At 42.4% G+C, this 271001-nt stretch overlaps 6 protein-coding genes and 2 pseudogenes across 24 annotated transcripts; 4 read left to right on the top strand and 4 right to left on the bottom strand.

Annotated features, from left to right (window-relative positions):
• The first annotated feature begins 58464 nt into the window (after positions 1 to 58464).
• Positions 58465 to 209773, top strand: TAOK1 (TAO kinase 1). 3 transcript variants are annotated; one of them, XM_032616435.1, is made up of 21 exons: positions 58465 to 59098; positions 96830 to 96942; positions 116676 to 116897; positions 143386 to 143457; positions 146519 to 146620; positions 148265 to 148310; positions 148874 to 148970; positions 150979 to 151092; positions 153751 to 153842; positions 165101 to 165194; positions 166740 to 166821; positions 169289 to 169456; positions 170043 to 170246; positions 174052 to 174186; positions 179366 to 179602; positions 182016 to 182144; positions 186134 to 186337; positions 188165 to 188404; positions 191541 to 191753; positions 192646 to 192828; positions 200424 to 209773. In XM_032616435.1, the coding sequence occupies exons 3-21, from the start codon at positions 116766 to 116768 to the stop codon at positions 200883 to 200885; spliced, it is 3006 nt and encodes a 1001-aa protein (XP_032472326.1). In that variant the 5' UTR covers positions 58465 to 59098; positions 96830 to 96942; positions 116676 to 116765; the 3' UTR covers positions 200886 to 209773. The 3 variants fall into 3 exon arrangements, 2 of the variants coding, with proteins under 2 accessions (XP_032472326.1, XP_032472325.1); XR_004347492.1 differs by lacking the exon at positions 96830 to 96942 and having other exon boundaries at positions 58861 to 59098; positions 200424 to 201002; positions 201606 to 209773; XM_032616434.1 differs by lacking the exon at positions 96830 to 96942.
• LOC116745596 lies at positions 156895 to 158212 on the top strand (annotated as a pseudogene).
• Positions 198108 to 199163, bottom strand: LOC116745597 (annotated as a pseudogene).
• A 3750-nt stretch (positions 209774 to 213523) lies between the features above and the next one.
• Positions 213524 to 219685, bottom strand: ABHD15 (abhydrolase domain containing 15). Of its 2 annotated transcripts, none has more exons than XM_032616439.1 (2): positions 218672 to 219685; positions 213524 to 216629 (listed from the first exon to the last, which is right to left on the bottom strand). In XM_032616439.1, the coding sequence occupies exons 1-2, from the start codon at positions 219550 to 219552 to the stop codon at positions 216104 to 216106; spliced, it is 1407 nt and encodes a 468-aa protein (XP_032472330.1). In that variant the 5' UTR covers positions 219553 to 219685; the 3' UTR covers positions 213524 to 216103. The 2 variants fall into 2 exon arrangements, with proteins under 2 accessions (XP_032472330.1, XP_032472331.1); XM_032616440.1 differs by having other exon boundaries at positions 216117 to 216676.
• Positions 219686 to 219865: 180 nt separating this feature from the next.
• On the top strand, positions 219866 to 225425 carry TP53I13 (tumor protein p53 inducible protein 13). Of its 4 annotated transcripts, XM_032616442.1 has the most exons (8): positions 219874 to 220605; positions 221108 to 221659; positions 221852 to 221920; positions 222154 to 222195; positions 223842 to 223970; positions 224107 to 224307; positions 224418 to 224973; positions 225055 to 225425. In XM_032616442.1, the coding sequence occupies exons 2-8, from the start codon at positions 221588 to 221590 to the stop codon at positions 225165 to 225167; spliced, it is 1182 nt and encodes a 393-aa protein (XP_032472333.1). In that variant the 5' UTR covers positions 219874 to 220605; positions 221108 to 221587; the 3' UTR covers positions 225168 to 225425. The 4 variants fall into 4 exon arrangements, with proteins under 4 accessions (XP_032472335.1, XP_032472334.1, XP_032472333.1 ...); XM_032616441.1 differs by having other exon boundaries at positions 219874 to 221659; XM_032616444.1 differs by lacking the exon at positions 224107 to 224307 and having other exon boundaries at positions 219866 to 221659.
• A 403-nt stretch (positions 225426 to 225828) lies between these two features.
• On the bottom strand, positions 225829 to 241388 carry GIT1 (GIT ArfGAP 1). 3 transcript variants are annotated; one of them, XM_032616436.1, is made up of 21 exons: positions 241054 to 241388; positions 235374 to 235507; positions 234789 to 234901; positions 234562 to 234667; positions 233838 to 234055; positions 233659 to 233753; positions 233280 to 233322; positions 231383 to 231409; positions 231144 to 231192; positions 230609 to 230681; positions 229929 to 230026; positions 229398 to 229509; positions 229138 to 229271; positions 228878 to 229030; positions 228536 to 228766; positions 228392 to 228445; positions 228116 to 228202; positions 227915 to 227988; positions 227627 to 227809; positions 227429 to 227492; positions 225829 to 227247 (listed from the first exon to the last, which is right to left on the bottom strand). In XM_032616436.1, the coding sequence occupies exons 1-21, from the start codon at positions 241103 to 241105 to the stop codon at positions 227035 to 227037; spliced, it is 2313 nt and encodes a 770-aa protein (XP_032472327.1). In that variant the 5' UTR covers positions 241106 to 241388; the 3' UTR covers positions 225829 to 227034. The 3 variants fall into 3 exon arrangements, with proteins under 3 accessions (XP_032472327.1, XP_032472329.1, XP_032472328.1); XM_032616438.1 differs by lacking the exon at positions 241054 to 241388 and adding an exon at positions 238900 to 239508; XM_032616437.1 differs by lacking the exon at positions 231383 to 231409.
• Positions 241389 to 244836: 3448 nt separating this feature from the next.
• On the top strand, positions 244837 to 262474 carry ANKRD13B (ankyrin repeat domain 13B). Of its 3 annotated transcripts, none has more exons than XM_032615205.1 (15): positions 244837 to 245422; positions 255701 to 255836; positions 255971 to 256095; positions 256183 to 256228; positions 256822 to 256965; positions 257055 to 257244; positions 257321 to 257387; positions 258458 to 258539; positions 259261 to 259325; positions 259546 to 259676; positions 259769 to 259926; positions 260051 to 260203; positions 260321 to 260484; positions 260563 to 260639; positions 261122 to 262474. In XM_032615205.1, the coding sequence occupies exons 1-15, from the start codon at positions 245309 to 245311 to the stop codon at positions 261357 to 261359; spliced, it is 1890 nt and encodes a 629-aa protein (XP_032471096.1). In that variant the 5' UTR covers positions 244837 to 245308; the 3' UTR covers positions 261360 to 262474. The 3 variants fall into 3 exon arrangements, with proteins under 3 accessions (XP_032471096.1, XP_032471095.1, XP_032471093.1); XM_032615204.1 differs by having other exon boundaries at positions 245202 to 245422; positions 257109 to 257244; positions 260563 to 260729; XM_032615202.1 differs by having other exon boundaries at positions 245202 to 245422; positions 260563 to 260729.
• Positions 262475 to 262481: 7 nt separating this feature from the next.
• On the bottom strand, positions 262482 to 270735 carry CORO6 (coronin 6). Of its 9 annotated transcripts, none has more exons than XM_032615206.1 (12): positions 270510 to 270724; positions 268872 to 269126; positions 267301 to 267423; positions 266735 to 266864; positions 266457 to 266638; positions 265697 to 265816; positions 265181 to 265322; positions 264661 to 265043; positions 264427 to 264572; positions 264026 to 264083; positions 263697 to 263927; positions 262482 to 263602 (listed from the first exon to the last, which is right to left on the bottom strand). In XM_032615206.1, the coding sequence occupies exons 2-12, from the start codon at positions 269067 to 269069 to the stop codon at positions 263480 to 263482; spliced, it is 1836 nt and encodes a 611-aa protein (XP_032471097.1). In that variant the 5' UTR covers positions 269070 to 269126; positions 270510 to 270724; the 3' UTR covers positions 262482 to 263479. The 9 variants fall into 9 exon arrangements, with proteins under 9 accessions (XP_032471097.1, XP_032471101.1, XP_032471105.1 ...); XM_032615210.1 differs by having other exon boundaries at positions 264661 to 264765; positions 265203 to 265322; XM_032615214.1 differs by lacking the exon at positions 265697 to 265816 and having other exon boundaries at positions 264661 to 264765; positions 265203 to 265322; positions 270510 to 270735.
• Positions 270736 to 271001: the final 266 nt, after the last annotated feature.

Genomic DNA, 271001 nt, shown 5'->3' with positions numbered 1-271001 from the left:
GAGCAATAGAACAAGAGGGAGCTCTCAAGATGAAGCCACAGTCTTTTTGTAACCTAATCTCAGAAGTGAAATCCCATCATTTCTGCTACATTCTATTCGTTAAAAGTGAATACACACCTACACACAAGGGGAGGGGATCACAGGAGGGTATGAATACTATACTTTCATTAAAGGGATCATTGAAGGTTATCTCAGAGCCTGCCTACTGCAGGTATAAAACCATTTATTAAACAACTTCTGCTTGCTCATATGTCATCACCTGGCTACATTCTAAATATAATCCCACATTATATATGACTTGTTTATAAGGAGAGTACACTAATCAACACACATAAGTTCCTCATCATTTATTAAATTAATAAATATTTTTAAACACTTGAATTTTGTCACTTGCCAGCCTTGTGAGTGTGGCTAGTGTGATTCAGTCTTCCTAACGCTGATAAGTATATGAACCTAAACTTGTGACCAGGCCCAGGATTGTAGTCTTGGCTTGAGAGGGCCCACCCGAACTACCACAAGGCCTCCTTATGCAATAGGAATGGCAATATAAAACACCTACATGGCTAGTCAGGTTAACTTAACTTGGGTTAAGTTACTTGGCTGTAAGCAAACTTGGATGTAAGAAACATTTCTCCCAACACAGCATCAAATTCTACGGTGACAGCTCTATTAAAACATACACCTATTTACCTCAAGAACTGGATAACTTAACATCTCAGTCTAATATCTACTTTCAACTTACAGAAAGATAATCTGATACACACTCTCAAAATCCTTAGTTACATCTTTTCACATAAGTTAATATTTACTCTTTTACTGTATAAGGTAATAGTCACAGGTTCCAGTGTTTGGGATATGGACGTATCTTTTTGAGGGCCATCATTCAGCCCACGACAGGGCCGTTGTCTGCAAAGAATTTTTAAATAATAGTAAAATTGGCTAAATGTCAGTCCACTTTTTATTATCACCCTATGTAGGCAATTTTAAACAGAGTCAATGATAAAATACTCCCCATGGGGGCAGACCACTTCCAACACCTTCCCCCGCTCTCAGTGTGCCCATACTGAATATTCCAATATGAGCTATTCAGCCTGGCTTAACTTTTCACAGTCAGATTCTGCAAAAAACAATTTGGTGTTTCATCAATAGCCAGCCACATCCCCTAATCTTGGTATGACTGACCCCTCATCCTTCAGGAATCAAGTAAATGTCACTTACCCAAGGAAAATTTCCCTAAAGACCCTTTCTAAACTCAAAGTACCATACCACCCCTCCCACTTATTTCCTGGATCTGTTTGTTTCTTTCATAGCACTTGCCACACTTTGCAGTTATTTTATTTGTAGGTTAATTTTTTCCCATCTCCTTTACTTGTTTGTAAGGTGCAAGTCTTGTCTATCTTGTTCTCTGAGTTATCCCCAGAACCTAGCACAGGGCCTGGCACATGGTAGATGTTCAAAACACGTGTATTTTCATTGCATTCTCAGCTTGTGTGCTACCAGTAAAGCACATTGGCTTAACATTGAACAAACTTGTCTTTCTTCATCTCATGTCCATTACCCAAAAAGATATAGCCACTTTTTGTTTAGGACTGGTGACATAGAGAACCATTTATCTCCATAATTCAGAAACACCTTCAATGTCATGGATCTTAGTAGAATTGTTTCTCATGATCCAAACTCCAACTCGGACATGACCATGAATGTTTTATCCTGAAAATTCACAGAGATATTGTAAGGCCTCATCACAAAATAAAATATAAGTATGGCATTAACATTGTGAAGGGGGACCTATACATTTTGCCAGGCATCACACTAGAAATGACATGAGTCTAGTCTGTACCTTAAACTTAGCACGTTCCAAAGATAAATCATCAATTTCCTCTCCTAACCATATGCTCCTCTTAATTTCCTTCAGCATTTCTTTTAGTGGCACAACTATTCACCTGGCTAGTTCTCCACGCTCACTCTTCAGCTCTCCTTTCTTCTCCCTTTACTCTGTCTTCCTAGGAGATCTCACCCATCTCCAAGTCTAAAATATTATCCCAGGACTTCCCTGGTGGCGCAGTGGTTGAGAATCCACCTGCCAATGCAGGGGACATGGGTTCAATCCCTGGTCCGGGGGGATCCCACATGCCGCAGAGCAACTAAGCCCATGTGCCACAACTGCTGAGCCTGCACGCCTAGAGCCCATGCTCCGCAACGGGAGAGGCCCCTGCTCCCTACAGCTGGAGAAGGCCGGCACACAGCAACAAAGACCCAACACAGCCCAAAATAAATAATTAGTAAATAAGTTTATAAAATAATAAATAAATAAATAAATAAAATATCATCCCTACAGTGTTATTTCTAATATATGTCCTCAGTCCTCTCCTCCGAGCTCCAGACTCTCAGTTGCCTACTTGTTCTATCTTAGATACATCACAGGCATTTCAGATTTATCATACCCAAAAGCAAAACTGGTTTTTCTTCTAACCTCTTTCTAACCTCTTTCTCTCTGATCTTCTTAGTCTGCAATGACACTACTATTCACCAGTGGCTTAATCCAGAAATCTGGGAGTCTTCTTGGACCCCCCTCTTTCTCTCATCCCCCACAATTATTTCATTCCCAAGTCCTATCAGCTATACCCACAAATATATGCAAATTGTGATGACTTCTTTACATCTCCACTACCTCCTGGTCTAAGCTATTGGTCTCTACTTCCATGGCATTCCTTGCCAAACTCATTTCATGTCACCCTCTCCTCAACCATTGTGTTACAACCATTCACTGTATCTTTCAGTTCTCTGTACAAGTCGAGCCTTAGCACATTCTGTTTCTTCTGCTGTAATGCTTCTCCCTGGCTTTTTCCAAAGCATGTTGCTTCTCATTTTAAAACTTAATGTAAGTGTCACTTCAAAGACTCTTTTCCTCCCTGCCCTATGTAGTAAGTAGATCTCTCCACTTCTACTCTTTTTTTTAAAGGTCGAAGTATAGTTAATTTACAATGTTGTGTTAGTTTCTGGTGTACAGAAAAAGTGATTCTTTTTCATATTCTTTTTCATTATGGTTTATTACAAGATATTGAATATAGTTCCCTGTGCTATACAATAGGGCCTTGTTTATTTTATATACAGTAATTTGTATTAGCTAATCCTGAAGTCCTAATTTATCCCTTCCCCCCCTTTCCTCTTTGGTAACCATAAGTTTGTTTTCTAAGTCTGTGAGTCTGTTTCTGTTTTGTAAATAAGTTCATTTGTGTCACATTTTAGATTCCACATATAAGTGATGTCATAGGATATTTGTCTTTCTCTGTCTGACTCACTTCACTTAGTATGATAATCTCTAGGTCCATCCATGTTGCTGCAAATGGCATTATTTCATTCTTTTTTATGACTAATATTCCATTGTATATATATTGCACATCTTCTTTATCCATTCATCTGTCAATGGACATTTAGGTTGCTTCTGTGTCTTGGCTATTGTAAATAGTGCTGCTATGAACACTGGGGTGCGTGTATCTTGTTGAATTAGAGTTTTCTCCAGATATATGCCCAGGAGTAGGATTGCAGCATCATATGGCAGCTCTATTTTTAGTTTTTTAAGGAAACTCCATACTGTTTTCCAAAGTGGCTGCACCAATTTACATTCCATTTAGCAGTGTAGAAGGGTTCCCTTTTCTCTACACCCTCCCCAGCATTTATTTGTAGACTTCTTAATGATGGCCATTATAACTGGTGTGAAGTGGTACCTCATTGTAGGTTTGATTTGCATTTCTCTAATAATTAGTGATGTTGAGCATCTTTCCATGTGACTATTGGCCATCTGTATGTCTTCTTTGGAGAAATGTCCATTTAAGTCTTCTGCCCATTTGTTGATTGAGTTGTTTGTTTGTTTTTGTTTTTTTATTGAGTCACATGAGCTGTTTATATATTTTGGAAGTTAAGCCCTTGTCGGTCACATCATTTGCCAATATTTTCTTCCAGTCCATAGGTTGTCTTTTCATTTTGTTTATGGTTTCCTTTGCTCTGCAAAAGCTTATAAGTTTGATTAGGTCCCATTTGTTTATTTTAACTTTTATTTCTATTGCCTTGGGAGACTGGCCTAAGAAAACGTTGGTATAGTTAATGTCAGAGAATGGTTTGCCTATGTTCTCTTCTAGGAGTTTTCTGTTTGTTTGTGTTTTTTTGAATAAATTTATTTATTTTTTATTTATTTATTTTTGGCTGCATTGGGTCTTCATTGCTGCGCTCAGGCTTTCTCTAGTTGCAGCGAGGGGCGCTACTCTTCGTTGAGGTGTGCGGGGTTCTCATTGCGGTGGCTTCTCGTTGCGGAGCTCAGGCTCTAGGCGTGCAGGCTTCAGCAGTGTAGCACGTGGACTCGGTAGTTGTGGCTCATGGGCTCTGGAGCGCAGGCTCAGTAGTCGTGGCACACGGGCTTAGTTGCTCTGAGACATGTGGGATCTTCCCAGACCAGGGATCGAACCCGTGTCCCCTGCATTGGCAGGAGGATTATTTACCACTGCGCTACCAGGGAAGCCCTCTTCTAGGAGTTTTATGGTATCCTGTCTTATATTTAAGTCTTTAAGACATTTTGAATTTATCTCTGTGTGTGGTGTGAGTCTGTGTTCTAATTTCATTGTTTTACATGCAGCTGTCCAGTTTTCCCAACACCACTTGCTGAAAAGACTGTCTTTTCTCCATTGTATATTCTTGTCTCCTTTGTCGAAGATTAATTGACTGTAGGTGTGTGGGTTTATTTCTGGGCTCTCTATGCTGTTCCATTGATCCATATGTTTGTTTTTGTGCCAATACCACACTGTTTGATTACTGTAGCTTTGTAGTATTGTCCGAAGTCTGGGAGGGTTATGCCTCCAGCTTTGTTCTTTTTCCTCAGGATTGCTTTGGCAATTGTGGGCCTTTTATGGTTCCATATAAATTTTAGGATTATTTATTCTAGTTCTGTGAAAAATGTCATGGGTAGTTTGATAGGGCTGCATTAAATCTATAGATTGCTTTGGGTAGTATGGCCATTTTAACATATTAATTCTTCCAATGCAAGAGCGTAAAATGTCTTTCCATTTCTTTGAATCATCTTCAATCTTCTTTATCAACGTTTTATAATTCTCAGCATATAAGTCTTTCACCTCTTTGGTCAGGTTTATTCCTAAGTTTTTTTGTGTGTGTTTTTTTAAATGTGATTTTAAAAGAGATTTTTTTTTTCTGATATTTCCTTCTTAGTATAAAGAAATGCAGCCAATTTGTGTATGTTAATCTTGTATTCTCCTACCTTGATGTATTTGTTTATCAGTTCTAGTAGTTTTTGTGTGGAGTCTTCAGGGTTTTCTATATATAGTATCATGTCATCTGCATATAATGACAATTTTACCTCTTCTCTTTCAACTTGGATACCTTTTATTTCTTTTTCTTGTCTGATTGCTGTGGCTCGGACTTCTAATACTATGTTGAGTAGAAAGGGTGAGAGTGGGCATCCCTGTTCCAGATGTTAGTGGGAAAGCTTCCACCTTTCTGCTGTTGTATTATGTTGGCTGCGGGTTTGTCACAACATAGCTTTTATTATGTTGAGATATGTACCCTCTATACCCACTTTGGTAAGAGTTTTTATCATGAATGGATGTTGAATTTTATCAAATGCTTTTTCTGCATCTGTTGAGATGATCATGTGGTTTTTGTCTTTTCTTTTGTTGATGTGGTGCATCACATTGATTGATTTGCATATGTTGAACCATCCTTGTGATCCTGGGATGAATCCAACTTGATCGTGGTGTATGATCATTTTTATGTGTTGTTGGATTCGATTTGCTAATATTTTTTAAACTTATTTTTTATTGAAGTATAGTTGATTTACGTTATGTTAATTTCTGCTGTACAGCAAAGTGACTCAGTTATACACATATATACATTCTTTTTTATATTCTTTTCCATTGTGATTTTCCCCAGGATATTGAATATAGTTCCCTGTGCTATACAGTAGGACCTTGTTGTTTTTCCATTCTATATGTAATAGTTTGCATTTACTAACTCCTAACTTCCAGTCCATCCCTCCCCAAAACCCCCTCTACCTTGGCGGTTTGCTAATATTTTGCTCAAAAGGGAAAAATTCTTATTCCTCCATTTCATGTCCATTACAGAAAAAAAAGTCACTTGTCTGAGACCAGTGATATAGAGAGCTATTTATCTCCACAGTGCTGAAACAGCTGCAGTGTCATGGATCTTAATATAGACAATATTTTTTCCCACGATTAGGGAAATTTAATATTGAATCTTATAGGAATTTCAAAAAGAAATTGAATCATAAAATACAGGAAAGATTAACGGTAGGAAGGGATAGAACCTGGAAAATTTGGCCCTGAGGCAGTAAAATATTTTCTTTAAGCTTCTGAAATAACAATACAGATGTTTCTTTTTGCACACTTCCAAGTCATCTCACAAAGATAGACAACATCTGCTGCCTATGCTGGCCAGAAGTACAAAAGTTGTTTATTAAGGCATGATTCACCCACCCAGAGGCCTTCATTTCCATGAAGAGGGAGAAGCAAACTAATTTCAGATAAGCCGGGGCATAGTCATTTGACCTAACAGGAAAATGGGTCCACAGTTAACACTCTCTTGCATCTTGGACAGTGTCCAAAGCAGTGTTGCTTCTTGGCTACACTTCAGAACTGCTTTGCATACCTGGGCTTCCCAACAACCAGACATCATTTGTTACGCCTCAAGCAGACAGTCTTTAGGCTAGCTTGAAAGTACTCAAAGCTATAATAGCATTCAAACAACAACAAAAAGTCCTCAGATTTCCTTAGTTTCTATCTTTGAACAGTTCAAAGAACTTCCACATTTATTTTTTTCTGGTTCTTTCCCTGTCATGGTATGACGTAAGAAGATCTGAGATTAGAGAACCTGAAGTTCAAATAGTTTGTTCAAAGCCACAGTGAAATTACATATCACAGTCAGACTCCATTCTCCCAGCTCTCTCTAGACCATGTAGTTTCCCAAGGGGTTTGAGACCCTTTATGAAAAATTCAAAACTACATATAATTATGAGTCTTGAGCATTTTTTCTAACCCTTCTTAACATAGAGAAAAAATATTTGCCGTTTTTAAATAAAAATGGCTTTGTGAGGACAGGCTTCTAAATTGCCTCATTCTAAATTCACATAGAAAAGATCAAAGGCATAAAAATAGAGGAAAAACCTTCCATATGCCAGAAACTTGGAGGGATGTCTTCTAGTTAAAATGTAAAAGGGCTCAATTAGGAGGAAGGGTCAGCTCAATATTCCACTTTTGTAAAATATATTATCACCCCAGTAGAATTCCATGAGCATCCCCTTACTCAAGGTCGAAGGCTAGATGAAGGCAGATGGGGAGCTAGTCAGGGCACACACTCAGACCCACTTCAATCTCGACAGAACCCTCTGCCATTCCTACTTAAATATTAACCAAAGCTGGACACATACAGACCTCTCTATGTTAAGATGAGCAAACGGAAAAAAACCCATAGGACTATGAAAATATGCTGAGTCTCAAAGGATGAGGTTTCCTTGAAAAATCAGAACAAAGGTGGGTGATATAGAGAGCAGAGTCAGAAGATCCAATCAACAAAAATGTAAGCATTTATGTTCCCTAATGATGTATCCCCAGTACCTAAATTAGTGCCTAGCATAGAATAGTTGTTGAATAAATTGACTGAGTACATTAGGAATCTCAGAAGGCGGAAACAGAATAGGAATAGAAGCAATAATTAAATAATTTCCTAATACTTAAGCCTGCTGGCAAAATGAATGAAAGAAATCAACACCTAGACTAGCCAGGTGACATTTTTTAATATTTCTGGGATAAAGCAAAAAGCCTTCGAGAATCCAGGCAGGGGAGTGGGAGGGAACAGATTATCTCCAAAGGAACTAAACTCAAACTGGCCTCAGAATTCAGCACTCTAAGACACAAGTCAATAAAGTATATCCTGCAGAATTCTGAGAGTAAATGTTTATAATTTAAGAATTCTACACTCAGCAAAGTTGTCATGAAGTTGTGAAGGCCTCATAAATAAATACTGAGATACAAAGGGCTCAAAAGTGACACTACGCAGGTTATCAGCCCTGAAAGAAAAAACTTCTCAAACATGTACTGCTGAATAAGAAGTCAAGAATAGGGAAGAAGGGACTTCCCTGGTGGTCCAGTGGCTGAGACTCCATGCTTCCATTAGAGGGGTGAGAGGGTTTGATTCCCTGGTCGCGGGAACTAGGATCTTATATGCCTGTGTGGCGCAGCCAAAAAAAGAGAGTGAGGAAGAAAGAAAGTCAGACCACAAAAATGTATGCATAAAAGACCTTTATTAATCGTCTAAAAATAACTCTCATAAGAGAAAATACATAATGTAGAAAAGAAATTTTTCTTTCCAGAAGGATAATCAAGGTAGAAAAGGCCAATTGCATGAACAAAAACCAAGCTGAGAGGATGTGGGGAGTGGGGGTAAAGAATGAGGAGAAATAGTGTGCTACAGCAAAGGAAACCATAAACAAGACAGAGGACAACCCTCAAAATGGGACAAAAATATTTGGTAAAATGAATCAATGAACAAAGGATTAAATCTCCAAAATATACAAACAGCTCATGCAGCTCAACGTCAAAAAACAAACAACCCAATCAAAACATGGGCGGAAGACCTAAATAGACATTTCTCCAAATAAGACATACAGATGGCCAAGAGGCACATGAAAAGATGCTCAACATCACAATTATTAGAGAAATGCAAATCAAAACTACAGTGAGGTATCACCTCACACCAGTTAGAATGGGCATCATCAAAAAAAATCTAGAAACAATAAATTGCTGGAGAGAGTGTGGAGAAAAGGGAACCCTCCTGGGCTGTTGGTGGGAATGTAAATTGATACAGCCACTATGGAGAACAGTATGGAGGGGTCCTTAAAAAACTAAAAAATAGAATTACCATATGACCCAGCAATCCCACTACTGGGCATATACCCAGAGAAAACCATAACTCAAAAAGACACATGCACCCCAATATTCATCGCAGCATTATTTAACAATAGCCAGGTCATGGGAGCAACCCAAATGCCCATCGACAGATGAATGGATAAAGAAGATGTGGTACATTTATACAATGGAATATTACTCAGCCATAAAAAGGAACGAAATTGGGTCATTTGCAGAGACGTGGATGGACCTAGAGACTGTCATACAGAATGAAGTAAGCCAGAAAGAGAGAAAAACAAATATCGTATATTAACACATATACGTGGAATCTAGAAAAATGGTACAGATGAACTGGGTTTGCAAGGCAGAAACAGAGACACAGATGTAGAGAACAAACAAATGGATACCAAGGGGGGAAGGGGAGGTGGGATGAATTGGGAGATTGGGATTGACATAATATGTATAAAGTAGATAACTAATGAGAACCTGCTGTGTAGCACAGGGAACTGCACTTCGCTGTACAGTAGAAACTAACACAACATTGTAAAACAACTATACCCCAATTAAAAAAAAAAGAAATAGTGTGCTAAACACACCATCTTGCACAAAAGAAATGAAGAGATATTATTTCATTGTGATATTGAAAATAAGGTGTTTTTCTTTAATCCAAAGGTGAGCATTTTTAGAATAAAAACAGGATGTATACCTTCCAAAGCATGACACAGGATTTGAAAAGCAAAGAATACATAGTTCATATAGTACGAGACAAGAAAAAGAGAAAATCGTTTCAGAATATGAAAAGAATTAAGAAAATAAGATGACAGAAAGAGTCTGAAACATCAGAGCATCTAAGCAATCCATTCTTTACCAAAGCAGTGTGTGAGAAACAATATTTCATTCATTCATCGATTATTTCAATAATCTTATGGAATATCATAAAGCCATTAAAATTAGGTTTGTAGAGGATAGTGAAATATTATATAGAAAATATAATAAAAAGTCAAAAAGCAGAATCAAAATTATTTCTATAGTAATTCCAATTTGATTTAAGACATGGAAATGTACTGGCAGTCATAATGGTTGAGATGATAGACTTTAGAATTGGATATAGATTTGTATCTCAAATCTACCATTTACTAACTAATGACCTCAGGCAAACAAATGAATACTCTCAGCCTCAATTTGCTCATCTGTAAAGTAAGAATGATAGTATCTTCTCATAGAACTATTGAAAGGATTATAAGAGAAAAACTGTAAGAAGGAAATCAAGATATCTGGCATACACAGTAAATGATAACTATTATATATGTGTGTATATTATTTATATATAATATATATGTATATATACACATAGAATATACATTATACATACATATTACATATACATATTATATACGCAAATATACATATGTAACATGTATATATATGCGTTGTGTGTAATATATACAATATAGATGTGTGCCCTATGCACACATACACATAGAAATAGGGCCAAGAAAATATACAGAAGTTTTTTTTGTTTTTTGTTTTTTTTGCGGTACGCAGGCCTCTACTGTGTGGCCTCTCCCTTTGCGGGAGCACAGGCTCCGGACGCGCAGGCTCAGAGGCCATGGCTCACGGGCCTAGCTGCTCCGCGGCATGTGGAGTTCCCGGACCGGGGCACGAACCCGTGTCCCCTGCATCGGCAGGCGGAATCTTCAACTACTGCACCACCAGGAAAGGCCCTATACAGAAGTTTTAACAACGGTTAACTCTAAAACTAACACAACTTTGTAAATCAACTATACTTCAGTTAAAAACAACTATGGTGGGACTTCCCCGGTGGCGCAGTGGTTAAGAATTGCCAATGCAGGGGACACGGGTTCGAGCTCCAGTCCGGGAAGATCCCACACGCCGCGGAGCAACTAAGCCCGTGTGCCACAACTACAGAGCCTGCGCTCTGGAACACGCGAGCCGCAACTACTGAGCCCACGTGCCACAACTACTGAAGTCCGCGCGCCTAGAGCCCGTGCCCTGCAACAAGAGAAGCCACCGCAATGAGAAGCCCGCGCACCACAACGAAGAGTAGCCCCCACTCGCCACAAGTAGAGAAAGCCCGCTCACAGCAATGAAGACCCAATGCAGCCAAAAATAAATTAATTAATTAATTTAAAAAAAAACAACTATGGTGGGCTTCCCTGGTGGCACAGTGGTTGAGAGTCCGCCTGCCGATGCAGGGGACACGGGTTCGCGCCCCGGTCCGGGAGGATCCCACATGCCTCTGAGCGGCTGGGCCTGTGGGCCATGGCCGCTGGGCCTGTGCGTCCGGAGCCTGTGCTCCGCAACGGGAGAGGCCACAACAGTGAGAGGCCTGCATACCGCAAAAAAAAACCCCACAAACAAACAACAAAAAAAACATGTAAGCCTATGTGTACACACACACACACACACACCTTCTGCTGCTAATGAGAATAAAGGTGATAAGAAAAAAAAAAAAAAAAAAAAAAAACAACTATGGTTATCTCTAGGTGGTGGAATTTTGAGTGATTTTTTTTTGTTTGTTTCTTTATACTTTTTGTTTCTCCCTGATGTTTTTCTGCATTTTCCAAAATTTCTACAAAGAATATGCTTGCTTTTACAATTATTAAAACGATTAATTAAAATTAAAATACATAATAAAATTTTGTAGGATAGCAATACAGATAGAAAAATATATTATAACAGTCCAAAAGCAATATCCATTCTTAGATACCTAAAAGGCACAAAATTATCTATAAATACAGCAGTGTCTTTCATATAGCTTGGGTTCAGTTTTAGCAAAACAAAACAAAAGTCTTTTCCTCTGAATGGTGAATGCCTTGGAGTTACTCCAGAATAATATTGAATTATTCACATTGAATGATGAATGCCTGGAGTTACTCCAAAATAATATGAAATCAAACCTTATTTTAGTAATAACTTTTAAGCCTAAAATCCTACAAATTGAATCAGTCCTAGTACATGTATCTGTTCCAGAAACCAGTCTCCAAATTTAGAGAGTCTAGGTCTGGCACTAGGAGATTGGATGTTTTAGACAAACGCTCCTTGATGCTGAGGGTAGAGGTTGTGGGGAGTACAGGATAATGAAACCAAGCACCAATCTTTTAAATATTGTTAGTAACATCCGTTTCCACCTCAGCTATCTTTTACTAGAGTAGTATGCGATAAACAACACTTCATTCATTCATTTATTCTTTCAGTTAATATTTATTTAGGAGCCTATTATGCATGCAGCACTGTGGTAGGCACTGGGTTTACAGTGGAGAACAAAACAGGTGAGGTTTCTGCTTGCATAGGGCTGAGAGCCTAGTGGAGAAGATAGACAAATACACTAATAGACATGCAGTTGCAAATTGTGATGAGTGCTATGGAGGAAAGTTCAGAATGTTTTGAAAGAGAATTGGGGGAAGGGATATTTTAGGGTAGGAGAAGGGAGTGGTCAGACATGACCTCTTTAAGTAAGTGACATTTCAGTCAAAAGATGAGTAAGAGTTAGGGGAAGAATGGTGAAGAGTATTCTAGGAAGGAAAAGTGGCATATGCAAATGCCATGAGGCAGAAAAAAGCTTGAAGCCTTAGGAGTAATTGCAAGACCACTGCAGTCTCCTATGGAAAAGCATGTCTAGGCTCCACTTTTCCTCATCCCAGTGAGGAGAGAGAACAATGCAATGAGACAACGCACAGGTGGCAGCAGCACAGGTCTTAATCACATCTGTCACTTAGCTGTTTAACCTGATGTCTGGGCCTTTTTTCAGCATCTTTGAAATGAGAATTACGGAGTTCCTTCTTGAACCTCTTGTGAAATTTCATTATATTTCATCTGTAAAATACTTGCCCTTTTTATGATGTTACATAATCATATGTGTAATGTAATAATTGACAAAATGTGGCACTTTTACTATTAAAATGCACATTCTGAGGAAAAAGAGTAGGAGCTACCCGCCGGTTTAGGAAAGTGAAAAGAGAGAACTATATTCACTCATTTGCAATTGTCATTTAATTCCAGAAGGCTAATTATGATCATGAGCTAGGTCATCTATTTTTGTGAAAGTAAACTGTTATTTGCAAGAAGATGGTCTATTTGAAGCTTTCTCAAGGGGAATCCAGTGACTTAGCCTCAGAGCTTCATTGTGAAGTCTCTAAATCAACATGTGTTTCACTCAAATATACTCCTGCTTTGAACCATGTGGTACTTAGATAAGTGTCAGGGTCAAACTGACAATAATATATCCAGAGTCTCACCCCCACCCCAACGCTGCACTGGTCCTAAGTCCCTTGCTGGGCACAATGCTGAACACTTGCATGCAATAGTTTTCAGTTAAGCCCTGCTATAACAACCCTATGAGACACAGTCAATTCTCATTATTTTTGGTAGTTATATTCTATAAAGTGGCCACAAGCACTGAATTAATGACTATCAAACCATTGCTCCTAAGGGAAACACAAGGTTAAGTTCCTACAAACCTCTGGTTATAATATTTTTATCAACTGATCAATACATAACCTTGTTTTATGTGTGTTTCTGTTTAAAGACACCATATTTATTATATATTGTCGATTCCTTAACGTTGAACTCATGGCCAACAGCCTTATAACTCATGCTCGAATGAAGCTTATCTAATGTTTATTTTCTCCATCTCTTCTTCATGGCAGCCTTCTTGCACCTAGGAACAATAGACAACACTTTAGCAATAAGCTTGGGGGCCATATTAAGTAGTAAAATCACCAACAGAAAGTGCAAAAATGCAAAAAACGTGGCATTAAATAGATCACTTTATATGGTTATGTCTACATGTGGTCCCCTGGAACTGCGGCGGCCATCCTGCAGCCATGAGGAGATAAGCCCGAGGACAAAAGCCAACACGCTGAAAAGCAGAAAGTTAGGGAAAAAAAAACCAAAACCCTACATCCTTGATAACGTTATTTGCTGCTAAATTAACCATCCTAGTAACGATTCTATCTCTTTCCTATTAGGTGAGATAATACATTTTCCTTATTTAAATAATTTGAGCTGGAGTTTTCTGTTACCTGTAATCAAAAGCAGCCTAATTGAGAAAGTCTGCCAAGAGAAATTTTTAGCTCACTGATTTTCAAAGACAGATATAGTTCTCCTAAGAGAAATTGCCCTCTGCCTAGACAAACTAACATGTACCCTATTTCCACAAATTTGGATGGAATTTGAGCTCATGGAAGAAGATAGTGAACTGATCACTTATTTAGCTCACACATGAAGCTTAACATGATGTTTCTAGAAATTTAATGGTTTTTCTTTTTAATAATAAGACACTCACGTGAAAAATATTCCTCCAAATATTCCCCCCTCACCCAGAAGACCTCCTTTCATATATCATTAATTAGAATTACATTACATGCTCATGCCTAAGCCATAATTGGCTTAGATCAATAAAAATTCACATCCTGGAGACAGGAAGGACCCAGATATCCATATCTTAATAAAACTGGGGTTCTGTTAGAAAACAAGAATGGGAAAAGGGACAACAGTTGGGTAGGCAACGAACAGGGGCTACCACACTGCACTAATACTAATATCCTATACCCATGAGAGATGTCGTTGATAATGGGGCTCTGTAATGAGTCACTTCTTCAACATTATAGGTTTACTTTGTGGGGGCGGGGGTGGCAAGAATAATACAAATAACTCCTCCCCACCCCCAATCCATTTGGGTAAAAATTGCCAACATGATGAGCCATTATCCAGAAATACTTCAGAGTGTAGTTCCTACAGACATGGATATTTTCCTATGTGACCCCAATACAACCATCAAAACTGATATGTGACCGCCACCTAATACTCAGAATCTATTCCATTTTCAGCCATTGTCCCAATAATGTCCTTTGTAGATATACAATTCAATCCAAGATCTTATGTTGTGTAGTTGTGACCTTCAATCTGGAATAGTAGTTCCTCAATCTTCCTTGACTTTCAATACCTTACACTTCTGAAGACTACAGACCAATTATTTTGTAGAATATCCCTCAATTTGGGTTACTCTCATGTTTCCTAATGATTAGATTCAGGTAATGCATTATTGGCAGAATTATCACAAAAGTGATACTGTGTTTTTCTCATTGCATCCTATCAGGTGGTACACAATTTCAGTTTGTCCCATTGCTGCTGATGATAACTTTGATCACTTGGTTAATGTGATATTTGCCAGGTTTCTCCATTCCAAAGTTACTCTTTTTCACTGTGTAACTAAGTATTTTGTAAGGAGGTATTTTGAGACTATGTAAATATCCTGTTCCTCATCAAATTTTCACCCAGTAACTTTAGTACCCACGATGTTTCTTGGTTTAATTAACTATTACTACAGGTTGCCAAATGGTGATTTTCTAATTCCAGTATTCTTTCTACATGTATTAGTGTTCGAGTGTAAAGAAAATCTTTCTAGTCTTCCCATTGGTTTTCATGTATTTATTTATATCAGTGTAGACTTATGCATTGCTGTTTATATAATCCATTACTATCATCATTTATTCTGATACCCAAATTGTCCCAGATTTAGCCCCCTTGAGGTGGCTTCTGTATCCTTTTGATGTACCCTCATCATTCTTTGAATACTACCTTATTTTGTGTGTACAAAAAGATGTTCCAAGCTTATCTTGTGCTTTCCATATTCCAAATAGTTTGGAATAAGCTATTTCTCCCAGCGTCCCTGATATCGTTTAACAGAGAGTACTATTTAGCAACCAAGATATGGCACTTGTGTACTCATTGCTATTGGATTGTTGCTGCTCTAAGGCCCTCTAAGCTAATGGATATCTATATCTATATCTATATGTAAATATAAATTATGTACACATATATGTCATATACAATGTATAATATTGTGTACCTATATATGTATTATATGTATAATGCATGTGTACATTTATTTATTTATTTTTGGCTGTGTTGGGTCTTTGTTTCTGTGCGAGGGCTTTCTCTAGTTGTGGCAAGCAGGGGCCACTCTTCATCACGGTGCACAGGCCTCTCACTATCGCGGCTTCTCTTGTTGCGGAGCACAGGCTCCAGACGCGCAGGCTCAGTAGTTGTGGCTCACGGACCCAGCTGCTCCGCGGCATGTGGGATCTTCCCATACCAGGGCTCGAACCCGTGTCCCCTGCATTAGCAGGCAGATTCTCAACCACTGCGCCATCAGGGAAGCCCTGCATGTGTACGTTTATATCTATATTTGTTTTTATGTGTCTCTCTGTATTTTAAACCATGAGTTCACACCGATAAGTTCAATTCTAATATAACATTAGAAGGCCTTTCTAGTTTTCTCCCCTTCCATATTTGCAATTCCCATAGTAAAATATCCTCAATATTTACTCATTGAGTCAATTCCCCCCATATTCTCCAAAGTGACTAATTGCCCAAATTCATGATGCTCCCTCCTCAAGCAAACATTCTCTTCTTCCCACTCATACATCGACAACCTGCACCCAGTTGCCACTGCTCTTCATCCCCCTTCCTTGTGGACACGTATCTTGCTTGCACCCCCCATAATGGCTTTTGGATTGAATATTCAGAAGGAGAGGAAGTCAGAAGGGCAGGAAGGCAGGCAAGAAGGCAGTTGGGAAAGCAGGCAAGCCATATATTTACCTTTTAAGAGACAGTACTCTAACCCAAAGGAGAACTATAAGAGTGAGAAATGTTGGATGTTGGGTCAGGCCAGTGGAGATTATATTTTGGAGGAAGGAGACCTTCACTACGATCTTTAAATAATAGGGTAAATATCAATACTTAAAGGTTAATGTGAATTAGGATTTTTCCTTCTAAATATTTATGTTCATAATTTTAAGTTAAAATAAATCACATCTCTTAAGTTAGAGCCTTGATACTCAAAGTATGATCCACAACCAGCTGCATCAGCATCTTCTGGGATCCTGTCAGAAATACAGAATCTCAGTCCCCACCCTAGATGTTCTGAATCAGAATCTGCGTTTAACAAGGTCCCCCAGGTGATTCATCTGTTCGCTAAAGTTTAAAAAGCACCGAGTTTGAACATTCACCATTTGTTGGCAAAATCCATCCTGGTCTCACCTACAAAATGTAAGTAGTAAAAATCCTTCTTCACTAACTCCAGAAGTTAAAGATAAAAGTAAATACTTCATCTATCTCACCTCACATGCTATTATTTATTATTTTTATTCCCTCACTTCCTTCTTCCCTTTCTATATGCCTGTCTGCCTCCCTCCTCTTCTCCCTTCCTTCTCTTCTTTTTAAATGTCTAGTTCCCTTAAATAGGGTGTAAACACCTTTAGAATAGAAAACATTTGCCCTATAAGTCTACAGTTTAGTCAAATAATGAAAAGTCTGGCTATCGATTTACAAACTAACTTCTAAGGGAAGTATATTCAAAGAGTACAATGAAATAAAACCCAGTTAGATTGCTCTGCTTTCAGAACTAGCTTCAGATCAGAGAACTAAATTATTTTTCTTACTGCAAAATGTCAACATTTTTATTCTGGAATCAGGCAAACCTGGATTCAGATATCAGTCTGTGATTTGCTGGCTGTGTAACATTGAGCAAGTCTCTTAAACTCTCTGAACTTTTATTTCTATTTTTGGAGTGCTCAAACTCGTGAGCTTTGGAATAAGAAAACCAAGCTTTGAATCTTGCTTCTTTCTCTTCTTTGATATTTAGACTTAGGCAAGGTATTTAACCTTCGTTATCCTCAGTAGAATAGAGACCCACCTCAGAGGTTTGTCCTGGGAAAATGCATTTCAAGGGCTTAGCACAGTGCCTTGACACATAGTAAGATGACCATGAACAACGTGGGGATTAAGGGGACTGACCCTTCATGTAGTGGAAAATCCATGTATAATCTACAGCTGGTGCTCCCTATCCACAGTTCTGCGTCCAGGGATTCAGTCAACTGCAGATCATATCGTGTAGTAAAGTATTATCTACTATTGAAAAAAATCCATGTATATATGGACCTACACAGCTCAAACATGTGTTGTTCAAGGGTCCACTGTATGTTCAGTAATTGTTAAATCTATGTTCTTTTCTCAATTTTGAAATAAGGATAATTATCTGCAACAAAGGTTGTAGCGAGAGCTTAGATGTGAAGAGTTTGTGGTACAAAGTAAGCACTCAGTAAATATTAGCTATGATTGGCTCATAGTGTTGCTGTGAGGATCCAGTGGGATAAGATAGTGTGATACTCATAATAATTATTGTTCCCTTCCAATAGGGAGTAATTCTGACTTTGAGTTTTAGAGAATTTTGACTATGTTGTCTGTAACCTGCAAGCTGTTTTAGGGTTGGTTTTTTTTTTTTAAGCCATTCTACATTTTACTTAATCCCTATACTTATCACTTATGTATATGCTGAAATGCTACAGAAAGAAACAGCTGGGCATTTCCACTTGGATCTGGCTTGATTATGCTCCTCTGATCCTAAGATCCTGCTCCTGAAATGGCCAGCACCATCCGGTTCTTCCCAGGTGAGTGGCTGGATTTTGACTGCAAAAAAAGGAAAAGGAAAAGCAGGTGGAAAGAAATGTTCCAAAATCTTCTTTAAGCTAAACGGCAAGGACTACATCTGCCTAGGAAATGACTTTTTTAAAGGCCATGCAAAGGATAAAAGGAGGAACAGAGGAAAGAGCAGCATCCAATTGCTATGGCAACTGGAATTTTGCAAATAAATACTTCAGCATAGCTTGTTTCTCAAACAAACTGACCTATTCTTTCCGTTATTTGGTTCCCCTCCTGTTTCCTTATTCTCCCTTCATTAGTGTACACTCATTCCTATCATACCTTGGAAAGAAAAGGATAAGTATTCCTTTTTGAGACTTTTTACTCCCCCCCCACCAAGTAAAATCTGGTAACACCTTGTTTGTTCATACACTGAGATGGGAAGTGTCCGTATTATACAGAAACTCTGTCCCTCCATGAGTGTCATCATGGAGGTATGGTAAGCCAGAAACTTCCCCCAAATCCTGACAGTCGAAACAATGAAGGTCTACTAATGACTTGTGAGTCACCAGATTTCTCTAAGCTTCCCTTTCCCAGTGTGCGTGGGGTAAATGCTGCCCCAAATTTTAGGAAATGTGGGCAAGATTTGGGTCATTTGTATTCGTATTCAACTGACCCAGTTTGGACCCAGTCTCCCTTTACAGCTTAAGCTGTCACTGATCTCCGGTGCTTTAGCCAAACACGTCTACGTGTTCCTGGCACATACACTTCTGTGCCTTGGCTCTTCCCATCTCTCTGCCTGGAATGCCCTTTCCCCTTCTCTCGATTTCCTCCTTCTATTTTATCAGACTCACGTCTGTCTTCCTATATGTCTCAAATCAAATAACACCTCTTCCACAAAGCCTTCTCTGATTTCCATAGCTAGTACATTTCTTGCTTTTCTTATTTGTGTTCGTCTCTGGTATTTGCAGTTGTTTGTGTACATCTTTCATCCACTTCACCTTCCCCCCCAGAAGAGATTAAGCCCCTTGAGAGCAGAGAACATATATTCTCCTTGATTCCCTATAGCATCCCAAACTATAAATGGCCTTTTTACTTACATGTATCCCTCCCCAACAAACCCTTGACTTATAAGCTTTTTAAGACCAAGGGCCGTGTCTCGTTCCCTATTACTTACCCAGTACCTAGCTCATTGCTTGGCACATAGCTGGTGCTCAAAAAAATAATGGTTGAAGTAATGAATAAAAGTAGATGCTTTTGGAAATGAATTAGATTAATTTGTAAAATAAAACGTTAAATAGTGGGGAAAGTATATTGAGTAGGTACATGTGCATGAAATTCATTCATTCATTCAATCAGCAGTGAACAAGGCAAATGAGGATCTTGACTTAATGAAGCTTATGTTTTAATGGAACATGCAGAGAATTAACACACAAGCAAACAAAAAGATAAATTCAGGGACTTCCCTGGCGGTCCAGTGGTTAGACTCTGCACTTCCACTGCAGGGGGCACAGGTTTGATCCCTGGATGAGGAACTAAGATCCTGCATGCCACATGGCACAGCCAAAAAAAGGTAAATTCAGACTGTGATAAGTGCTGTGAAGGAAATAAACAGGGCAATGAAATAGAGTCACTTTAAATAGGGTGTTTTAAAGTGTTGTTTGTAGGGTTTCTCAACCTCTGCACTATTGTCATTTTGGAATGGATAATTCTTTCTTGCAGGGGGCTGTCCTGTGTATACTAGGTTGTTTAGTAGCATTTCTGGCCTCTATCCACTAGATGCCAGTAACAAACCCCTCCAGTTGTGTTAATCAAAAATGGCTCTTAAAAAAAAAAAAAAAAAAATGGCTCTAAACGTTGCCAAATCTCTGGGGGTCAAAATCACCCCCAGTTGACAACCACTGTGTTAAAGTACTACCTCTTTGAACTTGTGACATGAGCTGAAACCGGAAGACAAGACATAAATAAACCTTCAGAACTAGTGAAGTGTATTCCAGGTAGGAAAGTAGATTACAGAACACACACACACACACACACACACACACACACACACAAATAGACTATAGATATGAAGATTATTCATGTGGAGGGGAGTGATATATGATGTGATTGGAGAGGGAGGCAAGGGCCCAATCATATAGTGGCTTGAAGTCATATAAGGAAGCTCAGTTTTCATTTTAAAGCAATAGAGGCCATAAGGATTTTAAGCTGAGATGTAGCATGATCTAATTTGTTTCTAAAGCTTGCTGTAAGGTGGCAAATGGATTGGGCAAGAGTTGAAGCAAGGAGACTAATGAGCAGACTATTGGAACAATCCAGGTGAAAGATGATGAGGCTTTAGTCTGGGGTAATAACAATGGTAATGAAGACACTTGAACAGATTTATGATATCAAAGAAGTATAAGACAAATGCTATCACTTAAAATTAAATACTACCAGCTAGAACAAGACAACCTATGGAGTGGTAATCTGGGCTCCTTGCTCCGCCTCTCATAGTAATGGTTGGTCTATTGTCTCCATTTTCTTTGCAGATGAGTTTCTGTGCATCCACCAAACTAGCCCTCACATGGTTTTGATCTACTGTGGCCTAGCCTCTATAGTACCTTTTCACTCAAGCACCCATCACCTGCTAATTGCCTTGGTCTCTCAGCTTCTCAATTCCATATTCCTGAGAGAGGGAATCTGATTGGTCTAGTTTGCTTCAGGTTACCCTCTCTTCTAGGGAATATGGGAAGAACAAATTCACTAAAGATGGGATTCAAGTGAGGAGACAATGATTGGCACATCGACTGAAGATGGCAGGTTTTTGTTTTTTTTTTAACTCTGCTAATTTGAAAAAATTTTGTGTGGGGCTTCCCTGGTGGTGCAGTGGTTGAGAGTCCGCCTGCCGATGCAGGGGACATGGGTTCGTGCCCCGGTCCGGGAAGATCCCACATGCCGCGGAGCGGCTGGGCCCTTGAGCCATGACTGCTGAGCCTGCGCGTCCGGAGCTTGTGCTCTGCAACGGGAGAGGCCACAGCAGTGAGAGGCCCGCGTACCGCAAAAAAAAAAAAAAAAAAAAAAAAATTTGTGTGTGTGCAGGTAAAATATACACAACACAAAATCTGCCATTTTAAGCATTTTATGTACAGAATTCAGTGGAATTAAGCACACTCACAATGTTGTAGAACCATCACCAATATCCATTTCCAGAACTTTTTCATCATCCCAAACTGAAACTCTGTACACCTTAAACAATAACTCCTTTCTCTGCTCCCCCTAGCATCTAGGAACCTCTGTTATACTTTCTGTCTCTGTGAATTTGCCCACCTTCGTTACCTCATGTAAGTGGAATCATACAGATTTGTCCTTTTGTGACTGGCTTATTTCATGTAGCATAAGGTCTTCAAGTTCATCTATGTTGCAGCATGTATCAGAATTTCATCCTTTTTTAAGGCTGAATAATATTCCACAGTATGTATATACCACATTTTGTTTATCCATTCATCTGTTAATGGAAATTTGGGTTGTTTCCACTTTTTGGCTATTGTGAATAATGCTGCTATGAACATGGGTGTACAAATATCTGTTAGAGTCTTTGCTTTCAATACTTTTGGGTATACACCTAAAAAAGGAATTTTTTTCTTTTTGCTGGATCGTATGATAATTAACCTGAACTTTTTGAGGAACTGCCAAACTGTTTTCCACAGTGGCTACACCATTTTTAATTCTCACCATCATTCAGCACTTCAGACCACTGCAAATTCCAGGAGTCAACTCAGTCTATCAGATCACCAATGCAACAACCCAAAATAAATAAATATTTTTAAAAGTAAATAAATAAGTAAAATTAAAAGTGAGATACAGATAAGTCTTAAATAAGCAGCATTCAGCTGGGTAGTACAACATAGTATGTCATTAAAGAGGTATATGCAGGGACTTCCCTGGTGGTTAAGACTTTGCCTTCCAATGCAGGGGGTGCAGGTTTGACCCCTGGTCAGGGAGCTAAGATCCCACATGCCTTGTGACCAAAAAGCCAAAACATGAAACAGAAACAATATTGTAACAAATTCAATAAAGACTTTAAAAATGGTCCACACCAAAAAAAAAAAAAATCCTAAAAAAAAAAAGGACATATGCAAAGTGCTTTTGGAAGCACAGAGGATAGAGTAATGCTGGCAGAGCCAGAGAGGAAGTGACATTTGAGCTGTGTTAAAAGATGAAATGGAATTTTCCCGGCAAAGAAGAAAAAAAACAGTTATACCATGCATAAGTAAAGACATGGCATTTTCAGAATCTGTTATCTAGTTAAACTTTCTCCTGTAGGTCTTAGAAGCAAACAGCAGAAAATTACCTTTTATTATTCGGGTCCATGGTTGATACCTGTGATGGTAACGTGGAAGATAGTTTGGAAGACAGAGATTCTTAAATTCTGGAGATCTGCAATGATATTGTGGTTGCCTAGGCAAGAGGCACAAAGAATCTGTTGAGGTATGGAAGAAAACAAAGAGCTATGAAAGAAGTTGCCTATCGACTGAAGCAGTGAAAGAGGGGGAGTACTTGGAGATAACTTTCAAGTTTCTGGCTTCGGCAACTGGGTAGATGGTACTGCCATTCTCCAAGCTAAAGAACGTAAGAGAAGCAAGTCTGTGAGCATGAAGAGTATACACCCATTTCTTTTTTTTTAATACCCACTTATTTTATTTTTCTGCCTACGTCTCTGGAAAAGAGGATTTCCCTGCAAGTATTACAGATAGTTTAAAAAACTGACTTTTATCTGTAACATAAAATTTTAATTTTGCTCCTCTTTAAAAAATTTTAAACTGTTGCATGATATTCCACTGTATGGATGTAATAATTTCATGACTTATTTCAAAAGTTTGTTATTTATTGTTATCATACCATTGTTTATAGATAATTTTGAATTTAAAAAATTTATTGCTTTCCACATTTTCAGGAATAGGCAGGTACCATTAATACAGTTTTTTAAAAGTTAGAGAAAAAGCAATGATATTGGAGTTTTGAGTAAGGGTACTAGAATGTTGTCATTGAACAGAAAAAGGGAACTCAGAAGAATGAACTTTTTCTTGGGACAGACTTGGGGGTGCTGAGTGAGGAGCCAGTGTTTCTGGAACAGGTTAAGACATAAGACTAGAATTCAGGGGAGAAATGAAATACGAAGATTTGGGGTCATTCACAGAGGGAGAGTTGAAATTACACAAAGAAGAGAGGGTAGAGGGAAAGAAGAGAGGGTGAAGGAAAAGGAAACTGAGAACACACACACACATCCTACACACACACACACACACACACACAAACACACCACACAGAAAACATGAGGGTTTGTTGCTAGATTGAGTTCATATTCTAGTTCCACAAATTACTATCTGTTCCAAAAATTACTAGCTAAGAGTCTTCTGGACAAACCACTTAATGTTTTTGAACCTCAATTCTCTCTTTAGTAAAATGGGTGTAAACTAATACCATTTACTAGAGTGCTGTAAAAATAGAGAAAAAATGTAGGAAAAGTATTTTATTGATTATTTTGTTGTACAACAAATATCCCAAAATTTAACTGTTGCAAACAACAGTAATTTATTATTTCACAGTTTCTAGGGGTCAGAAATATGGAAGTGAGTTGCTTAGCTGGCTCAGGGTCTCTTATGAAGTTGAGATCATGATGTCAGTGAGGGCTTGTGGTCCTCTGAAGGCTGTAGGATCTGCTTCCAAGAGGGCTTATTCATATGGCTGATAGCAGAGGGCCCTCAGTTCCCAGACACATGAACTTCTCATGGGGCTGTTGTGTGTGCCACTTCACAACGTGGCAGCTGCTTCTCCAGAGTGACTGATCAGAGAAAGCTGTGATGCCTTTTAGGACCTATCTCCAAGTCAAACACCATCACTTCTGTTGTAGTCCATTCATTAGAAGCGAGTCACTAAGTCCAGTCCCACACTCAAGGAGAATGGGATTAAGCTCAATCTCTTGAAGAGAGGAGTTGTCAAAGATTTTGTGGATATATTTTAAAACCACAACAAATTACCTGGCACACTGTTACTTCTTCTTTTTTAAAAATAAATTTTATTTATTTATTTTTGGCTGTTATTGGGTCTTCATTGCTTGAGAGGTCTTTCTCTAGTTGCGGCTACTCTTCCTTATGGTGCGCGAGTTTCTCATCATCCTGGCTTCTCTTGTTGCAGAGCACAGGCTCTAGGCACGCGGAATTCAGTAGCTGTGGTGCGTGGGCTTCAGTACTTGTGGCTCACAGGCTCTAGAGCGCAGGCTCAGTAGTTATGGTGCACAGGCTTAGTTGGCTCCGCTGCATGTGGGATCTTCCTGGGCCAGGGATCAAACCCATGTCCCCTGCATTAGCAGGCAGATTCTTAACCACTGCACCACCAGGGAAGCCCACTGTTACTTCTTGAGATTTGATCCGGATCCTCTTTTCCTCTCTATCAGTCTTGATTTTCTTACAAAACCCATCTTCCCTTAGCTTTCCCTTTCTTCGTAAGTGACACTACCTTTCACTCAGTTACGAAAAGCCTGAGTCATTCTTTTTGTTTCTTTATTACTATTATTATTTTTTGGCTGTGTCGGGTCTTAGTTGCAGCACTCGGGGTCTTCGTTGTGGCGGACACGGGCTTCTCTCTAGTTGTAGCGTGCAGGTTTTCTCTCTCTAGTTGTGGCACGTGGGCTCCAGGGGTTCAAGCCCAGTAGGTGGGGGCATGCAGGCTTAGTTACCCCACTGCATGTGGGATCTTAGTTGCCCTGACCAGGGCTCGAACCCACGTCCCCTGCCTTGGAAGGCAGATTGTTTACCACTGCACCACCAGGGAAGTCCCCTGAGTCATTCTTGATTTCTTTTCTTTCGCTGACCTTGTATATCCCAAGAAATCTATCTGCAGGTATTGTTTGGTTCTACTTCTAAGGTAATGAATATATGAAAGTTGGGGAATTGAGGTGGTAGGGACCCACTGGATAGATGGGGAAGCAGAGGTTTCGTATGGTTCTCCTGTCCTTCCTAAGGCAGCTTTTCAAGTGTACAGGTCTCTGTTAAGTGTTAAGTATGGAGGGTTGGTGAGATTGCTTCCTAGCATTCATAGCAGCCACCCCTTTTTCCAGGTTTATTCGAGATGTACCTGACATATAACGTTGTGTAAGTGATACATTGTGATGATTTGATACACGTATGTTATTGCAAGATGTTTACCACAATAGGTTAGTTAACACATCCTTTCACTTCACATAATTATCATTTTGTTGTTGTTTAAAGTGAGAACATGTAAGATAACTCTCTCAGCCACATTCAAGTATACAATACAGTACTTGTTAGACAGTACAAGCTATACATTAGATCCCCAGAAATTATTCCTCTTATAACTGGAAGTTTGTACCCTTTGACCACCTTCACTCATTTCCTCCGCCACCCAGCCCCTGGCAGCCACCAATCTACTCTCTATTTCTACGAGCTCAACTTTTTTAGATTTCACATGTAAGTGAGCTCATACAGTATTTGTCTCTCTGTCTGAACTTTTCACTTAGCATAATGCCCTCAAGGTCCATCCATGTTGTTGCAAATTGCAGCATTTTCTTCTCTTTCTATAGCTGAATAATATTCCATTTTGTGTGTATATATATAAATATAATATATTTATATATATATATAATACATATCACATTTTCTTTATCCATTCTTCCATCAGTGGATATTTAGGTTGTTTCCATGTCTTGGCTGTTGTGAATAATGCTGCAATGAACATGCAAGTGCAGATACAAGATAGTGATTTCATTTCCTTTGGATGAATACCCAGAAGTGGGATTGCTGGATCATATGGTAGTTCTATTTTTAATTTTTTGAAGAACCTCCATACCACTTTCTATAGTGGCTGTACCAATTTACATTTCCACCAATACTGCACTTGGTTCCCTTTTCACCATATCCTTTGCCAATACTTGTTATTTCTTTTCTTTTTGATAATAGTCATTGTAAGAGGTGTGAGGTGACATCTCATTGTGGTTTTGATTTGCATTTTTCTGATATTAGTGATGGTGAGCATTTTTTTCCTGTATTTGTTAGCATTGGTATGTTCTTCTTTGGTAAATATCTATTCATGTTCTCTGCCCATTTTTAAATTGGATCTTTTGGGTCTTTGCTACTGAGTTTTACATGTTCCCTACGTATTTTAAGTATTCAGTATTAACCCCTTATTTAATGTGTGGTTTGCAAATATTTTCTCCTGTTCTGTAAGTTGCCTCTTCATTTTGTTGATTGTTTCTTTTGCTGTGCAGAAGCTTTTTGTTTGATGTAGTCCCTCTACAAATATAGTGTCATTTGTTTATTTTTGCTTTTGTTGCTTGTGCTTTTGATGTCATATCCAAAACATTATTGCCAAGACCACCGTCAAGGAGATTTTTCCCTATGTTTTCTTCTAGGAGTTTTAAGGTTTCAGGTCTTACATTTTAGTCTTTATTCCACGTTGAGTTAATTTTTGTGACTGGTGTGAGATAGGAGTCCAAATTCATTCTTTTGCATGTGAATATCCAGTTTTCTCAACACTGTTTACTGAAGTGACTATCCTTTCCTCATTGAGTGTTTTTGGATCCTTGTCAAATATTAGTTGACTGTACATGACAGCCACCTTTTATTAAGCATTTACTTTGTACCTTGCACTACACTAAGTAATTTTCATGCATTATCTCATTTAATCATCACACCTCTCTAAGGAGTAGCTGTTACTATCGCTCACCTAACATGTTTGCTTAAAAACTTACTTTTACTATTATCAAGATAATGCATGTTCACACATATATTTTTTTATTCTTCTGTTAAATTATTTTCTTAGGATAATTTTCCAAGTGGAATTACTGGGTCAAAGAATATAAAACTTTTAAAGCCATCAATAACTTTTTTCTAGGCTCACTTGGAGGACTTGTTTGCTCTCTTTCTTTCATAGTCAACTTTTCTATTAAAAAAGAAAAGTGGGCTCCTTCCCTTCCTGATGACCTGCCCAACCCAGAGCCTGACAGACAGTAGATCCTTAATAAATATTTACTTTATGAGTACCAAATATATTTAGAGTATCTTATCTAAAAGCCCATCTAAGAAAAATGAGTAGGGACTTCCCTGATGGTCCAGTGGCTAAGACTCTGCACTCCCAATGCAGGGGGCCCGAGGTTGATCCCTGGTCAAGGAACTAGATGCCACAAGCTGCAACTAAAGATCCCACATGCCACAACTAAGACCCGACACAGCCAAACAAATAAATATTTTTTAAAAAAAGAAAGAAAGAAAAATGGCTAGGTCTGTCTTTAATGGAGATTCAAGGATGGGGCTTCAAGGAATTGCCTGATTTTAATTGAACTCATTCATTCATTCATTCATTCATCTATAGTTTCTCTTCTTGCAAACAAGACCTTGGACTTCCCTAGTGGTCCAGTGTTTAGGACTTGGTACTTTCACTGCCATGACCCTGGGTTCAATCCCTGGTCGGGGAACTAAGATCCCACAAGTTGCACAATATGGCAAACGACAACAACAACAAAACCTTAAGGTGTGCTTAGTAAGTTGCAAAAACATATAGCAAGAGAAAATATATTCCATATAAGAAACGTAAAGCAAACGGACTATAAGGGTAGGAAAATGGAGCCAAGAGTGAGGAAATCTCAAAAGTGCCATACCATGAAGTTTTATATACACTTGCTAATAAGGGCAAAAAACAATTTTGATTTTAAGCTCCCTGGCAACCTGAAAAAAGATGAGAATGTGACCAGCTGCAACAATATTTGCAGTGTTCATAGGCAAAACAGTCTGGTTACTTAAGGAAATCACCACCTTTCCTGGAGATAAAACTTGACATAGCCCATCAACAGACGAATGGATAAAGAAGTTGTGGTACATATATACAATGGAATATTACTCAGCCACAAAAGGAATGAAATTGGGTCATTTGTTGAGACGTGGATGGATCTAGAAACTGTCATACAGAGTGAAGTAAGTCAGAAAGAGAAAGAAAATATCGTATATTAGTGCATGTATGTGGAACCTAGAAAAATGCTACAGATGAACTGGTTTGCAAGGCAGAAGTTGAGACACAGATGTAGAGAACAAACATATGGACACCAAGGGGGGAAAGCCACGTGTGAGTGGGGATGGTGGTGTGATGAATTGGGCGATTGGGATTGACATGTATACACTGATGTGTATAAAATTGATGACTAATAAGAACCTGCTGTATAAAAAATAAATAAAATTTTTAAAAAACCCCAAAACTTGACATAAATTTCTGCTGTGCTTTCTCTGACTGCAAATCTTGTGAACAATGTCACCTCCAACAGCATCCTCCTTATAGTAAGCATGGAGATATATTTTGAAGGGCTGTTTCTTATAGTGCCTATAATAAAGGCTGAGAACATGACAGCTATGTATAGTTCAGTAAAGGCAAAGGATGATGATGATGATCATGATGATGCCCAGAAGATAAGCAACTCTCCTGTTTTTATTCAATCTATGCTTCTTTTATTTAAGGGATCTCTTATGAAAGTTCTTGATCTAAGGTTCATGGACAACATTTGGAGTATTTAAATTCTCTGAAATTGTATGCAAAAATATTGTGTCACTTTGAGGGATTATGACATGTCAAGGTAGATTCGGCAGTTGCAACAAATGTACTGCTATGATGGGGAATGTTGACAATGGGAGAGGCTATGCACATGTGGGGCAGGGAGTATATGGGAAATCTCTGTATCTTACTCTCAATTTTGCTGTGAACCTAAAACTGCTCTTAAAAGGTAAAGTCTCGGGCTTCCCTGGTGGCGCAGTGGTTGAGAGTCCGCCTGCTGACTCAGGGGACACGGGTTCGTGCCCCGGTCCTGGAAGATCCCACATGTCGTGGAGCGGCTGGGCCCGTGAGCCATGGCCGCTGAGCCTGCGCGTCCGGAACCTGTGCTCCGCAACGGGAGAGGCCACAACAGCGAGAGGCCCGCGTACCGCAAAAAAAAAAAAAAGAGGTAAAGTCTTAAGAAAAAAAATTATGTCCAGGAGTGAATGCATTTTCCTAGGAAAAAGTTTAGAGCAGTAGTTCTTAAGCTTAACTGCACATTAGAGTCACCTAGGGAGCTTTAAAACTATAATGGTGGGAACTTTGGGTATCCTGATTTGATTGATCTTGAGGAGCCGGCACATGGCCGTGTTTTAAAAGCTCACCAGGTGATTCTAATGTGCAAGGTTGCTGTGAATACAAAACACCTAATGATTTTGTGAAAATGCAGATACTGATTCAGTATATCTGGGGTTAGGTCTGAAATTCTGCATTTCTTTTTTTTTTTTAACTGATTTTATTGAAGTATAGTTGATTTACAATGATTCTGCATTTCTAAAAAGCTTCTACTGCTGCTGACCTTCAGAACATACTTTCGGTAGTAAGGCTCTAGAGCAGTAATATTCCAAGTGTGATCTGGGGATGCTTAAGGTGGAGGGAATGGCTTATTTGCGTAACAAAACCAAGATATTATTTGCCTTTCTCACTATGTTGGCATTTGCACTAACGGTGCCAAAACAGTGGTGAGTAAAGCTGCTGGTGCCTTAGCACAAATCGAGGTGGGTAGCACCAACCGTATTAGTACTCATTGTATTCTTTACTGCCATCTGCTTGCAATTTTTTTAAAAAGTGCAGTTTTACTTAAGAATAAATGACGATGCAGTAAAAATTATGAATTTTATTAAATCTTGACCCCTCGGTACACGTGTCTTTATTTTGTATGACAAAATGGGAAGTGTGCATGAAGCACTTTTGTGCTGCATGTGTAAGAAGGATCGATGGCTGTCTTGAGGAAAAACATTTATGTGATTCATTGAGTTGTGATCTGAGCTGGCTGCTTTTCTCATTGACTATCAGTTTTACTTGGGAGAATGACTAACAGACAAACTCTGGCTATTCAGACTTGTGAATTTGGCTGAAATTTTCTGAAAAATGAACAAAGTGAGCCTGCGTGTCAAGGGAAATAACTGACGGGTTTCCTTGCCATTGATAAAATTTGAGTTTTCAAACAAAAATTAGGAATTTGGGAAACTTGTTTTTACCACCATGAGCTCAACAGCTTCCCAATACTTTAAAGACTTTTCTGATGATGATAAATGTATTTTTTAAAATATTGTACAATAAAATGTGTCAACAGTTGGAAGATCTGCATAGCTCAGTGAACCAATATTTTCAAATGACCAGTGCATATTAAATCATGCATGGTTAAAAGATCCATTCAATGAGCAAGAAAGACCAATGGATTTTAATGAAACAGAGAACAAAAAGTTCATTGATATGGTTTCAGATTCTACACTGCAAGTAACCTTTAAGAAATGACTACTTGTTGAATTTCCATACAATATCAAAAAATAACCACAATTATCTGAAAAGGCTATTAAAGTACGTCTCCTTTTTCCAGCCAAATAGCTGTGTGAGGTCCAATATTCTTTATATACTTCACCTAAAACAATATATTGTAACAGACAATGTGCATGTATATATGGGAATCTAGCTAGAGAAGACATGAATGAAATTTGTAAAAATGTAAAACATTGACAGTCTTCTTATTACATTTTTTGGAAAATATAGCTACTTGTCATAAAAATATATTATTTATGTTAACATGTACTAATAAGTTTACATCTATTTTAAAATGAAATCATTATTTCTTTAATTTCTAATACAGTAATTACTGATAGATATAACCAACATAAACAAAAGCTCATTAATTTTTAAGACTTTTTGGTCTGAGAACTGCTGCTCTGGAACTTTCATTAAACTACAAAGAAGTCCAAGACTTCAAAATGGTTAAGAACTTCAGACTTTTAGAAAGGAATGGATGAACCGATTGCATATTCTCCACAAAGCTTATTTCTCAGGTAAGATTTTTTTTAATAAATTTATTTATTATTTTATATTTATTTTTGGTTGCATTGGATCTTCATTGCTGCGCACGGACTTTCTCTAGTTGCAGTGAGTGGGGGCTACTCTTTGTTGCGGTGCGTGGGCTTCTCATTGCGGTGCCTTCTCTTGTCGCGGAGCACGGGCTCTAGGCACGCAGTCTTCAGTAGTTGTGACACAACAGGCTCAGTAGTTGTGGCGCACTGGCTTAGTTGCTCTGCGACATGTGGGATCTTCCTGGACCAGGGCTCGAACCTGTGTTTCCTGCATTGGTAGGCGAATTCTTAACCACTGCACCACCAGGGAAGTCCCTCAGTTAAGCTATTGAAAAGTATGGAATGGCAGTGTGTTCTAGAATATATTTCTGATAAGAAATTGGAGTACAACAGTTCTGAGCTGCCAGTTATCTATAGTCTTAATATTAACAGTTTGAAAACAACTCTTGAAGCTCAAATCCAATTCCATTTCCTAATATGATATACAAAAATCTTTATGAACTATGCTTTACAAGAATTAACCAGTTTAATTCATGACAACCCTGGTAGGTACTCTTCTTTTTTTCCAATAAATTTATTTATTTATTTCTGGCTGCATTGGGTCTTCATTGCTGGGCACAGGTTTCTCATTGTGGTGGCTTCTCTTGTTGCAGAGCATGGGCTCTAGGGATGCGGGCTTCAGTAATTGTGACTCGCTGGCTTCAGTAGTTGTGCCTCACGGGCTCTAGAGCACAGGCTCAGTAGTTGTGGTGCATGGGCTTAGTTGCTCTGCGGCATGTGGAATCTTCCCGGACCAGGGATTGAACCCGTGTCCCCTGCATTGGCAGGCAGATTCTTAACCACTGCACCACCAGGGAAGCCTTATTATGTCTGATTTGTACATTTTGTTGAATGAATGAATGAGTGACTACATGAGTAAAGAAACTTAAATTTTTTACCTGTACGCAAGTCTAATTTATTATAGTAAAGGGTTCTCAGTAACGCTCTACTCATCCAATTAGCGATCACTTCTTATCTTTTTTCCCCTCTTTACTTGCCTATCTTCAGTTTTCATCTGTGTTTTTTGTTTTTTTCTTTTAATAAATTTATTTATTTATTTATTTTTGGCTGTGTTGGGTCTTCGTTTTTGTGCGAGGGCTTTCTCTTGTTGTGGCAAGCGGGGGCCACTCTTCATCGCGATGCACAGGCCTCTCACCGCCGCGGCCTCTCCTGTTGCGGAGCACAGGCTCCAGACGCGCAGGCTCAGCAGTTGTGGCTCACGGGCCCAGTTGCTCCGCGGCATGTGGGATCTTCCACAGACCAGGGCTCGAACCCGTATCCCCTGCATTGGCAGGCAGATTCTCAACCACTGCGCCATCAGGGAAGCCCTCATCTGTGTTTTTATTACCATCTGCTTCTTTATTTTATCTCCTGAAAAGCCCCAGAGTTAATTCTTTTCCTTCTTGGGACTTGAGATCTCTTCCCTCTAAATCTCCATGCACATTTTGAAAATAAATACACATAACTCAGTCTCCATCATCTAGTCCCACCTGGCTTGCTGCACCCCAGTGCTCATGCTCCCTATATGGGCCATGTGCTCATCCTATCAGGCAGATCTCCTCACCACCTTCTGATAACACTAATAATGACAAGAACTAACATTCACTGGGTAATTACTATGTGCTATGTGCTTTACTGAATGACCTTACCTAGTCTTCACTGCGTAGCTACAGTACTATTTTTATCATCCCTATTTTACAGATGAAAAAGATAGAAGTTTGTGGAGCTAAAATAACTTGTCCAAGTCTCATAGCTAGATAGTAATAGAGCCAGGATTTGATTTAAACCTTCCACCACCTCCCCACAGGTCTACTGAGGTATAATTTACATATCATAAAATTCACCTATTGTAAATATACAATTCTATGATTTTTAGTAAATTTATGGAGTTGTATGACCATTGCCACAATCTGCTTTTGAAATATCTCCCTAAGCCCAAAAAGCTCCCTTGCGGTCATTTGCAGTCAATCCTGCTCCTACTCCTAGCTCCAGACAGCTACTCATCAGCTGTCTCTATAGAGTTGCCCTTTGTGGAACACATGTAACTGGAATCCTACATTGCATTTAAGTGGAACTTTCTGTGTCTGGCTTTTTTCACTCAGCGTGATGTTTTTGAAGTTCATCCATGTTGCATAGTGTGTCAGTAGTTCATTCCTTCTTATTGCTGAACAATATCTGTTGGATGGGTGGTTTATGATGGTTATCATAAACCATCACCAGCTGACGTACATTTAGGTGATTTCCACCTTGGGGCTATTATGAATAATGCCGTTATGACATTTATGTACAAATTTCTGAGTGGACACGTATATGGTCATTTCTTTTGGGTAGTTCTTCAGAGTGAAATTTCTGACTCAGAGTTAAGTTTATGTTGAACATTTTAAGAAACTCTCAAACTGTCTTCCAAAGTGGCTGTGTCATTTTATATTCCCACCAATGATGTATGAAGTTTCCAATTTCTCCATATCCTCATCAACACTTGGCATTGTCAGTCTTTTGGATTATAACTGTCCTATTGGATGCGAAGTGGCATCTCATTGTGGTTTTAATCGGCATTTCCTTAATGACTAATAATGTTGAGTATCTTTTCCTGCACTTGTTAGCCATTCATATATCTTCTTTGGTGAGAACCCATGACTACAAAGTTAATGCCTCCCAAATATGCCATACTCATTCTTGCCTTTCTGCTTTTGATAGTCTTCCTATAACCTAAAATGCCCTGTTATTTTATGATCCCAAATTTACAATTTTAAAAAATCTATTTCTAGATTTGCATCCCCTATAGGACTAATCCTGGCCCAACCTTTTATACATCCTATCTTCCATCCTTTTTTTTTTTTTTTTTAAATTTAGGCTGTGCTGGGTCTTAGTTGCAGCACTCAAGATCTTCGTTGCAGCACGCGAGATCTTTAGCTGCAGCATGCGAACTCTTAGTTGTGGCAGGAGAACTCAGTTGTGGCATGTATGTGGGATCTAGTTCCCTGACTGGGGATCAAACCCAGGCTCCCTTCTTTGGGACCGTGGAGTCTTATCCACTGGACACCAGGGAAGTCCCTCCCATTATATTTTTCATACAGCAAAAATCCAAAAAATGTTTATTAAGTTTATGCATGGACTTTGCCCCAGTTAAAACATGTGAATTCTACTCAATTTCTGAGCAGAACAGATCCTCAACATATATTTCCTGAAGACTGATACGGAAGATACCAAGTCGAATAGAGCAAAATAAAGTTCATCATCTATTTAATCATCTGGTACAAGGCACAGATACAGGCCCAAATAATGCAAAAGTACATCTTCTGCAGTTGTGTCATCACTTCAGGCTTACATGACACCCAAAAGCCTACTATCTATTTATGCATTGGTTTGTTTAACTATCATTTATTGAGCACGTCCAATGTATCAGCAACTGTGTAATTGCTATTGTTAGATACTAGAGGTAAATGAGATCCTTCTATTTGTTCATAGCAAGAGGAAGGGAAGTGATAGGTAATCAAATAATTCTAATACAATGTTAAGTGTTGTAATAAAGGTAGTTCCAACGTGGCACCACTGAGGAAAATGCAATCATGCTGTCACAAAAGAGATGACTGATTTTGTTCTTTAAGAAAGAATATTAGCCAAGTGAAATGTTGGGCTTCCTGGTAGGAATCTGGCCCATCTCTGGGTTTTTCTCTCACCTCAAGGAAGTCAGACTGTCAAAAAACCATATCCAGGGGCTTCCCTGGTGGCGCAGTGGTTGAGAGTCCGCCTGCCAATGCAGGGGACACAGGTTCGTGCCCCGGTCTGGGAAGATCCCACATGCCGCAGAGCGGCTGGGCCCGTGAGCCATGGCCGCTGAGCCTGCGTGTTCGGAAAAATTAAAAAAAAAAAAAAAAAAAAATCCAATTTTGGACTCAGTTAAATAATCAGGGCACAAAGTTGTCCTGGATTGACCTGAGTTCCTAGGGATGTTGGAATAATGTTAACAACAGCACTTCTCTTCACCTTTTCCCTCTCTGGACTCATTTCCGGGCATTATCCTCTGAGTTTTTAGGAAATGAACAGTCGTAGAGATTAACAAGGGCACAAGGGCATGAATACTAGATAACAAATGAACCTCTAGAAAAAGGCCATCTTCAGCAATCTGATCTCTTCAGTCCCGGAGGATAGCCTAAGAGCTGGAGGCTCTGAATTGTAAATAAAGTAAATTGTTCCAAAGTGAAACCATTAGGTTTTTAGGTCCAAAAATTCTGCCCACTTGTGTTTGGTTTTAGCCCATACTGACTGCTATTTAAGCCTTTCTTGGAGGACTTAATCTGGAAAACAGAAGTGGATGATGGGACTTCCCTGGTGGCGCAGTGGTTAAGAATCTGCCTGCCAATGCAGGGGACGCGGCTTCTAGCTCTGGTCTGGGAAGATCCCACATGCCGCGGAGCAACTAAGCCCATGTGCCACAACTATTAAGCCTGCACTCTAGAGCCCGCGAGCCACAACTACTGAAGCCCGCATGCCTAGCCTGTGCTCCACAACAAGAGAAACCAGTGTTATGAGAAGCCCGCGCACCGCAATGAAGAGTATCCCCTGCTCTCCGCAACTAGGGAAAGCCCGCGCGCAACGAAGACCCAACACAGCCAAAAATTAATAATAAATTTATTTTTTTTAAGTGGATGATGTCCAAGGAAACAAAGTAAGCATAAATATCGAATAGTAATATTTGTCTTGGGAATTGTTATTCTGAGTAACTCTAAACAGGAATCTGTTTCTCCAGCCATTAACCTGGTGTAAAGACATAATTTCAGTCCTGACTCTGACACCTTGGTCAAACCACTTAAATCTCCTAAATCTTAATCTCTTTATCAGAAAAATAATCTGCCTTTCATTCTTTATTGAAAGTTAAAGGAAGTAAAGTATGTAACAACCCCTGGTTATCTGCTTGATGATGGTGATGATGATGCTAATACTAATAGCAAACATTTATTGAGCATTTTCTATGTGCCAGGCAGTGTTCCAAAGTGCTTTTTATGATAAAGATTGTGATTATTTTTTTAAAAAATTATTTATTTTTGGCTGTGTTGGGTGTTGGTTGCTGCATGTGGGCTTTCTCTAGTTGCAGCGAGCGGGGGCTATTCTTTGTTGTGGTGCATGGGTTTCTCACTGTGGTGGCTTCTCTTGTTGCAGAGCACGAGCTCTAGGTGCCCAGGCTTCAGTAGTTGTGGCACGTGGGCCCTAGAGTGCGCCAGCTTCAGTAGTTGAGGCGTATGGCCTCAGCAGTTGCTGTGCGTAGGCTCAGTAGATGTGGCACAGGGGCTTAGTTGCTCCACGGCATGTGGGGTCTTCCCAGACCAGGGATCTAACCCGTGTCCCCTGCATTGGCAGGAGGATTCTTAACCACTGCACCACCAGGGAAGTCCTGTGATTATTTGTTGAATCACTGCTCAGCAGTACATCTATATGAAAGACCAATGGATTATCAATTTTCTTAGCCAGCTTGGACTGTTATAACAAAGTATGTATACTGGGTGGCTTAAACAACAGACGTGGATTTCTCATAGTTCTGGAGGCTGGGAAGTCCAAGATCAGGCTGTCAGCGTGGTCACATTTGCAGTGAGGACTCTCTTCCTGGCTTGCAGATTACCACCTTCTTACTGTATTCTTACATGGAGGTTAAGGGAAAAACTCTGGTCTCTTCTTCTTCTTATAAAGACATTAATCCCACCATGGGGGCCCCACCCTCTTGACTTTATCTAAACCTAATTACCTCCTGAAGGTCCCACTTCCAAATATCATCACATTGGAAGTTAGGGCTTCAACATATGAATTTTGAGGGGGATACAAACATTCAGTCCATAACCTCATTCTAGGAATTTGTTCTCCATCCTGACTGCACATTAATCATCTAGGGAGCTTTTAAAAAATATCATTGTCTATATGCGAGACCAATTAAGCCAGAGTATCTGGAGGTAGGCCCAGTTCTTCATTATAGAATAAAGGAGAGTTAGAAGGAGGTAGCATTCACATTTTCCTAAGTAATGAGTACCCAAATTCATAAAGCCCAAGGAGCCCTGATTCACCCAATTTTCACTTCATTCCTGGATTTCTTTGTTTTTCCATATAGGAAGAAAATCCAAAGAGATACTTCTTTGATTATTTCTGTGACTTCTGAAGAAAACATGTATCTGAAGCATGGTTAACACAGCGCTTACTTTCTCTCAGAGTCCTATCAGGTCTCTTATTACTAGTTTCTGGGGCAAGCTTTGAATTTCTTGTAGAGATGTTCTGTTCCAGGTTGACTGATTGATTGATTGATTGATTTACCGTGCGGCATGCAGGCTTAGTTCCCCGACCAGAGATCAAACCGACAGCCCCTGCAGTGGAAGCAGGGAATCTTAACCACTGGACAGCCAGGGAAGTCCCTGGATTTATTAACTTGATTACGATATATTGACTGCATATCCAGAGCTGTGCCGGGTGGTGGGGATTTAAAGAAGAAAACAAATACTTTGTTCCTAAAGAATTCACCCTCCAGGGTAAGAGACCCACACAAATAACACAGATAAAAAGTGGAAACTTTTATGTAAAAATATTGTGAAAGGTTTGAGAATGCTCATAAGGGAGCAGTTAATTATAGGCTATTAGGGAAAACTGGAGAGGGAGTATGCCATTAGCACTGGGCTTTAAGGACAAATGATAACAAGGGATGGGAGTGGGTAGAGAGGGTATTTCTGGCAGATAAATAATGTGAACAATGGGTTGAAATGTGATGGAATGTTGAGTGGTCCAGTGTCACTCAAATGTAGGGCATTTAAGGAAACTGTAGAAAATGGGAATAGGATGGTAATTTCTGGTTAGATTTTAGAGAAGATAGAGATTAGAAGATGTAGTTTAAAGAGAGTAGTAAAGCTTTGAAACAGCCGTTTTACAGAATGAGAAAGGGAGTTCACTAGGAATGAAGGTAGCAGTTACCATTTCTGAGCACTTACTATGTGCCAGGCAATGTGCTAAATGCAGGATATGCATTGATGAACTAGGTGGACATGGTCCCTGCCCTCATGGAGCCTCCAATCTAGGAGGGGAGGCAGAGAACCAATAGGTGTATTCTAAAAATATATAACATTATTGTTGAGATAAAGGTATGAAGAAACAAATGGTATCATGTAAAGGAATGGTTAGGGATGAAGGCCAGGCTGGAGAAGGGGAATAGCCTCGGACCAAGACTCAAAGGATAAGGAATAGAACATGACAAGAGCAGAGGGAAGAGAGCTTTTGCCAAAGCTTGTGTCAAGAGAGAGTTTTGCCTGTTCTAGGAATTGAAAGAAGGCCAGTGTGGCTGGAGCACAGCAGGAGAGAGTGGCATGAAGTTAGAATAGATAGCTGGGTAGAGGCCAAATCATTCAGGGTTTCTTTTAGGCCCTGGTAAGGAATTTGAATTATATTCTTAGAGCAATAGGAATTTGCAGACTAGTTTTAAGCAGGGCAATAACATGACTGGATTTGTGTTTCAACAGTAGTTACTGAAAGTGGAATGGATTGTGTCAGAGCAATCAGGAGGCCTCGAGAAAGTTTTGGAGGACTAATGCTTCTGTCAAATGAAATCCTGAAGGAAATTAAGAGCACAGAGTGGTTTGGTGAAGGAGTTGATGGTGTAGGTTTAGCTTTTGTTGACTTTGGGGCATTATATATTAGTTATTTCTAGCATAGCTCCAAGTGGAACTGAGATAAGGAGATTTGTAGAGTCAGTATAGAGAATTGCACAGACTGTGGACAGCTAAAGTAAGGATAAGAAGGGTCAGAGAGGTAATGCCTTGACTGGAGTACAGAGAAGCCAAGGTATTTTTTTGCCCAGAGCTACTTTTACAGGGCTGTCAAATACCTCACATTATCCTGTTGAAGATGTTCCACAAACTGGACTAGACCAGTAAGATCCAGGTTGTAGCACATCATGTAACCGAGAAGGACCCTACGGGGCCTTCCCAGGACAGGCCTCTCCCCCATATCCTCTGCTTTAGCTCCTCTCTGAAGTACCTAGATAATAGTATCTGAGGTACATTTCCTGAGTTGTTTTACAGGTATGAAAAACCCCCACCAAATGGAAGATGTTAACTATCTGATGACCGTGAGCACATAGGCCCAGGTCTCCTGGAGCCTAAGGACTGATAATGTTAACACCTGTGCCACCGCCCTGTTACTTCACCATCAGCCAATCAGAGAATTGTGCATGAGCTGATCACATACCCTGTGACCTCCCTCCCTCACCTGTTTTTTAAAATTGCTTTGCTGAGGGACTTGCTTGGTGGTCCAGTGGCTGGGGCTCCATACTCCCAGTGCAGGGGGCCTGGGTTCTAATCCCTGGTCAGGGAACTAGATCCCACATGCTGCAGCTTAAAGCCCCCCACGCTGCAATGAAGACATGGCACTGCTAAATAAATAAATTAATATATTTTTAAAAAATGCTTTGCCGAAACCCTTCTGGGAGCTCAGGGCTTTTTAGGGCATGAGCCGCCCATCTCCTTGCATAGCCCTGCAATAAACCTTTCTCTGCTTCAAATTCCGACATTTCAGTTTGTTTGGCCTCACTGTGTGTCAGGCTCACAAACTGACACTAACAATAGCAAGTAGTTAATTAAATTTATTGAATGAATAGGATTGATGTGGTAATTCTCTATCTAGCAAGGGTAGCTGAAGGTATAGGAGTGGATGAAACCACTGAGGGAGAAAAGAGAGAGAAGGAAAAGGGAACAGCCAAGAACAACTAAGATCTGATTGGAATTGATCTGACATAAACTGAATGGTGTGACCACAAGAGAAATTTGAGTTAGACTCTGGAAGATCTTAAAGTTGATATTTTTAGTAAGAATGGGAGAATATCTGTTAAAGAAAGATGTTTAATTTTCTATCTCTTACGCCCAAAGAGATTTTTAAGAATAGACAGCCTACTAGATAAGCAGGATCTCAAGCATTTGGGGACACGATTTCAATTTGATTGGTGTTTTTTACATAGGTCTTGCCAGGACCAACTAGGTGTTTTTAAAACAATAGAATATTGAATAAAATGGCATTCAGTCATTGTCTCTTGTACAAAATGGCTAAGTAGGGTCTCTATAAAGAACTGTAATTAAAGGGGAGTGAAAACAAATTCTTTGCTTACAGTTTCAGTGGGTTTAATTAAAATATATTTATGTGGGGCTTCCCTGGCGGCGCAGTGGTTGAGGGTCTGCCTGCCGATGCAGGGGACACGGGTTCGTGCCCTGGTCCTGGAAGATCCCACATGCCGTGGAGCGGCTGGGCCCATGAGCCATGGCCACTGAGCCTGCGCGTCTGGAGCCTGTGCTCCGCAGAGGGAGAGGCCGCAACAGTGAGAGGCCCGCATACTGAAAAAAAAAAAAGTATGTATATATATGTGGATGAGCCAGCCCATTACACATGTAATATGTGTCTAAAGTATCTGGATTTAGAGTTCTAGGAAACAAACTCAAAGACACTAGAATAGACCAGTTGATTTTCTACTTTTCTATAGGAGAGTTACTATAACCTAATTATTAAGATTGAGGGCATTGTTAGACAGACCTGGTTTTGATTCTTACTCGGCCACTTCCTAGCCCTGTGACTTTATGCAAGTTACTCAACCTCTCTAGGCCTAGTTTTCTCATCAGTGCTATATAGAAAATGAAAGAACCTACTTCAAAGGGTTATTGTGAAAATTAAATGAAAAAATTAAAGCGTTTAACCCAGTGCCTTAAAGGCAAACCCTGACACGTTCCATTACAGAAAAACATAATAGAAACAATATAATATCCAACACTTAATATATGCCAGCTACTGTGCTTAGGTACTTTAAATACATTATCTCATTTAATCCTTTGAGATAGGTACTATTTGTTACCTGAATTTCACTCATGAAGAAACTGAGGTTTGAGGAATTCCAGGAATCAGAGAGCTATACGGATACCTAGTTAGCTCAGTCACCCACAGGTGTGCACATGTAATTTAATGCAAACATATGCAAGGATATTTACGTGCTCATTGTTGCCAGTCCCACATTTCCTGGCACTTCTATCTGAAACTGGTGGTGCTGGAATAGCACGGTGGCATTAGTGGAAATGAGTGGAGGAGCACCTACTCAAGCAGCATGAGTGTTTTCAGGAAAAAGGTGATGTAATATCGCAAAGAGCACAACTCTGTCTCTAACTTGCCTTAGGACCCTAAATAAGTCATTGAATTGACGCTATGGGCCTCAATTTCCTCATCTGTAAAATGAGGGAGCTGGCTCAGTTCTAGAATCCTCCGAAGCTAAGCAGCTCTCAAGCCTACCACCTTGTATAGGCAGTTCTATACAAAACACTCTCGCCCCCATGGCAACGGCCACTCAGCTCTCAGCGGCACTGGTATGCGGCTCTACTCTAGCCAGCAGTACTATTTCCATCTCAAATTCCTGGGTGAATAGAGGGCCTGAATGGGGGAGGGATCTGTTGGTCAGAAATCTTAAAGCCTCTGGCTTTAAAAGAAATTCTGGAATAAATTGCCTGTGGGTGGTGTGTATGTGCTAAATCAGAAAAACAGGATCAGTTTTTAATTCACAAAATCATCCTTTTAGCAGGTAGAGGAGCTGTCTTAGCTGAGATGAGACTTAAAGGGTCACTTTGCCACTAAGTGCTGAGTCAATGAGTGGAGGAGACTGTGGCCCAAGTTCATTAGCGTTGGTGAGGATGCCAAAGGAACGTTGCCAGAGGGCATTTAAATCAATCCGGATTTTTGAGAAGCGATTCCAGTATTTATTTCCAAGATCCATACACTTGGATGTGACTCTTTCATTATGATGGGCATTATCAGAACTCCATTTTAGAAGCGTGGGGACTCTGGGACAAAAGGACAAGAATTAAGGTTTGAGAGAAAGGTAACAACTCTTTTCAAGGAAAGCAGGAGATGTCTTTGACGAGGCTACCCTATATCTGCCCTACTCTGTTTTCAAGCCTTTGATAAGTTGTTTTCCAAGTCTGTTACTGGTAATGGTGATGATGATGATGCTGAATTCATGGAAGGGAGGAGCTCCTGCTTTTTCCTCCTCCACATTGCTTCCTTAAGTTTGAGTCCTAGAGTAGAAGGGGGCACTGTCTTTTTATAACTCGGATGCAAATGAAACGGAGGCTCCATAAGATACCAAGTTTAAAGAATTGACTTTCTGAGAGGGAGTGGTTCCGGGAAAAATGCAATGCACACTTCCCTAGGTCTCCACTGGAGGGCAGCAGTGCTAGCTTTTGCAGCCTCTTTAGGGCTGCCCACTGCCAGATCTGCATTTCAAGGGCACTGAAGAGAGGAAGAGTGTGGAGGTGGGGATGGGAGGTTGGGAACAAGGCTGGTAAGAGTTCTCAGAAGAGGGCTTTCTAAAATGGGAGACAGAGCTGTGTCCATGGAACTGGGGGAATCCTGGAAGAAATGGATGATCTTTGCTGAAGACGGAGCAACAGAACTTGCTCAGAGATACAAGAGCTGTGACATTCAGGGCAAATCAAAGCTGGCTGCTCCTTATAAACCTGTGGAGCTAGAACTTGCTAATTTTCCTCTTGCCACTAGAGGACAGAATATGAAAAGAAGATTTGAGCTTCATCACCCTTTCAAACTGGCTATACAGCCCTGGAGGAATTCTAAGTTTCAGAAAGGATGAATCTTGGTCTTGCTAACATGTATATCTGGTCAACCCATTTCCCTGATGACACGTTTTCAATGGCTCCCTAAAGTCTCCAGAGTAAAGTCTGAGCTGATGAGAATGGCATACAAAACTCTTTCCTAATTATCCTTGGTCTTCCTTCCTAACTTTATTGGTTAACTCCCTGTTCCCCACCTGAACATACACAACCTTAGAGGGAGTAGTGAGGTGGGAAGGGTGAGGGTGCTGGAGCCAATCACAAGCCAGTAAATCATCCCAGACCCTCTCTTTTCCATCACTCCCACATCCAACTCCACTAATTCCTGTCTATTCTATCACAGATAAACTCTGTGAGGCAGGACCCCATCTGCCTTGTTCATCTTTATATCCTTGGTGCCTAGCACTCATAGTAGGAGCTTATTAAATATGTATTGATCAGAGTAATAAATGAATGAATACATCCATGTCACTGTTACCGTCCTGTCCAACTTACTATTATCTCTCACCTGGTCTGCAATAAGACCTCAAAGAGTCTCCCTGTGTCCCCCCTTTATTCCCTGTAACCTGTTTTATACTCTGCAACCAGAGCAATCTTTCTGAAATGCAAATTCGCTTAAAATCCCTCCATGGCTTCCCCACTGCTCTTAAAATAAAGACAGTAACCCTTAATATGGCCCATACAGTAAGTATAATTTAGCAGTTTGGGCACTTGCTAGTTAAGTGATCATGAGAATATTATTAAATCCCACTGAATCCTGGTTTCCTCATCTAAAAAATGTGAACAATAATTATTCTTACCTCATAGGGTTATTGGGAGGGTTAAATAAGCCAATTCATATATATAAAATGCTTAGCATAGTGTTCAGTTCTGTGTTCAATAAATGGTAATTACAATTATTAGGTCCTGAATGATGTAGTTCCTGCCTGTCTCTTATTCCCTCTCATTTCTGGCAGATTCATTAAGCTACTTTCAGATCCTGGAATGTGCTATGCTCCTTTTTATTCCTATTCCTCTTACTTCTTTTTTATTTTAAAAATATTTATTTATTTTGGCTGCGCTGGGTCTTAGTTGCCGCATGCATGTGGGATCTAGTTCCCCGACCAGGGCCCCCTGCATTGGGAGCTCGGAGTCTTAACCCCTGGACCACCAGGGAAGTGCCCCTATTCCTCTTTCTGGTCCCAGTGTAGAGTTTACTTCCTCTAAGAAGGCTTTCTTGACACTCCCTGTCTGCTTCAGGTGACCCTGCAATGGGTTCCCATAGCGCCCTATATACCATTTATCACGGCATTTGTTATCCGCTCCTGGCACAGTGACTGACATTTAGCAACGCCTCAGTAAATAAATGTCTTGAACCAACTCTACACCCACTGCACTTCTCTTTCCCATGCTCTTTGTTATGTTATTTCTTCTTTCTGTTCTAAACAGAACTTCATGACTGCTACATCCATATTTCCTTTCCAAGGGAAAATTCCTCACCTACAGCCACTGTTGAAGAGGCAGCCCTAGGTAGCCATAGTTCATGTACAGTGCATGGAGGTACTTTTGCCTTAGCTGACTAGACCAGAATTGGCATCTGATGCAATGGTGGACAATCCAGAACCTGGCCAGCAACTTACAACATACCTGGCACCAAAAAAGGACTAGGTCAATCAGATTCTCTCTTACTCTCTAAACATGAGTTAGAGAAAGGAGAGAATGTGGTTGTTTTTTTAAATAAATTTATTTATTTATTTTTGGCTGCGTACGGGCTTTCTCTAGCTGCAGTGAGCAGGGGCTACTCTTTGTTTCAGTGTGCGGGCTTCTCATTACGGTGGCTTCTCTTGTTGAGGAGCATGGGCTTTAGGCGCGTGGGCTTCAATAGTTGTGGCACACGGGCTTCAGGAGTTGTAGCACTCGGGCTTCAGGAGTTGTGGCTCGCGGGCTCTGGAGCGCAGGCTCAGTAGTTGCGGCGCACGGGCTTAGTTGCTCCGCGGCATGTGGGGTCCTCCCGGACCAGGGCTCGAACCCACGTCCCCTGCGTTGGCAGGCAGATTCTTAACCACTGTGGCACCAGGGAAGCCCAAGAATGTGGCTGTTAATGACAGGAACAAGAACTAAAATGACATGTAAAGAAAAGTCATGAGGGCTTCCCGTGGTGCAGTGGTTAAGAATCTGCCTGCCAACGCAGGGGACGTGGGTTCGAGCCCTGGTCCGGGAGGACCCCACATGCCGCGGAGCAACTAAGCCCGTGCGCCGCAACTACTGAGCCTGCGCTCCAGAGCCCGCGAGCCACAACTCCTGAAGCCCAACGCCTAGATCCCGTGCTCTGCAACAAGAGAAGCCACGGCAATGAGAAGCCCACGCACCACAACAAAGAGTAGTCCCCGCTCACTGCAACTAGAGAAAGCCTGCGCACAGCAACAAATACCCAACACAGCCAAAAATAAATAAAATAAATAATAATAAAAATTTTTTTTAAATTGTATAAAAAAAAGAAGTCATGAGATAAACTCAGAGTCATGAGGGGTCAAGGCAAGCTAGAGCTGTGAGGATATAGAAACTATAAATTAGAGAACATAAATACAAAGCGAAGAATAAGGAACCAGTTGGAAAAGAGGTCCTGCCTGGAGGATAGCTAAGTCGTGCTAATAGTCACTAGCATCCAGAGCATCAGGATGAAAATTCCTAAGATGCTGTCTCTTGCTCTTCTGGGCTGTTAGTTTTCCTGGGTTTCTTGTGACATATATCTTTAAAACAAAATTGTTGAGCTAAATGGGGTGAGTCATCCTTTGCAACCCAAAGTGCCTAACTAATAAGCCATTTGTTTTAGGAAAACCCAGACATCCTTCAAGGTTGAATTTCTGGCCCTCTTGTCTCTTCTGTCTCTCCACTCAGAGAAGTACTTGTCACATTACCTGTAATTATTGGTTTTTCTATCTGTGTCATATGGGTATCAGCCTTTGAACTCTTTGAGGTCAGGTAATTTGTCTGTGTTTCTCAGCAACATACTCTGTCCAGAGGCATACTTGATATATAAAACCAGGTACTGATCAAAGTACTTTACATATTTTAATTTATTTAATCCTCATGGAAGCCCTCTGAACAGAGTACTATTTTTTCTATAGATAGTATTGAGGATTTATTTATTTATTTATTTATGGCTATTAGCTCCTGACCAGGGATTAAACCCGTGCCCCCTGCAGTGGAAGCGTGAAGTTCTAACAACCGGACCACCAGGGAATTCCCAAGGATTTATTTTTTAAAACCACACTCTCAATGCTTTGCTTTAGCAAACTGTAGCCAGAACTTTTAGCATATATTGGTAATTTTAGTTTCTCCTACTTTTTCTGACTGTCATTTGATAGTTCTTTTTTAAAAAAATTTTTATTGGAGTATAGTTGATTTACAATGTTGTGTTAGTTTCAGGTGTACAGCAAAGTGAATCAGTTATACATATGCATATATCCACTCTTTTTTAGATTCTTTTCCCATATAGGCCATTACAGAGTGTTGAGTAGAGTTCCCCGTGCTATACAGTAGGTCCTTATCGTTATCTATTTTATATATAGTAGTGTGTATATTGAACAGGGTACTATTATCTTCCCCATTTCACAGATGGGGAAAGTGAAGCACAGAGAAAGCCTTGCCAAAAGTGCAAAGTAAATGGTAGAGAAGGAATTCATACTAGGAAGTTTGGCACCAGAGTCCTAGGCAATATAGCTTTGAACTAAAGGGGAATGTGGGCATGGAAGAGTAGTTAAAAATGAATATTTGAACACTCTTCTACAGGGTACAAAGAGCTTCCACATGTATTATATGAGGACATCAGAAGTCCCCTCACCCTTTGTGGGAAACTAGCCAGCAGTCCTAGCCCTGAAATACTAAATGCCCAGATTCTCCCTACAGGCACAGAAAAAAATGAAGTATAAGTAAAGGGTACATATGGATGTATTTTGTAAACTCCATGGACCTTTAGAGATGTTAATACTTGGTAGGTTGGTCAGATTTCTAGGCTAGTGTCCAAAGAAAAGAATTGTATTAGAATATGGAAACCTTTCATTTGGGGCAAAACAGCCATTTTCTCAGCTATTCCAAGAATTGAGTCTGTCTATAAAACCTTCAATTGAGGGCTTCCCTGGTGGCGCAGTGGTTGAGAGTCCGCCTGCCGATGCAGCGGACACGGGTTCGTGCCCCGGTCCGGGAGGATCCCACATGCCGCGGAGCGGCTGGGCCCGTGAGCCATGGCCGCTGAGCCTGCGCGTCCGGGGCCTGTGCTCCCCAACGGGAGAGACCACAACAGTGAGAGGCCTGCGTACCGCAAAAAAAACAAAAAACCTACAATTGAGAGTGTGTATTTGGTGGTGTGAGGAGGGTGGATAGAGTGGTGATTCCACATTATGCTATTGTGTTTTGAAAGGAGGCTGAGTTTAGGGACTCTTGCAGATGCCTATATTGGCAGCTGCAACCATTTCTTCTGAGTTACCATGACAACAGGGAGCGGAACTTCGGGGCCTATATATTGACGATTGGTAAGGAGCCAACTGAAAGGAAAACTCTTTGAGGAGGCCTGGTGTTGTTTGGGGTGGTAGTGGAGCAGGGTGTGTATGTATTGGTATAGGGTAAATCCAGATGCCTCCTGGCGAGATACACAAGTAACTTCCTCCTAATTGCCTATATCTCAGAGATCTGAGTTACCAGGGGAGAGGTCTGACAGTAGCAACTGTTCAGCATGAGAATGTTCTTAAATAGTAATGGTGCTGTGTAAGAACAGGAAGAGTCTTTAGGTTCCCCAGAAAGGGAGGGAACGGCAGGAGATGCCTTTACCTGAGTAAAATTTCCCCAGGAAGTGAGTGCGATTTGTGTTTGGGCTGAATTCCTGGTGACACAGCCATATGGCTTTTGCTGACTGCCATCCTCCAGACAGTATATTCCTTTTACAGAGCAGCTAAAATGTATAGAGAACTGTGCTTCCCTCACCGTCACCTTTACTCCCTCCCCCATCATCAGCAGGTACTCTTTTATTTATTTATTTATTTATTTATTTATTTATTTATTTATTTATTTATTTATGGCTGTGTTGGGTCTTCGTTGCTGCGTGCAGGCTCTCTCCAGTTGTGGCCAGTGGGGGCTACTCTTCGTTGCGGTGTGCAGGCTTCTCATTGTGGTGGCTTCTCTTGTTGCGGAGCACGGGCTCTAGGCGCGTGGGCTTCAGTAGTCGTGGCATTCGGGCTCAGTAGTTGTGGCTCGTGGGCTCTAGAGCGCAGGCTCAGCAGTTGTGGTGCACGGGCTTAGTTGCTCCATGGCATGTGGGATCTTCTGAGACCAGGGATCGAACCTGTGTCCCCTGCATTGGCAGGCGGATTCTTAACCACTGTGCCACCAGGGACGTCCCCAGCAGGTACTCTTAAATGAAGATGCCCCTACCTATCCTTCCAGCCTGAATTCCTACTCAATATGCAGAATCTGGATCTTTTCCCCAAGCCACTTTCCCACATCTCTGATTTTCTCCCAAGAGTAGGAGGCTCCAGGGGACCACAGCTGACTCTGCCAGGCACAGAGGGTTGAGTCATTCTGCAGGCGTCAGAGCTGTTAGCAACAGCTCTGCTGATCTGTATGCAGCTCCAACTCCCTCTCCAGTTCAGAGTTTTGGAGCTGTCTTGTTCAAAAGTAAAGAACAGAACACAGATGGCTGGTAACAGGATCCCACAGGGGCCTCCTTTCCCACTGAGCCCATCCTGCTAATCCTTTTATAGGAGAAGAGGAAATAAATGGTGAATGAAGCAAAAAAGGAGTATCAGCTTTTGCTTGGTTCCTTGGATCTTAGGATCTTGGACCTGAGAACAACCTTAACCTCCTGCTACCCATTACATTTCCCAAGCATTTTCCTGGTCCTTCTTTCTGGTCCTTCTTTCTTCTCATCCACTTCTTTTCCTTCCCAGTTCTCTATTCTCTGTAGCATCTTTGAATCTGATGGAGTATTTTGTTGAATGTCTTCTATTTAATCAGGCAATTGTAATCCATACATGTATAAGAAAATCAAATGCACTAGAAATGCATTTATCAGTTTTATCTCTTGGGAATCCCTTTAGTTTCTTCTACTGAGGCAGCATAATGAATTACAAAGAGAACAGGCTTTGGAGCCAGAAAGTGGGTTCTAGGCTCTGTCCTAGGAAATAAATAAATACATTTTAAAAATCTGCTCTGTCATTTACTAGCTGCGTCATCTTGGGCAATTTACCTAACCTCTCTGAGCTGCAGATATGGCATCTGAAGATGTGTATAATAGTATCTACTTTGCCAGTTGATTTATAGGTTAAATTAGACAGAGGTAAAACATAGTATCTGGGCCATAATAGATGTGCTCCGTAAATGTTAACTCTTTCCTCTAGTCTCCTGTTGCAATAAATATGAGGTCCCTGATTTTCAAGAATCTGAAGAAAATTTTTCCCATTGAGAAAGTCAGCATCCATGCTCAGGTGCTGCAATTGAAGAAAGAAAGGCGAGTGAGGTGTGTGTGAGTGTTTTTACAAGACTAGAGGACCAAGACTTTGTAATAACTAGCATGTGAATACGCTAATGTTGCTTTCACCCAATTTAAAGATTCTTGGTAAAGATTGCTGGTTGCCTCATGTTGCTGCTGCAGTGTGGTTGATATTAATTTATTTTCCTTGGAAGATAAGATGCTGGGTTGCTGATTAGGTAAGTTTTTATCCCTCTCTAAGCCTCACCAGAACAAAGGATCACTGCTCCTCTTCAGTTCAGGAAAGGAGGAGGATTGGTTGAAGTTTGTGTAAATTCCAGGAGAAAAGTTAAGTATGGTTTGGTATTATCCTTGGCACTGAGAATACCAGAAGTGTTTGTACAATCAGGTCAAATGCCACTGTTCAATTTATGTGATTACCAAAGACGCAGCTGATACAGGGCTGTGGTTTGACATGGTCCCTTTGTTCCCAATAATAAACATGTGTAATGTCAATTATACTAATGTGCTTTTGCTCTATTTGAAACAAGGAGGCTGATGACGAGGCCAGGACACCGTACCTCATTCTCTCTGACCAGGTGCTCTCTGATAACACGCTTTTCCTGTCTTTCTTTGTAACTGGTAATTAGGTTCTCAGCTGAGCTGTCAGGAATCTTGACAGTTTTCACAGGCAGTCACCATCTGACAGTTTACACCTGTGGGCTTTTCACAGCTGGCATGTTCCCTCCCTGGAAAGCAAAGTTTCTCAAATCCTAAGCTCCTCCTATCATTCAAAGAGTCTGATGTGAGTGGAAGGATAGCTCTCTCAGTGCATCATCCAATTCCAAAGCAGACTCTTGGGTCCCGTGGTGGTGATGGGGGAAACCTCTGTATTCATGTATATCCTCAGCAGTAAGGGCATATAATTGGGCAACAGAGTGGGAGTGGTCCAAGTCAGAGGCAGCATGGGAGTTTGGGAATTTGACATAGTCTATCAAAAAGAGAGGAAAAAAATTAGCTAATAGAGTTGCTTTTTCTTTTGTTCTTAAAAAGCTCAACCCCTGTACACCCAAACAATTGAAAGCAGGGACTCAGATATTTGTACACCATGTTCATAGCAGCATTATTCCCAATAGCCAAAAGGTGGAAACAACCCAAATGTCCATTGACAGATGAATGCCTAAACAAAATGTGATACATACATACATGGAATATTATTCAGCCTTAAAAAGGAATGAAATTCTGACACATGCTACAACATGAATGAAACTTGAAGACATTATGCTAAGTAAAATAAGACAGTCACAAAAAGACAAACACTATGTGATTCCACTTATATGAGGTACCTGGGGTCATCAGATTCATAGCCATAGAAAGTAGACTAGAGATTACTGGGGGCGGGGCGTGGGCAGGACGGTGGAGGTTGTTGTTTAATAGGTATAGAGTACAGAATTTCAGTTTCTCAAAAATTTTTTTTCACTCTTTATTTTATATGGGAGTATAGCCTATCAGAGTTTCAGTTTTGGAATATGAAAAAAATTCTGGAGATGGATAGTGGCGATGGTTGTACAACAATGTGAATGTACTTAGTGCCACTGAACTGTATATTTTCAAATGGTTAAAGTGGTACATTTTGTTATGTATGTTTTACCACAGTCCCTTTTGGATTAGGGGACCTAGGTAGTCTATTAAAAGAAATCAGTTCTTCCCAGAAGCTCCTCAGATGGGCTCGCATACTTACCATGATCGCAGCACTGGCCAGACTGTAACATTAAGCCTATTTTGCTGCTCATGTCTTGTTTTTGCTGCCTAGCATCCAACTCCATTGCTGGGAACAAACCTGTCCTCTATTCATAGTCTATGTGGTTCTTGTGACATTGCATTCCAGAGATGGAGCACGTTTATCAGGCCTAAGCCCCCAGTGTGTGCAGTGTATGACATTCCCCGGTGTCTGGCTCAGGGATGGGCACATGATCCAGATAGAGCCAATGAGAGGCAATAAAACTTTCTCTGGCATTTTGGGGGAAAAAATTCTCTTATTTTTTTCCTGAAATTTGATGCCAATAATGATAACAAAAATAATGAAATAGTTAACACTTATTAAGTACTTATCCCGTGCCAGGGAGAGTTCTGAACACAATTTATTTTCTTTAGCCCTCACAATAACTATACGGGGTAAGTACAGTTATTATTCCACTTTTACAAATGGTGGAACTGAGGCACAGAGTGTTTCGATTGACTTGTTGAAGTTCTCATAGCCGGTATGTGGTGAGGCCAGGCGTCAAACCAGCTCTCACTCTGAACCACTACAGTCTGTTGCCTTGAAAGGATGTAAGGACTGGACTTGCTGATGCTTCTTGCTGTGAAGCCTCCAGACCAAAGTTAACATGGTGGAAGTCCTAGAGATGAAACCAGAGCATTTAAGCCCTAAACTAACTCTGCCTGAAGCCAGCCCGAACTGTGGACTTTTTAGCTTGTGTGAGCCAAAATATTCCCATTTTTTTCTTAAACTACTTTGGGTGTATGTCACTTACAGCCAAAGAGTCCTAAATGACTTAGGACTGTTTATTCGTTGGCCTTTTCCATCAGGCTGTGATGTCAAGAATAGGAATTGTATCTTATTCATCTCTATATCCATAGAGCCTAGCATAATGCACAAACTGACATTCAATAATGCTTGCTATCTTTCAATTCATTATTCCATAAACACTTATTGTGGGTTGTCTGTGTGTCAGAAATTGGGTTAGATGTGGGAGATGGAAGTAAAGTGAGTGAATGAAGGCTGTTATCCTGGAGTATGTGGAAGAATAGCAACTATAAATGTTAATGTGATAGAGAAATCTAGGAAAAGATGCATATGTGTGCTAGAGTTCCCAGGAAGTTGCAGTCACCTTGGCACTATGTACCTGGATGCTGGGCATTTTCTGGGTTCCTGCACATGCCAGATACTTTCAGAATTGTCTAACGTTCTAAGAATGTCTGGGAAGGCACCTGCCTCCCAAACTGACGTACATACCAGATACATAAATACCAGATACCTGGTCTTGTCATGTGAACCATGTGTTTTCCACTGTGCTTCTCTGTGTTGCTTGACTCTCAAAAGTGCATTCTGTAAAATAAGTATGCCCTGACCATTTCTCAGAGTTATGGTGAAGATCAAAAGAGGTCATAGATATGAAAGTTCTGTTGTGTCCAGGTGATAGTTGCTTTCTTTTACCTGGCCACAGCAAGTGCCAATATATTGTACTCTAGCTAGCATCCCCACAACACCATATCATTTGGCCTCGCCAGCAGTTCTATTCTTCTTGTAGTGAACATCTGTTGTTTTTGTCTGTCCAGAATTTCTCCCTCATCTTCTGGCAGAGAGTACCCTACATTTCTTTAAGGAATTTCCTCTCCATCACTCTGTGTAGTTTTGTGGAACTGTTACTCTGAGCCCCTTGCCACAGAGTGGACACACAATCCTAGCTAGGGCAATCAAAATGTCTCACCCCTTGGTGAAATGACTAGCCCAGAGAAGGGCATATAACACAGGGTCCAATTTGGGCCACTCAAAGATGTTCCTTTGGATATTATATACTGTTAGGTGAGAGTGAGAACCTTTCCTTTGCCTTTAGGGTCACTAAACTGGGATGAACTGTAAATCTGGACTTCTGTGGCCATTCCTCCCATTCCACTCTGCCCCCTGCCTCAGTCCAGCATCCATGCCTCTGCTACATGAATAAACTACTAAGATGGAAGTTCATCTAATATGATCTATGTGAAGCCTGTTTGCACCTCTCATGGAAACACTGTCTCTGGTCCACAGGACCCAAATTCTGATCTGCTCGTCCTCACAAAGTACCAAATGACTTCAATTTCTACATTTACAATATTGTTATATTTTTGTGTTGAGAACATTTGTGAAGAGGAGAAATAAAGGATGAGTTTCATGATAACCATTTATATGGTACCATTTGATCACTAGACTAGACCTCTGTCCCCTGCTCTGGGGTTTTGGGCAACAGGTGAGAGAGAGCAGGTTATGCAGGAAAGGCCACATAGCAGGAGAGATTAAGTGGTTGTATAAAGCTAAATTTTGGGACGGGGCTCCTGTCACTAGTGATCATAATACAGTGTCATATCAGCAAAGGAAGCATCTGGTTAAAACCAATATTAGAAATGCCCTTGATTCGTTTCCTGTGTATAGACAGTATTAATGGCAGCATTCAGTGTTGAGGTATATTAAACTAGATGACAGCAGTGGGAAGCACCCGGATCCTCAGTTGCATTCCCTGCTCCAATACAAACACAGACAACCTTATAACAAAATCCAATCTATGGAGAAAAATAGCCAAGCAATTGGGAGCTGGGTATGGTGCGTGGAGAGACTGAAAACGGGAAACAAAAAGAGGCAAACACCTGACAAAATTCTTTTAATTCCTGAAGCACTGGACTTTTCAGTTACAGGGTTTAATAAACTTCCTTTTTTTTTTTTCCCTGTAAGGTGATTTCAATCGTCACTTTCAACCAAAGACTTCTTACCACTATCATATTACTACCTAGCAAAGAGAAGGCTAAAGAGGAGGCCCAGAGACAATCCTAGGCCAATAAAATAACAACTTATTTTAAGTTTTGATTGCCAGCTGTTTGTTTCATATCCTACATATCAGAACTCTGGTAGGAATTTGTGTTTTCAATTGTGGCAGATGTCAGCCAAAGACAAGGGAATGACAAAATCACCAATTGGTCCAGAAGATACATTCCAAAAACCTCTCAGTCCACAGACATGCTGCCCAACCCTTGCCACATTCACAGATGTCCCAGACAGTCGTGATGCACTGATCATGGGTGCCTGCCAGAGGGTAGTGTCAGAGCAGTGCGATGGATATTTACCTCCTGACACATACACAATAACAGCTAACACTTTAAAACATTTCCCATGGGTTAGGCACTTTACATGGTATCTTATTTAAATCCTCACACAACCCTGTAAGGAAGGTAACATTAACCCCATTTTACAGATAAGGAAAGCAACACCCAGCCTGGTTGTGAAACTGGCACAAAGTAACATACTCACTGACAGGAGTAAGAGATGGAGGTGGGACTCCACAGTCAATGTTTTTAACTACGGCTGTACTACCTTCACATCCACTGCCTGATATCTTCAGGGCTGGCTTTCTTTTAGACTCCGGTGCGGCTGCTTTAATTTATTCATGGCTTGCTGCAGATGCTTATCTGATAGATACATGAGACTGAAAGGTTTCTAGGACAGGACTTTCTTGAACTGAATTGTATTCTACCATCCTTAGGGGACCTTGGCCCAGCATTTGTCTATTTCTGCGGGTTAAAATAGAATAATCTGCTGCCTCCGCATGCAGGACATTTTCAAATGTGGCATTTGTAAATGGTTCACAAAATGAACCCGATGAATACGGGGATGCAGAGCTCAAGAACCAACTCTGTATATGATGAGTGTTACTTTGCAGTGTGTGAAACCATGCTTCTATCAGGCAGCCTTTTGTAGACACATCTGAATGAGGTATGACCACCAGACTTCAAGCTGTCAACAAATTTAACAATTACTTGTTAAATTGAGTTGAACATGACTTGGTCTTTTAATGAGTGACAATACTGAACAGATAGTTTCATTAGCTAGATATCATATCAGTCAGTGTACCCACCCACACATTGACAAGCTATCTTTTTGCACACAGATACATGTGCAACAACAAATACACTGACATTACACGGTCAGGCATCTCTTAAACACTCGAAATGTGTACATGGCATCAAGCTATCCTCGGTTGGTGGTACCAGGAGTATAATATGGTAGAAAGAGAGCATGCTTTGGATTCATTCACAACTGGGTTCAAATTCTAGCTCACCACTTACTTATTAGTTTTTTGATTTTGGGGAAGTGACATAAACTCTCTGAACCCTGGTTTCCTTACCTATAAAACAGAGGTAATAATAATAGTACATCACAAGTTTGTTGTGATGATTAAATGAGACAATGTTTGGAAAGAGCTTATCCTTGGTTTTGCCACTGCTTGTGTAACTTTTCTGTCAAGGTCAAATCATGGTTGGTACCCATTCATCTCCCACAGCTTTCTGACCCCAATTTATAGGCTCAAAAGAATACCTAGTTGAGATATGAGATGGCCTCTCAGGGAGGTGACACTTGAAGCATATTAGCCGTTAGCAGAAGAGTGAATAATATCAGGATGGTAGGAATATCCTAAGGTTAGAGAGGTATGCAGGGGTTTTGTTTGGATTTAATTTGGAAGGCTTTGGGGAGTCATGCAAGAGTTTTAAGCAGAGAAATTAAACATTCAGCTTTTAGAAATTGCATTTTAGGAAGAATAAAACCATTTAGCTCAGGACAGAGAATGGGACATCCTGAGGGGTAGCAAGGAGAGTAGTTGGAAGGCAATTACAGTACCTCAGGTGAGAAACTGAGGTGTGAACCACCACAGCAGAAGCAATGGGGATGAAGAACGAGACCAATCCAAGAAGTGTTCAGGAGTTAAATCCACAGAAAGTGCAATATCTGCAACCATTCTAAGCATTGACTTATTTTCCTACCATCGATGAGTGTAATTTTCTTTTTTTTGATAAATTCTAAAAATTAAATAACTGATATGTTTTGCAGTATCTACTAACAGTACTTTCCTGTTGAACAAATTTGACATTGGGATAAGCCCATGTGTAGGTGTGTGTGTGTGAAATTTGAAGAATTTGAGGAGGGAGGCCTATTTGCACCAGATCATAGGCACAGATCTGGAATAATAATAATAATAATGAGACAGCCAGAATCTCTTAAGATGCCCCATGTGCTGAGGAAATGGGGCGGGGGGAACTACAATTTGTGGTAGAGGTGGAGGTAAGTGTGAGAACGAGGTAGTGGCAGATACAAAATACTATAAAAACACCACACATACAACATCAAATCTTTAGATTTAACTACCAGTTTATAAGAAATATAATCATTGAAGCAAATATGAAATGCCATCATGAGGAGGCAACTGGCCAAGTCCAGAATGTGGAAAATTCTTAGGATATATAATCTGATTTCTTCAACAAATAAACTACATACGAAAAAGAAAGAAAAAAGGAAGGAAGGAAGAAAAAAGGAAGGGGAACATGAAAAGAGACTTAAGAGACATATTTATCAATCAAATGCAAAGTGGAGAATTTGTTCAGACCCTGATTCAGATAAATGTGCTATGAAAAGATATTTTGGAAACTATTGGGGAAAACTGAACATGGATTGGGTATTAAATAATATTAAGGAAGTATTGTAAAGGTGTGATAATGAAATCAAGGTTATGTTACAACAAAAGTATTTGTTAGAGATACGTATTAAAGTGCGTACTTACAGGTGAAATGTTATGATGGTTTATTAGAGATTTACTTAAAAGTACATGGGGTGAGGGGAAAGGTTGTGGGAGAATAGGTGAAACAAGATTGATAAAGTGTGATAACAGCTGAAGCTGGATGATAGACACATGGTTTACTATTCTATCTGACTCCTTTTTTTGTATGTGTGAAATTTTCTATAAAAAGATTAAGAGCAAATACTATGGGAAAGCATGAATCTCTTTCCATTCCCAAATGTATGAAGTAACTAGAACATTCTTGCTGTAACACTTTCTGAAGATGGGATCAGGACTGGAGGGGCATCATTTAAGGAGTGGGTGGAGGATGAGGGGCTTCAGGGACAGGAAGGTACAAGAAAAACTGGTTTTGAGTGGTGCTGAAAAGCCAAAGAGGAACACAAGTTTCAAGATGGAAGGAGTATCAACTGTGTCAAGTATTGTAGATGTCAAGAAGGAAGGGATTAAAATGAATACTCCACTAGACATAACTAGGAGGACACTCTTGACCTTGGCGAGATCAAATTCTTAATTTTCTGTGGAGGTGGGATGATAGACAAATTTTCCAAGACTTTGTCTGTGAAGGACAGGAGAGGTGAAGATCATAATCTTTCTTTTCCCCTCAGAGAAGGAGAAACTTGGGCTTGTTTTTTTTATTTTATTTTGTTTTATTTGTTTTGTTTTTAATGCTGAGGGGAAGTTGCCGTTTGAGAATGGTTGACGATATAGGTGAAAAGAGTAATGACTGACCGACTTGCAAAGCAAGGACCCTTACTAGGAGAGGGAACATTTAGAACAAATTACATGTACATCCGGCTGAAGCAGAGAGCTTGTTTTTTCTATCACAGCCAATGTACTTTCCTAGTTTATTGTAACTTCCAACAACTGTTCTGGTGTACATTTTCACTCACAAATCTCACACAACAGATCTATTCATCTCAGTTGTTTTATTGATTGAAGAACCAAGATTTTTTATGACTGCACCTTAGGCATACCTTTTGGTTCTTGAATAAAATTTCTCTTTGTGGCCCACTGGAGGGGTTTTCCCCTAAAAAAAATGTTTTTCATTTAAAAAAATGAGAAGCACTACCTCTTCCCTTAGAACTCTTTAGTTTGTTTACTGCACTTGTTACTCAACCTACTCAATCCACAAAAACTTTTCAAGAATTTGTCCCTTTCCTACCATTGCTAACTATAGGATGGTTTAGCTCTGTATTTCCAACTCTTGTTACAGTTCCAAAAATTATTATAAACGTTTAGAATCTGAAAAACTCAGTTATATACTGATTACACTGACCAGCTTACCTCTGAATTCCACGGAGGGATTGAAATAAGCTGTGTAAGAAGGGAGCTATTCAACATGTCAGGGCAAGCTTCTCATTCGCAGGGTTTTTTGGGGGGGACGGATATTTTGGGAGTGGGAAAAGCAAAGGAGAAGAGCAGATAAGCTCTTCTTTCTTAGATTTCAGGGTGAAATGAATGTACCTGACGCCCACGTGGCAGAACGGCTCCGCCAGGTGAGCGAGGCCGGACTGGAGACAGGACGGAACTCTGGGCCATTCTGGAGACTCCGCCCAGTGTAAGCACTCGCGCGCTCCCGTGAGGGCGTGCACGCGTACGCAGTCTTGCCTCGCGCAGGGTCGAGCCTGTCAGGCGGGAAATCTCGCGAGATTGGAGACTGGGATGACTGTCGGGAGGAGGGGAGTGGTGTCTGGGAAGGGGGGGGAATCTGGGCAGCGGCCGGGCTCTGTGGCTTCAGGGCTCGGAGAGAGAGAGAGGAGGGTGGCAAAGAGAGTGAGTCGGTGCCGCCGCCTGCCTAAGGAGAGAGGAGGGGTCCTGCTTGCCTGCGCCCTTCGCGGGCCGAGAGCGCGAGGCACCCGCGAACCTCTGAGGCCTCCAGCCCCTGGGGACCCCGCCCCGCCGGCCGGCCGGCCCGGGGCCTCTCTTCCCTTTGTGAGCGCCCCCTTCCCAGGGGTGGTGGTGGCTGAGGTCTGTGCGTGGGCCCGCCCGCCGAGGGGCCGCGGCGGGGGACCGAGAGGGCCTCGGCTGTGTGAGGACGGGAGGCGGCCGAGGCCCGGGCCGGTTCCCCCGAGGCGGCGGCGGCTCCCGGCACTTCCCCGCGCCATCTTAGCTGAGTCCAAGCGCTGAGGGCGCCTCCTCGACCCCGGTAGTCCCTTCGCCCCCCCCCCCCCCCCCCGCCCCTTGTCGCAGAGCTTGGGCTGGGCGGCTTGCTGGGGCTCCGGGGGGGGGGGCGGCGGTCTGTCGCCTGGCCCCCTCCTCCTCCTCACTCCTCGCCCTCCAGCGTAGCGGCTACCCAAGCGCTGCAGGGGGCTGTGGCTGCCTACTCCGCCCCAGACCTGTCGGCGAAAGGGTAAGGGCACCTCTGCCTTGGGAAAGGGAGACATGGAGGGGGCGGGGAAATTCGGCCCACTTTGGCCGCTGCGCGGAAGAAGGGATGTGGGGGTGGGGTGGGGGAGGGAGACAAGGAGGGTCTGTGATTCTGTGGGTGGGGTGAAGAAGCTGGTGAGCTGGGCGCCCTCCCGTTTTGAGGGGCAAGAGCAATTACATTCCTCTTTCCTGAGGGTTACCGGAAGGGGTGGTAGAAGAGGATGTCTCGAGGAAGGTGTGGCCCTCCTAGGGAGACTGGGTTGATGTGCACCCCGATTTAAAGGCGCGAGGTCCCTTTCCCTCCTGATTCCTCTGCTCCTCCCTCTCCTCCTTTGTAGTGTCTGTGAATTCTTGGGAAGGGAGATCGCTCTGGGTAGTCTACTGGGTGGATTCCCACCCTCCCTCCTCGCTCGGGAAGTCTATACCCCTCTTCTCTAGGGGTGATGGAAGCGTTTCTTTCCCCCAACCCTTCCCCATTCTTTAGTCTACTGCAGTGCTGCAGAAGTCCAAGGCAGTTTCTTCATACACAGGCCCGTGTATACACTGAAGGGAGGGGGAGCAAGAGAGGGAAGTAATGGCGCTTCCCTTAGAAAGGTTACCCCTTTTCCTTTGGTTTTAAATCGATAACGGTACTGGTTTAATACTCTTCCCCTGAGATCTGTCCCTGGGAAGTATGTCTGTTACTTTTGAGGGGCTACGGCCTCTCAAGAGAGACCCTGCCATGTTAGAACAGTTTTGATGTCTCTCTTTTCAAAACACTGGGTTGACTTTTTTTGTGTGTGAGCATATTGGGTTTTCGTTAGGATTAAAATAAAATAATTTTGTACTCCCTCATTTCCCTCTTTTTTTTTTCTTCCTATGACTTTTGTAGTTCTTGAAGAATTATTAAAGATTATTGCATACAGACAGGCTGTCTGATGGACATTCCTTCTCCCTGAGCTGTGAATTTTTAGGGTTAATACTATTTTGTATACATTGAAATTGGAATTTTCCGAAAATGATTAGGTTACAAACCTTTCTGTTGAAAATGCCTTGTTTCTTAATGTAATAAAAATTAGTAAAGATTAATTTGCCTAATGATACTGTGATAGGATCTGTATTCTGTAGTCAGTAAGTCGTTTTTCCACTTCTTTTGCTTCATGTCACATTTGTTTAAAACAAATCATCTTGTCTGGTTTACAGTAGTACTTGTTGGTTTTGTTTAGTAGAGTAGAAATAAATTTAAAAAAAAATTAACATTCTGTAAGTGTGTTGCCAAGTTCTTGTGACCAAAGAGTAGTCTTGAAATCTGCAGTTGATACTTTTTTCTTTAAGTATTTAGAGTTACTGATGAAGTGATTTCAAAATGTTCCGTACATGAATATTCATATAATTAAATAACTTTTATACAAAGTGATGAAGGTGACTAAACTAACTACAGAGATCTTGTCTTGACATTTTACTAGCAAGTTGTATTTGGTGTTTAAGCTTTACTTAGTGGGTGACTTGTTTTTAAATACTTCCAAATGCCATCTGAATATTACATTGTCCATCAGAGCTTTTTTGGTGTTTGTTGCATTTTGAAACCTGTTTTAAGACAGGTATTTAAAGATGTTAGTAGTAGTGGTGTTAAGCATTAATTTAGTTTCTGTCATCTTATTTCATGATTTTAATATAGGGAGACACATTAATGGTATGTTAAATCAGTTTTTATTATTTTTCCTCAGCAAATGGAATTCTCCTTACTTTATTCTCTTTTGATTTTTATCTGAACTCATTTTAACTTAAACAGCACTTCTCATTTGAATCTTTATTTCATGGCACAAAGCTGCATGTTGTGGTGTGTAGTTTTCCCCTCTTTGGCAAATTGTGAGGTAAAGTCTAATTCCTGTGTTATGGCTTGTTGGTAATTAATTCATATATACTAGCATGTATAAACCCAAGCATACTGCTCAGTAAAAAGTGACTGTTTTTGTCTTCGAAAGGTGAAGGCACAGGGGATTTATCAATAAGGGCTACAAAACTTAAGGATGTACACTGGATATAGGTAAACTACTTGCTATATATCAGCATACTAGAACTAAGAGGTACTCTTTAGAACAACTATGAAGAAACCCTTTTCAATAGTTGGTAGGAATTCTGTTAAAGGTGGTAAAACTATGTTCATGACCAATTAGATAAATTCATTATTAAGGAAAAACTGTCTGCGGGTTATTGCAGGTGAGTTCTGATGCCCCTGTCAGAAAGAGAAACTAAGAGCTGTTAGTCTGAGTTAATTGATTCCAGATTATATGGTACCTCTTGGGTTTCTAGTTATCTACAAAATGGCAGTGTACATCACTTCCTGTTCTTTCACAACTGATTCTCTGAATTCCCTCTTAGTGACTTAATTTTTGGCATTCTGATACCTGATTTGTTAATTTGGTTATAATTCTCATGTTTTATAGATGGAAGAATTTCTAAGAATCAGTTGGGTTTAAAAGCTTTGTATAGTCTAGGATTATCTTGACAGTAACTAAATTTCCTTCCAAATTAAAGGATAGTTTCTCAAACAGATTTAAACTGAGAGGTTTTAAAGAAATACAGCAATATACAGGACCAAAAGTATGAGTGAATTGAATAGAAAATAATTATTGTATTGTCTGTAATATATATTTTGGGAGAACTGTAGATGTGGCAGTTAACTGACCATGTTAATATAAAACAAGTTTTCTTTATATCAAGGTATATACATGATATTTGGTCCCATGCTGTGATGCCATCCCGGTAGTAAGAAAGAAACTGATTACTTACAGAATACTAGGACTGAATACTCTTAACTAACCATAAAAAGTGTAATTTATTTTAAGAATTTGCTGGTACTTAGTAGATATGAATACTTAGTAAATCCAGAAGTTATCTAGGGGGCCAACTGTTGGCATTGAAATTAGATTTGAGATTAATCTGTTATTCAAATTAATAAATTCTTTTTCATTTGACTGCTCTGTATATTAAAATCATTTTATTTCTCCTCTGTATATCTCTTTGGTTATTAGTAGTCTGTTGTAATAATTGTACTCATACTGATTTAACCTTTTAGAAATTAGGAGCTTTTTTCTATGTATAAGTTAAGGGCTGCTATTCAGTTCAGGATCATATATGAATGCATCTCTTCTAAAAAGTGTCAATTCTGTAGTTAAGTCTTGCATAAAATTGAGAATGTTCCATTAAGCAGAGTGCCAACGTATGTTCGTCTGCCTTTAGGTTTCTGTACTTGTTCATGGCTGGATTATTTTTTTATATTCTTCAAGATTTCAAATTCTAAAAATGTAAGTGTAAAAGATACAAACCTCTATTCATTCCATTATATTGGATGAAAATATTTTAATTTTAATGATAAAAATTGATATTTAATATCATTAAAGTGTTTCATACCTTTTTAAGAAATCCACATGAATTTAAATGTTGTGTGGAGGGGCTAGAAACAATTACTTTCAATTGGGATGTTCTTTTAACATTTGGTAACAATTATTTCTATATCAGTCTCTTCTGTTTGTGCTAGAAGCAGACTTTTTGTTCTGAAATACAGTTTAAGGCTGCATTTTCTTAACTAGTGACAAAATTAAGCGGCCCATAAAAGGTGGAAAGGTTTTTCACAATATAAAAAATTTACGTGGCATGTAAATAAAGTTAATAAAAGTACAGATTACTAGGTACTTCGCATAATTAATATATAGCCTGTTAAAAATGCCAGTAGCAGTGGCATTGTTATAAAAGCATAACTACATTTAATTGGCCTCTAACTTATCTTTAAAGCTGAGAAGGGGCTGAATTTTCTTTTTGATAAAATTATTCAATATGATTATGTTGTGCAGATTCAGAAGTAGATGAATTACTTCATTTAGAAAGACATGCAAAGTTTAGTTTCTGAGAAAAACATCAACAGATACTGGAATGGAACAAAATATTCGGATCTGCAGCCACCAATAATACAACTGTCACTTAATATATCTTAATTTTACCATTTATTAGCTGTGTAACTTCTTTATGTAACATTTTTAAGCCTCACTTTCCCTGTCTGTAAAATGAAAATAATACCTACTTTATAAGGTTGCTAGGTTTAAATGGGATAACCCTTGTTAAGTACCTAATGTATTGCTTGACACATAGTAAGCACCCAATAAGTTGTTGGCTGTCACATATTAGCCACTTAATAAATGTTTACAAATGAAAATAGTCTAATATTTAAGAATGAATTACATTCCATAATTTTGATTTGAAGTTGGATTTATACATTTGCAGCTCAACGTATATTTTTTAAAGAAATGGTTCGAATTTCTAACCAAGGATAGCTTACAAACTTTTTTGTACCTGAGATGGACTACTATGTAGTTCTATAAGAGATTTTCTTTTTCCTTTGCTGGACGTAAAACCTGTCCTAAAGAACAAAATTTCCTTCCCCTTTGGTACTTCATTTGTTTATTTAAGTCTTTTGGTATCATACTTCTACTTCCTGGAACTCTTTTCACCATCCCTGGCTTTGAGGGAATCCAAAGTACTCATGTTCTCCTAAGCCTCTTTTTTAGGTATGTTTTGTAGGTATGTCTCATCTTGAAAGTGCTTTATATTCCACAATATATTAATTCAGCAAATGTTAAGTGATGATTACATGTCAGTAAGGTTTGGTCCCTGCCCTGGAGGAATTCTGTCTTCTCACTTTTTCCACTTCCTAAATAGTTTTCTCAAACCAGATATTCAGAGGAAAGCAAGGATCTTCCTGTGGTTGTCAGTTCCTCTAAGCCAGTGTTTTTCAAACTTCAGGTTGTGACCCATTAGTGACTTGTCAGTTCAATTTACTGGGTCACAACACCAATTTTTTTAAATAAAAAATAATGGGAAATAACCAGAGTGTGTTGTGTAAGTAAGGGTGAGCATTGTAATGGGAAACTTTTTTTGGCTTTATTTTTATGTGTTCTGGGTACACAGATAAATTTTTTTGAAGTTTCTTTTTGAACTCATGCTTTTTACTTCTAACTGCATATTTCTGAAGTATGAATATGCTTGTTTTTTCTTTTTCTTTCAACAATTCTCCTTTCAATCTCTCCTGATTCTAGTCTCTAGTCTATTTGTTTGTTATGTTGCACATATTTACCTTTCCTAGGTCTCAAAGCTTGTTGGGGTACTGATAGGTCCTGGGCAGGATACCAGCAGTTTTGGGTATGATGATAACTTCTGAGGTTTTTATATTGGGGAGCACGTTATCACATGCTCTAATGTCACGTCTTATGTATGTGAGGGCAATTTCTCATGAATTGCAGGATTTATTTTTAAAAAGAAAACTTTATTTGGAGCATAATAAGAAAATATCTTTTATTTTTATTTGAGTCATATATAGATTTAATTTTAAACTATTAATTGCACTATATATATGTTTGTTTGTTTTTTTGCGGTACGCGGGCCTCTCACTGTTGTGGCCTCTCCTGTTGCGGAGCACAGGCTCCGGACACGCAGGCTCAGCGGCCACGGCTCACGGGCCCAGCCGCTCCGCGGCATGTGGGATCTTCCCGGACTGGGGCATGAACCCGTGTCTCCTGCATCGGCAGGCAGACTCTCAACCACTGCGCCGCCCTATTAAGTATTTTTAAAAAATTTCAGTGTGCTTCAGTGCATTACATCTAATGATATCCTTATATTTTGGTTGATGTTTTTAGTTCACTTATGGTGGTAGTTACGAGTCTCTAGTTTGTATTTTGGATTGATTTTTTCCAGTTTGTTTCCACTGAAGCAGAGAAAGGTTTTAGAAAAAGTTGATGAACAGCATTACTAAACAAGGTCAAGGTTTTTCCTTTTTTACACTTGGGAATTCAGTGTCACTCAAAATTGGAAAACTTGTCTCTTTGCCAAAAGCATCCATATTTTTGATTGGAAAGACTAAAATTACTTATTAACCTATAATGGTACTTGATAAGGAAACTTTACTCTTCACTGTTGCACTCTGTATAGTATGTGTTACAGTATTTAATATACTGCGGTTAAGGAAGCTCATGCTGTGTAAATGGTAGATGATGATTGTGATGTTTTTTATAGGGAGCATCACATTATTGGAGTACAGTATTTCAGTTGGTTTTGTTTCTTACAATTCAAGGGTTTTGAGTCCTGGGGGCGCAGTATAATGTGCTCACTCTCAGATTCTTTACTTTGACATATGTGCTTGTTACTGATGATAATTTTTCCATTACCCAGAAAAGCACAAGTAATTTGAAAATACCGTAATGAAAAGATCCTTTTATCTTTGGTTTAGATACTGACAAAATATTTTTGTGTATTATGTGTGAAAGTTCAGTTCTATGAAATAATGCCATAAAACTTAAATCAAGAGTAAAAAGATTTTAAGGAAAAGATGGGAAATTTTTCTGTTTAGGAAAGAAATGTTCTGTAGTAGAGAAACTTGAATGCTAGCGATAGAAAGTATAGAATTTGGATATTTCTTTGTTTATGTGGCATTTTGATTGAACTGATTATGCATATGCATACAAATGTATGGTAAACTGGTTGGAGAGGTCCACTGCCTTCAAGAATAGCATGGTTTTAGGGAAAAACAAAAATATTGATCCACGAATTTTGTTTTGTAATATGTATTAGATAATTTGATAAATTAGAAGAATAAGTTTCACAAGAGAGTTTATTCCTGTAGTAAATGATGTTATACCAAAATCCTAAATAATGCATTGTTACCAAATGAATTTTTTTCTTTCTCTGGTTGAATACATGTGAAATATGTGTTGTTTATTATTTGAGAATCAAATAAATGATAAGGGTGGTGGGCTTTTTAAAATTTGTTTTTTGTTTTCTTTTTGCATTTAGTAGTTTCAGTATCAGAAGTGAATTAGATTTTGTGTCTTTAAGGAAGACCAAATGTAATTTTTTTGCAATTGTTTTTTTCAGTCAACAAGAATGAACCTATGTTGGAAGTTAAATGTTCTGAGAACTTTAAATAGGAATCAAATAAAGAACTTTCATTTTTATTTATCAGATTTGAAATGTAGATGTATTAATAATATATCATTCTCTCAAAAATTTAAGTTGGAGACTTAGTCTCCTAACATTTTACAGTCTGTCTACTCTAAACAACTAAATTTAACAAGACATCTGGTTAATTTAAGAGTCTTGTAAATACACATTTTCTTTCAACCTTCCTGGAGATGGCATGGAATATATTAGGGGAGGAATGGTGAAATAGATACAGTAAGCAAACATCGAAAATGCGTTTTATGATAATCTTTGAGGTGGTAAATCCAGTCATTGACAGTATAATGGTTCTGCTTTTGACGTACGAAATGTGTATTAAATAATACAAAAACTGTCTAATTGTTTTTGACAATTAATATATTAAGGTACACCACCATTCTGTTTTTTTTAACATGAATTATATTGGATTAATATTAGGTGAAATGGTATCCCAAATTTTAGTATCTATTATTCTCCTTTATCTCATTCAGGTGGCATTGTGATATGAGATTATAACTTTTTTTTTTTTGAAAAAGTGTTCTTTGTTAAATCCTTTTGAAGCATAGTCATTAAGCTATTTGGTTTACTCATATTTGGTTTAAGCTTAATATAGAAATCAATTTCAGTTTAACACTTTGAGATACATAGGTTATAATTTATGATCTGTCGGTATGTACTATGAAAACACCAAATCAAAATAGTGATTGATGGAATTTGAATTTAAAGACTACCAGTTTAACCATTATCTACATAGCTTTAGTATCAAAATAAGATTCAGTCATAACACATGTACTTATGTATCTTTTGAGTGCTGCATTCTAGGCACTGTACTTATCAAAATAGGTTCAGTGATGACACATCTATTTATTATACATTTTGGACTGCTATTTGCTAGGTACTGTACTGGGATACAGAAATGAGTACGATTTAATCTCTCCTGTTTTTTCAGTTGAACAGGGATATGGACTTGCAAATAAATATATCATACAATAATGCAATGCAAAGTTTCGAAAACATGACAGTGTTGACATTTTAGGTAGGATGATTTATTGTTGTGTGGATTTGTGCTGTGTATTATTAGATATTTTGAAGCATCCCTGGCCTTTACCCATTAGATGCCAGAAGCACTCCCTCTCCCCAGTTGTGACAATTAAAAATGTCTCCAGACATTGGCAAAAGTCCCCTGGGGAGTAAAATCACCTCTTATTGAGACTCCCTGGTGTAGTGAATACTAAGGTACAAAGAACTGTCATCAGACAAGTGAAATAAAGTCAAGGTGGAATGACCCCTAAGGGAATGCAGTTTTATATGGGTCTTGAAGAAAAGTAAGACTGGAATTATATACCTGAGAGCATGAAAGATCAATGTCTATGAATGTAATTAGTAATAGTTTGTGGCTATAGGCTATTTATGTGGTTTGGGATGGAAATTCAGTAAAATGAAGCTGAAAAACTACTTTGGGGCCATATCTTTTTTTTTTATTTGATTTTATTTATTTTTTTATACAGCAGGTCCTCATCAGTTTTATACACATCAGTGTGTACATGTCAATCCCAATCTCCCAATTCATCACCCCTCCACCCCCACCCCCCCCTTTCCCCCCTTGTTTGTTCTCTACATCTGTGTCTCAATTTCTGCCCTGCAAACTGGTTCATCTGTACCATTTTTCTAGGTTCCACATATATGCGTTAATATACGATATTTGTTTTTCTCTTTCTGACTTCACTCTGTATGACAGTCTCCAGATCCATCCACGTCTCTATAGATGACCCAATTTCATTCTTATTTATGGCTGAGTAATATTCCATTGTATATATGTACCACATCTTCTTTATCCATTCGTCTGTTGATGGGCATTTAGGTTGCTTCCATGACCTGGCTATTGTAAATAGTGCTGCAATGAACATTGGGGTGCATGTGTCTTTTTGAATTATGGTTTTCTCTGGCTATATGCCCAGGAGTGGGATTGGATCATATGGTAATTCAATTTTCAGTTTTTTAAGGAACCTCCATACTGTTCTCCATAGTGGCTGTATCAATTTACACTCCCACCAACAGTGCAAGTGGGTTCCCTTTTCTCCACACCCTCTCCAGGATTTGTTGTTTGTAGATTTTCTGTTGATGCCCATTCCAACTGGTGTGAGGTGATACCTCGTAGTTTTGATTTGCATTTCTCTAATAATTAGTGATGTTGAGCAGCTTTTCATGTGCTTCTTGGCCATCTGTATATCTTCTTTGGAGAAATGTCTATTTAGGTCTTCTGCCCATTTCTGGATTGGGTTGTTTGTCTCTTTAATATTGAGCTGCATGAGCTGTTTATATATTTTGGAGATTAATCCTTTGTCTGTTGATTTCGTTTGCAAATATTTTCTCCCATATTGAGGGTTGTCTTTTCGTCTTGTTTATGGTTTCCTTTGCTGTGCAAAAGCTTTTAAGTTTTATTAGGTCCCATTTGTTTACTTTTGTTTTTATTTCCATAACTCTAGGAGGTGGATCAAAAAAGATCTTGCTGTGATCTGTGTCAAAGAGTGTTCTTCCTATGTTTTCCTCTAAGAGTTTTATAGAGTCTGGTCTTACATTTAGGTCTCTAATCCATTTTGAGTTTATTTTTGTGTATGGTGTTAGGGAGTGTTCTAATTTCATTCTTTTACATGTAGCTGTCCAGTTTTCCCAGCACCACTTATTGAAGAGAATGTCTTTTCTCCATTGTATGTCCTTGGCTCTTTTGTCACAGATTAGCTGACCATAGGTGCATAGGTTTATCTCTGGGCTTTCTATCCTGTTCCATTGATCTATGTTTCTGTTTTTGTGCCAGACCATATTGTCTTGATTACTGTAGCTTTGTAGTATAGTCTGAAGTCAGGGAGTCTGATTCCTCCAGCTCCATTTTTTTCCCTCAAGACTGCTTTGGCTATTCGGGGTCTTTTGTGTCTCCATACAGATTTTAAGATTTTTGGTTCTAGTTCCATTAAAAATGCCATTGGTAATTTGATAGGGATTGCATTGAATCTGTAGATTGCTTTGGGTAGTATAGTCATGTTCACAATATTGATTCTTCCAATCCAAGAACATGGTATATCTCTCCATCTGTTGGTATCATCTTTAATTTCTTTCATCAGTGTCTTATAGTTTTCTGGTCTTTTGTCTCACTAGGTAGGTTTATTCCTAGGTATTTTATTCTTTTTGTTGCAGTGGTAAATGGGAGTGTTTCCTTAATTTCTTTTTCAGATTTTTCATCATTAGCGTATAGGAATGCAAGAGATTTCTGTGCATTAATTTTGTATCCTGCAACTTTACCAAACTTTACCATGATTAGCTCTAGTAGTTTTCTGGTGGCATCTTTAGGATTCTGTATGTATAGTATCATGTCATCTACAAACAGTGACAGTTTTACTTCTTCTTTTCCAATTTGTATTCCTTTTATTTCTTTTTCTTCTCTGATTGCCATGGCTAGGACTTCCAAAACTATGTTGAATAATAGTGGTGAGAGTGGACATCCTTGTTTTGTTCCTGATCTTAGAGGAAATGCTTTCAGTTTTTCACCATTGAGAATGATGTTTGCTGTGCGTTTGTTGTATATGGCCTTTATTACGTTGAGGTAGGTTCCCTCTATGCCCACTTTCTGGAGAGTTTTTATCATAAATGGGTGTTGAATTTTGTCAAAAGCTTTTTCTGCAGCTATTGAGATGATCATATGGTTTTTCTTCTTCAGTTTGTTAAAATGGTGTATCACGTTGATTGATTTGCTTATATTGAAGAATCCTTGCATCCCTGGGATAAATCTCACTTGATCATGGTGTATGATCCTTTTAATGTGTTGTTGGATTCTGTTCACTAGTATTTTGTTGAGGATTTTTGCATCTATACTCATCAGTGATATTGGTCTGTAATTTTCTTTTTTTGTAGTGTCTTTGTCTGGTTTTGGTATCAGGGTGATGGTGGCCTCATAGAATGAGTTTGGGAGTGTTCCTTCCTCCACAGTTTTTTGGAAGAGTTTGAGAAGGATGAGTGTTAGCTCTTCTCTAAATGTTTGATAAAATTCACCTGTGAAGCCATCTGGTCCTGGACTTTTGTTTGTTGGAAGATTTTTAATCACAGTTTCAATTTCATGACTTGTGATTGTTCATATTTTCCATTTCTTCCTGGTTCCGTCTTGGAAGGTTATACCTTTCTAAGAATTTGTCCATTTCTTCCAGGTTGTCCATTTTATTGGCATAGAGTTGCTTGTAGTAGTCTCTTAGGATGCTTTGTATTTCTGCAGTGTCTGTTGTAAATTCTCCTTTTTCATTTCCAATTTTATTGATTTGAGTCCTCTCCCTCTTTTTCTTGATGAGTCTGGCTAATGGTTTATCAATTTTGTTTATCTTCTCAAAGAACCAGCTTTTAGTTTTATTGATCCTTGCTATTGTTTTCTTTGTTTCTGTTTCATTCATTTCTGCTCTGATCGTCATGATTTCTTTCCTTCTGCTAAGTTTGGGTTTTGTTTGTTCTTCTTTGTCTAGTTCCTTTAGGTGTAAGGTTAGATTGTTTATTTGAGATTTTTCTTGTTTCTTGAGGTAGGCTTGTATAGCTATAAACTTCCCTCTTAGAACTGCTTTTGTTGCATCCCATAGGTTTTGGATCATCGTATTTTCATTGTCATTTGTCTCTAGGTATTTTTTGATTTCCTCTTTGATTTCTTCAGTGATCTCTTGGTTATTTAGTAACGTATTGTTTAGCCTCCATGTTTTTGTGTTTTTTTACGTTTTTTTTCCCTGTAATTCATTTCTAATCTCATAGCGTTGTGGTCAGAAAAGATGCTTGAGGGCTTCCCTGGTGGCGCAGTGGTTGAGAGTCCGCCTGCCGATGCAGGGGACACGGGTTCGTATCCCGATCCGGGAAGATCCCACATGCCGCGGAGCCTGCGCGTCTGGAGCCTGTGCTCCGCAACACGAGAGGCCACAACAGTGAGAGGCCCGTATACCGCAAAAAAAAAAAAAAAAAAAAAAAAAAAAAAAAAAAAAAGATGCTTGATATGATTTCAGTTTTCTTAAATTTATTGTGGCTTGATTTGTGACCCAAGATGTGATCTATCCTGGAGAATGTTCCGTGCGCACTTGAGAAGAAAGTGTAATCTGCTGTTTCTGGATGGAATGTCCTATGAACATCAGTTAAATCTATCTGGTCTATTGTGTCATTTAAAGCTTCTGTTTCCTTATTTATTTTCATTTTGGATGATCTGTCCATTGGTGTAAATGAGGTGTTAAAGTCCCCCACTATTATTGTGTTACCGTCGATTTTCTCTTTTGTAGCTGTTTAGCAGTTGCCTTATGTGTTGAGGTGCTCCTGTGTTGTGTGCATATATATTTATAATTGTTATATCTTCGTCTTGGATTGATCCCTTGATCATTATGTAGTGTTCTTCCTTGTCTCTTGTAACATTCTTTAAAGTCCATTTTATCTGATATGAGTATTGCTAGTCCAGCTTTCTTTTGATTTCCATTTGCATGGAATATCTTTTTCCATTCCCACACTTTCAGTCTGTATGTGTCCTTAGGTCTGAAGTGGGCCTCTTGTAGACAGCATATATATGGGTCTTGTTTTTGTATCCATTCAGCAAGCCTGTGTCTTTTGGTTGGAGCATTTAATCCATTCACGTTTAAGGTAATTATCGATATATATGTTCCTATGACCATTTTCTTGATTGTTTTGGGTTTGTTTTGTAGGTCCTTTTTCTTCTCTTGTGTTTCCCACTTAGAGAAGTTCCTTTAGCATTTGTTGTAGAGCTGGTTTGGCGGTGCTGAATTCTCTTAGCTTTTGCTTGTCTGTAAAGCTTTTGATTTCTCCGTCGAATCTGAATGAGATCCTTGCAGGCTAGAGTAATCTTGGTTGTAGGTTCTTCCCTTTCATCACTTTAAGTATATCATGCCACTCCCTTCTGGCTTGTAGAGTTTCTGCTGAGAAATCAGCTGTTAACCTTATTGGAGTTCCCTTGTATGTTATTTGTCATTTTTCCCTTGCTGCTTTCAGTAATTTTTCTTTGTCTTTAATTTTTGCCAGTTTGATTACTATATGTGTCTTGGCGTGTTTCTCCTTGGGTTTATCCTGTATGGGACTCTCTGCGCTTCCTGGACTTGGGTGGCTATTTCCTTTCCCATGTTAGGGAAGTTTTTGACTATAATCTCTTCAAATATTTTCTCGGGTCCTTTCTCTCTCTCTTCGTCTTCTGGGACCCCTATAATGTGAATGTTGTTGTGTTTAATGTTGTCCCAGAGGTCTCTTAGGCTGTCTTCATTTCTTTTCATTCTTTTTTCTTTATTCTGTTCCGTGGCAGTGAATTCCACCATTCTGTCTTCCAGGTCACTTATCCGTTCTTCTGCCTCAGTTATTCTGCTATTGATTCCTTCTAGTGTAGATTTCATTTCAGTTATTGTATTGTTCCTCTCTGTTTGTTTGTTCTTTAATTCTTCTAGGTCTTTGTTAAACATTTCTTGCATCTTCTCGATCTTTGCCTCCATTCTTTTTCCGAGGTCCTGGATCATCTTCACTATCATTCTGAATTTTTTTTCTGGAAGGTTGCCTATCTCCACTTTATTTAGTTGTTTTTCTGGGGTTTTATCTTGTTCCTTTATCTGGTACATAGCCCTCTGCCTTTTCATCTTGTCTATCTTTCTGTGAATGTGGTTTTTGTTCCACAGGCTGCAGGATTGTAATTCTTCTTGCTTCTGCTGTCTGCCCTCTGGGGGCCATATCTTTTTAACTGTTTAATTGAGGCATAATTAATGCAGCAAAGTGTATAAATATTAAGTGTAAGCTTGTTGAATTTTTGCAGATGTATATCCTCATGTAGCCACCGTGCACAACAACATATGGAACATTTCTAGCATCTCTTACATTTCTTGAAGGGCCATTGCTGTGCTCCTGTTTGATGTGAAAATCATATAAAAGCAGAGGTGTGGTATCATCAGATTTATGTTTTAAAAAGATTACTCTGGAGTTGTGGAGAATAGATGGGCAAAAATTACACGTAGGGAGTTTGGTTATAAGGTTATTCGAGAAGTCTAAATAAGGAGTTGAGCTGACATGATGGATTTTAGAGAGACTAAGGTGGAAATATTGATGGAATCAAGGGTTTACTAGAGGTAAGGGACAGGATATGTTGAGAATGACTCTTGGTAACAAGCAGTTCAAAGATTTCAGTGACTTTTAACAGGACAAACATTTTTTGCTTGACATGATATATGTGTAGTGTGGGTTTGTGGGGGATTCTGTTTGTTCTCACTATGTAGGGTCTCAGACTGATGGAGGCTCCATCACATGGTTCCATGGTCTCCGTGGCAATGGGAAGGAGACTGTTGCTAATAACTTATTGGCTCTTAAAGTGTCTACCTAGAAGAGGGTCATGTCGTTTTGGCTTATTGTTCATTGGCCAAAGCAAGTCATATGGTCTTAAGAGATTTCACAGAGAGGGTAAGAAAGTGCAGTATGTCCAGAAGGGGAGAACTGAAATATTTCAGCTATGGTAAATATATGTCGTTTTGATTTACAGCTTATTTAGTCAGTTAAAAAGTGAATAATATTGAAATTTATGGTAAGAATTTTAGTAGTAACAAGAGCCACCATTTATTGAGCATTTACTGTGTGCCAGGTACTATTTATGTATTTTAAGATATATTTTTCATTTCAATTTTTTACAACATCCCTGGAAGGTAGATGGCAGTTGCATTTTATAGAGGGGAAACTGATGCTCATGAGGTTAAATAACTTAAGATCACATAGCCAGGAGTGTATGTAAAGCCTGAGCTAGTTGTACTCTATTTGGTTGAGTAGAACCTTCTTGGCAGTAGGGTAGAAGGAGGGAAAAAACCCAAAACCTCTTTGATTGAATAATCAATCAAATATTGTTAATTCGACTTGTTGTTAATTAGGCTTAAATGAATTAACAGTGGTATTGTTCTTGTAAATAACATTTTGTCCTCCAAGATTTTTCTGAAATTTCACAAGTGTAGACTATTTAATTGCATTTTAAAGATTCACAGATTAGAAGCTGCTGTTTGTTATTCATTTATTCTGTTTTTTACCGCCTTCTGTCTGATTCCTGCCTATATTGCTCTACTTAACTTGTTCTCTAATTTTTTTTTAATAAATTAAATTTAAAATAAAATTTTATTTATTTATTTTTGGCTGCTTTGGGTCTTTGTTGCGGCGATCGGGGGCCGCTCTTTGTCGCAGTGCATGGGCTTCTCATTGCAGTGACTTCTCTTATTGCAGTGGCTTCTCTTATTGCGGTGGCTTCTCTTGTTGCGGAGCATGGGCTCTAGGCTCGCGGGCTTCAGTAGCTGTGGCTCGAAGGCTCTAGACCGCAGGCTCAGTAGTTGTGGTGCACGGGGTTAGTTTCTCCGTGGCACGTGGCATCTTCCCAGACCACGGCTCGAACCCGTGTCTCTTGCATTGGCAGGCAGATTTTTAATCACTGTGCCACCAGGGAAGCCCTCGTCTAATTTTTTGAGTGTGAGAATCTTTTGTCAGTTCTTTGTACTTGAAATTCTAGTGTATGTGATTTATCTCTCTATTACTACCCTTAGTGAGAATTTCCTTTCAGGTATGTGAATTGCTAGTCATGGGGATGTTGGTAATTAGAATAAGAGGGAGTCTGGCTGTTGGGAATAGAAAATTCAAGTAGAAGGCTGAGTCAGGAGTAGGGATTTTTGTAAGAAAACCTTAGGAAAGATTAAAGGAAACAAGTAAATCTGATCTGTAAAACTGTCTTCTTACCTCCATTAGAAGGAAAGGGCTTATTTTTGAGAGGCTGACAGTACTTCAACATGAAGTTAATGGGCAGAGCTAAAGCTCTCTGTAGTGGGCAAGGTCTGTGAAAAATAAGTTAGTCAAAGCATTTCCATCATCCAAGCTGTCCTTGCATCCTTGGACCATGGTTGGCCTTTGGAAAATCAACTTTTGCCTTAAAATTTTTAAAGTCCTCAAATAATGGAAAAAAGTTAAATTGTTTAGAATAAGTTATAACAATACATGATATAAAATTCAGAAGGTACAAAAAGATGGGACTTTCCTCGCCGTCCAGTGGTTACGACTCTGAGGTTCCACTACAGGGGGTGTGGATTCCATCCCTGCTCGGGGAACTAAGATCCCACGTACCATGAGGTGCAGCCAAAAAAAAAAAAAAAAAGAAAAAAGAAAAATACATAGCAAATTAACTGTATGGTGTGTGCATAGCTAATATTGGATATATAAATGTTATTAGTATTCTCTTAGTCATTTAGTGTGTCCAAAAACACATGAAAAAAAGTTTCTAAGACCATAAATCTACTTGTGACGTCAGTCCTCCTGACCCTGTTTTCTTTTTTAATATCTCAAGTGCCTAAAACATCAATTTGTTTATTAGGTAGATTTTCAGGGAGCAGGACTTTGACTCTCAGAGAGGGAGACTCTCTGTTTGCAAAACACTGTGTTCAGTGTTAGAAAAAAAAATGTTCATAAAAGACAGGTTTAGAATTCACAAGAATAAATTCATGTGTGGTCCTTTATGCCCTCTGCTTCTTTGTAATACTTAAGACTATTTACCATCTCCTTCCTTCTTAAAAATTTTATTTTACTGATTCTTCTTTCTGACTGCCCCTAACTGTAGATGTCTCAGCAGTTGATACTTTTCTTTCTCTCTCTGCTCCTCTTTCTTTCTCTCCTCTTTCCAGTGCCTCTCCCATTCCCATCCTGTATACCCAACTGCCTATCTGAGATGTCTTGAACTTCTTGGATATCTATAGGCACATCAGGTTCAACACATCTAAAATGAACTCATCTTTTTCATCCCCTTTCGCAAAAGGTTCCCCTTATTTACCCACCTGTTTCAATGCTAATAGCACTTTTTTTTAAAGTCAGCTTACTTTACCAAGGTATAATTTACTTGCAGTAAAATTCACACATTTTTAGCGTAGAGATCAATGGCTGTAACCATCAACCTAGTGAAGATGTAGAACATTTTTATTTCATCTGAAAATTCCCTAGCAATCAGTCTCATTCCACTCTTATTCTTAGGCAGCCAGTGATGTGATTTCTGTTACTATGAATTAGATTTGTCTTTCCTAGAGTTTCGTAGAAATGGAATCACACAATATGTGGTTTTGTGCTTGGCTTCTTTCTCTTGGCATAATGTCTGTGATATTTATCCATTTTGTTGCATGTATCAGCAGTTCATTTCTTCTGTTCCTTAGTAATATTCCTGAGTTTGGATATACCATAATATATTAATTCACTTGATTGAATCTTTTCCAGTTGTTGACTTTTTTTTTTTTTTTTGCGGTAAGTGGGCCTCTCACTGTTGTGGCCTCTCCCGTTGCGGAGCACAGGCTCCGGACGCGCAGGCTCAGCGGCCATGGCTCACGGGCCCAGCCGCTCCACGGCATGTGGGATCTTCCCGGACCAGGGTATGAACCCACGTCCCCTGCATTGGCAGGCGGACTCTCAACCACTGCGCCACCAGGGAAGCCCTGTTTTGATTCTTTTAATCTCTTTCCTCACCTATATTCATCCAACATATTGTGAAGTCATGGGGTTTCTTCCTTTGAAATATGTTTAACTCTTTGTTCTCTTTTCCAGGGATTTTTTTTTTTTTTTTTTTTTGCGGTACGCGGGCCTCTCACTGTTGTGGCCTCTTCCGCTGCGGAGCACAGGCTCCGGACGCGCAGGCTCAGCGACCGTGGCTCACGGGCCCAGCCGTTCCACGGCAAGCGGGATCTTCCCGGACTGGGGCACGAACCCGCGTCCCCTGCATTGGCAGGCGGACCCTCAACCACTGCGCCACCAGGGAAGCCCTTACTCCAGGGATCTTTAACAGTGTTGTGAGAAGCTTTTTTTTTTTCTTGAAGCCTTATTTTAGGAGTAAGGGATAGAAGGGTAATTATGCAAATGGAGTCCTTGCTGAGTGAGGTTTATAGTCAGGTGGAAATGCTGACTGAAATTGGTGAGAAGATGGTACTGACATTGAAGGATGGGGAAAAGGGATGTTGCTGCTGAATGCTCTCCATCCCTGGTAAAGCACTGTTTTAGTCGCTGTTTTTGTTGGTAGGTTGAGATTGCCATTTTTTAGCTTGTTTTGATTTTTGTTTTGTTGTATATTCATGGGTATATATGTAGTGTGAGTGGTGAAAAAGAAAGGTTTTTTTCACGGATATTCTCATTATGTGACTACTTAACCTGGTCCTTGGCTTCATCATCGGTAAAACGGGGATAATAATAATACCTGTCACATAGCGTTGTTAAGAAGATCAGGTGCGTTATTATATGTAAAGCTCTTAGAACAGTACCTGGCATGTTGTGTTCTATCAGTGTTAGCTAGTATGATTACCTTAATTCTAAGTTACTTAAAAGGCTGTCTTTTTCTCTCCCATTTCAGTTCCTCTTACATATTAATGTAAGATTTATCTCCTAACACACCACTCTTTGGCTACCTGTTCAAAGGTATAAAGCTGCTGTATTATTTGGCAACTATTTGTGTGTCCTTTTTTTCAATTGTGGTAAAATATACAAACAGTAAAGTGTACAAATTAAATTTTACAAATGTATCTACCACTCAGACTAAGCTATAAAAGTTTCTAACATTACAGAAGCTTCCCTCTTGTCTCTTTCCCTTCAGTAACCACTCCTCCCACATCTGATTTGACTTCTTTACCATAGATTATTTTTGCAAATATGTCCTTTTTAATTTTTCATTTATTTTTTAAAATATTTATTTGGCTGCATCGGGTCTTAGTTGTGGCAGGCGGGATCTTTTGTCATGGCGAGCAGGCTCTCTAGTTGTGGCGTGTGGACTCAGTAGTTGTGGTACATGGGCGTAGTTGCCCCGTGGCATGTGGGATCTTAGTTCCCTGATCAAGGATCGAACTTGCATCCCCTGCATTGGAAGGCGGATTCTTAACCACTGGACTACCAGGGAAGTCTCTGTCCTTTTTTAAATTGAGGTGTAATTGACATACTAGTATCAGGTGTACAACATGATTTGATAGCTGTATGTATTGTGAAATCATCACTGCAGTAATTCTAGTTAACACTTGTCACCATACATAGTTACAGATCGTTTTTCTTGTAATGAAAACTTTTAACATCTACTCTCTTAGCAACTTTCAAGTATGCAATACAATATTATTAACTAGTCACTCTGCTGTACATTACATCCTTATGACATTTGTTTTATAACTGGAAGTTTGTACCTTTTGACCCACTTCACCCATTTTATCCACCCGCAGCCCCTGCCTCTTGCAACTGCCGATCTATTATCTGTATCTAGAGCTCTACCCCACACCCCAATTCCACATATAAGTGAGATCACATGGTATTTGTCTTTGTCTGACTTATTTCACTTAGGGTCCATCCCTGTTGTTGCAAATGGCAGGATTTTCTTGTCTTTTTATGGCTGAATAATACTCCATTTTATATATGTGTGTATGTATGTATCGCACATTTTCTTTATCCATTCATTAATTGATGGACACTTAGGTTGTTTCCGTTATCTTGGCTGTTGTAAATGTTGCAGTGAACATGGAGATGCATATATCTTGTAGTATTTTCATTTTCTTCAGATAAATACCCAGAAGTGGAATTGCTGGATCGTATGGTAGTTCTCTTTTTAATTTTTTAGAACCTCTGTACAGTTTTCCATAGGCTGCCTCAATTTACATTCCTACTAACAATGTGCAAGGGTTCCCTTTTCTCCACATCCTTGCCAACACATTTCTTTTCATTTGGGTAATAGCCATTTTAACAGATGTGAGGTGATATTTCATTGTGGTTTTGATTTCCATTTCCCTGATGATTAGTGATGTTGAGCAGCTTGTAACCTGTTGGTTAAAGCAATTAACCAACAGGTTAAAAGCTGCTGCAACAGGTTAATTGAGCAATTAACCTGTTGGCCGTCTGTATGTCTTCTTTGGAAAAATGTCTGTTCATATCCTCTGCCCATGTTTAAATTGGATTGTATGGTTTTTTGCTCTTGAGTTGTACGAGTTTTTTTTTTTTTTTTTTTTTGCGGTACGCGGGCCTCTCACTGTTGTGGCCTCTCTTGTTGCAGCGCACAGGCTCCGGATGTGCAGGCTCAGCGGCCATGGCTCTGGCCCAGCCGCTCCGCGGCATGTGGGATCTTCCCGGACTGGGGCACGAACCCGTGTCCCTTAGCATCGGCAGGCAGACTGTCAACCACTGCACCACCAGGGAAGCCCTTGAGTTGTACGAGTTTTTAAAAATATATTTAGGATATTAACCCCTTATCAGATATATGATTTGCAAATATTTTGTTTTAATAAATTTATTTATTTTATTTATTTATTTTTGGCTACTTTGGTTCTTTGTTGCTGTACGCGGCTTTCTCTAGTTGCGGCGAGCGGGGGCTGCTCTTCGTTGCGGTACGTGGGCTTCTCATTGCGGTGGCTTCTCTTGTCGTGGAGCACGGGCTCCAGGCGCACGGGCTCAGTAGTTGTGGCTTGCGGGCTCTAGGACACAGGCTCAGTAGTTGTGTGCACAGGCCCAGTTGCCCTGCGGCATGTGGGATCCTCCCGGACCGGGGCTCGAACCTGTGTCCCCTGCACTGGCAGGCGGATTCCTTAACCACTGCGCCACCAGGGAAGCCCGAAAATATTTTATTCCTGTTCTGTAGGTTGTCTTTATTTTCTTGCTGGTGCAAATAATTATTTGTTTAATTTTAAGCTTATCTGTGGTTGGCCCCTCCATATCTGTGCAGTCTTATTTCCCATTATTGCTCAGCACACAGATTTTATTGCATCTGCTCTGCCTGTGTTCATGATGTCCCTTGGATGCCCTTGTGATCTCATCTGCCCTTTTCTCCCTGTCCATTCAAGTGTTCTTCCATGAAATTGTCCCCAACTGTTCCAGCTTATATTGTCCTTGTTCTTTTTTTTTTTTTTTTGTCCCCACCACACAGCATGTGGAATCTTAGTTACTGGGCCAGGGATTGAACCTGTGCCCTCTGCGGTGGAAGCACAGAGTCCTAACCACTGGACTGCCAGGGAATTTTCCCTGTCCTTGTTCTTATCTAAGTACTTTTTGGCTCATTATCAGTATCCCAGTTTAGTACTTAATGAGATATTCTCCTTTTTTGTAGTTACTTAATTGTCTTAACTTTAGTGGGACAGTGGTTATTTTCTGTTTCTCCCTTATGATGCCTAACATAGTATACATAGGACTAATTGTTGATGAGAATCTAATTGAATTTTTAAAGTTTAAGTTCTCCTAAGTGTTGGATAGCAACTAGCAGTTGTAGTAGACAGCTTGACAGTGAACTAGGACAACTATTTATAAAACTACCCAAAGTAGGGCTTCCCTGGTGGCGCAGTGGTTGAGAATCTGCCTGCTAATGCAGGGGACACGGGTTCGAGCTCTGGTCTGGGAGGATCCCACATGCAGCGGAGCAGCTAGGCCCGTGAGCCACAACTACTGAGCCTGCGCGTCTGGAGCCTGTGCTCCGCAAAAGAGAGGCTGCGATAGTGAGAGGCCTGTGCACCGCGATGAAGAGTGGCCTCCACTTGCCACAACTAGAGAAAGCCCTTGCACAGAAACGAAGATGCAACACAGCAAAAATAAATACATTAATTAATAAACTCCTACCCCCAACATCTTCAAAAAGAAACCCAAAAAACAACTACACAAAGTAAAAAGCACATCTTCATGAATCTATGTAGATCTTGAGGCTATTCCAGTGTATTAGACTGCAGTAGAATGTGAAATTTAGAACTGAAAGGATCATAGAGATAATCTAATTAGGTTATTCTTACCCCCTCCTTAATGCTGAACCCATGGGAATTGCCTTTGTGAGTTCAGTAGGTCTGAACTTCCTGAGATTGTATGTAATTTGCCATGTATATATGTGCACACGTGCATTTTTCTATGGTGATAATCTGTAGCTTAATTGGATTTTCACAGGTATCTGTGGCTCTAGAACTGTTAAAGATCCTGTGATCTAGCCAAAATATGACATTTCACAGATGAGATGCCTGAGGCTCAGAGATAATTAAGACATAAGACGCTTACTCATATAGTCATTGTTATTCACAGTGATGATCCTGAGTCAACAGGAAAATATTATGTTCAGTGTGCTTTTCTTTAAAAAAAGAGAAACAAGACTGTATGGAAGATTCTAATACAGTTAGGAAATGTTTCTGTCCCAGATGGTTAAAACAAACTTTTAAAAAATTGAGATGAAATTCACATAACATTAAATTAATAATTTTAAAGCGAGCAATTAGGTGGCGTTTAGTACACTCAAAGTATTGTGCAACTACCACCTCTTTCTAAGTTCCAGAGTATTTTACTTACCCCAGAAGCAAACCATTTACACATTAAGTAGTTGCTCCCTCTTTTCCCCTTTTCCTGCTCCTGATAACCACCAGTCTGTGTTCTGTCTTTGTAGATTTACCTATTCTCAGTATTTCATATAAATTGAATCATAGAACATATGCATCTAACTTCTTTCACTAACATAATGTTTTGGAGGTTCATCCACATTTAGTACTTCATTCCTTTTTATGGGTGAGTAATATTCTGTTGTATACAGAATTGTATACACAATTTATCCGTTCATCTGTTAATGGACATTTGGGCTGTTTTTACCTTTTGGCTGTTGTGCTAGTGCTGCTGTGAACATGTGTATACGTGTACTTCTTTAAGTACCTGTTCTCAGTTCTCATGGGTTTATACCTAGGAGTGAAATTGCTGGGTCATACAGTAATTCTCTGTTTAACTTTGAGGAACTGCAAACTATTTTCCACAGTGGCTGAATGCACAGGGGTTCCACTTTCTCCACATTCATTCCAATAGTTGTTATTTTTCATTAACTTTTTTTTAAATGATAAGCCATCCTCATGGGTATGAAGTGCTACCTCTTTTGCTTTTGATTTCCATTTCCTTAGTGGCTAATGATGTTGAACATCTTTTCATTTGCTTATTGGCCTTTTGCATATCTTCTTTGGACAAATATAAACTTTTGATTCTCAAAGAGGAATATTTTAGTTACCAAGAAAAATCTTTGAAGATGTAAAATATTTGGTGTTACTGTATAATTAAGTGCCAAACTGGTACAAATACAACATACTATGGGTAATTAAAAGATGTGGGGCTTCCCTGGTGGTGCAGTGGTTGAGAATCTGCTTGCAGATGCAGGGGACGCGGGTTCGTGCCCCGGTCTGGGAAGATCCCACATGCCGCAGAGTGGCTGGGCCCGTGAGCCATGGCCGCTGAGCCTGTGCGTCCGGAGCCTGTGCTCCGCAATGGGAGGGGCCCCAACAGTGAGAGGCCCGCGTACTGCAAAAAAAAAAAAAGGAGATGTGGTGAGACTAGTTTAAACTTTGAGTTTACAACCCCTTCTAACATTGTGTACAATTATAAATTTTAATGCAGATAAAGTAATTTGGGGGCTTTTCTCACTTCAAATATTTGAATATTGTCCTCTGACTTGGCATTGAAAGATGTTCGTTTGATTTTGTGCATGAAAAAAAGCACAACATTTGAAGTTATGCATATCAAATTACTTGATTTCAGGTGACTAACATAAAAACATATAATACATTAAATAGACAATAAAAATAAGCAGGTGAAAATAAAGGTAGGATACTAAGATAAGTGCTGTAGTAAAATATACTGAAAGTATCCATGATATTCACTTTTTTTTAGCTTTATTGAGGTGTAATTGATATATAAATAATTTCACATATTTAGTGTATACATTTTGATGAATTTGGACATAAGCATACACCTGTGATACCATCACCACAACCAGAGTATCCATCACCTCCAAAAATTTCCTTATGTTCTTTTGTCATGTTATTTGTTTGTTTAGTCAAGTAAACTTCAGTTTTAAAAAAAAGCTGAGGGTTTCCCTGGTGGCGCAGTGGTTGAGAGTCCGCCTGCCGATGCAGGGGACACGGGTTTGTGCCCCGGTCCGGGAAGATCCCACATGCCGTGAAGTGGCTGGGCCCATGAGCCATGGCCGCTGAGCCTGTGCGTCCGGAGCCTGTGCTCCGCAATGGGAGAGGCTACAACAGTGAGAGGCCCGCGTACCGCAAAAAAAAAAAAAAAAAACTATGTTGAGTAAAATTTTTAAAAATGATTCAAGATTTTAATTTCCCTCTTTGTAATTAAATTTAGTACCTTGTTTGGTACTTTAGAGAGGCAGATTTGAACTCATTGATTTTCTAAAAGGGGTATGCTTCTTCAAAGTAGGGTGATCTTTTACTTGTCTTCTATTATTTAATAAATATTTGTTAAGTGAAATTTCAGTTGTTCGTATATTTGCCTTCCCACTTAATCATTTCTGAATTCGCACATCTAGGACTGGGCCTGGGACTTGGTAGCGGCCTAGTAAATATTGAATGAATTTGGTTTACTGGTTGGTTTTTTTTTTTTTTTTTAATTAAGTTATTTATTTATTTATTTTTGACTGTGTTGGCTCTTTGTTGCTGTGCGTGGGCTTTCTCTAGTTGCAGCAAGTGGGGGCTACTCTTCGTTGGGGTGTATGGGCTTCTCACTGTGGTGGCTTCTCTTGTTGCGGAGCATGGGCTCTAGGTGTGCGGGCTTCAGTAGTTGTGGCTTGCGGGCTCAGTAGTTGTGGCTTGTGGGCTCTAGAGCTCAGGCTTCAGTAGTTGTGGCTTGCGGGCTCAGTAGTTGTGGCACACGGGCTTAGTTGCTCTGTGGCATGTGGAATCTTCCCGGACCAGGGCTCGAGCCTGTGTCCCCTGCATTAGCAGGAGGATTCTTAAGCACTGCACCACAAAGGAAGCCCTTCTGGTTGGTTTTCATGTTGTCTAGTTGTGTCAAATGAAAGCAAGTTGGTTCAAGCTTGACAAATAAGAATGCTTTATCTACATGACCTTCCTCTTCCCACATGAGTTATTGTATATATTTGGATATTGGCACTTGGAGCATTATTATACCTTACTGTTAATGATTTGCTAAGATAATTATATCTTTTAATGTATGGTCAAAACTGACATATCTCCCCCTAAAGTTTTACACATTTTAAAGGATATTTTGCCCCTCTTTTTTGGTAATCGTCCTTTTACTTAAAGAAGTATTACAATAATTGCTTAGAATAAAATGCATTTCTCAGTTTGCTAATATTCTGGCATACCATAAAAATTCATTAACTACAAAGGAATAAGTATTGTGAAAATTTAATATTTCTTCCATAGGATTATTTATAAAGTAAATGCTGGAATATCATTTTAATACATAGCTATTGGGTAAGGGCTTATAAGTTTGGTGATTTTACTAGAGTCAGGAATTCTTTTTTTTTTTAATTTTTATTGGAGTATAGTTGATTTACAATGTTATGTTAGTTTCAGGTGTACAGAAGAGTGAATCAATTATACATATACATATATCCACTCTTTTTTAGATTCTTTTCCCATTTAGGGCATTACAGAGTATTGAGTAGAGTTCCCTTTGCTATGCAATAGGTCCTTATTAGTTATCTATTTTATATGTAGTAGTGTGTATATGTCAATCCTAACCTCCCAATTTATCCCCCCCCTTCCCCCCTGGTAACCATAAGTTTGTTTTCTACATCTGTGACTCTGTTTCTGTTTTGTAAATAAGTTCATTTGTACCATTTTTAGATTCCACATATAAGCAGTATCATATGATATTTGTCTTTCTCTATCTGACTTATACTTCACTCAGTGTGACAATCTCTGAGTCCACCCATGTTGCTGCAAATGGCATTATTTTGTTCTTTGTTAAGGCTGAGTAATATTCTATTGTATATATGTACCACATCTTCTTTATCCACTCCTCTGTCGATGGACATTTAGGTTGCTTCCATGTCTTGGCTATTGTAAATAGTGCTGCAGTGAACATTGGAGTGCATGTATCTTTTCGAATTATGGTTTTCTCTGGATATATGTCCAAGAGTAGGATTACTGGATCATATGGTAGTTTTGTATTTAGTATTTTAAGGAACCTCCATACCATTCTCCCTAATGGTTGTACCAATTTACATTCCCACCAACGGTGTAGGAGGGTTCCCTTTTCTCTACACCCTCTCTAGCATTTATTGTTTGTAGATGTTTTGATGATGGCCAGGAATTTTTTGTAATTTTTTCTCAGTTTTATTGAGATATAATTGACATGTAATGTATTTTTTAAATTTTTGTAATAATTTTTGTCTTACAGAAAAGTTACAAAGTTAGTAGAGTGTTCAGGTATGCCCTTCATCTAGCTTTCCCTAATCTTTCGTAACTATAAAATAATTACCAAGACAAAGAAATCAACATTGTTATAATCCTGTGATCTTAACCTCATCCCTCCTTTGAATTTTACATTTTTTCACTAATAACCCTTTTCTGTTCCAGGACTGCACTCTGCAGTTTGTTGTAAGTCCTTGTTCTCCTCCAGTCTGTTGGTGGAACCTCAGTCTTTCCTTGTCATTCATGACCTTGATTTTTTTTTTTAACCTTGCCATGTTTAATGAGTACTGGTCAGTTACTTTTAAAATGCCTCTCAATTTGGGCTTCTTTGGGGACTTCTCTGGTGGTCCAGTGGTTACGACTCTGTGCTTCCATTGCAGGGGGCAGGGGTTTGATCCCTGGTCGGGGAACTGAGATCCCACATGCTGCGTGGCATGGCCAAAAAATTAAAATACACACATTGAATTAAAGTACGTTACAACTGGGGCTTCCCTGGTGGCGCAGTGGTTGGGAGTCTGCCTGCCGATGCAGGGGACACGGGTTCGTGCCCCAGTCCGGGAGGATCCCACATGCCGCGGAGTGGCTGGGCCCGTGAGCCATGGCCGCTGAGCCTGCGCGTCCGGAGTCTGTGCTCCGCAACGGGAGAAGCCACAGCGGTGAGAGGCCCGTGTACCGCAAAAAAAAAAAAAAAATGTTACAACACTAACAAAAATTTGGGGCTTCTTTGGTGTTTTCTCATGATTAGACTGAGGATATGTTTTTGCTAAGAATATTGCAGAGTGTATTGTGGCCTTCTCAGTGCATCATATCAGGGATATGATACATGATGTTGGTATGTTTTACTCTTGATGGTAACGTGGTTTTTTTGCTTAAGGTGGTATCTGTTGGATTTCTCTACTATGATTTTCCCCTTTATAATTAATGAATATCCTGAGACTGTGTGTTTAATAGTACTTTTGTCAAAACTAAGAAAACTGACATGAAACAGCAAGGTCTTACTGTATAGCACAGGGAACTATATCCAATATCCTGTAATAAACCATAATGGGAAAGAATATGTATATATATGTATAACTGAATCCCTTTGGTGTACACCGTGAAGTAACACAACATTGTAAATCAACTATACCTCAATTTAAAAAAAGAAAGAAAGAAACTGATATGAGCATATTACTTATTAACTCACAGACTTTATTTGGATTTCACCAGTTTTTCCATTAATGTTCTCTTTCTGTCACAGTCTCCTCTGGAATATGATAGTTTCTCAGTCCTGTATGTCCTTCTTGTTTGGAAGAATGTCCGCCAGTCTAGGTTTGTCTGGTGTTTTTCTCATGATTAGCCTGAAATGATGGGTTTGGGGGAAGAATACTGTAGAGGTGTAGTGCTTTTATTTTTTTTTTTGGCCTTGCTGTGCGGCATGTGGGATCTTATCGAACTGCACCCCGTGTAGTGGAAGCACGGAGTCTTAACCAGTAGACCGCCAGGGAAGTCCCTTAGTGCCTTTCTTATCACGTCATATCTGGAGGTACAAGATAGCCACATGACAACACTAATGACGTTAGCCTTCCTCGCTTGGTTAATGTAGTGTTTGCCAGGTTTCACCACTGTAAAGTTACTAATATTCCCTTTTCCTACTCTGTTCTTGGGAAGTGAGTCACTAAGTCTAGCCCATCCCTTAAATGGGGAGGAGATTCATGTGATTTGGTTTGCATTTCCTTGATGTCTCTTCATGTGCTTACTTGCCATCTATACTTTTCTTCAGCTAAGTGTCTGTTCAAATTATTTGCCCATCTCCATTTTAAAATTGGGCTGTTTGTTATTATTTAGTTATGATTGTTTGTTATTATTTAGTCATGAATTATTTATTTGTATATAAGCCTTTTATTAGGTAGATACATGTTTTGCCAGTATTATCTCTCAGTCTGTGGCTTGGTTTTTTGTTTTCTTAACAGTATCTTTTATTTTTTTATTTTATTTTATTTTTTTTTGCGGTATGCGGGCCTCTCGCTGTTGTGGCCTCTCCCGCTGCGGAGCACAGGCTCCGGACGTGCAGGCTCAGCGGCCATGGCTCACGGGCCCAGCCGCTCCGCGGCACGTGGGACCTTCCCGGACCGGGGCACGAACCCGTGACCCCTGCATTGGCAGGCGGACTCCAAACCTCTGCGCCACCAGGGAAGCCCAACAGTATCTTTTAAAGAGCAGAAGTTTTCAATTTTGATGAAGTCTACTTCATCAGTTTCTTTTATGGGTTGTGCTTTTGGTTTTATATCTAAGAAATTTTTCCATAAACTAAGGTCACAAAATTTTTTTTATGTATTTTATTTATTTATTTTTGGCTGAGTTGGGTCTTTGTTGCTGCTCATGGACTTTCTCTAGTTGCAGAGAGTAGGGGCTACTCTTCTCTTCGTTGTGATGCGCGGGCTTCTCATTGAGGTGGCTTCTTTGTTCTCTTCTTGAGTGCGGGCTTTAGGTGCGTGGGCTTCAGTAGTTGTGGTGCACGGGCTTAGTTGCTCCGCGGCATGTGGGATCTTCCTGGACCAGGGATCGAACCCGTGTCCCCTGCATTGGCAGGTGGATTCTTAACCACTGCATCACCAGGGAAGTCCCACAAAAAATTTTTGTCCTGTACTTTCCTTTAGAAGTTTTAAAATTTTAGGTTTTACATTTAGGTCTGTTATTTGTTTTGACTGAGTTTTTGTTTAAGGGTGAGGTAAGTGTGTTAAAACATATATATTTCATAACATTTACTGTCCTTTCCTCATTGAATTATCTTTGCACCTTTGTCGAAAAACAGTTGACCATATATGTATGGGTCTACTTCTGGTCTCTATTTGTTTCATTAATTTGTTTCTATTCTTAGACCAGTATCACACTGTCTTGATCACACTATCTTGATTACTGTAGTTTTATAGTACATTCTGAGTACTATAGTATAGTTCAGTCGGAGTGAGATTTCCAACTTTATTTTATTCAGAATTGTTTTGTTTATCCTAGGTGCTTTGCTTTTTAATGTAAGTTTTAGAATCAGTTTCTACAAAAAAGACTACTGGTCTTTTGAGATTGTGTTGAATCGTTGGCTCATTTTGGGAGCATTGACATGTTAACAGTATTGGGTCTTGCAGTCTGTAAATAAGGTATATCTCTCCATTTGTTTGGGTCATCTTTGATTTCTGTCAGTGTTTTGTAGTTACCAGCCTACAATCTTGCATGTATTTGTTAGATTTATCCCTAAGTATTTAATGTTTGATGTTATTGTAAATGTTACTTTTTTCCCCCAAATTTTAATTTCATTACTAATATGTAAAAATACAACTGGTTTTTGCATATTGACTTTGTATTCTGCAACTCTGGTAAATTCACTTATTCTAGAAGCTGTTTTGTAGATTATTTGGGATTTTCTATGTAGACAATCATTTATGAATAAAGACAATTTTATTTCTCCTTTCCAGTCTTAATGCCTTTTCCTTTTTTTGGTCTTATTGCCCTGGCTAGGTCTTTCAATACAGTTGAATAGGTCTGGTGAGAGTGGATATCCTTGCCTTGTTCTCCATCTTATGGGGAAAATATTTAGTTTTTCATCATTACATATGATATTAATTGTAGGGTACTTACAGGTATTCTTTACCAGGTTAAGGAAGTTCCTTCTGTTTTCAGTTTATTGAAAGTTTTTGTCACGAATGAATTGAACCTTGTCAGTTTTTTATTTGTTTTTTGCTTCTACTGAGATCATATGGTTATGCTTTTTTAGTCTAATATAGTGAATTACATTGATTGATTTTCACTCCTGGAATGAATTCCACTTGGTCATGATTTATTATTTTCATAAATTGCAGGGTTCTAGTTGCTAATATTTTTTTCAGAATTTTTGCATTTATATCCCTATAGGATATTGGTCTGTAGTTTTCTTATTCATATCTGGTTTTGGTATCATGGTATTGTTGACTTCCTAAGTTAGTAAGTGCTTAAATGCTGGAAGAACTTAGTAGAACTGGTGTTATTTCTTCTTAAGTATTTGGTGGTGTTATTTCTTAAGTATTTGGTAGAATTTGCCAGTGAAACCATCTAGGCCTGGTATGTTCTTTGTTGCAAAGCTTTTAACTGTGAAGTCAGTTTATTTAATAGAAACGGAGCTATTTAGATTATCTGTTTATTCTTGAGTTAACTTTGAATCAGTTTGTGCTTTTTAAGGACTTTATTTTAATAGACTTTAAGTCTGTTTCACCTAAGTTATCAAATTAACTGGTAAAAATTATTCATAATATTCCCTTATTCTTTTAACATCTTTAGGGTCTGTAGTGATATCCTCTCTTTAGTTGCTGATACTGGTAATTTGTGTCATTTCTCTCTTTTTTTCTGTATCCGTCAGGCTAGAGAGATTTCTCTGTTTTTTCAAAGAACTAGAAGTTGATTTTTCTCTTTTGGTTTCTTCAGTTTTTAATTTTATTGGTTTTTACTGTTATTACCTTTTTTTTTTTTTGCAGTACACGGGCCTCTCACTGTTGTGGCCTCTCCCGTTGCGGAGCACAGGCTCCGGACGCGCAGGCTCAGCGGCCATGGCTCATGGGCCCAGCCGCTCCGTGGCACGTGGGATCTTCCCAGACCGGGGCACGAACCCATGTCCCCTGCATCGGCAGGTGGACTCTCAACCACTGCGCCACCAGGGAAGCCCTGTTATTACCTTTTAAAAAAATAAATTTATTTATTTATTTTGGGCTGCATTGGGTCTTCGTTGCTGCGCGGGTTTTCTGTAGTTGCAGCGAGCGGGAGCCACTCTTCGTTGTGGTGTGCAGGCTTCTCATTGCGCTGGCTTCTCTTGTTGCAGAGCACGGGATCTAGGGCTCACGGGCTTCAGTCGTTGTGGCACACGGGCTCAGTAGTTGTGACACACGGGCTTAGTTGCTCCATGGCATGTGGGATCTTCCCAGACCAGGGCTTGAACCCGTATCTCCTGCATTGGCAGGTGGATTCTTAACCACTGCGCCACCAGGGAAAAATCCCTGTTATTACCTTCTTTATGTTTGTGTTTAATTTGCTCTTTTCTTGTTTAAGTTGGAAGCTTGCGTTACTGATTCAAATCTTTTTTCCTTTTTTTTTTCTTTTATATTTTGGCTGCACTGCACAGCACGTGGGATCTTAGTTCCCTGACCAGGGATCGAACCCACGTCCTCTGCATTGGCAGTGAGGGGTCTTAACCACTGGGCTGCCAGGGAAGTACCCTCTTGTTTTCTAATATAAGGATTTAATGTTATAAAATTTCCCTTTAAGTACTTCTTTAGCTGTGAACCAGAGTTTGATATATCATGTTTTCACTTTTATTCAGTTCAGAATATTTTCTAATTTCCTTTGTGTCCTGCTCTTTGATTAATTGTGTCATTTAGAAATATGTTGTTTAATATACAGATATGCAGCAATGTTCCTAATTTAATTTTTAATTTAATTCTGTGTGGTCAGAGAACACACTTTGTGTGAATTTAATTCTTTTATATTTACTGAAACTTGTTTGTTTATGGCCCAGTGTATAGTCTAGATTGGTTAATGGTCCATAAAGCTTAAGAAGAATATGTATTCTGCATTTATTGATGGTGTGCTTTTTAAATGTGAATTAGGTCAAATTATTTTGAGTGTTAAGTTTCTGTACACCTGTTGCTTTTCTGTACTTGTTCTCTCAGTTATAGAGAGGAATGTTGAAATGTCAACTATAGTTATTCATTTCTCTATTTTTCTTTTCAGTTTTGCTTCATGTATTTTGAACCTTTGTTATTAGGTGCATACCCATTTAGGATTGTTGTATATTCTTGATGAATTGTCCTTTTCTCATTGTGAAATACCCCTTTTTTTCTTTGGTAATTTTCCTTTTCTGGAAGGTCCTTTGGTAATATGGCTACTCCAGCAATCTTTAAACATTTTTTGAAGATTGTGTTAACATATGCATAACACAAAATGTACCATTTTAACCATTTTTAAGTGTACAATTCAGTAGCATTAAGTACACTCACAGTGTTGTGCAACCAGAGCCACTATTCATATCCAGAACTTTATCATCCCAAACAGAAGCTATGTATCCATTAAAAAAATAACTCCCATTCCCCCTCCCCCAGCTTCTGGTAATCTCTATTCTACTTTTTGTCTCTGAATTTGCATATTCTAGGTACCTCATATAAATTGAATCATACAGTATTTGTCCTTTTGTGTTTGGCTTATTTCACTTAGCATAATGTTTTCATGGCTCATTCATGTTGTTGTATGTCTCAGAATTTCCTTTTTAAAAGCCTGAATTATATTTCATTGTATGTATATATCACATGTTTATCCGTTCATCTGTTGATAGACATTTGGGTTGTTTCCACCTTTTGGCTATTGTGAATAATGCTGTTTCCAACATTGGTATGTGTATCTTTGAGCCCCTGCTTTCAATTCTTTTGGGTGTATACCTAAGGCTACCCTGGTACTCTTAACAGTGTTTGCATGGTATGTCTTTTTTTAAAAAAATAAATCTATTTATTTATTTTTGGCTGTATGTGGGCTTTGTTGCTGTGTGCAGGCTTTCTCTATTTGCAGCAAGAGGGGCCTCCTCTTTGTTGCGGTGTACGGGCTTCTCATTGTTGTAACTTCTCTTGTTGCGGAGCATGGTGCCTAGGTGCACAGGCTCTAGGCACACAGGCTTCAGTAGTTGTGGCACGCGGGCTCTAGAGCTCAGGCCCGGTAGTTGTGGCGCATGGGCTTAGTTGCTCTGCGTCATGTGGGGTCTTCCCAGACCAGGGCTCGAACCTGTGTCCCCTGCCTTGGCAGGCGGATTCTTAACCACTGCACCACCAGGGAAGCCCTATGAGAGACATTTTTAGGTACGTAAGATTCAAAGATAAATAAGGTAGCTTCTTCCTTTAAGGAACTCACCTAGTGGTTAGGTGAGATAGATATGTAAACAAATAATTCAGTACAGTGAGATGATGTAAGTGCTAATTGAGTATAAGCAAATTTAATGGAGGTATCACTCACAGAGAAAACCAATTAATTTTGCCTGGAAGAAGAACTGGGTTGGGAAAAGTTTCCCAGTGGAGATGACAAGCAGAAATTGAAATGGAGAGGAGTTTGGCATGAAGTGTACTTAATAATTTTGAGCACTGTGTTTTCTACACATATTTCATTCAGACTTCACAGAATCCCCATGACATAGGTATTATCATTTCCCCTACTTTAGAGATGGGAAAGCTGAGGTCAGCAAGTATGTTGGCAGATCCAGTTTGGGGACTTAAATAATATGATTTCAGAACCTGTGTTTTTAGTCACTGTGTGTTCAGAGCTCTGTAGAAAGAGGAGCATAGTGATAAACTGAGAGGCTCATGTCGTCAGAGCCCTGGAGGTTGGAAGGAGATGAGGCTAAAAGAGGTAGGTAGTGTCAGACCATTCAGTTTCTTGAATGTCATGGTAAGGATTTTTGTTTCAACCAAAGTAAAGTGTAAAAGCATTGAGCACTTAAAGAGAGGGAATGACATAATCATATTTGCGTTTTGAAAGGTCATTCTGGTTGTAGTAGATGAAATGAATTGGACGGGGGCCGAGAGTGGATGCAGTGGCACCCTTTAGGAGTTTGTTATAATAAGTAGCCCGGGTAAGGTAAAGTAATAGCCTGGATAGAATAAGTAGGTGATTGTGGAGATGGAGGAAAGTGGACCGATTTCAGAAAGATATAAAAGGACAAAACTGCAAGACATGATGATGGATTGGGTTATGAGTGAAGGAAAGGGAAGTGTCAAAAAATAACTCTTAGGTTTCTGAATTGCCCAGTTGGATACATTAGATTGGTTCATTTTATTTTATATTTGACGCACAGAAAGAAGATTGATTATGCTGTTGATTGATTATGTTATCTAATCTAAGAGATTAGATTATGTTGAGTTAGAAGTGTCTTTGAGTTATTCAAGTGGAGATGTCAAACACATGGTGTTAATAGTACCTTTGAACTTTCTATGTAGTGAATAAATAAGCTTGCTCATTCTTTTGTTCCTAATAACATAACTTTTTCAGGGCTTCATCACAGTTGTAGTCTCTTGAGTTAACTGGTAATAAAAAAGAAAGTAAATAAGAGTTTGACTCTTAATCATTAGAGCTAATAAAAGAATGTGGAAAGATTCTGCAGTCTAGAAAGCCACAAGGCAAGTATATTAGGACAGTTCTCCTTTGGAGAATGACAGAACCAAGAATAGGTCCTGGAGAAAGACTAGTGAAAAGAAGGCACAAAGGGCTAATCTAAGTCTAAAATAACAATTTAAAAGTAATCTGTTTTCAATATTGAAGTTAAATATTTCCTTCCTTTTGGTAACAAAGGAACTATTCCTGGCTTATCTAAACTACAGTTACCCAAATTACTGTAGATCTGCAATGGGAATAGCTATACCGGAAGGGAAGTGTTTTTTCTTTATTTCCCCATCACATTTGATGATGAGCTGATAAATCACCACAGTTTTGCTTTATATATTTGGGCATATTGGGTATTTTAATTATTTTAAAATTTTCTTGGAAAACAAAAGAGGTCTGATGAATAGTTCTTAAATAAGTTAAAAACTATTCTCAAGTTGTTAGATTTTTATTGTTGAGCTTAGATCAGTGGTTCCTCTTTATCAGAAAATATATTGCCGCTCTTGAAAGTACTGTGATACTGAACTAACAAGACTAAGCTTTTGTTGCAGATTTTTAAACTTCTAGGTATTGTAATATTGGCATTTGTGTTACTGATATTTTAAAGTTCTCTGGAAGAAAAGTAGTTTTAAAAGTAATTCATGTATAGGGACTTCCCTGGTGGCGCAGTGGTTAAGAATCCGCCTGCCAATGCAGGGGACACGGGTTTGAGCCGTGGTCTGGGAAGATCCCACATGCCGTGGAGCAACTAAGCCCGCGAGCCACAACTACTGAAGCCCGTGCGCCTAGAGCCTGTGCTCCTCAACAAGAGAAGCCACTGCAATGAGAAGCCGGCACGTCGCAGTGAAGAGTAGCCCCTGCTCACCACAACTAGAGAAAGCCTGTGCACAGTAACAAAGACCCAACACAGCCAAAAATAAATAAATTTTTTAAAAAAGTAATTCGTGTATAGATGTAGACCATTTGGAAGATAAAAACCTGATTTTTTACCACCTAGAAATATTACTGTTTGTGTATTTTCCCTTTACTATTGCTTCTCTGTATCTTTAATATGTAGGCAGTATAGAGGGTAGTAGTTAAGAATGGGGATTCTAGATTAAACCTCCTGAGTTCAGATTTCTGTTCTACCACTTATTGGCAGTGTGATTTTAGCAAATCACTTAATTTCTCTGAATCTTGAGTTTCACATCTTTAATGTGGGGATAGTAAAAGTAAACATTATTGTTTGCTTTGTGCCAGGTACTTTGCTAAGTATATTATATGTAAAATCTTAATTTTCATAACGTCTCTACTTAGGAGCTACTTAGTGCCTTTAAGAGGATAAATTAAATAATGGATGTAATATACTTAGTATAGTGCTTAAGGCACAATAATGTGCTTAAGGCACATTACTTATTTTTTTTTCAAAATTGCATTTATACAATATAGTCAACCTGTTATTAAAGCTTTTATTGTGGCAACATCCCCATGCCATTAATATTCTTGGAAAATGAAAATTTTTAAATGGCTTTAAAGAAGTTCATCAAATGGATTCATTTAGTCACCTCTCTAGTGATAGACCTTTAGATCATTAAATGGTGTTATGAACATATTTGTTATGATTATTTCTTTAATTCCCAGAGGTAGAATTGAGTCAAAGGGCAGGAATATTTTTAAGGTTCTTTTTTTTTGTGTGTGTGCTATGTTGGGTCTTCGTTGCAGGTTCTTGATACTTTGTCCTGCATTGCTTTCCAGAAATGTGAATCAGTATACATTCTTATTTCTCATACATTCTTTTTTAAAATATTTATTTGGCTGTTTCGGGTCTTAGTTGCGGCACGCGGGATCTTCATTGCAGCATGCAGGCTCTTTAGTTGTGGCATGCGGGATCTGGTTCTCTAACAAGGGATCAAACCTGGGCTCCCTGCATCGGGAACGCAGAGTCTTAACCACTGGAGCACCAGGGAAGTCCCTATTATTATTATTGTCTGAGTAATTTTACTTCTTGTCTTTGTTTCCTCAGCTAAAAGTATAGGCTTTACTTCCATGGTTTCTTGCAGTTCCAAATTCTATTTCTGTAACCCTGGAGTAGGGTTAAGTTTTAAATTATTGTAGGTTGATTACTTTTTGTATCTTTGATGCCATTTTAGCAGTCTTTGACATCTAATTAATTTCAGTGGTTTATCAGATTAATTATATGGAAAAGTAAAAAATGTTTATTTAGTTCATATTAAAATGAAAAGAGACTGACCAACAAACTCCAAGTGTTGGTGAGGATGTTAACAACATATATTGCTGGTGGGAAAGCAAAATGTTGTGGCCAGTTCGTACTTAGAAAGTTAAATGTTTGTTTACCAGCAATCCCTATCCTAGGAATTTACCTAAGATAAATGCAAACACATGTGCTAACAATGACACATACAAATAATGTTCATAACAGCTTTATTCATATTAGCCAGAAAATGGAAAAACTCAAGTGAACATCAACTGAAGAATGGATAAACAAATTGTATTATATCCATACACTTGAATGCTACTCAGCAATAACGTCGATGAATCTGAAAGGCATTATACTCAATGAAAAAAGCCAGCCACCAAAGGCCATATGATTCCATTTATAAGAAGTTCTAGAAAAGACAAAACTATAGTGACAAAAATTGGACCAAGGGTATTGGGAACTTTTTGGGGGTGATGGAAATATTCTTGATTGTGGTGGTGATATCAAGACCGTATATACATATATCAGAACTGTACCTTTAAAATGGGTGGATCTTACTGAATGTAAATTACACCTCAGTGAACCCTATTAGAAGGTATTTAGAGCAGTTATTTGGGTTCAGTAGCAAATTAATATTTATTGATATATACCAGAGAACTATATAATTGGTATCTTATGATTAAGGAATTTGCAATATTATTAGAAAGAAAATATAGTTTATAGAGTGCTTATATCTCTTAGAAAATAATACTGAACCTCAGATACAAGTATGGTCAGTTCTGCTATAACACAACATGTGTGTTCCTAAAAAAATCACCATGTTATGCTTAATTATGTAGTGAAAACTACAGGGCTTATGGGAAAAATGGGGTTAGGAGCCCAACACTCAAAAACTTCAGTGTCACATAAAAAAAGATAGGAACCTAATAAAAACAGCATAGTTTTACACATGTTAAATGATTAATAAATATATAAACATTACAATAAATACAGAACTTACTGAAAGAGACCTTAGGTTTGTTGTGGAAGTTGATTTAGTGGGAGTTATTGTGAAGTGACAAAAGACAGGTTATCTAAAATCAGATAGAAAACTTTAACACCAGATGTGGTTGGGCATGCATAACACATGCAGTGAACTAAGGTAGCTAATATATGTTTAAGGTGTGTGTGTGTGTTTTGTTTATTCTTATATGGCTTGGTGTTTTAAAATGTAGGTTTTACTATTTTTCAGGTATGATGAGACCAACAGTTCAGAAGATGACTGTCATTGAAAAGATAGTTTGTTTCAGTTCCCAAGAGGAGGTGGGACACCAAGCCATCTAAGGCCACACAGGGAAGCACCAGGTTGGTCAGGAGGCAGAGGGAGCAGGAGGAAAATATGGCAAGAACCTTTATTGTGGTTTCTGTGGGAGGAAATGGGCGAGGCAGGTTAAGCAGTTTTAGGATTGGCTACTTTTAATAATTCAGTGGTCTCTGAGCTATAGGGGCTGTCCTAAGGAAGGGTCTGGTACCTGGCCCTGGAGTGATTAGGGCAGGGGAATACTGGCCTGGAGTGTAAGTGCTAGGTAAAAGAGGTAGTTGGAAATATGGATTTTGGATTGATTGGTTTACATATGAAAGATATGATCTCAGGTTAGTTGTTTGCTGTCTCTAAGAATTGACTGGCCCTGAGAGGACCAGAACATTGAAAATACAGAAAATAAGAAAACACAATTAATAGACTTGGTTCAGCTGGGTGCAGTTTGCTGCACTCATCTAGTGTTTCTCAGGGATGAAATTGCACATAAGTAAATGAATAATTCACATTGTACTACAATTGTTTTAAAAATAAATGTTATAGCAGAACTGACTGTACAAAGTAGGATACAGTATTTGAGTCACCATTCCCTCCTTTGCAAAATTAATTATGCAAATTCTATTATATAGATTTTACATTAGTGTAATTCCTTGGGACATGACTGTATTTGTAAGCAAAACAATTTAATGGTAGATTTGATCTTGGGAAAGTAATCACAGATTTAAATTTTAACTTAGAGAAAAATTTTGTCTTAGAGTACGTGCTCAGTGTAATTCAAGCAATTAAGCTGGGTAATATGTGGGGGTGAGAGACAAGATGGTGGAGTAGAAGGACCTTGAGCTCACCTCCTCTCCCAAGCACACCAAAATCACAACTAACTGCTGAACAAACCATCAATAAAAAAGACCGGAACCTACCAAAAAGGTATTCTATATCCAAAGACATTAAGAAGAAACCACAATGAGACAGCTGGTAGGAGGGGTGCACTTGTGATATAATCAAATCCCATACCACCTGATTGGGCGACCCACAAACTGGAGAATAATTGTATTTCAGAATTTCTCCCATAGGAGTGAGAGCTCTAAGCCTCACGTCAGGCTCCCAAGCCTAGGCGTCCGGCATTGGGAGGAGGAGCCCCCAGAGCATTTGGCTTTGAAGGCCGTTAGGGCTTGATTACAGGAGCTCAATAGGACTGGAGGAAACACAGACTCCACTCTTGGAGGGTGCACACAAGGTCTCGTGCACACCAGGACCCAGGGCAAAAGTAGTGATTTCCTAGGAGCCAGACCTACCAGCTGGTCTTGGAGGGTCTCCTGGGGAGGCAGGGGGTGGCTGAGGCTCACCCTGGGGCATGGACGCTGGTGACAGAGATATCAGGTAATGTTCTGTGAACTCTTGCTTGAGGCAGACATCTTGCTTGGGTCATTAGCAGCAAGACCTGGCCCCACCCAGCAGCTTGTAGGGTCCAGTGCTGGGATGCCTCAGGCCAAACAACCAACAGGGTGGGAACACAACCCCACCCTTTAGCAGACAGGCTGCCTGAAGACTTCCTGAGCCCACAGCCACCTCTAGACACAGGCCTTGACATGGCCCTGCCCACCAGAGGGCCTAGACCCAGCTCCACCCATCAATAGGCAGACACTGGCCCCTCCCACCAAGAAGTCTGCACAAGCCTCTAGACCAGCCTCACCCAGTAGGGGGCAGACACCAGAAGCAAGATGGGTAATATGTAGGAAGCAGATAGATTTGAAGTTATTTTGAAATCTACATGGAAATAACTGTTATATGCTTAATAAAATTATTTTTATTTTTTAAAAAATGAATTATCTGCTTTTATAATTGGAATGAGTTTAAAAATATCTACCCTTACCTAAACTTGCATAGAGTCTTAGAAATAAATGAAATGATAGGGTATTTAAATAGTCATTCAACAAACTGTTCTTTTTTTGATTGGCTGTGTAAAACTGTTAGGCTCTATGTATGCAGGAGCTCTAGAACCTTATGATACCGCCTGGGAATATAAGGCATGTAAACAACGAGATTAAAAATATGTATTAAAATAGAGATACAAAATGAAAATTTATATAGTAAAGAGAAAGGAATCACTAATTTCAAATTGAAGTTCTGAAGCTGTATTGGAAATAGTAGGATAGGTTGGTTAAGAATGTAGACAGTATTTCAGGTGTCATGGAGGCTTTTCCTGGACATTGCTATGATTAAGGGATAGATACACTAAGAGAAAAGACTGGAAAGGAAGGATTTGGCCAGATTGTGGAGTTCTTGAATGCCTTATATACCATTTGAACTTTATTCTTTAAGTGTTATGTTATTATTTGAATTTAATAAAAAGGTGAGCAATAATTTTGTGACTTTCTTAAGAATTTCCTGGGAATACCCTGGTGGTCCAGTGGTTAGGAATCTGCACTTCCACTGCAAGGGGACATGGGTTTGATCCCTGGTCAAGCAGCTAAGATCTCACATGCCGCCCAGCATGGCCAAAAAAAAGAATTTCCTGCCTTAGTTTGTGCTTATATATATTAATGAAAAAATTAGAGAAACAGTAAGAAAGATGAATTGGAGAGAATAAAACTACAAACAGTCCAGATAGGAGGTATTGCATTAGTCTAGGTGAGATATGATTAAGGCCTGAACTAGGCTACCCACAGTGAATAGAGGAGATGCAAGTCTGTTGGGTTTACCAATGTATTAGCTTGATGTTAGAGGAGAAAAAGAGGAAGGGAAAAAATTTAAAAGGTCACATCTAGTTTTTTGGGTTTTTTTTTTAAACATCTTTATTGGAGTGTAATTGCTTTACAGTGGTGCGCCAGTTTCTGCCTTACAACAAAGTGAATCAGCTGTACACATACACACATCCCCATATCTCCTCCTTCCTGTGTCTCCCTCCCACCCTCCCCATCCCACCCCTCTAGGTGGTCACAAAGCACCAAGCCGATCTCCCTGTGCCATGCGGCTGCCTCCCAGCAGCCATCCATTCTACATCTGGCAGTATACACAAGTCCATGCCACTCCCTCACTTTGTCCTAGCCCACCCCTCCCCCTCCCTGTGTCCTCAAGTCCACTCTCCACATCTGCGTCTCTATTCCTGTCCTGCCCCTAGGTTCTTCATAACCATTTTTTTTCTTTTTTTTTTTTTTTTAGATTTCATATATATGTCAGCATACGATATCTGTCCTTCTCCCTCTGACCCACTTCACTCCGTATGACAGAGTCTAGGTCCATCCACCTCACTACAAACAACTCAATTTCGTTTCTTTTTAGGTCACATCTAGTTTTCTGACCTCGGAGGCACAAGGAATAGCCATGCCATTATCCTGGGTGGGAAATGCAAGATGGATTTGCTGAGTGGAATTGTGGGGTCATATGGTAATTCTGTGTTTGACTTTTTGAACTGCCAAACTTTTCCACAGTGGCTGTACCATTTAGCATTCCTACCAGCAATGTGTGAAGGTTCCAATTTCTTAACATCCTCCATAACACCTGTTATTTTCTGCCTCTTTGATTATAGCCATTCTAGTGGGTGTGGCATGGTATTTCATTGTAGTTTTGATTTGTAATTAATAATGATGTTGAGAATTTTTTCATGTGCTTATTGACCATTTGTGTATCTTCTTTGGAGAAATGTCTGTTCAAATCCTTTGCCCATTTTTAATTGAGTTATTTAATTGGATTAACCCAGTTAACAGTTCTTTTTAAAAATATTTATTTATTTGGTTGCACCGGGTCTTGGTTGTGGCATGTGGGTTCCTTAGTTGAGACACACAGCCTCTTTAGTTGTGGCATGCAAACTCTTAGTTGCGGAATGCATGTGGGATCTAGTTCCCTGACCAGGGATTGAACCTGCGCCCCCTGCATTGGGAGTGTGGAATCTTAACCACTGCACCACCAGCGAAGTCCCAAGAGTTCTTTATATGTTCTGGATACTAGACCCTTATCAAATATATTGCTTGCAAATATTTTCCCCCATTCTGTGGGTTGTCTTTTTACCTTCTTGATAGGTGTCCATTGATGCACAAAAGTTTTTAAATTTTGATGAAGTCCATTTTATCTATTTTTTCTTTGCGTGTGCATTTGGAATCATATCTGAAAAACTGTTGCCTAATCCAGGGTCTTGCAGGTTGTCACCCATGTTTCCTTCTAAGGGTTTTATCGTTTTAGCTTTTGCATTTTTGGTCCATTTGGATTTAAATTTTATATATGGTGTGAAGAAGAGGTCCAAATTCATTCTTTTTTGGATGTGGATATCCAATTATCTCACCAACTTTTGTTGAAAAGACTTTTTTTCCCACTGAATGGTCTTGACACCTTTGCTGAAAATCATTTGACCATATATGTATGGGTTTATTGTCCCATACATTTGACTGTAAATATGGACTCTCAGTTCTTTTCTGTTGGTATATATGCCTATCCTTATGCCAGTTCCACACTGTCTTGATTACTGTAGCTTTGTAGTATGCTTTGAAATTGGGCAGGGTGAGTCTTCCAATTTTGTTCTAAATTCTTAAAGATTGTTTTGGTTATTCTGTGTCACTTGCAGTTACACATGAATATTAGAAAGAACTTGTTCATTTCTGCAAAATGACAGCTTGGAAACTGTTAGGGATTACTTTGAATCTATATATTAGTTTAGGTGGTATTACCATTTTATGTGTTCCAATCCATGAACACATGATGTTGTTCCATTTATTTAGGTCTTTAATTTCTTTCAACAATGTTTTGTCATTTTCTAAGTCTTGCACTTTGGTTAAATTTATTCCTAAGTACTTTTAAAATATATTATTATTAATATTTGTTTTATTTTAGTGACATTGTAAATGGAATTGTTAGTTTCATTTTCGGAATATTCATTGCTAGTGTATAGAAGTACAACTGATATTTGTGTATTGATATATCCTGAAACTTTGCTGAACTCATTTGTTCTAATAGTTTTTTGTGGATTCTTTAGGATTTTCTATGTATAAGATTATGTCATTTGTGAAAAGAGATAATTTTACTTCTTTTCCAATCTAGATGCCATTTATTTCTTTTTCTTGTCAAGCCCTGACTTGAACTTCCTGTACAATGTTGAATAGAAGTATTGAGAGCCACATCCTTGTCTTGTTCCTGATTTTAGGGGGCAAGTTTTCAGTCTTTCACCATTAACTATCATGATACCTGTGGGTTGAGGAAATTCCATTCTTTTCCTAGTTTGTTGAGTGTTTTTATCATGAAAGGGTGTTGGATTTTGTCAAATGCTTTTTCTGCTTCTGTTGAGATGATTGTTTTTTCTTTCATCTTATTAATATGGTATGGTACACTGATTTATTTTCATATACTACCCTGACATTCCTAGAATAAATCTCATTTGCTCGTGGTATATCTTGTTGAAAATTTTTGTATCTGTACTTATAAGTGATATTGGTCTGTAATTTTCTTTTACTGTGATATTTTTAAAAAATATTTATTTATATATTTGGCTCTGCCAGGTCTTAGTTGCGAGTGGGATCTTTAGTTGCAACATGTGGAATCTTCAGTTGAGGCATGTGGGATCTAGTTCCCTGACCAGGGATCAAACCTGGGCCCCCTGCATTGGGAGCACAGAGTCTTAGCTACTGGACCACCAGGGAAGTCCCTCCCTAATCTTAATTATAAAGATTTTAAGTACTTGTTACATCTAAGATGTGAAAGGTGCACAAAAGTTTCACATGGTTAGTCTAATTGGAGTAACTAATAAGGTTGTATAAGTAAGGACCTTTTTTTTTAATACATTTTAAAAATTTGTTTTATTTATTTTTGGCTGCATCGAGTCTTAGTTGCCGCACGTGGGGTTTTTTTGTTTGTTTGTTTGTTTTGAGGCACTTGGGCTATTTCATTGTGGTGCGCCGGCTCCTCTCTAGTTGTGGCATGTAGGTTTTTTCCTCTTCTCTAGTTGTTTTTTCTCTTCTCTGTCGCAGGCTCCAGGGCGTGTGGGCTCTGTAGTTGTGGCGTGTGAGCTCCAGAGCACGTGGGCTCTGTAGTTTGCGGCATGCAGGCTCTCGTTGAGGTGCGCAAGCTCAGTAGTTGTGGCTCTCAGGCTTAGTTGCCCCGTGGCATGTGGAATCTTAGTTCCCTGACCAGGGATTGAACCTGCGTCCCCTGCATTGCAAGGCGGATTCTTTACCACTGGATCACCGGGGAAGTCCCTGTAAGGCCTTTCTTGAAAAGAGTATTACCTGTATCTCTCTTCAAAATTAAAAGAATAATAATACATGCATTTGGGGAATAAAAACTTGAAAGGTAGAAAGGATTCATAGGAAAAAAAAAAGTCTCCTAAACACCCCTATTTCTGATGAATCCCTCCATAGATTACCTGTGTGTATACAGATATATTTTTTATTTTTATATAAATGGTTACATATTACTTATACACCTATATCTTGTTTTATAAAAAAATTGAATCTTCATATCTTTATCAATGCTCAAAATTAAACAATATTCATAATACTGCCCTATGCATTCTCTCCTACCCAACAACCCAGTGACTTCTTTAATAATATTATTTTTGCTTTTCACCTTTCTCTTCATTTCAGTTTGAAGTAGTAAACAGTGGTTCAGATAATTGATTCTGTATTTCCCACCACTAATTTGCCCTGTGATTTTGAGAAAAGGCATGTGGCCTTTTGAAACCAAATACTCCTTTTTGAAACCAAATACTCTCTTAATTTCTTCCAACCTTAAACTTTTGTAATTATAATGTATAATATTTACAAGTAGGTTGAAGCACCAGGCATCAAATCAGTTCTCTGCCAGTTAAGGTTGATGTGAATTCCTGTAATGTCAAATTTATCTTACTGATGACATTTCTCAGTTATTGGTAAAGTGATTTGTGTATATGTGTGTTTCTTTTGAGGGAAGACATAGTAGACAGTGTAATCTGTCTCTGCCGATTCTGTGTAAAGAGACAATTTTCCTTTCTCTAAAGTAATTGAACATTTGACTAAGTTGGCTGGTTTCTAAGCCTGAACCCTCTGAGTAACATGTAGGGAAAAGGGCGTTATGGTATTGAAGCAGTTGCTTAAGACCAACAATGTCCTTTTTGTGAAAATCTGAAGGTTCTTAAAAGATGGAATACTATGACATCATCACCGTTCCTCCAAGGAGCATTCCTCAAGTAATACTGAATATGCTGTGATTATCAGCACCCTTCCCCCATCTTCTTTCTGTGGCTTGACTGATGTTATTGTCAATTATTTGACTGTGGTTTGCAAATGTGGAGCAGTTACTTAATTCTGAAAATCCTTTTGGGTCTGAGATTTTAAAGTATATTGGGTTTTTATTCTAGTTTCATCAGCTTTCTTGGCGATCTATGTTTTAGGATTGAATAAAATGGTATCACCTACAAAAATTATGTATCTTTTACATTCAGCCCTCAGTAGCTTAATAAATGATATGCTTCTCTGATCTGTTTTTGTGGAACCAGAAACAAATTAGATCTCATTTGCTGTTTATAGGATTGTTAATGTCTTTTACTCTTCTCTTTTAGTAGGAAGGATATGGTGAATTACAATAATATTTTCCCTGAAGGACAGATTAGGTATCTTTAAAATGTAACCTAATAGCCTATTTTTTGTTTTTTCTTTGAAGAAGATTGTATATGCAGTCTCATAGTACCTTTAAGAACTTTTTACGAATATTTATATCTTTTAAGCCTGATCTGTAGTTTATCAAGCTGTATTAGTCCTGTACTTTGGGTATTCATGTACCTAATATTCATTTTCAGCAGAAATTATGGAGTTTATGATTAGGGTTGCTGTGAAAGTTCCTCTGTGCTGTTTTCTTTTCCTAGTTTTTCATGACAGCTTATAAAAATGGACAAGATTCAAATCAAGTACCTTTGTCAGTTTTACATTGATGACTCTATTGTAGCAATGTTCTGCATGGGTACAGGGCAACCAGGATGATGCTGATTTTTATAATAAAGTACTTTACTTTTGGAAATTTGAGGATGTATAGAAAAGAAGCAGGTATGCAGTGGATACTGTTAACTCTAGCTTAACAGTGTAATGATATATTTCAGGGATTTCTAACTTTATTGGCATTCTCACTTTTTATACATTTTATGTTCATCTCTTCTGTCTTCTAACAATCCAAAGAATATGCACAAATGTTGTTGGATTTTTTTAATCTTTTTTCCTGGTTGTAGAAATCAAACATATGATTATTGTTGAAAATTTGGAATGTAAGAAAGCTATATAGACTTGTGAATGTTTTTCAAAATACCAGCCATAATTAACTAAAAATAATCCATATGATTTTGTTGTATTGCCCTCTTTGCAAAAACTACAGTTGAGTCTCAAACAACATGGACTTGAACTGCACGGGTCCACTTCTGTGCAGATATTTTTCAGTAAATACATGTATGTACTGTCAATGTATTTTCTCTTCCTCATGATTTTCTTAATAACATTTCCTTTTCTCTAGCTTACTTCATTGTAAGAATATAGTGTATAATGTATATAACATACAAAGTATGTGTTAATTGACTTTATGTTATCAGTAAGGCTTCTGTTCAACAGTAGGCTATCAGTAGCTAAGTTTTGGGGGAGTAAAATCAAACATAGATATAGAAAATTCACAAAATAAATGAATTTGTTTAATGAACTATTGTAAATGAAATCCCGTATCTAAGGCAAGAAATAGAACTTTGCCAGCCAGTCCAGAATTTCCTCCATGTGTCTCTTCCCAATCACAACTCCCCCTTTCCCGTAAAGTAACCACTATCATGACTTTTTTTTTTTTTTTTTTTTTTTGCGGTACGCGGGCCTCTCACTGTTGTGGCCTCTCCCATTGTGGAGCACATGCTCTGGACGCGCAGGCTCAGCGGACGCGCATGGCTCACGGGCCTAGCCGCTCCACGGCATGTGGGATCTTCCCGGACCGGGGCACGAACCCGTGTCCCCTGCATCGGCAGGCGGATTCTCAACCACTGCGCCACCAGGGAAGTCCTATCATGACTTTTATAGTGATAACATCTGGGAGTTTCTTTATAGTTTTATCATTCAAGTATGCATCTCTGTACTCCATTATTGAGTTTTGAGAGTTCTTTATATATTTATATATTTTATCTATTTTGAGATATGTGACTTGAAGTAATGTTTCCCAGTCTTTGGCTTGACTTCATTCTTTTCTTTTAAAAGTGTCCTTTGCAAGAGTAAAAGTTTTTGATTTTGATGAAGTCCAAATGATCAGTTTTGACTTTTATGGATTATACTTCTGGTGTCAAATCTAAGAACTCTTTAACTAACCTAAGGTTACAAAGATTTTCTCCTGTGATTTCTTCTCAACGTTTTGTAGCATTAACTTTTTAACATTGAGATAAATGAACCATGTTTGGACTTAATTTTTCTGTAAGGTATGAGGTATGAGTCAGAGTTCATTTTTATACATATGGATGTCCAGTTGCTATGACACCATTTTTCAAAAAAGATTATCTTTTTTCTGTGTTGTACCTTTGTCAAAAATCAATTGACCAGGGACTTTCTGGGTGGCGCAGTGGTTAAGCATCTGCCTGCCAGTGCAGGGGACACGGGTTTGATCCCTGGTCTGGGAAGATCCCACATGCCACGAAGCAACTAAGCCCGTGCGCCACAACTATTGAGCCTGCGTGCTAGAGCCCGAGAGCCATAACTACTGAGCCCACACGCCGCAACTACTGAAGTCCGCACACCTAGAGCACATGCTCAGCAACAAGAGAAGCCGCCACAACGAGAAGCCTGTGCACCGCAACGAAGAGTAGCCCCCGCTCGCCACAACTAGAGAGAAGCCCACATGCAGCAACAAAGACCCAACCCAGCCAAAAATAAATAAATAAATAAAAATAAATAAATAAATTAAAAAAAAATTGTCTTGACTAATTTGGATACTTTGCCTTTTTATGAACATTTTACAATCAGTTTTTTGATATGTACAAAAACATTCTGTTGGATTTTGATTAGATTGCTTTGAATCTATGAATTGTCAAATTTTTAAATCAGTTTGGGAAGGATTGACCTTATAACAATATTGAATCATTCAGTTCATGAACATGGTACATCTGTTTAGTCAACTTTGATTTATTTCATCAGGGTTTTATCGTTCTTACTATATAAATTCTACTCCAATATTTTATTTTTTTTATTATTTATTTTTTTTGTGTGGTACTTGGGCCTCTCACTGCTGTGGCCTCTCCCGTTACGGAGCACAGGCTCCAGACGCGCAGGCTCAGTGGCCATGGCTCACGGGCCCAGCCGCTCCGCGGCATGTGGGATCCTCCCAGACCAGTGCACAAACCCATGTCCCCTGCATCGGCAGGAGGACTCTCCACCACTGCGCCACCAGGGAAGCCCCTACTCAAATATTTTAGACTTATATCTGAATATTCCATTTTCTTCCCTTGCTGTTTTGTATGTTCCTTGGGGGTTTTTTGTGTACACAGTAATGTCTGCAGCTAGAGGTGTTTTTTTTCTTCCTTTCTGTTATTTATTCCTTTTCTTTCTTTTTCTTTACTTATAAAACTTCTAGTGTGATGTTGGATAGGAGTGATTATAGTGGAGATTCTTACCTTGCTTTCCCTATATCTTTAGGGGAAAGCTTTCCGTCTTGAATCATTAAGTATGGTGTTAGTTGTAGTTCTTTGTAGATAGCATTAACTAGGTTAATGCCGTTCCCTTCTATTCCTAGTTTTTTGAGAGTATTTGCCATGAATGGATGTTGAATTTGTGAAATCCTTTTTCTGCCTCTGTTGATATGATCCTGTGTTTTTTCTTCTTTAGTCTGTTTAGAATGGGAGAATTATGTTAATTTTTGACTGCTGAATCAGCTTTGCATTTCTGGGATAAATGCTACTTAGTTGTGATGTAGTATCATTTTTATATATTTCTGGATTTGATTTGCTAATTTAAAAACATTTTTTATTGAAGTATAGTTGAATTACAATGTTGTGTTAATTACTGCTGTACAGCAAAGTGACTCAGTTATACATATATATACATTCTTTTTCATATTCTTTTCCATTATGGTTTATCACAGGATATTGAATATAGTTCCCTGTGCTATACAGTAGGACCTTGTTGTTTATCCATTCTATATGTATCAGTTTGCATATGCTAATCCCAAACTCCCAATGCAACCCTCTCCCACCCCCCTCCCCCTTGGCAACCACCAGTCTATTCTCTATGTCCCTGATTCTGTTTCTTTTTCATAGATAGGTTCATTTGTGTCATCTTTTATTTTTTAGTTATTATTATTTTTTAAATTTATTTATTTGGCTGCATGCAGAATCTTCGTTGCGGCATCCGGGGTCTGTTTCCCTGACCAGGGATCAAACCCGGACCCCCTGTATTGGAAGGGCAGAGTCTTAACCACTGGACCACCAGGGAAGTCCCTGTGTCATTTTTTAGATTCCACATATAAATGATACCATATGGTATTTGTCTTTCTCTTTCTGACTTACTTCGCTTAGTATGATAATCTTGAGTTGCATCCATGTTGCTGTGATTTGCTAATATTTTGTTGAGGATTTTAGCTATTATCTTCATGAAGGATATTAGTCAGAAATTTTCCCTTTTTTTTTTTCTAATGTTCTTGTCTGGTTTTGATAGGGTAGTTGTGGCCTCATAAGATTAATTGGGAATGTTCTCTCATAATTTGAAGAGGTTATGTAGAATTGGTATTATTCTTTTAATGTTTGATAGAATTTGACAATGAAACTGTCCAGTTTCAATGGACTGGAGTTTTCTATGTGAAAATATTTGAATTTAACTTCTTTATATACATATGTCTATTCTTTCCTATTCTTGATTATTTCTTCTTGATTGAGTTTGGTAGTTTATATCTGTCAAGTACTTTACTTCATCTATATTATCAAATTTATCAGCTTAGAGCTGTTCATTGTACTTCCTTATCCCTTTTAATGTCATAGGGTCTATGGGAATATTCCCCCCTTTGATTTCTGTTTTTGGTAATTTGATTCTGTTCTTGTTTTCATTGGTTAGTTGGGCAGAGGTTTCAGTGTTATTGATCCCGCTGTCCTGTCCCCCCGACCCACACACCAAAAAACAGCTTTTGGTTTTATTGATTTTTCTCTATTGGCTTTTTGTTTTCTAATTTCATTGATTTCTACTCTCTTCTTTAGTGTTTACTTCCTTACATTTATTTTTGGTTTTATTTGCTTTTCTCTTTCTAGATCCTTAAGGTGGAGGCTTAGATTACTGGTTTGAGATCTGTCTTGTTTTTCCAATACAGAATCAGTGTTTCTATGTAAACACTGCATTAGCTGTATCCTACAAGTTTTATGTTGTATTTTTATTTTCACTCAACTCATTCTTTTCTAATTTTCCTTGAAACTTCTTTATTGAACCATGGGTTACTTGGGAAAAAAACCAAGTCTTTATGTGATAATTCCAACATGAGTCATTTCAAAATAAATTTTTTTTTAAGTTATCTTTCTGTTAGTGATCTTAAGCTTAATTACACTATGGTCAGATTACTTATATTATATGAATTGAAAATTTTCACGCTGAAGATATGTTTTATGGCTCAGAATATGATCTCTCTGTGGGACTATCATATATGCACTTGAAAAGAATGTATATTCTGTCAGGTGTAGTATTCTGGAAATGTCATTAGGTCAGGTTGATTGATAGTGGTGTTCTACAGTGTTGTTCTGTGTGTTTTCAGACTGCTTTTTCTTTAAATTTCTGAGAGGAGTGTTGGAGTCTCCCAGTATAATTATAGACTTGTCTTATTTCTCTTTTCATTTGTATCAATTTTGCTTCATTTTATTTGAAGCTCTTTTGTCAGGTGAATACAAATTTAGGATTTGATAGTGGAATCCTCTCATTATGTAATGTCCCTCCTTATCCCTTGTGATTTTCCTAGTTCTCAAGTCTGTTTTGTGTGATATTAATGTAGCCACTCTAGATTTCTTTTGTTTAATATTTTGCATTTCTTTTAGAGCAGATCTGCTGGGAACGGATTCTCTTTGTTTTCCCTTAGGTAAGAATCTCTCTCTCTCTCTTTTTTGGCTTTCATTCGTAAAGAAGATAGATAAAGGATTCTGTTCTGGGTTGGCAGTTCTTTCCTTTTATCACCTTTAAAAGCTGTTATTCTACTTTCTGTGGACTTCATTGTTTTTTATGAAAATCTGTGGTCATTCAAATTTTTGTTTATTTTTGTTTTTTAGCATTTTGATTATGATGTGTCTAGGCCTGATTTTCTTTGAATTTTTCCTGTTTGGGGTTTACTGAGCTTCTTGAATCTCTAAATTTATATCTTTTGTCAAATCTGGGAAGTTTTCTGCCATTACCAAGAAAGTTTTTTTTCTCTACCAATTTATTTTTCCTCTCCTTATATGAATGCCAGTAATGTGAAACTTAGACAATTTGATATAGTCCTATGAGTTACTAAGGCTCCATTCATTTCATTCAATCATTTTTTCTTTTCCTCAATTTAGATAATTTCATTTGCTCTCTCTCCAAGTTTACTGACTCTTTCCTCTATCATCTATGTTCTGTGGTTGACCCCATGCAATGATTTTTTAAAAATTTCTGATACTGTATTTTTCAGTTCTGAATTTCCCATGAGGTTCTTTTTTTTATAGTTTCTCTTTCTCTGCTGAGAATTTGTCTTTTCAGTTGTTTCAAGAGTGTTAACCATCATCTCATTTATTATGATTATAATAGCCGCTTTAACGTCTTTATGTGGGGATCTCCCTGGTGGTGCAGTAGTTAAGAATCCACCTGCCAATGCAGGGGATGTGGATTTGAGCCTGTGTCCGGGAAGATCCCACATGCTGCAGAGCAACTAAGCCAGTGCGCCACAACTACTGAGCCTGCGCTCAGAGCACACGAGCCACAACTACTGAGCCCACACACCACAACTACTGAAGCCCGCGTGCCCTAAAGGCTATGCACCACAGCTACTGAGCCCACGTGCTACAACTACTGAAGCCCATGTACCCATAGCCTGGGCTCCACAACAAGAGAAGCCACCACAATGAGAAGCCCGTGCACTGCAACAAATAGTAACCCCCACTCGCTGCAACTAGAGAAAGCCCGAGCACAGCAACGAAGACCCAATGCAGCCAAAAAAAAAAAAGTCTTTATGTGATAATTCCAACATGAATCATCTCAAAATAAGCATCTGTTGGTCCTCTTTTCCCTTGATAATTTGTCACATTTTCCAGTTGTGTGTGTGTGTGTCTGTTTTGTGTGTTTATTTGTTTTTGCATGTAGAGTAATTTTGGATTTTATCTTGGACATTTTGAGTATTGTCATTTCTGATCCTGTTACTGTCCTCTGGAGAGTGTTGATTTGTTTGTTTGTTTTAGCAGACACCTACCAGTTTAGATGGCAAGTTGTCTCACTTTCTGTGGGTGGTGGCTCTAATATCAGTTCTGTTTACAAAGCTTTGTTGTGCTCTTTGGATTTGCCCTGCATTGTGCCTCTCAGTGATAGTCTGGGACTTGGGCAGTGGTTTATATCATAGATTAGTTCTCTTTAGCGTAGCCTTTGCTGCACCTCTTTGAGACTGTTTTACACAAACGTAAATCATTATTTGTATTGGTTTGTACACAGAATTAGGGGATCTCTTTTCCAGCTCTCTCCTCTCCATGATTTCCCCCATACTCTTCAGTTTCCAGTGGCCTTTTTCCCAGTTCCAGAAAGACAAGTTTCTCTCAGAGCTTTTACACTTCTGCATTGTACAGTTCGCCATAACTGGGGCTGCCCTTAAGTGAAGTGGGGAAAGAAGAGAGAGGAGGAAAAAAAATAATGGGAATTCCCCTAATACTTTTTGGATGACAGAGAGTCTGTTTTCCCAGTTTTTCTGGCCAGAGAGATTGGTTTTCTCATCGGGTTTTTCTGTTGCTGGGGCAGTGCAATTCTATGGCTGAGGAGAGAAAAGAAAAGACCAAAAGAAGGCATTTCCCCCCACAATCTCCAGATCACAGGGTTCCCTTTTCCTGGTCCTTTGGACAGGGGGAGAATTTCTTTAAGTGTTTTCTTGTCAGCACCCTGAACATAGTTTTGTAACTGAGGCCACACTCTTCTGTCAGAGACGGGAGATAAAGGAGGAAAATGGAATCAGAAAACTCGTGGCCATACCCATTATTCTTTAAGTTTTGACTTCTCTACCCAATCATTTGTATTGCCTGTTTATGGCATGTTGATATATATCCTTGGGCCATTTATATTTTGGTGGATTAGGTATTTGATTAGTGATTTGGATGATATCTCTATCTTTAAGGAATAATAATAACGCTTAATTTTGGGTGCTCTGGATGTTTCAGTTTTTGCGTTCAACTCAATTTTTTGATATACAGATTTTTTTAATGCATTAGTCTTTTGTAAGTTAAAGTACTAATAGCCTTTTGGATGTTCTCTCTCTTTGGAGTATGTATTCTTCTAGTTTAAAAAGTATTCTATTTTATTTTTCTCAAATTAAAAATTTTTCAAAACGTTGAAAGTGGTTGCTGTAAAAATTCAGGTAATATAGATGTCTAGGTTAACAAGTAATGTTCTTCACAGCCCTACTTTATCAGAGAAAATAATAACATTTTAATACACATCCTTCCAACCTTGTTTATAAATTTGCTATATATATATCTTATATATATAAATATGTATATATACACATATATTTATATATACACACATATATATATCTTTAAAATTAATTTTTAATATTTGGCTATGCTGGGTCTTCGTTGCGGCACGTGGGCTTCTCTACTTGTGGTATGTGGGATTTTAAGTTCCTGACCAAGGATCGAACCTGGGCCCCCGGCATTGTGAGCGTGGAGTGTTAACCACTGGACCACCAGCGAAATCCCTACATATATTTATCTTAGATTTTAAGACATTTATTTAACTTTTTAAAATTTATTACTTTAATTGAGGTATAATATACATAAAGGCATCTATTTTAATATAGTTGGAGTTTTGACAAGAGTAATTCACTGCTGCAGTCAAGGTAATAGAAGATTCTATTATGCCAGAAAGTCCTTGTGAGCCCTTTCATGGTCAGTTCCCCTTTTCTTCCCCCAACTGACCCCAAACAACAGTGACTCTGTCACAATACTAGTTTTGCCTATTTGAGAATTTTTCAGGGGAATCATACAGTTTTTACTGTTTGGTTTCTGGTTTTTTTTGCTGGAGCATAATGCTTTTGAAATTCATCTGGGTTGCTGCATGGATCAGTAGTTTTATTCCTTTTTATTGCTGTGAAAAGAATTTCATTGTGTGAATGTATCACAATTTTATTATACATATATTTGTTGATAGACGTTTGTATTATATGCGGTTTGGGGCTATTATGAATAAAGCTGCTGTGTACAAGTCTTTTTGTGTGCCTTTGTTTTCATTACTTTTGAGTAAGTGATAACTAGTTAAGGAACTGTTCCATCTCATGATAAATATTTATTTAACTTGATAAGAATCTGTTAAGCAGTTTTCCAGAACGGTTGTATCATTTCAAATTCCCATCAACAAGGTAATGAGTTCCAGTTCTTCACTTTGTTTTTTTTTGATCTTTTTATTTTTTTGGACATCTGCATGGCTTATGGGATCTTAGTTCCCTGACTAGGGATTAAACCCGGGCCCGCTGTAGTTGGAAGTGAGGAGTCCTAAGCACTGGACTGCCAGGGGATTCCCCTAGTTCCTCACTTTGTACATTTATCATTTCTTATATTTTGTATAAGTATTTTTGATATGGATTCTTTAAGTGGGAATTTTGTGTGAAATGGTAAGTGCATATTTGATTTTGCTAGATTTTTCTCCACAGGTTTTGTACTGTTTTTGCATTACCACTGCTACTATATGAGAGTGCAGATTTCTCTTCCACTCCACCATCAGTGTGTGGTGAATTTTTGCCATTCTGATAGGTACAAAATGAAATCTTAGGATAGTTTTAATTTGTATTTCTTATACTTTGAGTGATGTTGAATGTATTTTCATAGATTTCATGGTTGTTTCTTTTCTTCCTTCCTCCCTTCCTTCCTTCCTTCCTTCCTTCCTTCCTTCCTTCCTTCCTCCCTCCCTCCCTCCCTCCCTCCCTCCCTGCCTTCCTGCCTTCCTTCCTTCCTTCCACCCACCCACCCATATCTCCTCCAGTTGTTGTTGGTGGTGGTGGTGTTTTCTTGGGGGGGGGGGGTGCTGTTTTTAGAAACTACCAATTAAGACTGTAAGAATGTCAGGTTATTGTCTTTTTTTGTTTGTTTTTTTGAAATTCTTTACATATTGGGAATACTAACCCTTTGTAAACATAAGTTTCAGACATTTTTTTCCAAGTTTATAATTTGTCCTTTTTGTCTGGAGTGTCTTTTTCCATGGCCCCTTCTCCCAAGTTTTTTTTTTTAACCTGTTAAATATATCTGTCTTTTTCCTTACTGTTTTGGATTTGGATCATAGTTAGGAAAGTTTCTACATTTCCTGATTACAGAGGAACTTACATTTCCTACTAGTACTTACATAGTTTCATTTTTCTAATTTTTGCATTTCTGACCCATATGTAATTCTGATATTACAGTTTGAGGAACAGGTGTTATTTTATTTTTTTCCAAATAGCTATTGGGGTCTCCCGGCAACACTTATTTTATCAAATACTTTTTTTTTCTTCATTGATTTGAGAGGTTTGTTTAAGCCATTTAGCAGTAATGGTTATGTAAGGTATGTGATAGGGATATCATTATATAATTTTTTCCGAATGGGTTCTTAGTTTTCTTAACAAAATTTATTTCTTCTCCTTTAATTGTATGCTGAATTCCAAGATACACATACGTGGGTTTGTTTCTGGACTCTTTTAGATTAATGGTTTACTTGTCTTATTTTAACATTCTACTGATAGCAATAGATTTGTATTATCTTTTGGTATTTGGTACAGCAGGTTCTCCAGTTCCTTCATTTCTTTTTTCTCTGATTTTCTGGAGGGTGCTGTCCTTATGAATTTACTCTGTTTCTCTACTATTAACTTTAATATTTCACATATCATATTCTCATGTATACTATTTGGTAAATATTTGTGGAAATGAAATCATTTTAAGGGGTGTTAGAGAAGAATTAAGTGTATTCTTTTAGTTCAACAAATATTTATGTAATATTAACTGTTGGAGGTATGGTGTAGGATGTAGACAGGTAATATAAAGATGAATGAGACACATTGTGCCTACCTGTCTAGTTAAAATTTTACACATTACATTTAATCTAAATCTTGAAAGATTTTGAGTGGGAATTTGTTAGGCAGATAGGAATATGCAAATCATGGAACTGGTTAGAGAATTTTAATGTAAAATAATTCTTGTAATAAAGGTACTATAACTTGATCATTCAGAGTTCTTAAATAAGTCTTAAGTAACACTGCAGGTTTTTAAAAAATAGGTGGATTAATTGAATAATAATACTTTTTATGGAATTTACTTCAATCTTCTATGATCACATATTCTTAGAACTATAATTGAAACACTTTGCAGGGAACTTGCAGAGCAGGAAAATTGGTAAATGTATATGGAGCAGCCTAGAAAGTGTGTTAGAAATGAAATACAAATTAATAATTTAAATGCTTTTATTGCAGTGGAGTGTTAATTTAAGGAGGTACAAAAGACATGTAAATATGTTTATGTAGTTACAAAGAAGTTTTCTACCAAAAATTAAAATTGGTTCAGTTGACTTCACTAAAAATGAGACCAGTAGTTACCTGCTTAAAAGTTGTGTGAAGTGGGGGAGAATTGACTAGAGTCTAATGAAATCAGTTAGGAGTCAAATGAAATACATTTTGGAGGGTTTTCTTTTTTTTTTTGATTGGTGAATTTATTTAGGTTAAAATAGCTGACATTTAATGTAGTGCTTACTATGCCTGAGTACTAGTCTATGCTTGTATTTATTAACTAATTTAACCTTCACAACCACTGTATTAGGTAGGATATTATTTTCACTTTACAGATTAGGAAAATAAGGCTACTCAAGTTCGCAGTTTATAAATAGTGTTGCTAGGATTCATATCCAGGTAGTAACATTCCAGAACCTAGATTCTGAAGTTTCTCAGTAATGACAGCCATTTTTTAAATTGGGTATCTGATATAGAGGAACTGATAGCAGAACCACCAGGGAATTTATTGGTTATCTGTAATGTCTACTTATCTAATGCAGCAGATTTGATAAAGGCCATATTTTAATGTGAATCAGGTTTACAGGGGAAGCAGTTGTCTGCATTAAATTCATTACTTTCTCCTACTGCATTTTTCTTTGGAATGTTTGTGTTAGAGTTGATTGAACACTGGCATATGGTATCTGAAAGGAAAAGAAAGACAGCTAACTGAGTTAAATCCTTTGTGTATTTTCTTATATTTGAAAATCATTAATAGATGGGAATCTTCCTGTTGTTAGAAACCTATTACTGGTACATCTTAAGTTGTCATGCATGTTTTTTTAATGGTTTGTGTGTTCTATTATCTCTTCTGCCAATGGGCTCACTACCTCAGAATTAGATAAGGATTAGATAAGCCTTCCAAGATATAAAGATTTATTTAATTTTTAAAAGTATATGTACAGTAATACCCTATGTATAGTAGGACTCATTTTTTTAAGCACCACAGGTGATCGTGATGATGAGCCAGATTTAGGAACTACTGCACTAGTAGATCACACTTCCTTCTCAGTGAAATTCTAGGCCTGAGATAATTTTATATATGCTATCAGAAAACGATCTTATACTAATTATTCTTAGCAGCTTTTGGTTTTCCTGACTTTTTTCTTTTCTTATTTCTCTACAATAGTTTATGCCAGCGTGGCTTCATTCATACAGATGAACCAAGGATTGGGATAGCAATATAAAATTAGAATCAGACAGCTGATTGCCCAGCAGGATGCCATCAACTAACCGTGCGGGCAGCCTGAAGGACCCTGAAATTGCAGAGCTCTTCTTCAAAGAAGATCCAGAGAAGCTCTTCACAGATCTCAGAGAAATTGGCCATGGAAGCTTTGGAGCAGTGTATTTTGTAAGTGTTAAAGGCTTAATGTCAGCGACCAGGATTTACCTAAAATCCAGTCCTGGCAAAATGAAAAACAATAATATAAAGAGACAGACAGAGGCCATAGTCCATTATAGTCACTTGCATAGGTGTGTGTGTGTATAATATGAAAATAGCTTTATTTATTGAGTTTCTTGGATTATTGAAAAAATGGAAACGAATATTATTTTACTTTGACTTAGTGTTTAGAATTTTTAGCACACTGTTTTTAGGAGTCATATGACTTGCATTGCTATAGAGTTAAATATTGCAGAACACTGACTTCTGTAAAGTTCCATACAGAGTCCGTTTTAGTTTTGTGGAAATCTAGGATTATTATTTGGCAGAAGGATATGTACCAAAGTTTTTTTTCTTGTGTGTATATGTGTGTATTTTGTACTTAAAAAACCCCCCAAAACACCAGATTTGTCATTTTAACCATTTTTAAGTGTACAATTTGTGGCATTAATTATACTCACAATGTTTACAACCATTACCACTATCTATTTTCAAAACTTGTTCATCACCCCAAACAGAAGCTCTATATCTATTAGCAATAACTCCTCATTTCCCCCTCTACCCAGCTGGTGGTAACCTCTAATCTACTTTTTGTCTCTATGAATTTGCCTAGTCTAGATATTTCATATAAGTGGAATCATACAATAGTTGTACTTGCATATATAGCTAATTTCACTTAGCATAATGTGTAGCATAATCACTTGGTGGGTCTTTGATGTTGTAGCATGTATCAGTACTTCATTCCTTTTTATAGCTAAATAATATTCCATTGTTTGTATATGCCATGGTTTGTTTATCCATTCATCTGTTGATGGGCACTAGATTGTGTCTACCTTTTGCCTATTGTGAATAAATGCTACAATGAACATTGGTGTACAAGTATCTATTTGAGTCCCTGTTTTCAAATTTTGGTATGTACCTAGAAGTGAAAATACTGAATTACATAGTAATTCTATGTTTAACTTTTTGAGGAACTGCCAAACTGCACCAGAGTGGCTGCTTCATTTCCATTCCCATCAACAATGTACCAGTGTTCCAATTACTCCATGTCCTTGCAAATGCCTATTATTGTCTGTTATTTTGATTTTAGCCATCCTACTAGGCCTGCAGTAGTATCTTGTAGTTTTGATTTGCATTTCCCTAATGACATATGTCGAGCATTTTTTCATGTGCTTATTGGCCATTTGTGTATCTTCTTTGGAGAAATGTCTGTTCAAGTCTTTTGCCTGTTTTGAAAGTTGGGTTTTTTGTCTCTTTGTTGTTGAGTTGTAAGGGTTCTTTATGTATTTTGAATATTAAATTATTGGATACATGATTTGAAAATATTTTCTTGCATTCTGTAGTTTATCTTTTCTCTTTCTTGATAATGTCGTTTGATATACAAAAGTTTAAACTTTGAATGAAGTCCAGTTTATCTATTTTTTCTTTCGTTGCTCATGCTTTTGCTATCATGTCTAAGAATTCATAGCCAAATCCAAGGTCATAAAGATTTACCCCTGTGTTTTCTTCTAAGAGTTTTATGGTCTTAACTCTTCTATTTAGGTAATTGATCCATTTCGAGTTAATTTTTGTATATGTTGTGAGGTGGAGGTCCAACTTCATTCTTTGCATATGGAAATCCAGTTGTCCCAGTACTATCTGTTGAAGAGACTGTGTTCCCCACTGAATTGTCTTGACATCCTTGTCAAATCACTTGGCCATATTGTATACATTTATATCTGAACTCTCTGTTCTATTCCATTTGTCTTTATGCTAGTACCACACTAGCATACTAGCATGTTTTGATTACTGTAGCTTTGTAGTGAGTTTGAGATCAGGAATAACTTTATTATTCTCTTTAAGGACAGTTTTGGCTATTTGGGACCCCTCTCAATTCTGTATGAATTTAAAGAGTAGCTTTTCCATTTCTGTGAAAAAGCCTGTTGGAATTTTGATAGGGATTGTTTAAATCTGTAGATCATGTTTGGTAGTATTGGCATGTTAACAATATTAAGTCTTACAATCCATGAACACAGCATGTCTTTCTAAACATTCATTTAGGTCTTATTTAATTTTGTTTAGCAATGTTTTTTACTGTTCAATGAACTATGTTCTGATGAACCTACATTGACGTAGCATACTCACCATAGTTTATATCAGGGTTCATTCTTAGTGTTGTACATTCTTTGGGTTTGGACAAATGTATGACAAGTATCATTATAGTATCATACAGAGTATTTTCACTGCCCTGAAAAAAGCTCTGTGTGCAGGTTTTTGTGTAGACGTAAGTTTGCAATTCCTTTAAGCAAATACCAAGTGCTATTGCTGGATAAGTAAGAGTATGTTTAATTTTGTAAGAAACTGCCAAACAATGTTCTGAAGTGGCTGTACCATTTTGCATTCCTACCAGCAGTGAATGAGAGTTCATGTTGTTCTGCATCCTAACCAACGTTTGGTGCTATCAGTGTTCCAGATTTTGGCCGTTCTAATTAGTATGTAGTGTTATCGCATTGTTATTTCCATTTCCCTGATAATATATGATGTGGACCATCTTTACAAATGCTTATTTGCCACCTGTATATATTCTTTGATATATACAGATATATACCTGCTATATAGACCTCTGTTAAGGTCTTTGGCTCATTTTTTTAATCAGGTTGTTTCCTCATTTAAGCGCCCAGTGGGTCCAGGACTTTTCTTTTTTGGGAAATTTTTTTTTTTTTGGGGGGTTCGTGGGCCTCTCACTGTTGTGGCCTCTCCCGTTGTGGAGCACAGGCTCCGGACACGCAGGCTCAGCGGCCATGGCTCACGGGCCCAGCCGCTCCGCGGCATGTGGGATCTTCCCGGACTGGGGCATGAACCCACGTCCCCTGCATTGGCAGGCAGATTCTCAACCACTGCGCCACCAGGAAGCCCTTTGGGAAATTTTTGATGACTTATTCAATCTCTTTACTAGTTATAGTAAGTAATAATAATAAGTAATATTATTCAGGTTTTCTATTTTTTCATCCTTTAGTCTTGGTAGGTTTTGTTTTTAGGGATTTGCCCATTTTGTCTAATTTGTTGGCATAGTACTCTCTTATAATGCTTTTTATTTCTGTAGTATCAGTAGTAATGTTCCCACTTCCATTTCTAATTTTAGTAATTTGGGTCTTCTCTTTTTTCTTAGTGTGTGTAGGTAAAGGTTTATCAATTTTGTTGATCTTTTTGAAGAACCAACTTTTGGTTTCAATTATTTTCTCTATTTTTTGATTCTTTCACTTATCTCTGCTTTAATCTTCATTATTTCCTTCCTTCTGCTAGCTTTGTGTTTAGTTTGTTTTTCGTCTTCTGGCTTTTAAGTTGTAAAGTTAGGTTAATTTGAGATCTTTCTTTTTTTTTAAATGTGTTTATAGCTATAAATTTCCTCCTGAGCACTTCTTTCACTTGGTTCCATAAGTTTTGATATGTTGTATTTTTGTATTAATTCAGCTCTCAGTATTTCTAATATGCCTTGTGACTTCTTCTTTGATACATTGGTTGTTTAAAAGTGTGCTGTTTAATTTTTACAATTTTGTGAATTTTCCATTTTTCCATTTTCGTTATTGATTTCTGACTTTATCCCATTGAGGTCAGAGAAGATACTTTGTATGATATCTATCTTTTAAATTCTACTGAGACTTGATTTTTGGCATAACATATGGTCTGTCCTGAAAAATGTCCCATGTGCACTTGAGAAGAATGTGTATTCTATTGTTGTGTATAGAATGCGTATTCTGTTAGATCTAATTGGTTTATTGTGTTAAGTCCTCTATTTCCCTGCTTATCTTCTGTCTGGTTGTCCTCTGCTTTATTATGAGTGGGTTATTGAAGTCTCCAACTATTATTGTAGAACTGTATATACTTACTGATCTGTCCATAGGTGTGTAAATGTTTATAATTGTTATATTTTCTTGCTATATTGAACCTTTATTAATAAATAATGTCCTTCTTTGTTTTTTATAACCTTTTTTGATTTAAAGTCTTGATTTACAAGTCTTTTTGTGGACCAAATTTTTCATTTCTTTTAAGTAAATACCTAAGATTTGTTGGAGTTGTTGGATCATAGGGCAGGTGTATGTTTAGTTCTATGCCAACTGCCAGACTTTTTCACTAAGTAGAAAGTTTACATTCCCATCTACAGTGTATGAGAATTCTTTTTGCTCCATATCCTTGCCAGCAATAGATGTTGACAGTCATTTTAATTTGAGTTATTCTGATGGGTGTGTAATTGTATTTCAGTTAGGTTTTAATGTACACTTCCCTGCTGATTGATGTTGTTGAGCTCTTTTTCATAGACTTAATGATTATTCACATATCTTTGGAAGTATCTGTTCAAATATTTTGCCCATTTTTTGAAAATCAGGCTTTCTTTTTAAATTGAGTTTGTAGAATTTCCAGGATACTTGGTCAATCAATATATGTTTTGTGAATATTTTCTTCTAGTATGTGCACTGGAAAATTATATATATTCTGCAGTTTATTGGGCGTGATTATCTATGTATGTCAAGTAGGTAACATTTGTTGGTTATATTCTTCAGATCTTTTGGGTCCTTTCTGATTTTACTAGTTTGTTTTTGGTCTGTGTGTTCTATCAGTAACTGAAAGGTATTTAAAAATCTCCACTGATAGTGGATTTATCTAATTTGCTTTTTAGCTGCATCTTGGTTTACTTTATACATTTCTGATCTATGTTACTGGGAATGTACAAATTTAGGATTATTGTATCTTGTTGAATTGTCCCATTATCATTAAAATTCCACTCTTTACCTTTCTTAGTATTTCTTACTTTAAAATCCACTTTTTTTTTTTTTTTTTTGTGGTACGCGGGCCTCTCACCGTTGTGGCCTCTCCCGTTGCGGAGCACAGGCTCCGGACGCGCAGGCTAAGCGGCCATGGCTCACGGGCCCAGCTGCTCCGCGGCATGTGGGATCTTTCCGGACTGGGGCACGAACCCGCGTCCCCTGCATCGGCAGGCGGACTCTCAACCACTGCGCCACCAGGGAAGCCCTAAAATCTACTTTGATATTAATGATAGCTTTCTTTGGTTAATGCTTATGTAGTGTATTTCTTTTTCCTTTTCATTTATTATTTCTGGAACTTTATTCTAAAGTATTTCTCATCTTTGTTGTTTTTTACCCCACAAATTTTTTTCCACCTTTATTGTGATATAATTGACATATAACATTGTGTAAGTTTAAGGTGTACAGTGTGTTAATTTGATACATTTATATATTGCAAAATGATTACTACTATATCATCAGCTAACACCTCCATCCTGCCACATAATTAACATTTCCTTTTTTTTTTTGCGGTACGCGGGCCTCTTTTTTTTGAGGTACGCGGGCCTCTCACTGCTGTGGCCTCTCCCGTTGCGGAGCACAGGCTCCGGACGCGCAGGCTCAGCGGCCATGGCTCACCGGCCTAGTCGCTTCGCGGCATGTGGGATCTTCCCGGACCGGGGCACGAACCCGCGTCCCCTGCCTCGGCAGGCGGACTCTCAACCACTGCGCCACCAGGGAAGCCCAACATTTCCTTTTTGTAGTGAGAACATTTATGATCTACTCTTTTAGCAACTTTCATGTATATAATAAAGTATTATTAGTTGTAATCCCCATGTTGTACATTAGATTCCCAGAAGTTGTTAATCTTATAACTTGTACCCTTTGGCCATTATCTTCCCTACCCCCAACCCCTGGTAACCATCACTCTATTCTCTGTTTCTCTGAGTTCAGCTTTTTTAGATTCCGCATATAAGTGATAATAAACAGTATTTGTCTTTCTCTGTCTTACTTATTTCACATAGCATGATGCCCTCACGTTTCATCCAGGTTGTTGCAAACAGCAGAATTTTCTTCTTTTTCATGGCTGAATAATATTCTGTTGTTTGTATGGACACACACTACATCTTCTTAATCCATTTATCCTTTGATGGACACTTCAAGATATTGTTGTTTCCATGTCTTGATTATTGTGAATAATGCTGTAATGAACATGGAGGTGCAGATATCTCTTCAAATCGCAGTTCCAATTCATTTGGATATATATCCAGAAGTAGGATTGCTGGATCATATGGTAGTTCTATTTTTAATTTTTTGAGGAGCCTCCATACTGTTTTCCATAGTGGCCATACCAGTTTATGACCACTGCACACTCTTGCCAACACTTGTTATCACTTGTCTTTTTCATAATAGCCATTCTGACAGGTGTAAGGTGAAGGTGACATATCATTGTGGTTTTGATTTGCATTTCCCTTATGGTGAGTGATATTTTCCTGTACCTGTTGACATACTTCGTCTTTGAAAAAATGTCTATTCAGGTCCTCTACCTATATTTTAATTAGGTTGGTTTTTTGTTTTTGTTTGTTTGTTTTTTGCTATTGAGTTTTATGAGTTCTGTATATATTTTGGATATTAACCCCTCATCAGATACATGATTTGCAGATATTTTCTCCCATTCCATAGATTACCTTTCCATTTTGTTGATTGTTTCTTTCGCTGTGCAGAAGCTTTTTAATTTGATGCAGTCCCACTTATTTAATTTTGCTTTTGTTGTTTGTGCTTTGGGTATCATATCCAGAAAATTGCTGCCAAGACCAATGTCAAGGGGCTTTTTCTCTATCTCTGTTTTAATTGGAGTGTTTTGCCCATCTATATTTGATGCTGTTACTAACATAGTTGGGCATAAGTCTGTTTTCCTATTTGATTTTTGTTTGTCCTATCTGTTCTTTCTTTATTCCTCATTCTTGCCATCTTTTGAATTAATCAAGTGTTTATTGTTTTTTTGTTTTAAAATATAGGTTTTAATTCAGGTATGGAAAGACCAAAGACCAGGTAACAACTGCCATTGAAAAGATAGTTTAGGGATTTCCCTGATGGTCCAGTGGTAAAGAATCCCCCTTTCAATGCAGGGGACACGGGTTCAATCCCTAGTCAGGGAACTAAGATCCCACATGCCGTGGGGCAACTATGCCTGTACACCACAACTAGAGGGAAGCCTGAGTGCTGCACAACTAAGACCCGATGTAGCCAAAAATAAATAAAATAATAAGTCTTTAAAAAAAAAAGAAAAGATAGTTTATTATACTCATAGATTCCAACAGAAGAGGGCATGCCATGCCAGAGAGGGCCACTTGGGAAAGCACTGGTATAAGTGAGAAAGTAAGGGAAAAAGCATGGGCAAGAGCCTTGTGGTTTCTGTGGGAATAAACAAGTGAAGCAGGGTAAGCAAGTTTTGGATTAACTACTTTAATTTCAGCAGGCCGTGGGTAGAGGGGCTGTCCCTAGTTGTCTGGCTCTCGGCCCTGTGGTGATTAGAATATGGTGTAGGGGCTCATAGTGTGAAGTCATTGGAGATACAAGCTCTGGATTTGTGGTTTGTATATGAAAGAAGTGCTTGTTTTTTCTCTCTAGGAATTAGCTAGCTCTGGGAGTATAGTCTCTTCCTGTTAGCAAGGCCCTAGCTGTCAAAGCGTCAGATTACAGCAATTTAGAAGATAACGATTAATATATTTTTTCTCACAATTTACCTTTTGGTTATACAGTCCTTTATTATTATTTTAATTGTTACCCTAGAGATTGTACTATATATTCTTGACTTATTATAGTTAACTTAGATGAGCACTTTTACCACTTCTCAAACAATGTAAAACCTGTACAGTATTTCAACTTTCTCCTTTTTTTGGCGGTTTTTCTCATACATTTTACTTCTGAAATGTCCATTTGATTCCCTTTTTGTAAAAAAAATATATTTTATTTATTTATTTGGCTGCTCTGGGTCTTAGTTGCAGTGTGTGGGATCTTCATTGAGGCATGAGGGATCTTTTTTTTTTTTTAGTTGCAGCATGCGAGATCTTTTAGTTGCGGCATGCAGGATCTTTAGTTGTGGCATGCAAATTCTTAGTTGCAGCCTGTGGGATCTAGTTCCCTGACCAGGGATCAAACCTAGGCCCCCTGCATTGGGAGCTTGGAGTCTTAGCCACTGGACCAACAGGGAAGTACCCCCCCTCCCCCCGCTTTTTTTTAAGACTGTCAGTAACTCCAGTATTTGAGTCTCCATTGGGCCTATTTATATTTCCAGTTTTTTCCTTTTCAGTATTTGGTCCACTTTTTAGCATGCCTTACAATTTGTGATTGGTTACTCTTCTTTTTAGAGGAGAATTTGTAGATGTTTTGGATGGTTCTATTTTTCTTCAAAGACAGTTGTGGTTTCTCTTGGTAAGCTGATAGTATAGTGTTGAATCACCTTGAGGCTTGGTTTTAGGCTTTATTAGGGCTAGTTGATGTCAGTTTTGCCCTTATTACTAGGCCTTTGCCCTTACTCTTAAACCATGGCTCTTCTAGAATCCCAACTGACTGTCTAGGGTGTTTATCAAAGCTCAAGCAGGGCTTCCCTGGTGGTGCAGTGGTTAAGAATCTGCCTGCCAATGCAGGGGATATGGGTTCGAGCCCTGGGCCGGGAAGATCCCACATGCCGCGGAGCAACTAAGCCAGTACACCACAACTACTGAGCCTGTGCTCTAGAGCCCGAGAGCCACAATTACTGAAGCCCACGCTCCACAAGAGAAGCCACCGCAGTGAGAAGCCTGCACACTGCAAGAAGAGTAGCCCCCACTCGCTGCAACTAGAGAAAGCCTGTGCATAGCAACAAAGACCCAACGCAGCCAAAATAAAGTAAATAAATAAATTAATTTATTTATTTAAAAAAAAAAAAGCTGGGCTTCCCTGGTGGCGCAGTGGTTGAGAGTCTGCCTGCCGATGCAGGGGACACAGGTTCTTGCCCCGGTCTGGGAGGAGCCCACATGCCGCGGACTGGCTGGGCCCGTGAGCCATGGCTGCTGGGCCTGCGCGTCCGGAGCCTGTGCTCCGCAACGGGAGAGGCCACACCAGTGAGAGGCCCGCGTACCGCAAAAAAAAAAAAAAAAAAAAGCTCAAGCAGTTTGGTGGGGTTTGAATTCCAACCTCCTCTCCAGCACTTTTTGTCTTCTGAAAGCTCTGCTTATCTTTTTAGTCTTCCAACTGCTGTTTTCTTTTGGGTTTCTGGGAGTCTTAGGCAGTACATACTTAGGAGTTGACTGTTTACTTGAGGAGAATTCACAGATTTTTGAGCTGCTTCTTTTCAGCTCCCTCTTCTGTGATTATGCCTTTTTTTCCAATATATTAACCTTTAAAAAAATTGAAATATTGTTGATTTACAATATTATGTTAGTTTCAGGTGTATAGCAGAGTGATTCAGTTATATATATTTCAGATTATTTTTCATTACAGGTTATTGTAAGATATTGAATATAGTTCCCTGTGCTATACAGTAAATCCTTGTTGCTTATCTGTTTTATGTATAGTAGTTGTATGTATTAATCCCACACTCCTAATTTATCCCTTCCTCCCTCCCTTTCCCTTTTGGTAACCAGAAGTTTGTTTTCTATGTCTGTGAGTCTGTTTCTGTTTTGTATGTAGATTTATTTGTATTATTTTTTAGATTCCACATATAAGTGATATCATATAATATTTATCTTTTTCTGTCTGACTTCACTTTTTATGGTATTTTCTGCATCATTCATGTTGCTGCAAATGGCAATATTTCACTCTTTTTTATGGCTGAGTAATATTCCATCATATATATACCACATCTTCTTAAACCATGATTGTGCTTTTTAAGTTCCAGACGCTTTGGAAGCTCCTATCTCTGGCCTCTCTCCTCAGCCTAGCTTCCTCCTTGGACTCTTGTTTTCCTGTAATACCACAAGTTCAAGGATGAAGCTGGAGTAAATTTATTGCTCACATTGGATACTGTTCTTCTCTCAAGGCTTCTGGTCTCTAAAGCTTTGCCTACATTTGTTGCTCTCCAGTAGTTTCATACAATTGTTTTACATACATTGACTGCTTTGATTCTTGTTTGGGCTTTTGGGACAGTCTAACAGAAACATGGCAAAAATTAGTGGTGAAGTTTCCCTTGGTTTATGTTTGATATTATTTGTACTTGCGTAGACTTTTCATATATCCTACTCTAAAGATATGTGGTTTTGTTTTTTTATTTTTATTTATTTATTTATTTATGGCTGCATTGGGTCTTTGTTGCTGCGCACGGGCTTTCTCTAGTTGTGGTGAGTGGGGACTACTTTTCGTTGCGATGCGTGGGCTTCTCATTGTAGTGGCTTCTCTTGTGGAGCACAGGCTCTAGGCACACAGGCTTCAGTAGTTGTGGCGTGCAGGCTCAGTAGTTGTGGCTTGTGGTCTCTAGAGTACAGGCTCAGTAGTTGTGGTGCATGGGCTTAGTTGCTCCACAGCATGTGGGATTTTCCCAGACCAGGGCTCAAACCCGTGTCCCCTGCATTGGCAGGAGGATTCTTAACCACTGTGCCACCAGGGAAGCCCAAGATATGTGTTTTTGGAGCAATTGGTCTTTCATTGTTGATATTGAAAAGTAGAGAATTTCAGTAGGTTTTCTGTCTTCTTCAGACCTGCCCATATGATCTATCCAGTGAGGAATGTTATTGTCCTTTTCCTTTCGTTAAAGGGACTGAATTAAATCACATAGTAGCAAATTATCAATTGTTTTAAAATTTTAAATAAAACTATAAAATTGCATTATCCAAAATCCAGAACTGAAGTGGGTGTGTTTTGAATTAAGGTTGTAATGAGAGCTAAGGATGGGATCAGAGAAAGGTAAAAAGGAAAGACAAGCAAGGCTCCTGAAGGGAGCCTCCTCCACTAAATACTAAAAAATGTAGGCTTTAATCTGAAGTCTTGAGGGAACACTGAAGTGCAACAGAAATATTATATTTCCATTTGTGACATAGAAAGTTTATTTTTGTAGCAGTGTAGAAGAGGGATTGGCAAGTGTCAAAGATCAAAGAAGGGAGGCTGATTATCAAGATTTTATAATTGGAAAGAAATGCTGAGAGCTCAAACTAGATAGTGGCAGTGAATTTAAAGCTTAAATTGATAGAATCAAAAGAACTTGTTTTCTGACAAGATAAGAGTACTTATCTGTGGTACCTCACTCACGGTACCTCACTGTGGTACCTCACTCACGGAAGAGAATTATTTACTGAGGATGGGGGAGTGGTGGGCAGGGAGAGATTCTCTAGTGCTTGGACCTCCTTGTGCAGTATTTCTGGGTTTGTCCTACCCAGGCTGGATTATTTCAGAGAGCTGTGGTTGGGAGAGAAAGTCTCATAGTCCCAGAGTTAAGTATAGCAGGGGCAACAAAAGCTAATTGGTCTAAGCTAGGTATCAGGAGCTGGCTTAGGAGAGACCTGGTGGTTAAACACAATGGGTGATCCTGGATTGGGAAAAAATTCCTGTAAACAACATTGAGATAGTTGGTGAAATTTGAATATGGACTATATATGCACTGTATAATAGTATTATATCAATGCTAAATTTCCTAAATTTGATCTTTTGTTTTTCAAGAGAATGTTCTTGTTCTCAGGAAATATATGAAGTTCTTTGGAACCAAGGGTAGGAATTTATCTCAAGTCCTATTCAATAATAAAAGAATGATAATGTAATGATAACAGTATATATTTTTAGATAAAGAGTTTCAAAGCAAATGTGGCAAAATGTTAACCAAGGATTTATCTATAGTAGGTGCCATGATCTATATCTATAGTTTAGCTCATGGTCCAGCCTGTGAACTATTTTCATTTAGCTTTCAAACTAAGAATGATTTTTACATTTGGAAAAACAAAAGGAAGAGTATGCAACAGAAAAAGAAGAAATGTATTTGGCCCACAAGGCCTAAAATGTTTAATATCTTGTTCTTCACCCTCCCAACGCAGGGGGCCCAGGTTTGATTCCTGGTCGGGGAACTAGATCCCACATGCGTGCTGCAGCTAAGAAGTGTGCCTGCCACAACTAAAAGATCCCACACGCTGCAACTAAGACATGGCGCAGCCCCCCCCAAAAAATGTGTGTATATATATATATATATATATATATATGTATGTATATATGTATATAAGAAAAGAAACCTAGGTCTGGTTAGGGCCACCTGAGGAACCATTGCATGGAAGCTTAGAGGGGTCAGGGGCAACTGCTCAGAGCAGGTGTTTTCTGTTAATTGTTTTGATGTCTGGGAAACATGTACCGTATAGATGAGCAAAGTTTAACTGTAGCTCACAACTGACTAACTTTGCTGTCATTCTATTTCTAGGTCACTAACATTCATATTTTGTAGTATCAGCTAAACCCATGTGGCAGTGTGTGTATGTTGCATATGTGAGTGTGCATACCTAAAAGTGTGCTTCTGATTTTATGTGCTCTCTCACCCCAGCCTCATGACAGGGCTAAATGTGCAGTGTCTTTCTATAGAGTATATACAGGAAGGACCTTCTCATCAAATTTTTTTAGGTGACTAAAAATAGTTCTTAAAATATAGGTCTGAATTTTCATTAATTGACAGTAGGGGTCACCTTAAATTTAAAAATACTTCAATTGAGCCAGGTATTCTGGCTGTCTTCAGACAAGCTAATCAATGACTGGCATCATAATAAAGTGTTTGAAACCAAACCAAAGAGTCAGATATCCAAAAGGACCACTATCTCTAGATTGCCAGGAAGATAAACGTTCTCTTTTAGTTTCCAGTACCTTACATAGAACCAACATGATGTCTGTAGATGGGCCATAGAACACTGGCTTTGGAACCAAGCTTCCTAACAAATGTGGCAGACCATGTATGATCCCAGTGAAGTCATTTATTTACTTTGTAAAAGGTTTTTTCTTTATTTTAAAAACAGATGTAATATTTACCTCTTATTTCCTAGTGTAAGATTTTATTAATCTGTATTCTTTTAGGGGCTTGGCAAGTTTTATATTTTCACTGGTACGACAAATTGTTTAATGTTTTAAGAAAAAAGATACAAATATAAAAAAGAAGGGCTTCCTTGGTGGCGCAGTGGTTAAGAATCCACCTGCCAATGCAGGAGACAGGGGTTCGATGGGTCCGGGACGATCCCACATGCCGTGGAGCAACTAAGCCCGTGTGCCACAACTACTGAGCCTGTGCTCTAGAACCCGTGAGCCACAACTACTGAAGCCCATGCGCCTAGAGCCCGTGCTCCACAACAAGGGAAGCCACAGCAATAAGCCTGTGCACCACAATGAAGAGTAACCCCTGCTTGCCACAACTAGAGAAAAGCCCGTGTGCAGCAACAAAGACCCAATGCAGCCAAAAATAAATAAAGAAATTTATTTAAAAGAAAGAATTATAGAAAGACAATTTACATATAATTAATTGATATGGTGATTTCAGATCATTCTTATTAATTCATTAAAATAGTTCCCAAATGGATATTCACAGTTTCCTGGTCTGTAACAAAATGATTGGTTGTATATATTGTCTTTTTTTGCTCTTTACAGCATGAAGTTTGTCCTTAGGCCTGTAGCCAATTTTGCCTTTACTCGTTTACTTTCAGATGGTGAGAAGAGATAACATGTAGTATTGTGCTCTTTTTTAATTACTCATAGCTCATTTAATTCTGTTCTAAATAGCATTTTAATTTTTTTATTTTTTGAATTATAATGGACCTACAATACTCTGTTAGTTCCAAGTGCACAACATAGTGTTTTGATATTTCTATATGTTACAAAATGGTTACCATGATAAATCTAGTTACCATCTGTCACCATACAAAGTTATTACAGTAGCATTGCCTGTATTCCCCGTGCTGTACATTTCATCCCTATGACCCACTTAGTTTCTAACTGGAAGTTTGTACCTTTTAATCTCCCTCACCTGTTTCACTCATCCCCTCACCCCCATCTCCTCTGGCAAACCACCTGTACCTTCCCTGTATCTATGAGTCTGTTTCCATTTTTTTTGTTTTGTTTTTTAGATTCCACATGTTAAGTGAAATCATGTATTTGTCTTTCTCTGTCTGACTTATTTTACTTAGCATAATATCCCCTAGGTCCATCAATGGTTTCACAAATGGCAAGATTTCACTTCTTTTTAATGGCTTAGTAATACTCCATTATACACACACACACACACACACACACACACACACACACACACAGACACGCACCATTATATATATGTGTGTATGTATATATGCAGCATGTCTTCTTTATCCATTGGACACTTAGGTTGCTTCCATATCTTGGCTATTGTGAATAAAGCTGCAGTGAACATGGGGGTGTGTATAATCTTTTCAAATTAGTGTTTTTGTTTTCTGTGAAAAAATACACAGAAGTGGAATTGCTGTATTGTCTAGCAGTTCTATTTTTAATTTTTGAGGAAGCTCCATACTGTTTTCCATAGTGACTGCACCAGTGTACATCCCCAGCAATAGTGCACGACAGTTCCCTTTTCTCTATATCCTCATCAACACTTGTTATTTGTTGTCTGTTTAATAGCCATTCTGACAGGTGTGAGGTGATATCTTACTGTGCTTTTGATTTGCATTTCCCTGATGTATCTGTTGGCCATCTTTATGACTTCTTTGGGAAAATTTCTATTCAGGCCCTCTACCATTTTTTAATTGTGTTGTTTGTTTTGATGTTGAGCTGTATGATTTCTTTGTATAATTTGAATATTAACCCCTTATCACATATATCATTTGCAAATATCTTCTCCCATTCAGTAGGCTGCCTTTTCACTTTGTTGACAGTTTCCTTCCCTGTGCAAAGCTTTTTAGTTTCATGTAGTCCCATTTGTTTATTTTTTGTTTTGTTTCCCTTGCCTGAGAAGACATATCTGAAAAAATATTCCTAAGACTGATTTCAAAGAGTGTACTGCCTGTGTTTTCTTCTAGGAGTTTTAATCCATTTTGAGTTTATTTTTGTATATGGTGTTAGAGAGTAGTCCAATTTGATTCTTCTGCATGTAGCTTTCTAGTTTTCCCAACACCGTTTATTGAAGAGGCTGTCTTTTCCCCATTGTATGTTCTTGCTTCCTTTGTCATGGATTAATTAACCATATAAATTAATTAACCATATAAACCATATAAATGGTTTATATTAATTAACCATATAAATATAAACCATAATAACCATATTAATTAACCATATAAATGTTATTTCTGGGCTCTCTTTTCTCTCTTATTGATCTGTGTGTCTGTCTTGTGCCAGTATCATAGTGCATTGTGGTACAGTTTGAAATCAGGGAGCATGATACCATCAGCTTTGTTCTTTCTTAGTATTGTTTTAGCTATTTGGGGTTTTATGTTTCCTTACAAATTTTAGAATAATTTGTCCTAGTTCTGTGAAAAATGCCATTGGTATTTTGATAGGGATTGCATTGAATCTGTAGGTTGCCCTGAGTAGTATGGGCATTTTAACAATATGAATTTCTCCAATCCATGAGTAAATACATCTTTCCATTTGTTTGTGTAATCTTCAGTTTCTTTTATCAATGTCTTACAGTTTTCAGAGAAAAGTCTTTTACCTCCTTGGAGGAATTATTCCTAGGTATTTTTTTTTTGACGTAATTTTACATAAATGGGATTGTTTTCTTAATTTCTTTCTTTTTTTGATGGTTGTTATTTGTATAGAAACTCAAGAGACTTCTGTACATTAATTTTGTATCCTGCAACTTTACTGAATTCACTGTTGAGTTCTAATAGCTTTTTGGTGGCATCCTTAGGATTTTTAAATATATAGTATCAGGCCATCTGCAAAAAGTGATAATTTTGCTTCCTCCTTTCCAATTTAGATGTCTTTTATTTCCTTTTCCTTCCTAATTGCTCTAGCTAGGACTTTCAGTACTATGTTGAATAAAAGTTACGAGAGTAGTCATCCTTGTTCCTAATCTTAAAAGAAAGGCTTTCAGCTTTTCACCATTGTGTATAATGTTGTCTTCAGGTTTGTCATATATATGCCCTTTAATATGTTAAGGTATATTCCCTCTATACCCACTTTGTTGAGAGTTTTTATCGTAAATGGATGTTGATTTTTGTCAAATCTTGCTGGCCTTGTAGAATAAGTTCAGAAGCATTTCTTCCTCTTCAGCTTTTTGGAATAGTTTGAGAAGGATAGGTGTTAACTCTTCTTTAAATGTTTGGTTGAATTCACCTGTGAAGCCATCTGGTCCTAGACTTTTGTTTCTTGGGAGTTTTTTGATTACTGATACAATTCATTACTGGTAATCGGTCTCTTCCTATTTTTTATTTCTTCCTGATTCAGTCTTGGGAGATTGTATATTTCTAGGAATTTATTTCTTCTAGGTTGTCCATTTTATTGGTGTATAATTGTTCCTAGTAATCTCATTTGTAATACATTTGTAGTCTGTGATGTCGGTTGTAACTTCTTTTTCATTTCTGATTTTATTTATTTGGGCCCTCTCTTTTTTTCTTAACGGATCTGGCTAAAAGTTTATCAATTTTGTTTATCTTTTTGAAGAACCACCTCTTATTTTCATTGATCTTTTGTTGTATTTTTAGCCTTTATTTCTGCTCTGATCTTTATAATTTTTTCATTCTACTAACTTTGGATTTTGTTTGTTCTTCTTTTTCTAGTTCCTTTACATTTAAGGATAGGTTGTTTATTTGAGATTTTTCCTGTTTCTCGACGTGGGCTTGTATTGCTATAAACTTCCCTCTTAGAACTGCTTTTGTTATGTCCCATAGCTTTTTTTTTTTTTTTTTTTTTTTTTTTGTAGTACGTGGGCCTCTCACTGTTGCGGCCTCGCCCGCTGCGGAGCACAGGCTCTGGACGCGCAGGCTCAGCGGCCATGGCTCACGGGCCCAGCCGCTCCGCGGCATGTGGGATCTTCCCAGACCAGGGCACGAACTCATGTCCCTTGCATTGGCAGGCAGACTCTCAACCACTGCGCCACCAGGGAAGCCCATCGCATAGCTTTTGGTTCATTGTATTTCCATTTTCATTCGTCTCCAGGTATTTTTTTATTTTTTCAGTGACCCACTGATTACTTAGTGTTTAATATCATATAGTTTAGCTTCCATGTGTTTGTGTTTTTGCAGTTTCTTTCCTGTAATTGATTTCTAGTCTCATACTGTTGTGGTTGGGAAAGATGCTTGATAATAATATAATATTTATATATGAATTTTTATTTTATTTATTATTATTATTTTTTGGCTGCGTTGCGTCTTTATTGCTGCATGCGGGCTTTCTGTCTAGTTTCAGCGAGCGGGGGATACTCTTTATTGTGGCGGGTGGGCTTCTCATTGCGGTGGCTTCTCATTGCAGAGCACAGGCTCTAGGTGTGCAGGCTTCAGTAGTTGCAGTATTGAGTATTCATTACTCAATCCTCCTTTTTTTTTTTTTTTTTTTTTGTGGTACGCGGGCCTCTCACTGTTGTGGCTTCTCCCGTTGCGGAGCACAGGCTCCGGACTCACAGGCTCAGCAGCCATGGCTCATGGGCCTAGCTGCTCTGCAGCATGTGGGATCTTCCCGGACCGGGGCACGAACCCGTGTCCCCTGCATCGGCAGGCAGACTCCCAACCACTGCACCACCAGGGAAGCTCCTGATTGCTATTCTTTGCCTTTAGCTCAGCTTTCATCTCAGCAAATGAGTTTTCTAATTTTAATTGGCTCCTCTTTATAGTTTCTAATTCCTTGTTACAGTGGTTGGCATTTTTATCAATAGCTTTCTTAATTCCTTCAGTATTTTTATTACTTTTTGAACTCGGAATCTCATAGACTGGAGAGGTCTGTTCCTTTTTTTATTAATTTAATTAAATTAATTAATTTATTTATTTGGCTGCATTGGGTCTTCTTTGCTGTGCGTGGGCTTTTTCTAGTTGTGGCGAGCGGGGGCTACTCTTCATTGTGGTGCGCGGGCTTCTCATTGTGGTGGCTTCTCGTTGTGGAGCACAGGCTCTAGACGCGCGGGCTTCAGTAGTTGTGGCACGCAGGCTCAGTAGTTGTGGCTCGTGGGCTCTAGAGCGCAGGCTCAGTAGTTGTGGTGCACGGGCTTAGCTGCTCCGCGTCATGTGGGATCTTCCTGGACCAGAGCTCGAACCCATGTCCCCTGCATTGGTAGGCAGATTCTTAACCATTGTGCCACCAGGGAAGTCTCGAGAGGTCTGTTTCATTGCTTGTTCTTTCAGGAGATTTTTCTTGTTCTTTTAATTGGGAGTGGTTCCTCTGCTTCTTTATTTTACTTATATTTCTCTGACTCTGTGCATTTAAGAGAAACCCTTATCTACTGTGGTCTTGAAGGGCTGTTTTTATGTGGGAGCATCCTTGTGTAGCCTGTGTGAGTCTGATATTTTTGGTGCGAGGACTGTTTTTAATATGGATTCCTGCCATGTCTTTCTTCAGTGTGTGGTGGCTTTTATCCTCTTGATAGGTGGTGTGATTGGTGTTGTAGTGAGCAGATAGCCTGCACTGGATGTTGAGTGGGGCCTCCTATTTGCTCTGTAATTGTCACAGCCCTTTCGGGGGTAAGGTCTGCTCCTCAGTTGTTGTAATAGAAGCCCCTAGATCGGTTTCTGAGCTGTGATGTGAGGTAGGTGGTACTGGAGCACCTCCGCTGGGAGAGGAGCCACTGAGTATTCCTCTACAGGAGCTGTCCACCAGGAAGTGCACTCTGTGGTGTTGCCTGTCACGTTATGTGCACTCACAAAGTACACTGTTGTTGGCACTACCTTCAGCCTTGCCTCAGTCAAGGGAATGCAGGCAGTCAGCCTGGATATCCCTCAGGCTCTGTACTCACAAAGCCAGTAGGGCAGATCTACTGAAGTCAGGCACCTGGACGTTCCATGGGGGCTACAGAATCAGCCCAGGTCCTGGCCCTGCCTCTGCATGCCTGTGTCCGCAAAGCCTGTAGCTACTAACACAGGACCACCCCAGCCTTGGAAGCAACAGTAATCCACTGGGATGTCCCGCAGGCACAGAGATTACAAAGCTGCCAGTAGCCATGTAAATCCACCAGTCTCACAGCCCCTGAGGGTAGGCTCAGATTTCAGCCCCACTTCTGCATGGGGACAACCCACCAGCACAGAGGTGGTAGAGGTGGAGCCACATTGACTGTGAGCTCAGGTGAGCTCGTGGAGAATGAGGCTGCTATGATGGGGCCCCGCCCCTCCCTTTACATGTGTGTTTAACTATGTGGCTTCTATTGTGGCCCCAGGGTCTATCCTGCGCACACCCCTGGTTGCAGCCCAGAGCACCCTCCAGCTCCTTCCGGCTGTCTCCACACAGTCAACCCCAGCCCTTTCCCCAGGTCTGTCCACTGAAGCCCAAGTTGCAGCACTCAGCCCCTGCATGCACCAGCAGATGTGCAACTCGGGCTGGGAAGTGCAGCGAGGTGTCCAGGACCATCTGTGCTGGTTTCTCTCTGTTCTGCCTCCCACAGTCTGGTTGCTGCACTCTCCTCTGAGCCTGTGAAGCTCCGTATCTGTCCCAGCTGATCTCCCAACCAGTGAAAGGGGGAACCTTACTCTTTCATAGCTCCCTCCCAGGAGCACAGGTCCCATCCTGATTCCTTTTTTTTTTTTTTTTTCTTCATTCTACTCTGTTACGTGGTGCTCTTTCTTGCAGTTTTAGTTGTATTAGATATTCTGCCAGCGTTCAGTAGGTATTCTGTGAGAATTCTTCCACATGTAGATTTTTTTTGTTTTTTTTTGTCGGTACGCGGGCCTCTCACCGCTGCGGCCCCTCCTGCTGCGGAGCACAGGCTCCGACGCGCAGGCCCAGCGGCCATGGCTCACGGGCCCAGCCGCTCCGTGGCACGCAGGATCCTCTCAGACCGGGGCACGAACCTGTGCCCCCCGCATCGGCAGGCGGACCCCCAACCACTGCGCCACCAGGGAAGCCCTGTAGATGTATTTTTGATGTATTTGTGGGAGGAGGTGTGCTCCACGTCCTTCTCTTCTGCCATCTTTATCTCGAGAAGCGGTTTTCTTAATGTCCAAGAAAGAAGTTAGGAGTAAGGAAATGAGGAAGGCTAGAAACAACCCTGTTGTATGTTGGATTGGAATTGGAGGTATCAGTAGGAACTCCTCTCTCTCTCTCTCTCTCTCTCTCATGCGCACACACACACACAGATATACACATATTTATAAAGAATAAAAATTCCTTTTATTAAATGTAGAAGGACTAAGGGAAATAATTGTTGCAGCCAAGATCCACTAGTAGATGCTAAAATTAGTAGGTTAAAGTTTGAGATGAAACAGGATATATGCATAATCTCAAGTATAGCCCCAAAGATATTTATTAATTAAAATGGAAAAATCGGGCTTCCCTGGTGGCGTAGTGATTGGGGTTAGTAGTTAATAATTTTACCGGTGTTAATTTCTTAGTTTTGATAATTTTATTATGCAAGATATTAACATTAGGCAAAAGCTGTGTGAAAGATATATGGTAACTCTCTGTACTATATTTGCAACGTTTCCCAAAGTCTAAAATAATTTCAAAGATAAAAAGTTTTTTTAACTCACTAGTAACCAGAAAGGGACTTTTTCCCAAAAAGTGGGGAGGATGTAAGTTTCTGTTGACTCTTTTTTTTTTTTTTTTTACTTCAGAAAGATAATATACACTTTAGAAATTAAAATTTCGAGGAAATAAAATTGGTAGTTAAAGGAATATATTTTATTATTTTAAAGACTGTAACTTTAAGATTGAGCCAGCGATATACTATTCTAAAGTCATAAAACATCTCTAAGTATTCCTTTCTTAATCTATAGTGGAAAACTCCACTCATTGATTTCTTGTTTGTATAAAAATTGTTTTTTCCCCCTCAAACAGCAAGTATTGTACAGATGTTTAATATTTTGGCAGTATTATGGGTTTAGTCTTTTTTTATGGGCACCGAAACTACAATTTATTAATTACTAAATTTAGTAATTTATTAATAATAAAATGTTATTTCCCTTGAGAATATATGGTTCAAATTCTTAACAATCTGAGCTTTTGGTTTATACCCCAATTATAAATTGGAGACAAAAATAATAAAAACTCCATCTATAATTTCACTACCCACGGACAGCTACTATTAACATTTAGGTATATAAGTTGTAGAATTTTGTGTACACATGTGTATGTGTGTGTTTGATGTTGCTCACGTTTGTTTAATTCCTGGATTGGACACGAAATAGAGAAGAGGGACCCAGGATATAGATATTTTAGAAACAACCCTTTTTCTGTATTACAGTTTTGTCTGAATTTATGCTTATACCTTTCCTCTCCAAATACACTAATATAGAGAAATATAGAAAAAAGGAAAAATATACACAGAATCTTAGAAATGGGCCCAATAAAAGAACCCCACTGAGAAAATCCCTGAAAAATAGCCATTCAATATGCTGGTAGGAATTTTTAAAATTGATTTTATTTAATTTAATTCATATATATTAAATATACAGATATTAAATATATAGTTTGGTGAAATTAGATAAATTATACAACCAACATATAAAATGGTGATAGTTGTAGGAATGGATATGAGAAGATAGAGGATGGAATGATTCTTGTTTGAATATACCTCTTTGGATAATAAATACTTTACTTAAAAATTAAAATTAATATGTATGGGGGGGAAGGTTGTCACTGACATCAAAGGCAAACAGGAACAATGAACCCAACTGTATTTCAGACATAACCACATTGAAGGGAAAAATAGAACTAATAGGAGTAACTTTTGTACGTAGTATTTTAACTGTATACTCTCAGTCTGGTTGGGAGGGAAACTGTAGGCAAATCTTGAACCCTTCTTAATAGACTTGTTTCATATTTGTATGGGTGAGACAGATCTGAAACTATATGTTAAAGGATTAAGTGGGAATTCCTTGGTGGTCCAGTGGTTAGGACTGGGCGTTTTCACTGCCGTGGCCGGGGCTTAATCCCTGGTCGGGGAACTAAGGTCCTGCAAGCCACGTGGTGTGACCAAAAAAAAAAAAAAAAAAAAAGAAGGAGGATTGAGTAATGAATAATGTTGATGTTGTTTGGGGTCAGGATCCTAACTGTGAAAATATGGAAAGAAATATGGAAGTGGGGAAGGTAAGGAAGAACCCTGTGGGTTTGATTGGATAGGAATTAACACTGTTAATATGAAATAATTATATCTCATATATGTGTGTGTGCATCTCCTAGCTCTGTCTGCTGCAAGATTCTATTTGTAATGACACCCAGTAGTAATGAGCACACTTAGCACTCAGATCTCGAATTTAATTCCTGACTCAAAGGAACAAGAACTTATTGGAGGAATGTCTCATTTTGTTGCAGTGGGCAGGGAACATAAATGATAAGCCTTAGAAGACCTTGTGCCAGAAAGTTAAAAAGTGCTTTAAAAAAAGAAAAAAAAAAATGGGGCCTGTCAAAAAGACATTGGAGCCAGCTTAGAGGGGCTCCCACTGGCCAAATCTGGAACAATTTGAACATCAGTATAAAGATAGTAATGGATTATAACCCAGTTAATAAAATAGGACTTCATAATTTCCATGATAGATGATGGATGGATGGATGAAAAGGGGGGTGTTTTCCTTATAATAGAATGCCTGACTGATAAATGTGAAGGGAATGGTAGAGGTTGGGGGAGGAAATGAGCATTTTGTAATCGTCATAGTGAAGATTGTTTTGGGCTATTATCTTTAATGTTTGCTAAATCTAAGGGAAAATTTTGATGAGCAGGATGTTTACGTGGTTTTAAAGTATCTCTCCACAGATTGTTAGATACAAGGTAGGAAACAGTAACTTTAACTATACACATTGGAAAAACACAGACAGCACCTTTAGTGGGTGATGAAAATTGGTAACACCAATGAGGAGTGGACACATTGTATACCTCCAGATATGATACCCTGGGAAAGACACAATATCCCTCTTATAGTATTCTTGCCAGAGGTGTATAATCAGAATCTAATTTTGAAGAAATTTCAGACAAGTACAAATTTAGTTACATTCTCTAAAATACCACTGTGTATTCTTCAAAAATGTCAGTATCATGAAAGATAAAGAGGGGTTATGGAATTGTTCTAGATTAGAGAAGACTAAGTAACACAATATGTGATCCTGAAGGGAGGGAAAAACATGTTTGTGAACATTAAATATTTTTACTTTTTGCTTTTTAAAAACATGAATAAGCAAAAGTCGTATCTCCTTTTAACTTGGTCATTTAATTTTAATCATCATTACTAGTACATTTGGATTTTAATAGTCAAGTTTTAGTTTAATTTAGTATTTTAAAATAATATTAGATTTGCAGATTTCACAGTTAGTAGTGTTTTCCCCTATAATGTTCATCTAGTTCCCCTAATGTTCATATGTTACGTAATCATGGTACATTTATCAAAACTAAGAAATCAACATTGATAGGATACTAGTAACTAAACTATGTACTATATTCTGTGTACTAAATTTTACCAGTTTTTCCGCTGTCTCTTCTCTGTTCTAGAATCTAATCCAGTATACTTCATTGCATTTAGTATACCCACTTTTAAATTAAGCTTTGTCTTAGGCTAATTAAAAGTGTAGCTGTTTAATGCAAAGCAGTGGAATTAGGTCCTTACCTCATACTATAGAAACTATAGAAAAATTAACTAAAAATGGATCAAAACCTCAATGTCACAGTTAAAACTATAAAACTCTTAGAAGAAAACATAGGGGTAAATCTGCATGTCTTTAGTTTTGGCAGAGCATTCTCAGATGTGACACCAAAAGCATGAGCAATAAAAGAAAAAATAAATAGACCTTAATCAAAAATGAAAATTTCTGTGCTTCAAAGTACTGAAAAGACAACCTACAGAATAGGAGAAAAAATTTTGTAAATCATATATCTAATAAGGGACTTGTGCCTAGAATATGTAAAGAACTCTTATAACTCAATCAAAAGACAACCCAATTTAAAAATGGGCAAAGCATCTGAATTGACATTTCTCAAAGAAAGATGTACAAATGGCTAAGGAGCACATGAAAAAGATAATATCATTAGTCATGAATCTTGAAAAAAGCCAGTCACAAAAGACCACATATTACATAGTTCCATTTATATGAAATGTCCAGAATGGTCATATCTCTAGAGACATGGAAAAGTAGATTAGTTGTTGCTTAGTGCCGAATGGATTTTTTTTTTTAATGAAGAAAAGAATTTTATTGTAAAATACACATAAATTTTACCGTTTGACCATTTCTAAATGAACAATTTGGAGTTTCTTTTTGAGGTGATGAAAGTTCTAAAATTGTAATGATGGTTGCATATATCTGTGAATGTTCTAAATGTCACTGAATTGTACACATTAAAATGGTTGAATTGTATGGCATGTAAATTATATCTCAGCTCTTATAAAAGAGCGCAATATAGCTCTTTAGACATGATTAAAATAAAGAGGTTCGTAGATAGATAAGCAGAGAACATTTTGGAAAAATAAATTTATATTCAAGCAGGATGTCTGTGGATAGATCCACTTCACCCATTACAATAAGTGGTGCCAGTTTCCTAACCAGTACACCGGTAATTGAAATTGGAATGTGATTAAGTTTCCCAGGGCGCACTTAACTGAGTGTCTTTTTTTTTTTTTTTTCCCCAAGCCACTCTGTTGAGATAAAATTTACATATGTGCTGTCTTTTTAAACAAGTTTTAAAGTATAAATTACATACCATAAGTTCACCAATTTAATGCCTACATTTCAACGATTGTCAGTAAATATCTGTTTTGCAGCCATCACCATAATCTAATTTAGAACATTTTATCTTTGGGAACTCATTAAAAATCTGAATTGAAGATGAGTTCTTCCAACAGATGATTTGAGGTGGTTCTGATACTTTTAGTGAACCCATTTAAAATATTTTGCAGCTAGTCTCATGTGCCTTCTTAATATATAATCATTTTTTTAACACATGGAAGTTTGGCTTTTCTAGTTAACTGTCGTGTTTCTGTTACATTTTTATTACCTTTTTTCAGAATTACCTCAACAATGTTAAGTAATAATTGTGATAGCATTTTAGCATTCTTAAGCCTGATTAGCAGTAGTTCACAATAGAGGTGATTTATCATGTTAAAGAATTAACCTTTCTAATTTGTTTCCTAAGAGTTGGGCCTTCTTTGCAATTGAATACATTTAGAGTTGGGCACTTCTGCATTTTCAGGATTTATTGAGCATTTATAAATTGTGTGTGTGTGTGTGTGTGTGTGTATTATTTGTTTGTTCCCCCTTTAACTTTTACAAATTGTGGTAAATTATGAAATTTTTTTTCTAGTATTAGAATCTTTTGCATTTCTGTAAGTTTATCCAAATGAAAAACTGTATATATTAGTGTATTTTATCCAAATGAAAAATTATTTTAATGCCATATAATATTTTAAAAATTTTATGTAGAGTTTTCTTGTCTATATTTACAAGTGAAATTGATACCTAACTTTCTATTTTGTGCTGTTTGTGAGGTTTTAGTTATTGGGTTATACTGCTTTCTTAAAATTAATGGGCTAGCTTTCCTTTTTTTCCCCCCTTACATCCTGAAAAGTTTACCTGGTAAAACTATTTTCCACTGAAGAGTAGTTTTTTTGTTGTTGTTGTTTTGTTTTGTTTTTTTTGGTACGCGGGCCTCTCCCGTTGCGGAGTACAGGCTCTGGATGCGCGGGCTCAGCGGCCATGGCTCACGGGCCTAGCCGCCTCGCGGCATGTGGGATCTTTCCGGACCGGAGCACGAAGCTGTGTCCCCTGCATCGGTAGGCGGACTCTCAACCACTGCGCCACCAGGGAAGCCCACCACTGAAGAGTATTTTATATTTGTTTGTTTGTTTGTTTAATATTTGTTTATTGGTCTGAGTTGGGTCTTCGTGTGGCAAGTGAGATCTTTGTTGCTGTGTGTGGGATCTTCGTTGCAGCACGTGGGATCTTTAGTTGTGGCATGCAAGATCTTTAGTTGCGGCATGCGAACTCTTAGTTGCAGCACATGGGATCTAGTTCCCTAACCAAGGATCGAATCCAGGCCCCCTGCACTGGGAGCTCGGAGCCACTGGACCACTGGGGAAGTCCCTATGTTTTGTTTTGCTTTTTTGCTGCTTGCGGAATCTTAGTTCCCTGACCAGGGATCGAACCCGTGCCCTCGGCAGTGAAAGCCAGGGTCCTGACCACTGGACTGCCAGGGAAATCCCCACTCAAGAGTATTTTAAAGACAATTCACTGGTGTTCTTTTCAGTCTGCCACCATTGTTTGTTTTTCTTACATTTTCTTCTTTAGATCAGTTTTAGTAATTTATTCCTTCCAGAAAATTGTCCGTTTCATTGAGATTTCAAAATTGATTAGCATAGGCTTGTATATATACTAGTCTTGTTTTGTCTCTCTGTTATAGTACTATTCAAATTTCTGTTTTGTCCTCTTAACTAGATCTCTCAAAGATAAATCCTGCTTTATATTTCTTTCCAAAGTACCAGTTCCTGGATGATTTGATACGTTTCACTATATGGTTATTGGGTTTTTTTGTTTTTAATGTTCTTTAAAGGCAGTTTCAATGTTCCTTTTGACATGGTAGCTCATAAATGCTTTTATTCTCAAAGAAATTATTGCCCAGATTTAATCTGTTAATTTTTACAATAGTTCTTTCTTTGTTTTTTTAGGCACGAGATGTGCGCACCAATGAAGTGGTGGCTATCAAGAAAATGTCTTATAGTGGAAAGCAGTCCACTGAGGTAGGTGAAATATTTATATTCTTCTTGACATGTTAGAAAAAGACATACCGTTTTGGTTTTTTTGGTTTTGTTTTGTTTTTTTGCGGTACGTGGGCCTCTCACTGCTGCGGCCTCTCCCGCTGCGGAGCACAGGCTCCGGACACGCAGGCCCAGTGGCCATGGCCCACAGACCCAGCCGCTCCACTGCATGTGGGATCCTCCCGGACTGGGGCACAAACCCGTGTCCCCTGCACCGGCAGGCGGACTCCCAACCACTGCGCCACCAGGGAAGCCCGACATACTGTTTTTAATTGAGGGTAGCTGGGAATTTTTTCAAAAAAGTGTAGCCATACCTAAAAGTATATGAATATTAAGAATATATCTCAGGGCTTCCCTGGTGGCGCAGTGGTTGGGAGTCCGCCTGCCAATGCAGGGGACGCAGGTTCGTGCCCCGGTCCAGGAAGATCCCACATGCCGCAGAGCGGTTGGGCCCGTGAGTCATGGCCAATGAGCCTGCGCTTCCGGAGCCTGTGCTCCGCAACGGGAGAGGCCACAACAGTGAGAGGCCCGCATACCACAAAAAAAAAAAAAAAAAAAAAAAGAATATATCTCAGTGTATTTTCTTTCACAAACTGAGTGTACCTTTTTAACTTGTACCTAGAGCCATAAGCAGCATATTACTGGCATTCCAAAAGCCTACCTGTCCCCCTGCTGTTAGTTTTTTAACTGTGGTATAATATATTACTTTATCTTTATCATAGAAGGCTTATCAGTTTCTAAAAGAGTAAACTAGAATAAGATGCATTTAACAGTAAATTACATTGGATGTAATTTTTTTAATGATTCAGACATTAAGGGCTGATTTAAGCAAACTTTAATGAGCAGACAATATATATCTAGTCTGAAAAATAAAAAAAATACAATTATTGATACTACACTGAGTATACTTTAGTTCACTAATATTGTGAGTAGTGCTTTTTAGTATATTTATTTTGTTTAATTGCATAAATTTATTTTATGAAATATAGTCTACTTTTAAAACCTAGGATCTGTCAGTCTTTAATTTTTCAATGTAATTATTTTTAATTGTGGTAAAATACACATAACAAATTTACCATGATAACCATTTTCTAGTATGTACTTCAGTGGCTTTAAGGACATTCACATTGTTTTGCATCCATCACCACCATTCATCTCCAGAACTCTTTTCATCTTGAAACACTGCAGTTCTTTACCCATTAAACAATAACTCCCCACTCCCTCCTCCCCTCACCCCCTGGATATCACTCTTCTATTTTCTGTCTCTATGAAGTTGACTACTTTAAGTATCTGATGTAAGTGAAATCATGCAGTATTTGTCCTTTTGTGACTGGCTTATTTCACTTTACATAATGTCCTCAGAGTTCATCCATGTTGTGGTATGTGTCAAATTTTCTATCCTTTTTAAGGCTAATATTCGTGTGTGTGTGTGTGTGTGTGTGTGTGTGTGTGTAAAACACTACATTTTATTTATCCATCCATTCATCTGTCAATGGATGCTTAGGTTCCTACTGCCTCTTGGTTATTGTGAATAATGCTGCTGTAAATATGGGTTACACAAATATTTTTTTGAGTCCTTAGTCTCTCAGTACTTTAGGTATATGCCCAGAGTTGGAATTGCTGGATCAGTCTTTAGTTTTTAAAGAGTTTGGTTTTCTACTTTTTTGGAATCTCTTTATTTTATGATAAATCTTGTTTTTGTAATGATCACACTATGAATATGATAACACTATTATGATTGTATCACTGTTCCATCATTTTGATACCTAAAAAACTCAGGTTCTTACAGGATTACTCTCATTTATATTCTATTCTGTAGCACAACTTCTGAACTAAGCTTTCATAGGCAAACTTGTACTGTGTTGGAGTCTGATTAGTCACACCTAGAACAAAAAGTTTCATTTAGGGCATCATTTTTTCACATCTGATATTAACGTCTTTCATGAAATTTTTTTCAATTGAAAATTGCAGGGTTTTGTTTTGTTTTGAAAGTTTCAAATATCATTCAGACTTGAAATTTAAAGGCCATGAAACATTTTCTCAGTTTAGCATCTTATATCTTACACATTTTATATAAAACACTGTGAACATATTTTGCTATATTTTGTTGAGGGCTTGTGAAATAACATCGGCGATATATGATCTTACATTCTAGTACAAAACATTTTTTAAAGTTTCCTATTATGCCAGTTTCCCTGCTTTTAGAAATCTGGCCCAAGTCAGTGGTAAAGGTTGAAAAAACGAAAACAAGAACAAAAAACAGATTCCTCATTCTCACCCCACAGCTGCTAAGCCTCTAGAGTCTCTGGGTGTAGACCCAGTAAACAGTATTTTTAGAGTTCTCTGGTTGCTTCTTAAGAGTAACTATGTTTAGGACATGGCCTAAGTGTCTAAGGTTGTCATGGAGTAGCTTATGGCTGAAGGTTTATCTGTATTTCCTGGTAGGTGTCATTTAGGAATGCTCTTAGTAAAATATGTAGGGAAATGTTTTCATACTGTTTTTTTTTTCTGTGAACTTTCCCATATAATAACTAATTGTTCTCTAGCATTTTATTTTAGGAAGTGTGCACTTACGAGTTTAAATCTTCGTTTGAATTTAAAAAGCAAACAAAACCTTAACATTTGGTAGAACACATAACCCAAAAACACAATAGATGAACTTTATGGTATGTAAATTATACATCAAAAAGCTGCAAATAAGAAGGGAAGATGAACTTTTGAAGAAAAATCACTAAATATGGTATATAGTTTTCATCAGCATGGTGTGTGGTTATAAAATTTTAATAAGACTCATTGATAATAAGTTTTACCAAACTAAAATTTGTCCTACCTTGAATGAAATAATTTTATAAATTATGTAATTGAGTTATAAACTATATGACCATAACTTTTTAATTTATTATTTTGATATTTACATATTACAAATGAAGTTTAATGTTCTCAATAACCCTTCTTAATCTGATAACTTTTTTCTTATATAACTTTCTCAGGAAGAGCAGCTGTTCATCATTTTTTCCTTTATTCGTTTTTTTCCTCCCCATAGAAATGGCAGGATATTATTAAGGAAGTCAAGTTTCTACAAAGAATAAAACATCCCAACAGTATAGAATACAAAGGCTGCTATTTACGTGAGCACACAGCATGGGTAGGTATATGCTTCCCTCTTGCTGTAATTTTAGTTGGTTTCTGTTTAGAGTTAATTATTTCAAGAATGTCTCAAAATGGTTGTGTAAGGCCATGCAGAAACACCTTGAAATGTTAGTTCATTCTGAGAGGGAGAGCAGCTTTTCCTAGAACTCCCAGGCAGGAGAGGGAATGTATGTTTTGTGAGTTTACTGCAGAGATTTAGCTGACCTTTATGTACATTTCTTGTACTCATTTTTTAAGGTAAATGGTGACTAGGGTTTGTTTTACTTCAAACACTCTTCTTGATCTCCTTGGTGAATTTATTTTATCTCAAGTAGAATCTTTTTAATAATATATTACATGGTACATGGTAAAATGTTCTCTGACATTTTTTAGTAGTATCATTCTTCAAATGGTTTATCAAACATTGTGAAAGCAATCCTGTTACTTGAGGATGAAATGTAGCCTATCTTTGACATAAACATATTGTAATCTATTTAACCACAAAGATCTTGGTGAAGTCCTGCTGAGTCCTGGTGAAATTTGAACTGATTATGATTCCTTGGCTGAATAATACTAATGCTAGAGAATTGAGACACTTTGTTACAAGGAGTGGTGATTAATTTTGCCCCATTGTTACCGCTGAGGTGAAACGGTAGTAATACTGTAGAATTGTGGGCATAACTGTATCTTTTAAGAGAGAGGCTAAATTTTCTTTAAATGGGAATGTCCCTTATTTTGAATAATCAGTAAGTCACAGCTAATTATCATTTTAGTATCCTGAACCTAGATTTGTAATGTTTGGTGCATTTTTATCCAGTTTAATTTTGGTGGCGATGGCAGTACTCCTAAATACAAGACTGTGGTTAAAGAAAAAGCAGTGACATTGGGGAGATTACCTCTCTGTCTCTCATGTTTCTCCATTGTAAAATAAGGATAGTAATAGGGCCTACCTCATAAGGTGGTTGTGAGAATTTAATTAGTTTTTTTTAAAATATTTATTTGGTTGCACTGGGTCTTAGTTTCGGCAGGTGGGCTCCTTAGTTGTGGCTCACGGGCTCCTCAGTTGTGGCTGGCAGGCTCCTTAGTTGTGGCATGCGAACTCTTAGCTGCTGCATGCATGTGGGATCTAGTTCCCTGACCAGAGATCGAACCCGGGCCCCCTGCATTGGGAGCGTGGAGTCCCAACCACTGCGCCACCAGGGAAGTCCCTTAATTAGCTTTAATATATATAAAATATCTGGCACATAGAAGGTGCTCTGTGTTTGCTTTAACTGTAACCTAAGCTTTGTATATATAGTTCCAAAGGACAGTTTTTTGCTTCCTAGCGATTACTAAAGTATTGCTTTCGTACTATAGATTAATAGTAACAGAATATGTATATTCCTTTATAGTTTTAGTAGTAGTTATATATGAAATACACATCTTATACAAATGATTATATGTTGGTATTGTAAAAGATTAATGTGTCATTAGCTTAACTTTACATATGCACTTAATATATTACTAGATACGTAAATACTCATTTTTTAAGGTAAATGGTGATTAGGGTTTGTTTTACTTCAAACTGTCTTCTTGATCTCCTTGGTGAATTTATTTTATCTCAAGTAGAATCTTTTTAATAATATATTTTAATACTTATATAATTTTTCTTCCCATGTAGCTTGTAATGGAATATTGTTTAGGATCTGCTTCAGATTTACTAGAAGGTAGGTTCCCTTTAATCATTAAGAAAAAATAGTATTAGCAAAATAAAATGAGAATTCAATAAGAGGTTTCTTAAGTAATGTACAAATTTTCCAGAAAGAATAAAAATCTTAACCTTTCTATATTCTCTGCATAGTATGCACTGTCCTCATTAAATGTAATGTAATAGCATAAAAAAAGGGATTTTAAAAAAAAAGGGATTTTTCTCTCATTTTGACTTAAGTTTTTTTGGAATCTTTGTCATTCAGCTCCATCTGTTCCTTCTGTTCAGAATGAAGATATTAGAATAAAGGGAGAACTTTTATTACTTTTGTTTTTGTAATCACCAAATAATTGCTTAATGTTGTTAGCTTAGAGGAAAATTGACTGTGGACTGTATACTTTAACAGCTAGGCACAACTGTATACTAGTTGAAAAGTTCAATAGCATTATTTTATTATCTTTGGAAGGAAATCCCATCTTGCTAAATGTTAGTTTTTAAAAATTGCCCTATATATTAGGTATGTATTTTTAAACAAAAATGTTCTTTATAATAAATATTTTCAAATAACTTTCTTATTTTAAGTTCACAAAAAGCCATTACAAGAAGTGGAAATAGCAGCAATTACACATGGTGCTCTCCAGGGATTAGCCTACTTACATTCTCATACCATGATCCATAGGTAAGCACTTTGAAAATTATTATATATTAACAAGCAAATGGCTTGTTACATTATTCACTTATTAACCCTGAAAGTTTTGTTGGTTATAGCCAAATAAAACCATTTCTTATAAACTGAGGTTTTTTAGATTGTCCATGTTTAAAAGTACATACTAGTACACTTGATCTCTTTGTTTAGGATAATTTTAATCTTTGTCTACACATGTTGCTGGATTTTCCGAAGTTCAGGCATACCTCATTCTGTTATGCTTTGCTTTATTGCACTTCACAGATACCTCGTTTTTTACAAATTTAAGGTTTGTGGCAACCCTGTGTCAAGCAGGACTCTAGGTGCCATTTTTCCAACAGCATTTGCTCACTTTGTGTTTCTGTCACATTTTGGTAATTCTCACAGTATTTCAAACTTTTTCATCATTTTATTTGTTATGGTGATCTGTGATCATTGATCTTTGATGTTACCATTATGATTGTTTTGCCATTTATTAGCAGTAAAATATTTTAAAATTAAGGTATATACATTGTTTTTTTAGAGATAATGCTACTGCACACTTAGTAGCCTACAGTATAGTGTAAACATAACTTTTATATGCACTGAGAAACCAACAGATTCATATGACTTGCTTTATTGTGTATTCTGTTTGTTAGGGTAGTCTGGAATCAAACCTGTAGTATCTCTTAGGTATGCCTGTATGTGCACTTTGTAGATTTGTGCACATTTAATTGAAATTAATTGTAGAATCATTTAATTTGGGGAATGGAAAAGACATTAGGGATTATATAGTCTTACTTTTTTCATTTTACCAGTGAAGCAACTGATGCCCCAATTTGTGACTAATTTCCCAAAGTTTACAAAGCCAGGTGGATTTAGACTAGAACTAAACCTACATCTTGTCTTCCTGGTAACTGATAATGCCAGATTTATTCCATGATAGGGATAAATAAAAGATACTTAATACTTTTTATGCTTTGAGTATTGATCCTTGATGATCCTTGATAATGAATAGTAAAATTAAGCCATTCCATAATGCATTTTTAGCATTGGTATTGGTTTTACCTGTTTTAGAAGGAAATTAACATTTTTTGATTATATATGTGAATCAAGCAATAAATGTTAAACTATATAGTAGAGTCAATTGCGAGTTAATGTGATTTTTTTTTTTTTTAAGATTAGGATTGTAAGGTCCAAGAGAAATTTACATACTAGTAAGTAAGTGAATAGAAGATTTAGAATTATAACCTAAGGTCTTCGCACCGCACAGCTTGTGGGATCTTAGTTTCCTTACCAGGGATTGAACCCAGGCCCAAGGCAGTAAAAGCGCTGCCAGGGAATTCCCTAAAGTATCTCTTCATTTTTAAAAAACAAATGGAAGGAAAATAGATTAATTTAGTATTATGTCCATTACAATAGTAAGAATTGACAAGTGCTCGGAAGCTTGAAAGGTTAAGTGTATGTTATGGTGCCCGTTGGACATACAGTCCCATTTTATAAATATCCATAATTTTCTGGGATCATGGATATTACATTATCCATATGTTTGTTTTCATTTCATATCCTAAGGGTGGAAATGATATGAATAATCCTTTTTTTTAAATTGGGGGCATGAAATTCTTTTTTTTTTTTTTTTTTTTTTTACATTAAGTAGGTTACTCAGAAATCTTAAAATTAGGAAGGAGTGGTCTGCTATTTAAATTTAATTTTTAAAACCATTATTTGTACCAATAAACAGGACCTCAGATGAAGACTATACACTTTAATTACCTGATTTTCTGTCTTGTTTTTACTGCTATTTTGCCTTCTCTTTTACAAAATTGTTACTATATATGGATTCTGTATTTTTTGTATTCTAATTTGGATCTTAATTCTCATCCCAAATGAGAGATTATCCTAGGACTTAATTATTTTGATTTCTCCTTCTCTGTTTTACAAATTTTTATTTGATTTTTATCATTTTTTTTTACACAACCCAGTGAAGGAAAGAGAAATAATTTTCTGTGTTCCTTAAACCCAGAGATATCAAAGCAGGAAATATCCTTCTGACAGAGCCAGGCCAGGTGAAACTTGCTGACTTTGGCTCCGCTTCCATGGCATCTCCTGCCAATTCTTTTGTGGGAACGCCATATTGGTAAGAATAATCTTATCTGGATTTGATCTTCATAATTGATATTGTGTGTGGTTGTGCGTCTTTAAGATGTCTTTTTCCTGAAAATATTATGTTATTTTGGACATTTTAACTTTAAGCATTACAGTTAGTTTCAAATACAGATTTGGAGTGCTCCCCTTACATCCCCCATTTTTAAAATTTGTCCCCCCTACAGTTTCCTTCCTATGATTATCTGCATCATATATTGGGTGTGGGAGTGGAAACATTCAATAAGAATTCAAGTGGGGAAAAGATAGAAATGCTAAGTGGAAATGTGTGTGTTTTCTTTAGATTTATATTTACTATATATCATTGATCTTCAGACTAGGAGTACCTAAAGACTGGTAGTGGACTTGGAGTTCTCTGGGGTTTTTTGTTTTTATTTTTTATTATGGAGAATTTCAAATATAACACTAGACAAAAGTATAATGAACCCTACGAATCATTCATTTAGCCCAGCAACTTTATCCCCATGGCTAGTCCTGCCCTATGCACTCACCTCTCCCTTTGTTCCTCTCCCCTCAGTTATTTTGAAACATTCTAGACATCATCTAATTTTATCCATGAATAATTCATTATTAATGTCAGCAAGTTTGAAGGGAATAATTTTCCAGATCTTCAACTTTCAAATGTATCCTCTTTTTCTATGTATGCTGAGAGCTGTGTCTTAGGCCCACTACGTCATCTTTCTCACCTGCCTTTCAAATCTCCCTTCTCCTGCCTCATAAAAGAAAGGCTTCTAACCCACCCTGAATATTACAGTGATGCATTGCTCTGTGGTGTAAAAGCCTCAAAATAACACCAGAGGAACAATTTGAGAAGATATAGCATCTGTCAGATATATTGAAGAGTCAGGACAAAACTCTTGGCAAGTCCTTGTACCTTTCCAGTCATCTGCCTTCCATTCCTTTTACCCTTTGCTTTTTCTTTCTCCCCAATTATCTTCCTTCTCTCCTTTTTTTCTAGTGCAGAATTCATAACTGACATGGTTGTCGTGGGGACACATAAACATGTTATTTGCATTGAATTCAGACTTTTTTCTGGCAGAAGGTGATTCTGATTTGACTGATTGATATGACCATGAAGACTGATTTTGCTAACTAGATTATAGGGCAGTGTTTTTAATAAATTGAATGAACTAATTCTGCAACTCCCAAGTTTTTAATATTTTTAAAGCACGTACACAATATACATACATACACTGTGCATTATATCCTTTGCAACTATTAAATTTATAAAATTTACATATCAACTCAAAAGTGTGCAAGAAAAAAAAAGTGTGCAAGGGATACACAGTTTTTATAAATTCATTGAAGGTAAATAAATGAATAAAAAATTTGAAGACCACTGCTCTAGATGACCAAAAATTTCTATGTAAAACCCTAGTTTAGATAGAGTCCCCCCCATAAAAAAGGGTTCTGTGAGTGTATAATATTTCTCAGTGCTTCCCCTCTTTAGATATTAATGATGAATATTAGATATTTAAAAGGCCCTCAAAAGTTCTGCAATAAAAAAACAAATTACTTGTTTAACTTTTCTTGATAATTTCTCAAACTTCCTTCAGCATCTTAAAGAACACATTGACAATTGAAAGTTTACAATAAAGTAAACATATTGGTTAATTTGTATATAGTGTACTTGGAACACAGGAACTAGGTTCATATTTATATGTCTTTACACAAATGCACATGTGCACGCACACACAAACACACACAGGGATACCTGGTAATACTCTTATTGAAGCCGTCAGCAACTGTTCTAAGTACCTATCTGTGCTTAATACCAAATACATATGAAGTATAAGGTAAAGTATCATCAAGAACCACAGACTCTAGTTGAAGACATGAATTAGTGTTTCATTTTTTGTAGGCTTTTTTGGGTTTTTTTGTTTTGGTTTTTGTGTTTTTTTGGCTGCGCCGAGTGGCATGTGGGATCTTCCCGACCAGGGATCGAACCTGCCACCCCCGCTGCAATGAATGGAAGCGTGGAGTCTTTAACCACTGGACTGCCAGGGAAGTCCTGTGTTTCATTTTATCACCAAGACACCATCGTTGGTTGGTTATAAAGTTGATAATTTTGTGATTGTTTTAGTTGTGAGCTGCCCTAGCCACTTTTATCATGGGACACTATTCTAATTTGAAAGAAAGGCTGACAAGCTATGCTTATTCAGCGTTGGATATTGTGATAGGTACTTCCTGAAATAAATGGAGTGAGTTTGTCATTTCAAGGGAAACAACTGATGGTATTCAATGCCAATGGTAAAATTCCATCTTTCAAGCAAAAATTAGATGGAATCCTGAGACCAAAATGTTTGAGAATCACTGGCCTAAAGGCTATACAGTATTAGAATTTGCAGACTTGAACGGATGCAGAATACAGCCCTCCTCTAGGGCATCCTTCCTTTAGGATGCTGTTATAAGATCATGACACATGGTGAGAATGAGTCTCACACTGTATATGCAAAGGTAAATATTTACCTCACAACCTGTAATACATTTATTTCATATTATAAAAATTCTTAATGTCCAGATATATTGCCTGGAATTCACACCAGGTGTTCTCCATGTAGATAGTCATTACATTTTAAAAGAAAAGTATACATTTTTTTAACTTTAATTTAAATGACATTTTATTTTTTAGGATGGCCCCAGAAGTAATTTTAGCCATGGATGAAGGACAGTATGATGGAAAAGTAGATGTATGGTCTCTTGGTATAACGTGTATTGAACTAGGTAAGCATGTTCTTTATTACTATGTAGTAAATTTTGATCAAAGTTTTACCTCAATTTCTATACCAAATTACAGCTTTTTATTTTTTATGTTGGTTGCTAAGGGGAGCAATATGTTTATTACATAGTTTTCATTTTGGTTATCTGGTAATTTTTATATATATTAGCTTAGGTATATTGTATTTGCTCTGTTAAATTAGGTCTAAAAAAATTTCCACTATAGTATTAATTAAGTTTGAGGTATCTATGTCTTATTATTAATGAGTATTTGTTAAGCACTTGGAATATATATGTGATTACTAGATTTACCATCTATAGATGGTCTCTGAAGCATTTATGAGTTACTTACCTTTACCTAGGATACTTATTACTTTGAGTTAGATTTAAGAATTAGCTGTCAGGCTGCATACATATTGTAGTAGTTTAATTTTATGCACACATTCTGTTGCTCATAAATTGAACTGTGCTTAAAGCAGCGGACCACCATAACTTCACTAACATTCCCAATGTAAGTGAGCCAGGTGGGTAATTGAACTGTCACTGTAACTGAAGATGATGGCTATCTTCTTGCTCTTGATTCCCCAGGCTTCCCCCCACAAGCCCAATATCCTTTTCTTTTTTCCTTCTTATAAGAGCATTCCATTAAACTTTATTTAAAAACAAGAATATTTAATTGAAGCATTCTAGGAGTGACCAAGAATTGAAAACAACACATCAAAGTAAAAATCCATGTGTAGGGCTTCCCTGGTGGCACAGTGGTTGAGAGTCCGCCTGCTGATGCAGGGGACACGGGTTTGTGCCCCGGTCTGGGAAGATCCCACATGCCGCGGAGCGGCTGGGCCCGTGAGCCATGGCCGCTGAGCCTGCGCCTCTGGAACCTGTGCTCCGCAACGGGAGAGGTCACAACAGTGAGAGGCCTGCGTACTGCAAAAAAAAAAAAAAAAAAATCCATGTGTAATTTTGACAAATCATATTTATTTTAAAGTTTGATAACAGCAGTAAATAGAGATTTGGCGATTACCATAATGCCATTCTCCTCTGATCTCTTCATCTCAGTTTGAGGTTTGCAAAGTGTTTCTTCCATTTGAAAGTATCCTTAAGTGTCTTAAATTCTTTTTCTCTTGATTCTTCTTCCTACTGGTAGATCCTAATTACTTTCTTAAGAAACTTGGGTATAAATATAAAAAAGCTGGTTAATATATTCTGCCCATGGGTTATTTTTACACTCTTATGCTGGCTGATGCATATATGTGCCCCTTGGTGATAGCGAAATTGCATTAATGGTCCTGTTAGGTATCATTGATATATTTTAATATTTATCTGATTAGAAAGTATTCATTGGCTAATTGTACTGCTCGGAAAGAAACCTCTCTAAACTCTGCAGTTTCTGTGAAATGGTTTCTTTTTGCCAGACTTTTCTAGCTTTTTATTGTAGTTCACAAGATAGAATTACTTCACAGTGAGAGTTTTTATGCTTATATAATAAAGCAACTTCAGAAGATGTGACTGCCTTTGGATAATTTCAAATGAGTGAGATGTCTTAAAGAAATTCTTAGAGTTTTAGGCATACATTTGGCATCTTCAACTTTTATAAATAGTCTTTCATAATCACTTTAAAAAATTTTACTTACAAATGTTTTGAATTATGAAGTTGTTCTACGTTCAGGAACTGTATTTTAAGCCTGCTTTGGGTTCCAAGGGAAAGGTCTAGAGGAGCACAAGCAAATAAAACTGTCTGCATTGGTAGAAATGTTCTGTGTCTCCATGCCTTTTGAGCACTTGAAATGTGGCTAATGTAACTGAGGAACTGAACTTAAAATTGTATTTTTCTTTTTTTTTTTAAATATTTATTTATTTAGTTGGTTGTGCCAGGTCTTAGTTGTGGCATGCAGGCTCCTTGTTTCCACGTGTGGGATCTTCGTTGCGGCATGCGGAATCTTTAGTTGTGGCATGTGGTATCTTTAGTTGTGGCATGCAGGATCTTTTAGTTCTGGCATGCGGGAACTAGTTCCCTGACCAGGGATCAAACCCGGGCCCCCTGCATTGGGAGCTCCGAGTCTTAACCACTGGACCACCAGGGAAGTCCCTTAAAATTGTATTTCATTTCAATAAGTTTACATATAAATAGTCACATGTGGCTGGGGGTACCCTGTTAGACAGTACAGGTCTATAGGCATGCAAATTAGATTTGTAGTCTTGGGAACTAAATCTGTTACATGCTTTTACTTTAAAATAGTTAAAGATAGTGAATTAAAGCAAACTATTTTCTCATAGCTTGGTTATGTCTTATGACCAAGAAATCTTAAAGTGCAGGATTTTTCATAGGTTAGTTTATATGTTTGATTACAGTTAATCTGATGGAAAAGATCCCTGGTTTGTTGTTTTCAGGAATGATTGTACAATCGTGTTTATAAAAATAAATTTACCACTTTTTTCTGATTATAAAAGTGTATATTGAGGATGTAAAATTTCAGAACTTTAAAAGGAGTAAAAGGAAAATAAATCAAAATAAATATAACTACAGTAATTTGTTAATGTGTACACAGGATAGAAAGATGTAAACTGTGACATCAAAAACATAAATCAGTGGCGCACCTTGCAGCTATGGCGGCCTTGTGGTGGTGCTGTCCATTCAGCCGCTGGTGGTGGTGGCGACTTCCTCTCAGGAAGTCCGATCTCCACCTCCTGCTCCCACCACGCTTGCTCGGTGGCGGCAGAGGCAGCGGTTGTCCCTGCCTCTCTGCCTCCTCCACCTTGGCCTATCCACCAGCTGGCATTGGCGGGGAGGGAGACGGTAGTTGTAGATGGCCACCCCTGCCTCAGAGAAGATACCACATTGAATGAGCAAAGAATGAACTTTTTACAGATACCTTTTATAAAAGGCTTATAAGGAATAGTGCCATAATTTGAATCACAATGGATTTCACATTATGAGGTGAATGGGAGTGAAGTATTGGACAAAAATAGATTTTTTAATCTCTACATTATGGTTTTTAGCTCCTCAGTTGTTGCACAGTCTCACTATTTGGGGAAAGTTCATGCTAAAAAACTGAAGTAATTAATGGGTGAATATGATCAAATTTCTCCACCAAGTTCTCAACCTGATAAGCAGAATCCTTTGTCAACCTAATGAAGTATTCAAGGAAGACATCTGACTCTTTTCAAGATGAACTTGAAGATTATATCAAAGTGCAGAAAGCCAGAGGCTTAGAGCCAAAGACTTGTTTCAGAAAGGTGAGAGGATTATTTGGAAACCTGTGGATACAAATAAGAGGTTAATTCTAGACCCAGGTGTAGAATGTTTGATCAAAGACTCCCTTATGAACCCGTCCAGACCTACCGAAGACCGTGCAATATTTCACAAGCAGTGGAGAAGCGGTTACCTCAGTGACTATCAGCTCATGACAGCAGGCTGAGACTGGACTCCCTGAACTACTGTCAATTCACCAGGGACTGTTTCTCAGGAAAACCAGTATCCCTGAACTTTAGTCAACAAGAGTAAAACTGTGGCTCATACAGTGTAGGATCTGGAGTTTACAGGCACCTCTCCTCAGAAAACAGTGCCAGTGCCCATCAAGCTAGTTATAAACAGATACATCAGAAGAGAGAAAGATACCCAGAGGAAGGCCAGGAAAAACCAGAGGAGGAGTGGCCCAAGCATAAGAGGAAGAAAGCTTATGAGGAAATAGATTTAGACAAACACAAGAGCATCCAAAGAAACAGAGGTGAAAACAGTCAGAGTCAGTACAGAAAAGCTTAAGAACCGAAAGGAGAAAAAAAGCTGAGGTGTAGCCTCTAAGAAAGAGGAACATAAGCGTAGAAAAGAGAAAAAGGAACAAGGGAAAGAAAGGACAGAAGAGGAGATGCTTTGGGACCAGTCTGCCCTTGGATTTTGAAGCTCTTGCATTGGTTCTCCTGAGGTTAAACTGAAGAAATAGTTAAGGAGCTTGGTTTTATGATGTCTATGTTCATATCGCTCTTTTCATGTGAACAGGTACAAAGGCTAAGTGAACAGAAAACATTTAGTGTGCTTGCTCTCCAAAATGGAAATTACTTTTCTGCTCCTAAAATCATTACTACATTTTTCTTATACATAATGTAATTTCCCTTGATGAGGGTGGCTCTGCTTTTATTCATCAAATTGCTATGATGGTGGAAGTATTTTTCCCTTGGGAGGTCATTTATTTTAAATTGGAGGATTAATAGGCTTTATAGAATCTGTTTCTTGATTGGGTGTTAGTTTGGGGTGGGTGTTTTTATATTCATTAGTTTTCTCTGTGAAGCAGTTTACATTGATATTTTTTTTCCTTCATTAAATCTAACTTGCTATAGATTTTCTAGATTGGAAAGTGGAAAATGACATACATTATATAATAAGCTTAAGTTACATACAGTTTTAAATGTTTCAAAAAGTCTTAATACAAAATCAGTTTATATTCTGGAAATGTTTATAATATAATAAAGTTCTAATTTCTACGAAAAAAAACATAAATCAAAACCAACAAGCGAAAGATAAAACATGGTGGTGGGGAGTAAAAATGTAGAGCTTTTTTTTTGCGGTACGTGGGCCTCTCACTGTTGTGGCTTCTAGCATCGCGGAGCACAGGCTCCGGACTCGCAGGCTCAGCGGCCATGGCTCACGGGCCCAGCTGCTCCGCGGCATGTGGGATCTTCCCAGAGCAGGGCACAAACCCGCGTCCCCTGCATCGGCAGGCGGACTCTCAACCACTGCGCCACCAGGGAAGCCCTGCGTAGAGCTTTTTTTAAACTTAAGTTGTTATCAACTTAAAATAGACTATTATAAATATGTTGTTTTATATATTTTGTAAGCTTCATATCAATCACAAAGCAAAACCTCTAGTAGATACACAAAAGATATAGAGAAAGGAATCCAAACGTAACACTAAAGATAGTCATCAATTCACAAAGGAAGAGAGTGAGAGGAGAAGAAAGGAACAAAGGAATTACGAAACAGCCAGAAACCAATAAACAAAATGGCAATGAGTACATATATTTATCAATAATTACTTTAATTGTAAGTGAACTAAATTCTCCAATCAAAAGAAATGGAATGACTAAATGGATAAAAAAACAAAACCCATCTGTATGTTGCTTACAAGAGAGTCACTTCAGATATAAGGACACATAGAGACTGAAAGTGAGGAATGGAAAAAGATATTCCATATAAATGGAAACCAAAAGAAAGCTAGGGTAGCTATAGTTTTGTCAGACAAAATAGACTTAAAAAAAAGACTGTAATAAAAGACAAAGAAAGGCATTACATAATGATTAAAGAAGTCAGTTCAGCAAGAGAATATACCTTTTGTAAATATTTATGCACCCAACATAAGATCACCTAAATATATAAAACAACATAAACAGACCTAAAGGGAGAAATCGACAGCAATACAATAATAGTAGGGGACTTTAATACCCCGTGTTCATCAGTGACTAGATCACAGACAAAAAGTCAATATGCAACATTGACCTTAAATGACACATTAGACCAAATGGACTTAACAGACACACACAGAACATTTCATCTCAAAGCAACAGAATACACGTATTTCTTAAGCGCATACAGAATGTTCTCCAGGATAGATCTTATGTTAGGCCACAAAACAAGTCTTAATAAATTTAAGAAGATTAAAATCACATCAACCTTCTTTCCCAACCACAGTCATATGAAACTTGAAATCAGTTATAAGAAGAAAACTGGAACATTCACAGATATATGGAGATTAAACAAAACAGTACTGAACACTCAATGGGTCAAAGAAGAAATCGAAAAATATCTCAAGACAAATGAAAATACCTGGGACTTCCCTGGTGGTCCAGTGGTAAAGAATCCACTTTCCAATGCAGGGGACGTGGGTAAGATCCCTGGGCAGGAAGATCCCACATGCTGCGGCGCAACTAAGCCCATGCGCCGCAACTACTGAGCCTGTGCTCTAGAGCCCGTGAGCCACAACTACTGAGCCCACGTGCCACAACTGCTGAAGCCCGCACGCCTAGAGCCTGTGCTCTGCAACAAGAGAAGCCACCGCAGTGAGAAGCCCGCACACCACAATGAAGAGTAGCCCCCGCTCACCGCAACTAGAGAGAAAAGCCCACACGCAGCAATGAAGACCCAACGCAGCCAAAATATTTTTTTTAAGTTTTTTTTTTTAATTATTAGAATCGCATCAAACTTCCTTTCCAACCACAGTCGTATGAAACTTGAAATCAATTATAAGGAGAAAACTGATATATGGAGAGTAAACAAGATGGTACTGAGCACTCAGTGGGTCAAAGAAGAAATCAAAAAATATCTCAAGACAAATGAAAATAGAAGTACAACGTACTAAAACATATGGGATTAAGCAGGGACTTCCTTCATGGTCCAGTGGTGAAGAACCCTCCTTCTAGTTGCAGGGGACGCCGGTTTGATCCCTGGTCAGGGAACTGAGATCCCACATGCCTTGGGGCAACTAAGCCCGCACACCACAACTACTGAGCTCACGTGCCTCAACGAAAGAGCCCGTGTGCTGCAATCTTCAGAGCCCACGCACCACAACTAGAGAGAGAAAACTCGCACACCACAACTAGAGAGAAGCCCGCACGCCACTGCAACTAGAGAGAAGCCCGTGCGCTGCAACGAAGATCCCACATGCTGTAACTGAGACCCGATGCAGCCCCCAAAAAAACCACTAAGGGACAATGGAAAATCAAAGTAATAAATGGGATTTAAAAAAAAAAAAACCAACAACGAAACATGGGATGCAGCGAAAGCAGTTCTAGATAACTAATGAGAGCCTGCCGTATAGCATAAGGAACTCTACTCAATACTCTGCAATGGCCTATATGGGAAAAGAATCTAAAAAAAAAAAAAAAACGAGAGAGAGAGGGAGTGGATATACATATATGTATAACAAATTCACTTTGCTCTACACTTCAAACTAACACAACATTGTAAATTAACTATACTCCAATAAAATTTTTTTAAATGATAAAAAAAGGCAGTTCTAACAGGGAAGCTCATAGTGATAAATGCCTACTTTAATAAACAAGAACAATTTCAAATAAACAACCTAACTTTCCACCTCAAGGGATTAGTAAAAAAAGAACAAGCTAAGCCCTAAGTTAGTAGAAGGAAGGAAATAAAGATTAGAGCAGAAATAAGTGAAATAGAGACTAAAAAGACAATAGAAAAGAACAGTGAAACTTAAGAGCTGGGTTTTTTTTAAAAAAGATAAACAAAATAGACAAATCTTTAGATAGACTTTCCATAAAAGAGAACTCAAGGGCTTCCCTGGTGGCGCAGTGGTTGAGAGTCTGCCTGCCGATGCAGGGGACACGGGTTCGTGCCCCGGTCTGGGAGGATCCCACGTGCCGCCGAGCGGCTGGGCCGGTGAGCCATGGCCGTTGGGCCTGCACGTCTGGAGCCTGTGCTCTACAGCGGGAGAGGCCACAGCAGTGAGAGGCCCGCGTACCGCAAAAAAAAAAAAAAAAAAAAAAGAGAGAACTCAAATAAAATAAGAGATGAAGGAGACATTATATCTGATAACACAGAAATACTAAAGAATCACAAGAAACTACTATGAACAGTTATGCATCAACAAATTGAGCAACCTAACAGAAATGGACAAATTCCTGGAAATATTCAATGTACCAATACTGAATCATGAAGAAACAGAAAATCTAAACAGACTGATTATTAGTAAGGAGATTGAATCAGTAACCAAAAACCTCCCAACAAACAGAAGTCCAGGACCCAATGGCTTCACTGGTGAATTTTACCGAACGTTTAAAGAAGAATTAATACCAGTCATTCTCAAATTCTTCCAAAAAACAGAAGAGGAGAAAACACGACCAAACTTATTTTACAAGGTCAGCATTACTCTGATACCAAAACCAGACAAGGACACTATAAGAAAAGAAAATTACACGCCAATATCCCTGATGAACATAGATGTAAAAATCCTCAACAAAGTAGTAGCAAACAGTATTCAACAATACAGTAAAAGGATCATACCCCATGATAAAGTGGTATTTATTCCAAGGATGTAAGGATGGTTCAGAATGCACAAATCAATCAGTGTGGTACATCACTTTAACAAAATGAAGGATAAAAATCATATGATCATCTCAGTAGATGCAGAAAAAGCTTTTGACGGAATTTAGCATCCATTTATGATAAAAATTCACAACAAAGTGGGTATAGAGGAAACATAGCTCAACATAATAAAGACCATATATGACAAGCTCAAAGCTAACATCATACTCAACAGTGAAAAGCTAAGATATTTTCCTCTGAGATCGGGAACAAGAAAAGGATGCCCACTCTTGCCACTTAATATTTAACATAGTATTGGAAGTCCAGATAGGCAAGAAGAAGAAATAAAAGACATCCAGATCAGAAAGGAAGAAGTAAAACTGTCGCTATTTGAAGATGACATGGTATTATATACAGAAAACCCTGAAGATTCCACCAGCAAACTGTTAGAACTAATAAACAAGTTCAGTCAAGTTGCAAGGTACAAAATCAGTATACAAAAATCAGTTGTATTTCTGTACACTAATAACAAACTATAAGAAAGAGAAATTAAGAGAACAATCCCATTTACAATCATATCAAAAAGAATAAAATACCTAGGAATAAATTTAACTGAGAAGGTTAAAGACCTGTAAACTGAAAACTATAAGACTTTGATGAGAGGAATTGAAAAGAACACAAATAAATGGGAAGATATTTTGTGCTCATGGATTGGAAGAATAAATATTGTTAAAATGTCCATATTATCCAAAGCAGCCTACAAATTCAGTGCCATCTCCATCAAAATTCCAATGGCATTTTTCACAGAAATAAAACATAACAATCCTAAACTTTGTATGGAACCACAGAAGACCCTGAATAGCAAAAGCAATCTTGATAAAGAAGAAGAAAGCTGGAGGCATCATACTTCTGTTTTGAACTGTATTAGAAAACTTTAGTAATCAAAACAATATGATATTGGCATAAGACAAACACATAGATCAATGGAACAGGATAGAGAGCCCAGAAATAAACCCATGCCTATATGGTTAATTAATTTACAGCAACAGGTCAAGTATAGACTATGGGAAAAGGACAGTCTCTTCAGTAAATGGTATTGGGAAAACTGGAAAACCACATGCAAAGAGTGAAAATGGACCAGTATCAGGAATTCCCTGGTGGTCCAGTGGTTAGGACTCAGCACTTTCACTGCCATGGCACGAGTTCAATTTCCTGGTTGGGGAAATAAGATCCTGCAAGCCATATGACATGGCCAAAAAACGAAAAGAAAAGAAAATGTACCACTATCTTATATCATACACAAAAATCAGCTGGTTACATACAGGGGAAATTTATCAAATAAGAAAATATATTAAAGATAATGAGAGTGAGGTTTTTCATTGTCAGAGAGGGGTATTACATATCATGGGAAGAGGATAAGCTGGAATAAATACTATGGTATTGGATTGGATTTGTGATATTATGGTGAACTCAATTGTTCTCAATAAACAAATATAGATGTTTAATGTGCATGTATGCCCTAACTCTATCCACTGAGAGGATCTAAGAACAGTGACACCTCAGTAGCAGTGAGTACATCCGTTGCCATAGTTTCTTGGAGTAGGGAAAGTACAAGATGCTCCTGGAACATCTTAGTGTGCCAGAAAGCAAGGAAGGATCAAGGAGTGATGGGGCCATGTGAAAAAAAATAGAAGCCATCATAAAAAGGTTCTTACTGCTCAAATGTGAGGCAGTTTGAACATCAAAATAAATGATAATAGCAGGTTATAACTTATTAAATAAATAGAAGTCTACAAGTCCATATAATAAAGAATAAAATGAAAGTTTTATGAAAAACAGGATATTTGTATAAGTACCTTCTCACAAAATACTTATTAAAGACAAAAAGAGAAACTACTGTGAAGAAGCCTGGTAGAAACCACCGTTAGTGATCAAAGTGAACACCATCAATAATGGAACCATTTGAACTCATACATCATCTTATAGAATAAATTAGAAAAATATAACGTTTACTTCTGTGATATTCCTGCCAAAGTTGTATAGCCCAAATTTAATTATTAGGACCAACCCAAATTGAGGGATATTTTATACTTCAAAATTGTCAAGGTCATGACTTCAGCTCACCTTAAGAGACTGGAAAAAGAAGAGGAAATTCAACCGAAAATAAGCAGAAGAAAGAGAATAAAATATCAAAGCAGAAATCAGTTAAATAGAAAGCAGAGAAGCAATAGAGAAAATCAGTGAAACCAAAAGCTAGTTGTTTGAGAAAATTAATAAAATTGGTAAACCACTAGCCAGATTGATCAGGAAAAGAAGAGAGAAGACACAATATCAGGAATAAGAGGTGACACCACTACAGATTTTACAGGTATTAAAAGAATTATAGGGACTTCCCTGGTGGTCCAGTGGTAAAGAATCCACCTTCCAGTGCAGGGGGCGCAGGTTCGATGATCCCACATGCCGTGGGGGCAACTAAAACCCATGCGTGACAACTACTGAGCTTGCACACCTCAACGAGAGAGCCCGCGTGCCACAAACTACAGAGCCCCCGCACACCACAACTAGAGAGAGAAAGCCCAAATGCCACAACTAGAGAAGCCTGCACACCACAACGAAGAGCCCATGCGGCAATGAAAGATCCCTCACGCTTTAACGAAGACCACCCCACCCCCCCACCCCCCCCGCCCCGTGACGCAACTAAGACCCAACGCAGCCAAAAAATAAAGAAAAGAAAGGAGGGAGGGAGGGAAGGAGGAAGGAAGGAAGGAAGGAATTATAAGGAAATACTATGAACAACTTTGTTAATAAATTTAACAAGTTAGATAAAACAGATAATTTCCTTGAAGGATGCAAATGACCAAAGGACACTTTTGCTACAGAGGACATTACAGGGATACTTGATTGAAACTTGAATGGGGTTTGAGGATTTAGATGATAGTCATGTACCAGTATTAATGGTCGGTTTAATGGATGTGTTATGGTTTTTTAGTATGAGAATATGTTTAGGAAATATACACTAAAGTATTTAGGAAGGGTGGGGCATCATGCCAGCAATTTACTGTACATTGACTCACTTGAAAAAGTTCTTTGAACTCTACTTGAAATTTTTTTGCTAAGTTTAAAATTATTTCAAAAAAAAAACAAAAACAAAAAAACTTTAACAATACTTGTATGTCCCTGTATAACAGGCACATATTTTAACAGGAAAGTTTTCTTTCTTTTACAGCGGAAAGGAAGCCTCCTTTATTTAATATGAATGCAATGAGTGCCTTATATCACATAGCCCAAAATGAATCCCCTACACTACAGTCTAATGAATGGTGAGTATTGCTAAGAGATATATTACTCGACATTGTATAAATTAAATGCTTTTTCAAAATGTTATCAAAGTGATTTCATTTCAATTAGGTAAAATGTATTACCTGAAGATATTAAAATAGGTTATATCATGTTTATCCTTTATTATGTCTGCTTTCTTAGCATATGTATAACTTAGTTCAGAAACAAAGGATAGATGATGCCACATGGAAGCAAAAAGTATTTGCTTTTCACAAAAAAATATATTTAGTTTTTTGAACTTTAGGAACATACATAACCCTGATTATATAATAAATAGCATGATTTAAACATAATATTTTATAACTAAAATATAGATTGCCACAACCTGTAGTGAAGTTCAGTTGGAGAATGGTTTATAATTTATATAGTATAAGACATAGGTAAAATGGTTTGATTTATCAGAATTACCAGATAATTCATAACTTTGGAATCATTCTAATTGTTACTACGACATTTGTTATTCAGACTGCTTAATGTTTTTTTTCTTCTAGTGCTTCCTTGATGTGATAAAATTACATTCATTCATGTAAAAAAGTTTATGGAGAACTGATTGACAGTTTTAGAAAATGAGGATTTTTATCAGAGATAGAAAATTTTACTGGGAAATTAATTCCTCAGGTGTACCTAGCATTTGAAAAATTCCAGGGGTATATGTAGCATATTTAATAAATATTTTTAAAAAGGTAGATGCATAACTTAGCAATACTTTATTTTTTAAGGATTAATTAACACACATTCATAGTTCTTAGTACTTTTGTAGATATACATAGAAGGAATCTTTTGGCTCAGACTTTAGTATTATGGTACATATAAGTAATAAATATATTGAACACAGACTGTCTTCATACTGTGTTTGATACGTTGGGGATTCAAAAAAGAGTTCCTTTTTTGCTTGTAAAGAACTTGAGGTCTTCTTTGAATATTGAGACAAACATCGATGGAGAAATTATTACTGGCTTACTCATTGAACTCTCATCAGTAACACTATATAATAATAATGTGTTAAGACTTCTGATGTTTTAAAAATATATCTAAATTGGTTTTCTGGATTTAATGGAAGTTTTATCCATTTGCTCTAGGACACCAAATACTTAGGTATACAAAATGCTCCCTTCAAAGCAAATGGAGTGATATTCTGAATCACTCTATACAGAAGATGATCCAAGGGGCAAAGAAGAAAGAAAGGTGGCTTATAGAAAGGAAAAAAAATAAAGTTATCTTAGATTTGAATGCCAAAAGGAAAATATTGGCTTTTCTAATTTTCCCTCAATATAGAATGAGTTATGATATTTTAAATGTGGGAGCAGAATTTTAAAATAATCTGTGCAAATTTATCTTCGGAAAATGGTGAAGATTCATTGGTTGCTTTAGATAACTTTTCATAGATATATATGAAATGTATATAGTATCTCCTTTTTTATCATTTCTTTTCCATCCCCCCTCCCACCAGTAGGCACATGCCTTGTTTTGTGGATGTTTTTAAAGGAAATAGCAATATGTTCACTTGATACTTTCCTTTACAATAGGTCTGATTATTTTCGCAACTTTGTAGATTCTTGCCTCCAGAAAATCCCTCAAGATCGCCCTACATCAGAGGAACTTTTAAAGGTCAGTTCAATTATACTCTGTTTTCTACCCCTAAGAAATTATTTAAGAATGTATTTTATTTTTCTCTGATTCTGCATCAGTATTAAGTATTCTCTACTAGTTTTTAATTAAAATGCTAATTTTGTATACTGTTCTCTCTTGAGACTCTTCTTAGATGCTAAATTTTTTCATTTATTTTTTGAAAATTGATTAATTGTTTTTACTGTGTCTGGATAGTTATTTGGGATATAGTTAAATATCCAAAATAGTACCAAATGGCTAAATTTTTATATGTGCAATAATATATTCATGAGTTATAATTACAAATTTTAATTCATGTGGAACAATATCATATTTCAAAGTTGGTAAAGCATAGTTTAACTTTGGATCTAATTTTTATATCTACCATACTTTAGTATTTTTCTGTCCTGTATTAAAATAATATGAAAGAAAGAAATGACATGTAATATATTTACAAAAATATTGTGGGAGAAAAGAGATTTTAAAAGAAACTGTTAAAATGGATATCATTTATCCTTTTTGGAAATACATTTTTCTAACTTAGCAATGAAAATATTTTTTAAATCATGTAAATTCTATTCAGTTTTCACTAACTTTCATTGCCTAATTTAAATAAATGATTGGTATATGCTTCCTGTTCTCAAAAATTTTATTTCATTTGGCAGTTGACTATCTTATTAATAGCAGTAATAGTATTGTTGAACTTAATATAGTTCTTAAAACATCTACATAAAGCAATAGTAAGTAGATTTGATTCTCTTTGTGACCCTAAGAAATCTTGTTGATTTTTCACTCTAAAATTTAAGTAGCCTATTTTCATATGAATGTTTTAGAATTTCAGAGGGATTCAGTTTATTTTCACCAACGCACATCAATTAAAGATACAAAGAAATTGAAAGTCTCTTATATATATTCAATAGTATTATTTGCAACTTCAGCATGTAGAAGAGCAGTATAAAGTTTCAGTAATGCTTAGGGAATTTTAGGCAGTAAGCGCACTCATACCGTCAGAAATGAAAGCTTGAATAAATTGGTACTCACAATAGCAACAAAAGGTTTAGTAAAGCTAGGAATTATATTAGTGGAAAATAAGCAAGATCTATATGTAGAAAACTGTCAAACTTAGAAATATTTCTAAGATGTATTATTTATGGGTAAGAAGACTGAATATTGCAAATAGTGGTACATACCAAGCTAAGGCTTAGGAAAAAGGAAGAATGTGATTTGCTTCTTACACTTGTCTAATATAGGTGAAAGAAGCTCTGGGTATAACCCAACCCACCAGGCCTAGGTATTTGGTATTTGGTGATTAGGTCCCAAGTCTGTATATAGTATTCATTTACCTGATCCATAGTGTGTATTGGCACAGCCTTACTGGAAACGATAGGAAGTAGCTATCAAGTGCTTCTTTCCCTTTGGCCTAACGACATTTCTTTCACAATCCATCATAAAGAAAAAATTAATAGAAAAAAGGTGTTTTTTACATATGAAGCTATTTATCTCAGAATTAAAAGTTGGAAATAAACTGTCCAGAATTAGGGTAATGGTTAAATAATTTTGGCATAAAGATTTGATGAAATATTCTGTAGGCATCATGTTTATGAGTTTGAAATAACAATACTTATGATAGTGAAAGTAGAATCAAATATGATATAGTTAGGACTCTGCATAAGAAGAAATAAATTTGGCTAACAAAGAACGTAAAAGTGTTACAAAAATTCAAGGGTATCTCATGAACTCAAGGACAGAAGGTATCTTTCTGCAATCTATATACTAACTGTATCTACAAAACAAAAGTCTATACATAGAAAATTTTTGAAAAGAAAGGTATCAAAATGTAGCAGTGATATTCTAAAGTTGGAATTGTTCTTTCTACTTTTCTTTATTTGATAATGTTAAGCTTTATTAAATGTTAGTGGTAAAAATCACTAATAATGGCTTTTAATCAGCTGCTAGTGTTTTATGAAGAGTATTGTTTATGCAGCATATAAAGAAACCCATAATATCCAGGTTTATATTACACAATTCACCATCAGTAAACGCATTTCTGTTGAAACCTAATAAAACTCAGAACTGACGTGCCTTTTCTGTGAAACCAACAGTTACAAGAATATGTAAACCTTTATTTAGCCTTTGTTTAGGGCTCTAATTGGACTTACCTCTTAGTGTTTAATTAAACCCTTTTATCATTTCAACTCTGCATTTTCAGTTGACCAACAAAAGTATGATGTGCAAAGGTTTTATAAAATGTACGGGGGTAGTTACGTAGGCAGAGAGTGAATATATGTAAATGACAATTTCATAAATATAAGATGTCAGAAATGTAATAGAATTAAATAGCTATAGATTATATGCGTTATCTATCATGATTATTCAGGATAGTATCTCTAGGGTCTAAGAAGGGGTACATTTGTACTAACTGAAAAATATATAGATTTCAACTTGACTTTTACATTCTCTTATCCAGCACATGTTTGTTCTTCGGGAGCGCCCTGAAACGGTGTTAATAGATCTTATTCAGAGGACAAAGGATGCAGTAAGGGAGCTGGACAATCTGCAGTATCGAAAGATGAAGAAACTCCTTTTCCAGGAGGCACATAATGGACCAGCAGTAGAAGCACAGGAAGAAGAAGAGGTAATAATTTAGAAATGATGCAAATATTGAGCTCTCTTCATTGGCTTCTTTACTTATGCAACTTGTCTTTTACATCACGAATCTCTTACATCAGTGGTTCTCAGGTTGTGCTTTCTTAACACTGGTCCTGTAAGATCCCAGGTGGGAAAAAAGGGTTTTGTGTTCTTTAAATCCCGTCCCTTCATAGTGCACATTGGCATACATAGTAAAGCTTCTTTTAACCATGGGAATCATTGAGAAATGAGCAGAATCTCTCTGTATAACCCATGAGATGTGTGGTAAAAATGGATTTCAAAAAGTGTCAAACAGTTTACGGAAAATGCTGTACTTTGGAAATAACCCAAAACTGATAAACTGCCTTTTTCACACAGTTGGTTTGGTTTTTGTTATTTACCTGTTGGTCATTTTTATTTGTTTATTTTTCTGTTAGCAGTTGGTTAACTTCCTGGTCTCACCAAATAAAGGGAATGTCTCATGATACACCTCTGACTTTCTAAAGACTGTGTGCCAAGCAGTGTGCTTGGTGCTTATGTTCAAGAAATCGGAAGAGATACAGATATTTGAACCTAATGCTCTTTTTCCTTAGGAACAAGATCATGGTGTTGGACGGACAGGAACAGTGAATAGTGTTGGAAGTAATCAGTCTATTCCCAGTATGTCCATCAGTGCCAGTAGCCAAAGCAGTAGTGTTAACAGTCTTCCAGATGCCTCGGATGACAAGAGTGAGCTAGACATGATGGAGGGAGACCACACAGTGATGTCTAATAGTTCTGTCATCCATTTAAAACCTGTGAGTATTTGGATTTCAGTGAAAAAAAATTTCAACTTTGGTAAATAATTTTCTTCATCTGATTAGTTTAAGAGGAGTTTTTTTTTTCTGGATTTTTGAATTTTATTTTATTTATTTTTTTATACAGCAGGTTCTTATTAGTCATCAGTTTTATACACATCAGTGTATACATGTCAATTCCAATCGCCCAATTCAGCACACCACCATCCCCACCCCACCCCAGCAGCTTTCCCTCCTTGGTGTCCATACGTTCTCTACATCTGTGTCTCAACTTCTGCCCTGCAAACCGATTCATCTGTACCATTTTTCTAGGTTCCACATACATGTGTTAATATACGATATTTGTTTTTCTCTTTCTGACTTACTTCACTCTGTATGACAGTCTCTAGATCCATCCTCGTCTCAACAAATGACCGAATATCGTTCCTTTTTATGGCTGAGTAATATTCCATTGTATATATGTACCACATCTTCTTTATCCATTCGTCTGTCGATGTGCATTTAGGTTGCTTCCATGACGTGGCTGTTGTAAATAGTGCTGCAATGAACATTGGGGTGCATGACTCTTTTTGAATTATGGCTTTCTCAGGGTATATGCCCAGTAGTGGGATTGCTGGGTCCTATGGTAATTCTATTTTTAGTTTCCATACAGACACAGAACATATACTGTTCTCCATAGTGGCTGTATCAATTTACATTCCCACCAACAGTGCAAGAGGGTTCCCTTTTCTCCACACCCTCTCCAGCATTTGTTGTTTGTAGATTTTCTGATGATGCCCATTCTAATTGGTGTGAGGTGATACCTCATTGTAGTTTTGATTTGCATTTCTCTAATAATTAGTGATGTTGAGCAGCTTTTCATGTGCTTCTTCGCCATCTGTATGTCTTCTTTGGAGAAATGTCTATTTAGGTCTTCTGCCCATTTTTGGGTTGGATTGTTTGTTTCTTTAAAATTCAGCTGCATGAGCTGTTTATATATTTTGGAAATTAATCCTTTGTCCATTGATTTGTTTGCAAATATTTTCTCCCATTCTGAGGGTTGTCTTTTCGTCTTGTTTATAGTTTCCTTTGCTGTGCAAAAGCTTTTAAGTTTCATTAGGTCCCATTTGCATTACTCTAGGAGGTGGATCAAAAAAGATCTTGCTGGGCTTCCCTGGTGGCGCAGTGGTTGAGAGTCCGCCTGCCGATGCAGGGGACACGGGTTCGTGCCCCGGTCTGGGAGGATCCCACATGCCGCGGAGCGGCTGGGCCCGTGAGCCATGGCCGCTGAGCCTGCGCGTCCGGAGCCTGTCCTCCGCAACGGGAGAGGCCACAACAGTGAGAGGCCCGCGTAACGCATAAAAAAAAAAAAAAAAAAAGATCTTGCTGTGATTTATGTCAAAGAGTGTTCTTTATGTTTTCCTCTAAGAGTTTTATAGTGTCCAGTCTTACATTTAGGTCTCTAATCCATTTTGAGTTTATTTTTGTGTATGGTGTTAGGTAGTGTTCTAATTTCATTCTTTTACATGTAGCTGTCCAGTTTTCCCAGCACCACTTATTGAAGAGACTGTCTTTTCTCTATTGTATATCCTTGCCTCCTTTGTCATAGATTAGTTGACCGTAAGTGCATGGGTTTATCTCTGGGCTTTCTATCTTGTTCCATTGATCTATGTTTCTGTTTTTGTGCCAGGACCATATTGTCTTGATTACTGTAGCTTTGTAGTATAGTCTGAAGTCAGGAAGTCTGATTCCTCCAGCAAGAGTGGAGTCTATGTTTCCCCCAGTCCTGTCGAAGTCCTGCAGTCAAATCCCACTAGGCTTCAAAGTCTGATTCTCTAGGAATTCCTCCTCCCGTTGCCAGACCCCCAGGTTGGGAACCTGACGTGGGGCTCAGACCCTTCCCTCGAGTGGGTGGACTTCTGTGGTAAAAGTGTTCTCCAGTCTGTGAGTCACCCACCCAGCAGTTATGACATTTGATTTTACTATGATTGTGCCCCTCCTACCGTCTCATTGTGGCTTCCTCCTTTTCTTCGGATGTGGGGTGTCTTTTTTGGTGGGTTCCTGTGTCTTCCTGTCGATGATTGTCCAGCAGCTAGTTGTGATTCTGGTGTTCTCGCAAGAGGGAGTGAGAGCGTGTCCTTCTACTTCGCCATCTTGGTTCCTAATCCCCTTCGAGATTTTTCTTTTTTTTTCTTTGCTGTTTCAGAAGTTTTGAACAATTTTAGGTAACTTATTTTAGAATGGCAGTAGGCTTGTTAATTCCCAATGTAATGTCTGCATTTGGGAAACTAATGTTTTGAGAATACAAAAAGAATATTTTTAAAAATCTTAGAAGAAAAAATACAGAAATACTATATATAATGTATTATTTGAAGTTACTTAGATGGAAAATAAAGTATTTAAAAATAGTAGATTAAAAAAAACTAGTAGGTTTACTAATGAAATTCATTATAATATAACAGTTGCCTTTGAAGAGTGGGAGAATGGGTTAGGATGGGTGGTGACCAAAAGTGACTTTTGCGTTATCCATAATGTTTACATCTTTAAGATTTAGTGTAATTAAGGAAAAATATAAATTCTGGGTTTAGGAAATACGGGTGTTTAGTATGTTAGTCTTCATACTTTCAAATGCAACATTTTGAATTTTCTTGAAAATATTTGAAGATCAGATATCTCCTTTTAGCAGTTAATAGGAATGCTTCCTTTTAAACTTCACAGCTTAGTGTTACCTAGAAAGTTATTAGGAACAATAGCTAAAAGGTGGAACCAATCCAGGCGTTCCTCAACAGATCAATGGATAAACAAAACCATGGTATATACATACGATGAATATTTTTCAGCTGTAAAAAGGAATGAAATTCTGATACATGCTACAACATTAGTGAACCTTGAAAACATTATGCTAAGTGATATATGTCAGATATAAAAGGACAAATAATGTATAATTCCACTTATATGAACTATCTAGAATAGGCAAATTCATAGAGACAGAAAGTGGATTAGAGGTTACCTGGGGCTGACTGGAGGATGAAATGGAGAATTTTGCTAATGGATACAGAATTTCCATTCGGGGTGATGGAAAAGTTTGGGAAATAGTGGGGATGGTGGCACAGCATTGAAAATGTAATTAACGCCCCTGAATTGTATACGTAAAAATGGTTAAAATGGAAAAATTTATATTACAAATGTTTTAACACACAGTTTTCAAGAATGATTTAGTTAAGTAGTGTTATTTAGGGAAAAACCATGTTTAATTTTTATATTCTTAGGTAAGAGGATTAGCTGTAAAAAGATTATTCCCACAATTAGTTGGTTGCTAGTTGACTTCCTCTTCAGTTAATGAACTAAGGTATATGTCAAGAAAGACATAAGTTCTCAAAATTTGTATAACTATTTTTTGTTTACTTGGACAAATGGCAGAAGTATTATAAAGAGCTTTTTAAGCTATATTATTACTTTTAAAGCCCAAGAGCCTTAGAGTAATTAATTTTATTACTACTGTTTAAAATACTGGCTGCATGCTTTATTATCTTCATTTTTAAGTTATGTTAAAACTTTTTAATTTTGCATTTAATGACTGTTAATAACTCTAGCCATATACATTTCCTTATCATGAATCTGTGTGCTATTTCATACACTGAGGAAATAATGTCTCCTGATTCAAATTGTGTTGAAAATAAAATGTCAGCATTCCCATTTTTTGTTTTTGCTTTTTAAGATTATGTCTTTGAGATTTATTGATCAAGTTGTGTTTAAACTTTAACTTTCTTGAAAGTTCACCTGAACTGTGTTGGCCTTAGGTAGTAATGTCTGTTTCTTTGCCTAGGAGGAAGAAAATTACAGAGAAGAGGGAGATCCTAGAACAAGGGCATCAGATCCACAATCTCCACCCCAAGTATCTCGTCATAAATCACACTACCGTAATCGAGAACACTTTGCTACTATACGGACGGCATCACTGGTATGTACTACTGCAAATTAGAAATATATTTTTCATGTTGGACCTTGGCACCTATACTCAAGTATAATTATCTCTTTTTTTTTTTTTTATTCGGGAGCAAAACATTTATTTAACATTTAATTACCTCTTATGAGAAAGATATTATACAAAGCACTCTGAGAGATGTGTACACAAATAAGTAATATATTAGAATATATTGAATTAGCTTGAGAGGGCTAAAAGGTACTAAATAGGAATTCAGATTACCTTTGAATCAGGGCATAAAGGGAGTATTTATAAAATAAATCATCTGAGCCTTTAATAATTAGTTGGTTTTAGGCACGGAGGAGAGGAAAAATGTAATTTCCACCTAATAATTGACCAAAATGAGGGAGGGGATGTTTGGGAAATAGCAAGTAATCCAATTTGATGTACTCAAAATGTAGTTCTTCTGATTTTCCAAAGAATAAAAATGGATTATTTGTTCATTACAAGGATGTTGTTATACTGGGGTACTCATAACCCTAATCGGTCAGATATGTAAGTCCAAAACATGATAAAGGATACTTACTAGGGATAGAAAGAAAATACGTTAAGATATCAAAGGGAAAATAGGTTATTAGAAAATATGACAGAAAGAAAAAAATATATGGGAGTTATCTGAATTATCAGCTACATAGCAGATCTTATAAATCCCATGCTGTGGCCCATGAAACTGAATGATGTCTAAGGTCAAGAACACCATCCCCTACCATAAGTCAAGTCATTCCTACTATTCTACAACATGTAAATAATTCTTTGAACAGAGCAAGTAGCAAACAATGATTGCTTAATTTTTTCATGACTATTTTAATAAATACCTGGACAGGGGCCAGCTTGTGGGAAAACATCTTTGTGACTGGGCACATATTAAGTGTTTCCCAAGCAAGCCTTCTGTCTCAAATTTTGGCTCCCTCAAATTAATTAAGGACACTATTTATTTATTTAGTCAGTTAGTTAGTTAGTTAGTTGTGCTGCGCTGCGTGACTTGCGGATGTTAATTCTCCAACCAGGAGTCCTAACCACTGGACCACCAGGGAGTTCCGTAAGGACAGTCTTAAAAAGTTATGGCTTTAGGGCTTCCCTGGCGGCGCAGTGGTTGAGAATCCGCCTGCCAATGCAGGGGACACAGGTTCGAGCCCTGATCCGGGAAGATCCCACATGCCGTGGAGCAACTAAGCCCCTGCGCCACAACTACTGAGCCTGTGAGCCACAACGCCTGAGCCTGTGTGCTGCAACTACTGAAGCCTGCGTGCCTAGAGCCCGTGCTCTGCAACAAGAGAAGCCACTGCAATGAGAAGCCCTCATACCAAAACAAAGAGTAGCCCCGCTCACCACAAGTAGAGAAAGCCTGTGCACAGCAACAAAGACCCAACACAGCCAAAAATAAATAAATTAAAAAAAAAAAGTTTTAGAAAACTTAAGATCCATATCCTTAAACCTAGTAAGTCCATTTATTTCAAGTAAAACATTCAGAGAGTACGTATATTTGTGTACAAAGATATGAGTAACTGTATTATTCAATATGATTACCACGTACCATAACTCAGGCTGACTTACGCCTTGGATATTTTTCATACAATAAAATGCGTAGATCTTAGGTATTCAATTTGAAGTATTTTTAGTGGTACACATTATGTTAACTATTGACTAAAAAAAAAAAACTTTAATTTATTGTCATCCCACAAAGTTCCCTCATACCCCTCTTTAGTCAAGTCTCCACTCATGACCACCACTTTCTGTTTCTTCACTATTGTTAGTTCTAACTGTTTTTGAATTTTATATAGATCCAAAATCACACAGAATCTGGAATCACACAGAATGTACTCTTTTGTGTCTGGCTTATTTTGCTCAGCTTAATGTTTTTGAGATTCATCTATATTGTGTTCATCAAAGTTCATTCTTTTTTATTACTGTAAATATATTTCCATTGTGTGAATATACCACAGTTTTTTAATCCATTCTTCTATTGAGGAACACTTGGTTTGATTCTTATTTGGGGCTATTACACATAAGATTGTTATAAACATTCTTATTACAAGCCTTTATGTGAACATTATGTTTTAATTTCTTTTTGGTAAATACCTAAGAGTAGAATTGCTGAGTCATGGGGTATATATATGTTTAACTTCCTCTGTCAAAAAGTTTTCCAGGGCCTTCCCTGGTGGCGCAGTGGTTGAGAGTCTGCCTGCCGATGCAGGGGACACGGGTTCATGCCCCAGCCCGAGGATCCCACATGCCGCGGAGCAGCTGGGCCCGTGAGCCATGGCCGCTGAGCCTGCGCGTCCGGAGCCTGTGCTCCACGGCGGGAGAGGCCACAACAGTGAGGGGCCCGCGTACCGCAAAAAAAAAAAAAAGTTTTCCTAAATGGTTGTACCATTTCACATGCCTATCAGCAATGTGTAAGAGTTCCAGTTGATCTATATCTGCTCCAGCATTTGGTGTTGTCACTTTTTTTAGCCATTGTAGTGGGTGTGAAATGGAATCTCATAGTGGATTTTTTTGTTTGTTTTTTTGCATTTCCCTGTGACTAAAGATGTCACCATAATAAGCACCTTTTCATGTGCTTATTGTCTGTTTATATATCTTCTTTAGTGAAGTGTCTCTTCAACTCTTTTGCCTGGTTTCTTATTCAGATGTTCACATTATAATATTGATTTGTACGAGTTCTTTGTATAGTCTGGATACAAGTATTATATCTCATATATATCTTGCAAATGTTTTCTCTTCATCTGTGGTTTACCTAGTCTTTTTTTTACTGTTGTCTTGATGAGAGGTTAAAATTATTTAGTTTTAAATTCCAATTTAAACAACCAAATTAAAACATAGGTAAAGGACTTGAATAAACATTTCTGCAAAGAATGTATACAAGTCGCTAACAAGCATATGAAAGGTGCTCAATATCATTAGTCATTTGGGAAATGCAAATCAAAACCACAAAGAGGTACCACCTCACATCCACTAGGATGGCTATTTTTTTAAAAAAAGAGGGCCTTCCCTGGTGGCACAGTGGTTAAGAATCCGCCTGCAAATGTAGGGGACATGGGTTTGAGCCCTGGTGCGGGGAGATCCCACATGCTGCAGAGCAACTAAGCCCGTGTGCCACAACTACTGAGCCTGTGCTCTAGAGCCCATGAGCCATAGCTACTGAGCCTGCATGCTGCAATTATTTAAGCCCGCACGCCTAGAGCCCATGCTCCACAGCAAGAGAAGCCACTGCAGTGAGAAGCCTGTGCACCACAAGAAAGAGTAGCCCCCACTTGCTGCAACTAGAGAAAGCCTGCGTGCAGCAACGAAGACCCAATGCAGCCCAAAATAAATAAATAAATAAATTTAAAAAAATAATAATAATGCTGCAGTAAACAGGAAGGTACAAATATCTTTTAAAAAAAGGAGGGCTTCCCTGGTGGCACAGTGGTTGAGAGTCCGCCTGCCGATGCAGGGGACACTGGTTTGTGCCCAGGTCCGGGAGGATCCCACGTGCCACGGAGCGGCTGGGCCCATGAGCCATGGCTGCTGAGCCTGCGCATTCGGAGCCTGTGCTCCACAACGGGAGAGGCCACAGCAGTGAGAGGCCCGCATACTGCAAAAAAAAAAAAAAGGAAAGGGCTTCCCTGGTGGCACAGTGGTTGAGAGTCCGCCTGCTGATGCAGGGGACGCGGGTTCCTACCCCGGTCTGGGAGGATCCCACATGCTGCAGAGCGGCTGGGCCCGTGAGCCATGGCCACTGAGCCTGCGCATCTGGAGCCTGTGCTCTGCAATGGGAGAGGCCACAACGGTGAGGGGCCCGTGTACCACAAAAAAAAAGAAATATAAAAAATTTTTTAAATAAATAAAAATAAATTTAAAAAGGAAAAGAAAAGGAAAAAAACCAAAATAACAAGTGTTGGAGAGAGTGCAGAGAAATTGGAACTCCTGTATATTGCTGGTAGGAATGTAAAATGGTTCAGCTGCTGTGGAAAACAGTTGATGATGCCTCAAAAAGTTAAACATAGATTTACCACATGACCCAGCTGTTCTACTCCTAGGTATATACCCAAAAGAATTGAAAACAGTTACTCAAACAAGTACACTACACACATGTTCACAGCAGCACTATTCACAATACCCAAAAAGTGGAAACAACACAGATATTAATATTCACGAGTGGATGAATGGATAAACAAATTATGGTATATGCAAACAATGGAATATTATTTAGCTATAAAAAGGAATGAAATACTGATACATGCTATATACAACATGGATGAACCTTGAAAACATGCTAAATTAAAGAAGCCAGACACAAAAGGTCACATATTATATGATGCTATTTATATGAAATATCCAGAGTAGATAAATCCATAGAGACAGAAAACAGGTTGGTGGTTACCAAAAGGGGAGAATGGGGAGCAGCTGCATAACAGCTGTCTTTTAAGTATATAGAGGTGGTGGTTGCCTAACATTGTGAATATACTAAATGCTGCTGGGTTGTTCACTTTAAAATGATTAATTTTATATTATGTGAGTTTCACCTCAATTAAAAAATTCAGTTTATACATTTTTGTCTTTATAGTCAGTGCTTTTTGTGTCCTGCCCAAGAAATATTTGCCTGCGCTATGGTCATGATGATATTTTGGGGTTTTTTTTCCTACTTTATGATTCTGGATTTTGTGTTTATGTCAAATCATTCTCAATTTTTGTATATAGAGTGATACAGAAGTCAAGATTTTTGTTTTTGCTTTTATATACAGAGAACCAGTTGCTTCTGCAGAATTTGATGATAACACATTTTTTCCTCTTTGAATTGACTTTTTGGTGGAAAATCAATTGACTAAATATATTTGGGTCTATTTCTAGATTTTATTCTGTTCCTTTGATCTGTTCAGCCTATTCTTCCACCAATTCCACATTGTTTGGATTACTGAAATGTGTGTCTTCCAACTTTTTTTCCCTCAAGATTGTTTTGGCTATTGTAGGTCCTTTACATTCCAATATAAATTTTAGAACCAGCGTGTCTATTTCTTTAGGAGACCGCCTGGAAATTTAATTGGAAACTGCTCACTGGAATCTCTTACAGTGATTGTCTACTTGGCTAAGTAGTAGAGTGCTCTAAAATGCTTCTGAAATAAAAATGTTTTCCTTAATTTTATTCTTTTCTCTCCATTGTTTGTGTGTCTAGGTTACAAGGCAAATGCAAGAACATGAGCAGGACTCTGAGCTTAGAGAACAAATGTCTGGCTATAAGAGAATGAGGCGGCAACATCAAAAGCAGCTGATGACTCTGGAAAATAAGTTAAAGGCTGAGATGGATGAACATCGCCTCAGATTAGACAAAGATCTTGAAACACAACGTAACAATTTTGCTGCAGAAATGGAGAAACTTATCAAGAAACATCAGGCCGCTATGGAAAAAGAGGTGGCCAATTCAGTATTACTAACTTATTTACTCTAGATTGTAACCATCTCTGAATTAACCAAGATGGTATTTTGATGTTAGGATATATCTTCCCCAGAACCAAGCAGATCAGTTGGGGAAAAGAAGAAACATTTATATAAATTGTGTCATATTAAGTACTGAGTCTGGAAAGCAACAGATGTGGGATTATTTCCTGACACTGATAGTTTTATAGTATCACAGTGGGTAAATCATGCAACCATTCTAGGCCCTAGGTACCCTGATTATCTGAGGAGTTTGTTAATCACCTATCAATAGGTGATTTAGGTCTCGAAAAATCATTCATGATTCTCTTCTCTGTGATTTTTGGAGACCTATCTTAAATTTATAGCAGCATTTTAATATCAGAGAATAATTGAAGATTACAGAGAATGTTAGAGATAATAAAAGAGGTTCAGATTAAGATTTAGCCCATTTGTGGTTTTTTTTTTAATATTTATTTATTTATGGCTGCATTGGGTCTTCATTGCTGAACACAGGCTTTCTCTAATTGCAGCAAGCGGGGGCTACTCTTTGTTGCAGTTCAGGGCTTCTCGTTGCAGAGCACGGGCTCTAGGCGTGCGGGTTTCAGTAGTTGTGGCACACAGGCTCAGTAGTTGTGGTTCGCAGGCTCTAGAGCTCAGGCTCAGTGGTTGTGGCACACAGGCTTCGTTGCTCTGTGGCATGTGGGATCTTCCCAGACCAGGGCTTGAACCCGTGTCCCCTGCATTGGCAGGCGGATTCTTAACCACTGCGCCACTAGGGAAGTCCCAGCCCATTTGTTTTTTGGTGTTTTTTTTTCATTTTTGGCTGTGTTGGGTCTTGGTTGTGGCACGTGGGATCTTTCGTTGTGGCGCCCGAGTCTTCGTTGCGGCTCACCGGCTTCTGTCTGGTTGTGGCACATGGGCTCCAGAGTGCATGGGCTCTGTAGTTGTGGCACGTGGGCTCCAGAGCCCATGGACTCTGTAGTTTGCCATACGCGGGCTCTCTAGTGGAGGCACGTGGACTTAGTTGCCTTGCAGCATGTGGGATCTTAGTTCCCCAACCAGGGATTGAACCTGCGTCCCCTGCATTGGAAGGCCGATTCTTAACCACTGGACAACCAGGGAAGTCCCAGCCCATTTGTTTTTTTACAAATAAGTGTCATTTTACTATATGATTTAAGTATCTTTTTTTAGGATTCTTGTTACGTGAGACCTTTTCTTTTAATGTTTTTGATGTCCCATCAGTTAAATTTTATTTTGATAGTCACACTTGTCAGGTAAAATGTAAGCTTCTCTGTAAATTCACACAATATCTAGAAATGTGTCTGGCTTGTCCACATTGAGGCATTATTTATTATAGTTACCCTGTTCAGCCTTTCCCCCTAAAATAGAAGAACTACTCTCTCATAATAGAGAATTTGGCAAAATAATTTACAGAGTAAGTAATTATTTGCTTTTGAAGTAATTTGATGAAAGAATGTATAGATATTTAGAATCCTGTTGGACATTGGGTAGTATTTTTAATAACTCGGGAAGAGGTAGATACATATTTAGAAAAGCAAATCATGAAACAGGATGTGCAATATGATTACAGATTTATTTAAAATGTATGTATGCATAGAAGTAAATAGGGTGTGCACCAAAATGTTTATATTGGTTATCTCCGGGTGGTAAAATCATACAAGATTTTTTTGTGTTTTCCTGTATTTCCTAAATGATCTACAATGAATATGCATTGCCTGTATAATCAAAAATAAAACAGTATGATATGTATCTAATATTTAACATTTTCATATTACTTAATATATAAGTTAAAGGTCAGGGTTTTGGGGCTTCCCTGGTGGCACAGTGGTTGAGAGTCCACCTGCTGATGCAGGGTACACGGGTTCGTGCCCTGGTCTGGGAAGATCCCATATGCCGCGGAGCGGCTAGGCCCGTGAGCCATGGCCGCTGAGCCTGAGTGTCCAGAGCCTGTGCTCTGCAACGGGAAAGGCCACAGCAGTGAGAGGCCCGCGTACCGCAAAAAAAAAAAAAAAAAAAAAAAAGGGTCAGGGTTTAATTTGAAGAGGAGTATATTACATTATTTAATATACAAATCAATCTAGATAAAAGGTCATGACTTAATTATATTTGTGGATAGATATATATTTGTTTTATTTTCTTGGGGGAGGACGTGTAAAATTTTTAAAAAGGTGAAAACATTTTGATTCTGTAAAAGATCAGCATATTAAAGATGAGTTCCATTTTACTGGTTCTCTGAAATTCAAATAATAAGATGCTGAGTAATTGGTATTGGTAATGCTTATACTGATTTTATGTTCTTAAGGGGAAAAATATCCTTAGTGGTATATATTAAACTGTTGTTTTGAATCTACTTAACTAATTTGATCCATTTTTTAAATTTCCCATAGGCTAAAGTGATGGCCAATGAAGAGAAAAAGTTTCAGCAACATATTCAGGCCCAACAGAAGAAAGAACTAAACAGCTTTTTGGAGTCCCAGAAAAGAGAATATAAACTTCGAAAAGAACAGCTTAAGGAGGTATCTATTTTATAAAAATTTTCACGCCAGTTGTCTCCTTATTGATTTTATCTATTGATGTTGATTGACTCATAGAACCATTAGGATAAATTCTTCTTTTGTTGTTTGTGGCCACTAAATGTTTACCAGTTTAAATGAAGGCAAACTTTAATCAGTTATTCTTCAACAGTTACTCTTCAACAGATATCTTCAATTGAGTAGGATCTAAAAAGAATCATCTCCTAAAAATATAAATTATTTTATTTATAATAGTTTTCGTATGCACTTACTAAATAACTGACTGACGAGAAATAAAATACTTGAGCTGTGATCGATGTGGAAGCAACTTAAGGGCGGCTGGCCTGGGCTCAGGGCTAGAATCCCTGAGGACCCAGGAAAGGACAAGGAGGTGGGTGGCAGGCTCCCCAAGGACGGGTCTGAAATCATCAGGATCTAGACGGGTATTGGGCTTCAGGACATTTATTTCATGTCCCTCCGTACAGGCCCTGGGGCCAGGTGTGGGGGCAAGAGACCAGGCAGGGGTAGCAATAAAAAATGCGGACAGACAGAGCTCCCCTCGAGACAGATGAGATTAAAGGTTACAGGGGAGCCACAATGCCGAGGTGGGTCACTGGCAGGGCGGGGACAGCTGAGAGAGGGAGGGTGAGGCCAGGCCCTCATTGTCACCTGCAACATCCCTTTCCTGCCCCAGCCGCCGCTACTTTGGGGAGGAAGGGAGTCCCCCCCAAAATATACTTGAGCTGTGAAAGGAAGCCACACATTTCTTTTTCTAAAAGTAGACCATACCAGGCTTCCCTGGTGGCTCATGGTTAAGAATACGCCTGCTAGTGCAGGGGACACAGGTTCGAGCCTTGCTTCGGGAACATCCCACATGCCGTGGAGCAGCTAAGCCCGTGTGCCACAACTACTGAGCCTGTGCGCCACAACTACTGAGCCTGTGTGCTGCAACTACTGAAGCCCACGCGCCTAGAGCCCATGCTCTGCAAGGAGAAGCCACCGCAGTGAGAAGCCCGTGTACTGCAACAAAGAGTAGCCCCTGCTTGCCTCAGCTAGAGAAAGCCTGCATGCAACAACGAAGACCCATTGCAGCCAAAAATAAATAAATAAATACGTTTTTAAAAAAAGAAAAAATTAGACCATACCTTCTTACTTTTGGCTCAGAAGATTACAATAATTTGTCCATAGAGTAAGGATAAGAGGCATATTTGCTCATCACATTTTCTTTAATAGCAAAACATGCTGATTATTTATTTATGATTCCACGATTTCATATTTATTTGCTCTCCATGTGCTGCATTTTTGAACTTCTTTTAAAAGCAGATGTAGTCTGACTTTGAAGAACACCTTGATTGTTCCAAGGCAGTTTCTGAAAGGGGGTAATTATTCAGGATAGTAGTCAGGAGAGAGAAATGATATGTCTCAATTTAGACCCCCTTTTACAGACTGATTGACTGAAATTTTTAGTCCATGTAATTAATTATTAGGGCACTGATAAATTAATTGGTCTTGATAAAATAATAGTAATCTCTTTGCTAGTAATGCTTTTGTTTGTGTAGGAATTTATAGTCACTTATTTAAATGTTATTATGGACATATTGTTGGCACAAAAGCTTGCTCTATCTACGCTGCCAACTGAGCTTCATTGAAAAGATTTTTCTAACTCTAAAGGGTATAACCTGTAATATATTCCTGTGACTGTAATACAAAAGCCAAACTCTATATTGGCACATTGGGTTTGAAAAGACTGTAAATAGGTCCCCAACTGTAAATAAATATCCAACAAAATGCAGTTTTACAGATCCGTTTCCCAGTGAAATGAGATTTTAGTTTTATGGGTGCATTGCTTTAGGTAATCCTTTAAGCATATAACAGGTGGTCCAGCTAATAAATTCGTTTTCTTTTAGAAGCCAAATTAGTGTGTATTTATGTGTGTGAGTTCATTTAAAACAATCATTTTTAGCATAGAGGAAGGGATATACTAGAATCTTAGTGGATAAGTTCCCTGGCAAAAGATTTTGAAAAATATACCCAGGTGATTATTTATGTGCCCTTTCTCTTCCCATAGTGTGTGTACACATATACCCTTAAGTTCAGAACTACTAAAATTTTTTTTATGTGTTTGTATATCTTATGAACTAAAGTTATAAAGAACTGATCTCTTTCTTGAAAACCAGGGGAAGGACCATAAAGTTAGCAGTCTTTGAAAAATTATCTTATACCTAGGAAAGATGGCTTATTTATATACTGTGCAACATTGTTGCTTTTTAGGTTGAAGATATATTAGTATTAATTATCATCCTAGAGTTTGCCTCATTGAGTGCATTGTCAGTGTTCTCATCTGGCCCAATATAAATGCATTTTCATTTAGATAGTTTGTAAGATAATATATATATATTTTTGAAGTATAGTTGATTTACAATGTTGTGTTAATTTCTGCTGTACAGCAGAGTGACTCAGTTCTACATATGTATATTCTTTTTCATATTCTTTTCCATTATGGTTTATCACAGGATATTGAATATGGTTCACTGTGCTATGCAGTAGGACCTTGTTGTTTGTCCATCCTATATATAATAGTTTGTATCTACTAACCCCAAACTCCCAGTCCTTCCCTCCCCACCACCACCAGCAAGTCTGTTCTCTATACCTGGGAGTCTATTTCTGTTTGTAGATAACGTTCATTTGTGTCATATTTTAGATTCCATATATAAGTGATATCATATAGTATTTGTCTTTCTCTTTTTGACTTACTTTGCTTAGTATGATAATCTCTGAGTCCATCCATGTCCTGCTGAAGGCATTATTTCATTTTTTTATGGCTGAGTAGTATTCCATTGTATATATGTACCACATGTAAGGTAATATTTTATTTTCACTTTTATTATTTTTTTATTGGAGTATAATTGCTTTACAATGTTGTGTTAGTTTCTGCTGTGCAGTGAAGTGAATCAGTTATATGTATACCTACATCCCCTCCCTCTTGGACCTCCCTCCCACCTCCGCCCCCCACATCTCCCCCATCTAGGTTTTCACAGAGCACTGAGCTGAGTTTCCTGTGCTTCATAGCATGTTCCCCACTAGCTCTCTATTTTACACATGATGGTGTATATATGTTAATCCTAATCTCTGAATTCTTCCTACCCTCCCCTTCCCCCTCCTTGTGTCCACAGGACCATGGAAAGTGATATTTTAAATGCTATAGAAAAGCACTGGTTTTGATTTGTTTCGTTAAATACGATTCATAAAAAGGGTTTCTATTCTCCCATGGTTTTGTTGATTTTCCATTTAATTTCTAAGTCTTTTATACTGAGTCTATCCATAATTTTGCCAAAAACTTAATATTTAGAATGTCAGAAACCAAGAAGTGACACATTAGATGTATATTTGCCCTAATATTAATTCATATAAATAATTTTTACCTGAAAGCACTGCCTTATGTCTCTTCTTGGGAAGCATTTAAAGAATGATGTGTTTTACTTCATTTACCAATATTGTGTTCTTTTAAAGCTAGTAACCATCATAAACGTAGCTGTGTAAAGCTAAAAGGTATGCATGTTTTCTAGCATACATTTCTCTCTCCTGTCCTACTTCACCGGTTAACTCAAGAAAAGGAAAATATTACCTACCTCCTTAAGGTCATTGCCCTGCCTTGAGCATTAGAAAGGACACAGATTAAGTACTTTTATTTAAATGCACCAAATACCAGATGATATATTCATGCAATTAATTTTTATGTATTTTGAACTGAGTTGTTTTTTTTTTTTTTTTTTGCGGTACGCGGGCCTCTCACTGTTGTGACCTCTGCCGTTGCGGAGCACAGGGTCCGGACGCGCAGGCTCAGCGGCCATGGCTTACAGGCCTAGCCGCTGTGTGGCACGTGGGATCTTCCTGGACCGGGGCATGAACCCGTGTCCCCTGCATCGGCAGGCGGACTCTCAACCACTGTGCCACCAGGGAAGCCCAAACTGAGTTGTTTTTTATGTTGCCAGGAGCTGAATGAAAATCAGAGCACCCCAAAAAAAGAAAAACAGGAGTGGCTTTCAAAGCAGAAGGAGAATATACAGCATTTCCAAGCAGAAGAAGAGGCTAATCTTCTACGGCGTCAGAGACAATACCTAGAGCTGGAATGCCGTCGCTTCAAGAGAAGAATGTTACTTGGGCGCCATAACTTGGAACAGGACCTTGTCAGGGAGGTACGTTTGAAACGAGAATGTTTCCTGAAAGTATGTTTGTCATTTCCCAGACTCAGGGTCTTTGCACTTGTACCTCCCTCAGCCTGAATTCTTCTTCCCTAGATTATCTACATGGCTTGCTTCCTCCCTTCATGTCTCTCCTCAGATACCACCTCCTCAGAAGTGCCTTCCCTAATGTCCAAATCCTTCTTCTCTAAATGTTCTTCTCTGCACTTCTCTCTCTTACACATACACACTTTTTGGGGGTAAGTTTCTCGTCCTGCCTAGAATGGAAATTTTCTAAAGTCACTGGTTTTGTTCCGGTCTTTATATCCTCCTAGTATCTGGCCCATAGTAGGTATTCAATAAATATTTATTAAATACATATTAAATCTGTGAATGAGAGGGGTGTTCATTTTTAAATACCATAAAATTATTGGATACTTTATACCTTTTGAACTGAAATGGGTGCCATTAAGTATGTGTTATTATTTAACACATTTTTTATAGTCATGTAATTATTAATTGGGCAAATGTAGAAACTCTTATGCCAGTGAAAACATATTCTCACTATCAGGGATACCTGTGAGCACAGATTAATTTATTTACAAGAGTGGCTTAAAATAAATTTCAAGTATAGCATAATTGTTCAAATTCACTAATAATTAAATAAATTCAAATTAAAACAGTTGCATCAATTAAATAAGAACAATTTAAAAGACTAGCAACATTGAATCCTAATAGTGGCATTGGGAAATGTGCAGTGTTGCTAAGAATATAAATTGATACTGATATATTGATAGATATGCTTTTATCTATCAAATCCACTTCTAGAACTCTATACTAAAGAAATAATAACATGATTATATGATGCATCATGAATAAACATTTAATGAAAATTTCTTTATCAAGCAAAAAATGGAAAATTATGGTATTGCAAAGCAGAAGCTTACTATGAAACTTAAAAAAAAAGATCTGTATATACTGATCTGATCTGGATGTATATCCATTATATTGTTAGGTGAAGAAAGCACATTATATGCCTATAATGTATGTTATTCAGTTTTTAAAATCGTATGTTTTTGTGTAATAGATGTTTCACGATAAGCATGGGGAAGGTTGGGAAGCATTTGCACCAAACTGTTGGCCTCTGGAGAAGGGGTTTGCAGGGGCAAAGGGGGTAGGTTTGACTTCTGTATGTGTGTGTGTGTTTTATGCTTGTTCTTTTTAATCTGAAAAAAAAAAAAAAAGAATTAGAACATTTATTGAGCAGCATGTGTGAGGTGTTGTTCTGAGAACTTTCCATTTGTGAACTCACTTCATCCTCACATTAAATCTGTGAAATAGCAATATTATTATCTTCATTTGAAAAGTGATGAAACTGAAGCACAGAGAATTTAAACAATTAACCCAAGGACTGCTCGTAGGTAGCAGAGCCAGATCCATGTTCTTATTCACTATACTGTGCTGGGTATACTGCCTGTAATAGAATTGAATAGAATACTCCGAAGAAATTCAAAGAATGGCTTAGGAGTTCTCTTCAGATATAAAATTGGGAAACAATAAAGAAAGAAAAGAAAGAAGGAAGGACATTCAGCCTACTGAGATAAATTTGCTATGTCTTAAGCTTATTGCATAAAATAGTATTAATGAATAGTAAATGAATAGAATAAGGAAATTGGTGCTACTAATTGCCCATTTACTGCTGTAAAGGTCATAAAATCTAATATTTACTATGCAGTCATTATTGAATCTGAGGATTACATCTACTTCCTGATTAATCTATTTCTTAGGAGTTTTTTCCCTAGCATTGTAAATTATACCTTTGTCTTTTGTGTTACGGATTAGGAGTTAAATAAAAGACAGACTCAAAAGGACTTAGAGCATGCCATGCTGCTGCGACAGCATGAGTCCATGCAAGAACTGGAGTTCCGCCACCTCAACACAATTCAGAAGATGCGCTGTGAGTTGATCAGACTGCAGCATCAAACTGAGCTCACTAACCAGCTGGAATATAATAAGCGAAGAGAACGAGAACTAAGGCGAAAGCATGTCATGGAGGTTCGACAACAGCCTAAGAGTCTGAAGGTACTTTTAGCCTAAGCTTCTTGACAAAGGGGAATAGGGATAAAAGGCATCCATATAAGCAGTAAAAGTCTAAGATAGAAATCTGTCATAAAGAAATTGAATAAACCTTTTTCTTTTCATTTTAAGCATGTTTAATTAGTTTTGACATGGAGTGTCTGTAGCTACAGACTTTTTTTTTTTTTTTTTTTGCGTTACGCGGGCCTCTCACTGTTGTGGCCTCTCCCGTTGCGGAGCACAGGCTCCGGACGCGAAAGCTCAGCGGCCATGGCTCACGGGGCTAGCCGCTCCGCGTCATGTGGGATCTTCCAGGACCGGGGCACGAACCCACGTCCCCTGCATCGGCAGGGGGACTCTCAACCACTGCGCCACCAGGGAAGCCCTGTAGCTACAGACTTTTGCTCATGTATTTCTCAGTAGAGTACCGAAAAAAATTTAACTGTAGGAAATGGCATAAATAAGAATCAAAATTCTTATTTTAATGTACCCAAATGTCCAATGCTGACATTACAGTCTACACGTCAACATGCTAACTAACCTGTTGGCTTCTCTTTATTGTTCCAAGTAATACAGTTTTGGAATCTTATTTGCTCCTAGTGTGATTTGTATCCAAAAAAGACAGTAAATTCCTAGTCAGTACAGAAGCCAGTGAATGAAAAAAAAATGCCTTTTTACCCCCTCTCCCTTCATCGTGTGTGCTTATCTTAAGAGGAATAGTGGAATCACCACAGTGTTACTCCCATTCTGCTTATTTTCTTTATGTATTTGGTAGTGTAGGTGAGACCATGGCGTGGTAGTTGGGGTATGTTTTGTGTTTTTTTGTGGTACGTGGGCCTCTCACTGCTGTGGCCTCTCTTGTCGTGGAGCACAGGCTCCGGACGCGCAGGCTCAGCGGCCATGGCTCACGCACCCAGCCGCTCCGCGGCATGTGGGGTCCTCCCGGACCGGGGCACGAACCTGTGTCCCCTGCATCGGCAGGCGGACTCTCAACCACTGCACCACCAGGGAAGCCCAACACAGTATTTTCTTTTAAAACCCTACCCCCTTATCTGAATAACTGTCCTGGAGTGAAGTGAAATTCATTCACAGGGGTAATCTGTGTCAAAATCTAGAAGCTACGCCACACCGAATGGTACCTCTTGATTCCCACTCAACTCCATTCAAACAAGCTGTCTTGAACAAAAGTATAGAAGCAAAGTTAAGATGTTTTTACCCTTTCCTTGTGAACCTGAGTAAAATTTCACTTTGTTTTCCGAACAGCTAATTAACATCATTTACAGAGTAGCTTATGTTGACTACTCACATAATCTTCATTAGTCATTGCTTAGAAAATTGGAATTCATAATGATTTTTCAAATTTATTTTGTCTTTGTAGGGGAGAGTATATACTCTTTTGGCTATAGAATAGACAATTTCCCACCAAAAGATTAGTTAAATAACATGTCTGTGAAATTAATGACTGTTTTAAAGTCAGCAGCACCCAGAAATAAACCAGACTGAAAGCTTGTTAGTTTTCTATCATCATACCATAAATTTAATATGACTGCATTTCTGTAGGGCTTGGCATAGAGTTGTTTGATGTTTAACCATTCCTGTTTTTTGTTTTTGCCTTTTCAGTTTGAAAGCTTGTAAATACTAGTGTAATCTTCACAGATACTATACAAAAAGTGAGGCAAAAAATAATGTTTCACAATTGTAGTCAGATTTAGAATAGAATGTCTCCTTCTGATGACAGATGAGCTCAAGATTTTCCATAAAGGAGATTGTTCTGTTACTTTACTAGGGAAGAAAACCATCATGTTCCTCTTAGTTATGTATTTCTATCTACTTACTCAATTTGAACAAAACTGACTTGATTTTTTTTTTTTTTTTGACTTGATTTTAATGCCAAGTTATCCATTTTTATTTACCTAAGTAATGGTTGCCTCTTCCAACTTTTTCCAGGACTTTAAAGGGAGGTAGGGGGACTTCAGTTTTAGCACTTACGTAATTTGACTAGGATTTGGGGTGGGGGGTTTGGGGTACTATGTCTATGGAATGGGTTGGATATACGCCTGCTCTGTTGTTTCTTCATCTGGCATCCAGATGATGTTTTGTCAGTGTTAAATGAGTAGAAACAACTGTAACTTACATTCGTCTTGCTTTCACTTGAGTCAAACATTGAGGGATATAGTTTATTCTTGGTACAAGTATTACTCTTCTTATAGAAAAAACATTTTTCAAGGAGCTTTTTTTTTTTCCCTCATTAGGCTAGTGATGTGGAATAATTAGTTTTCTTGGCACAATGTTTTAGAAATAAAAACTTTTAAAAGAATAGAGGCTGTTATACAGAGGTAGAAGAGAATGTCTAAATGTCATTGTCCCATTCCTGGCTAACTTGGAAGAATTTTGTTAACCAAGGACAGTATTTAAGAGTGGTGCCACTGGGACTTTCATGGCAGTCCAGTGGTTAAGACTTCACCTTCCAGTGCAGGGGATGCAGGTTCAGACCCTGGTCGGGAGCTAAGATCCCACATAACTCACGGCCAAAATACCAAAACATAAAACGGAAGCAATATTGTAACAAATTCAATAAAGACTTTAAAAATGGTCCACATCGGGCTTCCCTGGTGGTGCAGTGGTTGAGAGTCCGCCTGCTGATGCAGGGGACACGGGTTCGTGCCCCGGTCCGGGAAGATCCCACATGCCGTGGAGCGGCTGGGCCCATGAGCCACGGCCGCTGAGCCTGCGCGTCTGGGAGCCTGTGCTCCGCAACGGGAGAGCCCACAACAGTGAGAGGCCCGCGTAATGCAAAAAAAAAAAAAAAAAAAAAAAAATGGTCCACATCAAAAAAATCTATTAAAAAAAATGTACTTGTAACTGTGCTAGTAAAATAGTGAGTATTACCTGAAGTCCTATGAAAAAAGTAAGGTTCTTGATATTCTGATGTTTTAAATTAGAGATTTTGTTATAAAAATACATAGAATGTTAATGGTTTGACCTAATAACCAAGTGGAAAAGTACTGTACCTGCAACCTTATGGTCTGACCTTTTTGTTTTTCATCTACTCGTCTCCTAGTAGCCTTTATTTTCATATAAGCATAAGGTATAACAAATGCCATATGTTAAAAATTATATACATCTTTTTTTTCCTTCCCAGTCTAAAGAACTCCAAATAAAAAAGCAGTTTCAGGACACCTGCAAAATCCAAACCAGACAGTACAAAGCATTAAGAAATCACCTACTGGAGACTACACCAAAGAGTGAGCACAAAGCTGTTCTGAAACGTCTCAAGGAGGAGCAGACCCGGAAGTTAGCCATCTTGGCTGAACAATATGACCACAGCATTAATGAAATGCTGTCCACCCAAGCTGTGAGTTCATTTTATTTAAGCAAAACAAATTCAGTGCCCCTTTCATCCCACCACCTGAATGAAATCCCAGCAATTAAAATACTGGTTGGAAGTGATAGCTCTCCTACAGCTTGAGAAATAGTAGTGGTTATCTATATTTTTCCTGTTCTCTGCATTGCTTGGAGGTAGGCATGATTTATATAGAATTCTCATTGATACATTTAGTCATGAGGTTCTAAATAGGCTCTCTGCCACTGCCTCAGGTGTTCAGCACATATCTCAACGGTATAGGAGGATTAGAGCAGCAGCTTTGTTAAGCAGTGAGCAAAAAATAGTACTGTATTGGGGATCCAAATGGTCACATTTTAGTGAAGGCAAATACAAAATATTTTCTATATGAGTTTTGCAAACTTTTTCTTAAAGGGCCAGATAGTAAATATTTTAGGTTTTGTAGTCCGTGATACAAAATTGAGGATAATTATGTGGGTACTTATATAGCCATTTAAAATGTAAAAGCCATTCTTAACTAGTGGACTATCAAATTAATTAATTAAAACAGGCAGCTGTCCACATTTGCTCTGGAGGCTATAGTTTGCTGGTCCCTGTTCTGTAGTTATTTCCATTGCAGAGAAGAGATTGAGAGTCTAACATCAGCTAATCAGATTCTAGATTTTTCTTAAGAAAAATATAATTATTCAGGCATCCTCCTAATAGATTATGATAGCTTTTATCTTCATATTACCATCACTGGTTACTGTGCCTTCCTTTTTCAGAGATGTTTACTCCAAGATACAAGAGAGAACAATTGTGTATCCTACAAAAGAGTTGTCTGTCTTTTCTCACACCTCCTTTCCATAGGTCATGGGTAAATAGCTCACAGTAGGATATATCTGGGTTTTTTCCTCTCTTTCAGCTGCGTTTGGATGAAGCACAGGAAGCAGAGTGCCAGGTTTTAAAGATGCAGCTGCAGCAGGAACTGGAGCTGTTAAATGCATATCAGAGCAAAATCAAGATGCAAGCTGAGGCACAACATGATCGAGAGCTTCGGGAACTTGAACAGAGGGTCTCCCTCCGCAGGGCACTCTTAGAACAAAAGGTATAGATAATAGAAGGAAGTTAATTGCGCTAGTATTTGCCTTCATCAGAAACATTTTATAAATACATTTTCATATTAACAGAGGTGGCGTTAGATTGTTTTCACCATACCATATTTCCTTAATTCTAGTTTTGGTAGTGTTTTTCTTTAAAATTATTGTTTCAGTAATAAACCTTATTATAATTAATGAATTCTAAACATCAGAGGAATGTAGTTAAGTAGTAATTGCTAGAGGAAGGATATGGTGTTATGTGAAGACAGTTGAATTGTGGGAGAGTAGCTCTGGCTCCATGTTCCTCACTTTTTTTGTGTACCTAGCTCTACCTAAAGAGATTGGAGAAAAACTTGGATAGTGAAGAAAAAGAACTTTAGTAATTGCCTGAGAGAGGCAGGGGCAAAGGATCTGGAATATATACTTTACTCTTCTATCCTGGGCCTGGAACTATACAGATTGGTGGAAGAGTACTAGGGGACAGAAGGTAAAGCCAGTTCTACACAAGCTGAAAATGTTACTTCTAGATGTATCTTTTTTTTCTTTCTTTCTCTCTTTTTTCACTTATTCTTTGCCAGATATATTAGAGAATAGAACTAAAATCCCCAAATTCACTTCCTTTCCATCCTTTAAGGTATTATAGCTGTGCGTGTGCGTGTGTGTATTTTGGGGAAAGACTGATGGACAGAAAATTTTTAGATTTTGAAAGATAAAGAGGAAAGTTTTGCCATGAGAAGTAGTAGAATATAATTGTATCTAGGATTCAGAGCTATGTTCCAGAATTCCTGAGCCATAAGTTCCCAACAGGTGATAGTCTTAGCTCCATTGATCCTTTTGTATGTTAGTACTTGGCTAACTTAATAAAAGTTGTCATGGCTTCTAGACCATTGCTCCATAGATTTTCCTCTGTTTCCTGCAGTTCTTGTGATAAAAATAAAATTCCTTATTAAATGAAAAAATACATTCTTAAAAAACCCACCTAAATAAGATGTTACTCTTCTTCTGGCATAGCTCTTATTACTGGCTTCTTCAAGAGGTACTTGCCTCTAAAAATTGTCTCACTTATGTTTCTCATTCAAGATGGGAAAGATATAAACACGTATAAATTTTGAGAAAAATCTAGTTTGTCCCATGTACAGATTTCATAAATCTGTCTGATTCCAACTTGCTTATTAAAATTCAACCTAAAGTTCTGTCTCTTATGCTTCAGAAAATTATCACTAAAATGAAAACTCCCTATAGTGTTGTGAGAGAAATATTAGTACTATTTAGTCAGCCCTCTCATACCTGTGGGTTCTGCATCCATGGATTCAACTAACCTCTGATTGAAAGTATTAGGGGAAAGAAAATTCCAGAAAGTTCCAAAAAGTAAAACTGCTATCTGCTGCATGCCCCCAGCAACTAGTTACAGAGCATTTACATGGTATAGAGTATTGTAAGTAATCTAGAGGTGATTTAAAGTATGAGAGTATCTGTGTGGCTTATATGCAAACACTACACTATTTTAGATAAGGGACTTGAGCATCCTCAAATTGTGGTATCTGAGGAATGGTCCTGGAACCCTTCCGCCAAGGATACTGGGGTAGGACTGTGTATTTGTATTTTTAGCTCCACCTAGTGGTTCAGAGTTAGGGCTGATTAGTGTCTTAGGTACAATCTTATTTCACTATATGAACCAAGCCTGTATGTTCTACAGAGCCTAGTAAAATACGGGCGTAAAACTGATACACATTGGTGAGGGTGCAGTGGCACTCTCATATATTGTTAATGCATTTTGCAAAGCAATTTGGAAGTGTGTGTGTGTGTGTGTGTGTGTGTGTATATATATATATATATATATATATAACATCTTTATTGGAGTATAATTGCTTTACAGTGGTATGTTACTTTCTGCTTTTTAACAAAGTGAATCAGTTATACATATACATATGTCCCCATATCTCTTCCCTCTGGAAGTATATATTGTACTTTGGAAATGTTAAGTGTTTGAGAATTTATTCTAAGGAAATCCAAATATAGGAAAAGCAAGATGCTAAATATGGTAATTATAGCATAGTTTATAATGGTTTAAAATACATAACCATCTAAGATAGAGATATAATTAAGTAATTATGGCCAAGCCACTTAATAAAATCTTATTCAGCCATTTAAATGATGGCTACAAAGACAGTATTAATATAGAAAAATGCTTATGATGTGTTGAATAAAATAAAAAAGACCAATCACACTTAAAGTGAATTGAAGTAATGCTAGTAGTGGCTATATTAACATGATAGAATGGTTTGTTTTTCTATTTTACTTTTTTGGTGGGGACTATACCACGCGGCATGCAAGATCTTAGTTCCCTGACCAGGGACGAACCCGTGCCCCCTGCAGTGGAAGCACAGAGTCCTAACCAGTGGACTACCAGGGAATTTCCTATATTTTACTTTTTTAATGTGGTTTATATTACTTTGATAAGGGAAAATACATAAGATTATTTAGTATGACAGATAATAAAGGAACAGTAGGGTGATGAATCTATAGTGCTTTGAGTTGCTACTAGGGCTGATATTTACATTTCAAGTGACATGCATGTAAAGCAGTTTGGGGTCAGTTGGCAGCTACCAAACCCAGGTATCCTCTCTACGGAAACTCTGAAAAATCTTAACTGCTGTATTTTCTGCACTTGGCACTTACTCGTTGTACAGATGAGAAACAGTAATCTGAAAATAAATAGAGGTGGAACCAGAGTGAATATTACTTGTTTCATGATGAATAGTTCTCTTTGAAGTTTGCTTTAATCTCGAAATGAACCAAGAGTTGTTCCTGTAGGTTGAGGCACCAACAAAGTAAAAGTAAGCCTCACTTGACTCACATAAGGTCCTTTTATGACTTTTCTCATATTACATTTACATTAAAATTTTCAGCAAAATGACAACATAACTATAAATGTTAAATTCCCTATGAATTTTTAAAAATTTTTATTTTTTATTGGCGCCTAGTTGATTCCCTGTGAATTTTATATGTGCGTGAAAAGTGGCAGTATTTCCAAAATATAAATGTTTTCATTTTTTAGTTTTATCATTTCAATTAATTTTCTTTCAGTATTTCACTTAAGTATCAACAAACATGGTTGGTAGTTTTTAAGTGAGAATTGACGACTGGAACATCTTACAGGATCTTTCTTTGTGGAACTGAAAATATTCACACAAAAATATCACATTTGATTTCAAAGAAGATAGGTCGGGAGAGCCTCTCAAAAGTCTTAAGTATGGTAACTTTTATCTACCCAGTGAAACCACCTTTCTAATTTGCAGTAATAAATAACATGTTTTAAAAGAAATGGGGATTAGTGTAACCTATCACAAATCTTAGGTTTTATTTTTGTTTAATTGAAAAATGTTCTGAGTTTCTTGAATGGCAAAACTAATCAGCAAACGAAATTGAAGCAATACTTACTGGATAAAAGGTTCATAAGCATTAATGTGTTTAATATTTTTATCATGAGTTTCCTTCAGATTATATGCAAGGAATTCAGATCAGTTACATGCTAAGTGCTTTCCCATCATTTATTAGATCCTTCAAATTAAAATAAGTGCTTTTAAGTAAATGGATTTAAAATTTTTTACATATAAAATACTTTAAAAATTTGAAGTTCTCTGAATCCTTAGAGATAAATAAGTTTAATTCCAAAGAATTGGGTATTTTATCTATAGATATGAAAAGAGTGGGGAAATTATTTTATAAATACACAATCATTTTCTAAAACTGGCAAATATAGAGAAACAGAAATGTCCTTAATCCTTTCACTCAGAAATCACCACAGTTAACAATTTGATGTCTTTACCTCACAGGAAGCATTCATGTTTAATCTAAGTTCTCCTTCAATCTTCAAATGAATGGCCCTCTCTAAATCTTTGTAACACTAGTATTTAGAACTTTCGATAATTTTCAAACTCTGCTTACTGGAGTCTATCTGGCCGATCTGTAATTCTCCAAACACTTCTTATTTTTACCATTTGTCCATGTTTTTCCACATGTTCTCTCTGCTGAAAATATTTTCCCCTCTGCTTGTCTTCCTGGTAAACTTGTATTCTTCCTTCAGAATCCAGTCTCTACCACCTCCTCTAAGAAGACTTCTTTGCCCTAGTCTCCTTCTCCTGTAGAGTGAATCACTCCATCCCTTAGTATTTCTGCTATACTTTATAAATCTATTATTACATCTTACCATATTCTATTGTAATTTTTATTTGCATGTGTTTCCCATGCTAAACTGTGTTTTTTTTAAGGGCACTGAAAAATGACACATAGAAAGTAAACATTTATTGAGCTAGATTTCTACAGATAGCAATATGACTATTGGCTTAAGTTCTCAAATATCTTGAAACATGATTATTTAATGCTCCTTTACAAATTCTCTTTTTTCCTATCTTTTAAAAACTTTTTTTCATGGAAATTTTCAAACATATACAAAAGTAGGGAGACTTAGTACAATGAAATTCCAAGTACTCATCACCCAGCTTCAACATTTATCAGTATTTTGCTAATTTTTTCTTATCTATTCCCCCCACTACCTACACACACACATACACACACACACACTCTTGGGGGAAAGAATGTCTGGGATATATATTTTTTTAATTGGAATAATGTATTATTCTAACAAAAGTACAAAGTATGGAAAATTAGTGTGTTTGAATCATTTCAGATTAGAGAAAGTTTCACACTTAGCAGATTTAGGCTTTTACCAACTTTGAAAAGAACCATTCAAAGTTAAGACAAGTGTCAGGACAGGCTCCTGACTACCTTCAGTGATGATTCCTCTGACTTAGGATGTGCAGGTCACAGAACAGTGTGGTTATTTGGTTTTTTTCTCTGCATTTTGAGAGTGCCACAAAAACACACTTAAAGAGAGTGAGACAGGTGATCACTGACTAGATGGCTGGTGGTTAGAAGATGGTAGAGAAACGTTGGGACAAAAGGAGAAAATCACAGGCTGGACGAGGTGGTCAAATGGACAGCCTGGGGCTTCCCTGGTGGCGCAGTGGTTGAGACTCCGCCTGCCGTTGCAGGGGACACGGGTTCGTGCCCCAGTCCGGGAAGATCCCACATGCCGCGGAGTGGCTGGGTCCGTGAGCCATGGCCTCTGAGCCTGTGCGTCCGGAGCCTGTGCTCCGCAACGGGAGAGGCCACAACAGTGAGAGGCCCGCGTACCGCAAAAAAAAAAAAAAAAAAAATGGACAGCCCGAAGGCGCTGACAATGTAGTACATGGTCTTGTTCTCCCATCGCACAGTGCAGCTCCCATCAGTAGAGCTGTCCCAGAAGCAGGAACTTGCCATGTGTAATCCCGCTCTGTTCTTCTCCATGATTACACGGGTCACAATATATTTAAATGGTTTCCCCAGCTTGGTGAGTTGGCTTAGGGTTTGCTCCACTACGTTTGTGGTCCACTGATTCACTTTGCTGTGCTGATAGGCATTGCCACCAATGGCTCTTTCTATGGCCTCTTTTACAATGTTGCTCACTTCATCAACAACAAAAGCAGTCTCCTTGGTAGCCTGGTAGTCTTCCATCTTTCCTTCAGTGCCTTGCCTCTGCCTTCTGTCTGGGATATTTTAAAGCAAATTCTAGCATAGCATCATTTCACTCCTAAATATAGATAAGGACTTTTTTACTTTAATATAATCATAAGTCCATCATAATATTTAACAAAATTGATAATAAAATTTAAATATTACCTCATACTCAGTCCATGCCTAAATTTCTCCTTTTATCTCAGAAATGTCTTCTTTAAGTTGGCTTATTTGGATTGGGGCCCAAACAAGGTCCAGACATTGCTTTGGTTAATTGTCTTTTAAGTTAATTAGTCTATAATAGGACCCTCTCCCCTACACTTTCTTTTTCCCCCCCATTTGGATTGGATCATTTGTTCTGTAGGAATTCTCAAAATCTGGATTTGGCTGATTGCGTCCTCATAGTGTCATTTAATGTATTCTCATTTTTACTTCATATTTCCTATATAAACTGGTAATGAGATCCAGAGGCATGATTATATTTAGATTCAGTTTTTAATTTTTGCAAGGAATTTTCATGAGGGTTACTGTGTACTTCCTTTTGCATCACATCAAAAGATACATAATGTCTAGCTGTCCCCCTTTTAAGTGACATTAATATTGATCAGTGGGTTTAGGCAATTATCAATTTGATCAGTCATAAAAAAGTTCTCCATCAACTTTTTTTTTTATTCTCTTGACTTTATTATGAATTATTTTACATTTTAAAAAATATATGTATAGTCAACTACATTTATTTGTAATACCTTCCAGTTTTTCAGAACTGATGATGATGGCTACCCAACCACTAATTTCTAGGTATATAGAAACTAACTTTTTTTGGTTTGTTTTGTTTTGTTTTTTGCACGGTGTGCGGGCCTCTCACTGTTGTGGCCTCTCCCGTTGCAGAGCACAGGCTCCGACCGCGCAGGCTCAGCGGCCATGGCTCACGGGCCCAGCCGCTCCACGGCATGTGGGATCTTCCCGGACCGGGGCACGAACCCATGTCCCCTGCATCGGCAGGTGGACTCTCAACCACTGCGTCACCAGGGAAGCCCTAGAAACTAACTTTTTAATGAAAATTTTAGTTTTTGTTTGTTTGCTTTTCACTTAAGGCTTTGGTCTATCTGGAATGTGGTATAAGATGGGGTGCCATTTTTATTTCCTTCCAGATGGTTGGCCAGTTGTGCCTGTGTCATTTGTTTAAGAATCCATCTTTTCCCCCATTGAATTAATTAATTAATTAATGCTTTTGTCCTGCTTTAAAAATCTACAAATTGAGATCTTTATTTCTTTTTCACTAATAGTCTGTCCCTACACCAATACCACATTTATTTTATTTTTTTAATCTTATTTATTTAATTATTTATTTAGTTTTGGCTGCGTTGGGTCTTTATTGCTGTGCGCAGGCTTTCTCTAGTTGCTGCGAGCGGGGGCTACTCTTTGTTCTGGTGTGTGGGCTTCTCATTACGGTGGCTTCTCTTGTTTCGGAGGACGGGCTCTAGGCGCGCGGGCTTCAGTAGTTGTGGCATGTGGGCTCAGTAGTTGTGGCTTTGGGACTCTAGAGTGCAGGCTCAGCTGTTGTGCACGGGCTTAGTTGCTCCGTGGCATGTGGGATCTTCCCGGACCAAAGATCAAACCCATGTCCCCCGCATTGGCAGGCAGATTCTTAACCACTGCACCACCAGGAAAGTCCCCCACATTTATTTTATTAGAGTGAGAGTTTGCTATGTCTGATGAAGCTAGTTTCCCTTCACCCACTTTTTTTTTTAATTCAGTGTTTTACCTAATGATTTAGTAGCCATTGATGATAATTGCCTTGATTTATTATTTCAGTAGAGGTTATTGCCTTTGCTTTTAAGAACTTGATGTTACACATTTTAGAAATATAAATTATGGATTATTTCTACAATACATCTCTTTGATTTTGAATGTACAGCTATAAAATAGCCAGAGAGAACTTTTTTATGATTCACTTCAAAGCTGAGTAATTATCACTTCCTTAGTTTGTAGATTTTAAAAAATAAATCGGCTTTCTTTTTGCTTCTCTCCTCCTAACCCCCATCAGATTGAAGAAGAAATGTTGGCTTTGCAGAATGAACGCACAGAACGAATACGAAGCCTGCTGGAACGTCAAGCCAGAGAAATTGAAGCCTTTGACTCTGAAAGCATGAGACTAGGTTTTAGTAACATGGTCCTTTCTAATCTCTCCCCTGAGGCATTCAGCCACAGCTACCCAGGAGCTTCTGGTTGGTCTCACAATCCTACTGGGGGTCCAGGACCTCACTGGGGTCATCCCATGGGTGGCCCACCACAGGCTTGGGGCCATCCAATGCAAGGTGGACCCCAGCCGTGGGGTCACCCCTCAGGGCCAATGCAAGGGGTACCTCGAGGTAGCAGTATGGGAGTCCGCAATAGCCCTCAGGCTCTAAGGCGGACAGCTTCTGGGGGACGGACGGAGCAGGGCATGAGCAGAAGCACGAGTGTCACTTCACAAATATCCAATGGGTCACACATGTCTTATACATAACTTAATAATTGAGAGTGGCAATTCCGCTGGAGCTGTCTGCCAAAAGAAACTGCCTACAGACATCGTCACAGCAGCCTCCTCACTTGGGTACTACAGTGTGGAAGCTGAGTGCATATGGTATATTTCATTCATTTTTGTAAAGCGTTCTGTTTTGTGTTTACTAATTGAGATGTCATAGTATTTGGCTGCCGGGTTTTGTTTTTTTGTTTTTGTTTTTTAACTTTCGGAGAAATTTTGAAAAGGGGAATAGATATATATGTGTGTATACATATACATACACACACACACACACACACACATACATATATCTCAAGCATGTGGTTATAAGAAATTGGCTAGTTAGGGGGTATTTTCTGAACACTGCAAAAATAGAATGCAGGAATGTGTCTTGAGTCATCACTTTGGGGCAATTATATCCTAAGAAGGTCGTGAAAAAATCTAAAGCCTTTCTCCATACCCCAAATTCTTATAAGCTACTCACAGCAGGCAGCATATGCTGAAACAAGTTATTATGGAAACACATCTGTGTCCCCTCACCAATGTATTTTCTTTATTAAATTGGTCTGACTTCTCAGCCTCATTTGAGTGAAAAAGAATGTGGAAATCCATGAACACTAAAGGGTTCCATTGACTTTTTCAGAGAGTAGAAAACAATTTAGTTCTTTTTCTGAATGCTGCATAGATTTGTCAGCGATTTTTTTTTTTTTTTTGTCCATTCAGTTGTGCCTTTTTTGTGGCATGGTGAGATGGGAGGTGTAAGGAGATCACAAGTTGTGTGGGAATTGCATCAACGAACCTGTGAGCCTTTAAAGGGGAAGACCAGAAGGGTGAGAGAGACCCCTGAAAGTTCATATGGTGGGTATGTTCAGCAGCATAGTGAGGAGATGAAGCCTCTATATCCTGACATTTTGTTGCTTATACTGTGATATCTTATCCTAGCTGAGCTCTATAATTCCCAAGACCCCAAACAGTACTTTTACTTTGTACAGAAACAAAGAACATACAGCCAATACAAATCAAATGCCAGAGAGTTTTGAATGATGCCATATTTGCAAACTGCCATCTATTGGAATTCTCACCACACTACATAGACATAATTTGATTACCCCTTTTGGCTTATGGGATTTCCTGTTTACAAGTAGAATAGCCAATTATTTAAATGCTTAGTTGCCATAGTGAACCAGGAGTCACTGAGCCAATGACTTTACCAGCTGCTGACTAATCCTCATCACCACTGTAGATTTTGCTGCATGTGCAGGTCCTCTTTTTTTTTTTTTCTTTTTTTTTTTAATTGCTGTTTTTGTTGCTGCAATACTTTACAAACTTCTAGTTCCTTGAGACTTAGTGACCATTTGGCATCATGTTAACATCACACAACAGGAAACACCACTTCCAGAAGTCTCTAGCCTCGGTGCTAAAGTACTACTGAAAAGGAACTAGCAAGTTTGGCAAATTTAAAAAAAAAAGTAAAGTAAGTTATAGTGGTCAGGGAATCTCTTGACAAATGCTAACTTTTTTTTTTCCCACAGAGGGGTGTGTTTTGTTTTGTTTTGTTCTGTTCTGTTTTGTTTTGCAATGAAGGATCAACCCAATGCTGAAAGTTAGATGTTACTTGGTATTCCACTGCTAGTGTGGAAATTGAGTTGAAGGTGGGTAGGAAGCTGTGAGTATGACTTGAAGGAAAAAAACTTTCTTTTCAGTGATAAATCAGAGTTTCTTACAAGTTGTCTTGACCCCTCCCTTGTCTTGAAGAACCCTTGCTGCTGACTCTGGATCCTGCTTTTTGTAATAGTCAGAGGACTCCAAGGTAGAATTTTCTGAGTCCCTCTCAATGATACTCTTCACCTAGACCAGGCTAATGACCAAACAGTAATCTATAATTGTTGAAATATTGGCTTTCTCAACAAAATTTAAGTCTTCCCCAGGTATGTCAGTCTAATCTCCATGAATCCTCCCCTTTAGGAGTTTCTGGCATTCATTTAAAGGTAACTAGAAGAAAAATTAATATTTTAATGTAAATCTTTTAAAAACCAAGATCACAGTAGAATTCACACACAGTTTTAGGCAGTGTTTCAGGTAGCACTCCGGTACATTGTCCTCTTGGCCATGCTTGAGATCACCAGTTTTTAGGTGAACGTGACATGTACTTCTTGTCTATCTAATGAAAGGAGCTTTTAATTTTCTATCATTTTGCATTCGCCTATTATACAGTATTTCAAACAAATTGAGATATTTACCTATTTGGAGGAAAATGATAGGAGAGAGCTTTAAAGTTAATGTCCAAAAATATAATGAATTTGATACCTTTAAAAAAATTCTTATTAGGTCTGGCCCCTCTATACTACTGGAGGCATGGAATAGGAGTGCAGCTCAGTTTTACGTACAAAACTCTTTAAAATAAAAAATACTACCAATAATACATGTTAAAGTCCACTTGTGGACTTAAATTAGTCAAATTGAGTTATTGAGTTCATGCAGATCATATGTACTTGTAAAATTGTGATTGAATACTGACTCCAAATGTCTATCCAGTAGGTCTTTGTATCTGATTTAATTGTGTGGCAACCAGTTTTACATGTAGGCCATGACTATACCTGGATTATTCCATTAAGTTCATTTTAATTAAAATATATATAGTTTGCAAAAATGGTTCAACTTAATTGATTTGTGTGTGTTTGCAAGATCTAACTTCTGAGGAATATCATACGTGGTAGGAATTATCAGAGAGTAAAGCTTGTAGCAGGAAAATTTGAAAGGTTTTGAGAGATTCTGAAGAAAGAAGCAGGCACTTTCTGAATCAGTGTACAGACGTCAACATTTGATCAAATTACTACTACCTCTTCCCCATTGTTGGTGTTCACTTGATATATATGTGTTTAAGAAAATTAAAAGTATGGGATATTTGTCCAGCATATCAGAAAGTCGTAAATGCTATGTCTGGTATCCAGAGCTTGGCAGTAAAAGTTTCTTGTGTTCACTGTCTCTCCCTTTTTTAAGTTAGCATTAGAAAAATGCAAAACCTCATACCTTGAAATATATTTTTCCTAATGGGGTTCCCTTCCTTTTGCACATATTTTTCCCCTTATTAAAGTCAGCTCTAACCCCGAATTAAAGTATCAAAGTATTTTCATTATATAGATAAAGTTAGTTGGAAAATATGTTTTTATTAGTTTTATTCAGAGCTGCCATTCTTTTTAGTCATTTCTGTGCCTAGAGATGAGTAGTCCTGCATTTGAAGCCACACCCACAGATATGATATGCTTCGTACTCTAGGCCAAGGATTTATTGGTAAGTTGAACTTTTTAGCATAGTCATTATGATTTTCAGCTGCCTAGACATCGGGTAAACACCATTCAGTACACTAAAGAAACTGTCCTTGACTCTCTCCCACTCCCACCTATTTTTCCTCACCCCCTTTTCAAAAATTGAAAACACTATGAGTGTCTTTTTCAGACCATAAGGCAGACTTTAGTAGCTTTCTACTTCTGTAACTAAATGGCATTTTAAACTTTTATAGAATACATTGTGTTGGACACTGGAATAATACTGTTTATTTTCACCTGTGAAAAATTACTTTATTGTACTTGAAACACCTCCTTTGCATTTCTCCATTTGTGCCATTCACTAGTGGAAATAAATTGTATTATACCATAATCTACTGGCTTTTAAAAACTGTGTTAAATATGCACATTTTTGGTATAGTTATTATCATTTGTATGTATATATTGTATATACATATGAGTGTCTATATGTGTGTATAGATTGATGAATATAATTCATACTGTACATTTCCATCAGGGCACTTAAGGTTCTGTTATTTTGTTTCATTATTTTAGTCCTCAGTTAAGGCAAGAATGCATGTGTTTCTTAACAATGAGTACTCTGGGTTGATATTTATGAGAAGGTGGTCATTAGATGCAATCTTTTCTATTTTAATCCCCTCTTAGCACTTGAGTGGGTGGAAAGAAAGTTAAGTAAAATGTGGAACCATAAGTTGCAATGCAGTAAAATAGTGCTGGGGAAGGAGCCAGTTAGTGTTTCTGTGAGTTTGTGTCATGATGCAATGAAAGATAGGTGATGCAGAGAGAAATGAACCATGGAAACTAAAAACACTGGTGGTGATTCCTCTGCAAAGATAAAAAGAACCAATAAGTCACATAATCTTCATGTGCACTCCATGCATATTTCTTAGTAGTGGTGCCATTGATCCTCTTACCCTTTTTACTCCATTGATAATAATTATTATAAATTTTGCTAAGGACCAAAACATCCAAGAAAGGAATTACTGCTAAAGCATCTAAGGTTCTCCTAAACTATAAAATCAACAGGAAATGGCCACTGGGAGAGAAGGATTTGGTATTGGCAAGGGGCTTTCTCCTTTTAGCTGCCTCTTCTTGCTTGCTAATAGTAAGTTCTTCATGCACCTTCCACCCCTTCGGAGGCACTACTTTTCAAGCACAGATTTGGCCCAACACTGCAACCCTTTCCTAAGTAGTTTATATGGCCCTGCGTTTTGTTCCATGCTCACAATGTGAAGTGTCTAGTGTATATTCCAGTCAGAAAATAATATATTTAAGGTGTATAAGTGTGAATCTCCTATAATGATGGAAGAGGAGGCTCTTACTTCTTAGAAAACTGCTTTCTCTAAGGAACAAATCTAAAACTTGGGCTGTCATCTTGGAGCTGCTTACCAAAATACAGATCCTTATTAAAGAGAAACAAATTCTGTTTTCCCTCATCTATCATGATAGTGCCCCCCAACCAGGTTGTAGCATTGCCTATTAAAAGGCACTCACTTACTCTTAGTTGTTAAGAACTGGAAATTTTCCATCCTCAGATTCCTTAAAGGATGAAAAGTGTGCTGTACACTTAGCAGACTTGCCTCTTGTATGCAAGGACTACTGATTGAAGTCTATTTTGCTGTGTGTCTGGTTATGTTGTCTGCACTTTTATTAAATCACTACAGTAAGTCTACATTGGAAGTGACTTAATTTGTAAAGAAGTTTTATTAAACACTGTCTAGAAAAAGAAAGTGAAGCTGAGAACTCTTCCTTTATTGTGCATTTATATTTTCTACTGAATTCTGGTAGCCCCCTTTAAAGTCACATTAACTAATTCTTCCCTTGTTTATATTCAGATTTCCAAAATTTCACTCATGCAAGGGAAGAGAATCTATTTGGCCTAATGGTAGTCTTCAGATCATAAGAAATATGTAAATTAGCATGCACCTTATCTGCCTGTTGTGGGTTTCTTAAACTTGCACTTCCCTCTCACGCACCCCCAAATAGATATCCTTTAAAGAAAATAAAGGCAGAGAATTAAAACTGGGGAGCCATTTACTATGTCACCATCACTGTTAACTGTTACCCAGCAATCAGAACTTTTTGAAGTTTCAGAGCTTGTGTGTGTGTGTGTTTATCTGTTTGATTGTGTTGGGTTTGTTTTGTTTTTAAATGTACAAGAGAGTCTTCTTTAAATAGAGAAAAAGGTTAATCCTCTCTGAAACAGGATGCCCATTGGATATACTAATCTGGACATCTGTAGGTAGTTTGCCATGAAAAAGTAGAGAGAAGATGAGACTTGTGAATGAATGAAAAGGGTATCTTGATACCCCAGAATTCCCCCTAAATTACGGGTAATTCAACCTGCACAGTTTCCTTTTCACTCATAGTTTTTAGCAATTGTGAGTGAAGAAATCATGTAATTATCTGTAAATATTTAGCTAACAAATTGACCTAGTTTCTGTATTTTTTTGTTTTTGTACTAAAGTTTATAAGTCTGTGCCAGCTAGAGAGGAGTTGCTGTCATTGCCAGTTGTGGTCCTAGCATCTAACCCTGAAACCATCCTAGGTAACATTTTTAGAATTAATGCTTCAGTGTTGTTAAACAGGGAGAAATTAAGCTCAACCATTGGTCAGGTTTAAAATCTTTTGAAGCAAAGTCATTTTATTTAATACAATGATTACATGTCCTCAATCATGAATGAGGTAGGGAACCTCCCTCCCCCAGTGGCCATGTTTACAGAAGTGTGTTTTGTCTATAAAGTGCAAGGGTTTTAATGTTTATGTAAATTATGCAGGTGATAACATTATGGCTTGGAATTGTTTATTGGGCTCTCGCTGAATTTTCAAATGAAATGAACTATGCTTAATTACTGGCACATTGATCCCATTTCTGGAGCATTTTCCTATTTCCAGAATTACATGTATTCCTTTGTCAATCCTTTGACAATTCCTTTGTCATTAAAGCTGGTAAACATAGATGAGGGAATTGCATTTTTTTAAAATCCATGAACCTTCATTTGTATGCCTTCATTACTCATGTTTCTTTGGCAACTCTGAGGTCAGTGAAGTTTAGAAATGAGATACCAGTGTTAATGAAAAGTGTGTACTCTTTGCTTTTGCATGGCTTGGCTTAGCATCAAGGGTATATTTGGGCCACTTGAAAGCATGAAGACCAGTTGTATGGGAACAGGTTTCTCTCAGTGGCACATTTTGCTTTTTCTGAGCCCTCAAATACATTGCCTCAGCATGAACATTATTGTTTCTATAAATTACACATGGTCATGGAATGAATTATGTGATTTAAAAGGATGGAACTGCTTAATGTTTGCAGATTCCAGCTGGCCATGTGACTATTGGGCACATATCAAACAAACCTGGGGGGAAATATTGGAACCCTTCTAACCCTTTTTTGGTCATAGACAAGTATATTTAGTTTATTAAGATGTTGGCTGCCCCTGGTATGTTGCCAGAAAGCTCTTTTTTGGTGCCTATTCCAAATGTGCTTTCTTGCATTTCATAATATCAAAGAAACCACCACCCCTTCTTCCCAGCAGCATTTTATGTCAGACCTTTTATTCCACATTAAATGGGAGTTGTGCCTACTTAGAGTGCCCCTCCAATTAATTACATACACGTGTCCTAAAATAATCCAAGCAGGAGACACAGGTAGGAAAATTTTTTTTAGGAAGTCCACTTGAGGCCAGTAATCTGTCTGACAAGGTATTTTACCACGTTATCTTGCCACTTGATAAATGAGCCTATTAGGAATTGCAGGTGGTTTCATAGGGCAAAATCCAAGTAGAGAGGGATATGTGGGATTTCTATTAAGAGATAATTTTGTTATTGTTTTACCTCTCCTTTTATGATCCTTCTCTGCTAGGTTAGAGTGGGTTAATTCTCCAAATTTATTTTGTTTTTTATTTTTTAGGGAAATTTTTACAAAAGTGATGGTCTGATGTAAATAACATTTTGAAGTATAGTGCACATAAGTTCCCGAGACTATTTCAACCTGATAATTTGTAAATGCTTTAGAGTTTTTTTCATTAACACTTGTGTTGCTAAATCCTATTTATATAAGTCTGCTAAAAATTTTAACCCATTTAAAACTTAAACATTTAAATAATGGGTGAGTTACTCTGAGCAATTTAGCTTTCAAAACCCCCTTGTTTTAGTACATGAAAAAGATAGCCTAATGCGCATTAATGAGGTTGGAGAGACTATGAGAAATATGTATAGTGTATATTTTAAAACAGCTTTGCTTGTATTGTGAAGATTTAAAAACAAACTTGAGATTTTTAACGTAACTATTAACACAGTTTTAACATAAGTTATCCCACTGGGTTTAAGAGCATCTTGAATGTATAATCCTTTTTGTAACCCAGGTTGGTTTCTGCTTTTACCAGTCATCCAAACATATTATTTATGATTTTAGTTTTATATACTCATTTACTTTTGTTTTCCTCAACCAGCATGATTTTTTTGCACATGTATTGTAGAAATTTTTAAAAAGAAACATCAGTACATCATTTTCTCTGGATTTTCTTCACTTCTCTTCCTTTCTACTAACCCATTACCTTAAAGGCCATATCACTCCATTTGCATTATTTGTGCAAATGCCAGGGTTGGTTTTTATTTTTATTTTTGCTATTTACCTAAAAAAAGAAAAATGCTTCAGTCAATTGCTTTTTTATTTAAAAAAAGAAAAAAGAAAAGAAAAAAAGCTGTAACCTTATCATTTCTGAGTAGACCATTGAGAGATGAATGCACACCTGTAATAGCCCAGGACCAGCTTTGGTGGCTAAAGGGAATATTTTAACTAAGCAAGAGGTTCTTTTCTAAAAGTGGTATATATTATTCACAATCTCTTTCAGTTATTCCCACAAGTCAGGGGTCCAGATAAAATGAGGGTTATCAGCTAACTGATATGTTATCATTGAGGTTCATCAATGAATTTGTACATTTCTAGTTCCCTTTGGTGAAGGGAAGAAAAATGACGATTTTGCAAGACCTAGATTTTGGCTTGGTTTCTTGCCTCCTTTTTTGGCAGCCTTCATCTTCTCATCTCCTAAAGCCCTTGAGCCTGTAGGGTTTTCATGGTGGACAAAGGACCTGTGGTCTTTTAAAACTAGGACTGATTTTTTTGGCAAGAGATTATCATGTTGAAAGTGATGTTCTGCCACTTTACCGGAGACTAATTTTAAATATACACAGTCCTCTTAATTTTTGGACCAAACAGACACCCACAGGGGAGGCTTATCAAGGGTTGCAATGGGGAAGAAGCCTCTCCCTCACTGTCAGCACCAGCTGGTAAAGGTGACTGTACAGATGTGCATTTTCCTTTTGGTAGAAATGGTCCGCAGCACTAATTGGTAAGGCTTATTGTACAGTATATTGTCAGTATTCTTCTGGTTCAACATACCTTATAGTTCACATATAACCTGTATTAATTGTATAGATTGTGCATTTAAAGCTGTTACCAAGTTGTCAGAACATAAGAGCGAAAACAAGGTCATATGTAATATTTTGTTTGTAAGTATCCTTTGTATCATAGCAAAGGAAATGTTTAAAAAAATCAACTGTAATAAAGTAATTTTAGTACACAGAGTGTCTGCTCAGTTTTTTAAAGTAATTGTATTCCCATAAAGATAAAGTATATTTCAGTTCAGTGACTATTTACTGGGTAATTACTGAATCTCAGGCACTGTGCTGTACGTTGGGGGTTACAAAAATGAGTAAGATATGGGTAAGAATGAGCTCCCTAGTGTGGACTAAAACCCTCTAGACTAATTGCCTTGAATTCTGTGTGCCCAGACAGTGAAGTAGCCTACTGTGCTGTGGATGTGAGATGATTATACTTTAGCTTCTAATGGCTTGTTGCAGGTTCTTAAGTTTTATATAGCCATATGTTGTGGTCTGTGTAACTACAGTTCCTCCCAGACACATGGACACATAGATGTATGCAGTTCTTGGGCCTTGTACAAAGCTTCACAAGGTGGTTTCACCTGGGTTCGTTTTCCCAGATTTGAAAATCATCACATTTTAGCCCTGAATGGGGTAGAGTATCTAATCCAGTCCTGTTAAAATGACTTTGTCAGAAGGCTTAATTTGGAGGGAAGGAGTTTCTTGGGCTGGGGTTTATATGTTTTTTTCTACTAGAAAATAGTTTTAAGTGTTGTCATTTTAAAAAGTATAGTTGAGATTACCTACTTTATTGAATAGAAGACTATCAGAAAAATGGCACTTTTAACTTTTTAACATAGCTTCTAAACTCCTAGAATGTTGATGCTGAGCTATTTTGAGATTAATTAGCATTTATGTAGTGTTTAATTTGCCTGGGTCAAACAACTACGTGGCAGAGCCAAGATTTGATTCCAGGTGTTCTATCTCCAGCATTTCCCAACATCCCACCCTGAATTTGGTTGAGTTAAAAGGGGTTTTAAAAAAACAAGATTTCTTTCTGCTTTATCCCCACAATTGAGCAGTTCAAACTACAGTGGATGGAGAGTTAGGTGCTTCTACCATGTCAGCAACCCAGAACAAATGCTGTCATTGACTAAACACATCAGAGATGCTCTGAGTTATGTTTAGGGTTTAAAGCCTATCCTACCTGACTATAAAAAGAAATTTTTTTTTTATAAAAGAAAATTTAACATAAATTAAAACACCACAGTGGTTGGCTAGCTCCACAGCCCCAGGGTTATAAGTTAGTGCTATCATCTACATCTCAGTGATGCCAGCTGCCAAACCAGGGTTTTCCTATATATGTCCTAGGCAATTAGTGACTTTAATTATACTTTCAGATACTTGTTCTTACGGATAGGAGGGAGACAAGGCTGCTGAGGGTGTTGTTTATTGCGGGCTGTGTAATAACGTTAGGGGTGCCATTTATAGATTCATGTTGGCTCTGCCACAAGAGTTGTGCAGCAGTTCTGAAGACAAATTCTTTCTCCTTTTGTTAACACCCTTTACACTATGGAGTTGAAAATGAGCATTGTTTACTGTCATCTTAGCCAGTGATTGACTAGGAAAAGGCAAAGTATGGCATAAAGAGCAGTGGTTTAGGGTTCTGGTCTTTAGCCCCATCACTACTAACTGAGATCTTAAAAGTCACATCCTTTCTGACCATCACTTACAAGAAATAGGAAAGCAGATAGTTTCTGGCTGGAACAAATGAACCAATGTATAACCTATTAGCCATAACATGGTTATCTGAGAGAGAGAGAGAGCGTGTGTGTGTGTGTGTGTGTGTGTGTGTGTGTGTGTGTGTGTGTGTGTGTGTGTGTTTGGGAAGGGGGTGGGGAGAGTTTGTCCTCAATTGGGCAACCCAGCACCCAGTTTGTAAGCCTCAAAGGTGCTGCTCTTCCAGGCCCTTCCCAACTTTGCAGTGGAATTAACAACTGGAAATCCTTGGCCTTACAAGAATCAGAATATGGACTCTGATCTGAAAGCAGATGCCACCTCATTATAGAGGTCTTTGAGCTCTGGTTGAGGAATTAAATGGGCTTGAAGAATGGGATCCATCTGCTTTTACTATTTCATCATAGCCTAACAGATCTTAATTAAGGCCTATTCACAGTCTCAGTCTTTTCATATGGAACAACTCATAACTTGCCCAAACTCATATGAGTCACAAATGAAGTAGAAACTAGAACCCACATCTCCAAACTATTTCAGTGCTCTATCCAACACACAAATTACTAATTGCCCACTGGAAGATATCTCTGTGTAGGTACCACTGATGATCAGGGAATTTTGAGCCTGCTGGGAAATTATTAGCCCAGAGCAGGAGGCCTGGTTGTTGATTAAACAGAGGTTCCACTGGTTAGTGTTAGGGGACACAAGCCTAGATCTATAGAAGTGAAGCAACAACCAGCAAATAGAGAATGTGCAGTGAGGCTCCGTTAACTCCACAGGTAGGTGAGCACAGCTCAGTACATAGAGGACTTAAGAAGACAAACAGCACATTTGTTTGTGGAGATTTAAAAAAGAATGACATTCCATTGTTGCAGGGAGACTGCAATTTATTATTCAGAGGCAAACAAGCCGAGAGAATTTTTTCTTCAATCTCACTAGTGATAGACACTAGAGCAAGATACCTTATTACACAGGAAGGCTGGAGGAGCCAGAGACATTTGTTTTTTAAGTGTTAATATCTTTTATTTTTTGTTTTAATGAAATTCTACTTTTCCTCTAAACTTTTAGCTCTTCCTGGATACTTCAAAGCATAATTATTAGATGTCTTAAAACATCCTCTGGTCACTTTGGTAGGGTTATTTTCATTAAAATCTTTATGTCATCTCCCAACTCCCAGAATTTGGATCAGGTCTATGATCTGATCCTCAAGCCCATAAACCAACCAGAAGTCTTTACAGCCCACTGAGCTCGTTAGCATTATTTCCAGTCACCGACTCTCAGTTGAGAAGAGACCTTATATCTAATGTAGGCCACCCTTATTTCTCAGCACATGTCCCCTCCATGATATGTGCCTAGGAGCAGTCTAGCTTGTGTATACCACCAATGATGTGGGACCTTCTGCTTCCTAAGGCATTCGTTCCATCCCTGGGCACTTGGACACTCCCTAGGCATAACTTCTTAATCTTAACTCTACAAACTGTCATAACTAGTGAAAACAGTTTCTGAGGCCATCTTTTGTGGCTTGGCTGTAGGATCATTGGTATCATTGGCAAGTTCTGCCAAAGTGGCCAAGTATCTCTGCCTGTTTAAGCAGGGTGGGAACTTTATACTAAAGTTCATTTCTAAAGGAAGAAACCATGGCATTACTGAGGGTGACTGACTGACAAAGGATCCTGCAGTCTGGGTGGAAGATGAGTACAGAGCAACCTCTGACTCTGGGGTGGTTTTGAGGTTATATATAAAGCTAAGATGACACTTCCTGTGTCAAGACCTCTTTTCTAACAGTACTCAAGTCTTAGCAAGGATATCTTCACTCGAAACAGAGATGACATCTCAAAATGAGGATTTGGTGCTATGTTTTTTTATTGTCATCTCTGGCCAAGCCACCTTGGAAACCTATGCATAAATACATAAAATACTAAATCTTTAAGAGAATTAAGTTACAGCTTAGCACAGTCTTTGGTATCAGAGGTCAGAACTTAGTAGGACTCAAGAAAACCTTGAGAAGCAGTTGTCTGCTTCCTGCATTCTGATCCAGTGGGTGGAGACAGATAACTCAGGTCTGAGATTATGCCTCCTTTATTGTAATTGGATTGTGTTTTCTTTTCCCCCTTTACCATTTGAAGGTGTTTATAAATAATGAAGAGACCAAAAGGGAGGCAAGCAAGTGAATGAGACCTGAGAGGATTGCTAAAGACTTGCTACCTGGAAAACTCCCAACTCAGTGGTACTTCTTTGGGTTTTGTTTGTTTTGTTGTTTGTTTCTTGCTTCCCCAAACTCATAATTTGTCACTTCGTTTTTAGGGCCATGCCTTCTCTCAGAATGTGTGCCTGGGGTTCCTCCATCTGGTTTCATATAATTAGCTATTAACCAAAGCAGAGCCAATTTGGGTGATTCCTTCATCATTAGACTGAAGGACAGTGTCACCCAGACCTGCTTGAACAGGAACTACGCTTTCTTGGCAAAAATGGCTTGAAAAGCAGTGATGTCACCAAATGGTGATGAGAAGATGAGAGAGAGGTAGCTTCCTGAGAATGGCTATGAGTACCTCTGGCACAGGGGCATGGAGGAGAAATACTTTAGGGTTTAGGTCATTAGGGCTGTGGATCCAAGGGGATCCAAGGGACAAGGGCTGTTCTGCTGTTCACAGAGCTTTAAGACTATAACTGGAAAAAAAAATTTTTTTAATACATATATATATATATATCCTCCCCCACCCCACCCCACAAGCTGGCTTTCCTGTTAAAAAGGAACCATGATTTCTCCCAAAGCTATTATCTTAACCAGAGTCCCGTGGTATCTGGCCTAGAGAAACAATCTGGATTTTAGCCCTTAGGGGCCCTTTAATCCTGGGGGGTGAGGGTGGGGGTGGTTAAAAACCACTGGACTGCTCCCCGTTTTGCAGTGAGTTCTGAATGGTTATAGGGTCCTGCGTACGGGACTGCAAAACCTAATAAGCTGAAATCCCCACTGTACCAGATGCTGGGGGAGGGGGCTGGCCAGATGTCAGTAATTCTTTGCCAAGCCTTATACCCAGGCGTTAACCAGAAGTAGAACAGCTTCTTTAGGGTTCACTTCCTTATTATCTCTCCTGCTCAGAAATGGTGAGAGAATGTTAGATGAGGAACATAGAGGAGGAGGAACAAGAAGTGGGGAAAGGAGGGAGGGAATGTTTTCATGACAGGATAATGTGCCTTAGACAATTGAATGTTGTCTGCATTTCAGTTTAGATTCTTGGATAGTTCAGAGTGTCTTTTTATTTGATCCAGAGGAACAAGGATGGGCTAAAATTATCCAAACCTAAAATCATGGCCCCAGAAATTCCTCATACCAAGCCTTAGGATATGACTTTTGGTAAACATCTCTCCTTCTTCAAATTGCTTTGCTATTTGTGAGGCCAGTATGGAGCTTCCTGTCAAAACAGGTGCCTTCTTTCTTGATGACCAATTAAAATTTCAGGGCAAAGATTTTCTGGGAGGAACTGGATGTCCTATTGTATTGCTTAATGGCCTAATCCAAACCAAGGTGTGGGTCAACCTGTACAATGCCTTATTTTACTCTGATCTTAAGCATTAGTCCTCATAAAACCAAAGAGCCTATCAGTCACTGAGTGGTCAGATCCAGGAGGAAGCTTTTCCTGCATCTACATGGATGGCCTTTTGAATAACTGAGCAGAAAAAGCATGGTAATGTGAAATATTCATAAATCACTGAGTCAGTTCTAGCCAATCTCTTGGAAATTTTGTTTGCTTTCTCTGGTCCCAGATGTCTCTCCAGGGTCTGGAGAGGGAAAGGCTAGTAGTAGTGTCAGAAAGGAGGGCAACTAACCAAAAAAACACCTGAGATATGAGGTTTATACTTTTACCACTTAGAGAAAGCCCACATCTCAGGAGAAAAACACCTCTCGCTAGAACTCTGGAGTAATCCCCCAAAATGGTACTGGAGGGAGCAGCTAGAATGTCTTGAGAGCCTGGCTCCTTAAGCCATGGTCAAGCAGACCCTGAGAGGATTTCCTCTTCCTAAAATCATCCTTGGGATGTCTCTAGTGAGTCTTGAGGTCCTAGGCTGAAAGCCCCAGATCAGCCCCACTCCCAGTCAGGACTTGCAGAACTCAACCGAAAGACTGGCCCTTGGTATTCTAGACGCAGGCGTTCACGCTGTCTAGCTGGTTGCCCTCCCCAACCCAGTCTCAGCACAGCACTTATTGCCTCTGGGCCTATATCACAGTCAACGCAAGACGCGTTAGCTCTGTGAGCCACTTCCACGTCTGCCACCACATGAAGTCAGCAGAGCGCCACAGCCGCAGAAAAAAACGAGGGAAGTAGCATCAAGACACAAACATCCTGTCCTCACTACATCAAGTGGCTCCAGCTTGAGAACCAGCGTCACAGAGCTGATTATTTATGTGGCACAGACCTGCCCAATGGCTCACAAAACTCATCTCCTTTGTATCTGTGCTGTGAGCGAGCATTTTCTCTTGAGTCCAGGGACATACATGGAGATATTCTTTGGCTTATGAAGTCGGTGACAGGGGACAGTGACAGGGAATGCCCAGCTGCTGAACCAGGATGAGTTGGCATGTGTAGAGCAGGGCCTGGGCAGGAGTTCTGCTCAGGGGCTAATGAACGCTAGCTTGCTGAAGTTCCATCTCTTTCCACAGACCAGTTTAAGAGAGAAGGGGCTGAATCAGGGGCAAAGAGCTGAAGCTGCCTGCCCCATTCAGTCCTCAATGCCTTTTCAGGACTCAGCCGTGCCCAGCTCTTTCTTCCTCGCAGGGCTGGCGGGTTCTTGGGTCAGGTCTCACCTTGTATACGATCTCTTCCAGCTAAAGATCTCCTCCAGGTTGGAAGAGGGAGAGACCTCCCGCTTTGGCAGGGTTCCCCAGCGACGCCGGCCCCCTAGGAACGAAACTCCGCGCCTGCTCAGCCCTTTCATCCTCTCCTCCGTTCGGAAGAACTCAGTCAAGGCCCGGAAGTACTCCACGATGACCTCGTGGCTCCAGGCTGGCAAGGGCTCCTGGCGCAGGAAGCCACAGTGGCCTCCATGGCGGCTGAGCAGGAGGAAGAAGTAGGGGTTGCTGTGAAAGAGTTCAGTTGGCAGAAAGTGGTTTGGGGGCCCACACACAGGATCATCGGCGCTACAGATGCACAGCACAGGTACGGCTGCCTCGTCCACATCCCGGAGGGGGTCGTTGTGGTCCCAGTAGGTGTCCCAGCTGATGGGGAAGCTCTTGGTGTGGCAGAAGAGGGTCTCTTCAAACTCTCGCAGGGAGCGGCTCCTGAACAGTTTTCCAGTGTCCACTGTGTCCTCCAGGGCTGTGGCGTACCTGGCAGAAAGAAGTTGAATGGGGAAGGAAGGAAAGAGAGGAAAGAACTGGAAAATAAATTGACAGCAGAAGTTACAGAGTGGCAGCCCACAGGCCAGATTCTGACCACAAAGGCTTTCTTTGGCCATATAATGTATTTAAAAACTTCCATGTCATTGCCATCATTTAAAATCAGGAGATTTCACGTAAAATGCATCTATCTGGCTTCTCGAGGGGATTGGGGAGATCTGGCGACATGGGCTGGCATGGCAACAATCAGGGTATTTCCTCCCTCCTTCCTGTGTTACAGTTTCTACCAGGACAGTCATTCATGGCATTACCTCCCCAGCCCTGGGGCAGCATCTGACTTTACAGCTGCTGAGTTATTGCAACAGCTCTCCTCCAGACCTCATCTTCAGACCCTCTGTAGGGAACCTGCTATGAAATGTCACCTCCTGAACCTCTCTTGGAAGAACTCAGTGGCTCAGACTATCCAAACCAGCAAGTGACATCCCCCAACATTAACATCTTACTTTAAGTTGTATTAGTTTGTTTGCTTTTTTAAAAGATAATATGCTATCCAGCTGATGACAGATGAGTGTGTCCTCGATCAGTGGGGCAGGTATTCCTAGAGAGGACTGAGTGGCGGAGGAAGTGACTGGGAGTGTAATTAATTGGGTGAGGCCCCAAATGGGAGCCTGAGAGCAACTGCTCTGGGAAAGAGGGACATCTTTGCTGTTTCCACCTCCCTGGAGAGGGCCTGGCACCCTGACCAGGAGGCCAGGATGGGCAGCTCTGTCCTTTATTTGGATTAATTCAGCCTTAGCCAGCTGAATTTGGATAGGTGTTTCCTGCAAACATTCAAAGAGGCTTGCCCCAAGTTGGCAATCCCAAAATTCCATGGGCAGGGCAGTTCCTAAAGGCCCAGGTTTCCTCTCCACTTCCCTTACCTTATCCTCCAGCTGGTGCCCAGGGTCAGTACTGAGGGTGGTCATTTGGGGATGGAAACTGGCAGTTAAGCCATGAGAGAGTACCTTGCCCCTGGACTGTTCCAGCGGCTCTGGGTTGCCATGGTAGCACATGGGCTGTTGCTGAGCTCAGGGTTGACCTTCTTAGAACAGGAGGCAAAATAGGGCAAGGAAAGAAAGAGAAATCACAATTGTCACCATGTATTGGTGCCAGGCCCCTTACTTTCATTATCTTATTTCATGCTTATAACCACCTTGGGAAGTGGTTATTATAAGCTCCATTTAACTGAAGAGGGAAGTGAGGCTCAAAGGGGTTAGCTAACTTGCTGGAAATTCAGGATTTGAACCCAAGTGGGTCTGACCCCACATCCCAGGTCTTTCTGCCACACCACACTGCTGCCATCGTGTCTTTGACCTCGTTCTTCCATCTCCTAGGAAAACAACAGTGTAAGCAGGGGCCTGGTTATTTGCTGTGGGAATGTCACTCAGGCCTTCTCAGTGGTAAATTCTCCCATCACCCTGGTGGTAGATTCTTTTCTTTTTGGAGATTAAAAAAAATGTTTAAATACTCTTAAATTTTTGCATTAAATATTGAGTATATACCTGGGAATATGCAAAACATCTGTCAGGTCTAAAGAATTTTAATCAATCAAATACCACCAAATTTCTGATTCCTGTCACCTCCAGGCTCAGAGGAAACATTCTGGACAGATAACCAGTCACAATTGCTTCCAGAGCCCTCTTTGCTGATTTGACAAGCTATGGACTAAGTGATGTACGTGTCAGGTGCTGCCTCTTGTGGCGGGTGGGGCAGGTGCTCAGGTTGCTAGGACACGGGTGGGGCTGAGGTGAGTGAGGCCAGAGGGCCCCAGGTCAGGAGTCCCTGCTCTAGCTAATGATGCTGAGTCCGTCTGTGGCTTTTAAACCTGCTTCCCTGATTCTGTCCAGACTAGAGGGTTTGGACGCTTCAGGAAGTGTGTGAGGAAAACTTTGCCCAAATTGCTCTAAACCTGTTTGATTCTAAACCAGGCAGAGCCGTTTCTCAGCCCCAAACCTCTATTCCCCCATTGCTCGTCTGCAGCCGCCGTTACCCACCTGCTGAGGGCGATCTTCTGGTGGAGCAGAAAGCCCCGCTCGTAGGGCCAGGGCAGGCCGGCCTCAAACCACTCGCGGCAGCATAGCACCGGCGAGATGCAGGCTGCACCGGTCATGTAGCTGGAGGAGCCACACTCGCCCAGGTAGGACAGCAGCAGCGCCGAGCCTGAGCCCTCGCTCACCGCGAACAGCGGGGCTGCGGGGTGTCGGAAGCGGATGTAAGTGATGGCCTCTTTGAGATCAGACGGGTCCCCGAAAGGCTGCAGCCGGGGGCTGACCAGTGGGCAGCCGTGGTGGCCGCGACGGTGGAAGATGACCGGGTAGTAGCCGCGCTCCAGGGCCAGCAGGCAGAGGCCGAGCACGTTGCGGGTGAGGCGTCCCCAGGCATTGGGAATCACCAGCAGCACCGCCGGGAGGCCCCCGGCATTGGTGACCCGGCGGCCCCGGGCGCAAGGTCCCACGACCCAGTCCAGGGCCACCAGCCCGTCGTCCGCCAACTGCAGGTACTCCCGGGCCAGATCGGACCCCGGCCCCACCGGCAGCACGAAATGGCAGAGGGTCTGCAGGTGGGGCCCGGAGAGCCAGGAGCGCGGGCCCGGCTCCAGCGCTGTCGAGCGTCGCAAGGCGCGCAGCAGGCACTGGGCCAGCGCCGACGGCTTACAGATGAGCCTGCACCCGCCGGGCAGAGGCTCACGCCCGTCGCTGAACTGGTCCGCGGTGCCTGCGCCGTCCACCTCCTCCTCGTGGTCTTGGCCCTGCGCCCCCGGCAGGGTCCTCGCTCCGACGGCGCGCCTCCCGGGGCGCCGCAGCAGCGCGGCGAGCAGGCCAAGCAGGGCGAGCGCGGCCAGGAGCAGGGCGAGGGCGGCGCCCCACGGCGGCATGGCGAGGCCGGAGAGCCCCCGGCGGGCGGCAGCGGCGGGGAGGTCCCCTTGGCCAGCTCCCCGCTCTGGCCGCGGCTCCACCGGGCCGCGGCGGCTGCCCAGGGCCCTCCCGCGCGGAGGGAGGGGGTGCACTCCGGATTGGCCGCGGCCCCGCAGAGACAGCCAGTTCGGTCCCGGCTCCCCTCACCCGCCCCCCACTCCCGCCCACGGCCCTTTGTACAGTGATTGCGACAAGCAGGAGCAAGAGGTGAAAGGAGCGGAGGCCGCGGGGAGGGAGCGAGGACGCGCCGGCGAGACGGAAGGGAGTGGGGAGGGCAGCAAGCCGAGGAGTGGGGTGTGGGGGGCAGAAAAGTGGGGAGACTTGGAGACCGAGGCTTGGGGGACGGGGATGAGTCTCAGAATCCTCTGCCCCCACCCCTCCGTCCCGCCTGGTGTGTAGGGTGTGCAGCTACCGGGGAGACCTGCGTCGCTGCGCCCTCAGGGGCCGCTGTTGAGAAGTAGCAAAAGGGAGAAGTGAATAAACTGCAGCTCCCGGCGCGGGCTCCCGGGCTTCCGCGGGGCGGCTGCAGTGCAGCCGCAGCCACCACCCGCACCTCCGTCGCCAGGCTCGGCTGTGCTCTCTGACCTCGGTGTTTGTCTCGGCCCCGCGGGCACCCGCAACTGCGCAATAACCCGGCCGGGCGGGGGTCCGGCTCAGGGCCAGCGAGGGCCAGGGCCGGCGTCGTGCCCCGACCGCGGGTTAGCAGCAGGAGGCTGGAGTGCCGGGGAATGCTCGTTCCCTTGCCTGCATTAGTGCGCTGTGCCGATACCCCGGGAGCGTGGGGCTCCCCTGGAACCTGGCTTCAGGTAGAGGAAATCCTCACCACCGCTCCCCAGGAAGGACTTCCCCAAAAGAAACAGCCCCAAACCTCCGAGAATAGGCTGGAGGAAAAGACGCACTCAGGTGCCCTTGGAGGGGGATGCCTATCACCCCGCGACCCGGCCGTGGCAGGGGATAGATGGCAGTCCCTTCATCAGCTCAATAACTGGCAATTACCGGGGAATGGGGGAAGGGTAAGAAATACCCCTTGCAAGTCACAGCTATGTGGAGACGGTCTTGCTCTATTTCAAAGTTTTGGGCTGGGCATTTCAACTCTTATCCTCCACCCACTTTCCCGTCTTTCCTCAAAATCCTGAGCCGGGCCAAGGAGAAGGGCACCGGGGAGAGGGCGGCAGAGCGGGCACCCGCTGCAGGTGACGTCTGGCCAGCGCTCCCTGCTGGGGGCGAGGCCTGTGACTCCACCTCACGGTGACCAAAGTCTCCTCGGGCATCTGCTTGTCCCCGCTGGGCTAATTACGAAAGCGGAGGCGGATGTGGGCAAGAAAGCAGCCCCCAGCCCGGCTCCAGCTTCCTGGGACTTCTGGGTCTGGGGAGCGTGGAGGCCTGAGACCCTTGGAGACTCCTCCGGGTTCGGGCGCTATTTGCGAGGGCAAGAGTGGGATGGGATGAAGGTGTAGCTCTAGAGTGGGGACCCTCTTCTGCAGCTCGGACTTCAGGCTTCGGTCCCTCTTCTAGATGCAGGTCACATTGATAAGTCTGAAGCGGGTTTGCCGAAGGAGCGGACCCGTCTCCCCTCCTGCGCCACCCAGTTCACAGTGGAATCCCAATTCCCGCCCTCCTCCCCGCTCCAAGATCCACCCAGGAGCTGCAGCTGCGCCCTGCAGGCCGCGGAGACCCGCTGAGACGAGTGCCCGGGCGAAGGAGGTGGTCCCGCCTGCCTCGCAGCGCTGCGCGCAGAAGACCGGCTTCCGAACAATTTTTCCGGCTTGGGGTTGAGGACGCTTGCGCGCACTGTCCCGGGCTGTGGGCGGGCACTGGGGCGGGGCGAGGCGAGGCGAGGGGAGGGGCGCGCGAGCCTGGAGAGTCGCGGCGGGACGGCGCGCGCGAGCCCGGGGTCTACGTGGGCACGCGGGCGGCGTGGGTGCGCGGGGGCAGGGCCAGGCGGCGCGCGCTCCCTGGCTTGCTGGGCTGCGGGCAGTGCTGGGGCGGGCCGGGATGGCGCCTCCTCCGCCTCCGCCCCAACTGCTGCTCCTGGCGGCCCTGGCGGGGCTTCTGGGTCCCAGTGAGGTAAGGCGACCCGCTCCCGAGAAGGCTTCGGCCCGGGATCTCAAAGTGCTTTGCCAAAAGTTCGTGCTGGAAGGAGTGGTGCGCGGAGAGGGGACTAGGAGTTCTCCCCTTGGAGGGCTGGGCCTGGGAGGGAGAGGGCAGAGCCCGCGCCGAGGCCAAACGCCCCAGCTCTTCTGCGCCTTGAACCCACAGGTGGTGGCTGAGCCGGCGGAGGAGGCGGGAGCCCATTGTCCCGAGGGCCTGTGGCCTCTGCCCCCACAGGTGGGTGCCTGGAGGGCGGTGGGAGAGAGGAGTGTGAAGGGGCAGCCCAGTCCCGCCCTGGCCTCGCGGCACCTTCCACAGCCACCCTCTGAGCACCTCTGCCGGTTCCTCCGGCCCTCAAGCTACCAACGTCTCCATTCCAACGTGACGGCACGGGCCTGCTGTTCTCTCCCCACCCACACCCCCCCAGAGTCCCCCATGGGCTCTAAGGTCTCTTCTCTCCCCCTGTATAGGTGTCGCCAAGAGTGACCTACACACGGGTGAGTCCACGGCAGGTAAGTACAAGCAGGAGGCATCCTCAGTGTCTGCACTGGAAACAGCGAGCTCCTCGCAGGCTTTCTCCACCTTTTCTGCTCACCGGCTCCATTCTTTACCACTGCCCCCAGTAAGAGGCAATGTTCTTAGTCCCAGGACAGTGAGCCACAGGCCTTGGTCCTCTGCAGTGCTTGTCAGGCGTCCTGTTGAGTAGCTGGCTGTGTGGGCAGGAGGCTGCAAGGGGAACCCTGAGGGTAGAAGGAAAGAACAACTTGTGCTCCAGCTCTGTTGTGTGACTTTGGAAGTCTCCTGACTTCTCTGGGCCTCATTTTTCTGTAAGAGAGGTTATTAGTAACGTCCCTCCCCATGAGGAGTTAACAAATAGTGTGGGACAGCACTTTGGAAAATAGGAAGCTGTAAGGAGTGTGTGTACCTCAGGTTACCAACCAAACTGTGGATTCACCTTGTGGGGCTGCCTATTTACATTGCCAGTGGTTGGATAGCTTCTCTGTCCCTTTGGTTTTCCTTCTGAAATATCTATTTTTTTTGATCCTTGTAATAGCTCCAGGCCAAAAGAGCTCATGCCACCCACCTGATTCCTTTTCCCAAACATTCCCTTTCATTCCACTGTTCAGAAACCAGTGGCTCCTTATTTCTCCCCTTATCATGGCCATACTCCCCTGTCTAGTTTTTCAGGCTCTACCTCGTTAAGTAAACCTCATCCAACCTCCCCACATCTTTGGTTCCTCTCGTTTTGTTGGTCTGCTCACCACACATATGAGTTCGAGGCTTATTCCCACCCCTGTACTTTTGCACCTGCTTATTCCCCTCAACACCTGGCGTATCCTGACTTGAAGGGGGCAGCTCCCTGCCCTCCTGCCATCCATCCCCATCCATCTTCAAAACCCAGCATAGGAGTCAGCTCTCTCTTGAGACCTTGCCTGATCATATTAGCCCTTATTTATTCATCACCTTCTCCAAATTTGTGTAATGCTTATAACCTGTCTCTTGTAATTTAGCAACTAATCACTCTGAGTTTTATTAGTTTGTGCTTTCATTTGCATTAGTTCTGTTCCCCTGAGTTTCCTTTGCATTCCCTGCGAGCGGAGTCCAGGAGTTCTCTTTTGGCATCTCCTACAGCATCTGGCACAAGTGCTGAGCGTTAGGTCAGCTCAGTCAAAGAATAATTAATAATTGATGAAGTGTTTCCATCCTGAGATTGTGCACCTGCTGCCTTTGTGCCCTGTATTTGGATGTGTTGGGGAGATGAGATTGAATATATAGATGGGGCAATACATAGAAGAGCTGGTCTCTATTTGGGGGGTGCTTACAGTCTAGACTGGGAACCTGTAGAGCCACCGTGGCAGGTCCAGAGAAATACAGCTAAAGAGTGTGGTGTGAGTCTGGCAGGGTTAACCACGCATGCTGTCACAGAAGTTGTGAGCTTTGAGGGGTGGCAGTGCATGGAGAGGAGGGATGAATGGAATGCCCAGAGGCAAGAGGGGGTGCACACCAGTATCCAGGGCCCTTTGTCCTTTCCTGAGCCCTGAAGGTGGAAGGGTCATCTGGCCATCCTGGGAGTCCCTTTAAGTTGGCTCCCCAGGATGGGAGAACTTGGGATTCTTAGGGAGGGACCTGGCTTGATGTCTCCATGCCTTTCCTCCAGGCTGAGGATGTCAGCTTCCTCTACCATCCCTGTGCCCACCCCTGGCTGAAGCTCCAGCTTGCCTTCCTGGCCCACATTTGCATGGCCCAGCCCTTACTGGTCCCTGACTCCAGCCTCACCCAGGATCGGGTGAGTGGTTGCTGAAAGGTGGTTGTCTGGCACTGGCAGGGGCTGCAGCCCCACGTGCAGGGCAAGGGGAATTCAGGGCCTCCTCTTGCTTGCTCCCCATCTTTGTCTTAGCTCTAACAGTTACCTCCTTTCATAGCCCCTGGTACTGGCAGCATGGGGGGTGGCACTGGAGATGGCATGGGTAGAGCCAGCCTGGGCTGCCCACTGGCTGAAGAGGAGGAGGCGGCGGAAGCAAAAGAAGGAGAAAGCATGGTTTCGCTCTGACAGTTTTTCTGGGCCCTATCCCTTGGTGCCAACACCGGGCAGAGGGAGGCTGTGCCGGAGAGGGTGTGTGCAGGTGAGGGGTGCTGGCCAGGCTTGATGGTCATTGGGTTGGTGGCCCAGGGTGGTGGTGTCATTGGGTAATCTGGGCAGGGAAAGGGTGACTGCTGTCTCTTCTCCTTTTAGGCCATGGCTTTGGCCTTTACTCTGCGGAGCTGGAGGCCCCCGGGCGTAGAGGTGGCATCTAGAGGGCCTAGGCAGCTCTTTCCTAGTGGTGCCAAGAGGCGTGGGCTGCGGGCTGCCCTTGGTCTCCAGCCCACCCCCTCAGCCCTGAGGTTCCGCTCTGTTTCCCCACGGAGCATGGAGGCCAAGCAGCCTATGTTGGGACCCCAGGGTGCAAGGGATAATGCCCCATCTGTGCCCACTGGCCCACTGCTGCCTGGGGGGCCTGGAAGCAGTGTCAGCTCCAGGCTAGAGGCTCAGGTGCCCAAAGGGCAAAGCAGCCCAGGGGTCTGTGCCTGTCCAAGTCAGGCTTCCCCGGCCGCTCGGGCAGCAGCGCCTCCGCCGGCAGCCCGGGGCCCCACCCCGCGCACGGAGGAGGCCGCCTGGGCTGCCATGGCCCTGACCTTCCTGTTGGTGCTGCTCACCCTTGCCACGCTCTGCACGCGGCTGCACCGAAACTTCAGGCGTGGGGAGAGCATCTACTGGGAGCCCACAGTGGACAGCCAGGACACAGTGGCTGGTGAGAAGCTCCCCTCCTCACCTGCCCCGCCCCGCTCCCGATGGCTTCCCTGCCCTTGACAGCTCCCCACCCTGCCCATAGCGGTGCTGAAGCGGAGGCTGCAGATGCCCCCTCGCCGGGTCAAGCGCTCCCGCCGGAGGCCCCTCCTCCCGCCCACGCCGGACAGCGGCCCGGATGGGGACAGCTCCGAGTGACCTGCCCCAGCCCTGCCACTGTGGCAGGTTCGGCTCCTCCTCCCGCCGGGAGGCTGCGCCACGTGGACCGCGCGCAGGGCCGCCCCCTGGTGGCCAGATGGCGCAGTCCTGCCTAAGCGTTGTAAAAGGGCTGGTCCTTAGTGTGTGGTTTGCTGGGAGGGATGGAGAAGGGGAAAGGGAGGAGAGAAAAAGGAGCTGTCTCAGCCTCCGTTGCAAAAACTCCGTTTTTCTTATTAAATTATTTTAGTAGAGCCTGGAGTTGAGCTTGTGCATCTGCCACACAGACTCCCTCCCACCCAGGGCACTGTCCTAGGCCATTTGGGTCGTGTTGGGAGGTAGGGGGTTTCTATATCAAGTTGGGCACTCACTGGCCTGTCTCCTCTTGCCAGCCTGGCCTCAGACACTGGGGTTTAGTAGCGTGATAGACCCCTCCCACCACCAGGGATGAGCAGGTGGTGGGGATGGTGGTGGTATTTACTGAAACATTGTTATTTCCAGGACTCCTCTAAGAGATGACAGGGGCTTCCCTTCCCTCAAGTACAGGGGCTGGAAGAGTCGTGGTCTTCACTTGCTTCATACTTTTGCCAGGTTGGTCTTTCTCCGTTTCACGTCTGCCACTTCCCCAATCCCTCCCACAGTTCCCTAAGCATCAGAAAGGGCACATGGTCACTTATTTATTTTTGATACAAATGTACATGACACACATCTTGACACTCAGCCCACCACCACCACCACCACCACCACACAGGTAGAGCCTGGCCCCCGGGACAGAGGCGGGACGGGGAGAGGAGCTGGTGGGCGCTGCCATCTGCCTCTCAGCCTTCCCAGGCTGCAGCCCAGGCTCCAGGGACCCAGATACTGCAGGCACTGGCCTCTCAGGGGTTACAGGGAGGGGGCTCTCAGCTGAGTCAGGGACCCCGGGGAGCCAGCCCCAGGCTCAGGTGCTCAGTTCTCTGCCCCAACCAGTACAATCCCCCTCCACAAGGGAGGGGAAGAGAGATGGAGCCAAGTGGTTTTCCTTTTACGTTCATAGTGAAAGGGTATGAGTGGGGGGAACAATGAGGGGAGGCAGAGAGCAGGACCCCAGCTGGTTACCCGGCAGTCCCTGGCCCCAGGATGGGGGGGAGGGGCCAACGCCCAACACGGGTCCTGCTGCTCTGGTCCCCTCACCCCCTCACAAAACTCCAGTCGGGCCAGGCCTCCGGAACGGCACTGCCGCCCCGCACACTCACACACAGGCACGCAGGGACACTCAGTTACCACAACGTTAAAATTAAGGGGTGGGAGAGAGGAGAGAGAGAAAAAAGACTTTTCCAGTGTTTGCTGCTGGGGACCCCAGGAGCACAGGTTGGGGGCCTGTGCCCTAGGCTGGGGCCGTTTGGCATTGAAGGAGAGCAGCAGGGGGCTGGTGGCTACAGGGTGGGGACATCCACAGGTATTATGTACAAGGGGGGGGATGCCCCCACTCAGCCCCCAATAGGGCTGGACTGGCTCATGGGGGTGGGGTGCATGTAAGGGAACCACCCCATTCGGAGTGTCCCCACCCGACCCTTTGCTGAGGGTGCCCTAGAGGGCAAGGGGCTGGGAGTGACGCCTTGTAGGCCCCGGCACACTAGAGGGGGAGGGGATGCTATGTACAGGGAGAGGTGCATGGAATGTAGGGGACAGAAGCTCCTGCCACCTCACCTCCCCATCCTTGGGAGCTTGAGGGGGACGGGCACCAGGGCACCTGGCTGCCAGGTGAGAGTGGCAGCACTTAGGGCACTTGTGCCAGCGGCTCTGTTGGGGTGGGGATTAGTGTCTGGAGGGGCCCAGCTCCCATGGCCAGTGAGGTCCCAGGGTGCGGGTGAGGGTGCAGGGAGAGTGGTCACTGCTTCTTCTCTCGGGTGGTGATGGTGACCAGCTGCTTGGCAGCCTTGGCGATGTCGTAGGCGCACTGGATCACCTGCTGAGTCAGCAGCTGGAAGTCCACAGGGGCGCCAGGCTCCAGGGGCACCGTCTTCCGGCACTCGCTCTGCAGCCGGTAGGCGCTGGCGTTGAGCAGCCGCAGGGAGCTGCGCACTGGCTCCAGGGCTGGCCTCTGGAGGGAGGGCAGAGGGAGTTGGGCCTTGGATTTCAAACCACGAGCCATGATGTGGCCCAGTGTGTCTGTCCATGGCTCCACTCAGGTAGTTGTCAGATCCTCTACACCTGCCCCGCCCTGAGGCCCTGCCCCACCCTGAGGTGCCGCCCAGTCCTGCTCCCCTCTCTGGCCCCTGTACCTTTGGGAAGAGAGAGGCCATCTCAGTCACAGCCAAATGGATCTTTTCTGAGCACGGCACAAAGCTATGGGGGGAGGGGAGGGTAAATTAATTAGGAGGGCTCTCAGGGAAGGTTCCCAGGGACAGTGGAACAGTGGTCCCTCTCTTACTCTCTGCAACACCCCAGAAGTCCATACGAGCCTCCGCCCACCTCCATACCTGTCATGCTTGAATTCCTGGGCAGCCCGCAGTAATTCCTGAATGTTCTTGGTGACCTGCTCCGTCTTCAGGATGACATCCTCTGTGCTGGGAAGCCCAGGGTCGAGGTCTCCATCCAGGCTTTCCAACTCTGGGTGGAAGTCCTCTTCCTTGCCCAGCTCTAGAAACCTCTTCCCTTCCAGGCTGGGGTTAGAGAGGAGAGAGGGAGGCATTCCAGCCGTGAGGCCACTTGCCTACACCCTCACAGACCATCAGGGGCCACTCACCCCCCTCCCCCGGGTGCCTCACCCCAGCAGCGGGTCCCCACTTTGCGTGTTCTCATAGTCACTGTCTGCGCCGCTACCATGGCGGGAAAGCTTGCTCTGGAGGGGTACAGGGAAGGGGTGGCAGGTAAGGTGCACGTTCACAGACGCCCCCCCCCCCCGCCCATCACCTCCCAAGCACACATCTCACTCAGCCCATCCCTCGGGCCGTGGAGATGCACATTACCGAGTGGCGGCTTCCTTCCTGGGAGCACGACAGCAGGGGGGAGGAGGGAGTGAAGGGCACAGCTGAGGCCGACACCCCCTTCCGGACCTGAAACCCAGGCAGGGCTGGAGTCAGTCTCCTCCTCCCCACCACCCACCTTGCGGCTTCCCTGCAGTGAGGCTGGGACCGTGTGTGTCCAGTCATCCCTGTGCCCAGCGTCCAGCATAGAGCCTGGCACCTGCTGGGGCTCACAACCTATTTGTGGGAACGGACCCACCTCCCTCAGGCCCTGCTTACCCGGTAAAGGCCAGCAGGGACGTGCACTGAATAGATGGCGTCATCCTCCAGCTCCTGGGAGTGGCACAGTGGGCGTCATAGAGGGCCCTGCAGTGCTCCCAGCCCCGTCTCCACCCCCGACCCCGAGGCCCGTGGGCAGCTCACAGTGCTGTGGAAAGGCGGGAGCCGGGTGGTGAGTTCATCCCCAGGGGGGCCTCCAAAGGGCTTCAGGGCAGAGCCCGGTTCATACATGGAGAAGGCCTGGCGGTCTCTGCGGTGGGTGCTCCCGCCAGGCCCCACGGGCGTGTGCTCCACTCGTTCGCTGGGGAGTGGGGCTGTGGGCGCCGGCCCCGGCGGCTGCCGGATCTGCAAGTTCTCGGCCTGCAGCTTGTGGATCTGAGAGTGAGAGTGGTGTCAAGACACTCCGGATGGTCCAGGCAGCTCCACCACCTCCAGGAGGGAGTAACTCCTCCCCGCACTGGGGCCCTGGGAGGCCCCCATCCTCACCTCCCGCTGCAGCCTCCGGAGCTCATCGCTCAAGCTGCTGTTGACTTTCATGAGCTGCTGCACCTTTGCCTCGGAGGCAGCCAGGGCCTTCTTGAGCTCCAGGTACTCCTGCAGCGTCACGGCCCCGTCCGACAGGTCTGAGGAGTCCATGCTCTGCAGAAGGAGACGTGAGCCCGTCAGTCCCCTTGTCCCCGAGGCCCGAGCTACGAGAGGATGGAGCAGGGCCTTGGTGGAGGTGTGGGGAGGGGCAGCGCTCAGACCCGAGCACGGTTGTTCCGAGTGGCACCGGCGCTGCGCAGGGGCTCCTGGTCTGTGTCCTCGTCCGAGGCCACGCTGTCGTAGTCGTGCTGGTCGTCCAGGTCACTCTGGCTCCGCACAGACAGCTCGAGGTTGTCTGAGGGCACAGGCCTGTCACTCAGGGCTCACACAGCCCATCTATCATGCCACCCCCAGAAGGGAGCCACGAGAGAATATCCTGGAACAGTGCCCACCACCGCGCCCCCATCCACGCCCTTCCCACCTGTGGGGCTGCTCAGGCTCTTGCCCTGCTGTCTCCGCTTGGCCTCACTGAGAATGTCGATGATCAAGGTGGCAAACTCTCGGGCATTAAAGCGGGCCAACTTCTGCCGCCCCTGAGAGGCAGAAAGGGCCAGGCCGGTGTGAGAAGGCCCTTAGGGCTGACACACAGAGATGGGGACAAAGCAGCCAGGCCGTCCGACAGTTGACTTAACCACAGCTAAAACGTGCCAGACCAGCTCGCTGGGCCAGGGCAGGGGGTGGGGAATGACACAGATTCGGGGTGCCTAGGGGAGCTCTCAGGAAGAGGCTGGGACCCCCCCCAGGGGGCTGCTCACCAAATGCTCCAAAGAACAGCCTCCTCCCCATTCCCAAATCCCAGAGCCAGCGGGGCCAGGGAGAGGCCGCAGCCAGGAGTGGGGAAGACTCGGCCCAGACAGCAGCCTGCCAGGAAGGGCAGGACCCATAGAGCTGGTGGCCCCAGGAGAGGTCGTCGCCCCAGCCCCACCCCCCCACGCCGGTCCAGCCCACTCACCTGATTCCGCGTGGCTGAGTATTCAGGGTTAACGGGCAGGAAGGGTACGGCACTGCGCTCTGTCACCAGGGTGCTGTGGTTTTGGGTTGCCAGCCACACTGGGGGGGAGGGGCAGGGAGCGGATGGTCTGCAGTGGCCAGGCCCACGGGGTGGAGGTGGGAAAGCGAGGAGCACAGCCTTCCGAGCTCCTCCCCATGCCCACCGAGTGTTGGTGTTCAAGAAAGGGGTGGTCTCCGGACAGGGGAAGTAAGGCTGGGTCAGGGAGAGGCCGGTTGGCCTCTCCCTGACAGGGAGAACAGAACGAGGTGACTCCCTCCCGCCAGCCCCTGCCAACCGGGAGTTTGGGCTGGAATCTGGCTGTGGCCAGGAAGAAGGGATGTAGGGGGCGGAGTGGGACTGGGGAGAGAGCCAAAGCGGGAGGCAGCCAGAGCAGAGGAGCCCCAGTCCAGGGCACTGGGGGGAGAAGCAGGCTGGCGGCCTCCAGCTCAGCACGCTCTGCCTGCCGGGCTGGGCTCACAGCTGGCCGGGGCTTACGTGCAGGCCTGCGGAGCAGACCAGCCCCCGGTACCTCTTCCTAGTCCCAGTAAAAGGACCCCAGAGCCACACCAGATCCCGGCCCCTCCCCAGCAGGCAGGCGCGCTGTCCCCTCTGCCCGAGGCTTCGATCCCCTCCCGGCTCACCAGCGTCATTTTCTCTTCGATCCACCTCGTCATACACGTCCATGGCAAGTTCCTCAAAAAGCCGGTTGCTGAGCTGGAGGCGGAGATGGGGACCCAGGCTTTGTCAGATCCACTGCCCCCCCCCCCCCCCAGTGCCAAGCAAGCCAGCTCACCAGGATCTTAGAAGATGTCGAAAACGACTTGTGTGTCCCTTGTGCCGCCCAGCCCTCCCCCCAGTCTCAGAACTGGCAACTGGGGTAGGGGTCTGCCTGCCAAGCTCCGAGGTGGGAGAGGCAGAGGGAGACCAAAGCAGACTGGTTAGTGCCCAGGTAGCTAGAGATGCGTCTCATGCCCTGGGAGCCTTAGGAGGGCAGAGCCAGGGTCAAAGGCGAGGGGTGCGGAGGTGGAGGACAGGTGACTGAGGAGACTAGAGTGAGGGGCAGGTCCAAGACTTGGAAGAGGGCACCAGGTCAGAGAAAGGGGGAGCCATCGCAGGGACGGGGGCGGGTCAGAGATGGAGGGCAGCTCCAAGCCTTAGGGGCCTGAGTAGACTCACCGCCTGCAGCTTCTTCTTGGCAGCTTTGGCCAACTCGGACAGGTCTAGGCTGTGGACGAAGGAGGGAGACGGGAATGGGGAAGAGGGGAGAGGCCAGACGTGAGCAGTGGCCAGGCCCCTGCCAGTGACCTCCCAAACATGCAGGGATCCCAGGGAGACGACACCCCAGGTGCTGCACACCAAATGCCTCCCTGCCCCACCAAACCTCCAGAGCCTGTTCCCGAGCAGGCACCATATACCTCTGAGACATGCACTTTTGCCGAGATCTAAGTCCAGAGGAAGGCAGCAGAGGGAAGAACAGGACAGAGGCAGCAATTACCCAGGAGCAGGGCAGCAAACGCCTTCCCACGTCAAGCTCAGACCCAGAATGTACCAAGCCCAACTCATCTTCCCCCCAGCCCCTCCTCGGCCGGCTCGCTCTTCCTCTCAGTGACCCACCGCACCAGCGGCAGCTCCTGGGGGTCACCTGCAACCTCCCTCACCCTCAAGCCCTAGCCAGGCTTTCCCCAGGTTCTGCCATTCCATCCTCCTGCCTGGTCTTTTGCAACATTTCTTCACCCATCTTCCCGCTTCCAGTCTTGCCCCTGCACCCCTTTATTCACCCAGAAGCCAAAGTATTTTTGACACATCTGGCTGCGCTACCCCTCGCCTTAAGAACTTTTCAATAGTAACAGGTTATGTATGGCACACTTCAACAAGAAGCTCCCTTAAAAATATGCTAGGGAATTCCCTGGCGGTCCACTGGTTAGGACTCGGTGCTTTCACTGCCGGGGGCCCAGGTTGGGGAACTAAGATCCCGCAAGCCACGCGGTGCGGCCAAAAAAATAAACGAAATAAAAACGCTAAATGCTTTGCAGGCACTATCTCATTTAATCCTCTCAGAAGCCCAGAAAGATAGGTACAGTCACCCTTATTTCCAGGAGCAGTAACTAAGGCTCAGAGAGGTTAAGGAGCCTGCCTGAAGCCACACAGCCAGTAAGCGGCAGAGCAGACTCCACACGACTGTGTCGGAACCTCTCTGCTCTTGGGGTCTTGGGGTGGTCTCAGCTCTTGTCGGGGCTCAGGACCAGCCACTCTCTTGCCCCGTCTCTCTTCCAGTCCTGCTCCTGAGATTCCCTGCCTCTCACATGCTTCAGCTACACAGTCTGCCTGTAGTTCCTGGCACAACATTTCTGACGTCTATGCCTTTGCCTCTTTTGCTGCACTCCCCACAATGGACTACAACTGACTAGGGTGCCTCTCCTCTTGGCTGTGACCTCCTTAAGGGTAGGGATCACGCCTGAGTTACCTCTGGGTCCAGCGGCAAGAACAGCTGGCACTGGGAAGGTGGTCGGTTAACATTTCATTGAGAACACGTTTACAACACACACGCAAGCAGGCAGACACATCAGGCAAAATCAGACCAGAAAAGTAGCGGGGTGTCTTGGGGTCTCAGCAGAGAGAAGATCTGGGCGTTCAGGGATCCGAGGTGCCCAGGTCTGACCATCCCCATCTGGCCACACTGGCTTCTGGAGAGGGAGGGAGCCTCCTCTCCAGATCCAGGCCAGCAGGCACAGCTTGGCCATCGCGGGCAGCCACCAGGTGGCGCCAGCATCCATCTTGTGAGCTGGGTGAGCATCCCACCCCCAACCCCCCCCCCCCCCCCCCCCCCCGAGCCTGAGCTCCTGGGGCCTCTTGGATAAGAGGCAGAAACACCTCTACTGGCCTTGGGCCCGCAGCCCCTGCCCAATTTTGGCCTGGCAGAATCCCAAAGTTAGTCAAACTCCCGGGGCCTACCACCTTTTCACTGAAGAGCAAAAATTTGTCTAAAGGTTTTACAGTTGGGGTCAGTGCCACTGGGAACATAACTCAGTGATCCGCTGCTCCTGGGGGGGCTGTTTCTTGTACTCAAACCCCATGTGCTTGACAGCCATGGGGGTTAGGCTGTGCTGGCCGCGTGCTGAGTCAGCATTTCTTACCTGCCTTGGGGCCCAGCATTAGGGAGTGAGGACTGGACTGCAATATGCTTGTGCCTCCAGCCCCGAAGGGGAATGGGGGTGGGGGTCCCAGGCCCCTAAAGCTGAAGAGTTGGGGGGTGGGGGCGGCTCTGGGGGTCAGTCAGCCGCCTCTGGGAAGGGGTGTCAGGTGGGCACTCACCTGTCTGCCATCTGTGGGATGATGTAATGCCCATTCCTGTGATCTGAATAAAAATAAAAATGCCAAGTCACTGGTGCTGGGTGGCCTTAGCAGCTGGGAGCCCACCTCACTGCCACGAGCAGGGCTTGGCACCCAGAAGTGACAGGGGAAGGGAGGAGGGCAGGCCATCCCCAAGAGCCCTGGGAACTGGCTGGAAGTTATGCCCACCCCCACTCCCTACCCCAACACGCTGCAGCCCAGAGCCTGCAGCAATTTCACAGGAGCCAGTTGCCTAGTAACGTTGTTCCCCAGCCGGCTTTGTCACCATGGCACCTGCTGCTGGGGTGTGTCTGGGTCCCACCTGCCTGGCCCAGCCAAGCCTGCCCCACACACTGCTCACCCGGCTTGCGTCCACAGAGATAGAAGGCCAACCGGTCAGTGAGCTCATACTGGCACTCGACTAGCCTTTCCGCCAGCTCATGGTGCCCCGCCTGCCTGTGGGGAGGGGCATGGCTCAGCCCTACAGCCGCAGCCCGCTCCCCACACCCACCTGAGCCTCACCCTTCAGCGGACCCTCACCTGGCATAGTCAATGGGTGTGCGGCCGTTAACGTCAGGGGAGCCAGGGTCAGCCCCGTACACCACGAGAAGCTCGGCCTGCAGCGTCTGCCCTGCCTTGGCAGCCACATGCAGCGGTGTGGTGCCCTTCTCCGGGTGGAAGAAGTTGGCCTGGGCACCCAGGGACAGCAGGCGCAGACACGTCTCCAGGTTTCCCGTCCGCACGCTCGAGTGGAGTTGCTGTGAGGAGCAGAGTGTGCCACAAACGGGTGTGGGGGGGCCCCTCCCACCTCCAGCGGCCCCTGGTCCAGGCCCACCTGGGACTCCTACCAGCTCCAAGGGGCCCAGCTGAAGTTAGGTTGTCGAGGAGACAGAGGGCTTCCCACTAGGAGTTCATGCCCATTAATCACAGCTGCAGTCAGTCACCACCTACCACAGCTGTTAACTCTGTGGTAGATGCTACTTCTTTCCCATTTTACAGATAAGGAAACCGAGGCTCTGGGAGGCTCAGAAACTGCCCAGAGTTTTCTGCCTTTCGGGCAGCAGCTGAAGAATTTTAGCCTCGTGTATCCACTTGGGAGTGGAGGGGCCTTATTCACACGCAGCCTGACCACGCAATCTCGTCCCTCCACCGTGCCCACCATGCTTGCCTGACCTGGCTGCCTTGGGGGCCTAGGGCTCAGTGGTGATGGTACTGTGGGTGAGGAGAGGAGAGGCCCAGCCGTCCGCTGTGGCGCCCCGCAAACCTTGCTGAGGTCCTTGGCGGTGACTCCGTCGTCGTCCCGGCAGGGCAGCTTGTGCACAAAAGCCAGCATCTGGTACTTGGCTCTGATGAACTCTGACTTGATGGGGCTGCATGGAGCACGCAGGAGGAAATGGGGAGCAGAGCGGGAGAGGCCAGTCGCCCAGCGACCTCCCAGGCTCCTGCCCCTGAGCGCACAACCTCAGCCACCACCCCTCAAGCCCGACTCACTGGACTTTGTCTTGGGGGTTGGCTTTGCGCCGGCCGCTCTGCACCTGCGCGGGGTCCAGCAGGGAATGCTCCCAGATGGAGTTGGCCCCGTTGCTGGCGAGCGTGTGCACCATCTGTAGGGAAGAGGTGCCAGAGTGAGAATGCCCACTGCGCACTGGGGAACACCTCCGAGCACCAGGCTGGACACAGTACTAAAAGGCCTACTGTGTGCCTGGCACCGCTGCACCCCTACCCAGTCAGGCCATCCCAGCCAAGGATGCGGGTCCTGCTTAGCACTTCGGGTGACGTGGTGGGCACACCAAGGCTCTGAGACGTTAAAGTCAACACCACATGGCCGAGCTACTAGGTGGCAGAGCTGGGGTGAGAGCCCAGGTCTGTGTGACTCCGGTCCTGGAAGCCTCCTCTCCGTGTGGGCCGGCGCCCGGGTGGAGAGGGTCAGGATCGGGTTCTGCCCTGGGTGGGTGCTGCCCCCGGAAGCTGCGGGATCCAGACAGCTGTGTATGTGGGTGCGGGGGGGGGGGGGGGAACGTGCCAGCGCTCAGCACACGCTACGGGGAAGGAAGCACGGCCCGGCACAGCCCGTACCTGCAGCAGAGTGGGGGGCCAGGCGCTGTGGCGAAGGTGCTTGACGATGGAGATGTGGCGTCCCAGGCTCCGGTGTACACTGCAGCACTCGTCACACACCAGCACACCCCTGCTGATGGAGGCCCAGCCGGGGTCTGCCGGGTGGGGGTAAGGGTCAGCCGCAGCCAGACACGGGCGAGGCCTCCTGAACACCGCCCTGGGCCCGCACTACGCTTAGAACTCCACGCACATTTGCTCACTCAGTCCCCCAAGGCTCTGGGAGCTGGACCAGCGATGAGGACGCTGAGCTCTGGAGGTGGGAGGGACTCCCATCAGAGCCAAGCCCTTTCCTACATGTCTTTGCCCCTCTGGGGAGGTGTGGTCCCCAGGGCCTACTCAGCGGGCAAAGCTTCCTGTCCTACAGCCACTGCGACAAGTTCCACAGCCTTTCCCCAGGGAACAAGGCTGCCACCCTAGCCCTGCCCCAGGGAGGCAGAAGTCCCCACGGACTGCACGCCACACATCTCTAGGCACTCCTGCGTCCGGATCAGTGCTACATTTCTCCTACACTCTGCCTTCTTTTAGAACCACTAGCTCACCTGCCTGACCCATCACACCCCTCTGGGGGCTCCCGCCTCTGTCCTCCACTGGCAGGTAAGAGCCCCTTTCATGACCGAGTCTCCTGACACCACCAGTGATGGGGTGCGCTGGAGCCCCTCTTAAGGGGGATGGAGAGAGCAAAGGAACTAACACTGACTGAGTACCCACTGTGTACCAGTTGGGTGCCATAAGTATGGTACCTCTGACTGTCAGGCAAGGTGGGAAATGCTACCCCTGCTTTACAAATGAGGAAACAGTGTCTCAGAGAGGTTAGGGTGCTTATTCAAAGCCACACAGCTAATGAGTGGGATTGCTGGGATGTGAACCCAGGCATTTAGACGCTGGAGACCATGCCATGTTCACACCAGCTGCTGTTGCAGCCCCAAGTGGGCCAGGGCCATGGGAGCCACTCTCCACTCCTTGGGGAGAAGTGAACTTTAGAAGCAAGAAGGGGGACCAGAGCAGGATGGGAACTCCTGGGGTCCTTCTCCAGGGCAGGGGAGATGCCACCCATCCCAGGCCCCTTGGGAGAGGGGGAGGAGACAGCTGCATACAGCTCAGGCTGCAGAAAGGTCACGGGGGAGAAAGCAGCCATTGTGTGCCACTGGAGAGTGGGGGCAGGGAGCCTCTCTCGCAGGACACTGTGCTCTGCCCAGGCCCCCGGCCTGTCTCACGAAGCCCCGTCCTGGCGGGCGGTGAGGGGGTGGGGACTGGCTCTCTGCCTCGCCCCTAGTGCTCATGTTGTCCAGAGCAGCCCCCACCAGGGGAGGGGACAGGCTTGGGGTAATGAGAGCCTCTCCAACCAGAAGGCAATTCTCATACCCTTCCCTGCAAGGACTTCTACCAGTGTTCGCCAGAGAACTGTGAGGAAACTGAGTCAGGATACAGCCTGAGCTCTGCCGTGGTGAGTGTCCCCTCCATGGCATGGAAACAGGAGGTGAAAGGAGGAGGGCTCAGTTCTTTGGGTCTGGACTTCTTTAGGGATCCCCCCAAAACAGGGCAGAGGGATGCAGGAGGTACCCGCCATACACCTTCCTCAGAGGCTGAGGGGCCCACGAGGAAAGGACCCGCCATCTGTGCCAAGAGGGGGAGCCCTAGAGCAAACTTTAGTGTTGGCTTTACCCAAACGGTGAGGCCCCCCCCACCCCCACCCCCCGGGCATGGAAAGCTCCTTCCCCCCCCCACCCCCAAACACCACTGGGTCAGGGGTCTGCCTGCCAGCCCCCTCCGCCAGCCCAGGCAGGAAGCTGGAAATGACGCAGCCTGAATTCCTCTTGTTGAAATGGTGGGGTTTCCTGTCAGGAGGGAGCCGCCCAGGCCAGGATCATAAACGGGCAGCTCTAAGGCCTCCACCCCAAGCCCGTGGCCCTACCGGAGAAGCCAGACCTGGGAAGGCTGGCCAGATATCCAGGGCCAGACCAGACACGGTGAGCCCCTGAATGAGGCAGTGACCAGGATCTGGGGAAAGGGGTCCAAGGCTCTGCTCGGCACTCCCCCAGCCTGGGGGAGGGGTTCTCCCTCTCTTCCACGGTGACCTGAAATAGGAAGGGTGGGCAGGGGACACTGTCCTGGTCTGGGGCACACTGGTGCCAGCTCAGTTCTGGATGACACAGATGGGTCACCTTACTACCTACTCCCTATGTCCAAGGGGCCTGGGCCTACCCAAGCAGGAGCCCCCAAGGCCCACCTAGGCCAGTTCCTAAGCCAAAGGGCCAGGAAGGGTTTCTGAAAGTCAAACGGCTATTGTAATTTAAGGTTAAGGGACCCTTGCCCCCAAATAGGCTTCCAGGACCAAACTCAGGGCAGAAGGGTAGGGGGAAGAAGGGCTAGGGGATGTGGTCCCCTCCTCAGTACCCTGCCAACCTTCCCCCTGGGCTTCTGCCTCAGTCGTGGGGCGGGGGGCGTCTGGTATGTGTGAGCAAGTGGCAGGAGGGGTCCTGGGATAATGTTTGCCAGCACCAACCCCATGGAGGCCTCTATTAAGGTGAATACATGTCACCACCCAAAGCCACTGGTGACCTCCAGGGCCCGGAGCCAGCCTCTTCTTATCTAGGGACCAGATCCTCACTAGACAAGAGGGAGAAGCCCCCCCATCTTGAAAGCAGGCAAGACTAATCCATGGGGATAGAGGTCAGAATGGCGGCTGCCTTTGGGGGGCGTTGACACAAGAAAGCTCTATAAGGTGATAGGAACGCTCTACCTCTTGACTGGAGCTGTGGTTACACAAGTATATACACAGGTAAAAACTTGTCAGGCTGAACACGAAGAAAAAGGCACTTTGCTGTACATAAGTTATACCTCAGTAAAAGAAGCAGCCCATCACTCACCCCACCCCTCAATCTACATTATGAAGACAAATGAGCCTGCAGGTTCCCAAATGTCCCTAGCTGGTGGCCAGCCTCGCTCACTCAAGGTGCCTGCAGGATGGGCATCTTGAGGTCTTCACGCCTGTGCCTGGGGCTGCCAAAGTGGGAAGGCTGCCTGAAGGCCTGTGGTGTGAGGCGCAGGCCCGTGACAGAGAAACCAGGACTGTGCGGCAGGGTGAGTGGAGGGGCAGGAAACATTCTCCAGGGTTCCCTGACCCCTGGCCCTCTCCTGGATTCCCAAGGCAGGCAGGGACACAGACGGTGCCTAACGAGGTGGCACCAGCTGCTAGAGCAGCCATGCTATGCCCAGCCGTCTCACAGCATACTCACACTTGTCCCGAGTGCCCAGGCCTGTGAGCAGAGGGAGGACAGGGCCCTTCTGGGTCGGGCTGCATCTTACCTTTCACCTCCATGACCCTGCAAATTAACCAACCACAAAAAGGCCACGACCCTATTCCTAGGGCTGGGACTGCAGGGCTCCTATCACAATGAGAAGCCTACGACTTTGGGTAGGAAGCATACACCAAGGAGGTGGCTCTGGGCCTGGGCTCCAAACTGCTGGTTTCCCTCAAGCCTCTTACCTGGGCTGCTACAGGTCCCAAACTGAAAATGCCACTCCACGCATCATAGTGTCAGGGTGTGGGGTAGCCCCAAAGAGTCAGCTGGGGTCCTGAGAAGCATCCAGACACTTGAAGAATGCCTGCGATGTGCCAGACACCATGCTAGGTGCTGGGGTGGGGGGTGAGCAAGACTTCATCAGCACCCCGCACGCCCCACCATCCTGACCTCACCACCTGCCTCCTCCTGATCTGTATTCTGGATCAGGGGAAACGGAGATTCCAGGGGGGCACAAATGGCTCTGTGGGATGAGGACTGGGGGCGGGGAGCTGGGCACCCCAACACAACAGATACACACCACTCCTGCCCATGCCCACTGGACATCCAGAGGCTTCCAGCCAAACAGTCAAATGCAGCAGAGAAGGGACAACTGCCTTGCTAATGCTGCCCAGTGTCCCCCTGGCCCAGAATCCGGACCACAGACTTGGAGGTGGAACAGTCCTCGAAAACCATTTCTACTCCAACTTCTTTGCCTCAGAGTTGAGGAAACTGAGACCCAGAGTGAGGAAAGTCTTGCCATGAGTCACAGAGTAAGCTGGAAACAAAGACAACACCAAAATCCAGGCTTCCCTGATAAAGTGTTTACTAAGCAACCCCCTCCCAGTCCTACCTGCCCTCCCCCACTGCTACATCTGCCCAGCAGAGGTGCAGAACAGCCTCGGACAGACAGACAGGAAGGCAAGCTCTCCTCCCAGCCCTTCCATCCCCAGACCTGCCTGCAGCTGGGGTAAGGAGAGAGTTTCTAACTAATCAGGGGTAGGGACACCCCTTCTCTCCTCCCCTCGCCCCCCCCTCAGATAGTTTCTTCAAGGCCCTCTAGACCATGACATGCCCTGAGAGGAGGCCTCAGGGTCAAAACCACCCAGATCACCGTGCCTCTGCCAGGCACCCACAGTTCCCTGTTGGGATCCTGGTCCTGTCCAAAGGGTGGCTGCAAGTTACGGGCCCACAAAACAGCACCCCACACTCTCACACTTATTTTGTGCCCAGAGGTTCACAGACAACCCCACCCTCACCCGAGCCTGCCCAGAGGTCTCCCAGGGAGATGGTGCCTTTTCTAAAAAGAAGCCGGTCAAGGACCAGGGCTTTCCTTTCCCCAGGCCAGCTGCTGAGCCCCATCACTGGCAGTGTCCTCCCACATCAGAATGGAGCAGCCTCTCTGGGTCACTGATCCTCACTTCCTCAGTAGGTCGGGGTGTGTGTGGGGGGGGTTTTACATCAGCCTGGACCTGACTCTGCTGGGAAGGAGAAGGGAAACACCACGGTAAATATAGCCAAGAGGCAGGCCAGGAAGCCAGGTGGATCCCAGGAATCTAGGCACCCCTCGGCACTGCTCCCTACCCATTTCTGGCCAGACTGGGCTAGGGGATGGGGAGGGGTCTGTGCCCAGGCTGGGGTAACGCCAAGCCCACCTTCCAAGTAGGCCTTACTGGAACCCAGTAAAAGCTGTCTCGTTGCTCCCAGTCACCAGGCCTGGGGACGCCTCGGGGGAAGATGCCCAGGCTCGTGGTGGCCCTGAACACTAGGCCCTGCGAGGAGCCTTGGGAACCCGGGGCAGGGAGCCCTAGGAGTAGCCACCCCGTCATCTGCTCCCGAGGAAACAGTATCCAGGCCCCCCTTGCCCATCTGCCCAGCTCTCTGCCCCTTGCCCTCCGCCACCCCAGCGGGCGCGCAGACCATGCGAGCAGCAGGTGCAAGACGCGGGGGTGGCACTGAGATGACACAAAACCACACTCGCCCCCACCTCCTAAACCCGGCCGGCCTCTGCCACAGCCCTCCTGCCACCCCAGGCTGGCGCTTCCGTTTGGATACTGAGATGGAAGGGGGAGCAGCCAGCTGCCCTCCTCCCTCATACTGAGGGGTGGGAGGCGGCGCCGGGAATGTCCTTCCTCGCCGGTCCACGGACGCGAGGAAACAGCGGCCCCACAGGCCTCCCTCCCGCCAAGGACGCGGCTCCGCAGTGGCCCGGGCGGGGGCCGAGACCGGAGGCCGGAGGCCGCAGCCCCCGGCCCGGCCCCGCCCCGCCCTCCGGCCCCGCAAAGCGCTCCCGCCAGGCCCCGGCGCCCGCCCGGCGGTGCCTCGGTGAGCGGTCCCGCCCCCGGCCCGGCCCCGCTTACCCGGGGCGCTGCAGTCCGCACACACCTCCGCTCGCGGCCCCTTCCGGGACATCCTCAGCGGCGACGCGGCCGCAGCCCTCTGGGCCAGCGTGGGGGGCGCGGGCGGCGGGCCCGGGCGGCGACGGCCCCTGCAGCCCGGCCCAGCTCCGGCAAGGCCTCGGCTAGGCTCCGCGAGCCCGGCCAACCGTCCGCCCCCGAGGCTGGCCCGGAACCCGCCGTGCCCGCCCGCCCGCTCGCCCTCGGGCGCCCTCCGCCCCGCACCGCCCCGCGCCGCCCCGCGCAGCCCCGCCGCCGCTCGCCGCTCTCTCTCTCCGCCCCCTGCGCGGCTCCCGGCCGCTCCTGCAGGAAGCGGCGCAGGCCCGTCCCACCGGGGGAGGGGCAGACTGCACACCCGCCCCGCCGCCAGGCCCTGCCTGCCGCGCCTCCAGGAGAAAGGAAGCCGAGAGCGCGGGCGGGAGGGGGCGGGGGCGCTTAAAGGGGCCACGGCCGCCGCAAGGCTAGAGCCGGCAGTGCCTCCTACGGCCCAGGCCTCGGCTCCGGCGCACCCCTGTCCCCAGACGGTGTGAGTTTGCCTCACAGCCCCATCCCCTTCATTTCCGGGGACAGTGACCCCTGGGGATCAGAGAAGAGAGTAAGGAGCTGGAGGCCCGGGCTCCCCTTCCTCATCAAGGGGCTGTGGTTCAGGGTACCTGTCTCTGTTTGGGGTGAGTTGTGCATCCTGGTCCCCCATGAGTCCGCCTGTGTGTCCAGGTGTATGTGTGGTCACACTCTTGCTGACTACGCACACCGCCAGCAATATGGACGCCCAGGTGCCAGAGGTCATGCAGTGTATCCCCTGCCACCGGGCTAAAAAGACATCTATCCCTCCTCCATGCTTTCATCCAGAGAGGAAAGAATCTGGGCAATTTTTTTTGAAGACCTCCTGAGGAGTGACCACCGTGCCTGTGTGCAGTAATATCCACTTCGCATCGGTCTTGTATATATCAACGGTATTTCTGAGCCACCAGGGGTGTGTGTGTCCAGGGCGTGTGCGTATAACATACAGGGACCTTTTTTGTGGTGGCCTTTCTTCCTGGACTTCACACTGAGACTCATTGGAGGTGGGCGGGGGTGGACAGGGAGAGAAGGTGCAGGCCGCACGTGGGTGCACCCCTGGACTGAGCATGCTCCCCCATACACGTGTGCCCCACGTGCACCCAACCCCCATCCCTGCAGCAGCAAAAGGCCAGAGCTCTGTGGGGAGAGGGCAGGGGTGCCCAGGCCCAGGCCCAAGGGCCAGGTCAGTGGTGACACGATTAAGGGACGGTTCCCCAGATTAGGGGAGGGTTCCCCATCGGCATGTAGTCCTGCTGTGTAACAAGGGAGCAGGAGGGGAGTCCTTGGGCAGGGGTGCAGGAGTTGGTTGATTTTATCCCAGCGGTGCCAGAGCAGCAGTGGCTTGTGGGTGGCAGGCTGCTTCCCTGGGGGAGACAAGTAATGTTCATGAGTCACACCACCCGAAATATATGCAAAGCTGCCTCCATCGCCTTTCGCTGCAGCCCAGATTGACAAGTTTGTTTGAGATTGCGATCCACGAGGTATATTTATAATCGCACCTTAAAAAAAAATCTTCTTGCAGGCACCCCCTCCCCCCACAGCCAGCAGCTCCTCTGGCAGGGTTTCTGCGAGCTAAGATACCTCGCGTTGGGGGGGGGGGAAAGAACACCACCTGCCGCCCTGTGCTGCACTCCACCGAGAAGTCTGTCCATGGGCTTGGTGGCCCCATCCCTGGCGATGGGAGGAGCGGCCTGTCCGCTCTTTCTGGGCGCACAGCCCACGAGCTGTGGCCGCCCGTTCACCCCCGATCGACCCCCAGCTATGGAATTTCATTTATTAGAAGTCGAGGCGGCTGCTGGCAACCCCATTGCTTGGCTGTCTTTGTTTCTCTGCTGTGTGGGCGCGTCTCGAGCACGTGGCAGCTGGAGCGCGCAGGCCGGAGGAAAAGCGACCTGAGTTTAGAGTCCAGGGCCACTTGGCAAAAAGAGAAACTCCGGCTGCCCAGAGGATAGCCACCCCCCGCCCCCGCCCGCCCAATCCAGGCTGAGCTCCCCGCCTCCTTAAGCTCCAAGCCTTTTCAGGGGAGGAAGGATAAGTCACCCCGTTCCCCCCACCCCGCTAGCCCCATCTCCTGGTTGGCCCTGGGACTACCTGGGAGTGGCCGAAGCAGGGCTCCACTTCCCAAACTTTGTTCCCGAAGCCCCCAGCCCCGCCACAGACGAGCTTCTGGGTCTGGGGCTAGGGATAAAAGGGTTTCAGAATTTCCCTTTGGAGACTTTGCCACCTCAGGAAGCAGGACAGTTAAAGAGAGATCACAAAAAGACTCTAAAAACAATTTAATGAGGAAATGTACAGGCATTCTCCCGGCCACTCCTAGCCGTCCCTTCTCCGCTCCAGCCTCCTCCCCAACTCTGGCAGCAGCCACGACACTCTGCTGACCCCTCGTGGTGGAGGTGGGCAGCGGTCTCCGGCTGCGGGAGACGCCAGCTGGCTCCTCCCAGCCTGGAGAAAGGGGTGAGGCTGTCCACTCCTCCCTCATCCTTTCCCGCCGGGGCCTGGCACTGCAGGGTGTGGAGGAGGAAGGACCGAAGACCACACAAAGAAACCTGAGAGAGGCTCGGAGAGTTTGCAAACTTTTGCTAGCACCTCCCACAAAAATGCTTCCTGGATTGTTCTATGTAGGGCTGGTATGGAATCCCTTATTCCTGTCTTGTTATAAGGTGGGCTCAAGAAGACTCTGTGCCTGGTCCCGCCACCTGTCCCAGTCCGCCTGGTTGGGGGAGGGATGCGCCATTTCCAGGGCAGTCACTATCCTTAGCTCACCCGAGGAGGTAGTATTTAGTGTCACATTTTAGAGGTGAGTGGTCCGAGAAACTAGAAAATTTAAGCAATTTGCTTAAGGTCAGGCAGATAGTAAGGAGGAATTCAAACTCAGGTTCTCTCAGACACCCCAATCCCTAGCCACTCCAGGTCCTACCAGCCCTTGCAATAGGCTGCCCCAGAGGGCAATTCCACTTTTATCACGGCATCTGCAGGCACCCTTCTGGAAAGACTTCTCTGCCCTGGGGTTTTTCAGGAAGGAGTTAGTCTCTGGAATCAGTCACTTCCTCTCCAGAGGGGACCACATGGGGTGGAGGTGGGGAGCTGCCACCTGCTGCTGTCTCTGCCCAGCCCCACTCTGGTCCTTGCAGAGGACAGAGTATGGGGGAGGGGTCTGTTCTCCCAGCCTTAATAGACTTTCTCTTTCTAACGTCAAATGTGGAAGATGGAGTTGAATTCTGAAAGAAGGCAGGGAAGGCTCCTACGCAATATTTCAGGTGCCAGATTCCTGGTTGCTCCAGTGACCCTTACTAACGCCCCGCACCTTTCTCAGGATTCCTTCCATCAGTCACTCTTTTCTTGGAATCTGGATCCTGCTCACGTTCCACTAGGACCCAAACTCAATCCTGAAGGCCACACCTTCCCGCGACCCCTAAGGCTTGAGCAAGGCCTGTAACCCCCTCCTTCCCCAGCAAAAGGCAAGATGCCAGCGGGTGGCGGTGCGCCCCAGGCCAACTGGCATCAGGACACTGCCTCCGTTCCGGCCAGGCCTGACTCCCCTCCCCACTCTCTCAGTGAATCAGGGGGCCACTGCGGGACCCTCTCCGGTCACTCGCCACCCCCAGTTCCACGAGGCGGACTACAAGCCCCATGATGCCGCGGGGCCGAGTTATAACAAGCACTGCCCAGGGCACCCACGTCCCCCTCCTCTCTCCCCCGCATCCCCGCATCCCCAGCCGACCGCTCGGGCTGAGGGCCGGGCTATGCAGCTGCGGGCGCGCGTCCCTGCGGCGGCGGTGGCGGCGTCCCTGGGGCCCTCGCCCCGTGCGCCCCCGCGCCCGCTGCGGGCGCCTGCTCCCTCGGCCGAGCAGCGTCTCTGTACGCGGGGGTGTGGGAGGCGAGGCGCGAGTCCGCGCCGCGCCGCCGAGTGCCCGCGCCCTCTCCGGGCGGGTGGGGGCCTCTCCGCGCAGCCCGCCGCCTCGCGAGGACGCCCGCGGCCCGCGCCGCCCGCACCGTTCCGGGCGCGCCACCCCCGCCCGCCGGCGCCGCTAGCACATGCCCGAGCCGCAGCCCTGCGAGCAAGCAGCGCTGGCCCCCCGCCCCGCGGCTCCGGGCCCTGGCTCTGGCGCGGTCCCTCCTCCCGGGCCGGGCGCCGCGGCCCCGGCATGAGGAGCGGGCGATGATCCCCGCCAACGCCTCCGCCAGGAAGGGGCCCGAGGGCAAGTACCCTCTGCACTACCTCGTGTGGCACAACCGCCACCGCGAGCTGGAGAAAGAGGTCCGCGCCGGCCAGGTAAGAGCGCCGTCGGGGCGCCGCGAGGACCCCATGGCCGGGCACGCCCGCCCGGCTTGGGGAGGGGGCGCGGCGCGGGCTGTCCCGCCCCCCTGGCGAGTTTGCAGCGCTTCTTTGTTCGCAGCCGCCGCTTTTGTGCTGTTGACCCGGAGAGGGTGATGGGAGCGGCCCCCGCCCGCTTCCCTCCGGCCCGGACTGGCGGCCCACACGTGCTCCGGACCCTCCCAGATTGGGGTAGGGGACGCCGTGCCCCTCCTCCGCGGGGGCAGTGAGGGCTGCGGGGAGGGGCTGCCGGCTCCATCTGTGTTCCACGCGGTAGGAGAGTCCGCCCCACTCAGCTCGGCAGCAACACCTCCCGCGTGAGTGTGCGGAGGTGGGCAAGGCCTGCGTAGGGAGGGGGTCACGGGTCAAGGATCAAAGAGGCTGTGACACTCCCAGACATTCCAGCCCCACCCAGTGCCCTCTACCCTCACGATGAGCGCTTATCTGTTTGCTCAGACTGGGCAGAGCCCCTGGATCCCTCAGACCCGGCTCAGGAATGGGGAGTAAAGAGAGAGACCCTCTTGGGTTTAGCCCTGTAGGGCCTTGTCCAGGTGCTGAAAGGCGCTCTCCTGCCCTCTGGTGCTGGGGCCTGGATTCTAGGCGCTGAGGAAGCGAGGGGCCCTTTGGCCCCTGGCAGGATTCGAGGGTTTGCACACAGAGCAGGCTACCAGGTTCCTCCAGTCAGTGAGAATGGGTGGGTCAGCCAGCTTTGGCTGGGCGGTGGCCTCCAAGAAGATAAGGTAAGGGATGGGGTCTCCTGGCCGTTCTTTAGGACCAGGGCAGGCAGGCAGGCAGGCACAGGTCACAAGTAGTTCCCAACTCCGCCGTTGGCCTTCAGGCACAGGTAGGCACTCGTGGCATGGACGACTAACCCTCCAGGGTGGGGAGGCAGGAGCGAGAGCTGGGCCCAGCCTGCCCTGGTTTGTCTCCAGTTGAGGCCTGCAGACTTGGCCTAGATCTGAGATCCTGGGGCCCTGGGCTGGGAGTGGTTTGCTAAGGCGTTGTCCCTTTGGGAATATGCCTTTTGAGGGCCACTTCCTGAGTCACAGGAAGTTCAGTTTGAGGAGCTGTCTGCTTCCCAAGGGAAGAGTAAGGTGGAGAGCAGGACATCCCCAGATGGTGAGCAAAGTGCGGGTCAGAGTGTGTCTCTGAATTCCACCACTGAGCCCTCAGACCAGTGCAGCACCCAGCTCTGCATAGCAGTCCCAGGAAGTGTTGGGGTGACCTGAGCCTCCATCTCTGGTCGGGGTGTCCACTTCCATTCTACCTCTGCTTTCACAAGGATGCTCCAGGTTGCTCCTCATACCACATCTCTGTTTATCCATCATAAAGGAAGTGGTTTGCAGCCACTGGTAAAGGAAGCGAGGTCAGAGTGGTGGATCCTGTGGGACAAAGATGAACAAACCAGGCACAGCCCATGCCCTCCAGGAAACCCCATTCTGGTGAAGCAAGTGTGAACAGGGAAGTACAGTGTGATGTGCAGGGTGCTAAAACAGTCCAGCCTCTTCTGGCTCATTCTCTGCTTTCCTCCCCTTGAGGGCAAGAGAAGACAAGCCTCTGATAGAGGTTCCAGCTGGAGGGATTTAAGTATGATCTGAGAGGAACTTCCCAATGGGATGGTTGATGGTTGGTCGAAGAATTGTTAGGCAGAAGGCTAGTGGCTGAATGTCCGGATCACCTCAGTCACACTCCCTTGCCCAAGGGGTGGGTGGTCCTTTTCTTGCAGAGATTGGAGAGAGGCAGAATGCCTTAGAAGAAAAGGCTTTTTCACCCAGGCCTCTCTGATTGACAGTCCTCAGGTCAGCAGTCATCTTCCTGGGGTGAGGCTGCATGGGGAGCACTGGAACCCGCTGCAGGTAGGGGTGGTCTGGACCACTGAGTGTGTTCCTCTTTACTCCCCTCAGGCTGCCACAGAAACCAGGGACCAGGTTCACCCCATCCCCACCCACTCATCCCCTCACCCTGGTGAGTTTTTGTCTTCCTGAAACGGATACTGCCTGCCCTGAACCAGGCCAGGGGGAATATAGGGCACTGGTTGAGATTAAACCCTTCTTCAACCATAAAGGAGTCAGGGGTGCCAAGAAGGGGAATGCCAGTCAGTCTGGGTGGGAGAGCCCCCTGGCTATATTTCGACTCCAGGACTGACCCAGAGTGATGCTTGCATCCAGATGTGCACTGCTCAGTACCCAGGGCCTCAGACTCCCAGGGAGAACTGAGGATGCCCACCCCAGCCATTTCCTGCAGTTACGGGTCTGGGGGCAGCCACTTAACATCATAATGAAACCCGGTAGACCCCAGGCATCTCATCTGGGGGTCCCTGATCTCTGGTCCTTCTGGCACCCACTGTCACAGAAAACAGCTGGGTTTTCCTCAAACACACAGCAGCTGGGTTTCCCTGGTCTTCACTTGTCATAGCTGCCTCTTCTTCACTCCAAGAAAGCCCTGCAGAAGCCCTCCCGTGGGCAGGCTTGGCAATGCTGGCCAAGGAGGAGGGGGATGGCACGGCAGGCTTCTGAGCAGGTTCATGGGGCCTGGAAGCAGGGAGTGGCAGGGAGATGGGAGGTGCTCAGCGGGTGTTTTTTGGTGAAGGGAAGAGTCCATGATCACCCCTAGCCAATACCCAGCAATACAATGGTTGCTGGGTGCCCTGCTTCCTGCCACACACCTGCTCTGCCAGGTTGGGAGGGGGCAGGGGGTTGTAGGGTAGTGGATGTGCCAGTTCCCCCTTGGCTGGCACGAGGCCTGAGGTCCAGACAGCTGGGCATGGCCTTGGTTTTGGAGTCACGCGTCCCTGGTGTTCCCTGGGGGTGGGAGGTGGAGGTTAGACTGAATAGCTCCCTGTGGGAGGGCCAAGGAGAGCAGGATTCTTCCCAGGCAACAGGCACTCTGGAGGGGGCTGGACTGTGGTCCTAGAGAAACATTTTCTTTCTTCCGGCGGCTGCCTCCACCATGGTCCTCCTTCCTGCTTTCCCTGGTTCATCCTTCTGACCTAGAGGCAGGTGAGATGGGATCGTGGGGCCCCCGGATACTCAGACAGAGGCTGCCTCACCCTAAGTACCTGTTGTGCCAGGAGCACCTGTGATCCCTTCTCCTCGCAAAGTAGGCAGTCCTGGGTATGGGCTGTCACCACAGCTGATGAGTTGGGAAGCTCAGGAGAGGGAGCCACAAACCCTAGAAACCAAATATCAATGTGTCTGGGATGAGGGGGAGGGGCTGAGTGGGGCAGATGGAGGGGGTGGGTGGAGGGCGTGGGCAGAGGGGCGGGTGGAGGGGGTGGGCAGAGGGGCGGGTGGAGGGGGCAGGGCGGAGGGGCGGGTGGAGGGCATGGGCGGAGGGGGAGTCAGCAGGTGCCACCCCCACTGGCCCAACTCCACTTGGGGAAGCATCTTGCCTCCCTCCCCCCGTTGAGTGAGCTCAGGCCTGCCTGGTGGGAGAGCAGAGGAGCAGTGGCCGTACCAGACTCTGGCTGTCTTCCCTGGGGCTGGGGGATGGAGCGGGGCAAGGAAGGGAGACGCAGGCTGAGCAGGCAAGGGGCCCCAGGCTCTGGGCCCCTCACCTTACTTCTCCAGCACCTGTGTTTAGTCTATACATTTGGAAATGTTCTTATAAGATTTCACCTAACAAAAGGACTCTACTAATGCTGAACAACTTTGAAATATACCCTGCTAGCCCACGTGGGTCCAAGGAGTGGGCATGTGCAAACGTGCTGGCAAATACGTGTGTTACATGAGTAGAGGCCAGCTGGGCACACATGTGCTTGTACACTTAGGGGTGCACATGTACAGGGAGTGTGGAGGCAGGAGTGTGTGTCCTTATGGTACCTGTACGAGTGTGTGTGCGTGTGTGTGTGCAGGCAGGTGCCTGAGTGGAAGCAGGGAGACTCTGCTCAGGGAGCCCCAGCTCCTAAGCTCGAAAGACCCCTGCTTTTGGCTCCAGCTGAGGCCAGCTGGGGTGCAGAGTTTCCGCTCTCTTGGTGGGGAGGGCTGGCTTTTGGGTTTCCTGGGAAACCTTTTCATTCCAGCAATTAAATAGCAGCAGGCCTTTGCCGAGGAAATCAATGAATTCTCCCACTTGGGCCCCCAGCAAGGTGCCTCTGCCACTGCAGGCCCAGCTTTGGACGGGTGAGGGGGAACTCCTTTGGGGCTCGGCTGACAGTATGCAGGGCTGATGTTGGCCCTGGAAGACAGCGGTGTCTTGGGGACCCTGGGGAGTCGGGAGAGCTCCTGTGGAGTGGGGTTAGGGAGGGCACCCCTGCCTGGCAGGCAGTGCCAGCCTCTCTGTGGAGCCTGGAGCTGGGGCACCTGAGGGGGAAGGAGGCAGGCAGCATCTGGAGCCCTGGGACTGGGCCCTGCTGGCTCCCGGGGCCTTGTTAGCGGCAGCAGCATCTGGGGCGGGGCCGGTGGGAGGCATGGGTGGCTGGGCTGCGGCCCCATGGGAAGGCCTCTTCCTGACACCCCCCATGACCCAGCCAGCTCAGGGTCTATGGATCCTGCATCACTCCCACCCCAGGACTCAGGACCCCACCCAGGTCGGACCCTGAGGGGCCCAGCTCAACCAGTAAGAGGCTCTCCTCCCCTCTGGGGAGCTCATGTAGAGTAGCAGCAGGAGGGCCGCTCACAAGGGCCACGCACAGTTTTGGGGGTTTTTTGAGGCTCCCAGTATATTTAGAAATGAAGAAATGCCAACACAGGGTTATAAAAATTATATAAATCTGAATTATTTTAAATGTTTTATTTTTGACGAAGGAGTTCCCACTCATGTTTAAAATATGTAACTGTTGCTAGAAGGTAGCAGTCCTCACTACTTTCCCACTCCTCTCAGAGGCAACCACTTTGAACTCTTTAGGCTGTTCTGATATTTGCCTCCATAATTATAAGCAATATACCTCTACAAGTATTTACCGGTTAATCAATTTTACACTTTACTGCCTTGCCTTCCTTCCCCATGTCCCTTAAAAAGTCATCTATGCATTTGTTTAATAAGCATTTATTAAGCACCAGTTATGTGCCAGATGCTGTCCAGAGACTGGGGATGTAGCCCTGAACAAGACAGACCGTCCCTCTGTGGGGCTTACAGTCTAGGAGAGGGAGACAATGAAAAAATAAATAAGCACTTTAATGTTGGGAGAGAACTAGAGCAGGATAAGGGACAATAGATAGATAAATAGCAACTGACATTTGAGATGGGTTGTCAGGACCAGCCTTTCTAAGGAGGTGACATTTGAGCGGTGGCCTGAATGAAGTGAGAGAAGCAGCTTTGTGGCTCCTAGTCCCCAGAAGAAGACGGTTCCGGAGAAGGCTGATAGGCAGGAGTGGAGCTTGGAGAGATGGGAGACCATGTGAGTTCAAAGAGACGTCCAGGATTCTTTTCTCAACTGGATGGGAAGCCATGGAGAGATTTTGAGCTAAGGGGCGTCAGGACCCTGAGGAATATTTCACAGAATGACAGCACCTATGGTGGGCCCTGTGAAGAACAGACCTAAGGAACCAAGAGAAGAGTGGGCGGAATGAGGTGACAGATGGGGTGGCCACGACCAGGAGGGTAGCCTGAAGGTGGTGAAAACTAAGATGACTTTGGATCTATTTTGAAGGGAGAGCCTGTAAAGTCAAATTTTACTGATGGATTAGATATGGAAGGTGAGAGAAAAAGAAGAGATAAAAACAGTCCTAATGTTTCTTACCTGGAAAGGGAGTGAACTGAGGTGCCGTTTACTGTGATGGGAGAACTGGGGCAGGTAAAGCTGTCCAGGTATGGCTGGCATAAAGAAAGCAAGGGAGGTCTTCCCTGGTGGCGCAGTGGTTGAGAATCTGCCTGCTAATGCAGGGGACACAGGTTCGAGCCCTGGTCTGGGAAGATCCCACATGCCGCGGAGCAACTGGGCCCGTGAGCCACAACTACTGAGCCTGTGCTCCGCAACAAGAGAGGCCGCGACAGTGAGAGGCCCGCGCACCGCGATGAAGAGTGGCCCCCACTTGCCACAACTAGAGAAAGCCCTCGCACAGAAACGAAGACCCAACACAGCCAAAAATAAATAAATAAATAAATTAATTAATTCAAGGACCCTTAATTAAAAAAAAAAAAAGCAAGGGAAAGAAGTCACAGGTCAGAACATCCCATTTTGTTTCATGAATTCAATTTCCTTTCCATATTTTTCTCAGGGTGTAAATTACTGTCCCCCACCCCGGCCAAATTTTTTTTCTTCTGTTTCCTGCATTGACAGTTGTTTCCTCTGGGTTTTTAGCATCTATTTGCATGTTTTGGTATCTTTCAGGTTGGCAGCTTTCCTCAAGTGTCCAGTCACCCTCGGCTCTTGGGGCATATTTAAGGATGGGGGGTGTGGAACTTATTAACGAATGGGTGCTGCTCTAAGATGATTGGCCTGTTTATTGTTAGGATCCCCAAATTTCTGTACCCAGAGGTCTGTGGTGCCTCTGGTTCCTGCAAGAAAGAATTCTCCAGTCTCCTGCTAGGGGTGGGATAGGGGCAGTGTTATGTGCAGTCTGGCTGCCCGTGGTTCAGGACTTGAGGCAGGGAAGGGACTGGGTTTTCACTGTTCACCAGTTTTCAGTCCCGTGACCTCATCCTCAGACCAATGTCTGAGTTCAGTACATCTGAAGCTTAATTTCTATAAAGAATACACCCCTGGCATCCTGTGGAGAGGAAGGGGGGATATCTCCCAGCTTTACAAGATTGGGGAGGGGGTTCTGAATTTTAACCAGACCCCCCTGTATTCAGTCCTGAGCCTTTCTCCCACCCCTGCTGTTCCTACTGCCTGCGTGTTCTGCACCTGTCAAGGGTGCTAAGGGGGGAATCTAGCTTGCTAATCACTGGGGTTTCCCTCTGTGAATGCTTGGGTTCTAGTACCTGCTGTTCCCTTAAGTCAACTGTGATGGCCCAGCCACTTTCTTGTGGGTTTTAAATATTTTATTGGCATTCTTAAACTTACACATTTACTTTTCTTTATTTTTTTAATGTGGTTGTGCCGGGTCTAAGTTGCAGCAGGCAGGCTCTTTAGTTGCAGCATGCGAACTCTTAGTTGCAGCATGCATGTGGGATCTAGCTCCCTGACCAGGGATCGAAGCTGGGCCCCTCGCATTGGGAGTGCAGAGTCTTAACCACTGCACCACGAGGGAAGTCCATCACACATTTACCTTTTGAGGCAATCTTCATTACTTTGTATAGATCTAAGTTTCCATCTGGTATCATTTTCCTTCCACTTGAATAACTTCATTTAACATTTCTTGCATGTCTTCTGGTGATAAATTCTTTTAGCTCTTGTTTGTCCATAAAAGTCTTTATTCCCCCATTTCATTTTTGAAGTATATTTTTCACAGGATATAGAATTCTAGGTTGACAATTTTTTCCCCAGCACTTCAAAGATTTCATTCTGTTGTCTTCTAGCTTGCATGGTTACTGGTGAAAAGTATGTAGTATTTCCTATATTTGTCCTTATATACATAGCATGTCTCAATTCTCAAAATGCTTTCCACAACATTGTAAATCAACTATACTCCAATAAAATTTTTTTAAAATGCTTTTAAGATTTTCTTTTTATCATTAGTTTTCAGCATTTGATTATGATGGGCCTTGGCATAGGTTTTTGGTGTTTTTCTTCCTTGGAATTCATTGAGTTCCTTGGTTCTGTGGATTTATCATTGTATTAGTTTCCACAACAAATTACCACAGACTGGGTGGGTTAAAACAACAAAAATGTATTCTCTCATCATTTTAGAAGCCCAGATTCAAGGTATCAGCTCCACTCCTTCCAAAGTCTCTAAAGGAGACTCCTTCCTTGTCTCTTCAAGCTTCTGGTGGCTCCAAGCATTCCTTGGCTTGTGGTTGCGTAACTTCAGTCTCTGCCTGCATCTTCACATGGAACTTCTGTGTGTGTTTTTTTTAAACTGGATTTAGGGCCTACCTGGATAATTCAGGCTGATCTCATTTTAAGATCCTTAACTTAATTATATCTGCAAAGACCCTTTTTCCAATTAAGGCCACATTCACAGGTTCTAGCAGTTAAGATGCAGACATATATTTTGTGGGATCACCACCATTCAACTTACTACAGTAGTTTTTTTAAAATCAAATTTGGAAATTTTTTGGCCATTTCTTTAAATTTGTCTTATTCCTCCACTTCCTTATCTTATCCTGTGGACTCCAATTATACATATGTTAGAATGCCTTATAGTGTCTCACAGATTGCTGAGGCTGTTTGAATGTTTTTCAATACTTTGTTTCTCCTCTGTTCTTCAGTTTGTACAGTTCTGCTGCTGTATCTTTAAATTCACTGATTTTCTTTTTATTCCGTAGTGTCTAGTCTACCGTTAATTCTATCCAGTGAAAATTTCATTTCAGATATTGTACTTTTTTTTTTTTTTTTTTTTTTTCCAGTACGCGGGCCTCTCACTGTTGTGGCCTCTCCCGTTGCGGAGCACAGGCTCCGGACGCACAGGCTCAGCGGCCATGGCTCACGGGCCCAGCCACTCTGCGGCATGTGGGATCCTCCCGGACCGGGGCACGAACCCGTGTCCTCTGCATCGGCAGGCAGACTCTCAACCATTGCGCCACCAGGGAAGCCAGATATTGTACTTTTTATCTCCCATTTCTTTCCCTGGGAATGTTGTGTTTTTCTTTAAACTTTTGAGCATATTGAGCCCTTCATCTTTGTTTCTATTAAATGATTTTTCTCCTGATTATGGGTTTTATATTTTCCTACTTCTGTGCTTGTCTAGTCATTTTTAACTGGATGTTAGACATTGTAAATGTTGTGATGTTAGGCATCAGGATATTGTTGTCTTCCTTTAGAGAGTGTTAGACTTTGTTCTGGCAGCCTAACTTAAGTTACTTTCAAATCAGTTCGATCCTTTGGAGCTTATTTTTAATCTTTACTAGATTAGGTCTGGGTGAGCCTTTTCTCTTGGGATAGGATTCCTGCTCCTACGGTATAACCCTTCTTGGGTCTCTTGAATACCCTGGGTAATCAACAAGGACTCTCTACTCTAGCAGGTTGGAGCTTGAATGTCTCCCTGCCATGGGTGAGCTCTGAGAATTTATCAGCCTATTGTTCCTTTTCTGCCTGGTTTTGTTGAGTTTCACTCCACACATGTGAAGTTTAGTATTCAGCAAAGACTCAAAGGGACCATATGCAGATTTCTGGAGCTTTTTTTTTTTTTTTTTTTTAACATAGCTCACTTCTTCCTGGAACTCTGCCCTGCAACTTCTAGCTACCTCAGCCTCCCTGAACTCCTCTCTCTCTCCTTAACTCCTCAGCAAGACTGTCATGCTCTGCTGGGGATTCCCCTGCCTGAACTGCTGTCTGGAATATTCCTCCAAGTAGAAACTTAGACAATCATAGAGTCCACCTTGTTTGCTTCTCTTACTTCAGGGATCACAGTCCTGGACTAATTGTTGCCTAATGTCTGAAAACAATTATTTCATATATTTTGAAGCAATAGTCTTCTCTGTTTGGTGGGAGGGTAATTTCAGTTATCTCATTATATTGGAGTAGAAGCCTTTTCCTGGCATTTTAATCAAGTTTTGGGGAGGAGAAAAGGAGTTACATACACGTGGTCAGTTCACGTATTTAAGCAGAAGTCCTAGTTTCCTGAAATATATCTAAATATTTATGTTTAACAAACATATGCTTTTATCATGCAACAAAAATCTCATGTAATATAATCGTGTTATTCACAAAACAATAATAGTATTTATAAAAAATGTTAATACATAGTGTCCCACAGGCATAGGACATGGGTTTGAAGTTGTACCATGAACATATTCCTTCATTCTTATCAAGGTATTACTGCAACTGTTTGCTAAACCTCTCAGGGATAATGTCAATGATCTAAATTGGTGGCCCTTCCTGAAGGTGTGGTCTTGGACCCCTAGAATAGGTCCTGTCTCAGGTGCCCTCCCTGGCCAAGGGTCTTTCTAGACCACACTTTGGCCCCAGGCTTACTCTTCACAGGCAAGCCCGCTGGGCCTTGGAAGAGTGAACCCAGTCAGGGCACCTAGGTGGACAGGAAAGGAAGTCCTTCCCTTTCTCAGAGTTACTTCCTGCCCTCTCCTGCAAGCCCCTGTCCCCTCACCTGACCCCAGCTCATTGTGTCTGTTTTTTCCATTGCCTTCTGAGATGGGCAAGACAGGACAGCTAGGTGGTTGCTGCCTGCCTAGCGGCTGTTAGGCTTAGATGGGCTACCTCAGAAGTGACCAGGGCAACCTCTTCACCTCTTCCAGGTGGACATCGAGCAGCTGGATCCCCGTGGGCGGACTCCCCTGCACTTGGCCACCACCCTGGGGCACCTCGAGTGTGCCCGCGTGCTCCTGGCACACGGCGCAGATGTGGGCAGGGAGAATCGCAGCGGCTGGACAGGTGGGCACCCCTACTCACCCCTACCCCACAGCCTGGGTCTCCCGGCATCATATCCTCACCTCTGATTGGCTGAAGGGAGCCCTAGGCAGGGTCCTGCCCTGTGACATCGCCTCTTGCCCACACCCCGCCCCCAGTGCTTCAGGAAGCTGTGAGTACCCGGGACCTGGAGCTGGTGCAGCTGGTGCTGCGGTACCGGGACTACCAGCGGGTGGTGAAGCGGCTGGCAGGCATCCCTGTGCTCCTGGAGAAGCTGCGCAAGGTGAGGTCCAGCTTCTCAGCCTCCCCACCACGGTCTTTGAACACTATCTCTACCGCAGGCTTAGCCACTCTCCTCTTCATCCTCCAGGCCCAGGACTTCTACGTGGAGATGAAATGGGAGTTCACTAGCTGGGGTAAGAGGGGCTGATGGGGGCCTCTCCCACCTCAGGGCTTCTACACTTGCTGCTTCCCTGCCTAGAGCACTCTTCCCATCGCTCTCCCATGGCTCCTTCTCACCTCTTAGCTCTCAGCTCATTGCTACCTCTTCCTGAGGCCTTTCCACAATGCCTCTGTTGATTCCATTATTTCCTTCACTTTGTAATGACTGGCTCATTTGTTTGTTACCTGTCACCCCTTACTAGAAGGTGAGCTCCAAGAGGGCAGGGGTCCTGTCTTGTTCAATGTTGTATCCCCAGTGCCTGGCACACAGCAGGTGTTTAATAAATATTTGTTGGAAGACTAGATGAAAGGTTGAGTGAGTGAATTAAACGGTGGATACTAGGGACTTGGTGGTGGCTGAGTCATGCCTGTCCCCAGCCTCAGGTTGTTCATTTCTGAGTGACTGTGGTCTACATTTGTAGGGGGGAACTGGGGCAGGGGCTGCTTTCCCACCGGTTCCCTTACCCTTTTCCAGCCACACTCCTGACCCTGACCCCCATGCTCTGAGGTGGCCGAGGGTGGTGGGCCAGACAAACTGAAGCCACCTCTGACATTCTCTTCAACCTAGTGCCCCTGGTGTCCAAGATCTGCCCCAGTGACACCTACAAAGTGTGGAAGAGTGGGCAGAACCTTCGGGTGGACACCACACTTCTGGGCTTTGACCACATGACGTGGCAGCGAGGGAACCGCAGCTTTGTCTTCAGGGGCCAAGGTCAGGCAGGTGGGAGATGGGGCAGGGTGGGGAGGCTGGGGACAGCCCCCTGAGACCCCTGACCCCCTGTGCTATTCTGCGGCTGGCAGACACGAGCGCCGTGGTCATGGAGATTGACCACGACCGCCGGGTGGTGTACACAGAGACCCTGGCTCTGGCTGGGCAGGACCGTGAGCTACTGCTGGCTGCTGCCCAGCCCACCGAGGAGCAGGTGCTGAGCCGGCTCACCGCCCCCGTCGTCACCACGCAGCTCGACACCAAGAACATCTCCTTTGAGAGGTGAGTGGGCATGGCCTCGGAAGCCTGGAGCCAGCCCGGTGGATGCCCCCTCACCGAGACCACACTGCTTCCCTAGGAACAAGACCGGCATCCTGGGCTGGCGCAGCGAGAAGACCGAGATGGTGAATGGGTATGAAGCCAAGGTGAGGTCACCGCTCCCGGGTGCCCGCCCCACCACACTCTTGCCTACAGCGAGCTGGGCAGGGGTTTCCTCACCGTGCTTTCTCGGCCTTGGAGGTGCAGAGGCAATGCAGCGTGGAGGCAAGGTCATGAGACTAAGAGGCAACTGATGAGAATGGCCGGCATTTCTTGAGCACCAAATATTATGTTCATGCTCAAGGCTCTGTTCTGACATTTTAAATGTATGTACTTGTATGTATGTATGTGTGTCTATGTACACATGCACACACGTCTGTGTATATATGTGTGTATGTCTCTCACACACACACTCATTTAATCCTCACGACAACCCTTTCGGATAGATGCTATTATTATTCCCATTTTACAGAGGTTTATCGAGCCCTTTCCACCATTTCCCATTTAATCCTCACAAGTCTGTGAAGTAGGGTACTGGCCCATTTTATGATGAAGCAGGGGCTTGGAGTGACTAAGTGGCCAGTACAAGGTTGCCCAGAGCTAAACTTCAGACCCAGCTGGCTGACTCCAAAGCCAGGCCTTTACCCCTAAGAAGACTGTTGTGGGGGACGCCCAGCAGTCACTCTGGGACCCCCGTATCACCCATGTGAGGCCATGTGGTGAAGGGTCTAACCAATGCAAGTTTCTGTGTCATTGTTGTTTCCTCCTGGAAGCCTTCCCTGGTTCACAGGCTGGGCTATGGCCTCTGGTTTTTGGTCCCACAGTCCTGTGCTCTCCCCATTAGAGCATGTATTACACTGTGTTATTACTGTCCATTGTCTTCTTGATTGTGAGCCTCAAGAGGACAAGGATCATGTCTGGCCATGCTTGTTCACCACTGTATCCCTGACGGCTGCCTCAGTGCCTGGCTTATAAAGGCTCCTCACAAAATGTTTGTTGAATGAATAAGAGAACTGAATGAATAACTTCATATAATTACTTGCCCAAAGGCCTGGAGATTGGAACTGACAGCACCCCCCTCCCCTGACCATTCTTTGTAGGAAGTGTTCATAACGCCCTTAGGGGCAGGGTAGGGGTACCAAAGCTGTCTGTGAGTCCTTTCCTCATCTGTCCCCAGGTATATGGGGCATCCAATGTGGAGCTCATCACCCGGACACGGACAGAGCATCTTTCAGAACAGCACAAGGGCAAGGTCAAAGGTAATGAGGCAGAGGCGGATGGGGGAGTGGGGGGGAGGAACCAGCCCCACTCAAGCGCCTCCATCGGTATTTCCTCTGACATCCTAGCAAGAGCCAGGATAGCTTATTCAGGCAAATAGGTTTCAATTCAAGTGCCAAATCCTAGTGATTGGTAGTGGTTGCCTAGAGTGCTGTTAAGATTCTAAGGCAACATTTGGGCTCAACGGGAAGGAATGCTACAATTGATTACTAATATCTGCATTGGATTTGGGGCAGGGGGGAATGTCATGTACACTGTTTGTTGGCCATTCTAGTCTAGTGGGACATACCCTAGGCAGAAGGACAGGGGCCCTGCCACTGATTCTCTGTGCCCACGGATACTACAACTGACTCTCTGGGCACCAGTTAGTCTGTCTAAAGTGGATAAACGTAATTCCCACCTCACAAGAGAACAAAATGAAGTGAACATGGATGCACCTGAAGGAAAACACATACACATGCATCCCCCAAAATACTTTTGGAAGTTTCTCCTGAGCCCCAGGCCGACTTTTATTCCAGCTGTGCTTATGGTGGTCCTGCCCCTGCCCCTTGGAGTCCTCAATCACCTTCAGGTGAAGGTGCCTGGGTGTGTGGTGTGGGCGAGCAATCCTCCCTCCCCCTAGGGACCAGCCTCCTCCCTGGGTCTTGGGTGCTGTCACTTCTGAGGACTGCAGTGTCCTCTGAAATGCCGTATTTCTTGCAGGCTGTAAGACACCTCTGCAGTCCTTCCTGGGAATTGCTGAGCAGCATGGGGGCCCCCAAAATGGGGTGAGTGTGTTCAAGGGGTACCCCTCTGTGGAAGGGTGTGGATGGGGATCAGGAGGAAGTCTGGGAGGCACCCCGTGGGGACTTCCTTTCTTTCCACAATGCCCAAGGCCCTGTCAGCTCCACCGTGGCGGGGGGACAGATCCGGGGCTTGTAATACCAAGTGGCTGGCCTGGCCTCAGGGACTGAGAAGGGCTCATAAGCCCCTCCCTGTGTGGTACAGACCCTGATCACTCAGACTCTGAGCCAAGCCAACCCCACTGCCATCACCGCAGAAGAGTACTTCAATCCCAACTTTGAGCTTGGCAACCGTGACATGGGCCGACCCATGGAACTGACCACCAAGACACAGAAGTGAGGCCCCATGGTGGTGCTGGGGAAGGGTGGGCAGGGCTGGGAGGCCACGGCTTCTACAGTGTCCCTCACCCCTTGGGATCTGGGTGCAGGTTCAAGGCCAAGCTGTGGCTGTGTGAGGAGCATCCCCTGTCCCTGTGTGAGCAGGTGGCCCCCATCATTGACCTCATGGCCGTCAGCAATGCACTTTTTGCCAAGCTCCGGGATTTCATTACCCTGCGCCTGCCTCCAGGATTCCCTGTCAAGATTGGTGAGGCTCCACCCCCAGTTCCCTTGAGCAGCTATTGGGAGGATGGGGCTTAGAGGAGGTAAAGAGTGGGTACTTAAGGTGTGAGAGAGTGGGTGGTGGTGCCTGATGGTTTCTGCATCCTCAGAAATCCCGATTTTCCACATCCTCAATGCCCGTATCACCTTCGGGAACCTCAATGGCTGCGATGAGCCGGTGCCGTTGGTGCGAGGCAGCCCCAGCAGCGAGACCCCTTCCCCAGGCAGTGACTCCTCCAGTGTCAGCAGCTCCAGTTCCACGAGTGAGACCCTCTCCCGCCCTGAGCCCGCCCTCACTTCCCCTCCCCACCGAGCACTTCCCCGGGAGTGGCCGGGAGGGGAGGTCTGGTCCACTCTGACCCACAGCCCGGCACCCCCAGCCTCGTGCCGCGGCTGCGAGATCTCCCCCGCGTTGTTCGAGGCCCCACGCGGCTACAGTGTGCTGGGCGGCCAGCGAGAGGCCGCCACCCGCGACGACGATGACGACCTGCTGCAGTTCGCCATCCAGCAGAGCCTGCTTGAGGCGGGCAGTGAGTATGACCAGGTGCGTCCCCACGGCCGCACGGGGCCACCGGATTGCGGTGCCGCCACAGCTAACTGGCTCACCCCCGCCTCCGCCCAGGTCACCATCTGGGAGGCACTAACCAACAGCAAACCGGGCACTCACCCCATGTCCTACGAGGGTCGCCGACAGGACAGGTCAGTGCCCGCCCGTCCGGAGAGGGTTTGGAGACGCCTATTCCCCCACCTCCCATACACGTGTACAGAGAACACCAGGGCCCTGTCACGGTGCGTATGGACACGGCCGCATGAGCACCCCTCTTGGCCCAGAGGAACCGTGGTACCGCCATCAGGGACCCTACTGGTTTCAAGATGGCGTCTACCACCACCACCCGTTCCTGACTCAGGGGTGGGTGAGCAGTACTCCAAACGCGGCCTTAGAGCCTTCACAGACCCTCGCCAGACAGAATGTCGGGGCTGGGGTTCTAGAAGACTGGGAGGATGGGCTTTGTAGGAGCTGGCATCAGCTCCTACCGGGTGGGAGGGAGCCAGGGAGGTGACGCGGGACTCATCGCTTCCACTGGAGAGTGTTGAGGCCTGCGCTGTCCCGGGGCCTCCACACCGTCTCCCGCCCCGCATACGGGCGCCCGGAGCCCTCGACGTATCTTACCTGCCTCCAGGAGCGCTCCGCCCACGCCGCAGCGCCAGTCCACAACCCCCGCGGGCCTGGCGTCGGTCCCCAGCCCTCGGCCCAGCCCGCGCCCAGGCCAAGGCGGCCACGTGTTCCGGAGCTACGATGAGCAGCTGCGGCTGGCCATGGAGCTGTCTGCGCAGGAGCAGGAGGAGCGGCGGCGGCGCGCGCGCCAGGAGGAGGAGGAGCTAGAACGCATCCTGCGGCTCTCTTTGACTGAGCAGTAGCGCCCACTGCCGGGCCCCTTGGCCACGCCCCGCGGGACCCGCCCCGGAGCGAGAGTCGCCCCTCCTGCGCGCTCTCCGAGCTGAGTCCGGAGACCCGAACCGCCGCCTCGGGGGCGTAGCGGCGCACCCGGCACCAGATGGGGAGGGGTTCGGCCCGGCCGTGGGGTACCTTCCTGGAGGCAGCTGGCACGGCTCCCCTGCTTTGCTGTATCCTGACCCCACCCCACTCCCCTGGCCTCTGACCGGTCCAAGGGCGGAGCCAGGCCGTTTGAGGGGGAGACGGTCCTTAGAAGAGCACTGTCTCCATCCCTTGCTCCTTCTGGCCGGTCCTCCTTTCTGCTCACTGACCCCACTCCAGGACACTGCCCGTGAAGCCTTTGCATCTCCGCTCTTCACCCCTGGGGGGCAGCTGAGCTCCCCACGTGCTGTGTGGCTGCTTCGTCCTAGACACAAACCAGCACGTCAAGGGCCCAGCTCCTCCCCCACCCCGGCATTTCAGCGTCAAGTGCACTTAGCGGGGTGCCCGGCTCCCCCAGCCCCCACACCCCTCCCGGGTCTCAGGGTGGTCCCAGCTTCTCTTTGGGTGACCAGAGGTTGGAGTCCCCATCCCCAAGGCACGTTTTTGTGATCAGGGAGGGTGCCCAAGGTGGCCCCAGGTCTGGGCAAGGCCTGGCTCCCTCGTGGTGTCTTGGCGAATGGGGAGGCATAGTGGGCGTGGGGCAAACACCAGACTGGACACAGGGGTCGCCCAGGGCCCTGGCACCACCATCCATCCCTTCCCACCAGCTGCTGCTAGCCCTCTGTGGTTGTGCATCCTACTTTCCCTCCACCCAGGGGCTGACTCCGAAACCCTTCATCCAATGGTGCTAACCCCCGGCTCTCCCCTGCCCCACCCCACCACCCAGAGAAGCACAGACCCCGCCAGGGGCAGGGGCCCACTGCACACCCTTGTCTGGGTTCTCTCGGACTGGCCTTCCTGGCTCAGCCAGTGAGGCTTGGAAGGGACACGAAAGCGATGGAAGAAAACAACAAAGGGAAGCTGTTCCTCTCACCCTCTTCCCTGATGCCAGGGGCACCAGACTGATTCTGAGGCACAAATAAAAGAGGCTTCAAACCCGAAGCTTTTCCTACCTGCCTTTACTGGGGAAGAACGCCCATCTGCGGGTTGAGGGTTCCTTCTGAACCTCAGTGTGGGGAGGGCTCTGAAGTAAGAGGATGTCTGGTGGGTCCTGAGCCGAGTGTTGCATTTGTCAGGGCCCCCAGGAGTCTGGTGGTGGCATTTACAGAGGCTGGGGGTCTAGCATCCCCACCCATGCAGGAGGCACAGACTGAGCACTTGGTAAAATGTTTCATTCAGTACGTCTTGTTTTCCTGCTAGAGTCAAGGCCGCAACAGAGGGCTGGTGTATGTGTGTGTGTGTGTGTGTGTCTGGGAGGGGGGGAGGTGTGAACCTGCTTCCTCATGCCAGTTCTCTGGTTGGTTCTCCTGCGGGAGTGCCGCGAGGAAGACGTCCTCTCCCCTAGAGATGGAGAGAAGGAAGAGAGCCCTCTGCCGTAGACTGCTGGGTGTAGCCCGTGGGTCCGGCTGTACAGCCAACGTTTGTGTATGTCCGTAGAACTCGGGGGACGCCCGTTGAGTTTACCACTCAGGGTGGTGGAGTCAAGTGAGCTGATTAGAGGGAGAAGCGTTGTAATTTTCCCCAGCCAGTCTGGGGAGACCCGTCAAATCGCTACCCCTTTGAGGTCAAGCCCAAGCTCCCCAACATCCCCAAGCATTGCGCTAATACTAAGCACTTTCCCTGCCCTGGGCGGGAAGGGAAACAAAGGGGACACTGCCTGCCGTGCAGCACCATTGTTGAGGCCCCCGTCACCCTGGGCCTTCCAAGGCCAGCTCCTGCTGAGTCCTGTACGAGGCACACAGCCCGGTAGGCGCCAGACGGACGCGAGTGTCCGCAACGCTTCATTTGTCCAGGACTCCCGCGAGGGGCGTAGTTCCCTCCCTAGTCCCGGCCCAGGCCCAGAGAGGCGGGGTCCAGAGGACCCAAAGCCGGGGCGGCGCGGGAGTGCTTGCGCTCCGCTCCACTTTGCCCTCCCGGCTTGGAGCTTCCCCGGCGCGATGCGCTAGTCCGTGCCGTCCACCAGCTCGCACAGCATGTTCTCCAAAGACGTAATGCGCTGCTCCTGGGCCTGCACCTGCTCGCGCAGGGCCTTGATCTCCTCCAGCAGCGTCTCCAGGGTGTGCTGCTGTTGGACGCAGAGGACGGAAGAGGCGGCGTTGGGCGGGGTGCGGTAGGGGGATGTGAACATTGGGCCTGGGTGGAGCAGGGCGGGACCTTACCGACAAGGGGGCGTCGCTGGCTGACTGGCTGCGGCGGGGGCCGGGGGGCGGGCGCACGTCCAGGATGTTGCGCTTGGTGACCCGCAGCTCGCGGTGCTTGGGGGGCATGTAACCGTCCCTCAACGAGATGAGCACGGGTTCGGCGTCCTGGCCGGATAGCCATTCATCCGCTTCTAGGGCCGGTTCGGGGCCCGGCGTATCTGGGTAAAGGTCGTCTTGGAACAGGTCTGACTGCAGGTGTAGGGGGACACGAGAACAAGCAGGGTGCCAGGCCTGCTCCGCTCCTTTCCGCCTCGGAGCCCAGCCCAACCCCTCTCCCAGCCACTCACCTTGCGGGGCACAGTCATGATGATGGGTTCACACTTTCTTTCGTGCAACTTGTAGAACCTATAAGGGAGCGGGGACCGGCACACGCTCAGGCTCCGACTCCCTTAACTTTTGCCCGGGACCAAGGGGTTAGAGGCCAACACTTGCTGAGCGCCTACCATGCATTGAACTTTAAACACCCTCTGATGGGGTGTTTATCATCATTAAGAGATGAAGAAACTGAAGTTCAGAGAATGTCAAGCCTGTAGCATTGGGGCTGGCACTGGAAACAAGCCCGTATGACACCCCCCACCCCCGAAAACCCACTATTTTCCAGAGACTACACTATTGGGGAAGCCCCCGAGTCTTCCCGGATGGGACCTGGGAACAGAAGCAGGTGAGCGGGAAGGGCAAGGCTGCTGACCGTGCAATCTCGCACTTGCTGACATCCAGTCCCCGCTTGGGCATGAAGCCCATGCCCCTCTGCGGCTCCTTGCTGCTGAACGTGTTCAGGTAATGCACGAAAGGTGGTTCCTCGGTAATCTCAAAGTACCGAATGCTGCTGTCGCCCTGCAAAACCAGTCGGTTCGGAGATATGCTGGGCGGGCCCCCGATATCTCGGTCCAGCCCCCTCTTCTCCCCTCCCGGCTGCGAGCACCTTGCCACACAGGTAGACGATGCTGGAGTCGGGATCGTAGAAGGGCAGTAGGACCCCGTTGCTTGTGTCCATCTCCTGCAGTGCCACTGGCTCCTCGAAGTTGTTCTGCCCGAGCACAGGAGGCGTGACCAGCCCTGTCCCGCTCGCCGTGCCGCTCTGGATCCCCTGAAGCTCCTTTACGCTTCGTGCCCTCCCCAAAACCCACGCATTCCCAAGGCAACTCTGGTGACGAGAGCTGCAGACCCCACACCTGGACACCACTCTCGGTCCCCCGCACCTATATCCCCTGCACCGCCGCATGCAGTCACCGCAAACCACCCCCAGGGACTCGGCATCACCAGGCGGGGGCGCCAGCGTGGGCTCCTTCAGGCGACGCAGCAAAACTGGGCAGAGGGGTGGGTGTGAGGATGGCAGGCGCTGCAAGGAGGGCAGCAGCCTCCAGCCCTGTCCAGGTGGGCATGCCCTGCGGGTGGGGGGCGCCTGGCCCCTCTCCCGTGATGCCAGTCCCCGGGGCACACACCCCAAACGTCCAGCTGCGTTACCGGGTCCCACAGGCCCAGCTCTCGCTGGCTCATGCGGGTGAAGCCCGTGGTGAAGATATGACCCTGGCGCGTGAAGACGGCCCTCATGGGCCTCATTCCCTCGTGGGCCGCAAACCTCTCCTGGGGGGAGGGGGAGACAGGGAGAGGCGTCACCCAGCTGCCTGCCCTGGGGAGCCTGGAGGGCCGGGCAACCAACTTGCTGACTTGGGTGTGGGGGGCGGAGACAAAAGGGGTCTTAAATATTCAGTTTCCTGGCGTCTCCTGGCTGGCCCCAGGCCTGGAGAGCGCGGGCCTCTCTCTGCAGATTCTGAGCCCTTAAGCGCCCTCAGAGCAGGGGATGCCTGCGGGCTTCCCAGGGGAGCAGAGAGGCGCTTCCCAGACGGGAGCTCCCCGTTCCGCTTCAGCTGTCTTGGGCGCGGGCCACGGTCTGAGAGAGCGCTCCCATCTGACCCAGCGAAGGAGCGAGCGCGTGCGCCCGGCGCGGCCTGGCCTACCGGGTCCCAGAGCGCGAGTTGCCGCTCACTCATCCTGCTGAAGCCGGTGCTGAGTAGCTTCCCGTCTGCGGTGAAGACGGCCCGCAGCGGACGGGCGCCCTCGTGAGGCCGGGCTCGCTCCTGCTCGCGGGGTTAGTGGGTTAGAGTGCCCGCCGCGCCGCCCCGCCCCGCTCCGCTTCCGCCGCGCCCGCCGCGCGCACTCCGCGCAGACGTGCACGTGCCCCGCGCATCCAGCGCCCCGCCTTAGGTTGAGGCTGGTGAGGCAGGTGCCGCCGCCCTCCCTGGGCACCCAGCTGGGGCAAACAACGCGCAAGGGTTGCCTCCAATCTCCCGCCCAGCGGGTCAACTAGGTTGGAAAGGGGCCTGCCCGCGAGCCAGTGTCAGGCTCAGGCGCCGGAAGATGGCGCTGGGTGCCGGCTGGGAGGAGAGGGGTCCGGGGGCGCAGGTTCGGTTCATGCAGGTCTGGTGGGAGGGTAGAGTTTGCAGCTTCTCCCCTCCTCAGTCACAAATCGAGCAGCCCTCCTCTGAGCTTCTGAGATGCAGGGGAGGGGAGGGAACAGGAGCGCGGCTGAGAATTGCGGGCTGGGGGCTTACTTAGGGCAGGGGCTGTGGTTGCAGACACGGCGGGGCAGGGCTGGTGTCTGGGGTTGAGGTGGAGGAGGTGAGAGCTGGGACGAGGGGCTCAGGGGGTTGTGGGTACAGAGGCCTGACAGCTGCTTCTTGGGGCAGGGGTTGGGACGCAGCCAGGCTAGACACTCACCGCCACCACCTGGCCCTTGCGGGGGTCGATGATGCGCAGGGTCTTGTCCTTGCAGGTGGTGGCTAGCAGCCTCCCATTGCTGTTCCAGCACACGCTGTGGATGACGTCCGGGTGTATGTCGTCTAGACTCAGAAGCACCTCCCCAGTGCCCACGTTCCAGATGATGATCACATTGTCACCACCTGCCCAGAATGGCCAGGCACCGTCACCTGGCCCTGCCTTTGCCACTCCCCACACCCCCCGATCTATGGTAGGGACCCCTCCCTAGGCCCCCAGACCTGCACTGAGCAGGACATTCCGGGCAGTGGGGTGCCAGGAGAGGATGCCCACACGTTTGGAGTGGCCCTCGAGTGTGAGGATGGGTTCTGTAATGTTGCGCATAGGGGTATAGTCTGGAATCTGCCACACCTAGATAGAAGGAAAAGGCATAGGGTAGGTGGGACGAGGAGCCCACTTTGTCACTCTGCTCTTCCCTTACTTCCCCCACCCCCCTTCCCCAGGGTCAAGTGCAGGACAAAATGTGATGGTGCCCACATGGGGCAGAAGCAGCTGGGAGCCAGGAGGTGGCACTGTCAGCTTTCCAGAGACCTGCCTACTCACAGGAGCAGGGAGACTTCAAAGCACTGCCCCCCTGCTCTTCAGGCCCCAAGGTAGCCATGGCTAAAATTAGTACTAAGCAGTTCATCCTGGGAGGGGGCAGACATGTAGCTAAAAATAGCCTGGGAGCTGGACAGGGCAGGGCCCTGGAACTCAGCACCTCCCTCACCACCTTCTGCAGCACAAGCGAGGCAGCCCTCCCTGCTTCCCCTGCCCAACAGCCCAGCAGCATCCGCCTGGCTCCTACCATGATGGTGGTGTCATCTGAGGCACTGGCGATGACGTTGTCATTGTGTGGGCACCAGTCGATGTCCAGCACAGGGGCAGTGTGCCCAGTGACCAGTGGGTAGTTCTTATCCACTCGCCCTGTCTGCAGGGGTCAGAGAGGGAGATGTGGGGCCACTGTCCTGTGTGTTTTCAGGGGGTGGGGAGTGGATCTGTTTACATCTCAATTCTCTATTTTCTGTTTTCTCTTTGCAGAACCCACCCCCTTTCTGCTCTTCCAACCCCATTCGGCCTACTTCCTCTACTTCACGGAAGACAGAGTTGAAGTCATTTCACATCAAGGAATCAGACACAGAGAGGTAAGATAACTTAACCAAGGACACACAGCAAGATACTGGTAGAGCCAAGACTTGACTTCTTAGTCCAGTGCTCTTCTAAAAACATCTACTTGGAGGAGACTGTTCTTGGGCCTGTTCCCCCAACTGAAATGTCCAGGGGAAGCCCCTGGTGGAATAGGTCAAGGTAAGATGCAATGCAGTGCTTGACAGTCCTTTCCCAGCCACAGTTGGCAGATCTCCCTCTTGTCAATGGCTTTACCTTGGAACCACAAGCAGCAGGCATTCCTTGTGCCTGCCGTCTCCCAACCTGAGCTGGGGCCCATCTATTTTTAATCTTTATGGTATGTTTGTGGGGGCTCTGAGGCCTTTGCAGGGGCTGGCATCAACCCAGACCAGGCAGTAGGGGAGAGGGGTGGCCGTGTGGCATTGGAATGGCACTTGTACTGGGGGAGGAGGTGGCTCCAGCTGAAATTTGAGCCCAGGGGATGATGTCCTTGGATGGTGTCTGCATTGTCCTGGAGTGAGTCACTGGCTATTGCCAGGCCTCATCCTGACCTTGCCACCTGTGGGGCCTCCCCTAACAAGGTGTAGGAGCCGGAATCCAGGTCAAGGTCATGCCTTGGAGTGGTCATCCTGTGGGCAGAGATGGCTGAGGGGCTTGAGGCTACTCAGTAAAGGTGCTGGTCATTGCCTGGCCCCCATCCCTGGAATAGAGGGGGCTCTGGCCTTATATGTCATGTCCCCTGGCCCTTTGCTCTCATTCTACCTCACTGCAAGAACCAGAATGGGGGAGATGGCCAAGAACTCCTTAGATAGAGCCTGACCCTGTCCTCAGTGTGCTGCTCCGGGGTGTGATTTAATCCAATGCTCACCCTGGGCTGCGTACAAAAATCCTGACACCAAAAACATAAGCGGTGTGGCATCAGGAGAGATAGGAACAGAATCTGGCCAGCTTCTGTCTCCACTACTTCCCAACTATCCATCACCCGCTCCTGGTCCCTGCTGGGAACAGGGTGCTGCATGGAGAAGGGATGCGCTGTGAGTAGGTGGGGGCCGATGTGATGCTGCTGTTCTAGGAGGGGTGACAGAGCCTCCCAATTGGTCCCTGAGTGATTGGGGAGCAGGGAGCAGTCAGTCCACATAGACTGCCCTCCTGACTGAGGAATGGAACTAGATGAGAACACAGGCTGCTATCAGGAGTCCCCAGGAGTCACAGCCAGTGTCCTCCACCTGCTTCCTTCCCCTCATCTCTCACCTTGGCCAGAGGCAGGACGATGAAGGCACCTCCACCTCCAGCCTCCACAATAATGGCCAGGAATTTGGGGTTGACGGCACAGAAGGAGCTGTCCCATGTGACCTTGGACACACGGATGTCCTCGTAGGCCTGGTCAGCCTTTGCCGCCTGTCCAAACACATGGCGGAACTTGCTCTGCCGAACCACGCGCCGGCTCATAGCTGGGGGCAGAGATGGAGGATCTCGGTGCCCAAATTTTGGTCCTTAGTCCCGTAGCTGTGGGAGGGAGGGAGGAAGAGTTGGGGGAGTGGCAAGTGAGAAGGGTTATCTGACCAAGAGTCAGCTATAGGATTTTTTTTGTTTTTTTGGGGGGGTACGCGGGCCTCTCACTGTTGTGGCCTCTCCTGTTGTGGAGCACAGGCTCCGGACATGCAGGCTCAGCCGCCATGGCTCACGGGCCCAGCTGCTCCGCGGCATGTGGGATCTTCCCGGACCGGGGCACGAACCCGTGTCCCCTGCATCGGCAGGCGGACTCTCGACCACTGCGCCACCAGGGAAGCCCAAGAGTCAGCTATAAATTAATATAGAGTCTGGTCCTAGAAGCAGGGAGTTTTCTTCAAGGTGATGTATGGGAAAGTTCTTTGCTTAGTTCGAGGGGCTAGGATTTGGGGCCTGACTTCTCCTTAGAGAGCCAGGCTGGGGGGACAGTGGAGCCTGACTGGGCCTGAAAGCTTCCTGGAAGTTGAAGTGGTTTGGGGAGGAGCCTCAATGCCAGGCTGCCCTCCCACTGCCAGGCTTGGATGAGCATCTCTTCACGGAAGTGGTTTATCTCCCAGAGGCATCTCGTCCAGAATCAGAGGCTTTGGCTTAAGGCCATTTGTGGGGCTAGGACTGCAGCCACTCAAGATCCTAAACTCAGCATCTGTGGCATAGTTTAGGTGGATGGGGTTTTGCCTTTTTCTAAAAATTTGCCAAGGAGAAGTTCCTCCTGTTAGCTCACCTGGGTTCTTCCTGCTACTGTTTTCATCAGTTTCCTCCCATGCTGTTGGTGGGGGGGACACAGTGTAAGGTGGATCTCTCCTCCTCCCACTTCTCTCTGCACTGGCTTCTCTAATAGGCCCTCACCACTGTGTTCTGGCTTTTGCCGGCCATATTTCAGCCCCACTTCTCCTCTGAGTCCTCTCTCCTACTAAATTCTCTTGGGGGTGGGGTCCTCGACCCCCCTCCCCTCGGCTTAGAGCCAGATTTTCAGGAGTAGAGTGGGGAGGGCGAGGTGCCTTTTCTCCCGCTTGGGGCTTGAGCTAAGCTCTTCCCCAGGAGACACACCGAGCTCTTCCAAAGCCCCAGCGACTGACTCCAGCCCCTCCCCAGCCCCGGGCATCCTTGTGCCCTTCAAGACGCTTCTGCGGCTCCCGGCCTGAGGCCCGGCCTCCCCGCACCCTTCTCCGGCCTCCTGCCCTGGCACTGCGTTCTTGCGAGACGAGGTGTCTGCGCCCTGCGGGCGCGCGGGCCGCTGTTCGGCCAAATATAGACACCAAGTCCGCCCAGCCCGGGACCGAATTTGGCGGCGGGTGGGGGGAAGGGGGCGCAGACCTCTGTCCCCTCCAGACACCCCGCCCGCTTCACTGGCTGCGGTGGCGGCGGTGGGGGGGTGGGTACCTGGTCCTGAGCCGGCCGAGGGGCGCTCACGCTGCGACTTCTCTGCGGAGGGGGTTGGGGCTGCGCTGGGGACCAAGGGAGGCGTCAGGGCACCGGAACTGCCTCTCCTGGTGTCCGCGGCGTCTGGGGCCCGGGCGTTCGGCTGCGCGCTCCGGCCGCTGCCTGCGACTCTCGGGGCCGGGCGTCGCTGCAGTCCCAGCTGCCGCTGCCATCAACCTGCGGAGGCGGACTTAGGGCAGGGGCGGGGTCACATAGGTCCCGCCCCCTCCAGCGGCGGGAAAGTCGAGTGCTGCAGACTCTGCGCGGCCAGTCCGCGGGCCTTCGAGAAGCGTCAAAAGTAATTCTGCGTGTGTGCGCCGGCTGTGCGCGCTCCTCCGCGCTCCGCGCCTAGCGGGTGGGCTGAGGAGGCCCAGGTTCCCAGACCCAGAGCTGGGCGCTGAGAGAAGGAGCCTACGAGGGGGCGCGCTCCCCTCAGAGCCGGCGGCCGAGCAA

Source organism: Phocoena sinus, chromosome 20, assembly GCF_008692025.1.
Source record: "Phocoena sinus isolate mPhoSin1 chromosome 20, mPhoSin1.pri, whole genome shotgun sequence".
Taxonomy (NCBI): Eukaryota; Metazoa; Chordata; class Mammalia; order Artiodactyla; family Phocoenidae; genus Phocoena; species Phocoena sinus.
The sequence above is the reverse complement of the archived record's forward strand: the minus strand, read 5'-3'. Positions and strand labels throughout refer to the sequence as shown.

Bases quoted from the DNA above. Each gene is read 5' to 3' on its own strand.
- TAOK1 (XM_032616434.1), top strand. From the start codon at position 116,766: ATGCCATCAACTAACCGTGCGGGCAGCCTGAAGGACCCTGAAATTGCA. The intron at 148,311-148,873 runs GTAGGTTCCCTT...TCTTATTTTAAG, and splicing joins TGCTTCAGATTTACTAGAAG to TTCACAAAAAGCCATTACAA. The intron at 170,247-174,051 runs GTGAGTATTTGG...TTCTTTGCCTAG, and splicing joins CTGTCATCCATTTAAAACCT to GAGGAAGAAAATTACAGAGA.
- ABHD15 (XM_032616439.1), bottom strand. From the start codon at position 219,552: ATGCCGCCGTGGGGCGCCGCCCTCGCCCTGCTCCTGGCCGCGCTCGCC. The intron at 216,630-218,671 runs GTGGGTAACGGC...TCTTTCTGCCAG, and splicing joins CAGAAGATCGCCCTCAGCAG to GTACGCCACAGCCCTGGAGG.
- TP53I13 (XM_032616442.1), top strand. From the start codon at position 221,588: ATGGCGCCTCCTCCGCCTCCGCCCCAACTGCTGCTCCTGGCGGCCCTG. The intron at 224,308-224,417 runs GTGAGGGGTGCT...TTCTCCTTTTAG, and splicing joins GCCGGAGAGGGTGTGTGCAG to GCCATGGCTTTGGCCTTTAC. The intron at 224,974-225,054 runs GTGAGAAGCTCC...CCCTGCCCATAG, and splicing joins CAGCCAGGACACAGTGGCTG to CGGTGCTGAAGCGGAGGCTG.
- GIT1 (XM_032616436.1), bottom strand. From the start codon at position 241,105: ATGTCCCGGAAGGGGCCGCGAGCGGAGGTGTGTGCGGACTGCAGCGCC. The intron at 234,902-235,373 runs GTACGGGCTGTG...TCTTCCCTACAG, and splicing joins GGCCCCCCACTCTGCTGCAG to ATGGTGCACACGCTCGCCAG. The intron at 233,323-233,658 runs GTGAGCAGTGTG...ATTTTTATTCAG, and splicing joins TCTCTGTGGACGCAAGCCGG to ATCACAGGAATGGGCATTAC.
- ANKRD13B (XM_032615202.1), top strand. From the start codon at position 245,309: ATGATCCCCGCCAACGCCTCCGCCAGGAAGGGGCCCGAGGGCAAGTAC. The intron at 256,229-256,821 runs GTAAGAGGGGCT...TCTTCAACCTAG, and splicing joins ATGGGAGTTCACTAGCTGGG to TGCCCCTGGTGTCCAAGATC. The intron at 258,540-259,260 runs GTAATGAGGCAG...TATTTCTTGCAG, and splicing joins GCACAAGGGCAAGGTCAAAG to GCTGTAAGACACCTCTGCAG.
- CORO6 (XM_032615206.1), bottom strand. From the start codon at position 269,069: ATGAGCCGGCGCGTGGTTCGGCAGAGCAAGTTCCGCCATGTGTTTGGA. The intron at 265,323-265,696 runs GTAGGCCAGGCC...CCCTCCCCCCAG, and splicing joins AACTCGCGCTCTGGGACCCG to GAGAGGTTTGCGGCCCACGA. The intron at 263,603-263,696 runs GTAAGGTCCCGC...TGCGTCCAACAG, and splicing joins CCAGCGACGCCCCCTTGTCG to CAGCACACCCTGGAGACGCT.